Raw genomic sequence first — 288358 nt, 5'->3', positions numbered from 1 at the left:
TCTGTGGCAACTGCAAATGAGTATGTGTGTGTGGTTATATTTTTTATGTGGTCATTTGACAACACAGCTGTTGATACTAACATAACTGTACTGTCACAAAGTGAACTATCGCTCTGACAACGCCTCTTGCACTTTAGCGCCGTCCTTTGTTGCGATCACGTGCCCACATTATTATTAAATTCACCTCACAAATTACCTGAAAAGGTGCGCTCTGCGTGGTATATTTAACGCAGGTCACGTGTTTGCCAGCAACAAAATGCTGCAGCTGACTGTTGCACTATTTGCGCTCCATTACAGTCAAGGTGTTTATGCAGCGCTGCGACAATATCACGAGCGCGTGTTTGGAAAGGCGTGTGAACACGTGACCGACAAAGTTTTGCAGTTAAGTTTTTGCGAAGCAAAGGTGTATATTGTGCGCGTAGGTTCGAATATGAAATGGCTTTATAAAATATATATTTATTAAATTTGGTGCGAGATTTGATAAAAAATAGTCGAAGCGGCTATTGATTATTTATCAATGACTATTGACTAGCGACAATAAAGGTATGTTGCTTAAGTGTAAGAATAATTGTGAAAATTTAGCAAAACTAGTAGCTAAGTTTGATCATTGGAACGAAGCTGTATCATTTCGTGTGTTCGATGTCAAGTCGCGACATGGGTCATGATTCTAAAATAAAAAAACATTGTGTTGAGAAGTTACGACAAGCCTTAGACTCAAATCTTCTTTTTTCGATAACGACGATAGGCTCTGATATATCGGGTGTTTTGTTTCGAGGTATAGAACTTTAAGTTGGCATTACTGTTCAAGATGGCGACCTATTTAACAGCTGTCAAGTGATTTATTCTCAGTTTGGTTTGGCAATTCATCATAAATAGACTCACGTCTGAACGCTTGCAAATCGTGCAATTTTATTTCGAAAATAATGGTTCTGTGCGGAATACGTATCGCGCACTACGTTCATTTTATCAACAATCATCATCATATCAACAAACAAAACTGCCGAATTTGGAGTGCAGCTAATCCTCAAGTGTATGTCGAAACACCGTTACATTCAAAATAACTGTTAAGTGCGCTTTATGGGCTGGTGGAGTCATTGGTCCGTACTTCTTCAAAAACGATGATGGCCAGAACGTTACAGTCAATGGTGATGGGTACAGAGCCATGATTACTAACTTTTTCATTCCTGAGTTGAAAAACCATGATGTCCAGGAGGAGTTAGTTTCACGTTTCGGACCTGTGAATTGGTCTTCAAGATCTTGTGATTTAACACCGCTAGACTACTTTCTGTGGGGTTATGTAAAGTCATTGCTTCATGAGCATAAGCAACAAACGCTTAACCATTTGGAAGACAACATTCGCCTTGTTATTGCCGATGTACGACCAGAAATGTTGGAAAAAGTCACCGAAAATTGGACGTCCAGATTGGACTACATCCGAGCCAGCCGTGACGGTCATAAATAAAATTCATATCAATCGAATAATCCATCATTGTTTCATTGCAGTTTAAAGTTCTATACCTCTAAAAAAAACACCCGTTATAACTGATGAAAGTCCTTTAATGAGGAAAAACATAGAACTCAAAATAAATTAAGTTGTACAAATGGAGAGGGCATTTTCAGTAGGCAAATTCAGACGATCTAACCATGACAACAACTGGTACTTCTATACGTGCCTTGCCCAGGCAAAAATATGAGAGTCTATGCTATGATCAGACTCAGCACAAGGTATAAGCAAATATTACCAAAAGTTCATAAAGATTGGGAAAAAAGATAGTTATCAAAAATAAAATTCGTATGTATGGAGACGAATTTCGTAAAAAAGAACAAAAAAAAACCGTTAACTTCGGTTCCACCGAAGCTATACACTTCACAAATACAAAAGATTCAATACAAAATCTTGATTTTGATCGGTCAGTTTGTATGGCAGCTATATGCTATATTGGTCCGATCTTTTTTCGGGTATATACAGACAGAAAGACATGGTAACAGCGATTCAGCTTATCGCGATGATCATTTATAGGTATATATATTTGATAGGGTCTGCGACATTTCGTTCTGGGTGTTACAAACTTCGTGGCAAACTTAATATACTCTGTTCAGGGTATCAAATCGAGGTGTAGGGACCAAAGTCAGGGGTATATTTAAACTTAGGAGGCAACATTAGTGTAATCTGCTGCGCTAAGGTAGTCTCGATTAACAATGCTTTTTAATTATCTGACCATTAGTGAGTTAGAGTGGTGATATTTTCTCTCAAGAACAAGGAACAAAACTTGAAAGTACAGATGGAGGGGAATAAATCTTCCAACAGTAATATCAAAAAACCTTTTTCTCAATTAAAGTTTATTATGCTTTTAATAAGCTCACTCCAATTTTAAAATCAAAATTGAAAATTAAATTCAGTAAAATTTTGGAGCATGAGTATAAAGTAAACGCTATGTCACTAGGAACTGTTGTGTTTCTTTCGCGTTTCTAATTCAATACTTAAATGATTTCTGTAGAGAATTTTTTTTTTTTTTTGATTTTTTGCCCTGTGGTTCCCATAAGTACATCCATTGCCGCTGGTTATTCCAAATCCCCCCTTGACATTTATTTCACGCATTCCTGCAACTGCTTGAAGTGAATTGCTATTCATTTACTTAATTCTCTTGTGATAATTAAGCCACAATTGCGCTTACATTGGTAATTGTGTCTCTTGTGTCGCATTGCAAACTTGTCAACTCACTTAAAATGTATAAATATATATTTAATACAAACACGCACACACACTCGTAGATGTAACTATGATGTACGACATTGTCACCGTTTCTATTCTCATAGATTGTCATCGACAACAGCAACAGCAGCTTCATATTAATCAAGCATACCGACGCTGCTGCTTCAGCATCGCCTGCACTGCCTCCCCGCCGAGGTAGTATGCTAACGCTTTGCTTCATTTGCATTTAAATGTTGCACTGAATGGCGCAAAGCGCCAGTTTTCCAATGCAGACACAAGTTTTCAATTAATTCCCACCCACACACCGCACCCCTTTTCCGCTGCACCACCACTTTGCGTTGCTATCAGAAAACGAAAATTGTACATATTTTTCTTTTTAGTGTTGCCAACTCAGCGCTCGAACTATGCAGGACCCCTCTCGGGAGCGCACTTCCTCCACCGACCGCGACACACGGCATAGATTTAACACTCGTCTTCAGCTTCGCTACTTCACAATTCGCCAAAACGCAAAAACACCAACCGGTGACCGGCAATCGACAATCGACTGTCAACCGCCGCTTAGTCGTCGTCACCACCGACGCCACCGCCACAGCCGCCTCAGCAATAGCAGCCACCTCTGCTGATACAAGAACAACGGCAAATTATACCATTGATGTCGCTGCTGTCGATTCTTTCGTTCATTATCCAATGCAGTTCTCTTTTGCAATTTTCTCATTCACCAGCCATTGTGTGGCACCACACACATCCACATCTACAAGGTACGACGACTACATTGTCGATTTTGTAGTGTATATTTTCAGCAGCAACAGCAGAGCAGCCGAAGGAGTTGGCACGAATTTGTGCCACTGGAGACATCTTTCAACAAATAAATGTCAGCGCAAATTCATTACTGTCATTCAGAATGAAATGAATAATTTATAGAGTACAAAGCATCTGCTCGCACCAGATTTGCTGCATTGACGGGATGGGTCATTAAAGTGTTCACAAAAAAGGGGAATAATTGAATGATATTAAGAATGAGTTGACAAGAAAAGTGAGTTTCATTATTTATAAAGTCGAAATAGCATGTAATTATGAATACAGTTTGAAGTATCTTTGTTTTGAAAATAAATCGCGTCAGCTTTCGGATTCGAAAACTTCAGCTTACTCGACTTATAAGTACTTATTTTATTCTTATGCTTAAACGACAAGGTCAGCATTACTTTGTCGTGATTCGAGTTGATTTATTTTTATACTCTGAACAAGGTACATAAGTTTGCCACGAACGAGGTATCATTTACTTTTCGAGATGTCAAAGCCTTGGATAAAAACCATGCAAAATTACGTGAAGACACCTCGTTGAACGAAGACACCATTTTGATCGATCAGTGTGTATGACAACTATGTCCTGTAGTGATTCGATATTGGCGGTTCCGACAAATGAGCAGCTCATTCGCTAAATAGACTCAGCTCGCCACGCTGATCATTTACCATATATATAATATATTATATATGGTCTCAGACGCTGGTTTCAAACTTCGTGGAAAACTTAATATTCCCTACTCAGGATATAAATGTTAAAAAAATAAATAATAAAAAAAAGTTACAAATAACTATTACTACTTTTATATTTTTAATTAAATGAGAAAATAACAGTAATACTTTTTAAGAAAGATCGCAAATAGCTGCCTATTTTGTTTATATTAAATAATACTTTAAGTGAACAAAAAATAAAACAAAATAATAATTGATTAAATGTATAAGTAATAAGATATTAATAGTAGAAGTGATAAAAGTTCGGAGAAGTACTTAAAACTATTACCATAAACTATTACCATAAAAATAAACGGAATGGGTTAAAAAAAGTTGTTGACTTGCTAAATGTAAACAAATGTTTTTGACTTGGCTAAAGGTAAACCAACGGGTCATTGACCTCTGAATATGTAAACAAACGCTTCATTGACCACAAATGCAAACAAAGGTTGTTGGCTTGGATTAATGTAAGCAAAGGTTGTTGACTTGGCTTAATGTAAACAAAAGTGTCATTGAATCCATAAGGTTAAAAAAAATTTTCTACATTCTGTTTTCCAAGAATCAACTCGTTACTCGGAAACGTTTATAAATATGTATGTCGATACAGTTGAGCCATTGCTAAATATCATATTCATTCTAGGAATCCTTTTTGTAGTTTTGTCAGTAAATCAGTTTATACATCAATAATCCAGTTGTTTTTTCAAGAACTGCAAAAATATCTTGATGAAGATTATTCTTATGTAAACTTCCTAAAACATAAAATAATTGCTCTGAAGTTCACTCGAAGCTACTATTGTTTGAAGAACAACATTTTTGTGAACAGTTGGTCATACAAGAGTTTAATATTTTGCTTTAGATTACGGTTATTTTGTTCAAATACAAGTTCCAATATGCTCGACGGTAACATCAAGATACTCCTTAGCTTTTACGTTACTATCTTTTCAACGGTAATCCAAATATGTTAAAATACAGCGATCCTCAACAAATTTAAACCGTCAATATAGCTTTCGGTTTAATAAGACTCACTAGTTAAGCCAACATGCAGATTATAGAAGAAGATATTATCGTACAGTGACTTATGGTCAAAAAAATTAAAATTAACAAGGTGGGTACTTTAAAAAAATTTAATTTTACCCAAAATTTTGGTCTGTGGAAATTGAATTTTTGATCTGATCAAAAAACTGATAGGTCATTGAACTTTTGAGAAAAAACCTGATAGCGATCGAATCATTTATCTTCGCGTAATCACTCAAGCTCAATTTAAAATTTGGTTCAAGAGAAACGGATGCAAAGATAATCTGATTGAGCCTAGAAGGCTTTAACTCAAAAACTATTTGAGATATAGCCCATTTTTAAGGTATAGCCTATTGAAATAATCAAAAATCGATCTTAATTTAAATTTCAAAATAAGTGTGTCCCTTAAACAATACAATCGATTACAAGAACAATGTGTGTAATCTCAAAAGAAGAAAGTATATCTTAGAATTTCAGTGAGTTTCTCCAGGTTTCATTAAAGCAACAGCAAAACAATCCTTAGGTGCCACTGGTGACTTCGAACGTTAACTTAATTCAACTATAAGCTTCTAGCAGGAGCTGGCTTTAAAAAAATTTAGATAACACCATATCCTTCTGAAGTGGATTTATTACAATTTAAAACTCTACACCCATACTGATGTATGATGATGTCTTCTTCAAAATTTAATTTAAAAAAATGCTATAATTTCCCAACAGTTTAGTTTTCGCACAAGAGCCTCGATATTACTTTAATAACTTTATTATCTTCTCAACATTTAGCACCTCCTTTATGACTTCGGTTATCAAACACTCATGCAGCGCAAATAGCGGGGCTCGCACCAAGCGTGCCTTTCAAAATGCTCAAGTATGCTCTTCACACTTTGAGCCGGCAAGTGCCTGCAAGTGAGAAAGTAGACATGTCGGTGTGCAGCGGCAAACAGCTGTTGCCGAACTTTGGCGATTGCAGATGCCGGCACTAGCGCATACCCTGTCTTGAGCAGCCACACGATATTGCAGCGTGCCACATCCATTGTGTTGCAACAGTGCACTCCACATGATGGGCTATCATCTCATTGAGTTTGTATGTGTGTGTGTATGCGTGTGTGTGCGTGCCAGCATTTTGCAGTGCAGTACAATAGGAGCTGTCGATAGCTTTTTAATTTCGTCAATGACGTCATTAACAAGAGCAGCAGCAACGAAGCAACAACAACAACAACAGCGATTACAATGTATGTTTGGTGCAGACACTTTGGTGGCAACAAAGGCAACACTACACTACTGTGTTTGGCAATTTTCGCCTTTTAACCATTTAGCTGCATAACGGCTATGAGCATACGAGTGTTAATGCTCGACACGCGCTTTGTGCCACATTGTAATCGTACAAGCAGCTCTACAATTTAGTAAGAAATTTTTGAAGTGTGCAGTGAAGCATCTAGCTAGAGAGAAGCTGTGAGCTCTGCTTTACCCACTTTTCTTGCCCACATCGATGTTCTGCAGTTCTATGGATCCGTGGGAATTGTTGAGCACGTGATGTTTGCAAATATATGTGGCACATTAAAATATAAATATATAAGTATGTAGCACATGTAATTATTTTATGTGTCTGTAGTACAGACTGTTACTTTTCTTTTGTTTTTATTGCTTCTCTTCTTATTTAATTAAATTAATATATGTATTGAAATCAGGAGAAGCAGAAAATCTTTGTTATTTCTTTATTTAAATATTTATTTATTATAATGTTCATTTCTATAGCCTGGAGAGGAGGTATCAAGTTTGCAACGAAGTTTGTAACACCCAGTAGGCAACGTAGAAAACCCCATGAAGTATACACATATGTATATGTCTCCGTTCCCAAAACGTTCTTAAACAATCTGCAGATAGCAGTATAAAGTCAACCAGAAAAACCGAAATGATTATAGAGGGCATACGAAGATACGGGAAGCTATCAACCGATTTATATCAACTTCAGTACCAGAGCGCACGAAATATTTATATGTATTTTTTGCTGAAAAATTATATAAATTATTTGATATATTATGATGTAATATATGAGAAATATACTCGAAGAATGAAGATTGTCTTATTCGATAACCTCAGGCCGATTCTTTTGGAAGCAAGCTGTGACACATCTAGTATATATTCTAAGTAATACTATAATTGAACCACCTCAGCTGATGGGATGCAAACTGGGAGAGTACGTGTAATTGATCTCCGATTTTGTCCGTTTTTCAACTAGAAATAATGTTTACAAAAATATTTATTAAAATCCACCAAGTTGTTTGTGAGGAGAGAAATTTTACTTAGTCATATTCACTGCTTCGGCAGTTTACATTTCTGATGATATTATTCCAATAATTATTGAACTTGAGTAATATTGAATATTAAGGTTATAAAGATTGATATCATAGTCGCCCATTTTTATATTGGAGCATAAGGGGTTCAACGTTTTTATAGGTCTTAGTGTAAGTCATCGTTATTCCTACTTTTCAATATTTTTAAAACAATACGAGTATGGTTATGCCTTATTACATATTAAACTTATTTGGGTGCACGATTACAGCGGAATCACCGAAAATTGCGAAGCCAATGAGCTTGCTAGAGAGGACACCCTTACACCAATTTCATCCGATTGCAAGCGCGGCGGTACCCTGTTGTCCTTTTGTATTCTAGCGCTGGAGCTATTGACCTTTAGCGAGCTTGGCAAACGCTGATCAACAGGCAGCACTTGTGCGACTGCGACATCTATCCGGTCCAGCGTGAACCATAAAAGGCTCTCTGAACTACTTACTATTAACCAACTAAATCTCGCCGCAATAGTAGGTGTTCAGACTAGACAATGTTCAATAGGCTTACACGCGGTGCTACTAAATATTTTGTCGGACGCACTTTGTCAAAGCTGTTTAGAGAAAAGTGAGATGGAATCATCTTGTCACTTTCTCCTCTATTGATCGGCTTTTGCCAGACTGAGATTGAAATATCTCAGTAAACACACCTTCAGCTAACCTAGTGAAACGGTTGAGATTGAAAATAAGCGTCATAACAAATTAGTGGTAAACTCGAAACTTTTAGTCGATCTATGAGGACCATTTTTGAATTTTTTTGGGTAATACAAATGACCAACGTTCACAGCTGTCCAAATGAAATCCATCGATCAACCCTACGACCTAACCTTACGTTACCTTCTTCTTTGTTAAATTTTTTGAATTACACTTATTTCCAAAGCTACGGAAATAATAGCTCATTGTGGTGATTTGAAACATAAAACCCTATATTTAAGTTGTCATCCCTCAACAGAACCTACTGCCAGACGTCAAATTTGGAGCATGAGATATACTATATACTGTAACCAATATGAAGCGGAAAAGAAGAAAGTCGTTTTATGGGATTAAAAAACAACAAGAACATATGTTATAAAATCTATATATATATTTGTGCCGTTCCTATGATAGAGATACTTACAGACCCGAATTTTTATATAGATAAGAACTGTTAGCTCTGCGTTCCTCAATATTAATGGAAATGTGTTTTCTGCCTAAAGCAATGTGTCTGGCCGACAATAAACTTGCTTCAATTACTCACTATAGTTGTCAGGCTATTTTAAGCCAGATTTTACAATTCCATATGAGTGCGGTGACCACCATGCAACAACTGTCTAATACCCTAACAGTGCAACGCTGGCAAAGACGAGATAAATTTATGCACACGCACACAAGACCGGCTAGGAAATGCTAATAGAAGTTTGTAATGGAGGTGTTAAAGATAGCCACCACATATTAACCCAACAACCACCACTAAATCGTAATCAAAAGGACACCAGCGGGCGAATACACGCATACATATAAGTGAGTGTCTACCTGCAGATAGCGACAAGCGAAGGCAAATACCTTACACATGCCTGTATAAGTGTGTATGTGTGTACGTGTGTACGTGTTTAAATAAGGCAAGTCTAACTATGATTGCATTCCCTGGGTATTACCTTGGTAATTGAAATTTAAATTGAGCACCACTGCAGTGCACCAACACAGCCACAACCAATGTTATCTACATATATGTATGCAAGTGTGTGTGGTAGTGCGACTGCGGTCGTAAGTAGCCTGGAGGACATGTGTATACAATCGTAGATGTGTGCGTGTATGTACACGAAGCTTTGTGTGTCTCAACACTGCAGGCATCATAATTAGTCGCAATTTACTTGCAACGCTGGGACTTGGGGAGCGCCCAAGCAACAACTGGTCATAGATAAGTGAGTTTACGAGTATATGCTAGTATATATAATAAGCTAAATAAAAGTAGAAAAATCGTTGCCTTCGGCTGAACCGAAGCTATAATAACCTTCCCAGGTGCATTTCTTATAGTATTAAAGGGTATAAAAAGATGTTTAGCTTGATTTTGATTGATTAGTTTGTAAGGCAGATATATGCTATCATTGTCCGATCTGAACAATATGAGCGGAAATTGAAACCTTTCATTGAACAATAATCCTCGTCAAATATCGTGAAGATACCTTTTCAAATGAAAAAGTTTTCCATACAAGAAATTTATCTTCTTGGGGAGAAAAGAACTTGTGCAAATTTTCAGATCGAAATTTTAAAAACCAAGAGACTAGTTCCAATTTATGTCCTTTACATTAAAGAGTCTTTGATATTGCCAAAGAAATATGCTGATTAGATATCTAGGTACAAGTTAATGAGCATATCTCTGCTCACACACGCATACATAGCAAGTTCTAAGCCAGCTCAAGCTTATCGCTTTCTAATTTGCACACACACACTCATACATGTACATACAACCACTCGAATATGACAACAATTACGATTTCGGTAAACCAAAGCAGGCCAGAAGTCACACGCTCGAGTTAATCCCACCAGGTTCCGTTCGTGTTGCTCGACCAACAGTTCAGCAATGTAGTGTTAATTAACTGCTACAATTTTCTGCTCGAATGCAGGCAAACAACTATAAGTGTATGTGTGTGTGTGTGTGCGCAGACATTTACAATTAGTGAAATATGTTTACCCAAGTGTTTGCAACTCGTATGCCTTGTCGACCGCTACTACAACTACAAACACCACCAGCAGCATCACTGAAGCAGCAAAGATGCCACTCAAATGCCTCAGCGGTAACTGGACGAGTTCCTGAGAGTGTTTCGCACAAGTAGACAACATAGTTGAAACGTTTGAGATTTAGTTTATAATCTTTTTTGCATTCGCATAAGTTAAGGTATACGCATAAGGGTGCATTTTGTGCATATTTAAGGTCAACTGAGGCTCTAAGCTATTATAGGCAGTAGATGAGCAATTTACTTAAGAGGGGTGATATGTATGTCGGCGTAACTGTCAATTGCACTTTAGGTGCATTCTGCCAAAAATGATCCTGCAACACTCAACTTTGAGAGTTGAGGGACTGAGGTCTTAGAGATATTTAGGTATACCTTGACTAAAGGTTGCATATGGTAAAAATTAAGAAAAAAAACAAAAAACAACGTTAACTTCGTCCCGACGTGTATAACATTTCACACTGATATTTCGAAAGCTGAGGGACTAGTTCCGTATATACAGGCAAACAAACAGACGGGCGAACGGGCATGGTTAAATAGACAGAGCTCCGTCTCCGACGTTTCATTTTGTGTATTACAAACATCGTGGCAAACTGAATGTATATTGTTCAAGGTATAAAAAATTTGATATATTTAATTAGTTATAAATATTTTGATTGCATAGAAAACTATTCCAATCGTAATTCTTGTCGAGAGACCAAAATCTACGTATAAATCATGCACTCCTGCGTCCGATCCTGACAAACGGTTGGAGAGTATGCACGATGGACGTAACAGACGTAAACCACATAGCAACTTTTGAAAAACAAATACTGAGAAAAATAAATAATCCATCAGATTGGCAAATGGTACATATCATATTAGAAACAATTGAGCACCTCATTAATGGACGAAACGTCATAAAATTCTTAAAAGCCTGGCGAATACGCTTGGACACGCGTAAAAGATGCCAAATCAAAGATCATCGAGAAAATCCTTCAAGAAACAGCCACATGGGAAGCGAACTAAGAGCAGAAAAGATGGGTAGATGCAGTAATCGATGAACTCAAAGAGATGAACATGCAAAACTGATGGCGCTTAGTAACGAATCATGAAATCTGGAGGAAGATAGTTGCGGAACTAAAGGTCCACCCAGGACTGTCTTGCTAAGGAAGGAGAAGAAACAGACTGGCCGATATATAAGATATAAAATCAACCAGGAAGTCGCTGGAGCGAAGTGAAGGTCTGGACTGATTTGATTTACTTTTGCAATTAAAGTACTATGACCGAGAAAGTATTTATAAAAATATCTCACATCGATATATACATATTTAGCATATATTGTAGTTAACTAGAATAACAATAATCCTTATATATAGTATACCTATAATGAGCTGAACCGATTTGATACACTTTTAGCACGAGATGATATTATTCTCAAGAAATGCTTCCCAGTTAATTTCAGAAATATTTTTGAGATGTACCGATTTTTTGGTAATAAGTCGATTATATGCACAGAGGTCCTCATATTCGGTAGCTGGGAGCTAGAAAATGTATGGCCAGATTTCTACAATTTTCAAGAGAAAGTTGAGTCGGATTACAGGCACAATTTGCGCAAAATTGTATACTGATATCTATATTGATTTTTGATTTATGTACTAACATATATAATAACAAAAGAAAAATTATCTTTGTAACGTTGAAAGGTTTGACGCCCGTGATTAGGTCTAAAACTGACCATGTGCTCGTTTGTTAATTAAGTGTGATTGAGCAAAATAATAACCGAAAGAATTAAATCACAGTGATAATTAACTATTTTGTATGAGCTCTCCCAAAGTTATGGAGAACCGCAGCTAACTTCATGTAAAGACTTATTTCATTTCACCACATTACTGACAACCGCAAAATCATTGGGTTTCATCATCATCATTGTCTTCAGAAACCAATTTTACTTTACTCTTCTAAACGTGTTTTTCATAGGAAGAAACTCTTCTAAAAATTTAATTGAAATTTAGCTATATAGAATAAGAAAACTTCTGATGAAAATTGAAAAAACAAGATTAGATAATGTATTACTAGCGTCTTTTTCGCCTTCCGCTGTAATTACTTTCATAACTTCTTCTGTCTTGCTACTTCACTTTTTGAAATGTACATTATATAACTACTAGGGTGAAGAGAAAAAACAAAGTTTTTTTTTGTTTTGCTTAGCCTGAGGGTAAAATCTGTATATTATAAAAAAAGAACATTTTTGGACAAAATAAATAGTTTTTTTAACATCTATAGGCGGCCCACTCAGTTTTAAAGTAAATTTGGAGTTAAAATTTTTTTTGGACAAAAAAAAGTTATTTTTGGTTTAAACTTTTTACATTTCTATAAAAATTACCGCATGTGACGGTTTTTGACTCAAAATTTATTTTAACGCTTAAGGAAAGCATGTTGTCGTTTAAGACTTTTTTTAAAAGCCCATTAATGACCATAAAATTTTTGTTTAAATTGATAACTTTTAATTGGGCAGAAAGAGGACTCTCCACAGCTTCTAGAAGACTTATCAAAATTTTTTTGCGAAATAAAAATTTTAACTCGAAACTTTACTTTAAAAGTGAGTCTCTAGATTAAAAAAAAAAATTTCCCAAAAATTTTATTTTATAATCTACAAATTGGACTCTCAGGCTAAGCAAAAAAAAATTTTTTTGCTGTTTCGCTCCACCCTAATAACTATACTCCATATACCTATATTTACAAATCAAATAATCTCCGCACCAAATAATCAACTGAATAAATATTTTCAGTACTTAATTTGTTGCGGTATTTGTACTTTGTACAACTATGTCCTCAGTAAATGTCATTGCTGATGGCAGAACTACTCACTTCTATGAAATACAAAAATGTCCACCAGCAAATTAATGACTTCATAAATACACAAGTGTATTAGATTAAATGTTCATATAATAGTTAGGTCGGATATTTCTCGGAGGAACAAATGACTCTGCTATATATTACAATATATTAACAAAATAATAACCTGTACGAGCGACACAAGAGAATGACCAAACGCTGCAGAAGAGCAAAGTAAATAAGAAAATGCTACAAACAACATGAAATTAGTATGTCGAATTGCGACAAATTATGGGGCACTCATAGGCTTATGAGACATAATTGGCATATGGAACTCATTCTGGTAATGAAGTGAATGAAGGAATATTTGGCAAGCTGCAGGCAAGGCTTGTTGTAATTATTTATAAGCTGGTTATAAACAATTATTTATTAAGATGTCAACGTGTTTGTACTATTTATCCATGAATTAGCATAACTGTTCATCAGTTGGATACAAGCGTTTTATCGAAATGGTCCCTGTAGGTCCAGTTCTACAATCTTAATAATTCCGGTAGATGGTGCCAAGCGAATTATTACCAGAAACCCGTAAATATGGCTCAATTTGATACACTTTTGCAAAAGAAAAACAAATTGTTGGAAAAATAGTCTCCTTCTAACTTGATACTCTTGACCCTGCAAAATTCCAACTTCTTTAATTCGTTTAAAAAATTCGTTTTCTGAAGATCTGCAAAATAGGCACGGAGCCGAATCCAGAGAAGCGTTGCTGAGGTGGATCATATCTTTTTTCTTCTCCAAAAGAGACCATTTTTCTACAGTTCGAAGTCGAATGGTCCAAATATTTTAGACCGAGCCCGAATAAAACCCTGTAACCATTTTGTTTTTCTCTAGGTAGATGTAAATCATAATTTATAAGTCGCAGAAGTCACGAGACGATGCAGAAACCCATTCAGATTGCAGTTGAGTACTACTTATAAGTGATATCATATGTGCGCGGAAACTATCACTATCACTTTGCATTTAAAAAGCAAGACATCTCTCTATCTCGCCTTCGCTCAGTCGGCGATGTGCAAATACGATATCGTGCACTTATGTCACTTTGTCCTCCATGGTAGCCATTTTTGGAATAGCCGATGTGCGACCACGCTGAATCCCTTCAAATCAACTTTTGACGGCCCCCATCTAAAGAGAAGAGTTACCTTTGATCGATTTTCCTTTCAAAATCAAGAATCGCAAGACCGACCGATGTTGCTTTTTTCCATTTTCCACACGCTATCAAAACAAGACTACTATTTCGATTCGACTGAAGTTTTTACAGTATACCTATACATTTCTTTTGTGATAGCTGTGTTGAGATTAAATATTTATAGATTTTTGAGCAGAAAAATACAGCCAACTTACATATGTATGTGTACTTGAGTTATACTGCACAATGTAGTGGTCCAATCAACGCCGAAGTCAGTTAACCGGGTTCTATAATTAACACACTGCTCTGAACATTGGATGAAAAAATGTGTCCTAAAGAAAAAAATGGTTCAAAGGAACCAAAAATAAACAAAAACTTCCAAAAAAACAGGAAAAATCGAATAGAAGCCATATGGTTGAAATAAAGATGTAAGACTCTCAGATATGTTTTTGCAATCATTCTTCTAACTATTTCGCAAATTCTAACAAACAGAATAAAAAACACCTTTTTTCGAACACCTTTTTTTCACTAAACTTTTCGCACAAAAGGGATTTGCTTCAAGCTGTACTTAACTTACTAATTACGTTAGTTTATGCTATAAATGCAACTCTGTCTGATTTTATTCGATTAACAGCCACTACAAAGCTTTGTCGAAGAAAAATTTTTAAACTAAGAAAAATAATTCTATTAAAATCACAGAGCAACTTTCGCTGCAAAACAAGAAGTAAAATAAAAGCAACAAAAAACGTAATTCCAAAAGACCAAAATGGAGAACAATAAAAAAATAAAACCAAAAAAAAGTAAGAGTAAGTTTGCCGACTGAAATCTGTTGTGAAGCGCAAACTGCGGACAATTGGGATTCGAATTGTTATTGGTTTTGTTATTGTGGTTGTTGCCATCGAAAGTAGAAAGTTGCCAACGCTAAGACAACTACAGTTATTTGCTATTGTTGCATAGAGTTTTGCTGTTGCTGTTGCTTTTGCATTTATTCCCTATAGTTGACATAACCGCTCAACTAACCGAACTGTGCAACCGCAATAAAAGATGCCGACATTGTTTTCTGCGGCAGCTGCCAACGCTTTTCTCGCTTTTGACAGAACTTTAGTTGTCGAGTGGTTGTTGTTGTTTTTGTTAAAACCAATATTATTGTTTAGTTGTATAGCAAACGCTTTTAGTTGTGCTTTTACTGTTATTCCTATTGCTGTTGTCATAAATGTTATGTTGTTATTGTTGTTTTTATATTTATATGCACCCCAAACCTATCCGATTACAATCGTCCCTTCACATTGCTTAGTCACGGATATTGCAATGTGGTATGCAATCTTTACACGAAAATTTGAGCAAAGACAACAGTAGAATGCCAGCAGCAACAACAACCACAACAACAGTAACAGCCAACAACTGAATGGTAACTACTTTAATAACAACCAAGCGCCAAAGCAAGCGGACTTAGGCAAGTGAAGTTCAAGCTGTAAAGTAGACATGAGCATGGAAGAAAGTTGTGATAGAGAAGTTGTAAAAGAAAGCATAATTTTGTTGGAATGCCATAGTGCAAGTGGCACAGCAAGTATACAATGCTGAGCGGTATGTGGGGTCGTGGCGACAAATGTGTCTTCCAACATTTCCTGCCAGCAAAGTTGGCTGTTCGAACTAGGTCTCAAAGGACAACTGTCGCCGGTTGGAAATAATTGACAACAACAACAAAGGTAACTGTAGGAAAAAGAACTGTAAAAAGTATATTCTACAGAAATCATTGCCGAAATTTCAAAAACAATTTGCTTGCATTGAACTGTACTTTACACTGGAAGAAATGTTTCTTCTGGTCACTACCGTAACAAAAATTCGTAGTTCTGTTATAGGAACTATCCAAACTAGTGAAAGGGGTATGTGTAAATGGTAAATCACTTCATGAGAATTAAGACTACACCATAAAGTGTTGCAAAGTAAGGAATACAAAATTTGACGATTGATTGGATGGTTGAAAAGGGAGAGGTAGAAAATGTTCAGTATTTCGGGTGATTTGATAAAATACTTCTTTTTTTTCACCCTTACTGCCTAATGTCTTTTTAAGTTGGAACATTAGGAGCCGTGGAAAATATCCCGTCTCAATCGCTTGAAAGCTGAGCTGACGTTTTGATTGATTGATTTTGTACCAAATTATATGGATTCATTGACAAATCTAAAAGCTTAAAATGGAAATCCAGTGGGAGGATACATCCTCTAGCGTTAAATATCTATTTTATAGGATCTCCGACGTTTCCTTCCCTGTTCAGGGTATAAAAATATTACTATTTTTGGCAATAAATTACATTGAACGAAGACCAGGTGACCCTGAAAATTTCCTAAATAGTACAATTAAAAAATATATGAACTTTAGTGACGGCCTAGCAATGACAAGATATAACCAGTAAACTTCGAAACTGAAAAAGCCGCAAACGAGTAGACAAACATTATGTGCCAACGAATATCCGACACGAGATGCCGGCAATCTGCCGACTGATTTTATTTGTTTGCAGATTTGTTGATGTCGATGGCGTTTCCCGAATATTGTTGACAGCTGGCTTGCTGGGGATACGCAGCAACATTTTTATGCATGTAAGTTTATAACAAACACTTTGTAGCGCCACAAATATTTGTCGATGTTGAGCAATTGGGCTCAACGCCGCAAGTTGCCATGTTCTACAATGTGTTAAACAAGCAGACTGCTCAATGAGCTTATGAATTGCACAAATATATGTGTTTCGGGAAGGAAAAATATCTGAGTATTATTTTTCGAATTTATAGATATTATTAGATATAGAAGAGTTCGGTGAAATGGATTGGCAGGGAATAATCTACTATGAACTATTTTCCTATATACAAACCTTTAATTAGGATATTTACTGTTAACAATTGAACCTCCTAAAGGAAGCAATCTTCCAGAAGCGACCAGCCTTGACTAATAGGTGAGGAATTGTGTTACCTCAGCACAAAGCCAGACCAAACACATCGTTTGTGGCTCGCCAAAAGCTCCGGAAGCTTGGTTGGGAGGTTCAGATGCATCCACATTATAGCCCAGAACTGGCACCAAGTGATCACTACCTGTTTCTGTCTAAGACAAAGGATTTTTCTGATGAAAAACTCGCCCCAAAAGAAGCTTGTAAAATCGACTAACCCTGTTGTTTGCCAATAGGGACGAGGTTTTTTATGGGAGCGGGATTATGAAACTAATTTAAAATGGCAACAAGTTATCGAACAATACAATACATATTTGATCTAAATCAGGTCATTCTAACTATTCTAATTAGAACCTCAGTAAAATCAAGATAACAATATGGGTTGTATTCCTGTCTGCCTATACGACCATCTCTCTATGTAATTGGTATTGCAGTTGGACAATATCAGATGATGTCTTACTTAGCAAACAATATTGTCTAAAGTAATGAGAACACTAATCATAAAGGAATCCAAAGCAGAAAGTATATATTTTCAAAGCCTCAAATATTGAATGAGAGGATATTCGAGCCTGAGTCGAACTTTTACCGAAATTATCCGTCAATTTGTGAGGTATCTCACTGAACATCTTTTCGTGATAGTAAAAAACCCTGGTTCAAGAAATTGAGAAAATCGGTTATGTCACTTTTCCTAGCCTCCAAACAACTAACATTATGATTTTCAAACTTCTAATTGACCTAAGGAACACTAGTTGAATATAAACGAACGAAAAAGCCTTAAAGCATCTAACGCGCCATTTCTCAGCTTAAAAACGTACTACATTCCACCAACCCAATTAAGCCATCAATCGCAAATACTCGTAAGCACAGAATGCCGCGCTTCAACGCCAACAACGTCAATGAAATTATGCAATACTTCACTGCACCCGGGCACAAGACACATCACATCAGCTGGCATCTGACATATAAGGCGGCTGCCAAGAGCATTTTGAAGTCCAAAGCAACGCTGAAATGGCTGGGTTACGGAACGTTACTGAAATGGCTCTATAAGCGGCTGATAGCTAGCCAGGCATTTCGGCTGCCAGCAAAGAGGCTTCATGCAAACGTATTGCCACATTAATTTGGCGCGTAATGCCACGCAGCTGTTGCTGTTACTCGGTTGGCTCTTGTTGTAATGCAATTTCTCATGCACACGAAGAAATGGTGCAAAGAAACGCCAAAATATCGTAAAAGCTTAATGCAGGAAGGTAATGTTGTTGGTTGAGTTTTTCCCAAACCTCACTTTTGCTGCTTAACTTTCGAGAGATACTTCTTTTTTTGCAGCGAATTTTTTTTTCGGCCCGATGCGCCAACCACTGCTGTGTATACCCTCAATTAAGTGCGCCAACAATAAAGGGAAATAAAAAATGTTGAGACTCTCTCCGGTTGTGTATGGCATGCCAACTTATTGCCAATTTAAATTCACTGCCAAATAGTGAAGAAGTCGCCAACATGGACGACAGCGACAGCGACTAATGAATGCCGCTGTTGGGTGTCTGCAATACCCGTAGTCTTTTCGGACACTTGGTCCATCTACGGCTTCCTTGCGTGGCAAGTTTGCTATTTTCGCCCTGTTGAGATCCGTTAGCCAATTTGGTGTGCCAGTGACTGCTGGCAGCGCGTTATATTCTCGTTAACAACACTTCACACCCCCGTTCGGTGAACAACCATGCCGAAGGTTGCAAGAATTACGTGTTGTTGCATACATATGTATGGTACATGGGCAAGCACTTGAACAGCGGCTCCATATTTGCGAGCTCACACCCTCATTTGCATATATTAGGGTGATCCTTGTCAAAAGTGAATATTTATTTTCCCCAAGAATCATCGCCAGTAAAACCTCTGACATTGTTAAATTTTTTAGACTTCAGACCATGTAACGCTAAATCATCGTATCGTAGTGGAGGTTTATAGTGGACATACTCTAACAGAGCGAACGTGCCAATAGTGGGTTGCATGGTTTAAGATTATTTATTTTGGCTTGGAAGACGAAGAACGTCCTGGGCGCTCAAAAAGTTTTATGATGAGAAACTAAAAGCCTTACTCGATGAAGATTGTTGGCAAACACAATAAAAGCTAGAAAAATAATATCATCAAATGTGAAGCCTGACTAACCAGCCAAATCAAGGACAAAGCTAAATATCCATTACGCCAAGCTAATGCTCTGGAATTAGTGGGAATCCAATGACCTACTGTATTATAAACTACTAACAACAGATGAAACGAATGCGGAACTCGACCGACAACAACTCATGAAATTGATGCGGCACTCCCCGAGTAGATGCACCATTGTTAGGTTGGTGAACATGTTTGTCGAAACTAGAAGTATCGCAAGAAGACCGTATCATCGATATCCGTACGTTCGTGTACAAGAAACAGTCGCTGCAGTTGCATGCTCAATTCAGGCAAATCTAAAAGCTTCGATTCCCAACTTATCGGCGCAACTGGGAGTTAGCAAACGGTCATTCATGATGACTTAAACCTGTTTCCGTACAAAGTTCAAATAACAAGCTGGTCAAACCCTCTAAAATCGCTTATTCGCCCGGAATTTCACCAAAAAATTATTGAAATGGCCGAAAAAAACAATAACTTGATTGCCAGTTTCATTAAGGTGTATTTTCGGGTCAACCTTCTTTGAAGAAAAGGGTGTAACAGTAACTGTCAAATGCCACCGTTATTTAAAGATGTTGAATAAGTTTTTTTTTTTACCCAGAACATTCAATAACATTTGGTTTCAGCAAGATGGAGCAACTGTGCACATAGCCAGACCGGTTATTGCGGAGCTCCCACGAAAATCTTAAAACAAATTAATATGAAGAAACTCCACTTCCGCTGACCCCCAAAGTCATCTGACCTGCCTGAACCAGACTTTTTTGGGGGTATGTCAAGCAAGAGGTGTACAAAACAAAACCCAGAATTTTGCCTGAATTGAATCAGTTTACGGTTTCCTGTACGATCCATAATTTTTAAAAACAAATAATTATATAAAATAAAATAAAATTTGCTATACAATAAAAAAAAAAGTAAATGTTATGCATTGATTAAAAAAATGTTATTACGATTTGTTTTTGTAGCACGATTCGTGCGCCACTCTGTGCTCTCTCGATAGTATGATTGACACAAATCTTATTTATAATTATGGACTGCCCTAATACCTACACACACATACATACTTAATCATACATTTGCGTTACGACTTGAGGCACTCCATCACGCTCAGTGTCAGTTCTGCCAGCACTTCTCCTTTGACTAGTGGCACATTGCTCGTGCATTTCGTCGCCTTATATTGTCGTAAATGTTTGTATGTAAGTACATGAACAGGCATATGCACATAAAAAGCGTATGCTTGACAAGCAAAAACAGCAAAAAAATGTAACCACTAACAACACCAATAACAAAGCGCAGGTTTACACAGAACTCTGCTCTTTATTGTTGTTGTTATCAAAAACTCCAAAACAAGAAAAAACAACTTTATAAATGCAAGTTGGCAGCTTTTTCATGTCAGCTTTTGGTCATCAGACGTTGTTCCAATTACAACCAAACCATGACAAAGTTCTAAATTTATTGTTGTTTTTGTGTGTATGTGGCCCAGCAAGGCTCATGTGCTCGTGCCAAATAGCATAGTTTTTAATTTCGTTGTACTAAATGTCGGCGTTCAAGTGGACTTGTGTTTTGGCAGCTCTAAAGGGCTCTTCATCGAAATGGACAAACATATGGGGTAGACATATACAATTTAGGTTAAGTCGGCACTAGTGAAATAAATAAATATTTTATTTTGTAATTCAGGTTGTAATAGGTTCGTTGGGTGTGTAGATATAAAAGCAAAGACAAAATTGTTGGATTTTAAATTCATTTGGTAATTATAATAAAATAAAAGAATATATGAAGACCAAAGCAAAATTTGGGCTTTACGAAGCCAACCATAAAACGAGATATTAGAATAACTTTCTCCGTCGATAAAAAAAATTTAGAGAGAAAAAAAATTATGAGTATTAGTTGAGTTTGAATGAAAGCATCATAAACGACAGTTATCCCAAGCATTTTTACAAACATTGAAGAAAAAATGTGGAATAAAATGGTTAACTAAATCCGGGCAAATCCCGGATGTACTTGTAATACGAAAAACAAGTTAAGATTTAGGTAACACGTCGCCAACAAATTTAATAAAAACAAGAAAAAACGTTAACTTCGGTTGCACCGAAGCTATAATACCCTTCACAAATACAAAGGCCCCTTACATGAACTTGATTCCGAACGTTCAATTTGTATGGCAGCTATATGATATAGTGATCTGATCTGACCAATTTCTGCGGAGAATAATTTGTTGCCTTAAGCAAGAACTCGTGTCTAATTTCGTGAAGATACCTCGTCAAATAAAAAAATTTTCCAATGCAAGCACTTTACTCCGATCGTTCAGTTAATATGGCAGCTACATGTCATAGTCATCCGATCTATACAATTTCCTTTACGATTAGATTATTGCTTTAAATAATAATCCATGCCAAATTTCGTGAAGATTCCTCGTCAAATGAAAGAGTTTCCCATACAAACACTTGATTCCGATTGTTCAGTTTGTATGGCAGCTATATGCTATAGTGGTCCGAAATCGGTTGTTCCGACAAATGAGCAGCTTTTTTTGGTAAAAAAAAAAGACAGGTGCACAATTTCAGATCGGTAGCTTAAAAACTAAGGGACTAGTTTGTATATATACAGACAGACGGACAGACAGACAGACGGACATGGCTAAATCAACTCAGCTCATCATGCTGATCATTTATATATATATTTTATAGGGTCTCCGACGTTTCCTTCTGGGTGTTACAAACTTCGTGGCAAACTTAATATACCCTGTTCAGGGTATAAATATCTTCGATCTACCACCAATTTACACTTTAAGCATTGTTTTGAAGTGGTGATTGTGTGGTTCTAAGCTGGAATCGTAGAGTTCCGTTCCCTTCAAATAGCAGAAATAAATTTAGAGCATCACATCCATATGCCAGAAAAGTTTTGAAAAGCCCGAGATGTCCGTTACCACCGCGTTGAACCTATTTCCAATTCCTTTTTCGAATATCATGTATCAAAATATTAACGTTAATATGATAGATCGATTTTAGACTGTAACTACCACTAATAGATTAGGATGTATGGTTGATCTTGAGAGAGTGTACCCCACTCGGACTGATTATGATCAGTCCTTTCTGAAGAAAAGAACTCCAATAATTAGATTTTAAGTGTCGACAAAGCATCTTATACCCATTCAAAATCTGCTCTGGCATTTAATCTCAATTCCCGCCAGTTTAGCTAGATGTCTAATGGTATGGGATTCAAGCTGTTTTAGCCTTGATCACGCAAATGCCGGACAAGCACGAAGAAAGTATTATGATATATGGAAGATCTCGTATTCCTCCAAGCAGCTCCTGCAACTGTCATCTGGCAAGATTTTTCATCTTAACGCTTGGACACCAATAGGAGAATGTTCAGTTATTAATTTAAATTAGGCAAGGATTAATCTTGCTGAAGGCGAAGAGCTTGCTGGTACTCTTGCAATTGACTATGGGCCAGAAGAATCTTTCGACTGTCTATTAGTAATCCGCAAGAGGACAGTGAAGCTCCGATCCGTTCCCATTCCAACGACAGTGAGGCTTCTTTGCCAACTCATCAGATCTGCTGGGAAAATACCGCCAAAACTTGGTACAGTGACTTTATGAAATCAAAAAAACAAATCAAAGCGTGCCCAAATTTCATAGAGCTCAGTCCAAATATAATTATTTATCTATTTAAAAGTTATAAAAAAGAATATATATATTACTTTAATTTAAGTACATTTCTTATAAGCATTTTAGAGCCATATTTCTCCAGATTGTTTATTACTACTGCTTATACTACCTTTCCATCTACATATGAGTCTATATGTGTGTGTATTTACCATCGAACAAGTTACAACATACTTGTCAACCTAATTTTATTTTTCTTTGTGAATGTTTATGTATCTGTACAAGCATTTGCTCCATATCTAACGACATCTCAATAATAAGCCACTCAGGCACTTTGCCGTCACTAAACGAACACGAAGGCTTACATAGTTATAGAAATCTTACATAGTTTCTGCTGTTCATCAGCTATACACTAGCATGCCAAGTCTCACACATACATGCACTACATTAACCGTACACAAATGCATGCCAACATGTATGAGTATACTTAGAAAATTGTAAATATGTGTAGATACATCCATATGTCCTTAATTTCGAACATCCTTACTTGCATATTTGTATTTACTAATGTATTTGTATTCGTTTTCACTGTTTATATTTCTACCCTCTGTTTGTATTTATATTTGCTCTACAAACGCACACACACCAACTCATACACATAAACTCACCCACACATGCACAAACATCGCATGTCAGTTTTCTGCCTCCGTTTTACCGTTTGTCAAGTCGGAATGTACCAGGTCTGTTTGTACAAGTAGTTTCATCATTTTTCGCTGCTGCTTTCTTTGCGCTTCTCTCTCCCGCCTCTACCTCGTCTACAGCCAGCGATGTTTACTCTTTTGCTTATGCACATAAATAAGGCAGCTTGAGTACCATTTCATCTGAGACTACACGCTGAACACAAATACACTCACCCACACATACACACACCTTCACAGGGATAAATATGTTGGCAGAAAATGTACCGTTATATCGGTTTGTACCAACGTCTGGTGCTAATTTCATTGGAGTTTAATATTTTAATAGGCTTTAAGCGTGTAACGGTGCAAATGTCAAGTGTCAGTGGCGGAAAGCGAAAAAGTAAAGAGAAAATGCAAATGACAGCAGGTGCACTTAGAAACACAAATACAAATAAACAGACAAATACAGACGTATTTATATATGTACTCATATATGCTAATAAATTATTTATTTAAATTTTAAGCTGCATTTACGACTTTCGTTATGTAAATTGGTGTAAAATTATTAATGCACCATAAAGTATGCAATAAAGAGCTTAGCTCAGTGGTTTCACTCGTACCCTTTGTGACGGCTGCAACAATTTGCAATGAAATGTTCGAAGAGAAACAAACAACTCGAAGCTCAGCTACAGCATTATTGAAGCATGCATATAAAATTCTCCTTCATAAAAAAGGTAAACCATTAGGTTATCCTCTCTCCTAGCAGTATAAAATTCGTCGGAGGGTTATAAACAATGCAGCGAACTGTTCTTCATGTACTGTTAAGTGCAAGGATGTTAAAACCTTATAGTAAAAGACGAGTGTTTTAATGCTGGCTATATACAACCTCTCGTGTAAACCAATGTTTGTCTTCCTCTAGAATAATTTTTGTTGTTGGTGATAACTGATGAAATCACGAACACATTTAAACAAGTAGGCAAGGTTTAAAGCTTTCGAAAACACAAGTTTTCTGATCGATGGTACTCAATAAATACGAACTCGAGCCATAACACGGCTAAGACCTTAGCTTTTCTTGCTGTATCAGCTCATTTCAATTACAATTGTAAGATTGAGTCATGATTATTTTCTATATTTCTTCATGGTAATCCGATTGCACCTTTCATTAAGACTTTAGGTAAGTCTAGCTACCCTAAAATAAACACAAGGTAATCTTCTTCCACTAATTTCTGTCTACTTCAATATGCGAAGGAAACTTCCAGACAATGAAAGTTGTCTTGCCCTGATTTCTTGTGCTTTATTCAGTTGATATAATCCGAACCTTTTTACTTCTCTCTCTCTCCCTCTGGTTTATATCACTGGAGGCATGATATTGATAAAGAGAGTTGATATTCTCAGTTTTAGGAAAGCAAAGTCATACTCGGAGATAAACAACAACCTGCCTTTTGAGGTTAATCAACCAATTGAGTCGTGTGCAACTCCATAACTTAAATATAAACTCCTCTTTACTTATACATTTGTAAATCAATTTAGAAATTTCGGTTTGCATAAATTCACTTGAAACATTCCCATCATCAGAATTATAAGAATAACCAGCCAGCAAACAGAAATATTTTAAGATAAGAGTTATTTTTAAAATCATCCGTTTTTTATTTTCTAAAAATGCAGTTAAGCGAAAGCAAATAGAGATGAATACGGAGGTTTTTGTTGGACGTGTGGTTTTCAATGAGGCAATACTTTTTTCGGAGTTAGTCTTTTTGACAGCTATTACTTTATTTTTACTCAGTTTGGATTGCCCTTTGATAGCGAGGCTCTTCATTACTCAAATTTATTACCATAATAATGGTTCGGTTCGCGCTGCGCATCGCGCGCTGTGTCCAAAATTCGGTGGACATAATCCCCCAACAGAGTCGGGAATTTGAGCAACCATGGATCGGTTTCGCACCACAATTCGTATCAAAGAAGACCCAAATGATTACATCCGTCATCGCGCGCAACAATTAGAGCTGTGTCCATCCACTTTATGGAAGATTTTACGGATCTTCCGCATCTTTGGTTTTCTGACTTACAAAATCGAACACGTGCAAAAATTGAAGCCAAACGATACTCTACATCATATGCGTTTTGTTTCTTTTCGAAAACCACTGGCCTAAGAAAACATCTTTTATGGACTAGAATGACTTTCGTCAAATCGACGGGTTTACGTAAATAAAACGGAGACTTGGTATCTAACCCATGTACAAGTACAATAAACATTAAACAAACTAATAAATAGAACCCAGCAGCCATTTCTCATAAATGTAACGCCACACTCTACAAAATTCTAGATACAATTTATTATCACATCCCAGCTCTATGTTATGCTCTATCTGTCATATGTTCTGAAAACTTTTCTTCATCCTACATTATGCAGCACATATATGCCTCTGGCTATTGTACATATTTAATCCACAAACATGTTAAAAGCATATCTGCGTCTCAGTGAATTCAATCCCTGACTTGCTCAACAAGCAGGCAAACGTGGCATGAATGGAATATGGGCCGCACATGCCGACTGTTAAAACTCAAACGGAATAATATAAGAACTTTAGTAGGAGTACTAACAGGACACTATCTAATAGGCTGACATGCCAGTAGACTTGGAACACCATATAACCACTAGAAGAAGAGCAGACCATTAAACATCTTCTATGCGATTGTATAGGAAAAGGATCGCAGCTATCGTTCGAGGTTTCTTGATAACGTCTCGGAGGTTGCACGGATAAAATTTGTCGTACTGTTCATCAGAAGCACGGTGTGAGTCAGAGAGGAGCCAAAAGAACGAGGGCACTTTAGTTCCGTTGGTATTACAATGAGCCCCATAAAGGCTTAAGTGTGTTTAAAGACAGCCACTCTACCTACCTACCTACATCATCCAATGACTAAACTATATCTCCTAAGCTTATTAATCGATGAATTATAGAGGCTTTAAATACCTTTGTGAACAGCTTATACCTCTTACAAATCTTAGGGCAGACGGTAGTCATGCTGTTCATAAAAACATAACACAGTTTTTATTAAAAAATATATGAAATACTTATTACCCAGATCAGCTGTAAAATTATTTATAAAATAAAACGATATGCTTTACCCCTTAATATAAAATAAAATATATTCAAGTTTCTTATATAAAATTCGAGTTACGACAATTTACAGTGACAGGCCATTGGTAGTTTAACAGATCAGCACAATAAACCTTTTGAATTTCAGCATTCCTAATCCAAACACGCAATGGGAGCGAAATATTCTTTCAGTGAAGTGAAATGTGTAATATACCTATATGTGATATTGAAATTAATGTGCTTTTGTGTTTAGGGGCGTGAGAGTTTCTACGCTTCTTCGCATTCGTAAACGCGACCACACGATTTACGACAGTCGCCGGTTGCACCAACAGCGTTGGCAATAATTAACAATCATCAATGATGAAAAGTCAACACAGGCACAGCTGCAATGCTGCGCTGCAAGCGAGTTACGACGCCAGTCGAAGTAATAACAGAAGCAGAAGCAACAGCTGCGCCGACACGTACACTCGTCACTCATTTAAATTTGCGCAAACACGCACTTGTGCATGCAAATAACGGCGGATGCATGCGGCAAAAGGGAATAACAAACGACTGCATACCAGCGTGTGTGTATGTGTGTGCGCGTGTTTGTGAGTGCTGATGCAACCTCAATGCGATTCTACCTAATTCATATTAAAAACGCTCACGGGCGCACAAGCTTCAGGCGGGAATCGCAGATATACTCGAACATTCATGTAAAAGCAAACTAAACTCATATTTGCGCGTGGGTGAATGTGGTGAAGTCGAGAAGGGTTGGTGGAGTACAAGCGGTGCTATGCACAATTTTACTGCATGTACGCTTATCAAATCAAAATAGAAGATGAAACCGTTTTCATGTTACAATCTGGCAGGTGCGTGCGGCGAGGGGCAACATTACAACAAAAGCAGTGTCGAGACTGAACTAATACGCTGCCACGAAATATCATAGCTGTTTCAGTTTGCAACTCAATTCACCTGACGACAGCGAGTTATTGAAGGCATGGGAGATTTCCAGCGATAAGTGCAATCACTACTATTATTTTTTATTATAACCTGAACAGGGGATATTAAGTTTGGCACGAAGTTTGCAACACCTCGAACAAAACAACGGAAATCCTATTAAATATATATATAATACATAAATGATCAACGTGTCGAGCTAAGTCGATTTAGCCCCATCCATCTGTCTGTCTGTCCGTCTGTATATACACGCACTAGTCCCACAATTTGTGAGATATCAATCTGAAATTATGCCCACACCCTTTTCTCTCCAAGAAGCTGTCGGAACCGATATTGAACCACTATAGCATATAGCTGCCATACAAACTGATCGCTTAAAATCATGCGTTTTTAAGCAAAATTTTTTTATTAGACAAGTTTTGAGTAAAATGGAATTAATTCTAGTTTAAATAAACAACATGTTTGTCAAAGAACTCGAAGTTATAAATTTGGTATTGGACCCCATTTCACTCTGACATATCAAACCTAAAAAAACATACTATCATACTGTTCGGAAAAAAAATTGAATTTAAAAAAAACAACGATATATTGAGAACAGTCTCTTTTTAGCTCGAAACTCTTGACACAGCGACTCTCGAATTTCTATGAGCCGTTTGAAAAATGCTAGTGCAAAGTAGGCCACCCTATCCGTTTTTTATAAGAAAAAGAAATCGCATGAAGCCAAATCTGTGGTATATGATGGCTGAGGTCTTCGGCAATGTAGAGACCTGTGACAGTTTCCCCCTTCTTCCGAAAGTCAACGTATATGTGAATCCCACATGAATCCCACTGAATCCCAACAAACCGTGGATTTCCGTCCGATGTCCGTTAGCACAGTCTTCGTCTTCTTTATAGCACGTTCGCGGATTGAATGCCGTTTTTCCGATTGTTTCTTGATTCTTGGTGTGTAGCAGTGGATCCATGTTTCGTCGACTGTGACGAGACTAAGCAGAAACTTTTTCGGATTTCGCTTCAAAGGGCTCAAACACTACTCTGAATTGGGCTCACGGTTCTCACTTGTTCTCATGCTGTCTATGACACATAAGATCTTTAGAAATGCTATCAGATCATCTATCACCTGCACATTCAATCGGCGGTTTGTCAATACGATATCGTGGACTTTTGTCACGCTATACTCCGTGGTAGCCATTTTCTGGGCGTGGCACCGAAAATTTCACTACGCAACTTTACTCCAAAAACCAGAGTCGCATCACCGACCGATATTGAAAAGATTGATAGATATTAGACTGTGAAAGGTCTTCGAAATATGATGCAAACGATGGCAACGATTTGATCATTGTCAAAAATATTTCGAAGCAGACTAAAACTGTTAGGTCATCTATTCCATCTATTCCAAAGGAAGTATCACCAAGATATTTGTTAGACTATTGCCAAAAATAAGTATTTTGACTCAATAATTTTCAAGTAATCGCTTTTGTCTGGAAATGCCCTTACTTATGGTATATATATACATATATTTAATATACGTTAGGGTGGAGTGAAACCTGAGGATAAAATTTGTAGATTATAAAAAAAGAAAAGTTTTGGAAAAATTTTTTTTTTTTGGTTTAAACTCTTCACATTTATATAAAAATTACTGAATTTACAGGTTTTTGACTCAAAATTTATTTTAACGCTTAAGGAAAGCATGTTGTTATCCAATAATGACACAAAAAAATTTTTTAAGTTGATAACTTTTATTTGGCCATAAAGAGGACTCTCCACAGCTTCTAGAACACTTATCAAAATTTTTTAACGAAAAAAATTTTAACTCGAAATTTACTTTAAAAGTGAAGAGAGGCATTATTTTTTTTCAAAAATTTTCCTTTTTTATAATCTACAAAATTTACCCTCAGCCTAAGCAAAAAAAAATTTTTTTCACTACACCCTAATATAAAAATATTGTAAGCACCTGTTGTGACAAGCCAGCTAAATAGGTAAAATGTAGCTAACCCTGCACTAACGCTACTTGCGGATCAGAAAGGACGAAGAAAAGGGTTTGTAAAATTGAAGACGCTCGTTTTCTTTTTTTTGTTTTTTTTTTGCAATGCTGCAGTACATGCCAATGTCACGCCATTAATAGCAATAAGGCGACATGCAATGCAAAGTAAATTCAGCGCCGCAACAAAGAAGGCGTGCACAGTCAACTAACTGTGTTAGACTCGTAATTTAAAGTCTTTCCGACTTTTCATAGCTACCTCTATATAACAAATATGTATAACACGGCCTTCAGTCGCTCCCTAAGCCGGAAACAGCGCGCAACCAACGCTGCCTTTTAACTCGTCAACTACACGCATACACTTTGCGTGCGATCACGTAGTTTATTACGAAACCCCCATGCGTTGTCATTTCTCAACGTCTTCCTTGCTGCACTAACACACCTACAATGAGTTTCCGCTTTGCGCTGTGCCCCAGCACACGCTTTGCGTTTAGTCATTACTCATACGCCCCGATGCCACTCTATGTATGCGGATGTTCGTATGTGTGTGCGTAGAACGCTGTGCGACGCATGTGATTATCCCTTGGGATAATGTTTTGCTTACAGTTTGCTGTAAATTTTGCTACTGTTGTTGGTGGCTTCCTGTTCACGCTCGCGTTGTTGTTGTGTGTTTCTTATTTCCGCCGCTTAGTCAACGTGATCTCAGCCGCCGCATGATTCATATGCATTCAGTTATCGTAGTATCTCATCGAATGTTAATACAATATGAAGAAGTTGCGGTGCGGGAAAAATTTTTGAAATTGTGACAAGCGTTTTGCAAGCACATGTATCTTTATGTGTATGTATGTATGTATGTATGAAAAAAGCGTTGACTAAAATCGATGAAAACATTAAGAAGTGTAGGGTTTTCGCATTTTCGGAGTTTAATAAACTCTATGATATTTAAAATATTTTAAATTCAAAAACCTAAAAATTTTAAAGGAAATTGATCTTGTGAGATCTTCTAAGTTCAGCTGTATAGGTACTAAATCGATTCTGTCATCTATTTGTACTTAAATGGTTTTATACTGCACAATTGCAACATACTTTTATACGGTGGTTAGAACTATAGTTTTGTTCAAGTAACGGTTAACATCCAAAGCTAGACGAGATAGATACAGAGTTATAAATATCATATTATTAAATTCATTTTATACATAATTTATAATTAAACCAAGCAACTGCGGACAAAAACGTATGAGACATGGCGGCTATTAACGCCAGTGCTCAAGCTAAACGGTTTGGAACGACTTTATATAAAAATAAATAAATTTAATTACATTCATAAGACATTATAGAAAAATATTTCATACAAAAAAATATATGGTATATGTATTACATTTACCGTAAAAATTCGCCAGTAAGGCAGCTCTTTAGAAAATATAAGTTGCACTTCAATAATGCACTGAAAATATTAGAAAAAGTATAATAAGTGGTGGTGGTGATATCGACTAAATAATACAATTAAAAAAATATAAAAAATGTGGAAAAAAGGACATATGTGGAATTTCAGATCGATATCTCAAAAACTGAGGAACCAGTTCGCGCATATACAGACAAACAGACGGACAGATAGACTGGGTTGAATCGACTCAGCTCTTCACGCTGATCATTTATACATATTTTTTATTCGGCCTCCGATGTTTCCATCTGAGTGTTGCGTGCAATAACGTGACAAACTTTATTTACCCTGTTCAGGATTTCCGCTCATTTTTGGAGCGCCAGTTGCCAGATTGTTGGCAAGTGTCGACATTATATTCATAAACTCACGGCTCGTCATCAGTAATGATCAAAATATTTATTGAAATAGGTTGAGTCGATCCCTAAGAGATCTTGAGACCCTCATATATCTCTCTGATGCCAACTTAGCGATTGTCAAGCACTGTTTCTTAAACTTTTTCAATGTTATCGTCATTAAAGGATGTGGATGGACGTTTTGTACCACTCAAATACTTGTGTTCCTGGTAAAATAGACTCTCCAAAATACTTCTGCAACATTTTTAATGATTTCATAGCTGCTAGACAAACTTTTAGCGTCGTAAAAAAACTTGACAACAGTAATTTACATGTGGACATTAAATTTAATACGGACATTAAAAATGGTTGTACTAAACTAGGAAACAACTATTTATTGATTCGGATTGCTCGCGCAGTTTGAATGAATTAGCTGGAGTCAACTTTGATCGAATCAAAATTCAAATTAAAACTACAAAAGCAGAGTCTGGTTAGAGGTCACTGGAGTAAAACTTTATTTTTCCCACAGCTTCGTCTGGTTTTGCAATAGAACAGATTCTTCATCTCATAAACGGATGCGTTCGTTTCTCGCCCTCATTAAAAAACAGCTCAAACGAATCCTCTGAAATTCCCAAAAAAAATTTCAATTTTTTAAGCTGCTTTATCTTCCCGACTATCACGTTTTCATATCTTAAGCTATTCAACATTTATTTGCTCCTTAACGAATAGTAGGATTCTTCAATTGCTGCATTAATATGTAGGCTTTGAATAAAATTCACTTAATTTTGGAATCCGAAAGACTCTGATATCAGATATCTGATAAAGGTATTCAGCGAAGAAGAACTGGTACTACAGCAAATTCTTATATAACCCTAGAGAAAACACTCTTTACTCGCATATAAAGTTATTGGCTGCTTTGATGTCTCAAAGCCACAGATCTATAAGCTGAACTTACTCGTAATAATTACCCATTTCAACACGATAAGCGGTGAATTCTAAAATGATATCATTCTTTCATGGCTTTACTTTTTAAGGGGTGGTAACAACCCGTAGGATTATAATGTGTACAAAGCACAGTTTCATGTTAAGAACTATTTTAGAGCGACTTCTTTCAAACTTAAATTTAAAAATTTCTGAACTAAGTATCTTATATCCAATTGAAAATTAATTCAAGGTTATACATTTTTAATAATAAGTAGGTTGAATATTTAATATCTCGAGAAAACTCAAATTAAACAATTGTTGCACCTCAGCTGGCTCCACTGCCTGTCGTAGTTGACATTTGTTACCACCAATAATTCTACCAAGTCACACACATTTAGCAAACTTTTATTTTGGGCAACAAAGCATCTGCTGCTACAAAATAAACTTTTGCTCGCCTGTCGTCGATTGCTTTTGCAACTGTTAAGTACAATTTTATTGCAACATGTGTTGGACTACAAGAACAAGCAATAAATGAAGCGAACGAGGGCAAACGGATAAAACAATAAGCTCTTATATATCACTTGTCATACCCTAATCAGGGTATATAAGGTTGGACATAAAGTTTGTAACAATCAAAAGGAGACATCTGAAACTCTAACAAGTATAGAGCTAGACCCTCAGTTTTAAAAATATTGAACCTTAAATAATACTCCATGCATATTTTCGTTAAGATAGCATATGAAATAAAAGAGTTTTCACATACAAAGACTTGATTCTGATCAAACAGTTTGTACGGCAGCATTGACCTCTTAAAATGTTAACAAAAAGGTCATTGACCAAAATGTTAACAAATGTTGTTGTCTTGGCTAAATGTAAACAAAGCTGTCATTGACCTCATAAAATGTGAACAAAAGGGTCATTAACCTCAATTTACACAAAAGTTGTTTGCTTGGCTAAATGTAAACAACGGTTTTTGACTTGGCTAAAGATAAACAAGAGGTCATTGACCCCATAAAATGTAAACGAAGGGGTCATTGACCTCAAAACATTCATTGACCTCACAAAATGTTAACAAAGGGTTCATTTTTTCCAAGATATCCATAACTTTTTAATTATTCGAAGTTTGGAATATCAAACTAGTATTTAGATTTGGCTATACCTTAGAGCAAGGTTTTTGAACGGAAAAATATTATCGGGTTATGGAAAACTGAACGACTTAGTGCACAAATATTTTTGGTTTGTCTTAAAACTTACTCGAAAGAAATATTCAGTCGATCTATTCAATCGATCGATCGATAAAACCAACCCATATTTTGAAGACTTTCAGAAGACCCAGAATAGAAAAAGATAATGGAAAAATATTAACTTTTAACGTATATGCTCTTAGATAAGTTGAATATATTTTTATGCAAAAAACAGCTGACCTATCTAACTTACCTTCAGTACGTCGCTATGTGTAGTTGTTTTTGTCGACGAACGCTCCACACAAATACAAAATAAGTTTGAATGAACTTTTGTTACCGTTTTAATGAATGCATCCGCTTGCTTTGTAAAGTACAAGCAGTCACCTGCAAATAAAAGCTTATAGCTTATAGGTACATGGTGATAAAAAAATATTGCTTAAAAAGTTTGTGAAATTCACACAAACAAAGCTTTATAGCCTTAATAAACAGTGGAATAAACGCCGATTTGTAAAATACAAGAATAATGTGTCTGCCAGCTGTGGCGCAGCAAAAAGAAATAATAAGCGAAAAGCTATTTATTACAATTAAGTAGGCAAGTGTCTTAAATGAAAACCGAATATGAGTGCTGCCAGTACATAAATTGTTGCCCCATATGTGTGGCACAACTTTTAATTGTTACTCATACGCCATGTACGTTGGAGTACTGCAGCTAGCTGCTGGGGTCGTCCAGTGTCATCAAGTGCAATCATGACCACAACCCAATTACCACCCTCAACAACACTAAGTAATGACAACATTGTTGTTGTTTACTGTAATTTACGTTTGGAGAGTCATTTGTGGCACCGCACAGAAGCAGCAAAGAAACAAACAGACACAGAGAGAATACTTGGCACTAAAGATACATCTAGAAGTGGTCGTCTCGGAGCCCCAACGCAAAGCATAGTTTAATTACATTGTTGAGCGGGAGAGAAACGCCTTGCCACAAACTACTTTGCATACTCATTTACATGCCACACATAATACTTGTGAATAGCTAGTGACAACTCGCAAACACGCAGAGACAGTGGTCGAACCACAAACGCCGCTGTGAATTTGTTTCAATCACGAGGCACTTGCATACTTTGCTTCATGTTCGTGCTGTAACAGCAGTTTGTAACTCTATTTTTTTTCTTACTCCGAACTCTCAGAAATGTATGCAGAGACAAGATATTGTACCCAAGTAACATTTTAGTTTGTCTTATTAAATTTTTAACGTAATTATTAATAGGTTCCTGAAATTAGGTAGCTCGACACCTTTTTCGAAGAATTAGCTGTTTAAGAAAGAGTGACTAATAGTACAAATTGTTTTCTTTTTAGTCAAAAACTGGCATTAAACGCAGGTTCCGCGGAGGGTCTACTCTCACTTGATTTTTAAATATCTATCCATTCAAGCGATAACCTGAAGAAAAATTGAGGATTCGTGATAAAATTTGGCATGTTGAAGAGGTTGGTATTACAGATGGATATAAACAGACCATTGCCACGCCTACTAAACGCCACTAATCGCAAATTATTAAGTAAGATAACTAAGCCACAAATCATGCTACAAAATAAAGCATCACATCAGAGAATTGCATCTGTGCTTTAAAAAGTTTTAAAAAGTGGACGTGGCTTGGCGCTCTAATATATTTAAAGACATAACTCAGAACACTCAAAAGCTATATTAGTCACATATTTTTTCTGAAAATTTTTCATACAATTTGAAAATGGGTGAAATCGAATAATAAACACGTTGACTTCCTTTATTAAGGCAATGTTGTAAACGGCGAGTACTAAAAATGCGGTAACTGACTAACTGAAAACGCATGGATTTACTTAACCAAGCTCAAACAAATTTGCTGCTTTAAAATTAAAAAAATGGGAAAACAACCACGCCTACTTCACATGTAACATAATATTCAATTTTATCAGAATATTTTCCTTCACAATATATCTATGTATACTTGTATATGGGTACAGAACCTTAAAAAAATAGTCTTCAAGATGTGGCAACTAAAAATGGTCGAAATCACACCATATCTCTTCGAGCCCCTAGATGTCGCATACAAGGACCTCAGTGCCCATGGTAGACCAAAAGTATTTATCAATCTAGTAATAAGATGGGATGAAAATTTTTTACAGCTAATTTTAGTTTAATTGCAAAAATAAATAAAAATTAGTCCAGCCCTTCTACTAGCCCATATACAAGTATAACCAGTATAGTGATCTTTAACATTCCGATTGCATTTATACCGTTTATATTGAACATATTTTCCTGCCCACAATAAAGTTTGGCACCAACAATTAGTGAGGTACGTCCTGACTATGCTCCAATACCCATATATATCCTTTTAAAATTTTTGTCCCCAATTTTTTATTTTTGTTTTTGGAATATATCTGTTAATCATTAATTTTTTATTTAATTGACGTTAAGTTAATATTTTATCTTAGACCTGAGTTAGGTTAGGTTCGGTCGTAAGGTTGAACCTCGTACGATGTGAATGTTAGTTAGTCCTTTGTGATACCGAATAATTCATAAAAAGGGATCACTAGATCCTCATAGATCTACAAAGCATTTTGAACCCAGCATGAATTTAAGGCGATTAATATCAATCCTAGTCTCTCTAGGCTAAGAGTAAGTAGCTCAGGGATCTCCTACGTTTCACTCTTACCTAGAAGGTTCTCGTAGCCACACAAGTACTGGTTGTTGACCAGAGCTTGTCGAGCTCACGGCAGGTTCAAAGAACCATCGTTAGCGCACAAGAAGACAGCGGAGTACCGATTCGCTTTCACACAGATGAAATTGAGATGAGGGCATCTCTCTAGCAAGCTGATCGGCTTTGTAGTTTCCGGCGATTCCGTTATAACCGGGCACCAAAACAAATTTAATACGGAAGAAACTAATGAGGTCATGCATTCTGTGATTAACTATAAGTGCTGCTCTGCTATGCGTGAATGCACTCCTCTCTAACAGAAGCTGCACTGTGGAGCAGCCACCGCTTGAAAGGCACTACAGTGGGTCTGGTAGACTGAAGATAAAAGTAATGGAAAGCTTTCCACCGGTTTACTAACTCTATATTCATCGGTTATTTTACTCCTGAAAAACGTTTCATATGAGCGTTTGGCTCAAATTTATACGACCTCTCTAGCTAAAACTTTTTACATTAAAATACTTGCACTAATGCAGTGACTACTCTTCACAATGGTTGCCCTTATTATTGCAGTTACTGTTAATGCGTTGCTTGTGTGTTCTGCTTCTTGTTTGCTTTTGCTGTTTTGTTGTGGTGCATTTGCATACAGAACACTTAATGAGTGCAAATCCACAGTAGCTATTAAAGCATTTAGCTCCGCAAACAGTGTGTAAGCACAACAACAAAAACAACAACTACAGGAGAATGCAATGTAGCTGTAAACGCAGTAATAACAACAAAACGAGCCTATTTGGCACACACACATACACAAACCACTCCTCACATTTGCTACAACAAAGGTAAACGAAACAAAAATAATAAAAATATTGCAAAATAAACAAAACAAGAGAGGCATCAAAACAGAAGTGAAATGCAGTGATCAACAGTAACAACAACAACTATAAACACTCAAACCAACAATCGCAACATCAATGGACATTCAAACGGATATGGAAGCGGCAACGGAATACAAACAACGGAAACGGATACGGATGCTGCTACGCATACATACACACATAAATGTTAACGAAAGGAAACGGATGTGCACACCAATGACTGCGCAAATTCACCAAATTTCGCATTTGACAATTCAACGCGCTGCCAATTTGGAGGCCATGCTAAACAATGTGACCTGAAGTGGCTCAAACATGACTCTATCTACTTACCATATATATGTATATATGTATGTGTGTGTTTGTGCATCTGATGCATTATCTGCATAAGGGCTCGTGTTCACTAAACACCAAACAAAAATTAGCAGACAAAAAGGCTTAGAAGCGCATCTGACTATTCAATGCACTCACATGCACTCGTGCGCTTGCCGGCACTCATTTATCCGCACACTGCCTACTCGAAGCACAATGCTGTCTGAGCGCTCGCCGAATATTGAAACGTGACACGCCGCGTTGTCTGCCTAATTGTTGTGGTTGCAACTACTCACATGTCCTTTTTATGTATATATGTGTATGTAGTTGGGTTACTCATCATCGTCAGAGTTGTGTTTTGTGACATTTGCAACAACAATTAGCTAAGTGGTATCACTAGCAGTCACTCACCAGCCACTTTGCATAATTCTAGTAGACATTTGAAATGCTTGCTACTTTTGTTGCCAGTAAGAGAGACCTCATTTTTCATTGCCCTTTTTCATTTAAAGTTATGTACATATAGGCTGCTCATTTATTAAATGACATTGTGAAGGCGGTTCTATGAGCCAGTGAGTTTTTGAACTTTATCACAGTGCTCTACACATCATGTGTTTAATATTTCCATATTCCACATATAATCTAGATTATAGATTTTAGAATATAGATTACAGATTATAGATTAAAGATTATAAATTATAAATTATAGATTATAGATTATAGGTTATAGATTATAGATTATAGATTATAGATTATAAATTATAGATTATGGATTATAGATTATAGATTATAGATTATAGATTATAGATTATAGATTATAGATTATAGATTATAGATTATAGATTATAGATTATAGATTATAGATTATAGATTATAGATTATAGATTATAGATTATAGATTATAGATTATAGATTATAGATTATAGATTATAGATTATAGATTATAGATTATAGATTATAGATTATAGATTATAGATTATAGATTATAGATTACAGATTATAGATTATAGATTATAGCTTACAGACTACAGATTATAAATTATAGTGTACCAGATCTATATATTATAGATTCTAGATTATATATTTGTTAGAGATTATATATATATAATATATTGTACAATAGTATAAGTACATACATAGATATATTTTTAGTTATGTTTCTTCCAGTTCAATTTTAGGTAAATAATCTACTATTCACGAAGGAATTTACGAAATGTATCTTTAACGCATCTAATCAAATTTGACCCGGACTGGTCCATTTAAATTCACGCGAAAACCGAATCGATAAAGAATAGTTTTCCTAGATTGGTACAACTTCTGTTATGTACGTGTGGTCTCTATGTTATATGTCCATTAGTGAGTGCTTGGCAGTTCTCTGTTAACGACGCGAAAACTTTGTCTGACGATTTTTACCATGGAAAAAAATTAAACAATGAGTTAGCTGGAAATTTTGGATTTTCAATCGAGTCCCGGCTTCGGAATAAATGAAAATATTGCAGAAATGTTTTGGAGAGTCTAGTTAATAACGAACATAAGTATTTGAGTGACACAAAGCAATTAGTATGGATCGTGAAGGTATCGCCTGATACTAGTCTTTTGTTAAAAATTAAGAAAGCAGTGCTTAAAAATCAACTTGTTGACATCAGAGAGATAGCAGAGGACCTCAACATCGTCTGAACACATTTGGTTAATATTTTGGGTAGGAAGCGCGTCAATGCTAGATTCATATCAAAAGATTTAAATCTTTTACAAAAACGACGTCGGGTAGAAGTGGCAAAAACAATGCTTGAAATCTTAGCTGCGGACCCTACATTTATCAAACGCATAATAACTGGTGACGAGTTATGGGTTGAGCTGGAAGCGACAAAACCAAAATTCATTAAGGCACTGTTGTCCATCCCGGGTGAGGCTTATACCTTCTGCTCAAATATAAACGAGACTGGCTCAAACAACAAAAACGGTTAATTATTCTTCAATATTTATTTTATCCCCTTCAAAATAGTCACCATTAGAGGCGATACACATATGCCACCTTTTTTTCCAATCTTCCTAACACTTCTGGTAGGCCGCTTTAGGTATGGCTTTCAGTTCCTTCTTCGAATTCTCTTTTATGACTTCAATCGACTGAAAATGCTTTCCACGAAGCGGCAATTTGAGTTTAGGGAAAAGAAAATAGTCACACGGTGCCATGTCGGGTGAATACGGTGCTTGCGGAACAATATTTACGTTGTTTTTGGTCAAATAATCGCGTACAAGACGAGACGTATGAGCTGAATTTTGGAACAAGTCGAGCAGACACACGTCTCATGCCCAAAACATCGTGAATAATGCTATGAGCGGATCCATTTGAGATGTTGAGCTCACTAGCTATCTCTCTTTCAGTCACACGACGATTTTCCAACACAATTTTCTTTACTTTTTCGACGTTTTCTTCGTTTATTGACGTTGCTGGACGACGATCATGGGGCAAGTTCTCCAGCGATGTACGGCCGTCCTTGAACGACTTATACCAATCAAAAATACGTGCACGTGATAGACAAGACTCCCCATATGCCTTCTGCAACATTTTCATTGCGTCCGTCGCACTTATTCCATTGGAATAACAAAATTTCAAACAAACACTTTTTGCTCAACGTTAATTTCCATAGTAAAATTCGAAAAACACACTCGAGGTTGACTTGTTTATAGTGCCTTAAAAAAAAAACTATGTGACAGATCGCGCTCAAATTTGACATGTAAACATATAACAGTCCTGCCAACCTAAGCAAAAAAAAGTATGGCCATATGTCATGTCCTTGTCGAGTTATGGATAAAGTCTTTGTTTGCGTTGAGCAGAAGGTAAGTGTATGAAAAATTGGATTAAGCATTGGCATGCTTGTATTGGCTCAGAAGCCTATATTGAAGGCGAAAATAAAGATTTGTATTAAAATACTTAAAAACTTTAGTTTTGCTAACTGTCCGGGTTCAAATTGTCATGATTTTCATCATTTCATGATAAAGGCAGAAAATTAAAATACTAATAATAAGTTATTATTAATAACAATACAGATGTTTTATGAGATATTAAAACAATCACATTGATATCCACAAATTTTGATTAATCTTTTCAATACTGTTAAAACATAAATAGATTAAAATTGCGTACTAAATTGTTTTCAATCTCATTTAATATTTTATTTTATTTAGTATGTTGTGACGCAGCATATCAGCATCAACTGATTGCACATTTTGAGCGCATGGCAGACCGTTACATACCGAGAGCATGCCAGTTTAGTCCAGTGACAGACTTCCCACACCATAACCCAAATTATACTACACTTAACTACCAGAAGAGTATTCCAGCGAGATGACAGCGGCAAAGTGACTTCAAAGTGAGCCACGATGGTTGCACAAAAACCACAAAATCTAAGTGGTAAATTCCAAAACGTTCATTTGTATGCAAGAAAACCACTCCGAAGACAAAAATGAGACACACACAAACAAAAATATATATCATCACATTTTTTTTTCTCTTCGATAAAAATGAAATCCACTCAAATGAGCCAACAGCTACTCAATGTCAAAGACAAATAAAAAAGTGTTCCTTGCTCTGCAGTGGGGAAAAAGTGGCAGAGAGGCAAAGCAATGAAAACGAAATGCTTAGAAGACATAATAAGTGCCGGGATATAAGAATGCCACACTCAAAGCCACCACAACAAATCACATAAAAGGGATTTCGCACTTAAAAGCTTAGTGAGCGAAAGTCACACAACCGACAAGCCAAGAGACAGATAAATGGCTGAAATTCTAATGCACATACATATATACATATATGTAGATGTATGTGTGTATGTAGATATGTTCGTATTGTTTGCATATGGAGTGAGCTATTGCAAGAAGAAAATGCAACTTTGCATATCCATATACATTAGGGTGGTCCGAAATGTTCTTATTTAGTAGAGTTGACTTTTTATACTTAACGGTTTTATGCAACATCTAAAATTATTCGATATAGACCGATGTTGCGTTATATATAGTAAAATTATCAGGATAATGATACTGATTGCTTTCCTGATATCTGTCTATTCATTCAATTATCGTTTTGTCCATGTAAGAGATAACTTGAGTAACCTTAAGCTCATACATAAAGCTCTGAGTAGATTCGTAACCCATATAAAACTCGGATGAAAAGTAGCTAACTTTCAAACTAACATCTTCAAAAGAACCTTTTTTATTGCCGAATGCGAAACACATAACAAAACTCAAACTCACGTATTAACGGCACACTTTAATGTTCAATGTAGTATGTAAATATCAGAGCTTACATACCAATAGAAATGAGAAACAACAAAATAAATAGAAGGCTACTAACAACAATAAAAAAATTTACTATAAGTTCAAACAAACCACGCATACTTGGGTTGAATTGGTTTTAAAATGGAGACCAAAAGACTAAGAGTGACTTGGGAATAACACCAGCAAAATAGCGGCGCACGAGCAAATAAAAAGAGAAACACATAAAATACCAAAGAGAAACACTACTAAGCTCATGCGGCTGGCTGATAAATTACTGCGCTTATCTCTAGTGGCAAGGCCTACATTTTTATTACCGCTAATGCGACCAACTGGATTTGCCAATAAGCAAACGCAACTAACCGAGAAGAAGTATAAAAAAGCACTGCTCTGGATGGGAAAACTACTATACATGTCGGTACTAGTTAAATTCTGCATGTGAACTGGATTGCTGTGAAAAATTAGTGGACGATGCAAAGGCAAAATAACTTAAGCTCCAGAAAATTAAATTATATTATATATTAAGTCTTTCGAGAACTATTTTTTCTAAAATTTCATCACTGCCTTAATAGAAAAAATAAATGAATAGTTTTTTGTATACACTATACACTGTATAGGGTGCTTTGAGATAGATAAACTACATTTTTTAAATAAAAAAAAACTGAATAAATATAGTTTCACTGATTGTACCTATTGTTTACAAAAAAAAAGTCGAAAGAGTAAATTTAACGTATACTTGTATATCTCATTAGAAAGCTGAGAAAAATTCATTAGGTCGGCTAATTATTTTTATAATGAAATACTTTTCTTCCTTTACGCAAATATATAAAAGTACTTTTTTCGAGCGTTGAAATTTTTAAAATTCTTTAAAGAAAGAATCAAAGCCGGGGAAATAACTTTAAGTGTTGGCTAAACTTTATGTAAAGAAATTTTGCGAGAAGGTTCAACTTCATTGCTCGGTGACATGGTGATAGGATTATAAATATATTTAGTATCATATTAACTTAGTTAATAAGTTATACTAAAATCATTGGGAGCATAGAAATGGAAGAGCTGATTGCATTAATTTTTGACATTGCTCAGGTATACTTGATAACTTGTTTCCCAGAAATTTTATAAATATATAAATATAAACAGATCTATAGTGGAAAGTCAGTCGTACATTTAAAAATACTGAATGGGGGCTAACGCAAGTTTTCGTCCGAAGTTATCCATTTTAGACAAAAAGATACACTCTTATTTGAAAAATACGCTCTCTCAATTTCACTAAAATAACTCCCACATTGGCCGATATAATATGTGGTATATAGTCAACTGGCACTTGCAAATGTTCATATTAGGTTTTGTTTTGTTCTGAAGTTTTTATCCGATGCAACGCATTTTTGTATGCAACGCAAATGTATAATATTATTAAGAAAACATTTTGTCCGAATATCAATTATATATCTCAGAGATTCACCGATATTTTCAGCAAAAAGTAAGTCATAGGCACTGGGGTTCACATTTCCAGTATCTGGGGGCTTGAATAGTTTTGCTCCGTTTTCGACAATTTTTAGACCTGAGATGGCAAACCTTAAAGGAAATATTCATGCAAATTTTTATCCCGATATATGCTTGATTTGGTTACTGAGAAGTGAAAAAACCAGGTGAAATTTAAAGTTGTTTTATATGAAAAGTAGAAGTGGTTGTTGTTCAATTTCGCCCAATTTGTAACATGAAAATGTCAAATTAATCTTATCTACTAAATTTTGTTGAAATTGGTGGAGTAGGTTCGGAGATATGTGATTTCACCTAAATTTGGGCAGTGCCCATTGTCCAATTTCGACACCTGTTTCTTTTGTGTAATCTCGGATGTAAAATTTAATGCCTCTAACGCAATTCGTTATTGATTTATGGCACTTTAAGTAGTTTTTAATAAAACCGTTATATGCGAAGTGGGCCTGGTTATCATCTGATTTCACCTATTTTTATGCGTTCGTGTTGAAATTGTATGTCCTATGCAAATTTGGGTGATATAGCTTGAAAAATTTCGAAGATATATACATAAAACCAGTAAAGGGACGGGTTTTTGAAAAAATTTCAAAGCACAAACAAAACCAATGACAATTTATATATTTATATATATAATATTAATAACGTTTTGCGGCCGTGGCAGTGCATAGTTCAATTACACCCATCTACGAACTCGTCATCACTTTTTGCCAAGGAACACGTGTACCAAGTTTCATTAAGATATGACGACAGTCAGACAGTCACTCGAATTTCAACTCGACTCATCATCCTGATCATTTATATATATATAACCCTATATATAACTCGATTATTTTTAGGTGATGCAAACAACGGTTAGGTGAACATAACTATTATACTCTGTAGCAACATGTTGCAAGAGTATAAAAATACGTGTCCAATATTTTACCTCTAAGAACACAAAAGATTTTGAATGTACATTTCGGATGAATTTGACCCATTCATATTTTTTTAAGCACCTCATTTCATTTGTTTCGCCTATAAGCCAATCGAAATGGGATCGGTGATTTATGATTTTTAAACTAACTCCTCATTGATGACGGAAATCCAGAAGGAAGTACCCTAGAAAGTGATAATGTCAAAAGCCCTATAGAATGTATGTTGACAATAATGATGTGTTTAAGTAACCCTTATGAATAAACACAGTGTGTCAGTGCACTCTTTATTGTAGCCGAGAAAAGAAATGTCATATTCTAGCAGATTCTTCGGTAATAAGAATAATCAATTTAGATTATGAAGATGATAGATTTCATAGAATAACTACAACTCCAACTGAGGTCCATTGAAGCAGCCTTTTCAAGCCAACTTTTTAACTTAAAAATATATTTTATAATTGTAGCCTATCAATTGTCTACAGTAGACGTACATAAACAGTACTGGGCATAACCTGTCAGGTAGTTCCTACCACTTTAAGTTTGAGTAAGTTCGCTATTCCTCAGTGGATTGGCATGAAATTTCTATCTTGCATATATAGTGCTATAAAGAGTATTTGCATCATTAAAATATTGACTGTAAAAAGCTTGTAAAAGAGCAGTTATATAAAGACGTGCCAAAACGACGACAAATGACTGATGTCACTAACGGGAAAATGTCACTAATTTACAAATACAAACAAACTCTCATTGTTTTTTTTTTCTTGGATGAATATTTTAGCTCATAATAAAAATTTCCTACTGACCGGTTTTTTATGCACAGTACTGTTATGCGACACTTTAATTGCCTGTCGATTGGTAATAAATTTATTTTAAAATATGCGGATGTAGTGGCAATAAACAGAAATACCAAAGAAAAATCAACAAAAATAGAGAAATAAGCATACCCAAGGGAAAGGAGGGTGTACCTATATTTACTTTGTGTCCTGTAAAGCGGTCATGTTGTGAGTTCAAAAAATTAAATTTACAGTTTCGCGAGAAAGGCGTGTTCGACTCGCTGCCCTGGCTTATGAGTAAAGTGCTCTCCTACACATGTAACATATACGCATGTATGTTTATGTATGCAACATGCACAATTGGTAGGACTGTTTAATATATTGGGCAGACATGGGCAATAAAAGCGTGGAAAAATAATGGCAGTCGCGTGAAATTCTCTGAAAACAATAGCATTGAACATGAAAAGAATAAAAACAGAAATCATCGGAAAAAATGGCAAACGAAAAAGCGATTGTACCAGAAAAGTAATGCCAACAACTTAGAAGTCTCTCTGGTTATTAAAATTGGTTAAATAAAAATTATGAATTATTGATTATAGATTATATATTATATATTATAGATTATAGATTATAGATTATAGATTATAAATTATATATTATTGATTATAGATCATAGAATATAGAATATAAATTATAGATTAAAAATTATAGAATATAGATTATATATTACAAATTACAGATTGTGGATTATAGATTAAAAATTATAGAATATAGATTATATATTACAGATTACAGATTATGGATTATAGATTATAAAATTATAGATTAAAGATTATAGATTATGGATAATATATTACTGATTATAGATTATAGATTATAGATTATAGATTATAGATTATAGATTATAGATTATAGATTATAGATTATAGATTATAGATTATAGATTATAGATTATAGATTATAGATTATAGATTATAGATTATAGATTATAGATTATAGATTATAGATTATAGATTATAGATTATAGATTATAGATTATAGATTATAGATTATAGATTATAGATTATAGATTATAGATTATAGATTATAGATTACAGATTATGGATTATACATTATAGATTATAGATTATAGATTATAGATTATAGATTATAGATTATAGATTATAGATTATAGATTATAGATTATGGATTATAGATTATAGATTATAGATTATAGATTATAGATTATAGATTATAGATTACAGATTATGGATTATAGATTATAAAATTATAGATTAAAGATTATAGATTATGGATAATATATTACTGATTATAGATTATAGATTATAGATTATAGATTATAGATTATAGATTATAGATTATAGATTATAGATTATAGATTATAGATTATAGATTATAGATTACAGATTATAGATTATAGATTATAAATTATACATTATAGATTATAGATTATAGATTATGGATGGATAATATATTACTGATTATAGATTATAGATTATAGATTATAGATTATAGATTATAGATTATAGATTATAGATTATAGATTATAGATTATAGATTATAGATTATAGATTATAGATTATAGATTATAGATTATAGATTATAGATTATAGATTATAGATTATAGATTATAGATTATAGATTATAGATTATAGATTATAGATTATAGATTATAGATTATAGATTATAGATTATAGATTATAGATTATAGATTACAGATTATGGATTATACATTATAGATTATAGATTATAGATTATAGATTATAGATTATAGATTATAGATTATAGATTATAGATTATAGATTATAGATTATAGATTATGGATTATAGATTATAGATTATAGATTATAGATTATAGATTATAGATTACAGATTATGGATTATAGATTATAAAATTATAGATTAAAGATTATAGATTATGGATAATATATTACTGATTATAGATTATAGATTATAGATTATAGATTATAGATTATAGATTATAGATTATAGATTACAGATTATAGATTATAGATTATAAATTATACATTATAGATTATAGATTATAGATTATAGATTAAAGATTATAGATTATAGAATATAGAATATAGAATATAGAATATAGAATATAGAATATAGAATATAGATTAAAGATTAAAGATTAAAGATTAAATATTATAGATTAAAGATTGTTGATATTCTAAAGCAAGTTTACCTGTATTAACCGATTTCTTCTTTCATTTATAACCAAAGACGTTTTTTAATAATCGCAGAAGATTTCAGAACAATGGGCTTGAAAAAATGTGTAATAAACAGAAAACAACATCAGCGCTGTTCGCCTTCATTGTATCGTTTATTTCCGCCCAAAGAAATGGTCTTCCACCCAGCTCACATGAATCGTATCTTGGCAAAGCTGTTAATACCACTGCCACTTTACAGTTACTATCGACACATTTACGCGATTGCCGCACACGCGAAGAAAATGAAGATTGCCCAACGAAATTGTAAAATAATAAAAACAATAAGAATAAACAAGAGAAAACATTTAAATATTTCAATGGCAGTGGAGAAGTTCACACCCATATACATACATGTGCCGGTACTAGAGCACTTCAAAGGACATTGAGGAGAAATAACTGTCGACGCATACATAAATAACAGAAAGAATTGGGTATTTCGGGATATAATTCCCAGAAGCGGAAGAATGGAAAGAACTGTTCTTTGCTTTTGTTTTGTTGTATTGTACCATATTTTATTATTCATGGGCATTTTTCGATTGTTCCTTATAGGCATACGGAGGCCGATATTTTTTCAATATTATTTGGTATATGCAACGGTATCAAGCCAACGCACTACGCAAAGTAATTGAATGCGCGTAAAAACAACAATAATAACAACCATGGAAGGCCTTTCTTACTAAAGCATTTATAAACGAATTCGTGTGAATTGGCTTGTTGAGCCTGTGTATGTGGCAAAGCGGTGTTATTATTGAAATTTGCAACGCCTTTTATTCGGCAGCAAAGTGAGTAAAATGAGCAGTGCTTTTACAAAGTTAAGATATTTGTGTTTCACTTATTCTTTACGGAATTTTCGGAAGATCGGAGAAGTAGAATGACTTCTGCGATGATATACAACTTAAACAGAAAACATGATAAAAATTTTATAGTAATATAATTTTCATTATAAATTTAATAAAAAAGATTCAAATACTGATTCCACGTTTATTGTAATTTAAGCATTATTTTTCTTTAAATAAAAATAATTTATTGTATTACTTTCAAGACACTCAATTGTTATCTCTTCTCTCTGATTTCTCTCATCAGTCTTCATTGAATTAAAATTTTCTCTAGCTAAGGTTAGGTTGGTTAGATATGCTAAAATTGGAGGCGATCAAGGTTAGGTTAGGTTAAGAGGTTGATTTTAATAAGGATCTCGCTTTGACAGCTTAGAACGCCTGTTTCAACCTCAGTCTTGCAAAGGCTGGACAAATGAGCAGAAAGTGACTGGATGTTTCCACCTCACCCTCATCCATACAACTTTGACAACTTGCGTCCGAAAATATTTTTAACATTGGTCCAGTGCTAGAACGCAAGATGCTAATGGAAATCCAACTCGTTCCCATTCCGATTTGAGAGTGACAAAGGTGCCCTCTCAGGCAGTGATTGCACTATGACCAGGCACCCAAACGAATCTGATGATGCAGTAGCTTGATGCTATTTCTAGTAAGGACAGACACTCCTTGACTAGCTTTGAGCGCCCAATTAACGAGTTCAGCGCTAGTATTACGCCTTAACAGAAAAAGAAGTATTTGATTTTAAGTATCCAAAACGCGCCTCGAACCCTTTACAAATCTGATGAGGGGTTTAATTTCCAGCCAACACAGCTCAAAGCTAGTATTTCCTCTCTACCATCAAAGTCACTATTCACTTCCTTAAATAAGACTGCTCTCCGTAGCAGTAGATTTAATGCTATCTTAATGGCAGTAATATCGGCTTGCAAAACACTACAATAGTTAGGAAGCCTCAAACTAGTAATGATAGATAGTCCTGGGACTTCTCAATAAACTGCCACCCAAGTTTCGACCCAGCGTATGAAGATTCTGGAGTTTTCTGGCACATGTTCATTTGGATAACCAACTTGTCCATCCTGCAGGAAATTATAGGTAACATTTTCTTTCTAAAATACATTACATTCTAAACTTCTTAAAAAAACTACTTTGGTCAATGAAGAAATTGAAGCAAGTACAACTCAATCTGGCGCAGAACATGTCCATAAAGGTCATATTGTAATTTCTGAGATAATATCACCACTGGTTGAAGAATAACCTCTGCTAAGGATAATCAGATATATGGAGACCGAGATATATACCATAAATAGGTGCCAGTTCGGACCTATCTGACATTAAAAAAACAATAAACTCACAAAATTTTATTTAAATATCTCACATATTGACCATAGTGGTTACGTCAACCGAAACATTTTTGTGGGCATATGAGGTCCTGAAATATATGGATCAATTCCTAGAACTTTTTATTTTATGTTTATAAAAAGCAGTCATCTCACATACTAACTGGTATATACGGTATAAAGTCAACCGAAAGGATAGAAAATCGTTATACGAGGCTAGCAACGTGCAGCAACTTTCCCAGAGGACCAAATATTCACACAAACCTAATTTTCGACAAAGAAATCTTGGTTGCAGTATGCACTTCAACAATTAAAATATTACAAGATTTATTATTTTAAATTATAAAATTTCGTGTGCTAGGTGACGACAGGTCCAAATTCTTATCGAGAGTTTGAGAGAAACGAATTTGAGATAAAATACTTTTTTTTACATTTATTTTTTGACTAAACAATCTAAGAATTTTCTCACAGAGTGTTTTATAGAGTATTTGTATGTGTAGTTGAGTGACCATAGTATATGTGCCACAAATTTGTACAGATTTATTGATACAAAAATTAGCAAAGTGAGAAAAACTGGACTGCCATTTGTAGTTGGTCATAAGTCTTTGCAAAATTTCGGCTTGACGACAGACAAATGACTCAAGTAGGCTCATATGGGAAACAATAAAGCAACAACAAAACTAGAGCAACCAAAAGCTGTTTGGGAAAAGCCCAAGAGGCCAGAGTCAAGGCTTTGTGTGCGGTCGAAGGGTTTTAGCTGGTCAATATTTCGGTGAAAAGCTAAACATGTGCGGCCACGCAGATGCACAAAAACAAAAAGGCAATAAAGAAATACATAGATACAATGGAGATTCATGCACACAAACATCCACATGCATACAGAAGAAGCTCTGCACGCTTGAGTAGTTTGTATATTAAACCACAGGGAGTCGTAAGTAACCGACGGTGCAGCAAGGATATTCGTCCGTGCAAAGGATATTTGGTGCGGCACCTATAGGCGCATAGGCAGTCCGGTAAAAAAAAACCGGTTTACCAGAGATAGTTGTTTGGAAAGGCAGACAAAAAGAGTGAGAGGCAAAGTGAAAGTGCATTGAAGTGAAAAGGCAGAAGAGCACAAAGCCATTCGAGCAGATGCTTGGACTAGGTACCTAGAGCTCAACCAATATTTATTTCAGGCATTGTTCGTGCTAGTCTTACGGTAAATCTGCATATTTAGGTCAATTTGCCCTTGCTAAGAAAAATTAATTTAGTTTAGGGATTTGTAGCTTCGCACACGCTTGCCAAGTGCGCTGTGAAAGCGTTAACTCATATAAATCCACTCAAATTCGGATGTGTGCTAGGGTGTGTGTGTGTGTGTATATAGGAAATATATGAGCATTCTAATTTCTACACTCTGCTGCATATTGCGTAACACTATTTGCTTTTATTATTCCGACTGTTTTATGCACTTCTAATGGAATTTGTTGCATTTGCTTTTCACACTTAAGTTGTCAAACATAAATTTGTTCCGACTTCTTCGGCATGCCAAAGGATCAGAAGGGCTCAAAAAATGCTCGGGCTCAATAGGAATAAGCCACCAGTGATTTGACTGGCATGTTGCTGAATACTCCTGACGCTGCATGGGAGCAGATACATACAAATATATATGTTTACTGTTATAGAGCAATTAGTTAATTGGAAATTTTATGACTATCTGCATATGTATGTGTGCGTTGGGGAATTTATATTTGTGGTTGTCGTAAAAGCTTTTTGATGTCTTGCTGATCAAAATATTCTGAAATTTTGTATATAAAAATGTTTGAATAGTTAAAATATTTGTGTGAATTGTTTCAGGATATAACTAAGTATGCTTCGTTTATATGAAGACAATGGTTTTATTTAAAAACAGCATTTATTTTTATTTAAAACAAAACTATTTCTGTCATTATTAGTGTTTGTTGAATGGCTAGAAATAAATATTTAAATTTATGAAATTGCCCAGATAGTTATAAGCTATTTGCAAAACCTTAAAGCCATGAACATATGTATTTATATAGTTATGTTGATAAAAACAAGAAAAAACGTTAACTGCAGCTGACCGAAGCTATAATACACTTCACAAATGCACTTGAACCTGATTTTGATCAGTCAGATTGTATGGCAGCTATATGCTATAGTGGTCCGATCTGAATATCGGAAAACGTACAGTTACCTTAAAGAATAGTTCACGCCAAATTTCTTGAAGATATCGTGTCAAATAAAAAAGTTTTCCATACAAAAACTTAAAATTGCTTGTTCAGTTTGTAAGGCAGCTGTATGCTAGAGTGATCTGATATCGGTGGCTCCGAAAAATAAGCAGCTTCTGAGGAAGAAAAGAACATGTGCAAAATTTCAGAGCGATATCTCAAAAACTAAGGGATTAGTTCGCGTATATACCGACAGACGGACAAATCAATTATCATTTATATATATATATATATATATATATTTTAGGATTCCAGCCTTTCCTTCTAGGTATAACAGACTTTGTGGCAAACTTAATATATCCTGTTCATGATATAATGATGAGAAAAATGCGTTGGAATGTTTGTTCATCGAAGCTTCTGACTGTGCGTGACTAAAATTCAGATCTTTTGGTATTATATTTTGAGACGCTCGATATTGTAAATGAGTAAAATGACTCTAGCTTTTTGGAACAAACAAGCAGTTACAGCTCTAGAAGTAAGGAGCAAGTGCAACTGAAGCAATATAACTTGAAAAGTTGAAAGAAATACTTTAAAATCTTCCAACTATCCGATACGGTATTTGTAACACGTTTAATCTTTTTCTCGATATTGACGATTTCCTATCAGCGATCATTCTCTTGAGATTTGAAAATACGAAAAATATACTATGACTAGATTTAGAGAACGGCGTTCTAATTCATGCAATTCTATATCACTTGTGTAACTTTTTGCTGAAAATATCAGCAAAATCAAATATCAAGGATCATAATAATTTAATTTATATCTGGCCCCGATTTCTCCAAGTAATCCAAAAAAGTACTTATTCAGTAGATTTAACAATTATATGTTAAATAAAATTAGTTGGTCGTTAGTAGAACTGGTGATGAATTTAATAAAAGACAAGAAAAAGCATTAATTTCAGTTGCACTGCCACTGTAACAGCCTTCACAGGTGCACTTCTTATAGCAGCATTATAACTAAATATGAAAACATAGTTGGCCACCGGATCCATCAGTTCGTATGACAGCTATATGCTATAGTGGTCTGATCTGAACAATTTATTTGGAGTTTGTACCGTTGTCTTGTCAAGTAAAAAAGTTATCCATATAAGGAGTGGATTTTGATCGATCACGTTATATGGCAGCTATCCTTTAGAGGTCCGGGGTCGGTAGTTACAACAAATGAGTAGTTTCTTAAGGGAAAAAAAAACGTATTTAAGATTGCAGATCGAAGTGTCAAAAACTGAGGGACTAGTTCGTATATATACAGACGGACAGACTGACCATATTCAGGGTATAATAACAATATATAATATTTAAATCTGTCAGTTTCCTAAAACATAGTAAATTTTGAAGTTCTTATTAAATTTTTTGCAAATAAATTTGTTAAACAGATGGCAACTTTCGAAACACATATTTTATTTTAAACCATCTGATCATTGAATTCACAATGTAAAACAAAACTATTTAATCTGTTCAACCTACTTTAAACTAATTCTTTGTGTACTGCAAGTGTGATTCAACTTTCGTAGCGTAACACAATTTCGTTACAACCAATCTATTTTGCTGTTTTGCCTAAGGAAGCTTTAGGGAATTTATATTATCTTACAATTTCTTTTCGCTATTTGCATCAATGCAGAATATCTAGAATAATTTTCGTCTATACCATATAATATATTATAGTCCATATAGTCGTCTATACCATATAATATATTATAGTCCATAACACAAAAGATTGTGTAGATTAATATTGTTCTAACAGACACTAGCTACTAATTAAAATTTATGTTGCTTTATTGGCATAATACAAATACCAGGTAGACGAATTTTGAGTAAATTATGTTGCTACTACAATTTGCTAATTTATGCACATTCTACTCAGAGTAAATTAATATTTCTCTCGAAGATTTATTGATGAGCTATCAATATACGCAATAATTTATATTTGCTCCTCAATTTCCAATTTTGCTGACCCAATATTATTATAATTATCTATGTGAATTACAAACAAGAATATTGCATTTAAATTACCTCAAATACACCTTTATGAGTATATACAAGTATGTATGTAATTAGATATTATTCATGAGCATACAAATTTTAAAATGGATAACCAAGACAAAATACTTGTGGCAGCAGCAAAATGATTTTATGAAAATGCGAAATTATCTTATATTAACTTATAAACACAAGATTACCAAGCAATGCTTTGGAATAGCATAAACAAAATATATTTTTTCAGCATTTTTATTAAGCGAAACGAGAAAGTGTGTTGTCAGCAAAACTGTGTAACTTTGCTTTGAAAGTATATATTTATATATTATTCTATATACTATATATAGAGTATATATATATATGTATATTATTATTCAAAGTATATTTTGTTCTCGATTTTTCGGCGACAATAACGCAAAAACGCAATATGCAGTGAAAGCAGCGAAGCGTAAAAACTTAATTACCCTAACCAACTTGCTGCAATCTGCTGCCATCGTTTAGGGCGAAAAATTATTTGCGAAAACAAAATGTGTAAGGTTTAAGGTATATTCACTAGAAAACGTTTATGTGCAGCTCTTAAAGCTTTAATCGAATTCACTTTTGTTGTTCTAATGGTTTTATCTTCTTTCTGACGGCATTTCTCTTGCGCTTTTTACTTGGTATGCATTGCATTGGCCTTGAAGCTTTGTGCTTTGTTTGTTCGTGATTAATTTTGTAAAAACGCTTTACGCTCGATTGAACAACAGAATCGATAATCGCATAAATCGCCGCACCGAGTGCGAAGCGTCCGTGGAGGAAAGAGACTGTGGAGTGGGGTTAGAATAGACTTAGGTCTGCCAAATAAAGCACACGAGAAAATGGAGAAAATTTAGTATAATAATAACTTCGTCTTCTTCCTTATAATGGTCATGTTTGAAACTACTTAAAGCGTGATAACTGTCTAAGTAGTACTATCAAAAACTTCAAAACTAAAAAAATTAAGAAAAAAAGGTTCTCAACCCACTAATTTGAAAATTGTACAACAGATATGTCTACTTTTATGAAAATTTTTATATTTCCCAAAATACTTTGGATTTAACTATGTTATAACTATATTCGTTCGTTTTGCTAAAGGATTGCGTAACTTGAATATTATTCCATTGTTCCAATATTCCGAAAATGCGTTGGAAAGCTACTGTCCTTATGCGTCTAATGTGCCATTAATTGGAAGGTTAAACAACAATAATTTTTTTCACTCAAGTATGTCGAACTTTATGCCTGAAAAAGTGTTTTTGCGCGGAGTACTTCTTCATTACTTTAATATGAAGAATACCTTAGCCGAAAGACATCGTGTTTTGGTGGAAGGTAATGGTGCACATGTTATAGACGCGGATATATTGCGCCCTAAGTAGATTGCACGATTTAAAAGTGGTGATTTTGGCTTGTAAGACGAAGAATCTTCTGGGCGGTAAAAAAAGCGTGAAGATGAGAAACAGGAAGCATTAGTCGATGAAGATTTTTACTAAACACAAGAAGAGCTCGTAGAATCTTTGGGAGTCACACAAGCAGCTATTTCAAAACTTTTAAAAGCAGCCGGATGCTGTTTAACGCTACAATAAGAGAGAGCGATTTCGCATCGGACTGTGACTGGTGATGAAAACTGGTTCTCTTACAAAAAATTAAATGTAAGACCTGTCTAACCAACTAAATCAACGGCAAAGCCAAATATTCATAACGCCAAGGTTATGCAACAACTCATCAAATTGAAGTGAGCGATTGCCGAAAAAAGCCCGGAATTCACAACTAAACATGTGGCAATAATTTTTGATTATAGCAACGCTCTGCCTTATATTGCAAGACTATGTAAAAAACAGCCGCTGGGAAGTTTTGCTTCATCCGCCTTACAGCCCAGACCTTGCCACTTCTGACTACCATTTGTTCCGATCGATCCAGAACGCCCCCATCGCAATACGATTAACATCGAAACAAGGTATCAAAAATTTGCTTTTGGCTTGATTCATCACATCTATTAGACTAGACTAAAATAAACAAATTCTTAGTATTTTTAAACCCATCGAAAACAAAAGATAAAATAACAAATATTAAGAAAAAATAATTTACGGACGAACAGAGTTCCGGAAGAGGAAGGGGAGGGGTGTGATTGAATTTTTAGAACTCAAAAATGATTTAGCTCCATTTCCAGGAAAACTATGGGTCCTATAGAAAACAGTTATATGGCTATGTTATAGGTAATGAAAAGATCTATAATTTTCGTACCTGGAGGTTTTTTACATATCCTCAAAATTTTTGTGAAAAATTCACATAACCCAGTTTTTGGGTTTATATTTTTATCTTGTACAAAAAATTTTTTTTCTTCACGATATTTGGTGTAAACTTACCTTCTTATATGCAATACAATGTATTTTTAAACTTAAAATATTTATATATTTCAGCTGTTTAATGGGTTTTTTGCGTTTTATGAGATAACTGACCATTGTAATGTATATAGGTTTTATATCATCAGAAAGTTGATATTTTAATAAATTTGAATAAGGCCGACTGACTTTTTAAAAAATTCTGAAATTTTGACTTCAGACTTTTTAATTGAAAACTAAGCTTTTTTCCGATATTAGGTCAATACAAGGACAAATAAAAATCCCCACCCCTTCCTTTTCCCGACTTCAAATCTCCCGTAAATTATTTTTCCCCTATTGTTTATTATTTTATCTTTCGTTTCCCATGGTTTTCAACCAACTATGATATTTTTGTTTTCAAAAATTATCTACCCTGGTCTACATATCGGTTAAAATTTGAGGCATATAACAGAAATACATGTTCACCGAGTTCTATATACCCATTACAATGATTTTGAAACATATGCCGGACTTTGTATTATTAAATATGTGAATTTTGTTTGGTGGCAGCTTGCTTTAGACGCCATATACTCAGTCTAATGTCTTCACCTCTGTGATTGGCTTAATACGGTGCATATCAGTTCAAGTGCAACATATTTTAAAAAAAAACTAAGTATGAATATTTCACTTGATGAATTTTCATTCGATATCGAATTAGTGAGATATTGGTCCATATCTTCCATCAGCACTAATATAATATGATGAATATATCATACTAACATAACATCTGTTGGTCTGGGTGACTTTGTTGTAGTTATATCGGTTATTAAGCAAGATATCTTAATGTAACTAAGTGAGCAATGCCTAATCAAGTCTCCTTTAAGTTGAAATTATATTCAAAAATTTTTATAATGCAGTTTTCAGATACTTGAGAAATCGTCAAAATATCTAATGCTCTGTTGCACCCAACCTAGAGATTTACTGTTTGCTATACATTAGAAGAAACCATGGTGAGAAAAACAGTAAATTTTAACAACTAAAAAATATAAAAAAAATATGTGAACGGATTTTTTGATTTGTAAAAGTTCTACTCTTACAATTACAATTTTTACTAAGTTATTTATATACTATGTTGTATATACATCAAATTCTCTTTTGACAATTACATAACAAAAATAGTAATAATATTTCTCTCAAACACGAGTGCATACAGTTTGTTATATAAATTTGTTAAAAGCTGTTAATATATATATTTTATGGCATGAAGTGGAAAACATTTTTTTCATCGACCAAAGTCATCTACAGATTTTATTGCATTTTTAATGCTTCCGAAAAATGTGACTCAGCCGCAGATGCGCTTTAGTGGTATCTCAACTTTTATGGCGCGCAAATAGAAGCCAGCCGAAGGGAGTCGTAAATATTTGTCCTCAACCACAATAAAACCAACAAGGATAACAACAACAACGAAAGCGGGAAGTCATACAAAATGCTCGATATAAGTTGAACAAATTGAAATGCGGTGGTGTGAGAACGGGAAAAAAAGCAAAAACAAAAGCATGTGTTTGTATGTATATTTGTTAATGTACGTATATGCCACATAAAGTAAGAAAAAAATTGCAAAAACGCAATAATAAACGCCAAGTGCATTTAATGAAAGTGTGAGGCAAGAGCCTTGAATTTTTTTATTTGTAATTTTATTTCTTCTTTGTTTTGTTTTATTTGTTTTTTTTTAAGACACGCAGCTTTACGACCTAACGTATTCAAAAATATAATATATGGAATTTTTTGTTGTTTTATTGAAAGGTTAAATCACAACAAAACCAAAAAGTAATAACGGTAAAATTTATATGAAACTCAAGTGCAAAAAAGAAGATAAATACAACAAATATTCGTAACTACATAATTTTTTTATAGGTATATACGCCGTTTATAAATTTTGCTTTGTCTGCCTGCCACGCATTGTCTCTTTTTCCCATTCTATATTTTTCATTTATCCCATTTTTATGTACGAAATTTTTGTTGGTTCACTTGCAATAAAGCCGCAACAATCCGCGATTTATAACAAATTGAATTTTCGCTCAAGTTGCTAGCGACAATATATGTGAGAGTGCAACAATAATAATAAACAACCATAAAATTTTTTAGTCCCTGTTTTTGCTTTTCTTTTAAAGTCGACTGATTTTAGACGCCGCACCGATTTTACTAACGTACACGATGTCGTATACGTCACATTTACTTAGTGTGAGGAAACGCTTAACACGGCCAGCGTGATAGATACGCTTTGAGGACTACAATTTAAGCTGTAAATTATGACCTTCATCTAGGCTGCAAAAAGTAAGAGTAATTTCGGAAAAAAAACATAAACAAAGCAATCGAATAAGCCAAAAAGTGGAGAAGGCGAAAAGCCGGCAAACCCCTCCATACTATATAGCCGAAAACAGGCATTAAATACGTGGGCAGCGCCGGCATTCAATCACAGTTTAAGCAGCGACACGCCACTGCCGATAACAACGCAAGCTCACGCCATTTTTATTTCCATTTGAATGCTTTTCAAAGACAATAAAATTACAGGCTCTTCATTCATTCATTCATAGAGATTAGGGATTGTAGTGTGGCGCATTGGCATTTCTAACAAAATAAAAGCGAGACATTCCTGGGCATCTTTTAAAATGCGCCCCCAAATAATAGCCGCCATCAATGTGGTTTTCTCTATTTATTGGTTTATGCGTCATTTGTAATTGATAATGAGTGAGAGGGATTACACAAGCATTTTATAAGTGCTGACAAGCGATTTGGAAACACTTCTGAAATGAACATGGCGATTATCATTAAATTTATTGATAACACAATTTTTTACAGTTTCTACGGGTATTGTCGTAAGCCTTATCTATTCAAAAACGCAAGATTATCAAAATTCTATTTGAAAACTTCAGTCGTCTCAATACTTAATACTTTTTTAGTATAGCCGAAATGTAGGCAACATTTGTTTAAGGTATAAAAAAGTGTAATATGAAAATTATTCAACGTTGCCTACAGTTAGGCACATTTTCACATGACGTTTATATATGAGTAAAGACGCGCACCAGAGCGTTACTGATAACTAGATTTTTGGAAATAATACAGACAAAAGCTTAACTGAAAAAGAAATTTTTAAATTTTGAATTTAATAAATATAATTATTTTAACGTTACTCTGAACCTGCTTGCTCCCAAATAAAATTTCAAATACAGTTAAAGATCAACCGTCTTCATATCATGTTTGTAACAATGCTTCAAAAACGCTAAATCACGACACAATCGATAGAATAGGCTAAACTATATGGCTGATGATAGAACTGGTTGTTATTGTAGTGGCAGAAAATATTTCCCAAATAACTAAGTTGACAATCTTTGTCTGGATATAAGCCCTGGTCCGTTCCTGGTACGTAGACCTGACTGTCGTAGGAACGGATAGTAAAACTTTTTTCAAGGTTTAATTCAGTTTATAACAGAATATATTATTACAGTATTCGAGTATAATAAGTCTGTTACTACCATTTAGTGGATTGAGAGTTCATATAATGGCGGAGAAAAAACATTACTACAGAAACTCTTGTCTTGTGGCAGTCCTACCTCGCCTGATTTATATTATTGATATTTCTGACATTAAAACTCAGGAAAACAATTAGGGTTGTATGGAGCCAAAAGGATCCTCATTCTAACACCTAGCAAAGTAGTAAGTATCAGTGATAAAAACATTGTCTAAGCATTTAGTCTTTTCAAAGTGCATAACCTTATAATTTGGTCCCTCGTTCATTTTCGAAATCGTGAAAATTTAAATGTGGAAATTTAAATCAAGTTTTAACAAGCAATTGTTTCACAACTCTATTTTAGCTCTCCGATTAGCGTTCTTAAAACCAGATTTTTATGTACTAGCATGAAACGTCTATTTAAACATTTTCAGTAAGATCAAAATAGTAGAGTCGTGATAAGCGAAGTTCTGCACCATAGCATGTTCCCTTAAAATTTTTACAATAGAAGCAAATTTCTACCCCTGACTTCAGTTGAAATAGCTTGAATATTTGAATTATCTATGGGTCATTCCATGTCAAATCGACAAATAGTTGGACGCGACCCCCACCGGTACGAATGAATTTTGGCGGAAAGTTTTGTCTTGCCATAAAACCAAGTTCTGCCAATGGAAAAAAATTTTCCTAATAACTATGCAAAATTGAAAATTTCCCTGTTTTTCTGATTTATTTCAGAAACTACTGTATACTAAATAAAGAACGCTGATGCGTTTTCAAAGAAAACCCTTAGAGGTATGAGAAAAAAATTTTTTTTTTAAATTTTGAAAATTACCAAAATTAAAAAATTTTGAATTTTTCAAAATTGTAAAAAATAACCATTGCCGGAAAATGTTGTCCTCAAAACTTTTTTTATTATACCTTGAACATATTTAAAGAAATTCAGAAATTTTCAGACGGGTGTTCTTTTTCGTTTCAATGATATGAATTTTTGAATTTAGACAAAATATTATTTTTTTCAACTTTTTTTTTGTTAATTATAAAATTTCTATCACATGATTATAGAAGTTTGAAGTCTAAAAAATTTTTCTTAAGTTAATTTTTTTTTATTTTATTTTTAATTATTTATTTTTATTTATTATTATTATTTTTACATCCCATTAACATAAGAAAAATATTTTAGATTATTATTAAACATTTGTCGATTTGACATGAAATGACCTCTAATATATATATATATATATTTAATGTCATCAGTCGATAAAATTAGAAAACCTTCATTGAAACATATGTTCTACTGGGCATATTATATAATAATATATTAGAAAACTTTTTGATGATATGATGACATCAAAAAGGCTTCACCTATTATAACTGATATTTAATTATATGAAAACCAAAAAAGTCGTTATTTATTGTATTGAATGGAAAAGGTACAGCATAGTATCAGAAAAAAAATATGAAACATAATAGAATTCCATACATTTTCACCAGCTATCAAGTACCCCATAATTAAATATATTAAATCATTGCCAACTTAACAGCAAATTTACACTTCAGCAATTTTGAAGTGACCCATTTGACTGTGGCAAGCCCATGCTAACTGATCTACTATTTCAACCACTTAGGTGCAGCAGTGACCAGTTTGTCATATGTACATTCGTATGAAATTACCTAGCATATACGAACTAAATGTGTGCCGCAAATGTTGCGGTCGACCGAATGATGAACAATAGGTATATGAGTATGTGGTATTCCCAATCAAATTAAAACCGGCAGCTGGTTGCCAACTCACTATTGCTTCACTCATCTCTTGTGATAGAATGTGCTTCAAAATGTTGTAAACCCTTTAGCTGTTGCTTCGAATTTTGTTGGTAACATTATACTTTGTCATATGCGTTCCATGTTACATATGTACATAGGTATATATCACAATGAGTATTTATGCGTATCGTTGGGCAAAATTCAATTTCTATTATATGTGTGTCCGTCCATTTGAAATGTAATGTACAATAAGTTTGTACAAAACCATGCATTCCCTCATTTATAAAGTATTATTGCATTTTTTGTGTTCACATATGTGTGTATATAAGTATAGGCCAGCTAAAGGGGGCTTTTTATATACGAAAGGGATCCGGAACCTTTTGCATTTAAGTGTAGTTGGTAATTGTTTTCGGATGAATAAGTAAAAATTTGACACATATCATGTATGGTTTTAAATGTATGTAGGTTTGAAGAAGTTAAATTAAAATTAACTAAGACTACCAGTTTATTTTATTTTTAATTATATTATGTGTGAGTGTAGGCTCATCAATTGCCAAAACCGGTAGAACTCTTTTACAGAAGAAATTATGATTGCATAAGGTAGTCTTTAATAATATTTATAACAGAGACCATAGATCAGTCATACGGAAAATTAAGACCCCCGCTTGCATTGAAGCTTCATTGTAATAGATTATACGAACTTCTCATAAAAACTCTTCCTGAAGACATCAATTTGTACAACTGATATAAATTTTGTTGATAAAGATTTCAGAATCGAGAAATACGAAGAAATTTTAATGTTACGCCGACATTTCGAAACATTGTATATCTTTTTGAATATAAATTACCGGAATTTTAAAGATCTATCTAAAACTCCTTGATAGTAAACTTATTTGCCATTTCAAGCTAATTCTCGAAAAAACTGTGTTTGAAAAATTTGTATAGGACAGGCCATGTATAAAAATCGTTGGTCGAATCACTTCAGGAACTATCGCTTAAATTTTATACCCCGCACAGAGGCGAAGTATGTAACACCCAGAATGTAGGGTAGGATGCCCATAAAGTATTTATATATTATATATAAATTATCAGCGAACTGAGTAGATGTACTCGAACTAGACCCTAATTTTTTGAGATATTTGGTCTGATATTTTACAAACCACAAAATGATCGCTAAAAAACAAGCACTTAGATGGAAAAGTTTTTTAGAATATATTAGAGATAGAGCAAAAATTTGCCAAACATTTTGCTGACTGGGTATTTTATTATATTGTATTAGATATATGTATACACCTACATGTTTATAAACATATATGTATATTAGTATGTTCACATCAGTATTTGTTGAAAATTCGCTGAGACGCACCCTTCTATTTGTACTATATTTTATAAAAGGGTAACAAAGCATGGCATGTGTCCTGTTTATGCATGTGTGAGTGACCAATACTCCACTCCACTCCCTCGATACACAATTGCATACAAATGCGTTTGTATAAATATGAGACTGTTTATTCATTCGTGTCCGCTTGGTCTTTTTTAAATCCATAACAATGGGTACCCAATACTATGCTGTTATTGGGTCGTCAGTTTGGAAAAGAAATCGAGTGAATTCTCATATTTTGTGCATTTTATGTGAACGTTTGTGGAATATGGTGAAAATGTTGCCGCAAATTGTTTTCATACAACACTAACAACGTTGTAAATATGTGTATGTATGTACTACTATATAAGTATGTGGACATTTTTTGCAGTATTGTGCTCGTAGAAAAATCAGCTTTTCGCTGTATTGGCGCTTTAATATTTGTTAGAAAAAACGGACTCGAGTATAAGGAGAACTGGAAACAGCTTGAAATAATTGCGTGTGAACTCTCGATGACATTTTATATTGCAAAGCTTTTTTTGCATGCAGTAATTCGTAGCGGATTGTAGCTTTTATTGTCACAGTTGGTTTTAAGAGTTGTATTTAAAATATTATTAGGTAATTTAAACAAGTAATATGCTTAGTAAAGTAATATGCTTAGTAAAAAAAAGACCATAACATATTTTACTAAAAAAAATATTTGTGAGATATTTATAGTAAATAGCATGATAAGGACATATACATACATATACAACCATGATATTATAATCACTACACTTTACAACAAATATAAATAACAAAGGAAATTCGGTAGAGAAGCTCGCACGATAAGTAAGAAGAACTATATGGTATATAGAATATTAGCAAAGACAATCTGACGTACTGGCTTTAATAGTACGCATGGAACAAGGTATTGAATATTAAAAACAGAAAGTCAGGTCAATTAAAAAAAGAGAGACCACAATATTGGAATTAAAGCTGGGAGGTAGAAAAAATACTATAAAATTGTACTAAAAGCGGCGTCATCTTACAGAAGGTTTTCGGATAGGAGGAATCAGTAAAGAGACTTAATGATAGAGATATAAAAAATTATTTAGTAAACGAGGGAAAAATTAAATAATAGGTTCAATGAAGACAATAGTGCCGCCTGGTCAGCCATTAGAAATTCCTCAACAAGAGTCAATATTTGTCAATTTCTTAAATTTAAAGAAACAGAGTCGTCTCGAGACTGGAAATCAGCTTTATAAAGATACAGGTCGCATTATTTCCATAATTTTTGTTCTTGGGTTGAATTTAACTTCAAACAAAATATACAATATATTTTTGTTATAATTTTACAACTGCTCTCGAACCAGGAGCGCCTTATGTATCTTATTTCTATATTATACTGGACAGTTTTGGTGCAATATGTAACAAAGTTCGTGAGTTTCCTCACTTTATTACCTGGGTAATAAGACTATAACACCTACATCTCGGCTGGAATGACCTTTAGTGCCTTCAGCAATTTTGGTTCTTATGGCTCCGGCTCTTTTTTGGAGCGCCATTCGCTAGATGGTTGGACAGTTTCGACGTCATATTCAAAAACCCACATCTTATCACCAGTAATGATGTGTTTAATGATTGTAGGGTCCACAGCTACGTTGTCAAGCATCTCTTTTCCGACGTCTCAGATTCAGGTCTTTTGGTACGAATCATCATTAACCAAAATATGTTGACCGATAAGATATGTTGAAATCCTCTGCTATCTCTCTGATGCCAACATGATGATTTTTAAGCAGTGTTTCTTTAACTTTTTGGGTGTTATTGTCACTAACAGAGGTGGATGGAAGACTCATATGAGGCAAGTTTTTGATGGCTTCACGACTTTTACTGAATAGTTTGTGACACTCAAGAACTTATTTTCGTGATAAAGTAGACTCCACAGAACACTTCTGCAACTCGTAGCTATGATTTCATTAGAAACACAAAAGTACTAGTTGCTAAATTTTTTCCATTTTTCCGAATTGACATATGGAGATCAAAATTCACACGAACGTTAAAAAGGTTGCGAACACAGTTTAAAGGGTCGAATTTTATCAGATGGTATATTATACTTCATACTTTATGGTAACTATCCGTGACATGAGCAAATGCGATGGAATGGATCATTAATAATAGCAGATCCGAAAACCATCTGGGTGGGGATATTTAATGTGAGAAGAATATATTAAAGATATTATGTTAAGAGAGTAGACATTTCCTCATGTGAAGAATCATTGCCTGCCGCAGAAATAAAAAATTCTTTAAAAACAGATCTATATATTTAAGGAACTATTTTTAATAATCTTGATGAGATATGTACATTGTTTTGATGTTGAAGATAACAAATTTATCAGAATAGCCAAGGACAAAAAACTTAATGCTGGAAAAGTTTTAAATCGAAGATAATTTTCGGAAAAGCAATAAAAAAATAATTTGTTGCAGAATTAAAACAATTTCAACTCAATAAATCAACGAACTAAATCTTTGGAAAATAATAAATAACCAGCAAGCACACAGGACACCGTAGACTAAAGCCTCGTCTGCACAAACTAAATATGCGAACAAGCAAATCCGAAGCGTAGAGCAGAAACAAACACAGCACTCAGAGTGACCAGTTTAACTACTCCTACTCTGTTGTCCTTGCTAAGCAACCATTTGCTATTGAAATGAATTACGAGCGAAAGCAAACAAACAGTTGTGGTTGCTCAGCTGCTGCTGACCAAAAGACGAAAGGAGCGGCCATTGTGATATCATATTTATGCATATCTTTGAATAAATAAACATAAATAATAATCAGATACCAAGAAAACAAAATCACAAAGTAGAAGGACATACCAATGCATGCGGCAAATATGACACATGACAAATGACAAGTCCGCTATCTGACTAGCGCAAATGCAATGGTATTTGTGTGCTTACAAAGCTTTGCGGTTACAAGTTTTTAATAATTCTTAAGCTCCATACGAATGTGTGGTTAAAAACAGCTGTGATTTACCGAGGCAGCAAAGAGTTTAAGTGAAAAACTGATTGGAATGCAATATGGCATTTTAGAAAAAATTGTTTATCTTGGCTGAAAAAGAAAAAAACAGGGAGAAGTTTGTGAAAACGCCCTCTCCTCCATCACAGCCACTGCCAAATTGGACTTGAAAAATCAACAAGAATTTGTGTCAAATAAGTAGGTTATCCCTGCCACTGAGATCTACTTTACAGACCCTCAGAAAACGTGTTTTTCAGACGGGCTAAGAAAGTGTAAGCATTGTTGGGTCAAGGGTATGGAGCTAAGAGGATGTTGTGCCATTTTTCTAAAATTGTCGTTGTGTTTTTTATTTTTTGGGACCGCCGATATGAATGAATTCTTCAGTTGAAATATTGCGAGCGTCCGGGAACACCAAGGCTTTTCTCATCCGGTATTCAATACCACTCGTGGCATGAAATCGGAGCAATGACAGAATATAAAATTATAGTAACTCCAAGCCGTTTCAAGGTGACTTAAACATTTAATTATATATTAGGAAGAATTTAAAGTTACCTGCCCGCTCTCTGATTTTTTATCTTTTCTAATTATACTAACGGCTTTCGTCCTCTACAAGACAGCTGACCGAAAAATTGCAATTATTTTAAAAAAATCTAAGCATGTGGCGAAAATAAATGCTTCCTTCGCCTTTCCGGCCAATACTTTATATTTAACATTTTGTATTCAATTTTTATACATCTTACTGCCTTGTTCACTCTCATATACAAGTATGTAGGTTTGTATATAACAAATTTGCATATCGCATAACATTCGCTTGCCAGCTTAAAAAGCAAAAACAAAAAAAAACAGCAACACAGGATATAATGTATGTATGTGTGCCAAAGCAAAAGTAGCTTCACTTATCATCTACACAAATGCCAGGATAACTGCATGTCAGCTTGCGGCGCGTCCGGCTGCATGAAGAGATGTATTTCTTTCACATATCACTGCACATGCATCTCTTTGCGTATATATATGTGTGTGCTCTGTGTATGCTTTGTTGCCTTTGTTGCATGTGTGCGTGTCCACTTTGTCGGTCATTGTTGTCTGTGGTCCTTTGTGTCAGTGTCCTTTGCACTCACTTCCGGCGAAGCGCCACACTTTGCCCCACTTTGCTTCACTTTTCCATTTCCTCCTGCTACCTCCATCTATCTCGCTTTCAACTCATACAACTCCAGTAGTGAACATCTTCCGGTCTTGCCGCTCCCGTTCCGGTCGTCCGCATGATATGGTTGCCGCTGTAGCTTCGCTTTTGATTTCATTACAGTTTGCTTTCGCTACCCTGTCCCTTGTATCCGCTGCACTAAAGCTTTGCTCCCCATTTCGTTTTGACCTCGCCTTGTATTATTTATCGCATTATAGTTTGTCCTTGTTATGTTATTGTTGCAGCTGACTTTGTTGGTCGTCGGTCGTTGGTCGCTGGCTTGCCGGTTCGTTGGCTCGCTGGTATTCACCGCTCCACTTGGCATGTCTGCGACATTTTATACTTCATATGCAAAATACTCGTCCGACGTCTGTCGTTCCGTCGACAATCGCAAACGAGCGCATGCGGAAGCTTGTTGTTGTTGCAGAGTTGGCATTTGTTGCTACCGCCAGTCGACTGCTCATTGCGGATTATGCTAGAGTGCTTACTCAGACATGCATACAAAATTTGTTAAACGTAAATATGCATTTAAAATACAAATATTTATGCATTTGACGTTGTTACTGTTGTTATTGCCGTCGCTGCTACTTCTGGCATGGCTGTTTGTGCAGCCTCTGGTAGCACAGTCATGTTGATCGTCTGGGTTGCCAGCTATAACATAGTTCTTTTTTTCAAATGCTACTCTGACACACTCACATGCATGCGCAGATATGTTGTTGTACGATTATACAGCTTATTAAAGCGCATTTTTTATAAGCGTATATCAGACAGATTATAATTCATCAGTCTATTAAAATTAAAACGGCATGGTAGAGCCCTGTGAGCGTTTTGTCATTCTCCAGATGGTCGATGTAGATCACACCTAGTGAGTCCCAGAAAGCGGTAAACATCACCTTTCCGACCGAGGGGACTGTCTTCGTCTTCTGCGGAGTAAATTCGCCGATTGAAGTCCATTTTGTCGAGTGTTCTTTGGCCTCTGGTGGTTGTCAATGGATCGATATTTCGTCGACGATCCTGAAACGATGCAAAAACTGCTTCGGGTTTCGCCAAAACGCTGCTCTAATTGTACTTGTTATCCGGAGAGAACGAGTGCGGCAACCATCGGCTTAATAGCTTTTTTATGCCCAATATTACAAACTAGCTTTGACCAGGCGGTTATTTAAATGCCTTACCTCAACCATTCCTCTCGCGCATCCTGAATCGGTAGTCTGACAACACGAGACCGTGATCATCCGTGGCTCCTCAAAAAAAAGACCACGTTCAAACTCGTTAAATCAATTTTTCAGTTGACACCGAAGAAAAAAGTCTCTGGATTCAGCTTCCATGCATTTTCTGTTCCAAAAATTTAATCACCGGCCGATATAGCTCTTTTCCTAAAATCTTCGGCCCACTTTAAAACTTATCGAGTCCTTTTCGGAAATAATATTGATATTATCTCTTAAGATAGTGTCGCTATTGACAGTTAACGCTAAGTAATTATCAGACTTTCCAACATTTTTAACACATCCACAATGAACAAATTAAACTGAAAACAGCTGATCCAACTTTATTAATCGTTATTGTTTTTCCAAGCGCTCATATGATTAAGCTCTCATGTTTTAAACTATTATTCAGACTTTAATTATGTGATTCAAATTGATACTGTTTTATAGGGTATTTGGCTTTGGACAAACCAAGAAATAAGTACGGAAAGAGTAATATTTAAAGTACATTTCACTAAAAGTTCCCTAATCCTCGTGCTGCATGAAATTTCCGCAGCACAAAAACTAAATAAAGATTTACACATACAAACTTTCAAGCACACTAACAACAAATCGAGCGCTTAGACCCTGTCAGACCTTATACAAAAGTTTCAAACACATACAACTATTATTATGAAATATTCAATATTCTCATCATATTTGTTAACGTGTCCTATGAAAATATTTACCAACAATCAGACAATAATCCAACAAATAGGTAGGTAAATACTTACAGACAACATACTTGAACGTTCCAACAATAAATCAAAAACTTATAGAAGCATAAATGTTCCATGAATATACTAACAAAAAAAGAAACAAAAAATATAAACAAACTGAGAAGCAGAGAACGGATGAAATCGAAAACAATTGCAGATATCGTAAAGAAAAAGGAAACAAGAAAAACCGTTAACTCCGGTTGCACCGTAGCTATAATACCCTTCACAAATACAAAGGTTCCTTACAAGAACTTAATTCTGATTAAATTTCGTGAATAGACCTCCTCAAATGAAAATTTGTCCATACAAGCACTTGATTCCGAAATCCTGCACTTGAATAAATCAACTTAGCTCATCATGCTGATCATTTATATGTTTTGATAGGGTCTGCGACGTTTCCTTCTGGGTGTAACAAACTTCTCGCAAAATTTAATATACCCTGTTTAGGGTATAATAAACCAGAATAACGGCACAAAAATGCTTAGCGGTAGAGCGAAAGGTAATCAAGCGTAAAGCAAGGGAGTTGCAGTTCCGTTGTTAAAGGGCGTAAAAAGTATGTTGTGGGAATCTGCAAGTACAGACAGGCATAGGCGCCTAATCCAGTTATGATTTGTTTTGTCTTTGCACTTTGAACATATGTGAGTGCATGATTATATGTAAATAAGCGCACAGACAAGTTGGATAAGCAAACTTATGAAAATAGCAGGCAGATTTTGCTGAGATTAACTTTTTTTTCCTCTTCTTCTTTCAAAGCGCATTTGTTTGTGTTTCATTTGAGTTTCATTGTTCGTTACTTTGGGCAGTTATATTTTCTTTTTTTTTTGTGAGTTGAAGTGAAGCTGCAGACTTTACGACGCTTGTTTGATATAATAAAAAAAGATGAAACACCGGTTTGATTTGCGTGCTGGTGGTTTCGGAAGTGGAAAGAACTGGTACTGCACTAGTACTGGACTAGTAATATATACACCATTCCCTAATGTTAAAGTGGTCAACAAGTTTACTTTTCAAAGCATCCTAGTTCAGAGCTTTACTGTTTCTATTTTCGTTTCGATATATAATCAAAAGTGGAAGGAATATTTGTTGTTTATTTTTAAGATTCGAAGTATTATGAATAGTTTAGAACAATATAACCAAACGATTTAGCTATCTGTACCATAATTGCACATATAAACATTTTGATAGAAAACAAACTACCGAAACAAACAGAAAAGTCTTTAAAAATAAATAAAAATAAAAATTATACTTCGATAATGATAACATCTATTAAATTATATACTAAATACGCCCTATTTTACTCCTTTAAAACAAACTCTTACTCCTAAAGGTAGGCAACAAATCAATTATTATTATTCTCAAAGAGGTTAATAAGATCATTTGGCCAGAAAATCTTCAATACGGTCATTGGTACCGCAATAGTTAATGAATAAAGAAGAAAGAGTGAACTAATTTTCACTATACCAAAGACGAGTTTATAAAAGAAGTCAGTTAAAAAAAGAAATCCAATTTTTTTCCATTAGATGGTTTTAATAATATGTATCTCGCATACGGTTATGCTATATGGCGTTTGAAAGATAAGCTTTAGTATTAAAGAAAACTTCTCCGACGTTTTGTGATCTCTTGACTCAGTATTGTTTAAGCTCGCATGGGCACCAGCAAAGAGATAAAGGCGAAAAAGAAAGCCGGGCGGCTCAAAATCTGAGCAGTGTTTGTAGTTCAAATACTGTAAAAGCCGATCATACGAGCAATTTCAGTTTCAGCAATTCCTTTCTGGTAATATTGTTATGAAAGGTACACCATACTCTAAGGCTGATTGTAGAAAACATCGATAAAAAATAATGGAAATCGTCCAAGCTGACCGTCATGTAGAGGAATTGTGTTCTATCAAGACAACGACAGGCCGCACACATCGCTAGGGAGTCGGCATAGAGCTTAGTTGAAAACTTATGCATTCACCTTATAGTCCAGACTTAGCTCCAAGTGATTACTACCACTGTCTATGGCGAATGATTTTGCTGGTGAAAAATTCACCCTAGAAGATTTGCCAATAAGGACTAGAGTTTTTATTTATATACGCTAAATAAAATCTTCGCTTTAATACATGAATAATGTATTTCGTTTTACTAGACTGTAATATACAAATTCGTATCATATTCTAGCTAAAATGTATTATCGAATCTCCACGTAGTAGACATAGAAGACGATTTCAGACTTTTTTTCTACGACTACGTCCAAAACACCCAGAGCATCCAATAAGCTTATCACTTACATTAGTTTGACTAAGCACATAGATGACTCGTGGTTCAGCTAAATAAATATTTCTCAATATTTTCTTCTATATGCGCATAGCTCTAAACACATTGCTTCCAGCGCTTAGCTACATTAAGTAGTAGTCTCGGGGTTAATCTGGCCACAAACCGATTTATGGCTGGGCCTATAAAACAAATATTTTTTTTTATTGTCAGACAAAAGTTATGACATGCTTTTAAGCTTAGTTGAACAACTGGCGGCATGCAGTACGCCTAAGCTCCACACAAAATTTGCTGCTACGATTAGAGGTTCGAGGCGGCCAAGTGGCGAAAAGTGTGGGTAATAGCGAGCACAAAATAATAAAATATGCGCACACGTGACGTACTTCAATATGTGTATATAATTGCTGGCAAGTAGCCTCACACGTATGCAGTGATGTGTGTGTGTGTGATGAGGTAGGCAAATTTAGCGGCACACAAGGATGAAGTTAGACTGTTGTGCTTTTATGGCCTTTTGTGTGACATTTATTGTCATTTACTTATGACAAAGTTTTTGCGGCTCGACAACAAATTAACTCTTGCGACAGCGCTGACTGCTGCCAAAGCGGCTGATGTCTGAAAAAGCAGACTGTCGCACAAATGTCAGAGTGATATTTAGGCTTATTTAATAGTTTTAGATATCTGTAGTGCTGTGTAGGTAATAAGGTAATAAGGTGGTGGTGGTGATTTTGGTGATGGTGCAGAGGGAGTTATAATCTCTCGCTGTTTCTCACTTTCTCGAGATCTAATCATTTATTCGCACGTTCATTGCCTGTCAAAAGCTTGTGCAGGCGGAGGGGAATAGAAACTCTGTATTTTCAATCTAAGGCATTAGTTTAATCATGAAAATGTTGGCAAAAGTTAAATATTTATCTAAGATAGATAGAAGCTGAAGACGGATGTGCATTGGCGTACGCTAAATATCGTAAAAGGGGGGAATTTATATTTATGCCGTTTTAGGGTAATGAATCTCAAAGCACTCACCAAACACCGGTCCTGAACAGACTGAAAGTTTCATTATTGCAATTGCAACACTTTTGGATTCTCAGAATATGAATATATGAAAATTAATTTTTAATATATTAGACAAGCTCAAACTAATTTGTTTAACCCAAAAGAATTTCCACTCCGCTTTAAAGAGTTTCTGGACTTGGCGCTTTGGCCAAAAATTGCTTAAAGCGGTCCATAATTTCGGCTAGACCTCATTTTCCTAATATAATAGACATACTTGTCAAATTTCTTAGAAATAAGTTATTAAAATCGGTCCATAATTTCACCTAGACCTCATATTTGAAATATATAGATTTCTGAGTCCGACTTTACAATGGATTTCGTTTCTGAGTACAGAGAAAAATAAGATAAAGTTCGCTGAGGAAATTAAAAAAAAATTTAATTGCGTTAAAGACCCCCTATCCACCAAGCAATGGCGGTCGCGTTACTTAGGATGCACATTGCGGGATGTAAAATTGTGGAAAAGTGCAAAATCAGCGAAATATCAAAATGATACGCTTGCATTTCCGGCAACAATCATTTACGCATACTTTGCTAACTACTTTGGTAGTTAATACAAGCATACATCGGTATATACCGATGTGAATCCTAACTAACGCTCAGCAGTGCCTCACATATACATATGTACATATATGTTTATAGCTGAGTGCACGCAGCAAAGACAATGGCCGTGAAGTTTGGAGTGGTAGCGAAAGTGCACAATGCACAGAGAAGCTGTGGGAATATGGCAAATGAAGCGTAGCATAAACTTTTGACAGTCAATTTTATATGCTGCCAATGGCGTAAGTTGCGACTCTGTGCGGTAGTTAATGTTTGGTGAAGATTTTGATTTCACTCAAGTCAGCGGAAAACTCTAAAATTAAACATGAAACTCGTAAATTTTTATTAAAAAGCAAATTCGCACTATAAAGTTTTCAAATAAAAGTTTAAAAATAATACGAATGGAGAAAGTTGCCATAAATCGGTAGTGTTGATGGAGTGAACGTTTAGAGGGAGAATTTTATTTTCATTTTTAAATATTTATAAATATTTATTTATTGTACGATACAATAAAAGCAGGATGATGTAACAAAGCAGGATTTCTAATATGATTCAGAAGTTTTTGAAGAGTTACTTTATCCTACAATAAGACTCCGATAAAGAGGAAATATATGTATATAGACCTCTGGCAACTTGTACATATTTAATCAACAAGCATGCTGCAGATACAACTGAGTCGGGGTGGAAACAATTATTGACTTGTACAACGTGGCATGAAGGGAATATAAGCCGCAGATGCCGACTATTAAATTTCAAGAGCAATAACATACTAGAGTTCGTATATCAATTCAGAATTGGAAACAGGTCTCAATGGTAGACATGCCAGCAGACTGGAGATACCAAAACCACTATTACTGTAGAATCTGTCAAAAGATAGAACTCATCGGTATCACAGGGTGGTTCAGAGAGTCGATACATAAGACATGTTCAGTTCCACTGAGATATATTTGTTGCCAACATGACGATAGCAAAAAGGGTTGTATCAATCTAGGAAATAAATTTTGATCGATTCGGGTTACGCGCGCAGTTAATGTGGACCAGTCTGGTTCACAACTTGTTTTGACGAACTAAAGTAATTACTATCACTTTATTAACAAAATTAAATAATTTTTCATTTTTTTTTAAACATAGAGAAATTCCAAAAAAAAACGAGGTTAGTATGCATCAGGGTTGCAAATAGAATAATGCATACAAAAATTAATTGAATTAACATTTGCATTCAAATTTCTTTTTTATTTTGTAATTCCAAAATCGGGATTAGAAAATAAAAATTTTATTTTTAATTGCAAAATTTTTTAATTAAAAACTTACAATCCTGGGTTGCATTATAAAGACAACTTACTAAAAATATACTAATTTACCACTGTTTACTACTTTAATTAAGTCATAAACTTTTTATCTACAAATGCTCTCTTTTTCAGCTTTTCTTCCCGCATGCGTTCACATTTTCGTTAATTTTCACTGAATGGCTATCACAAAAAATGCATACGAGTTGGTCATTGACACCACACTCACGTGACGAAACAACGCCCCGCTAAACATAAAAAGCCGTAATAATTATAAAAAAAACACCAACACAATTAGTTTTAACAAGTTTGGAGATTTTGCAAGTTGAACTGGTAGTAATGGCAAAAAACAAACAAACCGAAAAGCCCAACCAACGCCAAATTTTCAATATACAACGGTGCTCATAGTAACAAACACACGCAAATATATTAAACCGAAACCAATTTTGTTATCAAAAAACTATGTGTAATACGAGCATGCTGCTCGTGCAGCTGAGTGCCTTTTGCCCGGTGCCACTAGACGTATGAGTAATTTTAATGAGTACGAACAGCATCTGCTCAAGCAATATAGCAGCAGTAGCCGCAAGTGTTGCCGTTAACGTTGACCTGAACATGGTACGACTATGTTGGACAGACTCAATTGCATTTCATACATGTAGATGCTAAGCTAGATGGTAACCTATATTATTTTTCTTGAATTTTGACAATTTTTTTCCACTGGCATAGTGGCAACGCTGAGGTACGTGTATGGGAGTAATAGGAATGCATAGCAAATTAATTGAAATTCCAAACCACTGTATAAATAATATTGTGTAGTGAGCACTATGCTTGTACGTGTTGCAAAACTTGTTCAAATATTAGTCAAAGCTAATTAAAATGACAAAATTTTTCTCAATTTATGTATTTTGAGTTTTTAGTACAATTGAACATTTGAAACACTTTTGTCTAATCAAACAATTTGACCTGGTTAGCATAGCAGACGAATTTTAAGTACTTCAACATTTAATCATGCTTATCGAAATGGTAGGTTTCATTTATCTTACAACCACCAGTTCGTCACAAAAGCTATTCGGATTGGTCACTCCGGAATTTTAATTGCTCAGAATTTTTTGGTTTTATTAACAGATTTTCTAAATTTGAGCCAATAGATAAATAATTGCCAACGCTGCCAACTTCAATTCAAAAGGCGAAGATGTTAATCAAAACAACACAAACAATTTTCTCTTTTTAGTATATCTGTAATCTGATTTTCTCTGATACCGCAGCTCATCATATTTTATCGGTTTTAAAATTTAAACCTTGTCCAAAGTACGATTTACGGTCCTGAATTTAAAAATTCTTGCATAAGAGACCGATTGTACATCCAAAGCAGGCACTTGAAAAAAATTATATCTCATGATAAAACTGCTAATCCTTTATAATATTTTTAAACAGATAAAAATATCTAAAAGCTTAACCTGTAAAACGAAGGACCAACAGCCTACCTCCACAGACCGTCTAGTGACTCACACCTGTTCTGTTCCCCATAAAAGATTCGTAATTCTAAAAACAGATATTAGGTCGAGTGAACGGCATCCCTTAACAGAGAAGACAGAGCCTACCAATCCTTAGACTTTCACATATGTATGACCTTTATATCTCTAAAGCGTAAATGACAAATGAGTCCTGTATCCGGCTTAAGGTTTTAGGCTAGACAAACAGATGGCTTAGATATTAAACTGTGCCTTTGCGGTCAAGTGAACAAAGATTCAGTTCATAATTTCTGTTGAAATGAATGATGTGGATAATTGTCCTTTCACATCTTACTATGACATATCTACTTTGAGCAGTGTTCAAAATTATTCTATATTGCTTTGTAAGTCCTTTAAATCTGTAGCGCACGTACCTACTTGCTTCATTTCATATTATAATATTATTGACTTTCTTTTATTGGGCCTTATTGTCAAATAATTTCGATGGGTTTGATGATGCCTACATCCACTTCAAAGGATGGCAGTTTGGCGACTATGTTTCCGTTAAAATCAGTACAGAGCAAGTTCCAAATCTGAAGAAAGCAAATTTAATGCGATGTAACTAGCAATCGATCGACCTCGATGATTCAACACATTTTCACTCAGTGCAATATCTGCAGCCCATTACTAGTGCTTTCGTGCTGAGTTCGGTGGTTAGTGGATACAATGTGGGAAATGCACAACTTCACGTAAATCCTAAAATCGCAACTGTTCAAAAGTCGTCAAATAATACGATTTTCTAACGATTTTTATTTAACATCAATTGCAAAGCGGGTCAGCGAATTGCTTTAACCAGTGCACAAGAGGAGCAAATGATGTTGCAGTGGTGGTAGAGAGCAGTATGGAGGTTCGAAGGACAGCATTCATGGCAATTTAAATGCAATTCATTGCATCGATGCAGCGAATAACAAGTGCCACAGCCAGAAATGGCCATGGTTTTACTGTCAAAGCGTTAAATCGAATTTGTGGAAGCGGATTGTAAATGGTTTGAGTGTACTTGTATGTGCGTGAGTATATAAATGTATGAATAGTATATATTATATATATGTATATGCATACATAGCTTACAAATACGTTTATGGTTTCCTATGCATAGCAATCTCTCGCTGGCTCCGCATGGCCTTTCATTGGTATGATTTGGCAATGCGCGCTATTTACCGGCAAGTTGGCCGAGTTTCTGACCTAATTTATGTGATAAAAATAAAGTAAGAAAAAGTTGCGAAAACGCATTTGTTGCAGCACTGAACCAATTTTCATTTTACTATACTGCAATTTTTTTCATTCTTTTTTTCGCCTTTTATTTGTGAGCGTTTGCAAATAGTTGTTCACTCGCTACTTTTGTATTCGATTTTTTGCAAGAGCAGGCATTTCGAGTTTCTGCCAGCTGCTATTTCTATTCATTGCTAGAATTTGTCTAGTTCCACGTTTTAGTTGAATATTCTAATTTTGTATTTTCGAATTTCTAAAACATAGTTTACGGCACAATGACTTTAATTCTGTTGCAGTATGGCGACAAATCTGCATATAACTCTATAACTAAGCAATCAAATTTGAATTTTAATGGGTAAAAATATTGTTCTGTGAATACATTTTATATGATGCTTCCTTACAGCTAATGAGCGGCGCTTCGAACCTGTCGCACAAAAAATCGAGGATACCTACATACAAAGAAGGTCAAATTCATAAGACATGGGCCTAAAATATCGGAAAAGTTTGAACTCGCTATTATTAAATGTTACTTTAAGCCAGACGTTTAAATTGCAAAACATTTAAAACACGCCCAAATTCACTGCTACCATGAGACGACAATAAAGCGGGATCGAAATACTTATTTGGTAAAGCATTGAGAGTGCGATAGAAAATTATTGAAGAGTCCATAGTTCAGCAATTGATTGAACCTGGATCAGATATTCAAAAAGCGGAAAAATTGGAATAGTCCTAGAAAAAGTTATGCGACAAAAATATCATCGCCAAAGTGGCTTTAAACTTTCGCTCGCATGAGGTTTGCTTGTATGTACATATATTTGTTTTTGTTACTGGCAAATTTTGTACGATTTTGTAAAGCGACATTGAAGAGTTGACAACAGGGCTGGAATAAAAAGACATATCCTGGTCGGTTGGTAGTCAACAGTCTAAATCTAAATTGTATTAAACTGAATAGTCTTAAAGAGGCGAAATTACTGTGTTTGAACATCAACATCAATGGTACATTCTTAAATTAGAAGTTTCTACGATGTTCTAACCTTTTTTATGTTCGTTTGAATTTTGATCTCTATATTTCAATTAGTATGCATTTGGCGGCTGACAAAGTTTGTCGGTATTTGGGGGAGTTAAATTATCACGAACACAAGTATTCCTCGTTCATTCTTTAAATGGATTGACATAGAAAAAGTTACAGAAACAGTGCTTAAAAATCTTCGTATTAGCAACAGAGAGATGGCTGAAAATCTCAACATCTCTTACGGATCGACTCAGCAAATTTCGAATATTGATTTGGGTATGAAGCGTGTCCAAGCTATACTCGCACTAAAATACCTGAATCTTTTGCAAAAATCACATCGAGTAGATAACGAGACTTGAGTTTATGAATATGATGTCAAAACTGTCCAACAATGTAGCAAATAACGCTCCAAAAATTATCCGAAACCAAAAAAAAAAAACCAAATTCGCTGGAGGCACTGAATGCCATCCCAGCCGGTGATTTCAAAAAGTGCGCGGAAAATTGAATTAAGCGTTGATATGCTTGTACTTGTATTAGCTCAGTAGCCACTTTAGAAGGAGATAAAGATTTGTATTAAAAACGCTGAAAGTTTTGTTCTATTATGCCAGTCCGGGTCTTTTTTGATTAGTTGGTATATCATTCATACTACCCAACTTTGTATGAGATGCAGAATAGTGGACTATGTTTTGCTATTGTTCACTTGTTATTATAATTATGCCGTTAATCATGTTGGTCTCATAGAGATTAATTCCGATAATCTCATCATAGGAAAAGGAATAGCGCAGCTCGTTATTCATTCGCAAGAACGTCGATTGGGTGCGAACTTACGATTCGAAAGAAGTTCTATCACAGTATTATAGTGGATTTTTAATAATAATTAATCAGTGTAATTCTTAGTAAGAATTTTCTTCTTATGCGCAGATTTATGAAGATGAGCTGTTTTTAACAGCCTCCTTTACACGCTTGCATTTTTCTTTACACAATTTTAATGGCAGTCTTATCCATATAGGCACAAACGATAAATTAGCACAAATATTTCGTTTATAATTAGTTATTAGTATTAGTTAGTAACCTTACAACATATATTTATGCAACCTATTCCTCACTAACAGAGTAAGTTAAAAATATTTTAAGAAGCAATTAATGCATGCTGCAATTAAATTTATTTGCTGAGAACATTAATTAACATTTTTCAAGGCTTCAAATTGTCGCAGATAGCGACCTGCGACCAGTCAACAGCCTACGGCCATCTTAATTGCCACATACGCTGCCACGCGCATAATATTATATTTCCATCGCAAATTGGCGTTCTGCGCATTAAAGCGCCGTGGCCACAATGCGCTGTTGGTCAACAATTTTCCACTTCACACCTAACTGTACGCTTACAAGTGCAAAAACACATGTAACTACAATATATATATAGTGGGTGGCGCCGTTTAATCTCACACACACACATATGAAGCGCATTCGAAATATGCGACCGCCAACGGCTGTTGTGTATTAAAATCCATCCTTTATTTATGACCTCGCGTCGGATCGTCGCATAACAAATAAATGCATAAATATTCATTAATGCCATCAAGGCTGGGATTGCATTTCCCTGCCAATTGTTAATTAATGTTAAGTAATAAAAATAACGCGGCGATAGTAAAATGGAAAACCAAAAAATAAAAACAAAAATAAGTTATACCATATATGTTTGTAAGTAAGTATGTGCGCATCAAGCCACAGAGTGGCAATTTAATACTTAAAAGTGTAGTTTTTATTATGACCGTCATAGTGAAATGCAGCATTCCGTTAATTTAAAGTAAAAGAAAAAAATTTGCTTAAAAAAATGCGGAATATTGTAATTCATGACCAGTAAAGGCGTAGCAAGCAGGTATTATCTTTAAATCTTTATTATTGAATTGCGAATTGTTAATGGGATTTATGAAAGCAACCGAATTTCATTATGCAGAATTGTTTTTAAATAAAATGGAATTTATCAACTGTTGCTGCAGCAGGCGATTATATTTATGTGCAATGGAAAATCAGGTATCGCGGAATAGACACATTAAAAAATAAGTAAGGAAGGCATAAGTTCGGTTGTAACCGTACATTTTATACTCTTGCAACTTGTAAGGATCAAAGCCAGTCATCTTTGATGTACAGCTAACTAAAATCACTTCAATAATTTTTTGATAAGTTCTTCGTAAAAAGGGATAAAAACAACCACAGCGTGCAGCATCTTCCATGCTCAGATATTTAGAACGAAATTTAGTAAACCCGAATAACACTCATGAAGCTACTTTAAATCACTAGCATTTTATATCAAAATTAATATTTTTTTAACACATGAAATTTCTTTTATCTCTAAACTTCTACTAAGCTTTCGAAACTCAAAATACTATATATTTGCAACCAGTTATCCTATAACTCACTAACCCTGACTGCAAAACATATACTCGTAGCTTCAATACTACTTCCGTAATCTCATTAAAATAATACGAACTTTTTCGCCTGCCTCTTATGTTTATGGTATTCAGTTTTTTAATCTGATAAAAAAAATTTCAGGCCAAAAACGATCAAAATGTTGAGTAAAATTTAATTTAAATTTAAAAAAAACGACGGCAATTTGTTTAATCTAGTATTTTTCGCTCGTAGCTCACTGTACGGTCATCTACGAAAAAGGCCGGAATCACTGCAGCAGCGGAGTATTCTTTTTAGCGCCGTCGGAGATCGTGACTCAAAAAATATTTAATTTTTTTCTTCAAAAATTTTACTGTTTATTCTAAAAATAAATATACACTTTAAAATAATTAATACAGTAGTTTTTTTAAATTTCCAAAAATAGCTATTTTTGTAGGAACGAAGTGTGTCTCTTGAAAAACTATGTCCAAATTTTTTCAAGTTTCTTATAGAATGTACTTTTTTATTCATAGGACGTGTGGAATAAACATGTGTTGAAACAAATATAGCCTTGTGAGAGCTGTAAGTTATTATATGAAGTCAACTCTGCTGAAATAAAAGGCTTTTTAGTCAACCAATTCAATTACATTGGTCTCATTTATATTATCGTATCGTTATTAGATTTTTTCAGTTTTTACTAAATACACTAATTGATAATATTGCTTGATATATAAATAATTTTTAATATTAATTGATAAATACAAATACTCGACTAATTCTGTATAATAACCTTACTTTTCACCTAAACACATAGTTATATTAGAGAGTGAGATTACTGGCGTCTCTTAAGTATTGTACATACATCGGAACTTATACAGATATTATCTGTATGTGTATTTTCGTAAATACTTCTACGTAAACTCATTTAAAGTCACTTATAAGCTGGCGTAAGCTCACAGGAGTACAAGTAACTAAGCTGACACTGAGCCACTTTAGTATTATATATGTTTGTGCATATATGTATGTATGTAGGTATATATATGTATGTCTAACATCCCCATCGACCGATGGCAAACCAGAAAAGCTAACAGACACATAGTGCAACCAACTGGCCGACCAACCTTCTCACCAGCCACACGCAATTTTACACCAATTAAAAACTCATTTAACTTCGCACTAAGAACACCAACAACAACAGCAACCCAAAGTGAGAACTAAAAGAAATTAAAAAAAGAAACTCGAACGCATCAACTAATACCACTTAAAATGCGCAACACAAATGCATTTGATGCTAATGAACGGTGTAGCGGCAAGAGGGATGGCGAAACAAGAAGTGAGCGTGTTAGGAATGTCCATAAAGGAGTAAAGATACATAAGTCAATTAGTGAGTGAAGCATTAGGTGCCAGACAAGTAAAAAAGAACTAAAGATGCTATGGAAAAATTAAATAATACTCGTATATAATGAGCAGAAGGTTATATTCATCTATGTGAGAATGAGAATGCGTTACTGATAGAATTACTGCTAATGTAATATTAGCCTTTAGTTACTTTAAATAGCATTAATGTCTTACACCAGCACTTACGTAGGTGTTTCGATCGCACTCATTAGAGCAAAAGAAGATACAAAATTAATTACTACTGTAATCACAGCCACTAAGATAAATATATTTAATTCATAATTAAAATGGTTTCAAAGTAGCACCACAGAATTTAGTTGAATATACAATAATAATAGTTGAATAAAAATAATTAAAAAGTAAATTCCAGGTTATTAAAAATTTGGCATGGCTGAAAACCTTACAACAAATGGTTTTAATTTTTTTTTTTTTTTTTTGAAGCGATATCCTAGTGATTACTTTTAACGAGGTGCCATAATGGAGATGATCAAATTTGAACCGGACTGATTAAAAACTTTTTTTCATTAATTTTTACGTATTTTAATACAAATCTTTATTATCAATTTCAAAATAAGCTCCTAAGGTCCACAGCTACGTTATCAAGCATCTCTTTTGCGACCTCTACTCGACGTCAATTTTGCAACAGATTTAGGTATTTTAGTGCGAGTCTAGCATGGACACGCTTCTTACCCAAAACATTAACCAAAAACTATTGTGTCGATCTATAAGAGATGTTGAGGTCTTCTGCTATCTCTTTTTTCTCTTTTCCGATTTTATCGTCATTAACAGAAATGGATGAACGACTCGCATGAGGCAGGTTTTCGATTTCACAACCTTCACTAAATGCTTTGTGCATTTGAATTACTTTTGTTCGTGATAAAGTAGACTTTTCAGCTCTAGCTAGGATTTCATTGGAAACATAAAATTCAAGCAAACTCGTTTTTCAATTTTTTCTTGAATGTTAAAAATTGCCAGACAAAACGTTTTCAAACACTTCAGTTTATTTTTCGGGGTGATGAAAGGTATTGGTTTTGCAATATACGTTTTTATAGCTGCCTCAACTAAACGCCTGCTTGTGGTTCTCTCACTTATGTTATGGAGATGGTTGCAGTCTTATTCCACTTCAAAGCCACAGCCTTTGGTGTTTTATGAGGGTGCTTTTAGACTCTAGACGAAGTTTGTAACACCCAGAAGGAAACTTCGATGATCAGCAAGATGAGCTAAGTTGATTTAGCCATGTCCATCCGTCTGTCCATCTGTCTGTTGCCATACAAATTGAACAATCGGAATCAAGTCCTTGTAAGGAAACTTTGTATTTGTGAAGGGTACTATAGCTTTGGTGCTACGGAAGTTAACGTTTTTTTTTTTTATATATTTGTTGATCTGATAATAAATAGTTTGACGTGAAAAATTATATATTTTAGCGATATTTATTACGAAGATGCCCAAGTTATATTTTATCACTATTTTTGTTCGTGTTGATATATTCAGCTCTGATTTTTTTTAACCGTTTTAAGTTTTAGAAAGAAAGCTTTATCAAATATTTGGGTCGACTATTCAAAAACTTCAACAATATCTCTTTGAACTCGCCAAGATTTAGTTGTTATTACGCAATGACCAAAATCATTGTCTGCTGTCATACTTATCAGCAGAAAAAATAGACGAAATATTTTCCATATTCACAGTTATTATGATGTATTTCACTTTGATAAACATTTTCGCTTCGTTGAACCCAACGGTACTTAGTAAAAGAGTGTTATAGTTGAATGTAAGCTATGTACATACAAGTATGTCAAAATAGTTTTGCCGAGTAGTGTATATTTTATAATATAAGGTCTCCGACGTTTCCTTCTGGGTATTGCAAACTTCGGGGCAAACTTAATATACCCAATTCAGGCTATAATGAATGGATCTTCAAAGCAAATATTTTGAAAGGCAATGCAACCTTTTAAGACTATAAGTACTAAGTTTGCTCCTCTTAACAATCAAGTGGCATCCCATGTATTATAATTTACCTTTATAGTCTACCAAATTAGAGGAATTAACGAGAACTTGCTCATTTGCATATGGTATGATAATTCCTGCCAGTTATCTGCATATATTCAAATGAATTTAACTAAAATATCATCCAACAACCACTGAACTGTAAATTATACGGAATAAAAATTTGCAAATGCAATATCACTACTACAAGGCGTATAAAGTAAAAACAGCAAGATAAATATAGTGCACATAGAACACAGCTGCATGCCAGTCGCCACCAAACCGCTTTGCTATGTTTGTCGGTTGCTTTTTGCCGCCGGATGTGTGCCACTTTTCTCTACCCACGAACTTTAAACTAACACTTGTACGCCGTGAGCGTCAAGGTGCACAAAAAATAGCTGCTCACACACAAACACACTTATGAAGAGCATATATATGGATGTGTGTATACGAAGTATGATACTAGCGTGTGTGCTAAACTCTTACTCTAGCATGTATGTGTATGCAAGCACACAAGTGCAGCAATTGCTGCCAGAGTAGCAAGCGTATTAATTATAAAAGGCCAACAACAAATAGAACTTTGCAACTTTGTTAACTAGAAAAAGCATATACAAACACACAACCGTTTTAACTTTTCAGCTTTGTATTTGCCTCATATTATGCCACTGTACCTCACCTCACCATGCCTTGTCGTCAGTCTTTTTCCCTTCCGGTCCGCTTGCCTGTCTGTTGACGTAACCGACTTTTGTAGTTATCTTGTCATCAGAAAATGCAGCAACTACTAATACAGCAACAACAAATGTAATGCATTTGAGTGAAATAAAAATTATACGGGCAAGCAACAACAAGTGTCATGTATAACGATAAAAAGCAAGGTGTACCGTAGCACTGCGGGAAGTAATAATTACTAGCGCTAATAACATTGTAAAAGTTTGTAAAAGTGCGAAAAGCAATGAATATAAAATTAACATACATACACATAAGGAAATTAATATTAAGCGTGAAGTCACATGTTGAACATACATACGTACTGAAATAGTTTACGAGCGAGAAAATAAAAAAGTAAGCGCTTGAATTTGTGGCATTTCCCATAATTATATTTATGTATTTTCAATTTGCGCTTTTAGGATGACGTCAAATGCGTCATTCTACACTTATGATTCTTAATTTAATGAAATATTGTATAATTTCGTTTTGGCTCTTTGGGTGCTCTTCCTGTGCTGATCTGCTTGGATGGTTATGAGGCTATTATCCAACGATGTCTGAATGTGTCTGAGGGATATATCCGTCAACATCTCATTTTTATGAGTTTTTATCATCCCTAATATTTTACTCAAAGTAAGCTTATTAACTCTTAACCTGTTTACAAGCTGAGCAGGTAATTGTACAAAAAGTATAACGAGTTTCCTTAGGCTATTTAAGATTTTTAAACTTTAATTGGATCTATATGTAGTGAGTTTAAACATGACTCAATGTATCTCCTCGGTCTTGCCATAATGCAACGATTTACTTACTTTCTATATATATATAATATATATAATATAACACATATGTATGTATATAGCGTCTGATCAAAATTGAGTCGGACTGATCCATTTAAACAGCGCACGCAAACCGGATTAATACAAATTTTCTAAATTTGTACAACCGTTTTAATGTTCGTGTGCAGTTTGATCTCCATAAGTCCATTAGTGTGTGTTTGGTAGGTGTTTACCATGGAAAAAAATGTAACAATGATTTTGATTGAAATTTTACGTCTCCAATGGAATCACGGCTACGGAATCGTTGAAAATATTGCAGAAGTGTTTTGTGGAGTTTACTGTATGACAAATACAAGTTTTTGAGTGACACAAGCCATTCAGTCAAGGTGGTGAAGTCATCTGAAACCTACCTCATGTGAGTCGTCCATCCACCTCTGTTAATGACGATAACATCAAAAAAGTTACTGGCAACAGTCTGCAGGGATGCGCCATGCTAAACTGCTATTGGGAGGGTTCAACCTAGCCAAGTTCAGAATAATGATAAACCTCCCCAGAGACAAACTCCTACTCCTAGTCGCACTCTACACTGAGCACCGTAGGCTCAAGAAACACCTGTCAAACATGGGCATGGCTTCTTGTGGCAACTGCCGATTCTGCGACATGGGGCCGGAAACACCAGAACACCTGATTCTGGATTGCCCCGCAATTTTTAGACGCAGGCTCAAGGCCCTGGGCTCCACTTATGTGAACAGGGATCACATTGCCTTAATAGCACCCAGCAAGTTGTTGGTGTTATTCAAGGTGCTGGGACTTTGGGAAAGCATGTGATAGAGGAGAGGGCACAATAGAACCTGGGTCGCAGTGCAAACCTCATATTCATTCTATTCTATTCTATTCTATCGAAAAAGTTAAAGAAACAGTTTTTGAAATTCATCGTATTGGCATCAAACAGATAGCAGAGGATCACAATATCTCTTACGGATCGATTCAACATATTTCGGTGAATATTTTAGGTATGAAGCGTTAAATAGTCGTCGCAAAAGAGAAGTTTCACAACGTAGCTGAGAACCATACAGTCATCAATTGCACCATTACTGGAGACGAAACATGGGTTACAGAATATAAGGTCGAAACTATTCAATATTGTAGTCAATATCGCACCAAAAATGAGACGAAACCGGAACAAATCAAACTTCGCTGAAGCCAGAAATACCATTATAGCCGAGGCTTACAACTAGTTTATGGAAAATTGTATTAAGCTTTGGCGTGCTTGTATTCGTTCAAAAGTAGCCTATTTTAAAGGCGATAAGAAGGATTTATATTTAAATCTGTGAAACATATTTTTTTAGTCAGTCCGGATCAACGTCGATGCTGTAATTTTTATTTCAGATTACCGCTTCAAGACCGCCATTTATACGGTTTGCATAACTGAAAACTACTCGCAACATAAAGAATAGCCATATCGGCTAGCAATTTTTGTAAATTCTGGCATTTAAATATCGTTGCGAAGATGGTATCTTTGCGCTTATGACGGAGCTTTAATGAACTTTTTTTAAATATGTATATCTTTATCGTATAAAACTATAGAATCCGAAAATATCAAATTTGTAATAATTTCGAAAAATTCGAGAAAGTAAATAAATTGGTGTAAAATTCGACTTTCATTTTTGAGCATTTTTTAGTGTCGTGGCAACTTGACCGGTAAGCGTTAACGTAAAACTTTAAACGCGTTTTTCTCGTAACTACTTTTTTTAAGGTGGTAACATGATATCTCAAGTTCTACTTAGCTGATTCTTTTGAAATGTGATAAAAATCTCGTTATACATTAGAGTGGAGCGAAAAAAATATATTTTTTTTTGGCTTAGCCTGGTTAAATCTGTAGATTATAAAAAAAGAAAATTTACAAAGTTTTAAAGTAAATTTTCAAGTTAAAATTTTTATTTCGTAAAGATATAAATGTTCTAGAAGCTGTGGAGAGTCCTCTTTCTGGCCAATTAAAATTTATCAACTTAAAAAATTTGTTTGTGGTCATTGTTGGAGTTTTAAAAAAATTCTTAAATGACCACATGCTTTCCTTAAGCGTTAAAATAAATTTTGAGTCAAAACCCGTCAAATTCGGTATATTTTATATAAACGTGAGGTGTTATTTTTTTTTGTCCAAAAAAAATTTTAACTCGGAATTTACTTTAAAACTTTTTTTTATAATCTATTGTACAAAAAAAAATAAAAAAATTTTCACTCCACCCTATTATACATCTCTCTATCGCGCCTCAAATTTTGAAAAATTTTAATTTTGACTATTTTTAAGAAATTAGGAAAGGTCATTAAAAAGGAAGTAAAAAAAATTGTTTTTCAAGTCGACGACATTCTGTGATTTTTTTTTTCTTTGGCAAAACACAATCCGTTAGAGATATCTTTACTAATGAATTGAATGAAATGATTTTTTTATTTTGTTTGTTTTAGATCACTACAGGGGTTGGAATCATGTCAGCCAGTAAGAACCGTTTTTTTGTACAGCCCCCACTCCAACGGCCTGTAATTTGACGATTTTTTAAATTTTTTTTTATATTCTTTGAATGTCAATAAAAATCATATAAAAAATGGATGCTAAAAATGTTTTTCATTTTTTTTTTTTAGTTTGAAAACTGCCTAAAATTTTGGCGTTTAGACCAGAATACGCCCTTAAAATAGCAATAGCTTTTTTTTATCAATCACCAAAAAATATTTAAAATATATATTGAATATTCCTTTAGACTAGTATATCCCCTTAAGTTATACAATATAAGATTGCTATAAAATTGAGTTCAGCTTTAATGCTATGTTACATCATATCATAAGAAAAAACACCCTGAAGTGCGAACAAATTATTTGTTATGATTCTATTATTTTTTACCTACAACTGTAGACATTTGCGTATGTGAAACATAAAAATTATATAAATTTCAATTAATATGAAATGAATAGCAAGTTCTAAGCGCAGCAATCCTACAAACAAGAAAGTCAACAGCACTTTCTGAGCATAAAACGCAAGGTGTTATGCTAGGACTAAACTGTAGAATGCACTTGCTAGACAGTCAACTCGACATGTTTGCACATGTAAACTTTTTGCTTTCTTTGTCAGTTGCAGTGTGTAGGTGTGAGTGTGTATTTGCCGGTCTGTTGTAGGCGTTAAGTTTAAATTAACTCGCTCGCGTACGCCACACCGGTTCAAGGATCAACTTTGGCGCACAAAGCCACTTATACAACCAACAGCAGACGATGTCACAACTAAGTCAAGTTGTGGTGAAGTTAGTTCGTTAGTTTATACGCGAGATCAAACGCTGAATACACATTAGTTTAAAATACTAGGTACATGTGTATAATAAATGACTTGCTAAAGTAGTCGTAAATTAATAGCGGCTTACAGTTTTGATAGTAATGAATTAAAGTATGGTAAATGTTTGCTTAGTGGTCTAGTAATGATGGGGAAGGAGTTATCTTCAAAAACTTTAAACGCCTAAAAATATATTATAATTTTACAGCATTTCCTCTCTGAAACGAAAAAGGGACTCAAAATAAAAGTATGACATGCTATTGGAAAATTGTTGAAATTGCACACACTACTAAAGACTCAATGAAATCGCATTGACGGTGATTGACGAAGATGTACGTACAAAAATTCACCAAAATAACTTGGTTTACACATACATACATATATACAATACATACAAACTTAGATGCAAACAAGCAAGAGATTTCTCTGTTACAATTCAAATTGTCAGCTGGGCAATGGCATTTACAACAAAAAACATTAGTAGGTGCGCTCCCAGAATTGAAATACCGTTGAAACGTTAAAGCGCGAAATAATTCCACATCTATGTACACAAAAATGTTCAAAAAACGAGAAACCATACAAATATGTATGTATTTAAATAATATCTCCACACACATTCAGGGCAAAAATATCAGTTCGCTAAAGGGTTGAGTGACAAAAAGTCATTTCCGAAGCACCAAAAAGACACACTGATATTCTTACAAACTGTGGACGAAAAGAACAAAAAATACTAATTTTAAACTCTGAAATTAGTGAGTTTAATAGCTGAATATTTTCTTAAAAAATAATACCCTCTTTATGTGAGGATTAAAAATCTGAGAATTAAAAATTTCAATTTTTATTTTTAATCTAAAATTAAAGTTGCGAAATCGGAATTAAAAATTAAAATTAAATAATTTAATAAAATATAAATCTTTTGAAAGTGTAAGTTTGCAGACTTCTACTCTGGAGTATTAAAAATGATGGCTCTATGCGAGCTCTAGTTCAAAATGGAAGAATACAAAGTATGCAAGCGCGAAAAAATGTGAATTCAAAAACCATTCCTTTTGTTAATTTAAAAAAAAAAACTTGAAATTAATATTTTTTTTTGACTTGTGTTGTATTTGAATTTAAAAATTTTTTTATTTTTCAATACGGTATTTGAGATTAAAAATTTATTTTCAACTTTTCAATCCGATGTTTGGGCTTGGAAATTTTAAAATTATTTTTAATTAAGATTTTCGGGATTACAAAAAACTACAAAAGTTATATTCAATAAACAAATAACAACAAATAAAACAATTGTTTTGCTTGGTAATCCCAAGAATCTTAATTAAAATTTATTTTTTATCCGAAATATCAGATTGAAAATTAAAAAAAAATATTAAAAATATTTTTAGTCCGAAGCTTATAACAAAAATTGTTTTAACATATAAATTTTTCAGGCTTGCGTACTCGTGTTCTAACATCTTTTCAAAAGAAAAGCTTATTTTTAATAAAATATCATCACAGCTTACCTTTTTTGTCTTATTTATATTTAATTGCTATTTCCAGCTTTTAATTTAACAAATATTTTTTATTTACATATCTCTAAAGTTAGTAAATTAAAAATACTTTCTTAAATTTTAAGCTAAGATGTTTGAGTTTAAAAATTTTAAATTGAAAATTGTATTAATTATTAATTTAAAATTTAAATTTTTATTTTTAATTCCAAACATCTTGTATTATAAATTCAATTCTTAATTCCGAATTTTTAAATAAAATTGGGTAATATAATCTCTAATACAAAATTTCGGAATAAAAAAATTTGAAACCCTGGTTACACTTAATATTATTAGCGAATTTCCATATAAATTGGAAAATATAAGTAAACGTGTCAACTATCAGTTAAAATAATGTATTAAATAACTAAGTTTCAATTTTTGTAAACATTTTTATATAATATGACTTACTTTACTAAGACATTTCCAAATTTGCTCTTCGTTTTCAAGCAAGTATTAAATATTTGTATCACCGTCGCAAACAAAAAATAACATATCGTAATCGAACACATACACACTACATATGTACATATCTCTATATTAACACTTAACAAGAAATTTCTTTATTATATTGTTTGCACTACATAAAATAGTAAAATGCTGTTTTTTAAATACCGTTTGTAACGGAAACGTCAAACACGCACGAAAAGGAAGTGAAAAAATAAAATGCAAAAAAGCGAATCAGACAAGCAACTGCAAGCGGAATTGTGTGAAAATGATCACAACCAGAAAAGTTGAGCTACAATCATTTAAGTTGTTGTACATTGACACTTATTGTAGCATATGTTTGCAATATTTTGCGCGGTTTAAATCACGCGACTAACTGAAAATGTCAAAATAACTACGGAAGTGGAAGGAAAAGGAAAGAACAATATTAAGCTGTCAACGCAAGCAACACTGTAGCACATTGACGGACAACAAATTATGCGTCGTGTGATTTTTATTTTAATTATTTGCGAAAAACAACTTAAGATTTATTACAAAAGATGTTTTTTTATATTGAGAATAACGTTGACTTTGCTTTGAATAAAAAGTAAGTTAGTTTAAATCGGATAATATATTCAAAAATTTTTAAATTTAAATTGTGAAATATATTCTGGCGTTGGCAATGCCTTATCTGACGTTTTGTAGTTGTCAATGAATTTTCAACGGTCAAAGTAGCAGAACAGCAGCAGCGAACTAAAATCGTAAATTTTATTCGCTTGAAGTATATAAATAAGTTAATTAACAGATTTAAAACATAGCAAAGTGCAATTCAAGCCAGATTCATACTGCGCTTTAACGTAAATATTGCTTGTTTCATTGAATAGCAAAAATCAATATTAGTGACGTGAAAAACGAAAATTTTATAATGGAAAGCAAAACAACACCCAAAACGCTTTGGTATTCACTGCAGTAGTAAAGTCCCACATACTGACGCAAACGTCGTATCTTATCGATGACGTTTTTGTACAAACAAAACAGAGTGTAAAAATAACTAAAAATAGCAACAAAAAAAAATTATTCTGAAATATTTATAATTATAGTTAGAATTGGAAATTACTAACATAAAGGAAGATGAACACTGATCCGGCCATGACGTCGAAGTCAACAACGCTATCGTCGTTAAATAGTATACCAACGATATCGGCGGCCGTTTCCAGCTCAGGATTAATAGGAAGTGGAGTCACAGATAATGACATGAGAGATGGAGAAATATCTTTAAATACAATTGAAATAGTGCAACGAAAATTCAAGGACAACGAAAAAGTCTTATCGGTAAGCAAACCTAATATTTTATAAATACACTAAAATTATTGAAAATTTTTCTTCAAGATTTTCGAAGCCTATCAAATCATTGGACAAGAGCATCGAAGTCGCTTATTGGCGTTAGTAGTCTCAGTGGTAGGCGGCACCTACGCAGTTTTCTCACTTGCAACAGCGCGCTTACCGCCACGCAACGTCAATGACTTGTCTATTGATAAGATTTTCGCGTTAAATGAAACTTTTCAAATGTGTTGTGGTAAATATCTTTGATTTATGAATATTTGTATGTATATGTTCAAGTTAACATGAAACTAATGTGTGCTCACAAATTCAGATAAAAAGGGTTCCATATCGCAATTGCAATTCGATCTAAAAACAGCCGATGAGACGGCCGTGAAATATTTCTACTACCCAATCATAACAGCCGAGGGCGCATCTGATTTCGAAACATTTCATGCGCAAATCATATCAGCTAAATTTTCAATGACACACTCAACCGCGGCCACGGAATCGATTTTGAGTTATAGCTGGCTTAACGATTACCGACAAATCGGCGAAGTAAAGCAAGAATTGAAACGACGTGAAAATGAATATATTGTTTTCAAGGATTTTATGTACGTTTTTACGCATGCTTTCAAACTATAACTATGGAATCAACAGTGTTTTTTTTAATTTATTTTTTATTTGTTTTTATTTTTTAGTGTGTATTGCGGCACTTGGAATGTAAATAATAAACCATATAGTGACAGTCCATTGCACTTGTGGCTATCAAATGGCGACCAACCAGCCGACATATATGCCATTGCGCTACAAGAGCTGGATACATCAGCCAAAGCCATAACTTTCAGCGAAAATCGCCCTGACCCCATGTGGATGTGAGTTTTAGCTAATAAAAATATAATTTAATTGATAATTAATCTAACGTTCACAATGCAGAAGTAAAATGTTGTCAAGTCTACACAAAAATGGCGAATACGAGGAGTTAACTAGCGTGCGTCTAGTAGGCATGATGTTAACAATTATCATACGTAAACAATTGCGGCCATATATAGCGCGTTGTCGTGTCAAGACAGTTGCGCGCGGCGTTTTCAACACACTGGGCAATAAAGGTGGTGTTGCGGTGAGCATACAACTGAATGAAGGAAATCTCTGCTTTGTTAACTCACATTTAGCGGCTCACATGGCTTTCATTGAGGCACGTAATGAAGATTATGCGGGTATCGTACGTGGTTTAGTTTTCGATGATGATCTTAAACGTACCATTAACGATCATGAGTGAGTAAAGGAATTGATCTATAATACACATAAGCATTTTAATTACAAAGAACTGCATTTTAAACGTTTTTTTTTCATTTTCACAGCCACATCTTTTGGATTGGTGACTTAAATTATCGCATTGAAGAGCCGCCTGGCTTGCAATTGCCATGTAATCGCGCTTCACCAAACGCTTACGATGTACTTATGAAGTATGATCAGTTGCGCATTGAAATGGGTAAAGGCAACTGCTTTGATGGTTACAGTGAAGGACGTATCAAATTTCGACCCACCTACAAGTATGATGTAGGCACAGACAATTTTGACAGCAGGTGCGATATTTAATGCTAAATTACATGATTTAATGTTCTTAACATTTTGTTAACGCTTTCAGTGAGAAACAACGTGCGCCAGCATACTGTGATCGCGTGCTCTGGAAGGGTGTACGCATTGAGCAGTTGGCTTACAATAGCATTATGGATATACGGCAGAGTGATCACAAGCCTGTTTATGCAATATTTCGTATAAAAATCAAAACAAAAGATGAGAAGCGTTACAAACGCATACACGAGGAAGTCTTGAAGCTGGTTGATAAACGTGAAAATGAGAATCAACCACAAATCAGTGTCGATAAAACCGTGCTCGATTTCGGTGTCGTACATTTCAACGAACTGGCCGTTTGTGATTTCACTGTCTCGAATAACTGTCCAATGCCAGTGGAATTTATGTTCAAAATCAAAGACCCACCTTTAAATGATATATGTGAAAAGTGGTTGCAAGTCGAACCGCGCGCCGAAACACTAATGACCGATAGCACCAAACGTGTGCGTGTCAAGTTGCTGGCAGATGTGCGTTCGATAACGGGTTTGTTGAAAAAGATACGCACGACCAATTGGAAATTCGATTTCGACATATTAATATTGCATGTAAAAAATGGACCAGATATGTTTTTAACAGTCACCGGTGAATACAAGCCTAGTTGTTTTGGTCTTTCGGTGGAAACGCTTTGTCGCACCAATCAACCGCTCAACACGTATACGCAAGCACAGATTAAAAATTTGGTTAGTAATGCAAAAAACAGTGTGTTAATTTCTTGTTTAACCGCGTCCACTTGTATTTCAGATGAACGATGACTCACCGGAATTCCGTGTAACAATGCCACGCGAGTTTTTCTTTCTTATCGACTTTCTACACAAGCAAGGCGATAAAGTGGAGGGTGCTTTCGAAACATTGGAATATAAACATGCGCGCAGCTTGCAATTTAATGTTATACGCGACTGGTTGGACACGTGGTCGAGCGAGGAATTTCGTAAGTAAACGCATGTTTGGAAATTCTCTCTTGCTATTTAGCAGTAATTTCTCTTCTTTGCACAAATCAGCCGGTACACCACTGGCAGCTGCTGAAGCGCTACTCATGCTATTAGACTTGCCCGAGAAGCCATTACTGGATCCGTTTGTCGAAGATTTACTGCAAACAAATACGGCCGCTGAAGCCATGGAGTTGATATCATTGCTGAGCTCACCACGTCGCAATGTCTTCGTGCATTTATGCATGTTTCTACGCCAAGGCATAGAGCGGCAGTACTATAATTTACAGCACGTCGGTATGTACATACACACTAACTAAAAATTAATTTAAAAAAATTTAATTTAAAAAAAATTTTAATTAAAAAAAATTATATAAAAAAATCAAAACTTAGACAAAAAATTACCAATAAAAAAAAATAAATAAAAAAGCAAAAAACAAAAATTTAAAAAATAAAATAAAAAAAATTAGAATATAAAATTAAAAATTAGACCAATAATAACAAATTAAAAAATAATAAATAAAAAAGCAAAAAACAAAAATTAAAAAATAAAATTAAATTAAAAAAATAAAGAAATAAAAAATAAAAATTTAAAAAAATAAAATTTAAACAATAAAAATTAAAAAAAAAAAAATTTAAACAATAAAAATTAAAAAAAAAAAAAATTTAAACAATAAAAATTTAAAAAAAATTAAATTTAAACAATAAATAATAATAAAATTTTTTTTTTTCAAAATGATAAAAACAAACCAAAAAAAACCACACAAATTATTTACTAATTGTATTTTTGCTCCCACAGCCAGCGTTTTTGGGCGTGTATTGCTGCGCAGCACTGCACACGCAGGTCGCGATTTTTATCGTGAGACGCGCTGTCGCGATTTCATGCATCGTTTCATATCCAGCGACATTGGTGGCACATTGTCGACAGGTACTGCCGATAGCAGCGGTATGAGCGGCGTAGACGGTAGCGCTAGTGGCGGTAGCAGTAATGACGGCGGCGGTGGCGGTGGCGATGGCAGTAATACTGCTCGTATTAATGCAATTAATTAAATTTAATATCTATACTATGCTTGTATATGCTATTGCTATTTTTTTGTTGCTAGCAATTATTTTTACAATGTATTATTTTAGTTTTGCGTATCTGTAGTTATTTAATGCTTAAGTTTATGTTATCTGTTTGAATATAATGCAATATATAACTGCTTATTTGCATGTCCAATTGTTGCAAGTTACGACATTCGCTTGCTACTCTCAGCTGTACTACAACTGTACACGATAGCATTTCTCAAGAATTTATTTCTTAAAAACGATTATCGCGCATTAATGACTTAATAACAGCAACAACGGGTGCGTGGCTAAGTTTGATGAGAATGATTACTTAATGCTCTGCTATTAATTTAAACGCTTAAACAAAATATAAATGTAAACGAATTTCGCGCTAATGCAAAAAGATATATGTATTAAAAAAAAAGATATATGTATTAAAAAAAAAAATTAAAAGAAAAAAAATATATGTATAAAAATTTTAAAATTTATAAAATATTTACAGCGAAGCATTTAGAAATGTACACCGCTTGTACTTCTACGAAGAAGATAAACACTCAATGTCTAATATATACAAAAAAAATCTCACGACTCTATGAAAACATTAGTGTTCGATATACTGTAGAAAGTAGTGATTTTTATTTTATTTTTTTTTTTGGCATTTAGCTAAAACCGCAAAAGGAATAATTTCGTGCAACCGGTTAATATAATTGCCTTATTTACAAATTGTGTCTAGATTATTTGCGGTCTAAACTTATATTCCACGTATTTAACAAATAATGAAAAAAAAAACATTTATTCGTTTTTGCTGCATTTAAGCGGAGTTTCTGCCTAAATGTTGCGCTGGTTGAGTATGCAAACGTACACACATACATATGAACATTTGCGAAAAACAAACACACAAGTTAATACAAAAGCAGTACGTTTGCAAAATGGAATTTTTGGAGGTTATATACATTAGTCATAAGTTGATGATAGCTAATTGTCGGTTTGTTAATATGTTTGTCTTAGTGTTGAATAATAATTGAAATTATTACAAAGTGCAAAATATCGAAATAAATGTATGTATGTATATTAACAGAATAATTTTTGATTTTGATTTTCATTATTTTTTTTTAAACGATATAAATCAATATATTTTGCGATAAACATATGAATATCATAAATATAAATTTAAATAAATAAATGTATGTAGTTTCTTTTACAGTTTGTTGAGATCAATTAGAATTGAAACCCGTTGAGAGAAATGCGTTGATATGCATGTAAAATGATATATTGATCAGAAATATTTGGAGGACTAACAATAGATATTACTTTGTAGAAAAACATTAATAAAAACAAAAAAAACCAGAAAAAACGTTAACTTCGTTTGCAGCGAAACTATAACAGCCTTTACAAATAAAAAAACAAGTTTCCATACAAGAACTCGATATGGATCGAACAGTTTGTATGGCAACTGAGTGAACTGAACAATTTGTTGTAGCGGCAGAAAACATTACTGAAGTAGTCTCGAGCAATGATGCCAAGTTGACAGCCCTTGGCCGGATAAAAATCCGTGTTCGCTCCGTTTACTTAGACCCCTTGTCGTGGTAACAATTTCTGAACAATTTCTTCGGAAGTTAACGCTATAACCTTAGGCAACAATCAACGCCGAAAAAGAAAAAAAACAACACATGAAAAAACGTTAACTTCGGTTGAACCGCAGCTATAATGTCAAGGTGGTACCGTTGTTTGGGACAACAAGCTATGTCAAATTTCGTGCAGATATCCTGTAAAATAAAAAAATGTTCCATGCAACGACTTGATTTTGATCGTTCAGTTTGTATGGCAGCTATAAACTATAGTGGTCTGATACCGGCGGTTTCGATAAATGAGCAGCTTCTTGGGGAGAAAAGTGCTTGTGTAGAATTTCAAATTGATATCTCAAAAACCGTATGCATACAGACAGGCAGACTAAATCAGCTCATCTTGCTGATCATATATATACATATATATTTTATTGGATCTGCGACGTTTCCTACTGGGTGTTACAAACTTCGTAGCAAACTTAATATACCCTGTTCAAAGCGCTGGAAAGCTTGCTTGCTTACTATAAAAAAAAAAAACAACTTTGCAAAAGGAAAGTCCACAATTTGGTGGATCATTCCCGAATAGTATGTAGACATACCTACCTATACATATAAATATAATATAATCTAAATAAGTACAGTGGTAAACTTTTTTTTCTTTTTTTTTCTTTTTTGGCAAATCTCTTAATATTTTCTTTTGGTTTACTTTTCCAAAAACAAACAAATTTACATGTGTGTATTTTCTAAATTTTATTTATCCTTTGAAATACGATACATACATACGTAATTTTGTATGTGCAACTAAATGTGTGTGTTTGTTGCGAATTATTTTAGTAATTTAGTCGTTTTGCAACTTACATGCATATATACGTACATATTTATCACATACATACATATGTATAAATAATTTTTTCTTTTTATTTGTCTTTCCGCATTAATTGCACACCGCCTATTGATTAGTTTAAACAAAAGAGGAGTTGATTCTTGAACAGATATGCGTACGATCTGTTTATTTATATGTATACGACGAAATATTAATTTATTATGCTAATGTTGAGTGCTTTTGTGTCATAAAATATTTAATTTAGGCATGTTTAATTGATTTTGCTCTCGAGTGTTCTTGTAGTTAAATTTTTTATACTATTTCTATTTTCATATTATTATTTATAATTTTTTTTTTTTGCTGTTATTGACTCCAAACTTGTTTGCAATAAGCACGAGTTAATGTTTTCTCAAATTTTATTTTTATATTTCTTTCTATAAAATACTTGCTTTATAAAACTAGTAAGTATGTATATGTTCAGCTTAATTTATGTTTACTTTGCTTTGATTTTTTTTCATTTATTATTTATACCCGCTGGTATTTTATAAAAAAAAAAATTATTTTTTGTTAGCCTTTTCACCTAATCTCAATGTCTTCTCATGGTACGCCAATTAAACCAAGATATTTTTGGGCTTAACTATTTTCATGGTAAATTGCTTGATTAAACATTGCAGACTTCTAAATTGTAGTAAAAAAATGTTTGTTTACAAAATGCAAAGATGTGTGCGAGGAATATTAACTTTTTAGTACTCTAACTAAGCATTCAATTGTTACTTAGATAAATTATATGTAAGAAATTTCGCCAAACAAAAATGGTACCAGACCGGCTTAACGAAGATATATTTAAGACTTTTATAAAACTATTTTTAATAATAAATAATTATTATGCTAATTAAAAATAATTATATATATATACATATTTATATATAAAAGTAACTCTCGAGCAACCACTCACCGTTATCGCATTTGCGCTGTCACCGCTTCAGAGCTAATAATGGTTAACAGCATGAACTTGTTGCCACAATTAATGTTGTGATTGTTTTTGTAATAAAAAAAGTTGCGTTGTTGTTATTGTTTTTGTAATAAAAAAAAGTTGCGTTGTTGTTATTGTTTTTGTAATAAAAAAAGTTGCGCTATTGTTATTGTTTTTGTAATAAAAAAAAAGTTGCGTTGTTGTTATTGTTTTTGTAATAAAAAAAGTTGCGTTGTTGTTATTGTTTTTTTAATAAAAAAAAGTAGCGTTGTTGTTATTGTTTTTTTAATAAAAAAAAGTAGCGTTGTTGTTATTGTTTTTTTAATAAAAAAAAGTAGCGTTGTTGTTATTGTTTTTTTAATAAAAAAAAGTAGCGTTGTTGTTATTGTTTTTTTAATAAAAAAAAGTAGCGTTGTTGTTATTGTTTTTTAATTTAAAAAAAAGATGGGTTGTTTTTATTGTTTTTTTAATTTAAAAAAAAGATGGGTTGTTTTTATTGTTTTTTTAATTTAAAAAAAAGTTGCGTTGTTGTTATTGTTTTTTTAATTAAAAAAAAAGTTGCGTTGTTGTTATTGTTTTTGTAGTAGCAAAATAATACCCTGATCTAGTTTTAGGTAACTCTGACTGCTGGGGTGCTAGCATTCGTCCGGCAAAAAATCCAGTTTAGTTCCGCTTATGTAACTCCATAAATAATCAAAGTAAATGCTTTTCTATTTTTTTACATTACAATATTTGATATATTTCTGTTTTGTAACTTAAATAATACAAAAACAACTCAATATATATATGCATGTATGTGTGTACGTTGTATTGTGGCATGTATATTGGAAAGTGTGGGTACAAAAAAGTTTCTTTTTAAACGTTTAACTTGTTGAAAATACATACTTATGTATTCGCGCACATACATATACATGTATGTATGTATATATAAATATACTATCATTATTTTTATTTTTTTTTTTTGTAATTACAATTAAAATGTGTCTCATTATGTATAGATTAAAAACAAAAACAAATAAAAAAAAAACAATCAAGAAATAATAAATCATAAACTAAATTGCATGTGTTTCTTATTTTATTTTCTTGTTTAATTAAAAGTCTAGTTTTTTTTTTTCAATGCTTACGCCGAATGTTTGCATACTTGCATTTAAGATCGAATCTAAATTATTACACATTAATTGGGAAAATTCTGAATTAGCCCGCTACATTGATAAATTTGTGTTTCATTTACCTCATATTTGAGAGAAAGAAGCGGTTTTCCCTCTCCACTTGCTCTGACGACTTATAAATTATTTTTATTATTATATTATATAGTGTATTTTCTTACATTTAGATAAGATAAAATTGTAATGAATTATGCTAAAAATTGATTTAACTCAAATAATGTTTATTTAACATATACATATATAGTACATATATATATATGTCTGTATATGCAGTGGTGTGCCCTTCCTTGAGGAAAAATCAAAAAAGAAAACACACTAGTATTTATGTATACATGCTTAAAAAAAAAAAATTCTACTAAAACTTAATTAGTGCGCACTGTTCCAGTAAAAATCGCCTTGCCGCTGTATGCTCTGCGTCGCACTTCCATTTAAATATGCAAATTTTCATTTCAATTTACGTTTTTTTTTTGTGTGATTTTAATATTTGTCGTGCTTTATAAATAAAAACAAAATTTTAACTTTCAAAAATTGCTAAAGTTTGTACGCTAATACGTTCTACTAAATGTTTTTTTGTTTGTTTGAGTGTGTGTGGATGTATACGTGGTTGTGTGTGTGTGTGTTCATGATAATAAGGAGAACAGTCTGTTGCCATTCACACATAAAATGGCAAACTATTCCTATTAACTTACATAACTAGGCATACATATTATATTATGTATACAAATGTATTGCAAGTATTGCAAGTATTGTTGTGTCTATCATAGTTAATAATGAAATAAGTTGATTGTTACTTACTAAACGTTATATACTATGGATAATATGCATATATGTATGTAGTTAATTCATACATATATTATGAAATAGTTTGAGGCATATTTTAATGTCTCCCAACTCAATCTGCCGTCTGCTGTTTCAATAAGCATTAATGACGTCGCCGATTTTGATATTTCTTTCTTTCGCTTAAATTCATCATGCATTCATCTACAGCGTTAAGTGGTGGGTGGTGGTAGTAGTAGTGCTGCAGCATTCGGGGAGGGTAGAATGCTACATTAAACCTTCAACATTTATCTACGTTTATACGACATACTTGCAGCCGAATTCGACTGCCACTGCCGTCGGCTATGTATTTAGAAGCGATAATTTTCATCAGCCATATGTATAGCCCACATGAATTTATTTCTTTGAGTTTTATTGAAGATTTTCTCAATTGGCACTCCATGCTTCTTGCACCTGCAAACAAATTTGCATATATTTAGTTGATGTAATTAAGCATTGTGTATGATTTGTTGTATAAAGTATTGTAACGTTACGTTACATTCTACCCACCATGCGACAGTAATACGTGGATCTAAATAGTTCAACTTAGAGGTGCCCAATGCAATCGTCTTATTCTCATCCCTATCAGTCTCTTGTAATTCTAATTTCTTTAGCTGCTCTTTTAATCTTTCCAACGTCTTTGCCTTCTTGTCAGCCATAACACGTTCTTTTACCGATCCACGCTTGGCAGCTCTTTTAAGATCCTATAATCAAACGAAGTTATAGTTTGTTGAAAAAATGCATTTGCTGCCAATAATTGTTTAATTTACATGATAATCCGACTCGGTTTCATCAATCATCTCGCGTTTCTGACGTATCTTCTCCTTCAAGTTCTCCATTGACTTTTCATGCCCCTTCGGTACTGAACGTTGATGGTTACATAATATGGCTACTGCACGATTAGCGCGGTTATAGGCAAGTAACTTCTCCGCAGGCGACATACTTTCTTCGGTAAGTAAATCCAACTGGTTTTGTAATGTAATTGAGGCGTTGTAGGTACGGAACACTTTGGCAGTGAGTCCTATAAATTATAATAATAATAAAAATATTTATAATCTATTTTTAATTATATATCTGTATTTACGCACCTTCCATAAGCTCCTTTAAATGTTCATTGAGCACTTGCGTGTTAAGACGGTCAAACAGATCGTCACCTTCCTTTTTATTTTCCAAAAATAGTTCTAGATTTTTAAATACTCGTTTTTCAACCTCAACTTCGTTGTAGTAGCGAATTGAATCTTTACCCAGAAAATCAAATACGACAACATTCTCTTTACCATTTAATTGTTTTTCTAATTTAACGTGCTCAACGCGAAGCGAACAACAACCTACGGTATCAGCTTGATCTTCGTCCTTTTCATTACCAGCTCTTAGAGCCAATTTATCAATGAAATATAAAGCGACGGCGCGTTGGCGGACACGCATCTCTTTTGATTTCCATTCATCACGATATGTGGCACGTATCTTATCTATAGATTTAGCTAAACGTCGGGCAGTTTCATATTTTACGTGATCCTTTTCACCCTTTAACTTAGACGAGGGATTCAACATAATATACTTGACTTGGCCTTGCACATTCTCTGTCCAAGATGCCAACCATGTTACTGTGTTATCATGACGCACCTCCTTCCACCGGTGACCCGGTGGTGGCGGTGGAATTTTCGAATCTTTGCCACAGTTAATAGACACATCTTCCGCTTGTATGCGACGTTTAATCATACCCATTTTTGGATGTTCGCCACGACCGCGAAACAGTCCTGGCGGTTCCAATCTAAAATTGCCTATTTTTTCCTTGTGGCCATCAATGATGCATATACCGTACTCCTTTATTAATGCTTCGTTTTCCAACTTTTTAGCCAGTTTCTCCTCTTTTGTAGCACTTTTACGTTTTTCGGATTCTGCGGTGAAATATCTGAACATTTCCTCAAAATTGCACTTATTAAAGTCTCTGATTATTTCACGTTCTTTCGATGTCATACTCTTGCGAAAATCTTTGAAGAAATTATCATTAAATATTTGTTTTGTGCAATAATCGTGATTTAACATTTTTGCATAGAATGTTGCTGCCTCCTCAGTCTCTGAAGACAATTCCATGGGTTTGCCGTCGTAATAGAAACGTACATGCTTCGGCACACGTTCATAGGGTGGCGCAAAAACGGGACCTTTATGTTCTAACGTATTCCACTTTACACCATCTTCACGCTTTTCTTCTTCCCACCTGAAATTTTTATTTAGAACAGTGAGCTTAGTTGTCAATTTCTTGGCTGTCTTAACTACAGGTTGGGTACTAGATGATATTGTTGTTTTTGTTCTTAAGTTCGTAGCATGTGCAGTCGTACGAGCAGCGCAAGTGATACGATTCAAATTAGCAGACTTTCCGCTGCATATGGCGAAGACAACACGTTCGCTTGCGTAAATAAACACCTTTGTTGCCTTCGCCATCGAGATGCAGTGGTGATGTTAGCCACATTACGCAAACCACACACCGAACACGAAAATACTAAATTGAAGTAAAATGACATAAAAACCTAACCTCAAATATTGTTCGGCCAATATGACAAGTACACAGCCTCCGAAACTGTTCCAATCACACAAGGGCTCTAAAACTGACATCAGCTGTTATCGAGCCCAAAGTCAGCTGACAACGCATTAAAATTTCTATGTTTAACTAACGCTGCAGTTACGATCAAGAATTTGCTTTAAGTTAATCACACAAACTGCTTATCAAAATTGATTTACATTGAAAGCCGTGACGTAAGCTGCAAGCAACTTGATAATCAATATTATTTTCAAAATGCTGTTGTTGTTGTTGTTGTTGTAGCGGCAGAATTCTACCGAGTTGACAGTCCGGGTCCGTTCCGGTTACGTAGACCCGACTGTCGTGGGAACGGAAATGCCGTTGTCATCGAAATCGCTTAAAATACTTGAATTTTTTTTTCATATTAATAATATAATGGATTGATATACTTATATACTTATATTTTGATATCAATGCATAAATATGACGAAATATTCATATTCTCGACAATTGCATATCATTTGTTTGCAAAACTATTTGATCAGCTGTTCAAACTTGATCGTCAACTTGCCACTCGACTTGAATGAGAAAATTGATATCAAGACGGCTTTCAAGTTCGAAAAGTGAGAGTGCAGTAGTAGAAAAGTGAGAGTGTTTTAGTAGAAGTGTAAGTGTATTGCAACTTGAAAGCAATTTCTTAATCGTGTAAGGTCCGAGTCCAAGAATTAACCTAACATGTCAGAAATATTTCTTACCATCTCCAAACTTCTTCTTCTTCTTCATCCTTCTTCTTGCGTTTAGTTGGCGAAACAGTCTCCTGTTTAACTTGTGTATGTTGCTCGGTCTGCAAGATTTTATTTTAATGCTATAATTCTTACAAATTTTTGCACAAGTACCTTCTTGGTCTTTTTCTTCTTGGGCTTAGACTCTCCATACTCTTCTTCTTCCTCTTCCTTGACACGTTTCTTTTTATTCTTGGACTTCCCTGATGACGACTCTTTCTTAGCCTTCTTTCTTGCCAATAATGGCACATCCTCATCGTCATATTCTTCCAACTCTGCTTTTATTTTACGTTTAGCTAGTGGTATATCCTCCTCATCATCCTCGTCCTCAGCAATGGGAGTAATGGTTTTAGTATTTGTCTTACGCATAGCCAAAGGGACATCTTCCTCGTCGTCCTCGTACTCTTGATTTTCCCGCTCCTGTTTGAACATACTATCTTCGTCAGCACTGGCCTCCTCTTTTACGACAAATGAAGGCTCATCCTCTTTAAATTGTGACATCGAATAATCACATGAGCTAGCCTGTGAAATATTAATATTTTGTTCTTCCATTTTAATGTCTGGCTTTTCTTCATAACCATCCTTGCCATTTTGACTATTTTCGAAACCGGTATTCGATTCGTCCATATAGTCGTTACCAACTGGTTCGGGTCTAAGTGCTACAAAATCAGTATTATAACCATTTGACTGTGAATCAATTAAAGGTTGTGAGATCGGCTCTGGTTTAATGAATTCTCCATCTAATAATTTTGATTTGTCACCGGATGAAGATTTTGAAGAACTAGAGCTGGAATGTTTGTGTTTCGAAGATGACGACGAACTCCGATGGCGATCCTTATCCTTATCACGTGTGCTAGATGATGACGATGAAGACGATTTGTGGTGGCGATCTCGTTCCTTGTCTTTATCTTTGCTCGATGAGGAGCTACCGCTTTCTTTGCGCTCGCGATCTTTATCTTTGCGTTCCTTATCTTTTGAAGAGCTTTTATGATGGCTAGAGCTCGATGACGATGATGATTTGTGTCTATCTTTATCCTTATCACGGTCCTTATCACGATGGCTCGAACTTGAACTAGAGCTATGCTTGCCATCGCGTTCTTTATCCCGATGTTTATCTTTACTACTGGACGATGAACTGCTATGGTGTTTATCTTTATCGCTAAAAAAAATCAATTAAAAAGCATTAAATTTTTTGCAAATATTTGAATGTAGCACTAGTTGCCATACCGACTGCTGCTCTTGTGATCCTTGGAACTTGAGCTTGAACTTTTGTGATCACGATCGCGATCGCGATGTTTATCCTTACTAGAGGATTTATGTTTACTGCTGCTGCTACTACTGTGATGACCATTACTGACACCATTCACTTGCACCAGTTCAGATGACCCATTCTGCGTCTTGATGTCCTAAAAAATAAAAACATATGTATATTTTAATATTAATGATAATTGTATATTCATAAACATATGATAAAAAAGTTCTTTAACGATATAGTAAATAATAAAACGCACTGTATTACTATAGTAGTAAGTAATATAAGAATTATTTTTTTAAACCTGTTCCGCTACTAGCACCGCTACTAGTTCACATACAAAACAATAATCTTTTTCCACAGTTAACTCGAAGAAGCATAAAACAAGTTTCTAATCACAGTATTGTGAGGTTAGAGAAATTAACTTTTTTTTTGTGTTTCCTATATCACAAAACTTAATTGTAGAACTACAACAACTGACAAAACATGTGAGGGAATTGACCACGTGTTACATATTGCCCCCAATTATAAGGCAGAATTGCCAGCGATAGTTTAGCTGTCTAATTTACACTCAAAAATGCAAACTAACTCGCGAAATCAAAATAATCAAATAATATATTAAATTAGATAAAGGTAACCCCATTCAGCTGACAATTAATCAAAATAGAAACTACACACACCAACAACTAAAGTTTACGTATGTTTGTAGTTGTATGTGAAAAACATAAAGAAAAATTAATTATTAGCATCAGTCAACGAACACGTTGTCCACACCTCCGTTCACACGCGTTTCACAACAATGTGACGTCGTGCCGACCTTTACGCTCTTCGATATTATGCATAAATAAAACTAGAAAAATATAAAACTATAGTCGATAACTTAGGTGTCTTTGCCATTGCTATTGCCCTGTAAGTAGCATTAATAATTCTTTCTAGTTAATATAGGTCATTGTTTCATAATTATATAACAAGCTTTAATTCTTTCTAAAGCTATATTTATTCTATTGTAAATCGAATCGATTTAGATAAATATATTATAATATCTAGTTGTAAGCAGTACCCATACTAATTACAAATAAAAGCACAGTGTGACGTAGATGTATTACATACATTTATATATGAAACATATGTAATATTGTTTGCAATGTGTGCTTCAATAGATATAGCTTTCGGGCATTGCTGCTTATCGCTCACACTTGAAAGTAATAACCAAAAAATTTACCTTTTCTTTTGTGAGGTAGTATATGCAGTACCCCTGGGGACAACACAATGTTAATGAACGATTTTTGGTGCTATATATACATCGATATGTGGGTACATACATACAACAATGTATATATAAGATGAATTTCCGACATGTTGATCTACATCTATGTTTTGTTTTCTTGCATTGACGAATGAGATCTTCAAAAGATCTTAACATATTTATCACATAATGTTCTCTTTATTGAGTGTGTGTCACTTAGTTTCGTGATAAAAGAGATAGATATGTATGTATAAAGGTGTAATAAGTATAAACACCTAAAAATGTATTTATATGTACTAGTGATTAAAGCTTTAAACTTATAAATATATGTACTTTAAAACAATACAATACAATCGAATAAGAATCTGCAATAGTGAAAGCAAAAACACACTACATACATATAAAATGGCATTATTTTAATTTCACACTAATATGAATTAGATTCGTAATACTGTCGATCAGCTCAGCAAAAGATCACAACCTGGAGACCATTCAACTACGACAGCGGCAGGTAACAAAGAGAAAAATAAATATTAAAAACAACGAATGCTCACAAAAAAGAAAAGAGGCGAATAACCTACAAGATTTTTAGCCCGATGTAGATACAAATATTTGTATGTATATATACATTCATACATGCGCATATATGTAGATGTGCATATGTATGTTAATTGCATCTTTATACCCTAAACAGAATATATTAAGTTTGGCAAGAATTTTGCAGCACCGAAAAGGAAACGTAGGTGATACATATACGTATATGTAAATTATCAGCTTGACGAGCTGAGTCGATTTAGCCATGTCCGCCTGTCTGTCCTTCTGTCTGTATATACATGAATTAGTTCCTCAGTTTTTGAGATATCGATCTGAAATTTTGATCACGTCTCTCTCTCTCCATAAAGCTGCTCATTTGTCCGATATCAAAATACTTTAGCATATAGCTGCCATAAAGAATTAACGATCAAAATAAATTTCTTGTATGGAAAACTTTTTGAATTGACAAAGTATTTTCACACAATTTGGTATGGACAAAATAGAATATCCGAAGAAATTGTTCAGATCGGGTCACTACAGCATATAGCTGCCATAAAAACCGACCGATCAAAATCAAGTTTTCTTACAAAAACTTGAACATATGAAGGGTATTATAACTTCGGTGCAGACGAAGTTGACGTTTTTTTCTTGTTTTTTTTTTTTAATTTGATAAACTGCAGTGGTTTTTAGCCACATTTGCTTGATTTTAAACTAAAAGAGCCGAAAGTCAATATACAATACAACACGAGTGGCGATGCTGGCAATTTTTAGTCAAAAACTGGAATAATATGAAAATAATATTAGCACATAATTTTAAAAATATTAAAACAACCAAACATTAACACAGAATGCAAGTTTTAAGAGAAAAGAACCTAAAATGAAAACAAGGTAAAGCATATGTTCAACTTTACTTGCGTATGGGCCATACAGTTGTATTCACATGGATGCATACGTACATATTTATAAGTGCAAAAATCTCCGATTATAAAGCAATGAAACCACTCTTTGGAACACAAGTACCTACTTCACCTGCACATATTCATTCGTATATGTGTTTACCATATATAGAGATACAGATGTAAAGGAAGTAAATGTAAACAATATTTCTAAAAACAAGTAAATAAAAACGGAATGCGAATGTTCAAAGTGGATGGAAGAAAACGAAAATGGTGAAAAATACAAGTGAAAATTAATACTTGGAAAATTTAATTGCGAAGTCAACTTACAAATCAAGGGGTACAAAAGAAAAGGGTGGTTGTGGTGGTTAGTTTTCAATGCTTCTTATCTCTAATATTAAACAAACAATAACATTTTCTTACTTGATACTCTAATAAGAAAATAACTTGTTATTTGTTGTTAATATTGCACACATAATACCAAACTAGATTTAATATTGCATTACACTGAAGGTTGCATTATACAGAATTATTCGCTTGTAGTACTTAACTGAATACATCTTGCTTTAAACATTAACCAAACTACCTATGATATAAATAAATAAATTTCGTAAATGTAAATAATAGAATTGTGTATTCACGTAGAATTCCAGTCATGTTATGAAAATTTTATTAAAAGTTTTCGCTATTATCAGCCCGTCGGTTGGTTGATCTGCCTGCCACACTCACAGTCAATACTCCGATGTTCCAGAAAAGACTCTGAAATATTTTACGCTACCACCGAGCAACCACGACAATGTCTACGAAAACCTTACATGTCGTACGGCTCACTCGCTCGCTCTACCGACTCGTATTCACTATTACTTGTACTTAGTGCTGCGTTTGTTACGCTGCTTCCATCTTTGACTTTCCCTGTTGCAGCCAGCCAAAAAGCTACATCGCAGCAGCATATTACTAAAACCGCATACTGCAAACTATAATACTGAAGCTTATACATCGTAAACACAGTGTACCGCATATAAATAATTAACATCGCACATTAAATCTAAACCTAATGAGGATGGGCAATTAAGAGTTTTTGGGCCAAAATTTGCCAAATAATAGATTATAAATGATTTTTGATTCAATTTTGCATTGCTACTACTTCGGAACGCAGGTAATACAGCAAGTATTACTCTCTTTGTTGGTGTTTTTGCTGATTTTGCCCGTTGTGTTGCATTTTGTCCATGTATGCTGTTGGGGACTTGTCGCCATTTTCATGAAAAACTTGACGTTTTCATTTCAAGGCGATCGCGTTGGGGCCCGACAAATCGCACAGACAGACAATTACTACTTAAACAAAGAAAAATATACATTTAAATATTGCTGACATATTTACTATATTTGCACTGAAAATGCATCTACATTTCCGTTTCAATGTACACTTGTTTTTCAACATATTTTTTTTTTGTAAAAATCGTTAGTGATAGTTTTGAGGAATATCTGAAAAATTACATAAAATTTCACCGTTACCATAATTACTACTTACATTCTCGGGTGCCACATCCACGCTCATTTTTACAGTCTCGACTACGAAAATTCACACGAAAATTCGGAAGATTCCACGCACACACTTCTCTGCTTCGATTAGCAGCTAAAAATTACTTATTTCAGCCACTTAACACGAGATGAAATGTAAAAGCAACGAGCCACACGGCAAAGGCAAAAGTGCTATGAAAATTTTTCAAAGTCTCGCCTCGCCACACAAAATGGAACTTAGAAAAATTCTGTGTGTGTTGAATGAATGTACTAGAGTAGATTGTGCGATTCGCAAAATGCCTGCCTTCCAAACTTTCAGTACTTTCCGACTTTGACAGGCTTGCCATTTCGACAATACAAAACGTAGTTAACTTACGTGAGTTCAATTTTATATAATTCTAGAGTATTGCATGTTGTGAACATATAATTATGAAACAGTTTTAAAGCCATTTGAATGGTGTATTATTCTTAAATTATATAATTTGCTCAAATTACAATGAATAATTTATGTTATGCATTGTTACCAAAAATTTGCAACCCTATAAAGGAAATTGGTAATAGATCGTAAAATATCTCTTTTGCATTTACTCTAAGGCATTTCTCAAGCCTATTGTATAGTTCAGTTTGGTTCGCTCATCTTGAATGATGCCGGTTAAAAGAGCACAGTCAAAGTGAGAAGCATAATTTCTCATAAATAGTGCGTGCACTTTCTCCCTTTCTTATCAAAATTTAGTAGGGTGATTTAGAAGCTATAGAAATTTATTATGTAAAATAAAATAACAATTAAAAATCTATCTGAGATTAAATACCTTTTTCTCTACCATTTTCTAAACATTAAAAACCCTCAAACTTTAAAAAACTGTTATTCCTTATTTTCTTTGGTAAGTATCTAAGCGATTTACTCAAAAATAAAAGTTTAATCGCACGGCACTCTGTAAAACTTAACGTCATAACAACTGTTTACCTTCTTTGAACGATACATTAAACAGCTGATTTCAAGTTTTTATTTTTTAATGCAGTGTAGTAAACAAATGGTTTACATTATTGAGAAATAATGCGAATATGGTAATTAAAGAAATATTATATATTATAAGCAGTGTAAAATTTTTTTTGTTTTTTTACAGTATGGTCACGGATTTCTTTTATCCAAGTATTGGCGGTGTAGAGGAACACGTTTTCAATTTATCTCAAATCTTATTAACCCACGGACATAAAGTGAGTCATAAACGAGCGATTCTTAATATGCATTTGAAACTCAACCGTCACCTTTTTATATTCAGGTCATTGTATTAACACACTCGTATGGTGACTGCAAAGGCATTCGTTACTTAACGAATGGTTTAAAGGTCTATTATTTACCAATTAAGCCATTTTACAATCAATGCATACTGCCAACAATACTTTGTCAAATACCTCTGATCCGTTGTGTGCTACTAAGAGAATGCATAGAAGTTGTACATGGGCACTCTGCATTCAGCACATTGGCTCATGAAGCAATGATTATAGGTAACATGCTAGGATTAAGGGTAAGTTAGAACAGCCAACGACCAATTCGACTACAAATTTTGTTATTGATTGCAGACAGTTTTCACGGATCATAGCCTTTTTGGCTTTGCTGATTTATCGGCTGTTTTCACTAATAAAATGTTGCAGATTAATTTGGCAAATGTAAATCACTGCATATGTGTCTCTCATATTGGTGAGTTAACTTATATATTTTGGTGCGTCAATGACGAATATTTCTCATATGAACAGGTAAAGAGAATACTGTGCTACGTGCACGCATACCGAAAGAAAATGTTTCCGTTATACCAAATGCTGTTGATACTGCCTTATTTACACCGGATCCAAGTAAACGGCCTTCAGACGGAACAAGTAAGTACCTAATTCTCATTTATTAAAAAATGCATACGAGTTTATAACTAAAACAATGTTTTGTATTTTTATTTAGTTAACATTATCGTTGCCTCGCGTCTAGTTTACCGTAAGGGAATCGATTTGTTAGCTGGTGTCATTCCACGTTTCAGACACACGCCTAATATAAATTTTATTATAGTAGGCGATGGACCCAAACGGGATCTACTCGAAGAGATACGGGAAAAGGCCAATATGCAAGATCGCGTTGAGTTAATAGGAGCAGTTGAACATTCTCAAGTTCGCGATATTCTTGTTCGTGGACACATTTTCGTAAATACATCGCTTACTGAAGCTTATTGTATGGCTATAGTAGAAGCAGCTTCATGTGGTCTACAAGTAGTGTCCACTCGTGTGGGTGGTATTCCCGAAGTGTTGCCATCGAACTTAATCATACTTACGGACGCTGAAGTTGATTCTGTTTACCAAGGTGTACTTAAAGCTCTTGCCCGTTACACACAGTTTTGCAAAAAACAAAAACTATACCCAGTCGAAACAAGTATTGAAAAAAGCAATATGTTTTATAGTAACGGCGTTTCGATTGGCAATGGCGCAATTTTAGCAACAAAATCAAATAAGCGGAAGAATAACAAAAAATATACGAATTCAAACGTAAATAAACCAAAAGAACCAAAAATTATTGGAGATTTCGAAAATCATGAAGATGATGCTGTGCTTTGTCCATATAGATGTAACGAAATTGTGTCAACATTATACAATTGGGAGAATGTTACGCAGCGTACAGAAAAAGTATATAATCGTATTTTAGCCGAACCTGAGAAATCACTTGGGGATCTACTTTACGGTTATCTGCGCAGTAAAGTCTGGCCATTCCTGTTGGTGATATCAATGGCTCATGTTATATTATTATTTTTGGAATATTTACGTCCACGTCGATATATGGAAAAAGCCAAAGAACTGACACCTTTGAGAAAACAGTAAACAACATTTATTTTTGATTATGAATATACATAGTTTAGCTGAAATTTAAGTTATTATAAATACAATGTATTTTTATAAGTAATAACAAGCCATTTGATGGGTGCATTTCCAATAATTCTACTTGTGACATATTTAAATATTTTCCTTTTTACCAAACCAAATACAATAATATTAAAATCTTCTTTTAAATTTGTATTTTATATTGGATTCCACAGGCCTTGCGAAATATTCTGAGGTATGACTTCTCAAAGCTAGTCATACCAATATTACACGAAGGACTATTTACAATAGCGGTATGTTTTAATTTCCCGTTTTCAATCGGAATTAAGTAATTATGATACGGAAATATATTCCAGAATCCTTGAAATAATTTTGCTTCATGTGTAACTCATCTGAAATCATGTGAAATATAACCACTTCCGGATTATAACCGTTACTATATCCCTAGAGATGAAAGCTAATCGATATAGCAGTTAAAACGACCATTGCATAAATCGTTTACTATTGCCATCTCTGTCGAACAGCTGTCAGAACTACACGCACTTGATAGAAGGAATAGAAAAAAACAACGAATACGAAAAATTCAAAGCAGCAGCTGGGCGAAGTTGGACAATAGAAAAAACAAATACGAAAAACCTATTAATACGGCAAAAATTGCGCATAATACAGCGCAAAACAAATAAAATAGTTTTATTTATATTACTAAAATACTGTGCCGCTAAAACCCGCCATGGATTTGCTGAATTCAATACTCAATTCAATGGAAAAACCTCCCGCAGCTACAGAGCAACAGAAAAAAATGATCAAAAAACAAAAAGAGCTTGCTGAACGAATTAAAAACAAACAGAAAGAAGAACTAAATCGATTTCGCAAATATGTAGAGGATCGTATCGGACGATTTGCAAAGGACGATCGCCCTCATATTGAGTTTCAGCCGCTGGATAAAGTGCACCGTGCCATTATTCATGAGGTAGCAGAATTCGGTGGCTTTATTGCAATGAGTTTTGGCCGCGAAGATATCGATCGTCACTCAGTTGTTTATAAAAAAGAGAATGCGCCATCGGAAGATGAAATAGCAGCTCGACGCAACGGTGACGGTTGGAATGAAGAAGTTGCCAAAGAATATGCCGAAAGGCGAAAACAACAACGCGAGTTGGAAAGTGAACAAAAAAGACTGGCACGTGCTTCCACCCAACTACCACCTACCACAGAGTGTGACATTAAACCAACGACCAACTATAAAGATAAATACGCTCATCTTATTGGGCAGGATGCAGCCTTAGAGGCTGCGCGTAAAACAGAAACTAATCTGAGTTATGGATTCGTGCCCAGCAAAAACAAGAAGGATATGCGTTCGATTGAACAAACTTTAGCTGATATTCAAGCAAAGAAGAAACGAAAATTGGAGCAGCAACAACAGAGTGCATTACCTAATCTGCAGCAAGAACAACAGTCTATTGTCAATGAGCAAGAAAGGGCTTTAAGCACGCAACAAGAGCAAGACAAACAGGAGCCTAATCTAGTTGGAAGCAGTGCTAGAGCAGATGAGTGATAATTATAGCGAGCAACTATTTTCATACTTAAACACGCTTGTAAAACGACTGCTTTGTGTCTTTGCATAAATTTGCAATAAATTGCAATATTTTTACTATTTACGAGTTCACAACTGAATTGTTAACTATTTGAAATGGTATTGAGTAAAAACACATAAATACATATATTATAATGAAAACATACTAACGCGTTGTAATTACAAATGTTTCTAAGTACATATAAGAAATTGATTGATATATGTGTATGTTTATATAATTGTTAAATACATATAAACATATACACGTATGTACCTAACTATATTCAAAAAAGCAGACGTTTTTGATTTATTAGTTTACGCACCGGTGGATTATCGTTCATTAATCGATGCCGAATTGTTCGCGAGACGTTTAGTTCATGAGAAGTATACGACGCTCATCAACCAGTTTTTCTTGGACAACGAAAAGTAATTGAACTAACATTTGAATTAAATTTTTGTTTTCATTTTGTAATCCCAAATACGGATTTAAAAAAAAGTTTTAATACCACATACCGGATTTAAAAAAATATATATTAATAACATAAAACAAATATCTAATCCAACAAAAATTTAAAAATTTTAAAATAAAAATTTTATCCCAAGCATACCTATAATCAAGATTTAGAAAAAAGAAATTGTTTTAGAATTGACATTTTTTCGCGTTTCTCTACTTCATTCATATTAAAAAATAAAATTTCCAATTTTTAAACCCAAACAAGCCGAATCTAATTTTTAATCCCAACAACGAATTTAATTTTTTAATGTAAAATTTTTAATTGAAAAAATTCGCAACCCTACATTGATATGAAAAATATTTCGAAATAACCACTTATTTAAAAAAAAAATATTACTTACACCTATATATTTTATTGGCCAACCAAATTTAATGAAGCATTGATAGCTTGTCACTCTAACGGAAAATTAACAAAATAGTAATGCAAGTTTTTGATACTTACGTTCTACTCTTTCGCCTTCATCGTAAAATTGTAACGGTATCAAAAAAAAGTAACATTTAAAAAACCATTTGGCAAAAAAACAGTATCAGCTAAGCGAACACCTATTATTTTGTTCATAAGTGTACATCCTTATAAAGTTGAATATTTATTTCAAATTGTTTAGGTTATTTTAGCTTGTTCGCTTATGAAAAAAAATCGGAATATATATATATGGAAATAATTTAGAATATTAGTTATTAATATTAATGAGAAGGGGAAATTTCTATCAAAGACAATTTTTTGAAATTAATATGTGCGTGTGTGTAAAAATAATATTTTATTTACAAGTCTTATTTAGATTTATAAAAATATATATATTTTTATTTTATAAAAACTAGGTATACCTTTATGGTATATGTATAAAATGTCATTAACCTGTAGATGCTCGTAGAATATCAGTTGGTGAAAAATTTACTTCATAATAAAGCTTTTGCCAACAACTTACTATATACTTATACTTAAATATATTTGAGAATGTATTTTAATACTTAATTGTATTTATAAATGCTCATTTACAACTTTTTAGCCATTGGTATTTTTGTTTCTTCTTGTTTTTACATTTGGATGATAATTGACGTAGTAAGTGAGCATACAACAAATGCCGACATAATAAAAGACAAAAGCTGAAATACAAATTGCATAGAAAAGACTAGTAGAATCTAAAAGATTTTTTGGTGGATAATATATGAATAATCGTATACATATGATATTTTCTATCGAACAAATTAGATAGTACAATGCATATTTGTATCTAGTTGGTGCCTCCTTGACTGGAATGTAAATGAATATGTAAACGAAACCTAGTGCGATGCAAAAGAGAAAATTGTGAAAGAAAATTATGCTGGAGAATTCCGGACGTTCCACTATGTATGTGACGAATCCCAATATGACGGCGTGCAAAATGCATGCAACTATTGTCCAGATGGGAAAGAGCACAGCCACAAAAGCAATGCATAAGATGCGCGAAACTACAATAAAAATTTCATATCAGTTTTTTTTTTTTAATTTAATTAATATTTCCTTATTTTACTCACGTGAAATACAAAAGTGCCAGCAGAGATGAGGCGCCATATACCAATAGCTTAACTTGTTTTTATTTGGTTGCGCGGCACGTATGCAACGATTATAACTGAATAACGTCCATGGTACGCTCGAAAGATAAAGCAGCACACTAAGTATTTGTGTAGCTGTTAAAACAATAAACAAGTTTACTTCAATATTATTTATTGCACTTGCAAAAAAAAAATAATACACAAGGAGACAATGACGAAGGACGCTCAGAATACGAATCAATTTGAGTGATATTTTGCAGGCAATGATATAAATATAAAACACGTTTTGTAACATCGAAATTTTCGTAATACTAATGTCAGCTGTACTTGAAAATTTACTTTTATTAATTATTAAAAAAATAAAAACTGTAAGCTTGCTTTTCTGCTAATAAAAATATGTAAACTAGTCTCTCTGTTTTTGAGATATCGATCTAAAAGTTTGCACATATCCTTTTCGCACCAAGAAGCTGTTATTAGTCGGAGCCGCCGATATCGGAGCACTATAGCATATATCTGTCATATAAATTGACTAATCCAAATTATGTTCTTGCATAAAAAACTTTTTCATTTAGCAAGACATCTTTAGATTGAGCTAACCATGCAAACTGAACGATCAAAATAATGTTTTTGTATGGACATTTTTTTATATGTGAAGAGTATTATAGGTTCAGCGCAACCGAAGTTAAAGTGTTATCTTTATTTCAATAAAATTCATTCATCACAATTTCGAAAAATTGTTTGCAAAAAAACGCATCTTTTGTTTATTGAAAAAACTTTTCGACACTCATATTTACAAAAATCAATAAATTTACTGTTACTAACTAATACGAGTTTACTATTGGCATTACAAAACATGGTTTGTTATAGTTTCAAATGTATAAATAATTAGACGTACCTGTGATTTGATTTTCTTGCATCAGTATAATTGATATTTGCAATATTTTTTGTGGAGCAGTTTCCATGAAACATTCAAATAAACGAATCAAAGCAACATCGCTTTCTTCTTTCGCAGTGCGTTTGTAATAACTGTAAACAATGATAGTCGAACATATTATAAAATAATTACTAATAGCGTTAATTTGTTGCTTACTCTGATTGTTCGTCTCGATTTCCTTGCAGTTCAGCATGTTTGCATTTTAACGAATATATGAGCGTATTCCAGTGTCTAAAAGTAATCATTGGTAAATAGCATTTGAATAGTTATATATATATTCTTAAACCTGAGAAAAAGTGAAGACACTATAACCAGCAATGCTGTTTCCGTTGCCTTCTTGAATCCGCCCTTAAATTTTTTATCTTGATAACACCTAAAAATATTTTAAAATTCATAGCCAATTATAATTTTAATTAATATTTCTAAAAGCGTGGTGAAAATTTAGAGGTAGGGTTTTTTGCCTTAAATTAATGCATAATATCTCAAGAATGTTGTCTCTAAATCTCAAGTAATAACTTGCAGTTATTTAACGTACATTGTAGCATATATCAGCGCAGTGACACACATTGGCACTATTACGCATACGACTGTCCAAATGCAATAACTTTCTTCTCCTTGTTGATAATAGTCCACAGCCAATTTGACATTGAGTAACACAGCAACTACGCGCATTAATATGGAAATAACTGTCAAGCCTATCTCTAAGTACGATACTGTTTTATTCTTCCACACGTGCGCTTCAGTATCAACTTCATCGCCGAAGGTACCATCTGCCTCCGTTTCCATACATTGTGGCAAAGTGCTATTCAGTATGCAACGACTGTGAGTTAACTTTATCCATTCCAAAAGGGTAAATAAGTTATCCGTTGATGCCATTACTACTAATCTATTAAAAACTAGACATTCCAAGTGTATTGCTGTTCTCAGGCAATCAAATTCATTTGTTAAACGCCTGCGCAGCCTGATAATTATGCATTAATTATTTTCGTTATACGATGTCCTTGTATTTATCGTAAAAGAGTAGCTAAGCCCCACAACTTGTGCGTGAAAATGTTAATCTAAAATTTCTTATCTGTTCTCGTTAATTAGTACAATAAAAAACAATTTCACAAGTAACATTTCGCCATAACAAAACATGCAAAACAAAAAAATTTGTGCGGAAAACAAAAAAATATTAAACGGGCTAATAAACAGCTGATGGTGCAATATAGATCGATAAAAGTCGATCGAATACATCGGCGTTGCCAAAACAGCAGAAATATCGAAAGTAAGTAAAGTCCAATATCCACTATTTAAATTTCCTGTCTACACTGAGCGAAAAATTAAATAAATGAATAAAATTACAAAGTGTAATAAAAATAAAATAATTGAATTAACATCTGAATTAATTTTTTTATTTTAAGCCCGGAAATCTTAATTAACCTTCTGTATATGAGGTGGAGTATGAGTATGACATAGCTCAGCCGTAAATTTAAAAATTTTAAATCTAATTTTGAGACTGGGATTGGGAAGTGGGTATAAATATTGAAAATCAATATTGGAATTAAAAAATTGCAACCAAGATTTTAATATATGGGAATTGTGACAAAACCTGACTACTTACTTAAATAAATTCAATTTAAAATACATTTGTCTTGTTGTTTTTTATTATTTTTATTTTATCATTTGTATTATTATCGTTTAATATTATTGTTGTAATTTATAATTTTTACGCATTTACTCTCATTATTTCACATTACAGTGTAAGAATTAAACTAATTGTTTACACATATGCCTAAATTGTGTATGTATGTGTATAGGTGTAGGTGTATACGTATGTATTATGTATTAGCTTACAAAGGGACAATAATCATTGCTGCCGTTATTAACATTCGACGACGCTTGTCATGCCTTAAGCGCTCTGTATGTTTCTTTTTTGTATTCATTTTTTGTTACTTCATTTTTATAAGTAGTTTAAACTTAGTTTCACTATTAACTTGTAATTTCTCTTCACTTCATAAAATTTTACGTTATTTGTTTGAGTTTGTTTGCTGTTCTTTTATATAAATTACTTCTCAAAGTAAATACTAGAGTGGATTTATGAGTGTTAAAGCGTGTCTTTACGCTATTACTTATTGTTTTTTGTTCTATTCTATTATAATTTGCATGGGCAAGGGTCATTATGTATGTATGTATATGCATGTATATAAATGAATTATCTGTATGTGGGAGGAAATTGTGATTAACTCTTTTTCTTTCTTACAATTTTACTCATTACTGTATATTTAATTTAATATTATTTTATCGGTACTTAACTTAATCAATTAATTAATAATTTCCTTTTGTATGTTTTGAATTTTTTTTCCATACATTTTGTATGTTTAATTTTGAAGTAAAATAAATGTTATTTGCTAATAAGTGAAAACTAAAAAAAAAAAAATAATTACGCTCGTAACACAATAACTAATTTGTATATTTCATATATGTAACTCAACTTACTACGAAGTTGCATACATACATACATGAGTATGTACATACTTGTGTATACATACATATGTATGTAATTATAATTGTATGTGCTAATTCATTATAGATACTGGTAAATTACATATTATTAAAAATCAACGAACAATGTAATTTATTATTTATTTTTGCTTTATTTTTATTTTTTTTTTTGTTGCATGAAACATATTTTTACACACTCTTGCATAGTTTGTAATTTTAAAAACTCTTTTGACCCGCATTAAATATACTTGCACAGGCTTTTAACTTATAAATAGTAATAAAGAGAAATTAAATTAATCAATATGTATGCCTATAAATTATAAGTTCAAAATTTTATATTTTTTGTATTTTACTCTAACACAAACGCACGCTTACTTGTTTTTTTTTTTTTTGTTTTCTTTTAATTAACAACTATAATTTTTATTTAAAGTTGAACTTATTTTTATAAGAGCATTCATATATACTTTTATGTTTCAATAAAAAAAAACACACCGCTCTTGGTCTGGAAGAAAAAGCTACAAATACATTGTTTTCTTTTCATTTTTGTTTTTTATTTTGTTCTACGCTAAAAAATTAGATTTTTTCATTATGTGTACAATGTGGTTATTACTGCCTTTCATATTTTATTGTTTTCTTAATTTTCATTTTATTAAATTTATATATTTGTTGGTTGGTGTTAATTAATTAAGTATGCATATATGTAAATATAGGCATTAGTGTCGGCTAAACTGCCACAAACGACGCTCAAACGACAGCTTTACTACCTATCATGCCCCTCCCCGATATTTCAGTCTGTCTTTGCAACGCGCTATTGTAACTATTCACTTCATATCCGGTGCAAGTCGCAATTTGAGAATCTGTTAAAATTTCGCTTTAGACATTAATTATATGCATGTATGTATGTGTATATTGCTTTCTATTGTAGTGAAAGTTTGGTGTTCGTTTTTTGCCAAGGATTTCGAGAGAGAGCAAAACTAATTTAGAGGCATCAAAAATATACATATGAGTGTATATAAGAATGTACATATGTACGTCTTAGCCATGATGAGTTATTAATAAATACTTGTAATTAATAAAAATAAAATCTCATCTAGTAATCTTCGAAAGTAAAATTGAGTTAAATGTATAAAGCAGCCATGCACAGACTTCTTCTCTGCTGCGAAATTCAACTGTTTACTTAAACCTTGTTGAATTTGAACAAAACGCAAATTAACTAATAAATATAATATAATGTACGACAAAAATTTTGAAAATATAAAATAAACTGGCATCTACATGTCTGCAACTGCAATTGAATACACATATGTATACGTACATATGTACATGAATACTCTCAAAACTTTGAGGTCGCATGAGTCCTAATCGGTCTGCATATGTATGTATGTACATAAAATCATTGCTTGTTTTTGTTATTACTTTCAATTAAAGTTCTTGTTTTTTTTTATTTTTAATATTACCTAATATTATGTAGTAAATTTACGTGAGTGTATATGTACGTATGTCCTCTACTGCAATTCTTTGACATTTGATTTTTTATAATCATTAAATTTAATAGGAATCTGTCGAGCCTGAAGTAGTTTGCATTTCATATTCATTTTTTTTACATAATTTTTAATTTTATCCGTTATTTTTTTTTTTGGGTTTTATGTGGCTTCAATGAAAAATGCATACATACGACGTATAATGCATGGTACAATTATATACATACATATATACAAAAGGTTCGATATACTAGTAATATGCACATACGAGTAGTACACGATTTTACACAGGGTGAACGCGGTGGTATTGATGACGAATTTAAAAAAAATCAAATAGTAATTTTCACTTTTGCAAAATTTTAAATGTCTGCCATAAAAAGACTACTAGTGGTAAATAAGGATACAAAAGATTATAAAGAATTCGAAAGCAATAAATGAGCTATGCAACATAGTAGCGTAAAAGCCATCATACTTAAATAGTGCAAATGTGTGGCAATTTCAAGCAAAAACAAAACAAATAGTCAAAGAAAATCCACTTCAATAGTTTTTCGGAAATTTTTGAGCATTGCATCAACCGTTTTTTTAAATTTGGCGTTTTAAAATTATTTCCTGTCGTCATGACCAATAATAAACAAATACTTTTTCCTGCAAATAACCATAAGAAATATACTTCTAAAAAGAGGGTGTAACCGAAATAGATGTTCTTAGTTTAAAATTTTGTGTTTTAACCAAAGTTACGAAAAAAATATTGCATATGATAATAAAAAAAAGAGATTTAGTTATACATCTTTTTTGGTTGAATTTCGAACTCTATATTTTATTGTTGATGACGACAAAATAAATTTGGTTGCCATAAGTTACCGGAATTTAAAGTATTCCGCACAAAAAATTTTACCACTGCACATTCTGCACAAATGCATAAATTAAAATACCCAAAGTGTTTAATTCATCTCTATCACTTTCAAACATTTATAATTTAACTGCAAATTTTATTTTTTTTAATTAGATTAACTAAATTTCAAAAAAATATTGTGTATTTAATTTATTAGCATTGAAGTATTCCAGTGGAATTAGCGATATAGAAAAAATCAGAAAAAAAACGTGCTCATATTGTTTTTCTTTAATGTCGTACAATTTTATGAAAATAAAAGCAGTTTGCTCGAAACATTGTGAATTTCCGCCTCCGTTTTCGTAAAACATTAACCAATAATTTTTCCACCCGTTCTCCACAAATTAAAACTTGTATCTTTTGTCTATATATGTATCTTCGACTATTCCCTCAAATTTCATGCTAATATTAATTTTAGATAATCTATTTACAATATCTTGATACCTGCAGATGTCCCTTTTTATTTTTGAAAGTGTTTATTTATAAACTTACCGGAAAGAGACAAGCTATTTTGAATTAAAATTTTTTGAAAGTGTATGTGTTTTACTTTTAAAAATATCCTGAGTGAGGTTTAGCAATCACACGGCGAATAATAAATCGCGTTTGTTGTGATTAAATTGAGTAAGTTTTCAAATATTAAACTTCACTTTACACAAAAATGGAAATAATTGAAACTACAGAATATGCAATTATGCAATATTTCGAACGGTATGAAATAAACACACTATTGTTTTTTATGTTTTCAAAAATATTACGAAAAAGCAAATTTTGAAAGTAGCCGTCAAAATTTTATGAACTCCAAGCGATTGCCAAAAGTGATTTGTGAAAAAAATTGCATTGTTTTTTTTTTGGGTTTTCACCATACGTATATTCTAAATCTTATCGTACATTATATAAATTTATTATATTGTTTGTTATTGTATTTTTTGCTGTTGTATGAGTGTAGTATACAATTATATAACTGTTGCTTATTCATATATGCATATATTGTGGCTAGCAGTTATACATAGTATGTTATATTATATGTAATAATCGCCTCAAAATATATTCACATTCGAGATACTCGTACATAGTTTTCATACAGAAATTCAACCGCACTTATGTATTTATAAAAATATTTCAAAATATTTTTTTTTTGTTTTCAGTTGTCCTTAAGCTTTGTCTTAACATTTCTTTAAATGTTTCATGTTTTATGATTTTGAAATGGTAAATATAAAATATTGTTTTACACGCTAAACGAACGAAAAATTGGTATTTCTATTTTTTTGTTTTTGTATTTATTTTCTTTTTGTAATTTCGTTTTATATCAACATTAAATGCTAGTTTTGAAAAATAATAATAATAACTGCCAATAATAATTGGTACGATGATAAAATAATAAATTCCAATGCGTTAGCATTTTAAGTCAAGCGCATACGACACTTTAATATTGACTTTTTCATTATATTTTCTCTTTTTTTCTTTTCTTATTTGCCCCTAAACTATGAGTGTCTCTCTTTAATCCTAACATTTATTGCTAATGTTACAATAAATCAAATTAATCGAAACAATATAATTATAAAATAATCGTATCTGAGTTGTTTGCCATTATTATTCAAAGATGCCTTTATTTCTACTCTTTAAACGATATCAACTAGCTATTGTTGGTGAGTCATGATTTGTGTTGTTTGATTTATTTTTTAATATTTGCTGTTATGTTGATCGCTTGTGTGTACTTCAACACTGAAAATGAGCAGTAATTTTTGTTTTGGGGAGTCGATTATTTGGAGTATTCCCTTTTAAAAAAAAAAACTCTATGCAGTTGGTTCTTGGTTTAATGAAAACTTAATAACAAATGAATGCATGATGTACGTACTTTTGTTTCGGTTTTATGCGCCGCCATGATTTTTAAAAGCAGTGTTGATTTAAAGTATTGTTACTTTTAGTACAGCATTGTGTCTTGGATTTCCTTGATAGTGCTTGCTGGATTTACAACTACTTTTAGCTTTGATTTTGCATTTGCGGCATACATATATACTACGTTTTGTATTTTACATAGAGTTGTTGTATGTACTTTCTCCCTGTTAAATTTCATTACTTCGTTTGTAATTCTCGTCTGTTTTATTGTTTTAATATTTGTTACTTTTTGCTTGATTTTTATATCTCATTCAATATTTCTGGTTTAATTCACTTAAATATTACGTTATATAAGTTCCATTTTCTTTTTTGAGTGGAAAATTGTTAATTCTTTCTTTTTTTTGTTAATTTTTTCTTTTGTTTTTTTTTATCTTATATGCTCCTCCTTCTATTTTTGCTTGTTTATTTTGTATTTGCTTAAATCTATTGATTTTCATCATCATCACCGTCGCCATCATCGTCTCCATGCTCCTCATGCTGCTGCGAACTTGCAGCGAGTAACGCGGCTTTCTGCGCTGCAGCCTGTTGTGCTTGCATTGAAGGCGCGGACATCGGAATTTTCCCGCTAGTTTTGTACTCGGTCATTTCCTGCAATTTATTAATTATTATTAATACAAATTATTTTATAAAGCCATAAAGGCTAAGTATTTGTTTGCAATTTGTTGCACTTACCCGCTCGTAGCGCGCCTTGTCCTTCTCAGCCATTAATTCGTACTTTTGCTTAACCTCGGGCTCTACATCAGACCACTTGCGGCCGAGCTCTTTGGCTATATCGCCAACACCGTACTCAGGATTCGCAGCTTTAACTTTGTTACGTTCGTCATTGCAAAACCAGAAGAATGCAGATCTAAAATATTCAACGAAATATTATTTGATTAGATTTTATATTCCATGGTGAAAATTTGATGAATTGCAAAAGTTTAATGAATGAATGCATTGTTAGCTACGAACTCACAATGATCTTTTCGGCGCGTTCGGGTCCTTAATCATTTTCCTCTTCTTGCCACGTCCTACCACGGTTCCTTTGGGTGGTACATAATTTTGCATCTCCATCTCATATCGCGCCTTATCTTTTTCGGCCATCTCATGGAAGCGCTTCTTCTCCTTATCCACCATTGTCTGAAAAAATAAAAATACAAATAATCACTATAAAATATGATAACAATGGAATACATAATTAAAAAGATATAAAACTAAATATATTTAAACACGTCAAAAGTTGTTCATTTGGCAAATTAAGTCAAAATATTTGCATTTTATGAAAAAAAACATCGATGCTACAACAACAAAGAGATTAAGGAAACTGTCACACGATAGTTCTTGACGATGTCTCGGTGGTTGCAATATAAAACCTTTTGTACTGATTGTACTTCAACAGGAGCACAGGGTGGTTCAGAGACGACATAATAGATAATAAAGCTTAGGTGCGTCGTCAGATATCCGCTCTACCTATTACATAAATACCTACCTGCACTATAAGAGGTCTTGCCTTTTAGAAGTGCAATATACTTTTTTTCCATCTATTTATATATTTTGCAATAAGCTATTATAGGTAGGTAGGTATGTATATAAGTATCTACAAGGATTTATTGTACCCATCATTACTGACCAAACATACAGCAACAATATTCCATCATTTAAGTTTTAATTTGCTTGGCAAACTTCATTTCTCACTACGCCATGCCAACAGTCATCCCCGCTTATCGTCCATTCCAGTCAAGTGTCGTTTGAGTCAAACTTCAATTTTATAGCTTTTGCAATCAGCGCACGTTCTTAGTGACATCCGCTCTACCGCCTCATCAGTTTTATAAAGGAAAATGTGTTTTCTGCATTAAAAAGGATAAATTGCCTACACCGTCCTTTCAATTTATTTTGTTGGATTATTTGGCGAGGAAAAGGTATTTCTAATGGTCAGCAGGCGTAAGTTTGTGGAAATTAATTGTGCAGAGCGCTTCGAAACATATTAACGCATGAAAAAGCTGGTGGTCATACAGGCTCACATACACACAGGTCACGTGTGAGTAAGTCTTATATTTCCGTTTATCTGCAGGACATCTTTAATTTAAGCGCATCTAATGCAAGCAAATTTATTAACATACATATGTCAGTATACTCTTAATTGATCCATAATTTAAGCTTATTCCATTAATCACCTCCTTAAAAGCCATTCATTAAAATCACAATCAGTTCGTATTTCTCTTTAATTTCGTAATTTGCTGTAAAACTGCTTTTTGTCTGTTTTAAAGCCAAAAGCTGTGTGCTTCATATTACAATATTTGCCATTAAATTTCCTCTTTCGTCCCGACGCCAATAAAATAAGCCACGAACAACGACACAAACCAACAGAACCAACCAAAAACCCAACCCATAATTTCCACCACTAGCAGTGGCAATCCCAGCTGACAGCACTCAACAGAGCGTACCCTGAAAATGCTATGTACAATTTTATATACATACATATTTATGTACAAAGTACCTATATATATATATGTAAATACTTATGTATATGGTATATAGTGGACTTAAGCAATCTACCCGGCACCCAATACGCCCACTTTTCACCTTAGACATTTGAAGTTGACCGAACTATGAAGCAAAGTGCTGAAGTGCAAAAAAGAGTATGCCTCACAAACAAATATGTATGTATGTATGTATGTCTACATATAAACTCCTTGATATCGGGTTCTAGCAAAATTAACCTTCAAATGTATGAATAAACTTTTGATGTTTTTATGAAATGTGACACTGTCTGATGATGTTGTTAACAAAACATCAAATTCAAGCGAATCCTTTCAGACTAACCGTCTTGTCTGCCAATGGAGTTGGCATTTGATATTTTCATATAAGTGTGACACTTTATAAAAATTATTTGGAATTTTCAAAACATTAATATTCTAATTAGCTCGCGGTAACGCCAGAAATAATGCTTATCATTTAGAAAACTAGATTAAATGTATAAAATCTTCTCGATTAATTTTAATGAAATAATAAAAAAAAACCGTCCATTTTTTAAATAAAAATTAAATAAACTTGAAAAATTGCAAAATCGGTACATAGATTTTAAATATGTATTTTACATTGCAGAAATCTCAAAACAAAAAGCTGTTATTTAAAAACATTTTACTAAATATAAGTTTACTTTTTCTAAACGCAAAAGGACACAGGGTTAACAGTCTTTGATCCATTGGACTACGTGCAACTGAAAACGACGCAATTACTTTATATAGCATATACTTATACCTAATATACCTAAACACAGCAAAAGCCCCAGGTATATGTATATATTATATATATATATATATGTATATACATATCTATATATATATATGGTACAAGGGCAGGACTAAGTTACTGCTGGATTTTTGAGTCGCAAACTTCCTCTCGCTATCGCCTCGATAATGGAGAAGATGGCGGACAGAGCATATGCCACTGCGCAGAATTTTAAAATAATAAGTGAGTAGTAAGTAAAAAGAGAGAAAGGCAAAGCTAAGAGAAATATATAATGTGGTGGAAGAATGGGTGGAAAAATAACGTTCTGGCATTGATTTTTGTGTAAGCCAGCTTGTGATGACGACAGCGGTAGTGATGTGTTGTTAAAAGCCACCCTTAAAATACAACATAAACGCACACATAGAAAAACAATATATATCGATATATGCATATACTATTCGTACGTGCGTATGTATGTATGTATAAAATCCGGCTGGCAATGTGACACAAAAATTAATCTATATGGATGGCACAACTTTCAGATTACTGATTGCTATTAGTAAAAGCAACGCTATCGGAATCCTGCAGATTTGTCTCTTTATATCTTATATTCATATATACTTGTACATATTTGGGGTCCTTTGGAAACAAAAAGTAAAACTGAAATACTTAAAGTCTATATGAATTATCTTAACTTATCTATATGCTCTGTTACCGTTTACTTCAGCTTTATTACTATAAAATAAATAGTTCCTAAAAAATTTACCTCAAGCGGCATATAAAACTCAAATAAAAACCAAAAAACACAACCAAAAAAAAAATATAACAAAACATATTCATTTCGGCTGAACCGATACTCTTCCCTTCTTACGAATATTTTTTATAGCATAAAATAATAATAAATAAGTTTAAAGATATTTATCTTGATTTTAAGCGATCAGTTTGAATGGCAGCTATATACTATCTATAGTGGTTCGATTTGAACAATTTGTTCGCTGATTGTACCGTTACCTTACACAACAATCTACGACAAATTTTCGTAAAGGTGTATTGTCAAATAAAAAAAAAACTTTCATACGAAGACTGAATTTTGATCTGTCAGTTTGTATGGCAGATATGCGTTACCTTTGACAATATTTCATGAAGAAATCTTGTCAAATAAAAAAGTTTCCCATATAAGGACTTGATTTTGATCGATCGATTAATCTACAAGTATATGCAGACAGACAGATCGACATGGCCGGATAGACTCAGCTAGTCACGTTGATTAGTTATATATACAGTTACTGACAATAAATATAATCAAAATTTCATTCACATGATGATTGGTGGTTTAATGGATCCCAACTTTTCTTTTACAATCTTCCACAGGTTTTCTATAGGATTTAAATCCTGAGATTGCGCCAGCCAAGTCATAACATCGACTCCTCGATCCAATAGCCAAATCTTGACCACACCCGAGGTATGCTTCGGATCATTGTCATGCTGGAACTGCCAAACTAAAGGCATGTATTACATCTTCTAAAATTTTAAGGTAGTGATAACGGTCCATGATTTCCCAAATCCAAAACGACGGTCCAACTCCGTACCACGAAAAACATACCCATACCATGATATTACCACGTCCGTGTTTGAAAGCTTTTGTCATGTACCGGGGATTCATTTCAGCATTCTTCGGACGTCGAACCCAATCTTTTCCATTGCACCTACCATATTTATTTTAGATTCATTGGACCATAGGATTTTACACCACTTTTTTGTATTTTTGTCAAGATTGGGATTTTCCAGGACAACCTTCCAAAGAGATTATTTTCTAAAAGACGATGCGCAACGGTTCCCGAAAAAATTTCTACACCCAACTCTCTTTGGATAGCTACAGAGGACTTGAAAGAATCGCTTTTTGATAAAATCTTTAATCAATTGTCATCCCCCTTTTCCCTTTGGGTATAACGGTTATTTTGCAAATTTTTAATAAGCTTAAGTTCTGCCGCTTTGTAGTGCTTCTCTCGGCCCATTTCTTCTATAAATTATACTTAATTGTAACAAGATGTCAAGTATTAACAAATATCCTAAAGTTTATATACTTACAATATAATTTTTTATTAAATAATGCCTATAATTGATATATTTATTCCTTGACTCTATTTTTTTTTCACGACAACAAATACATACTATTGATAACAGTAAAATTTAACTGAGCTACCATCATGATGTTTTAAAATACAAATATTGTAGGAATCGATTACCGGCAAAACGTGACCGAACTTTATCAGACAAATATTATAGATTAATTATTTAGAAACCATCTATTTGATTATATTTTATTGTGTTACTGTATACGTTACAGGGTCTCCGATGCTTCTTTCTGGGTGTTACACACTTTGTAGCACATTAAATACACTCTGTTCAGGGTATAAAAATAAATCATAAATCATCTTTATAAAATTGCGCATTTTTTCTTCATGACAAGGACATTGATTGCCACTTCCTTTTAGTCAAGCCGGTAAATGCATATTAAGCAGATAATAGACTTTCATCCAAATAAAGTGAGAAAGTAAGCAAAATAATTTAAAAAAAATGTATTTTGTCTCTTAAACTGCAATAAAACTGGATAAATACGTATTAAGTTTCTATAATATCGTACAGGCAATATATGTACATATGTATATGGGCAAAAATGCAACTCAGTATGTTGTAAATTTAGGTTACACAACAATAAACCGTTAATATATACTTTTTTTTACTTTCAATATTCACACTCTTACGTAACCTGCAGCATAACCAAAAATTTATTTGAACTTTCACATACTTCGCGCAGAAAAATTAACTATACGAATAGGAAGAGGCATACCGTCTGCAACTAGAGGCGAACCCGCCACCTACACCTATCCTTCGCCGATTCTTCCTTTAGGCTTTATAAAACCTTGGTATGCATGTAATATATATGGATGTTGTCATCGTCCTTCTTACATACCGACAAGTCTACACTTCAGCAGTTTTCAAATGCAGCAGGACGTTGATGTTGAGTGGCAAATGGTTATGTTGCAGACGGTCAACAACACACTTACATATAGTAGTATGTGTGTGGACCATTTGGATAAGAGGAGCGCAATAAATGTGAGGAGGCATCTACAGAATTGCATTTCCGTCATTAAATGAATTCATGTTTTCCAAGCGTTGCCGCCGCCTGCTTCCACACCAAATAATTTTACATGCACTTGCACACACAAGTAAGCGAGCAAACAAGCACCTATGTGTATGTGTGCGTACATACATACATATATATTTGGGTATGTTGGTATACTGAGAATATTTTTAAAAGCTCGTCTGCGGCCCCGAATCGTTGTCGTCATCGCCGGTCACCCAGTACCCCTCCCCCTAGCGCTTTTGACTTTCCGAGTTCTACCAGCATTTTTTTTATGATCCTTTCAGCAATTCTTCTTTCAATTTTTGTTTTTCTTTCACTTTATTTTGTGCATTCAACTTAAGTACCAATTCATCCTTTCTTTCTATATTCATTTTTGTTTTTGTTGCATTGCTGCCGGCAGCCACTTAAATATATTTTTTTTAAAACACCTCTCATGCTTGTTTTCTCTCACCGGTCGCCGCTCGGTGAATGCACTATAATCGTTTTTGTTTATGCTGCGAAAGCATATATACACACAACGCTCAACACCCTCGACTCCTTTCGTTCTTTCTATACCTTTTTGCCTTTTTTTTTTGCACAGATTTTACATACAAATATGTATATATGTATGAATGTATAAAAACGGCAAACAATTTAAATAGAGTACAAAGCGATGAGTGTGTGTGTGTGTGTGTGTGTACCATATATAATGAAGAGTAAAATAATGTAACACAACAATAAAAACAAATATATAAAAGAATTCCGACAACATCGAATCATAAAAAAGTGTTGGCAAGGACATCTTAAAGCAAAGTGGGTGCCGCTGCTGCTTTCGCTTTCAGCCATTGTTCGGTGTTTTTCAACAAATCTTTTTACTTATTTTTATTGATGAAAGCGTAAGTACTTAAATAACAAAGTTAAGTGGCGACAGGCGCCCATATCTGCTAGGATTGACAAAAGAAAGATTGTTATTGTTGTTGTTGGAGTTGTGTGCCTCTTAATTGAATTATGGTGCTAATAGGCATGCACTTTAAAACTTATGGCAAGTACTTCGTAGTCATCCACGTTTTTGGTAAAACATGACAATATAAAATACGCACACCATCGATGTATGTATATTTAACATTAAAGTGTCTTTAATATAATATTATGTTTTCTATGAAAATGAAAATATTTAAAGTTCATATAACTACGGATCAATGATTGTCGATTTATTTTGAACTAAATTAAACTGTATGAACGCGGAGTAAACTTTCTAATTAAAGTTTTCTGTTTAAAGGAGATTAGATTAGTCGGTAAAATAGCGCAGCTGACAAATTGATTAAACTTCTCAGAAAAAAAAACTTATTAAGAAACGAAGTCAAAATTGGTTAAACAAAAGAAGTCTATATTTAATAACGCCACAAAATCTTAAACACCTTAAATAGTAAGTGAACTAACGTTTAAATTCCGTTTGCCATTTATGGTTTCTTCTTCGCTGATTTAATTTATCAAATTTACACAACGTGACTTTAGTGATTTTTTAGAAAAAATTTGTACGAACTTACCTTCCATCGCTCAGCGCACTTTCGGGAGAATTCGGCAAAGATGACTGTCTCATCGGGATGCTTCTTCTTGTGCTCCTCTCGGCATGTTTGTACAAAGTAAGCGTACGCTGTCATACGGCCTCGGGGCTTCGCATCAGCTTTAGCACCACGAACCATCGTGCTCTATATTTTTGAGAAATAGAATATAAAAAAAAATATGAAATTAGTAAAATTTTATTTACAAGTGGCTTAAATGATAAGTTTTTATAAATTCTTACATAATTGTATACTTATACTGGCATATACGCTAAAACTCCACCCAATGATATGAAAATTTCGACTAGATCTCTTACTTATAACAGTACTTTTTTTTAAATATTAATATTGCTTATAATGATATGTTTGCTCTGAATGAATGGTTTCTTCGACACTTCGTGATTTGGGTCAAATTTTATATTGCTACAATTTGAATAAAATATATATTAGGGGTGTTGGGGATTCCAAGACAGATCATTTGCGTAGTTGTCAGACTTGCAAACCAATTCTGATTTTCAATTGTGTCACAGAATCTGATTAGATTTTCGTCTTTTCGAACATATGCCAAAAACCAATATTCGAATCAGCTGTTTACTATTATGACAAAACAGTCAAATGAATAAATTTGAAAGCGTTTGTTAAATAACAAATAAATAAATGACGATAAATAAATCGTAACAATATAATTTATTGTAATTTTTTAACTTTTATTTCAAATCTGTCAGCGAATATCCTCTTGCTTTGTTTCTGATAACAAAACCTATAAAATTGGTTTACGTGCCACCCAAAACCGATACAATTTCTGTTTCGAACGTCAAACCAATAATTTCTGAATTCAGGACATCTACCTTTTTTTATCGATTTCAATTCCGATTCCGACATCTATCAGATTCTACAACAGCCCTGATTAAGTTTATCACGATGTTTATAAGGAGGAAACGTCGGGGATCCTATAAAATATATACATATAATATAAACGAGCTGAGTCGATTTAACCATGTCCAACTGTCTGCATATACGCGAAATCCTCTCAGTTTTTGATATCGATTTGAAATTTTGCACACTATACACGTTAAGCCAAGAAGCTAGTTATTTTTCGGGACCGCCGATATTGGACCACTACAGTATATAACTGCCGAACAAACTGGTCAGTTCAAATCAGGTGTTATACGGTAAACTTTTTTAATTGACGCGATATCTTGACGAAATTCGGCATAGATTATTGTGCAACAAATTGTTCAGATCGGATTACTATAGCATGTAGCTGCCATACAAACTGATCTATCAAAATCAAGTTCTCTACTTTTTTATTTGTGAAGGGTATTTTAGTTTCGGCACAAACGAAGTTAACGCTCTTTCTCTTACTCACTGTTCTCAATTTACTTTAAATATCTATTTTTGACATAAGTGGCAACTTCGTCTACTGCACATATGCACACATACATACACATGAATAGATAACAACGACAATGCAGCAGAGATGAGCCAGCAAAATGAAAAATGACTTTGCAATAGAATCTCATCGCATCAATAACAAATTATGCACACATACACACACATACCAATTATACATTGTATTATACTTGTATTCAATACATAAAATTTACTTGCAGCACGAGCAATAAAACAATAAATTAACAGTTTACATAGGGTTTTATACATATACAAACACATAAATAAATACTATATACATATACATTCCAATGGAAGCTGAGCAACATCCACATGTATAAATAGAATATATGTATTGCATATACTCTTATATGCATGTGTCCATATTTATAATTAAGGTGCCGGCGTCGATGCTGGTGTTGAAGTTGACAGTGATGAAGTGACGATAGGCAAACAGCCAGCCAAACTCATGGCAGCCACAAGTGCATATACATACATAATGTATTGTTGCCACACAAGTGTGTGGGAGTTGTGCAAATATCTAAGTTTACACATCGGTGGAATTGAAAGATAGCAAAAATATATACATATATGTATACATAAAGTATGTATAATATATACATATATAAGTTCCAATATGTATGTATATCTATTAGTAACTGCTATGCACATATATAGCATGCCATGTTCATAGCTAAAATAAAATGCAGGCTTTGTGCGCCACCAGAAGAAGACAGCGCCAAGCAAAGGATGTTGAGTTGAAGCAAAGTTGTCAGTTTCCAGGCAGCCAAACTGTTGTTGCACTGTCACCAAGACCTCTGTTACAGCAATGCCGTGGATTAAGTGCAAGTGCAATGTGTATTTTGTACAATATGAGTAATAATATGGTAGATGAAGGTGGCCTGTCGGGCAATTATTTATTATATCGCATTTAATTCCCTCTGGTGAACAATGTGATGCTGATGAGGCGGCTAAAGCTTCTAGCTATTAAGTACATACATACATACATATGTATGTATATATGAAAATAAAGTTGATGATGATGAAAATGTTGAAGTGATTATACGAAATGCAGTAGTTGCCACTGAAAGACGAATTTTATGAGACCATGTCTTAGCGATCGAACGATGTTGGGAAATCGATTTGCAATTTGCAGCTTGAGAAGATACGTCAGTGAACAGTTTAAGCCGAAGCGTAGTTGAAATAATAAAGTACATATTTGTAAAATTATTCGTTTATGCAGTTGAATAAATTTTATTTTATTCTATAGTTTATTGTTTCTATTTACTTTGAATGTGACACGACTGAGCACTCTGCTGCATATTATTTTTCTAGTTTTCTGCGGAAGTGCAATTATAATAATGTTGCATCATATTTCAATTGGTCTAACCACAACATTCATATTTACTACGTAATAAAAGTGATTTACACGATTACAAGTAAAAACAACTTGGTTTTTAAAATGAACGAAGTCTAACATTTTAATTGAATTATTATTAGATTTAGAAGACCATTATTTCACACTAACACACACAATTTACATATTTATGCATATTAATTAATACCAGAAAATAACAACGAAACTTTAGATATTAATTGATACTATTCAATTTGTAAATTGAGATATGTCGTTTTGAAAATCAAAAGTTGTTTGGTGAATAATCAGATCCAGGAAATCAATTGTACTTGATTTAACTAAACTCTCCAAATTCCTTGGAAAACCTCAATTTATCAGAACACGTTTAGACGGTTTAACATATAGAACGTTATTTCATACTTATGACCACAGTTGCGTAAATTTGCATGTCATAGGACTTACTCATCAAATATCATCAAGCGGAAATACAATTAAAATTATCTAACAGCGCATTTATAAAATAATTTAAAAATTATGGTACACATATAGCATATCTATAAGGTATGTATGTACATATGTATGTGGGGAATAACAGACTATTAATAGGATATAACCGAGAAAAATCTGACGGCTTGCCCCGAAATGAGTTTCAATATTTGAACATCTGTGAAATTTTACTCTATTTTAATGGGCACACCTAGTGTGAAATGAAAAAAAAAATTATTTCTTTTGAAAATAACAGAAATAAAATTTTAAATTAATATCTCAAATATTTTTGGAGTTACAGTCGTCTAAAGTGCAGCCGCAGTTCAATTAGCTCTATCAGTTTATCTTTAAACGCGTTTTTTGAAAACAGCATTTTTCGCATCTGCTTGTGTATCTGTTCGGAGACAAGTGATCCGATCACTATCAAAAGTATTCTGCATATTTTGATCAAAATCGAATTTAGGCATTCTAAATAAGACGGTGAAGTTCAACTTTTTTAAACGCCATCTTCTAGTGAGTTTTTTTTTAAGTTTCATTCACGGAAAAGTTTCAATCAGGACAACAATGGTGACTTTTTTTCGCGTCGACAGTGATTGCGTGCAACTCAAAAATTATTTACTAATTCTTGGAATATGTATAAATATGCCCTCAAAATTGTAAAACAATTGATACAGTAATTTTTGTGCTTAATTCCCAAAATTCGCCTTTTTTTGGCCTTACCCACTAAGTGTGGTTAACCCTTATGTTAGTAACCGGGTACCCAGGTACCCAGCGCGGTATATTTGTGTGAATAATTTTAAAAAAATTCAATATTTCATTTTAAGCTCTCAAATCGTCGTTTTTTAACTTAAAAAAATGCTATTTGTGAGTTCATTTTTTAATTTTTTTTTTATTCTACGTTGTTATTATTTTTTTCTTTAAATGGTCACTGACTATTAATATTTGAAGAAAACAATTTTTTAGAAAATTTTTTTTTAATAAAATAAACAAAATAATAATAATATTCAGATTGTGGGTACCCCGGTACCCGGTTGCTAAAAGACGTCGGTAAAGTTGATTACTAACATAAGGGTTAATAATTACTAAAATTTTAAATAATGAAATATATATTTTATTATTGTATTATTATTTTAAATGAAGTATTAGCTATTGTACATAAGCTACACTTGTTATTAATCATAAGTTCTATAATAATAAGTAAGAAACTATAAAAATTGTAATTATACGTAATTATTTACAGTCAGATGCTGCCATGTTAATAGCCTGAAAGTCCAACAGGCAGCTCGTAATTTATTATTTAAAATTAAATACAACCCAAGCTAATATAAGCGTGTTAAAAATCTCACACTGAACAATTACTGTACGCAAACAATATCCATATCTGAATCCACCTTGCGTACACCGCCCAAAGTGCAGCACTCTAATATTGATCTATAAATGTAATACTCTCAGGAATCACATTCAAACAAATATATTGTACTATCAACAAATACACACGAACCATGAAAATTCATGAGCCAATTGCAAAAATATGCAATTGAAGTTACTCATACGCCATGTAGACCCTCAAACAAAACAGAAAACTTTGCCCATACAAACAAGCGAGTACGATATTATGCAAAGCGGAGCAACAGTGCGATTGTTATCGTGAAGCCTAATCAGCAAACAAATCAGATCAGCGTATCATAGCAAAACGAATGAGAAATAAAAACAAAAACCGATAATTGTCGTAGGTCAGGCAGGCGGCAAATTTGTAGTAAGTACGCCAAACCTCATTGACTAATCAAATACAATACATATTCGTATTCTGCTTATATATATGTAGGTTTGTGCCATGTGTCAATTGCTTATTTTCTTTTCTTTTTTTCTAAAATAAAACTTGCATCCAAACAAACAACCCATTACAGTGAACTGCCGGTATTTTTAGCTGCTAGAAAATCATAAAGTAAACAAAAAATTAAATACGTATGACTCAGGTGTGTAGTAGGGCGCGCATCAGTGTTTGTATGTGCACATGTGCATACAAAATTTCAACGCAGCATTCTGCAAAGTGACACAACACAACGGTAAACACCAATCTACATGTGTACATACACAAATAGCGTATGTACATATGTATGTATGGCGTGGCGTGTGGCGCCTGTGATTGCGAGCAAAAAATGGAATGACTAAAACGTTGGCGGCGCTGTCGCAGCACCAAGAGTTGCTGTTGCTGACTATGGCAACATGAACAACAACAAAAACTAAACCAAAATGAAGCGACACCAACAGCAACAACAACAAAGCAAAGCAGCAGCACTCGGAAAACAATAAAAAATCGAACTGAACACACAACCAACCAACTGTTGCGCGCGTGTGAACAAAGGAATAAAAATTATACATACTTTTTTCTGGCTTCGCTTATTTTCATTTGTGAGTTTCGTTTATTTTCTCCCCTACAAGCGGCGTAAACAAAAGCAACAAACAAAACAAGAATGTAGACTCTAAATGTAAGATGAGCAAAAAAAAACCGAAAACACCAGCGCAGCGCAAACACACGCACACACATACACAGAGAGAGATACACATACCTAATAAAAGCCGTGCTCATGTGCATATTTTTATACAGTGATGTGCATATTATAACAGATAAACATACATACAAGATATATGTGTGTACAAATGTATATACAATACAAATTAAATATAGATAAAAAGCGGCAAGTTAAAAGCTGCTAAGCAATTGCCACCTCGCAGAACGGTTGTTGGACAAACTGTTGGCAGACTGTTTGACGCCGGCGCTATGCTACGTATGCGCAAACATATCTACAAACACAAGTTTGAGTGTAAGTATATCTATCAGCACATTCACGTGATAATAACAAAGCAAGAGCGAATGCACAAAAAAGATTTCACAGCAATAAAATTTAGTGCAGAGAAAAAATCAGCTACAACAATAACAGCAAAGTCGGCATATAATACCATAGAAGCAATCACAAAATACTAACAAAACATAGCAAACACCAACCAAATCAGACGAAACCAAAACCAATGTGGCTTAGTGAGTGGCTGACAGACGGACGGACGGACGGACTGACTGAATGGCTGGTTTGTGGCTTTTTTGGCTGTCTAGCTAGCTACTTAGTGGCGGTTTGGCTGCCCTGGACGACTCACTCGCTCATTGACGCTATTACTGATGCCATTATTTTTGCTGTTATTATTGTTACTGTTATTGTTGTTGTAGTTGTTGCTTTCACTGTCTGCCGCTGCCGGTTGTTAGTGAATGAACAGGCACATCTCAGACTAGTCAACACCAATAAATGAATGAGTGAATGAATGAAATTACGTGTGAGTATACATATGTATGTATAATATATAGAACAAAGCAAAAAATCACATTCAAGCAAATCACATTCATAATAGAATTTAAATATGAGCATTTAGTATAAGAACAAATATACAAACAACTGCACATACAATACAAGTACAGAGTGTGCACGCACGCACATAGCAGCGGTGAGGAAATAAAAGAAATTTTAATGCACACACACACACATTCATATATATATAAATACGCGCGTCAGCAAAATAAAAACCAACTGACGAACCAAATGACTGGATGACAAATACATAAACGTACAAACATACAATACATAAAAATGTAAGTGCATACAAAAACGAGGGATCCCCACACGAATATGCATAAAGAGTAGATGTTAAAATAGCACTACATATTAAATGGAAATATTGGCAGTGATATATAAGTACACATGTACGCATGTCCATTTGTTTGTAGTTTTGTACCTACACATCACCAACAACGAGCAATGATTATTGTTGCAGGCTACTGTTGCTCATACAACGCACATTCAAACAAACTATATATACTTATACGTATGTATTTTTTATTGTTGTATTTATATAGGTGTTATCGTTGCAGTTGATATTTTTCTTTTTGCTTTGCACACAATACAATTCGTGATTATTATACTTTTATTTTATTATGTTTTGTTGTTACTTAAGCTCTTGTGTTTGTATGTATCTATTTGTTCACCGGCTGGCTGGAGGTTGCATTCACCCACAAAAGCTTTTATCTAATTTTCATTCTATACGTATGTATGTATGTACAACAATAAGAACAAGGAAGTATATATTAATAACAATAAATGTGTGAAAATCACGAATAAAATATCGGGCAGCGAAATTGGAAGAAAGAAGAGCAAAAAGTAGGAAAATTCGATGTAGTGTTCTAATGTTTATATAATTTTTGCTAGTAAATTTGGAGTGAAAATTCAAAATCTATACACACACACATGTAGTATTAGCCCAAATTAGGGGAAAACCAGAGTTTCCTATATTTGTGAACTTATGAAATACTAATTTCTCCAAATTTTTGAACTTACGAAACACAGAATTTACTAAATTTGTGAGCTTATGAACACAGATTTCAAAGTTTGGGAATTTATGAAACACAAATTTCCCTGAATTTGTGAACTTATGAAATGCAGAGTTCTCAAATTTGTGAACAAATTTCAAAAGACAAATCTTGTGCAAAATATTATTGGAGATTTCTACATTTCCCTTTTCGTTGCTCTTAAAAATTGTATTCAAATTACTGGGTAATGAAAAGGCTTATCGATGTGTGTAGTTTAATTGGAGAAAAAAAAGAGGAATGAAAAAACAATATACAATATTTTACTTCTTCAATACAATACATCAAACGACCCTGGATGGAATTCCTCCACTGTGTGCCAATGGCTCGGCAGGTATAAACATGTGCTAGTAAATATATCACAAACATTAAAAACTGCTGAAAAATGAGAGACTCTACCGACTTCATAGGAATAATGTTATGATGGACTGAGCTGGAACATGTGCAGTATATAAAAACTTTTTATGCTTACGAATGAATGATCCGGTATTATACATTATTACATTATACAAGATTAACAGATTTAAATAGCACATTATAGCAATTTCTTTTATAAAATCCTCTGTACTTCGGAACACATCTTGATTAGTGTACACTTGTTTATAAAAAAAACACATTGCCATAAAATCGCTACAGGTACTTATTCTCATTCATAAAAATTTGTTGCGCACCTTGTATACATAAATATGCCATATGTTTATGTTTTCGTTTTGTGCCATAAAATCTACAAACGATTAACTCTTATTATTGCTTAATGGAGCTGCTGCTGGATGCTAGTTGTGCTGTTGCTATTAGCCAATGTTATGATTGTCATAAAAACTGTTATTATTGTTTTGTCTGCTCTTTTTGGAATTTTTTTTGTTTTTTTTTTTTGCTGCCAAGTTAACGCCACATCGGCAATATACCTCATTTCTTTGGACTAATCAATGAACGGATGATGGATGAATGAACATAATATGTATGAATGCACAATAAACTAGGTGAAAAAATAGAAAATACACGAGCAGACATACAAAAACGATGGAAATAAAATTTACTTAAATGAAAATGAAAGCAGATAGGGCAAAGAAAAGATAAAGAAGTAAATGTGCGGAGTAAGGAGGAGTGTGAAGTTTGAAGTCGCACGCTATTAAAATGTAACTATATCTATGATAGTAATAAAAACCGAAAGCTGACTAATAGAAACTGACTAATAGGCAAATGTGACTCATTTGAAGAATGTCAGAGTGAAATTTTGTGGACAAATGAGTGAGTACAATGTTCATGGCAATCTTCTGTGACACATCAATATGTACTGATAATGAATCGATGTTTTGGAGTGAGATATAACCTTCAAAATGATAAAACATACCAAAAGTAACGTTCATGAATATTTCGGTATGCGAAAGCTCTATGCACAGTGGGTGCACAGGGAGCGCACAAACAAAAAAAGTATTTAATGGCTATTAATAGTACATGAATCTGTCCAATGGTAAAAAATCCGAACTTTTGTCTTGAGAGGACTGTCCAAAGTGTGCAGGGATCCAACAGTATGCTACCATATTATGACGTCTATGTTCTGAAAGAGTGGAATTTGACCTTTCCACTAACTGCAAATACAAGTATTATATAGCATTATTAAGACGTTTGAAGAACGAAATCGCAACGACCAAAGAAAACCACCGTATAACTACTTTTGAATATACAGTATTTACCTTTTCCGTTCTCACATTGTTTTGTATATTTGCAAAAAAAAAATCACAACAATGCAAACCAAACAATGAAAAATATGCCTATAATGCCTCATTACTCATACTTCATTGTGGTTGACTGTTGCTTGCGCCTGTTGCATTTGAAAAGAGCAAAATACCAAATAAAATAAGAGTAAACAGCAAAAAGCTGCCACAATAAGGATAATGGATGGTAATGTTGACAAACAAATTACCTTTTCTTCTGCTTAAATTTTGCGCCTCATGCCTAAACATTTACACACGACGACTTGTGGACACAGCATTAGACGAGTGGGTGGACACAATAAAGGTTATATTGTGTTATGAGAAAAATTCTGTAAGAAACGTGTATAAATCGAAAAAAGGGTGAGGCTGGAACACAGCTGACAGCCATTTTCAATACTGCCGATAATTTCTTACCGCCAGCGAAAAGTTCACAAAAGAGAAACAATAGTTTTTCAAAACTTCAACAACATAACAAATATACTTGTAGTAAACAAAAATATGAGATGATAGACAACAACCACATCTAGTGGAAAAATAGCATGTCAACCACCCGCCATCTGCGCTACTCTCAACCCAAGCAACAATAAGTTATTAGTTAGGGGCGCACAAATGATTATCGCATTTACTGTTGCTCCACATATCTTAATATGTTCGTATATAGCAATTCTAACACTTGAGTGTGTGTGCAGCAATTGTGTTCAATAAAATTCAATAAGCAAACAAGTGAATAATTGAAAAAGTGAAAAAGTGACCCTTCATAATGTATATTCGGTTTAGCTCATAACAAGAAGAGCAACGGAAGGGATTAAGTGCTCTAAGTGGCAATATTAGAGGGTTGCTCTGTAATGTAAATAACACAACTTTGGAATAACCTGCTTAATGGTGAAAAAAATATATATATTTCTTTTTATGATTGCGTTAGCAAAGTTTTTTCGGCAATACATACGGTAGCACTAGGTCATGGTGTACGAAAAATTCCGCTCATTGAATATTAAAATATTATTAGCATTCATCCCTTATCATAGTAAGGCAAATGTTGAAGTGCATTTTTGCAAGGAATATGTTTTTTATACTTATAAGTATAAAAATATATCAGCTGTGCGAAGGATTACGGTATTCAAAAATTTATATATTTTTATTATTGGACAATATATGTACAAGTATGTATGTAGACTTCTAAATTTAGTGTACTGGTATGCATACCATCTGATTAAATTTGATCCGGACTAGACTGCGCGCGCAAACCCAATATAATATATAACAATTTTTTCTTAGATTGGTATAACCTTTTAATGCTCGTGTGAAGTTTGATCTCCATATATCAATTAGTGCGTATTTTGTTTACGAAGCGAATAGATTTTCTGGCGATTTTTACCACAACGAGTTTGCTGGAAATTTTCCCAGAGAAGAAGATGCCACAGAATCGTTGAAAATATTGCAGAACACAAAAATTTGAGTGGCAGCAACCATTGAGTGGAGGTCGTGAAGTAATCGAAAACTTGACTCATGCCAGTCATCCAACACCCTCTGGTAATCGTTAGAGCTAGTAGAGCATCTCAACATCAATGATAGACTCGTTCCAAATGACTTGAATCTTTTGCAAAAACCACGTCGTGTAGAGAACAAAAGAGATGCTTGACCACGTAACTGAGAACCCTACATTCATCAAACGCATCATTAATGGTAACGGGACGTGAACTTATGAATATAATGTCGAAACAATCTAACAAATGGCGCTTTAAAAATGAGCCAAAAAATCAATGCTTATTGCCTTCTTTCATTACCATGTTGTGGTTCACCTTGAATTCGTTCCACATGGCATGATTGTGACTGAATTTCTGGCCAAACATGAAACGCGTGTAATTGCTCAGCTATCGTATTATTATTTGTATTAAATTAAGTAAATATGTTGTCAGTCCGGGTCAAATTTGATCAAGTATAATATAATTAATACCTTTTCCGCTTACAAAGCTCATTAAATTCTTCTATAAAAAAAGCGATATTAAACCTATTTGCTTGCAAAGTTGACCGTAAAAAATCACTTGGCTATTTCAAATTACCAGTTACATACATATCTACTTGAAATACTTTCCCATCTTCCAATTATGTTTATATTTTTTCAACCATTTTTAGCTAGTAATACCAGTTCTTTTCTACATTCCACAATAAATCCATTTTCTGTCATTATCGCGAAGAACAAAAGAAATCGTAACCTACAATCAAAGATTTTAGCCCCATAAACCAAAAGCGATGAGCGAACGAACGAACGATTTATGACATTTATATCAAATTTATATCAGTACTTTAATTATAAAACCATTATTTTCACATACATATACACAAACATACGACACGATATACGGGGAGTATATGCATGTGCCAAGAAACTTGCAACATTTTCTCAGCCAACCGTGTCTAAAGAAACGGCAGCAGCGGCAATCAGCCCACCAATCAAACCAGTCTTAAGGCAGCTGCACAAAGTTTTATTTCATGCACGAACTTCGTCTTCAGACACGGCCGCCGTCGTCGCTGCCACTCGATGCGTGTTGTAAAAAAAACAACAACTGACTTAAGTGGAAAAAAAAACCAGAAATAAATATCATGGTTATTTATTTCTACCACAATTTCGCTGCGAGCAACGAGTTGTTAGTATTTCTTCAACCGAGATTTCTTATTAAGACAAGCTGCGAGCCAGCCAGACCAGTTCTTAGTTCTTCTTGGCTGGTTATTGCCTCTGATTACGTTGTTGTTTGTGTAATTCTTACACTTGGTTAGCTTTTAGCATTTTTTGTTGCTTCTGTTTTGAAATTTATTTTTCTTACGTCCGCTTTGGCATTTGCTTCGCTTCGTTTTTAAATTGTATTATGACGATGACGACGGGCTATGGCCAAATCGCGTTACAAGCAAGCAAGCATTCTTCTTGCTTTTGTTTGTAGTCGGTACGTTTGTCAATATGAGTGCGGATACGTGTATATATTTTTACATCAATTTACCTTCTTCGAAAATTCTTTGAAACACCACTTTAACCAGAATTCGTGACGATTTACTTGTTCTGCCAGTTTCGCGTCACATACTACACCGCCCTAACCCCTCTCATATCATACCCCATAGAGGTATCATCATCATTCAGCGCGTTGTCCATTTTTATTACGTTTTCTCTCAGCTTTATCAGAATAGACGGCTTATGTTGGCCAATTCTCTGGGGTTCCAAACGTGTAAAACCTTTGACTGTTGCCACTGCTTGCCGGCTGACTAGCCTGCCACCATATTTCCCTACCTCTGCGCAATCGGATACCCCTGGCGTGTCGTGACTTTCCATCACCTGGTTGGTTGGTTAGTTACATGTTGTTTGCCTGCTTTTTGAGGTTATGTGTGAATACCTGTTTTTATAATGGCATATGTATGTACATATGCAGTTTTTGTTGTTATGTTACTTTTAATACACTTATTTTGTTTGTAAACGAGTTTCCTTTTCTTTTCTTATCTCTTCATGCAACAGTCCCTCCATGAGTCCTACAAAATCCTCTTCGTCGTTTATTTACTTTAGGTAGCGACTAAAAAAAACAACTCAGCTTGTCGAGGAAATGTCAATTCATCAACATTTCATTTGTACATTCGTTATTTTGTTTTTTCTTTGTTGTTTCCTTCACCTTTCTCTCAATTCAGCAGTTTTCTCACGTCTCTTAATAAGGCAGCCGGCACAGTCCGTCCACTAGCATAGTTAATCGTGTTAGTTTCGTCCTTTACGCAAATTAAATTTAATTACAGGGTAAACTTTAAAACTCATTTCACTTCCCGAAGGTTTGAAGGCTATTTAAGCCGCTTGTTTGCTTGTCAAACGAGTTTTTATTGTAATTTGACAGAATTGCAATGTCAGTGGAAAATAATTAGGGAAACATAGAGAAAATGTAAACAACAAATGATGGTAATTCAATAAAACGTATTAAGAGATCATATTTCAGAGTCTTCTCAAAGGACAGTAAATGAGATTATGTGGAACAAATTTATGACTTACATATAATGTACAAAGATATCCACGAAACGAACATTTCCACGGCGAAATATCTAAGGTCATTAAGTATTTTTGGTAAATGATGTTCAAAGTCTAATATTCTACAGGCAAAGGTATCTAATTTATCAGGTATATAATATTCTTAAATCTTACAGTTAAACTATAAATGAACACTTTTACTGTAATAAACGACGTTAGAATTTTAAACAATATTCGAAACTGAAGTACTGAACTATCGAATCATTGTCTAAATTTAACTTTTTTTGAATTTTATAAAAAAAAAATTTTAGTAAATTTAAAAGAGAAAAAATTCATACATTGAACTTGTATTCGGTAATCTATACTAAAGGTTCTCCATTGATTATCTCCTGCTTCAATGATGTAATGTTGACCTTGACAGAGAATCACTTGCCTTTTGAATGGAAACATAAAAGCTACAAAAAACGGCGTCGAAAAAAGTTAAGATCGTGAAGTCATTGAAAACTTGCCTCATACTATCCATCCACTTCTGTTAACATCGAAAAAGTTTAAGAAACAGTGCTTGAAAATCGTCGTGTTGGCACCAGAAAAATAGGATCTCAAAATTTTTCATAGATCGACTCATCGCATTTCGGTTAATGTTTTGGGTAAATGAAAGTCAACGCTAGACTCATATTAAAAGAACTGAATCTTTTGAAAAAACGAAGTCGAGTAAAGGTCGCAAAAGAAATACCTGACAAAGTAGCTGAAAACCCTACATTTATCGAATCGGTACTAATGACCAGACATGGGTTTATGAATATAACTTCGAAAATGTATAAGCCGAAACCAAAAAAACAAAATTCGCTTAATTCGTCATCCCAGCCGAGGCAAGTATATAGAAAGATTTGTATAAAAATATGTTAAAATATAGTTTTTTTCAGTCCGGTTCAAATCTGATCACATGGTAGATTGTTTGGATGGGCTATCGAAGGACAATGAACGGAAAAATATGTGTGAATTGTGGGGTTAGGTTAAGAAGACAAAGCAAATATTTAAATAACCACAGAACCAAAGTTTAATTAATCTTGAAACTTGTTACTTCGGGGATGAAATAAAAAATCGATATATTTAATTGCTTTAACTAATAATATTTTCATTTAGGGTACAACAATTTCTATTCAAATATATTTGTATCTATAAAAACTTTAATAGTCGTGTTAGCTGGCGCCATTGGCATGCTATGCAGGTGGGTATTAACATACCAATGGTTTGTACTTAGGTGTGTCTGACTTTTTAGATGCAATTGGCAACGTATCATCCTCATATACAATATAAACGCACACATATTTACATACATACATCAAACTGCGGCAGCTGCAAGGCAAGTGTTTAGTTTTTCACATTAGAGCGATGTCAAGTACAACAGAAAGGCAGCATGTAGCGACGGGCGGCCGGCCGGCAAAACAACATTCACCTGCAACCTTTAATGCGAAAACACACACGAGCACGCATGCTCACATACATACATATTTATGGTACACACAGAGACACAAACAAAAATTAATTGAAGAAAAATCTGCCTTTTTTGCTTCGCAACAGCTTGTAAGGCTCGACAATTGGTTAGCAGGTGGAACTGCCATGAACGCCATCACACCATTCTTCAGCGCATTTGCTGTTGTTGGTCTCTACTGTTCGCATTTTTCCTATTAGCAATCATCAATCGGTAAACAACGAGGCATACACTTCTAAAAGGAAGAAGAAGAGGTGAAAGAACCACTACACGAAGATAAGAACAGGTGAAAACTACAACAAAACTTTAGAATCTTACAAAAAAAAACATTAAAAACTTAACAGTAATAAACTGGCACTGCAGCGCTGACACTAAGTCATACACAGTGATTGCAACAACATATGTAGATGCAATACATAAGAACATATCTACATATGTGTGTACATACATACATATAGATGCATGCGCGCATATTAGTTTTGCCACCGAACAGTTTTTATTACCACTTCAGTTTACAGCTCAGTCAATGCTTTGCAAGTTAATGGCTACACTTTTTTTGTCGTACTCTAATCATGGTGGTTGTTGTTGCTGTTGCTGTTGTTATGCAGCGAGTTAGTTAACTTGGTCTCTAAGTCAGTTGGACAAATCGCCAGCAAATGGTTAACTGTTTGCCTGACCAACAAACAAAAAGACTAGGCAAGACAGCCACAACCACAACCACGACTGCCAGCCGGGCAGCCAGCTAGCTAACCAAGCATTGATGGCTCATGCGAACGCAAAGCGGCAACTTGCTCAACATATGGGTGCGCATGCGCATTACTTGGAAGACACTTTAACCGCCGCAACTGTTGGTTGTTAATTTTGTTGTTGTTGATGTATTTTTGTTTTTTTCATATTAATGCTGCTATTGCAACGCAATGTTGCTGCTGTTGAGGCAACAAAAAGTGAATGTGATTTTTTAACGCCTTTTAGTTTCAGTTTCGATTTCTATGCTTAGTTTCGCTTTTATTTTCCTCAGTCACACTTTCGGCCGCCAAGCCAGTCAGCCAGCCAGCAGGCCAGTTGGTAGTCATTCACTTCATAAGCTAATATTCAGTTGTTTGTAACGTTTGTATTGCTTTGCTTGCACTTATACAACTAACCGGACACTAGCACTCAATGAGCTATCAGCGAAACAAGTTGTCTTACAACAACAAATACAACAGAGAACAGTTAACTGGATTGGAGACTAGAGTTTGGGTGGCCACCTTGGGAAATTATGGCATATTTACAACAACAGCGCAGATAAATGAATGTTTTTGTTTGGCGCTATTACGCTTCGACATATTTAAAATGTACGTGCATGTATGTATGTATGTATGGTACAAGGCAATGTTATTTTTACACCCTCAACTGGGTATATTAAGTTTAACACGAAGTTTGGAACACCCAGAAGGATACGTCGCAGACCCTATAAAAAGGTATATATAAATGATCAGCATGATGAGCTGAGTCGATTCAGCCATGTCCGTCTGTATATCTGTGCGTTTATACGCGAACTCATCGAAAATTTTTGCACAAGTCCTTTTCTCACCAAGAAGCTCTTCATTTGAATTCTGCCGAGTTGTTGTTGTTGTAATAACGATTATCTAATCCCCGTTTGGGTGATAAATTCTAGATTCGTTGTCGTCGAGGTCATCTAACGGAAGGCCCAGGAAACGAGCTGTTTCGACGGGGTCGGACCATAGGGAGAGGGGTGTTAGATGAGTGGGGTTTGTTGGGCATGCAAAGAGGTGGTTAGTGTCATGCGGAGACTCATTGCATGCAGGACATGTGTTTGGTATGTCAGGGTCTATTCTGGATAGGTAGGAGTTTAACCTGCTACAGTATCCAGAACGAAGTTGCGCGAGGGTCACTCTAGATTCGCGAGGCAACTCGAGCTCTGTGTCTGCAATGGGTGGTGGTTTCTGCCGAGTTGACAGTCCTTGGTCGGATCAAAATCCGGGTCCGTTCTGGTTACGTTGCCCCGACTGTCGAGGCAACGGACATGGATGTATTATTGTCCAAGGCAACAGTGTAATCTGCGAAAAAATTGTTCAGATCGGACTGCTATAACAAATAGCTGTCATACAAACCGACCGGTCAAACTCAATTGTGAAAAGTATTATAGCTTCGGTTTTTTTTTTCGTTTTCAATTTCTTTTGATGAACTAATTTTTACACCTTTTGGTAGCGAGTTGTCTTTGAACTTTATTTCGTACGATAAATAGTATTTGGAAATTGTATTTAAATCACATGATCTTTAGTGTTATTTGACCTATCTCATAACCTCTAACTTGCGTTGCATGTGTAGGTGAGAACGTTAAAAAAAAACAATAACAACAAAAGCAACTGTATAATTTGTTTTCAAATACTGCGCATGGTCTCGATCAGATAAAATTAAGCAGTTAACCTTAAAAAAAATATAAAAAAATAAGCATTATTGCAAAAGAGAAAGGAAAATATGTAATATTGTTCACATGTATATGAGCAATATCGTACGTTATTTGAATGCGTTGACTCACCTAAGTAGGAGAGCAACAACAAAACAACGATTAATTAACGCAAACAGGTCTAGGTAATTAAATAATCTTGGAGTAAATAAGAACTAATTATTGGAATTTCAACAAGTACATACAAAAAGTATGTATTGTATGTATGTATATTTATGGTTTTTTCTTGTTAATTGAAGTTATTCGAAAATTTCAGATCTTAAAAAATGCAATATATGTCATTTTGACAACTAGACTATGGAATCAATATATTATATATCCAAAACTACAGTAATGGTGACCGAATAAACGAATTTGGGTTATTTAAGTTCTAATATTACAAGTTCTTTTAAGTCGGTGCTGCACATAGTAAATTTATTGCCTCATACGATATCCATGCAAGAAAAAATATTTAAAAAAAAAAACATATTGTAAAAATAAAAAGGGTGTGGAGTGCGCACATGTAAGCAAACAAATTTAAAAAAAATATGGAATGTAAAGTAAGAATTCAAAAACTCGTTAACTGATTAAAAAGCCATTAAAAATTCAACACGCATATTTTAAAAGAAGAAATATACATTTACAATACAAACACACCCGACTTGTACGCAAATTTCGAAAAAAAAAATTTAATATTGAAAAAATTATTACAAAAAAAACACAAAAAAAAAAAATTATTTAAAAAATCGTCACGCGTAAATGTCGATAATAAAAAGCAATATAAATTCCTAAGCTGATTTCTATTTTATTTATCTTTTTGCCGTACTTTTTTCGGTTTTTGGTAATTGCTAGCGCGCGTACTTCGAATCTACATATGTAATAGCATTTCTTTGCAATAATACTTTAACTTGACAAGCTTTTTTTCTATTGTTGTTGTAAATTGTACTTTAGCCGACTATTTGGTTAGCGGGCTGTAGCGCAGTTGCTGGGTGGTTTGGCTTGGTTGAGTTGCCGCCACTAATGGTCAACGAACTTCTTTCGAACGCTCGGTTTGGCGCAAAAACCACAAATATTATCAGTGGTTGAAACCCAAAATAAAGAGCACCCACTTGAGCGCCATCATAAGCAAATATAGTACAAAAAAAAAACAAATATTTGCCTACATTTGCTACTATTTTCTTTTTTAACCTATAAAAATAATGTTAAAAAATAATAAAGGTGTTGGCTGGTGTTGGTGTTGTTGTTGAACGGAGTTTCGAATAAGGCGGCAAGACGAACAACAGCGAGGAGGATAAGGTTGATGGCTTGCTTTCCGCTCGACTGGGCTCGGTGCACAGCGCATTCGTCGTCAGCCAAATAGCACTCCAAGCGGCCAAATACCGACAGAGCGAGGCAAATAAGCCAACAAGCAGCTGCTTTGCTCGTCGGAACTAAACGTGGCTTAATTTAAGCGCTTCATGCGGCACTGCCTTTTATTGTAGTATTGCAAACTTTGTTTTTTCAAAAGACTTCACACACTATGCTTTCTGTATCATTATTCTTATTTCATATATACGTTTTTTATTTTGCGAATGGGCTTTTGTAGTCAAGCGTTTCGGAAATCAACAACGTGAAGCAACAAATGAGTTACCGTACATCGGCGGAAAATATTGTGTAAATGTGTGTGTCAATGCAAGGATATGTGTAAGTTTTTGTTCAATTTATGCATTCGTATGTTAGAAAAAATGATATTTTAATTACGTAGCCATTGGTATAGTTGAAAATACTATTTAAATACAAATATTTTCTTGCATTAAACACAATTTGTACTAAACATGTTTTCAGGTCCATCAAGTCTCAAGAAAATAAGCAACCAATGATTTGCCATTCTCTGGTGAACAACAGATCCTTCATTAAGGATCGACACACATATGTGTTTTGTGAAATCTTTTCTATAGAAGCGATAATGCGGGAATATTTCTTATATACCACTGTTTACATTTGAATATTTATCACAGAATGAAAATAAAGTATATAAGCAAATTTAAATTTATTATAAAATTTTTTTTTGGAACCACAAACTGTTGATTCATTAATAACTTTCACTTTGGCATAAATGAATTTCACCAGAAATGTAGTAATTTTTTCAGTCTTTTATTGTCATTTAGCATTCTAGCCCCTTTTTATGGCTACCAATATTTGTAAATGTGTCATCACATGTGAATATGGATATACAGTTGCGGTTAATGCCCGCTTTGCAAAAGGCCCAACCAAACCGGTAATTCAGTTATACACTTATGAGCAGTATACATATAAAACATTAATGCGGATCAATTTTCTAAACAAATAAATATTTATAAATAAACTTAAACATAAATTTTCTCTAACAACATTTTTTCAAAACCATGCTTTTTAAAAACAGATTTTTTTGTTAATTTAATGAATATGTGAACAACACATTTTTTTTAATTTATGTACCATCAAATTTGACACGGACTAGTCCAATCCCGGACTGGTTGGATTCGTTTTTTTTTTCTAGTTTGGTACAACCTTTATTATGTTCGTGTGAGTTTTGATTTACAATGGAATGGGAATAGAAATGGAAAAAAAATCCATTTTTTTTTTTAATTTTGGGATTAGAATGCAACCACGGTTACGAAATTGTTGAAAATGTTGCCGAACACAAGTATTTGAGTGTCACGAAGCATTCAGACAAAGTCGTGAAGTCATCGAAAACTTGACTCATGCGAGTCGTCCATCCAACTCTGTTAACGACGATAACGTCAAAAAGGTTAAAGAAACAGTGCTTAAAAATAGTCGTATTTGCATTAGAGAGAAAGCAGAGGATCTTCACAGCTCTAGTGAATCGTGTCAACTGAAACTAATAACAAGACTTATACTAAAAGACGTGAATATTTTACAAAAACGACGTCGAGTAAAGGTCGCAAAAGAGGTGCTTGACAACGTAACTAGAATGGCGCTCCAAAAATGTGCCGAAACCGGAAAAACCAAATTTACTGAAGGTACTGAGAGACCATCCCAACTGAAACTAATAAAAAGTATGTATATAAAAAATTGGATGATGTAAGCATCTTTTGAAGGCAACCATAAATATTTGTATTAAAATAGGTGAAAATGTAGTGTTTGTTTGTTAGTCCGCGTCAAATTTCATCAGATGATATGTGGATCCTCCAACTGTGAAACATCTCGCTTTAATTTCGAATAAAGGTGAAATATACAAATATTTACGAAGTTTCTGTCTAAAAATTAAACCGATATTTATGTGTGTAGTAAATTGGCTCGAATATCTCTCAACAACAAATTAGTCTTCTACATTCCGAAAAACTCAACCCATCCTAATGTACATACTTATGTACGTGTACAAATTTACACGTGCATGACAATCAATGAGGGGAGCTGCCAGTATATCTGGTATTTAATTAGCACAGCGAAACTGGGACGCTATTAAATCCGAACAAAAATAATAACAACAATGCAAATCTTATACGAATGTGTACTGCCGTTGTGTCTCATAAAGGAAAACGTAAGTAAATATTTGTAGAGAGCACTGAAGAAAAAGTGTAAATAATATGTACCAATCTGAAAATGTAATTGATCATTCTTTAAATAAGAAATATTTGGCTTTTTGTCGATAAATATTAGGAAACAACAAATAACGAATAAAAACGGATTTCAAACTGTATCAAAGTGGTTAACATCAACATTTTCATTCGATTTAAACGAATAAAAAATTAGTAGCAAATTTCTTATAATTCGTATAATCATTAATAAAAAAGCTTTAAATACTCAGAAATAAGTAGTTTTTGATAAAACTTTTTCTACACAACGACTAGAAAAATAAACAATTAATTTGCGTGTGTATTTTGTGTGTAACATAACCACACTAACGAATTCAATTGCTCAGTAAGCACGTGGTTATCAACAAAATATGGACTAAAGCAATCGCTCTACTTTAAATTCCCTATCAATTAAATTGCTCTTACTGAGCAAGAGAATTTACATGAGCACTTCTATAGTAGGTATGAGACTAATAAGAGAGCGAAATGTGTGTTGACAGAGCTGTCAAACTCGATTAATCCCACAGCAAATTTATCAATAAATAATACTAATTGATACTCGATACTCGTGTGTAGAGCTTAAAACACTAACCAAACGCTGATAACGCCGAAAATTACGATAACAATGAACAGAGATTTGAGACATTTGCGAAATAAAAAGCATACGCAATTCTTAGATATATTATATTTGTCAGGCAGTGATCGAATAAGAATAAGATTTTTGATAATAATTTTGAATTTTAAGGCACTCTGAAGTATAATTTTTTTTCGAAAAAACTACTTTTTTTTGGAAAACCGCCATTTTGTCAAAAATCAAAATTTTGACTAGATCCTCGATCATTACTAGTATTTATCTCTAGCAATAATAAAAAATTTTTGGATTATTGGATTTAAGACAACTTTAAGCAGAAAGATCTTCCTCACTGCCAGACACATTTTTTTTTAGCTGCTCCTGGTAATCGGAACAAGGAAATCCACAATTCTTCCAAATGAATTGCCGCTTATTAAATTACATTAAATTCTATAAATGCACATTTTTTTACTTATAAAATAATATGCCTAAAAAACACAAAAAAAAAGCTCTTTTTTTTTTGACTTACTAGTGGGTATAACACCTTTAATTAAAATTTAATATAAATAATATAATTTATATTGAAAAATGTATCAAATAATTTATTAATAGGTAATAAAACTATTTTAAGATGAACACAGACTCTTACATATAATCCCAAATATTTATGACAAATCTAAATAGTAAATGCGAGAGTATAACCTTACAGGAAGCAAAAAAATATACTTACGTACATATTCATAGGATGTATGGTATGTATCTACCCACAAAATAGCACGAAAAAATTCGGTCAAGGATTCTTTGTTTTTATGTTTGTTTATCGGCAGCTTTGAGAAGCATGCAACAGCTTTCATTCTTGTTTTTTTTTTTGAGAAAAAAAATTTCTGTGCATACTTTTATTATTGCGTCTACCAAATGTCTGGCGCAAAGGCCCCTACATACTTACTCGTACATACCAACACAGATAGTGCACAAACAGGGAAACAAAGCTCTGATAGAACTTGGGTGTAGCAAAGAGAGTTGCATGACTAAATATCATATTTAATACAACACAGAATTATGTGCCACACAACACCAAAGGAATGCAAAGAAATTAAAATAAAATACAAAAAAAAATGTTCAAGTATGTAGATGAAAATTGAAAAAAGGTCAAAATCTCTAAGACGATTTTATGATATAAATGTAATATAAAATAAGTATGAGCAACTTAAGGTGGGATTTTAGAAACTTATTTTATATTTACATTCTTGATGCTAAAATATATTTATTCTTAAAATTTCTTATACATACAACTGCACTTATGTACATACATACATAGGTGTATTAGAAGCAATTCGCACATGTCATAAAGCAACAGCTGCTATTTTATTTGCTATAGATATTTTGTTGTTGTTTACACACAAATTTACATATTTCTTGTACGAATGGGGTGACAAACAGAAAGGTAAATGCGCGCGAAAAAAATATACCTATAAAATAAAAATGTTGTACTGTATGAATTACGGGCAGAAAAAATGTCAACCACGAAGACAAAAAAGAAAAATATCTAAAATATGCAAACTAGGTCGTTCATTGCCTTTTTGGTAGACAGTAACTAGGAGAGTTATACATGGAATATATCTATATATGCTGCATGTGTCTATCTATATATTTGTGTAACATTTATGTAAATTTGAATGTTTTAATTTTAATTGGGCATCTGGTTTTAAAATTAGAACTTAACGGCGTAAACATTCCCTCTGGTGGCAATAACCTTCTTGGTATTTGGTTATACTAGCGTCAGTTGACATCGAGGAATTTATATATTATAACAACTTAAGTCGAGTTAAGTCAAAAGCGGCTTAAGGCCATATACTGGTTCATCTTCTTGCAAGGCACATTGTAATCTAATTCGTTTTCAAATTCCATGTTTTTAGAAAAAGTTATCACGGTTTATTTTTCAACTTCAATACTTTTTGTTTAAAAATGGTTTCGAGATTTCCATAAATTAAATACACATAAGTGCTTATGATAAAATTGAAATCATCAAGTATGTGAAATATGTCGCTTTACGGAACATCTTAATTATACTTAGAAGGATCAGCTAAATTTTCGTTCGACAATAATGGTATTTTAAATCAACATAAGTTTGTTTTCTTGCGTGTTTATTTCATCTCTTATTCTACTTAAGCTGTTCAGTTGCTGAACAACTGGCAAATTGTTTAGAATATTTCCTTGTTACAATGGAAAGTGTAAATTTACTGAGCCTATTAGAAAAAGTATTGCTATACTTAGCGATAGTCAGGCGGCACTACTCGTAAAAGCGATCTCTGCCTATGAGGTCAGATCGCTTCTAGTGCAGGAGTGTATAGAAGGGCTGAACAGCCTATCAGACCACAACCGAATGCACCTTATTTGGGAGCCTGGCCACAGGGGTATAGCTGGGAACGAACTGGCTGACGAGTTGGCTCGCTCTGCAGCCTCCACAAAAAAGGTTGCCTATTAGACATAAGTTGATTTTACTAGTGTACAGTACAGTAAAAGATGTGCAAATAGAATAACATACGAGGAACAGCTATTTATTCACACGCAGTACTGAGGACAAGGTTTCTATAACTTACGTAAGGCATATGTTACTGGCTTAATTGAAATTCAAGAAAAGATTACTATAAAAAAATTGTAAAAGACGAAAAAATATCGATAACCACATTTCTACTATCATCAGCGGTTGGTAGTAAAAATATTTCAGATGCACGTTATCCGGAACCGAAGAGAGTTCATAAAAACGCTTGTAAAGTTAAAACTTGAAAGATGTGGTGTCAGTGGAGATTTGCGTGAAAAACAAAAATGCGCTAGAAAACTAAAGCGAGAGAACATCAAATTTTATATTTCATCTAAAATTTTCAATCTTATGGGTTGCACTATACTCGTCGTGATACTTGTAAGCGTTATTTTCCGAGTGATTTGTCTGTAACTGAATTGCATCGCCACTAAAGAGATGAATACGACCATACCATGTCGCTTTCAGAATTTGCTAACTCTTTAGTACACTCGATTTGAAATTTAAAAATCGAAAATTGACACTTGCCGCAGATGTAATTTGCTTCAATGATACTAAACTAAAAGTGTTTGGTTTCAATCTGCAACAGTGCCTTCCTACGCCTTTGTTTATACGTACATAGAGTGAGTGCTAGTGACCATGCGGCGATAGAGAAAAAAAACAAATTTTCAATAAAAATCCATCATCCCCGTGGTTGTTACCAATTTATAACACAGTTGGAATAAAGAAAACCTTTTTGGTTAACGAAAAGTGGCAATCACATATATTAGATTTCGCAGTCACATCGAAAAATGTATTTACTTGGAGAAAAGTGGATACATCGTTATTATTCAGTTGACATGACATTAAATAGTTCCGCTTTCAAATGCATTAATATAACAAAGCGAGGAATCAATAATGTTAAAATAAAAGATTTAAGGGGCGACCTGTTTTTTAGAGAATTTTTTCCTACGACCAGTAAATAGTTTGAGCTTTAAATGTATCATAATTTATTGACATATAATATATTTCGACAGTGTAAACATAAATGTTCAGCTAAAAATATTGTGTAGTTAGTGTTCTGAACAACCCCGCCTCGAACAAAAATTCTCCACGATTCCGGCTGATTGGCTTATACGAATCAAAAAAAATTAGCGACATTTTAATTTGTAAGCCTAAACGCATGGAATGAACTATTATCAAATGAATATACATAAAATTGTATTTTTATATATTATATCTACCATATTTAAAAAAAAAAGTTGCGGATTTTGCGATTTTTGTTTTTGTTCTTTGCTATAAAAAAAATCGAATTTTGGTCATTCGCTCTAGCCGTTTTTTAGATACGATGGAGGAAAATTTTAAATACACAGTTTTGAAAAAAACGGGTTTAAAGCTTCAAGTCCGCTTTGAATCGCTCTGAACAGCTCCTTCTTCTAACTGCTGTATATTTAAAACGACTTCGATTTTTTAAAAATTACTTTACTTACTACCGTTTCTGGACATGTTAAGAAAGCAATTTAAAAAAAATAAATCGATTTTTCGAGCCCATCACGGGGAAGACGCCCTTAAAACATTGCTGTAAAAAAATTATCTCACAGATATGCTGCCACTAGTGGATGAAATTTATAGAGACTTCTATAAAAATATAACTTCAGAAGATCTGATAAATTGTCATCCAGATCTATCGGAAAACTACGAAACCAACGAATAATTATTTCATTACATTAAAACCATATTGAATTGACAAGCTTGAGTAATGAACTTTAATATTACTCTTTAATTATTTTTTTCCTTTTTAAACAAATAAGTAAGAAATTAATACTATAAATTATTTAATTTAAATTGTTTTTTTTTAATTTTTTTTAAGATTTAGTTATATTTACTTGTTTCAATTTTAACAGAAGCTCTTATGTCCACTTTAAAGTTTAAGAACTCTCATAACAAAACCTTAAGGCATAATAAGGCAATATTTGTCTTTTATCTTCGTTTTTCAAAAACACCTTAAGTACAAAATAAACAAAAAACAATACTATCAAAGAATTATTCTTTTTTTTAATTTGTCTAATTTATCTTTAGAAATAATGCTACTTTTTATTAGGTTACAAATATTTTCTAAAACTGCAACACAACATATTTTACACAAAATCGTTAATATCTGCAAATACGACTTTTGGACTTAAGATGTTTATGCCAAACGCCACAGATATGTACCATATGTAAAACGTATATGTAGCTTTCGTATAAGACTCGTTAATGACGTCTTATTGATATTATTATGATTGTTAATTATCCAAATATTTTACGTTATCAAATGTATGCTTATTCAGTTGAGTGGAGTTCTAACTTACATATATGTATGTATGATAATATAAGCGTGAAAACAAGTACGTAGTGTTTATGTATATAGCGTACCATCTGATCATATTTGACTCGGACTGGTTTTAGGGTACGCGAAAAATCAATAGAAAAAAAAGTTCTTAGATTGATACGAATTTTTTGTTCGTGTGAACCCTACATTCATTAAACGCAACATTACTAGTGACGAGACGTGTGTTTATGAATCTGACAACTAAACTGTCCAACAATCTAGTGAATGGCGCGAAGAAAAATTAGCCGAAAAACCAATATTCGCTGAATGCACTAAAGGTCATTGAATTAAGCGTTTGCATGTTTATATACAATACATTTAGTTTTTTGTTTTGTCAGTCCGGATCATAATTGATCGGATGGCATATGTTCATATATGCTATGTGTATGTAGATGTAATAGAAAAATATGTGTAATTAATTATTTGACTTACCGCTGTGGCATTCTGTTGCTGCTGCTGTATCTGTTGTTGCTGTTGCTGCTGCTGTTGTTGTTGTTGCTGCTGCTGCTGTTGAGCCTGCTGTTGCTGTTGCTGAGCCGCTTGCTGTTGCTGCTGCTGTTGTTGTTGCTGTTGCTGCTGTTGCTGTGCCTGTTGTTGCTGTTGTTGTTGTTGCTGCTGCAACTGTGCGGCGGTGTTGGCATCTATCTGTCCAGAATTCGCAGCCGAATACCACCATTGTGAACCGGGTACCGCTGCCGCTGCAGCTGCTTGTGCCATATTAAGACGATAATCGTAGCCGGTTGAACCGGCCGCATTTGAGGTAGCGACCACCTGTGCCATGGTCGTGGCTGGATTTGGGAAGCTACTGGCCATTTTATAGGTAAATAACTGTTGGGTGCCTACACCAGAAGTGGTGTTGGCATTATTTTGATGTGCTTGCTGTTGATTTTGTTGCACGACCACTTGATGGGCCTGCTGTTGCTGTAATTGTTGTTGTTGTACTGCCTGCTGCTGTTGCTGCGCAGCCAACTGCTGCTGATAGTGTTGAAGAGTTTGCTGATCAATGGTTTGTTGTTGTTGTTGCTGTTGTTGCTGTGTCGCGGCCGCCGCGAGCGCTCCGGGCCACCAAAGGGCGGCCTCGGCTGCGGTCGCTTGGCGGTTGCCCCACGCACCGTGCTCTGACATTCCGGTGCGCGTTATCAGTAATATAAATATAAACCGGCTATATTGGATAATATGTGAATGCTTAAATAAAATTTGTTACACGATTTTAACTTTGCTTTAAGTGCTTGTAAAAGAAAGCAGTAAATATTTACAATTTTTTCACACGCGAAATTTATTTTTTTTTTAATATATTTTATTGCAACAAATTGAAGGCATATACACGGTTTGCGGAAGGATTAATTTTGTGTTATTTATTTGGCTTTGCCTTTGGTTACATACGATTCTACAGTTAACCTGCACACACGCACTTTACATACAGCACTATGCAAAAACAGCTGAGTACACTAACAAATCTAGTGTTCTGTTGGAGCTTCTAAATCTGGAGAAAACAAAAAATTCACGAAATTTTAATTGAATATTCGGAAGCGTCTTTATCGAAGCAGTCAACACGTTTTGCACTCCGCGAAATTCACAGATCGTTGGTATTTTGTTATTTTTTAATGTCCTCAACAAATTTGCGCACAGCATTTGCGTCAATTTAATATTTCTTCTTTGATTCATACAATGTCACAAATTAAAACGAAAATAATAAACACAACTATGAACTATTTATTTATTTACTCGAATAGGAGACACACAGGTTTTTTGACCGCTTTCAGCTTTAATTAATTTTTTTTTATTGTACTATAGCAGAATTTTTGTTTTCAAACGACCTATTCTATGAATAAACTAATTCATTCACTTTCATAGTTTACATTTGTATTGGAGTTATTGTATTTCCTGCGAAAAATTTAGCAGATATTTTCACAAAATTTTACACGCGGCGCGCTTAGACGTGAAATGTGTGGTGAGTGAACGAACCACGAACAAGCTAGTAAAGTGTATGTGCAGTAGAAACAGGCAAGAAAAAATTCATCAGATACGAGGAGGAGGAGGACGTTCACAATAGCAACAACAAAAAAGGCTACAATGACGATCCGCCATTTAGCATGAAGCGAAGCGGTGTTCGCATTCACGGTCGTGTGGTTGGTTGGTTAGTCGGCGTCGTTTCTCGCGCTTTCATTGCGACCGACCGCCGTTGTTATTATTATTGCCTTTTGACTTGTCTTCGCAACGGCTGCAAACGAATGCGGCTATAAAAATATAGTGGGGTTTTGTTAGTGCTTCTACTTCTGCTAACTTACATGTAAATCTACATATATTCATGTGAACGCGTACATGGCCTATGATGTGTTGATGCGCTCGAAACGTGTTTTGCGCGCTTTTTTCGTTAGCCGCGTTCTTTTGCTCATTTTTCTGTCAATCGCCTGAGCGTGTGGATTTTTATTTTACTGAACAAAATATTTTGTAGACACTATGCTTTATCTTCTGATTTCTGAATAATTGCTTTTATTAATAATAAAAAAAACTATTAGCTTTGAGTGTTTAATAGAAGCAGCAATCATTGATAACAGCTGTCAATTGACAAAATATAATTATGTACATACATACATAAGTATGTAGACAACTGCAACCGAAAATAATAATGTTAAATCAGTTTTGTATTGTATTTCTACGTGGTCTCGTTTCATTCACAATTAATGCACCACTAGAGGAATGTGCATAATGTTAATTTAACAAAAAAAAAAAAAACAATTTAAAACAAACAAAACGGAAATAGAAGAAATTCTCGAATAATATGAAATTCCTCAATATACTTATGAATTTAAAATATTATCTATAAGAATACTAATTTATCAAAGCTGTTAGGACTAACATGTTTATATAGCAACCGGTTGACATTGCTTAACATACAGTGGTAATATAAACATTCGAGTGCAACTATTAACAGCCAATATTATATTTTAAATTTATGTGTTGTATTTATGGAATGCACACATCAAATTCGTAATTTCGTTAAATCGGCGTGCACATTTTTCCACATAAAAAAGGACTTGACACACAAATTTTAAAATTTCGCCTGCCCTATCCGGCAATCAAAAATTATAAACACAAAAACAAAGCACGCATTCTGTTATTGTAGCCAGTGCCTTCCTTGACTTTGCCTTTTTATTTGCACAATTCAATAATGCAAAAGAAAAAAGTTTTTTTTTTTAAGAGTTGATTGAATGTGAGCAGCATGAGCTAAAATATACACGAAAGCAGACGTAGAACACCTTTGACAACGCTAGCATTAACGACGACGAAGTCCGAACAGCGAACGACAGTCAAACCAGACCAAACGACAGACATAAGAATCGACGACGACTCGATGCACGTTGGCTTACAGCGTTGAAAAAAGTGGCATAAAAGTTCAGATACATAGATATTTTGTTAGCAGACGGTAGAAAAATTCTAAAGAATGTTGGCGTTGTCATTATTCACCTTGTTTTTGTCATATTTTTAAGCTATCTTAACTCAACCGGCATCCACCTCTACCTCTCTATCTTTTCTTTGCAGTAGCAATTTTTCGTATTCCTCAAAAAAGTACTTTCAAAACCGCATTTCTACTGTAAATACAACATACATACAGACACCAAAAAAAAAAAAACTGAAATATTTTTGCTTTAATTCACAACTGTAACTGCAGCAAAGCGAACTCTCTTGACGTCCTTGTATCACTTCACAATTTAATGCTTTGTAGGGTATTGTCTTTACTTTGGCAAATTCAACGTTGCTGCCTACTTACGTTCCAAGAATTGCTTTATGCTTATACATTTGTTCTCTACTACACTAGCCCTTGGCCACTAATACGTTTGCCTGCGTCGCTTACTAAAATTGAATGGCAAAGGCAAAGCACACGTAATCCGCTGCTGTTGCTGCCTTTGCTTTACCCATATCTACGTCTGCCCGTCGCCCTTTACCAACGATATACTATTCGTACATTCATACATACCTACGTATATGTGTAGATACTACTTGCACATTTGCACAGCAATACCAGCGTGACTCTACCCAACAGCGAGCAGGCGACAGAATTCATTCGTTAATTTTACAGTACCGAAGCCACGACGACAACGGCGGCGGCGCTTATCATATGTAGATATGTAAGTATGTATATATGTACAATAGCATAGCGAGTAAAAGAACGAACGATGAACCAACGACCATCCGACCCTATCTTTCTGCAAACACATGTGTATGCGGATGTACACATATTCTTACTTATGGAAATACATGAATGTACATTAAGGTGGGTCAATAATATTGTATACATATGCGGGATATTAATAAGATTAAGAATATACATTTGAAGTTTTGAACCTGAGTTAAAATTTAAATAATTTTGAAAATTTTAGCACCAATGACAGAATCTAAACTATGATTTAAAGAAATATCTGCACAAATAAAACTTACTAAAGTTGTCATATTGAATACTGGGGTCCTCCATGTATACGGCTTCTGACTAAAGTTCGCTAAGTTGACCTGTGCGCATACTTCACGCGACATTGTGCTTAATTGCCAATTGCATAACATAAAAATTTGAAAATAGCTCATAAACACTACTACACTTACAATTTATAAACATCCCATTTTTAAAATATTTTAAAACGATAAAATAGAGGAACCCTAATATAAAATATTTAGGTGCGGGAAAGCGAATAAATTTTATGTACGTATACGAACACACACCAGCAGCAACGTGCCACCAAGAAGACAGGCAGCAAGCGGTTGGGCAAAACGCGCAGTGACTCAATTATAAGCGATGAAAATACTTATACCCCATACATACCCATATAGTTAGGTGGCCATAACTAAATGGATGAATACCGAACTAGTGAAATTATATTGTAGTTCAATATTGACTGATAAATTCAAACAAGAGTAGCCAAAATTACTATTTTAAAAGCCATCTTATCTTTCAAAATTAAATCTGACAATCTACATTCATATACATACATTTGTATGTACATATAAACAGTATCTAAGAACACACATACAGATATACGTCTGTTCGTGGATATTTAACAAGAAAAAGGTATAAGTGCATGCATATGTTTGTAAAAGTCATATAGGGCAACATCAGCAACAAAATACGCGTAGACCAGAAGACAAAATGCAACGAACGACGAACAAGAATCGACCATCTCATCCACTAAACGAATTCATACGAAGAAGCGGTGTTGTCTGGATGCAACATGCCTTGTGGAATGCTGTCGGGTGCCACAGGGTGGTCAAATATTTTCATGAAAAAGAGTTATGGCAGTAATAAAGGACAAAACAAAAAATTAAGAAATAAATGTATTGGGCTAAAAGTCATTTAAGTTTGAAATTAAGTTAAAACAACAAAAAATTAAAAAAAAATGGCTGAAACGACGTGCATTGATATACACTTTTTTATTACATTATATCTACATAGATATATACAGTTGTTATCGCTGTCATAAGCCTTATAATTTTTATTGTCAATATATCAAAGTCAAAACCATCATTGATTGATTGTTTTGGTCATACATATGTACATACTTATGGTATGTATAGAATTGAGAGAAAATGTGCGCTTTTTTATCGGTATTTTCGATATGGCAGATATGCACCTACTTATGTATGTTTATATGTCTGCGAAATTTGTCAGATTTAAAAATAGTAATTATGTACTTATCAACCTTTCTTGATTTCTGCCACTAAAATGAGCATGAAGCAATAAAATACAAATTTAAGTGAAATAGCAAATAGTTGCACGAAGAACTCAACACAAATCCTTGATTTAACAAATTCAAGGATTTGATGGATCTGGTATAAAAAGTGGTAAACAGTGGTATAAAAACCCAAAAATTGTGCAATTAATCCGAATCATAAAACTTGAAAAAAGTTAAATTTTTTTGGATAGCTTGTTAGAATTTTCAAAGGAACGAAAATTATTTCAATTTACAGCCGGGAAGCGATACTTTTAGTTTGTAGGTTTTAGAATTAGAAAGTAAGAATACCCCGGTTAACCAGGTTGTTGGTTGTAAAAAATATTTTAAAAAATACACTGCATAAATAATTACCATCTTATTTATGTATATATTTCTTAAAATAATTTAATCTTTTACCTTTTACTGTACTCTTGTATATTGTTGTAGTAGAAAAATATCAAAAGACCCAGGACAGGTAAAGGCCAACAAAAAACACTTTCAAAAATAAAAACGGATCAGAAAATACCACAGTACCTCGGCAGCGATTTCTCTTCCAATATTCTCTTGAATATACCCATGCTCTTACACTCTAGCTGTTGAGGAATCTTTTACATAACCTCTCCAATAACTACGCTCTTAATTACTCTTTAAAATCAACCCAAGAATTATGACATACTCTTATGTAGTGTTGTTAAACGCCGTATACGAATAAATTGGACCCAACAAAAACAAATATAGTGCTACCACAGTGTTGCTTTCTGCCACATCAACTTATATTGTTTGCTTGAAGTGCCATTTGAAAAACATACCGTCAGTCAATGACTGTCTCAGAGCAAGAGAGAGAGACAAGCAGAACATTTATATTTAATGCTTGAGTGGATATTGTTTTTATGATGTTAGCGTTAACAGCAACATTTAGCGAACACCTAAACAAAACACATTAGCATCGATTCGGAGACGACGATTAGTGAGTGGGGCGCACAGCGGTTGTTATACTTGCTGCTATCTCCACCAAGCCAATGATGGTCCACAATTGTGCCGGTGTCAAACCGGCTGAGTGCCTACTACTTGGTTTATCAGCACAACACAGCAATCTTATTGAGTTAAAAATTTTCCCGCCAATTTTTTCAACAAAATAAACGACAACATAGCTTCGTCGACAACAGCGACGTCGTTGGCGAAGCAACGTCAGAGACAATCGAAATGACTGAACTGATATGAGTAGGGCAGCGGAGTATGCTAACCAATGTGACTTGACGACATGTGTGTGCAAATGATTGAAACACGCGTTAATGCAAAGGAGGAAAGAGAAAATATAATAAAAAGAAATTGTACAATTTGCTATTTGTGTCCGCTGTTGTTACACTACTTAAAAAGTATTTTATTCGGCATCAATACAACGCCGCTGCCGGTTAATTGCCGGCTTATATATATTTACTTACATACATATACATATGAATATTGCGCCACAATAATAAAATTGGATGGGTATTGACACTATTGCAATTTAAAGTATCTTTTGGGTAATACTTTGAAAATATTTTGACTCTTAACAGCATTATTGTACTAAACTCTGCACAATTTATTTTAAAATAATATCACATAATCATTTTCTTGATGAACACTTAAAAGAAACAATCATGAAAAAAAAATTTGTATTAAAAAGTTCTAAAAATATAACCAATTGTCTGAAAGATTTTTTCGCATTAAAAATTCTAAGACTATTACAGATTTTAAAAATTATTTATTGAATTAAAAACATTCATAAAATCTGATCCAACCTTCGGAATATATATTTCTAATAATAATACCCTTATTTTACCGTTTAAATTAAATTAATTTCTAAAGTCGCTCTCCACCAACTCATTTGGATTCGTTTACTTAATCAGCAAATTCTTTCATGCCGGCAAAATACGTAACAATGCTTCCTCGTGTTTTGTTTCTTTAAAAGTGCTTTCTATTGTTTATCATACTTAAAAAGCGCGCGAATATTAAGCTGCCATCAGCTAATATATGTATATATATATTTTTTTTTTTTTTTTACAAAACCGCATCTGTGAATGCGCGCGTAAATTCATACAAAAACCTCAATCAAAAGGTGCTCTCTGTTTTCTTTTCGAAAACCCAACACAACCTATTGGCAACATTATAGATAGGCATGAGCAAAAGTCATAACGGCAACACTATTTTTGCTGAGCACATGCATTTATTAATAGTTCTGCCACCATGGATACTTCAATGTATCTTTCGAACTCTTACCAATCGCTCTTAACAAATGAGTAATGCAGAGAGTTGTATATAGATATTATTAGTAGAGAGGAGAACATGAGAGAGCCAGTCTATATACTGATAAATATAAGGAGAGTACAAAAATTAGCGCATTCAAATAAAATGGTGGCATAATGCTAATCGAATAGAGCGAGATAGCATGTTATGAGGAGAGCACACACAGGGTATGGCGATTAACGAAAGAAACGAGGCTAAAAAAAAAGGTAAAGTGAAACGAAACGAGTCGCAGGCAGTAAAAAAAATATATACACACAATTATATATACATATGTATGTATATAAGATGGTATACCAGTCGTTTTAGCTTTTGCATTATACTGTACTTTGTTATATGGATGGAAAAATTCTGTGTAAACTATACATGTAGCGGAGGAGGGGAACAACGAAAGCGGACAAATTGTTAATAAATTTGCTTATTACAGTATTGCTGTTGCTCGTGCTATAATTGCAAAATTCACATATTAGAATGTATATATACGTATATGTATGTGAATATTTGTAGCTCTAATCGATAGTATGTAGAGGGCAAAAGGAAGACAGGGAATACCGTGTATACTAGACAAGTGAGTACCAGTTTAGCTGGCTGCAAATAGAAATTAATGTCATAGAAAGTGCATTAATGCAAATAAATAAATGCAATGCATACAAATATTATAGGCTGCAATGGGGAGGGCAGATGTGCGGACAAATGCACGAATGATGAAGCAAAACGTTACGCAATTTAAATAAGTTTACTACATTTTGCGCGTCTCGTTAATAAAATTTGATGAGTCACAGAGGCAGCTATTTACAAACACAAGGAAATAGTGTATTATTTATTCTATTAGTATCATTTTATTAATGAATAGAAAAAGGCTTTTGCAAAATTAAGCTATAGCCACGCGGTTTTATTTTTTATATTTACATGTTTATATACTCATTTTTACATATAGTTTTTTTAGGATTTTGCAATATTAAAGGCACTACTTTTACGTTTAACTGACATTAGTTAACGCATACGGTCTACATATCAGGTAGTAGCATAGAATTTGTTATTGTTGCTTTTGTAATTGTTAGAACATATGTATTTCATATGCCATATTTCTTTTGCAATTGATTTCAATGAATTGGAATTACGCGACTCCGCTGAATTAGCATCAATTCGAGTTTATAATTAAGACTTTGTACAGAACTTCAATCAATTCCTACATTTAACTGAATTTTATCAAATGTTAACTGACTAAAATAAAACTGTCGAATTAGAATTCCCATTTGCCTGGAGGCAATAGAAGAGCAGTGGATGTATGCAAGATTTCTATCTCAGAAAGCAAAATATAAATTTATATTATTTGTATAATTAATTGCCACAACAAATCTTTTCAAATACTCAATTTAAAAAAAGACAAAAAATCTGTAGGTTTTTAAATCGCCGTAAAAACAAATGTTATTAGCTTTGTGACTTGCGCACGCAAATTTTATTTGTTATTTGAATTTCCGCCACTATATAAATTAAATATTTAGGGAACACGGCATAGTGTATATAGTATATTTCACGATTCATAAAATCACCTTCAATACCGCGTTGACGTTATTACGTCATTAGATTTTTATACACTTTATTAAAGATGGTATGTCATATTTATTTAATTATTATTTATAACACGGTTATTTTAACTTTATTTTAGAGTTTTCGGTACGTAACACAGTTGATATTTTATTTTTAAACATCCATATTATATCCATTTAGCATTAATTAAAAATATATATCGCGTTGAATTTGTTATATAGTTTTCTTACACACCACACCGAAATGTCAGAGCACAGCTACGTGGGGAAATATTGTATAGGTACATATTTATAACTTATAAACAAACTACAAACCAATAAACATAATCAAACAAAAAATACTACATAAGAAACTAAAAAATTCTTTTAAACTAAATAAATAAATAATAAATTACAAACAAAAAAGTATAAACATGAAAAGTTGGTGGCGAATTAATTGTTGTCAGCGCGAAAAACACACACCTTTCTCATTAGCGCCAGTCGTTAAGTTGCATTGATCGATTAATTTGTATTTACATACATTCAAATAATATTTAACTAATGAACACGATATCGTATACAAGATATCAAACTGATCTTATACCATCGCGTTGTTTCCAAGTCCTTCGATACGTGTAGGTAAAAAAATATGATAAGAATAGCGATTATCTGCGACGCGATTAGTAGATGTGACGTTATTGCTACTTTCATTCACGCGAAACTTTGCGCGATTCCACAAGCCCACCACTACCACCAGCTGAGAGCGTCAGCTAAACCGAAACCGAAAACCTGTCAATTCAATCAGCAAACCTCTAAAGTTTCTAATAAGTGCAAAACTCAGCAAATAATACAACATAAAAACACCTCAACCCATAAAGTCAAATAATGCCAACGAAAACCGCAAACAGCGTAAAAATCTCTACATGTAGATATTCATACACATATGTGTACGTATATATTGTAATTTTTCACATGCGAATTTTACGATTTGTTCGGCGATGTGCGTGCGCCGCGGTCGCTGCGCTGTCACGGCGCACCCCGTCTGATCGCAATATTGCAATCGCACAGTCATAAATGCAGTCAGAAAGGCAAGCAGACAGACAGACGCGTCTGTTGCAAATATGTATAACCATTTAACCGTCGTCTCGACAAAACGTAAACACTTTCCCCCCACCAATGCCCCCTGTTTAACACACATACTTCGGTTGGATGTTGTCATATTGGTATTGATTGATTTGTTACGGGGTATTGTTTATTTTATATTTTCTATCAAATCCTGTAATTAGTAATTGTAATTGGCTAACTTTTAGTACAGAGTAAATTTGGTTAACGAAAAAACGGTATAAAACATTTATGGGTGGTATTTGGGGCTTACTTTATTATAAACAACAAATGAACCTTTGTATGTCCGAATTTTGATGGCTTCCTTAATTACCGGGAACTATAGCCCGGAATAACAAAAATAACTAAAACTAGATGCGCTTTCAGAGCAATTACTTAGTTTTAATTTATTTAATCAAGTTTTCTTTGCTTAAAATAAGCCTCTTTTCGTCAAACGAAGCTAATGTTATGAAAGCCATACTACGTTGTTGTAGACACTTCATTGGACCCGCTAGTCCAATAGAATATTGGGCTAATTTTACCATAATGATAATTAAAAGCTAACAATTTTAAAATTTAATTTTTTAAAACTACGCGGCTTTCAAACCCTGATGTTTGGCTGTCATATTAACACAAAATTAGTCGAAAAAGTTGTGGACAAAACCATAACGTGTAAATAAACTTTGGCAACTAACTCCTACATTAAAAAAAAAAAAAAAAAATTTACCGGCTGTATAGACATTGTTTATACATACGATTAGCAACAATAAATACTAATGTGCACTTATCTAATGTCGGCGAATCAACGAATAGAGGGCGGACAATGACAACCGGAAACATGGTTAAGTTAAATCTCAGGAGGCATAACATCCATCGGTTCCGAACCGTATCAATCAATATGTGTATATGAATACATATTATTCACTTGCGCGCTTTCGATTTCTCCGATTGACATTCTCAATTTCGATTGATGTCGCGACGCGTGCACTGATGACTGCTAACAGTCGCGTTGAATTCGGCGGAATAATGATGTTATTGCAAGCGATAATGATGCTTTCTCGGATAGCGTGAACAACATGGTAGGTGCTGATTTGATAACGATAAGAGTCGAGTCAGTATTGCATATAAGTAGGTGGGCTGTGAGGCAGAGCCAAGAATGTAACATATGTAAGCGCTATAAATTTCATATTCATATACGGTCATAATGAAATATATATGAAAACCGAGACGCGACAATGCGCCGCGATGCGCAACACAACAAAACGTCAGCGAGTTCACCAACGACGACGACAACAAAATCATCGCACCAAATCAAATAAAAATCAAAACAAAACGAACAACAAAAAAAGATAATAATAAAAGACCCATACACCAAAAACTCGTATAAAATAAATAAAAATTTACCTGAATCTGATGAAAGTGCTCCATACTGCAACTATATGTTGTGTTGTTGTTGCTGCTGCTGCTGCTTTACTGCGTCACTATAATTGTTGTTACTGCTGCTGCTGTAGTTGTTGCTGTCGTCGCTGTTTCCTATGTTGCTGCTGCTAGCTGTAATAAGGCTTTAGCTCTATACACAAATGCTATGGCTATACTTTGTTTAGGCGTTTACGTTGCGTTGTTCAACAATGTGCCGCCGTTCGCCACTCCACGTATTATAAAATTATACAATACCAACAATGTATTCGAATGCTGCTGATGCCGCTTGCTTGTTTGCACAGCACACGAAGAATAAAAATGTCTCTCCTCTCACTCCTTTGTACGCTCTCACACACTACTTTCGCTGTGCGTCTACTACCAACACTCGTGATAGATACGATATATTATATAGGGGGGATCGCTTAGGGGAAATATTCGCGCGCGCGACGACCCTCTTTTTTCACTCCTTCACAGTTCTTTTACAAACACTTCACCAATTCGCTTTATGCAATCACACACAAAACCACTTATTTGTTTCTACGCATATAAAATGCGTCTCTGCTTTTAGTCTTCTCAACAATTTGTGCGACCAAAAAGGAAAAACCACAGGCACTCACTGTTCACTTGCTTTACTTTATGCACCCGTTCGCCCCGTCGTACAAAACTGATATATCAAAGTTTCCTCTACTACTTCACTCTACTTCCCTTTATGAATACTTCACGTAGTTACACTCTCTCACCCTCTCTTGCTCTCTGAGTTTCAATACTCACAAATTCCAACAAGCGTTCGTACATATAACGAATTGCGACAATACTCAGTTGGTATGCGCTGTTTTTTTTTTGTATATATATATATTTGTTTTCGCTATACGCTTGTTTCGTTTCGCCTATAGTTTGTAGCTCAAGATGTAGAGCTCTATGCACCGATTCTGTACTAGCAATGGTCGTTACTATGACTCTATACTGTGGGTACAGCTTTGCCCCTGATCTATAGCATGTATTGTGTATAATGTCGTTTCGTATAACCAGCCGTTACGTTACTCCTCTATAGCTGGCTCTGCTGCTGCTGCGTTCGCTGCTGCTATGATACACTGCAATCGCTTATGGTCGTATTCCGCTGCGTCGTCGTATTTCTCATACGAGTATCGACGTCGTAGCCCCGTGGTCCGTATTGCCGTTGATATTGTATTTTTATATTGTAGAGTCGACGACGTCTATAGTTCACTATGCTATGGCGTTGCTGCTTCTGCTGCTTTGCAATGCTATTCAGGCAATCTCGCCTATATTTTTGCTTGGCGCTGAATTGCTTGTTGTGAATTGTATAATCTCCAACAAATGCACTGCCGCTTGCTTTGCTTTTACTGTGCCGTAGTCTTGTATACTGTGTATGGGCTGAGCTGATAGTCAAACCGTTTACCGTGTGCTTGCTTGCTTGCTATAGCTCTATAGTGGATTCAATGCTTGTCGCTTCAGCTATATTGGAAATATAACACAATACACACAGAGCGCCGTATACCAACAACGAATGAACGTATGAATGCTATGGCAATTGCCTTTGCAAAGGCTATTGAATTCAATTCGGAATAGTGGCTATATGCCCGCCGATGCCCGTTCGTCGTTGCTTCTACTCTTCTATCTGCATTGTTTACAAAAACAAAAAGCAATGCTCTCCCTCTTTCTGCGGCGCTCTTGTGTTATAACCTTACTCTTACCATATTTTATATGTGCTCTCACTAGGCAAGTAAATACGTTATAAATTGGGTATATGATTCATGCGGCGTTAGTATGTGTGTTATATGCATTAATAGCTTATATGCTTTGTACTATTTTGTTGTTGGCTGGTACAATTTGTTATTGTTTTTTAGTATATTTTGTTGCCTTTCGTAATTTCAACGCTGCTGCTGTTTATATGCCTTTTGCCATAAAGGAGGCAAGAGCGCGCCAAATTTCAGTTTTTTCTATCCCAAACCGAACATATAAGTATGTATATTTGTAAGTATGTGCCCGACCGCCTGCAATTTCAAATACTGTAAATATATACATATCTTCAACATGCTGAATTCGTTCCTATTCATTCGCACTCGTATTAGATGTTGGCTGGTCGTTTACTTCAACATACTACTATATACCATTAAATTCGAACCGGACCACTCCTAGGTTGGCAGAACTTTATATTTACGGACTATTTGTTTACGGCGCGACAATTTAATCTTTCGATTTTTACCCTAAATACTGCTAAACCTAGATATTCGTCTTATGCGAACAAGCAGGCAGTTTACAGATTTTCCCCTATTATGAAGCACCACATTAATTATATACTATTTCCAAATTTCAAATAATTGCTACATAGAAAACAGCTTTAAGAGATTAGATATATAATGATTGAGGTAAGCACCGTGACCTATGGTCTATTGTGCCCTTTTAAGAGATTAAGGCACAAAAGATAAATTCGCCCGAACTACTAAATGAAATTGAGATCGGAGCCTATAAAAAGTTTATGGAAAGATTATAATAAAAATAAGTATTGAACATATGAAAATTTTATTAAAACTCGAAGTCAAGTTTGACCAGCCTAGTGCTAGTTTGTTGTTGCTGTTTATATGTTTTTCAAATAAAGGAGATGAAGAGCGCGCCAAATTTCAGCATTTTTTCTTCCCTAGCCCACTACTACTCATGTGATACGTACAAGCCTTCAATATGCTGAATTCGTTCCTACTCATTCGCACACGTTTCAGATATTTTTGTTTGCTTTCTGCATCATACTATGTGCTAAATTGCTGAGTTCAATAAAATATGGGGCGTACTGCAAGGGGGATCACTTACAGATACTGTGTACATAAAAATCACCAGCAATTTATATGTAAAATAGTTTTAAAACTACCATTTCCTCTCCGAAATTAACCAAATATCACCGTTTTGTTGTATATATGCCATTTTATAGGGATTATATTTGCCGATCTTTACGAGATTTCTAGAGCGCTACGGTAAGTGATTTATTAACATATGGTCAAAAGCCCTTTTACGATACACCACTGTCCTCGCTCAAGTGGTTAAATATATACAGGGTCCTACAATAATGTCGTTTACATTATAAGAAATAAAGATTATAAACTATTTCTATATGGTATAAAATTATTTATTAGTAGTTTTCCCGACTAAAATGTGTTTCCCTAAAATCATTGTCGGGGACCAGTTTTCTCTCTACGTCCCTTAATATGCTCATACATTAAGTTCGGTAAAAGATTTGTTATCTAAACAAGTATCCACAACAGCATAATACAATAAAATTCCATAGTTACAAATTATACAACCCATTATTCGGTATTTGTTTTATATATAATATATACTATCTGATCAAATATGACCCGGACTGCCAACATTTTCACGTATTTTAATGTAAATCATTATCAATTCCTTCAAAATATGTTCAATTTATGCAAGCTTAATCCAATTTCCCATACACTTCGTATAAGCCAAACTTTTTCAGTGGAGACTCATTTTTGTAGCACCTTTCGCTAAATGGTTGGACAGTTTCGACTTCATATTTATAAACCTCAGGGTTTATGTAGGATCCTCAGCTGCGTTGTCAAACATTTCTCGCCAGATAAACTTTCCGCATCATAAACAAACAGATGCCACACAAACAGAACACACACTAATTAACATATGGATATCAAACTTCACACGGACATTAAAAGGTTGTACTAATCTAGAAAAAAAAAATTAATCGGTTCGATTTGCGCGCGCAGTTTAAACGGCCCAGTCCGAGTCAATTGTGATCATATGACAGTATACGCGTGTGAGAATGCGTCATTGCATTCCCCCTTACAATTTTTCCCCACCATTTCTTTCATTTGCTGCTAAAAAAATATTTTTCAATTTACACCAAAGCCCACATATGTATTTGCTGAATCTTTCACACTAAAAATTCCGATTATACTCATGCTTTCTCGCTTACCCTTTATATATATTCTAGCCTAGCATTCGAGCGATGCTCTCTACCTGACGGTTGTAAGTTTGTTAGTACTCTCTTAGTGTCACTTCTGCAATTTTGTAACACATTATTGAGCGAGTGAAAGGCGAGAGTTAAGAGCGCACATATTTGTATTCAGTTTATTGAGAGTAAAGCCGATGCGAACCGAGCTGTAATTTAGACGCGCCGTACACAATTCACATAATGGCCGCTCGTTGTCGGCTTTGTTTAAATGGCGTTGACTGTGCTGCCAACCTTTGCCAGCCACCACTGCATACGGCGCTATTATTATCATCATAAAAATTCTCACGCAGCTGTGGCCTTATGAATGTTTGTTATTGTTGTTGTTATTTCTTGCATGAGTTTGGTTGTTGAGAACATTGGTTATTTGTAAAATAGTAGAAATACAAAATAAAGTATCTGTGTTTTGCCTGATTATTTCAGATTTCCGTACTTAATTTAAAATATACACTGCTGCGGTTAGGTTCATCAGCAGCGCGAAATCAGTCATTGCTGTGAATGCGACAAATTAGCAAGGAAATATCGCATGCACATGTAGTCGCATTTTCATGCGTCGACAGGTGTATGTGCGTGTGTGTTTTGGATACCGATCATATTGGAAATTTAAGCAGGTGGACTCATATACAAATATACGAAACTAAAATAAAATAATAGAGTTTTGGCATATGAGACGCACTTAGCAACAGATTGTAATAGTGGGAGAAAAAGTTATTCTGCAAAGACGTTAACATTTTTTAACCTCGCAGACTGTACTTGACCATTGTTTGGCTTCGTTTTCATTGCTTTTTCTTGCATTCTGCGATCTCATTTTTTAGTTTTTGTCGGGCAGCGTTAAGAGTCGTAGTCAGTATACGGACCTAAGGTAAGCAATAAACTTGTGAGTTCGTTTTTATTTTTTTTGTGTAATTTTTCGTGAAAATGAAGTCTTCCAGAGAAATGATGTAATGTTTTTTATTCCAAAAACAGCTGAAACGGATGAAAGTTGTTTCAGTGCCTCGGCGAAAAAATTTCAAGAACAACATGTAATCTCTGTTACACGTGATCCGTCTGTTGAGTATCGCATTTTAAATTTTATAACAGTATTTTCAGCAATTTCCGAATATGTGAAATGTAAGATCTGTGACGGAAATGTCAAGTTTCAAACTGCTTCTAAACAAGGGCTTACTTTTAAAATTGTTTTGCTATGTGATAAGTGTGCAGATCGTTACATAAATTATAGTCCTTTTGTCGCGCACTATTATGAAATAAATCGACGATTTTTATTTGCCATGAGAGTCCTCGAATTAGGGTTAAAAGGTGCAAAAAAAATGGACATGCGGAAAAACTTTGCAAATCATGCTGGTTCTTCTGGGAAAATGGAAGTTAATTTAGTCGTCGAAATTTTCCAACGTTCATTGGAAAAACTTGGAGTCATGTACAAAAACTACATCGGAAACGGTGACTCCAAAACGTACTGGGGAATTTTAAAGGCTGCATCTTATGGTAGAAGGGCAATAGGGGCTTAGGCCTAATGCGCATTCATAGGCCGAAAAAGAAGATGTGCAGCGCGTGAACACTTCCGTTCGCAGAACGCGTGAGAGCACCCGAGATGGATGAATGGCTCGCAGTCAACATCAGCACGAGTTATTAGAAGCTGCCGAATCGGCGAAGGGTCTCTTAGTCCCAGGTCATACACAGACTCTTTTGTAACCCAAACCGGTTATTTGTGGACGAGGGGACGACGAGGAAAGACGAAGGGGTTATGCCACTCGTACTCGGGTGGTACGCCCTGTGTTCTTGTTCGTAACAGCTCGCTGCTACCCTTTTCAGCACTCTTACACTTTCAAATTCTTTGAATGGTTGCAAGAGCGCTCGGTTTCAAATGAATATATACCATTCGTTCAGAAATTGTTGAATTCTGTTATAAATTTTTTGTATGTGATATGCAAATATGTATGAATAAAAAAACAGAAATATTTTGAAAAATTGTAAAAAAGGAGAAAACTAAGTTACTCAGAAATATTCAATCTAAATTTTTTATAACATATAGCGGTATTAAATGTAATAATATACGAGAATACATAAAAGAATTCTAATAAAAATGGAAACTTTACTATTTTATATTTACATAAAATAATAAGATGCTTTCATATTTTTTTTTTTTACCGAAAAGAATTTAGTTTGAATATCGTTTTATTTAAAACAAGAATTGTAACTAATTCAAGGATGTTTTATAATAAATACAAAAAAATATGGAATTGAAAAAAATAATAAATTTTACGATTAGGAAATTCCTGTTATAAATTTGGCCTTGAAAATATTAGTAGCGGGTATTCAATACATTCTGGTGGATTAAGGAATTCCCGACTTAAGTATTTCTTTGAAACTATTAAGCGGGTAGGCATTATGCATATTGTTCTACCACATTCATGGTAGTTCATTGCAAGCAAATGTGAGACCATCATCCCAACATACAAATGAAATATGCAACACATTCTTAAGTGTCGCGTAGCCGAACCGCACAAATATTTGCAAAAGTTAAAAGAACACTTTTTGCTGCACAGAGCGACACTAAAAGAGAATTTGCCGATAATGAGGGTCAAAAGAGTCCGCATGTAAACGCAGTATTATATGGGCCTGGAATAGACGACTCCATGCAAGTTTCGGTGAAAAATCGATTTTTTTTTTATTGAGAAACCCGCCATTAATTACTGGATTAAACATTACTTTAACGAAATCTGTTGGGTTTTTTAATTTCAGATGATCCAGTTCAGAGATATAGTGGTAACCGCAAAAACGTCTTTTTTGAGAGGAGCTCCCGGAGATCAGCTGTAGCTCTTTTCCATACAAATATTTTTACTAGTATTAAGTCTTAAAATATAGTTAAAAGATACTATATGTGTATAAATTTTTTGGATCAATAAATTTAAGTTTTCTCAGAAAAACTTCTGAAAAACTTAATTTTTTTCGGCCTTCTAACTGTAAATCATAATAATGGCCGCTCGTTGTCTGCTTTATTTAAATGGTGTTGACTGTGCTGCCAACCTTTACCAGTCGCCACTGCATACGGCGCTATTATTATCATAAAAATTCTCACGCAGCTGTGGCTTATGAATGTTTGTTATTGTTGTTGTTATTTCTTGCATGAGTTTGGTTGTTGAGAACATTGGTTATTTGTAAAATAGTAGAAATACAAAATAAAGTATCTGTGTTTTGCCTCAGTCATTGCTGTGAATGCTACAAATTAGCAAGGAAATATCGCATGCACATGTAGTCGCATTTTCATGCGTCGGCAGGTGTATGTGCGTGTGTGTTTTGGATACCGATCATATTGGAAATTTAAGCAAAGTAGGTGGACTCATATACAAATTTACGAAACTAATATAAAATAATAGAGTTTTGGCATATGAGACGCACTTAGCAACAGATTGTAATAGTGGGAGAAAAAGTTACTCTGCAAAGACGTTAAGACTTTTTAACCTCTCAGACTGTACTTGACCATTATTTGGCTTCGTTTTCATTGTTTTTTCTTGTATTGTGCGATCATATACATATACATACATACTTTGTATATGGTATGTAAATACTTGTATGTGTACATATGGACGCATGCATATTTCCTACATGTAGTGTTGTTTTTTTAGACAATGTTCACACAAGGAGTCTTTTGTTGCCCAAACCGATATTTATTTTTTTTGTTTGGCGAGGAGACGACAATGAAAGACGAAGGGACCGTGCTCGGGTGGTGCATTGTCTCACGTCGTGGGCTTGTGGTGTGATCTCCAAGATCGTGCGAATTAACACCAGTCGCTTGTCTACACAGATAAGCCCGAGACGATGGACGCTTTGGAATAGAATATTCAATAATATTGCTGATATACGGACCCAATTGCTGCAAAAAATGGTCGAAAATTGGTCCTTTCGGCTTAAATGTATTCTAGCCAGCTGCGTCGGTTACTTGCCCTTAAATCATTTTTAAAACATAATTGCAAACTTTTGTCTTTATAATAAAGCTGAATTTTAGGCCATAGCATTATATTAAAGATATATGTTCTATTTCTTCTTGAAAACCACATCTCTAAAAAAGCACCATTTATGAATACAAATACGCTTGGACTGCAAGTTTTAATCATTTTAAATGGTCTCTACTTGCTATTTGTTCTAGAAGATCCGTTGTCAATTTAATTGGCAAACATAAATCATACTAATCAAAATAAACTTTGATATATTTAAGAAAAAAAAACAATTTTTTAAATGTAATAACCATGATTCATTATACAAGGTTGTGTCGCTACGGAGCGTGCTTCCTCTTACGAAAGAAGTGTCTGTATCAATAATATCAAAAAAAACTGTTTATGGTTTTTCTTATAAATTTTCTGTTATAATTTAATGATTTTGTGTGATTGGCGATCTATCGTATTGAGTTACCTCACGACAGTCTGGTTTATGTTCATGGAACGGAACCTGATTTATATCCGGTCCCGAAATTTCAACTCGGCATTATTTATCAAAATTATTTGGGGAATATTTTCAGCCGATATAACAACAAATGTATATGGTACAGAATTACAAGCGGTGCTAACATTTTTATGAGTTATGTGTACGGTTACACATATATTTGAAAGCCGATATTTTATATATTTATTTAATAGGGTAGACTTCATTATAAGGATCGTAACAGACAGATATGTATAATTTTACATTACAACTTAATTTCATGTAAATAAAACCCCATAAAATAAGAGGTACGGATGTGTTGGAATTGTTGCATCCATATGCGGGCTGGGTTCTCCCATTTGCACAGATTAGACGTATTCCGTCTATTTTTTGTATATATTTTTCATTGTGAAAAAATCTTTGAATACGAAAAAGCTAGCAATAAACCACTTTTCGTTTATTTCCCATAACTTTTCTGACATTTATATGTTTACCATAAAAGATCGCATATACATATGCAACAAATTATGAATTAAAGTACTAAATTGTCTATTATTTAAATTGCTAGTATATACATACATTATGCTGTTGAAGTCATAGTCTTTGTAAGTATAATATACCAGCGCTCGTCTTTTAACTTACTTGGCAATACCGTTTTGATTTTGACAGCAATGACGTTTTAAAAAGAAGAAAACACAAATAAAGAGGAATCGCAAAAAATACCCATTTCATTTCGTTTTGCCATGAGTTTCCAAGAAAATTGCCATCATTGATTTTCTGAGTTACATCGTGGTTATATCAACGTTCTTGTAAACAGTGAAATTATTAAACGAAAATTCATTTAATAGCGTTAGAATAACGAAAAAACAGCTGAAAATATGAATCGGTCGCGTCGGCCTCCTCAAAATAGAAATTTTGTGTCTGGCGGAGTATATGTAAGTAAATCATTCCTATTTTTATAAAGGTGTAAATTTTTCGAGTTTATGTGTATCTATCTTTCAATCGATTAAGCAATTTTTACAAAATGTATTAGTGCATACTCAAAAGCTGAAAACTAAAGAAGATCAGGACTTTTTGTAATATATTCGCATGTTAAATTTTGTATATATTTGAGAGTTTCTATTAGTTATGAAATTGTGCACTTGGATTCGGATTCGTGCATACATAATTTTTTCATGCTGTATAACTTTCTCGGTTATTAAAAATTCCTCTTTTCCGAGTAAGAATTTTCCGTATATATGTATGACTTAAAATCAATTGTTTGCTTATATGAGATCGATATGTCGCAAGTTGTATAATTTATATATAAACGGGCATAGACAGGGGTTTCGCGAAGCGCTCCTCGAGAATACGTCTCTTTAATTTGCTTATAAGAACTTCGCTTTAATGGCATACCTTCTCAAAAACGTTCATTTCTGTTCCTTTTATTTAATTTTTCAAAAAAAAAAAAAATTGTATGCAGCACAAGCAATGAATTATTGATGCGTGTAATTTTCTTCTACAATTGTTTCTTAGAATAACTAATATTGTTTATGCTGGTAAGATAGCCTCTTTACTGTTGACTATTTGGTAAAAAGACTTGGTCCAATCTGAGGTTAATGCACTTATTTTGTATAAGCACAATTTTTTATAGAATAACTATTATTAGTAAAGGTATTTACATATGTATGTATTGTATATAAGTATATACAAAAATATTATGTCATTTGTATAAGACTTGTATATTTTTGAGATTACCAGCATTAAAATAAAATTTTGCATTGGTTTAAAATATTGATTATTTTATTTCTTTATAATTTGCAGTGGCAAAGGTTGGTAACTGTATAAGTGCCCTGTACAATAGACTTGTTTGCAATAATTTTTAAAACGACTCTAATCCGATTGCAGACTTGTCATAACCGCAATCGTTTGCACAATTTTAGCTATCAATTTGATAAATTGAGTGCATTAATTGCGTGTACGGTGCGTAGGAAAAAGCTATGGCAAGCAGACATTCTTGTAATGGTAGACATTCGGGATTATTGCGTTTTACAAGCTGTTGGAAATGAGTCTATTTGATTTCTTAAATATTAGTTTTGTATATCATAGTTATGTACATTTACTTCGCTGTAAACTCAAACGAATATAATATAGGGCGTAGATTAGAGACAACGCTACAACTGAGAATATATGTGTGTATTTGTCATACTCTTTACATCAATAAAAACACAATGTGTCCTGTGAATGCATTGAAAATTCGATATTACGTTGTAGTTACATATGCAAATTACACATTTGTTTTAAAATTAATCGATCCTCCATTCTGTGTGTACACATTTTAAATTTTTAATGGGTATGAATGTTGAAAAAAAAAACTTAGTCCTGCCATACGATTTTTTAAGACTGAATATTTCTGTGGAGTATTCGACTGACCATGTTGTTTTTGTTGTTGTTGCAGCGGCAGTATTCTGTCAAGTTGCCAGTACTTGGCCGGATAAAAATCCGGGTCCGTTCCGATTACAAAATCCCGACTGTCGTGGGAACGGCCATGTTTTTCACACTCTTTGGCCACAAACTGTAGTCCAATGAAGGCCAATCTGGACTTCCAGTGAGCCAATCATCTGCTTTTAAGCCACTGTTGGGTGGTTTTTGCTTTGTATGCTGCAGATGAAACTTGCTAGAAGATCCAATGCTCTCCATTGAAGAGAGTATTGCTTAACTGCTTTAACTCCCTCTAAGGTATCCTGCTGGGACACTTTTGCTCCAATTTTAAACCCATTTACACAAAAGTAAAGTGCCTTTACAGGAGACTCTCTGCCAAACAGGGTAACATTTTTCATCAGTAAAAATAATACTTTCACGACTATTGACCTAGTATTTGAATTAAATTGCCACAAGCATTTTGTCAAAAGATGACCAGTTGACCGACGGTAGGCTATCATGTGCAGATCTTCTCAAAAAAGTTGATCATTGATGTGGTTGATATATATTTATATGTATATTTATCGTTCTCGATATGTTAAGCTTTTTTATGAGCTCATAAATTTCCCTTGCGCTTTTGCACACTTATGTAAAGCAATCACTGCAATATGATTTTCTATAACTCCACACTCCATTGTTAATAAGCGAAAGCAAGCACTGAACTGAAGCGAATTTATTCACGCTTTATGCATTGTAACAGTAGTTATGGCAAGACTAGGTACTTAAAACCTTATATGTATCGTAAAAAATATTAAAACGTGTAGGCATTCGTGAGAATTACGATTTTTTTTCTTAAAAACTGATGTGTGTACAGGTGAATAATAAGCATATGTAAAAATACATATTTATATAGGCTCAATCATGTATCGCATACAATGATTGAATGCAATGGTAACAATTCCGATTGATCTTTTGCATTCGTTTATTGTGTGAACTACAGTCAGCAGTTGTTAACGCATTGAGTAACTTATGTTGACTAAGGTAATCAAAGCGTTTTAGCTGTTAAATTGAGTAGTTTGAGTAATTGTAGTTGAAAATTTCGTTTGAGCAGTGGTTGTAGGAATGTTCATAGCTATTGCTAAACTAAGGTTTTTGAGTTTGCAATATCAATTGAATGCGATGCCAGCATGAATCCATTAACAACGAGTCAAAAACGTCGTTGCTCTGCAATATATTGATTTAATCAGCAATACGAGACACGAAGTGATCAACCAGAAATGGAATGTGATAAGAAGTGCACGTTATTGTGGTTTGGTTTGTAAAAGGCATTTGGTATTTGCAAAAAATGTGTAAGAAATTGATTTTTAGTTCAAAACAAAAATTTTGTTTAATAAAAAAATATTTATATCTACATCAATTAATAATTTATTTTTTCAAATCTATAAACAATGTATAGGATCCGCGACAATCGTATATTGATCAGCAAGCAAATCAAGGAGGCGGACAATATCAGAGACGCCAAAACCAAAATTATGCCAATAAAGCTGTGCGGAATGAAAAAACGCACCAAGTGCAGCAAGAAATTAAGGTACAAGAGCAACAGAAATATGAGAATACACAACCGCCACCATTAGAGCCACCGCCACAACCACCACAAATGGAAGATGATACAGCAGAAGAAGATATCAAAGCGGAGGATTCTGGCCTATATGATGAAAGTGGAAAATTGCAGTATAAGAATATATTTCGTACGCGCAAGAAGTCTTCCGGTATGTATATATAATTTATTATACTACCATTGTTTGCTAAGAAGTTTGTAACAGCCCGAAGGAAACGTCGGAGAGTCATAAAATATATGTATATACATATATATAAATGATCAGCACAATGAGCTGAGTCGATTTAGCCATGTCCGTCTGCATATACACGAACTAGTCTCTCAGTTTTTGAGATATCGATCTGAAATTTTCACATATCCTTATCTCGCCAAGAAGCTGCTCATTTGTCGGAACCGATATCGGACGACTATAGCATATGTAGCTGCCCTACAAACTGAACGATCAAAATCAAAGTTCTCGTATGGAAAACATTTGTATTTTACCACATATTTTCACGAAATAACAGTTTACGACAACGCAACAATCTACGAAGAAATTGTTCTTGCCCACAGCTGCAATACAAACTGGCGGATCTATACCTGAATAAAAATATTTGTATACCCTTTTATGTTATAAGAAATGCACCTGTGTAGGGTATTATAGCTTCGGTGCAGCCGAATTTTACGTTGTTTCTTGTTCTTGTTTATTACTTTAATTGCAACTATTTTTCTTTCTCGACTACACAGTTCGTGCCAAAGAGAAGAAAATACGTCAGAATCGTCAACTGCGCAAAACACTAATCCCTAAGAATGCATTGATGGTTCTGAATGAGGTCGTTGGCTTGACAATTAGCGAATTTACTATAACCAACGCTTCAGGTGGTGGATTTGTAGCTGTTGTTACTGTTAATGATAAACAATATGAAGGCAAAGGTCATTCTAAGATAGCTGCTAAGAATAGTGCTAGCGAGAAAGCATTGCGCGATTATGTGTTGGAGAAAATGCGTGAAAAGCCACGTTTGCGTAAGAGCTCCGTTAATAATGATGAATCTGTGGAAATGGCCGTTGATGCTCCCACTGGTAAGAGTAAAAGTAATATATAATTATTAGAAAACGTAACTCATAATGTGTTGTGTTTCAGAATCGATCAGCGAGAATGGCGAAGACGGGCAGCAGGATAATGCTGGTACAACACCGTTAATCGATGATGTACCCATGGTCAATTTGGCTTCATTCGCTATTTTTAAACTGTTTACTGAATGGGAGAACGAGGGTTATGTTGTACCGGAGTTGCGTGTTGCTCATCCGCCGCAAACAGGCTCTGGCAACGACAGCACTAATGGAGATGGCAACCCTCAATTCAAGCCACCAAAGGCGGCACCAATTCGCTCTGAATTGCCAAACAATTGGGAATCAATTCATCCTTCTACTTTACTTTGTATGGTAAGTGAAAATTTTGTTGAGTTCTACTTAGAAGATCTAAAGTTCTTGAATTTTGAAAAACACTAATTAAACGAAATCCCGTTTATAATGCAGATGCGGCCAGGATTGCAGTATCGCGAAATTGGCACAATAGGCGACCCACCAAATGTATTACAGCGCATGGGCGTTACCGTCGACGATGTGGACTATGAAAGCTCTGGTCGATCTAAGAAAATTGCTCGCCGCAATGTTGCCGTTTGTGTGCTAAACGAGTTGTTCGGTACTAATTTTGTCAAGGAGCCACCATTTGAAGAATAAATGAAATAAAAATATATTGAAAGTCTTGACTACAAATCTTAATCAATTTTCAAACTTCAGTATAGAAATAAAGATTTTACCACACAATTACTGAATTTTACAAATAATAAAAATTTTCGTTTGGAATAATGATGATGATCTTTCTACTATTATATATCCATAATAGTTTTCTAAAAGTAATAATTCACTACTACAGGGGTTCTGATGGGATTATCACAAATAAATATGATAAAAGTCGATTTGTATAAAAATCAAAAACAGATTTTGTTGTTTTTCTGGAGAATTTTAAAAAAATGTTAATTGCACAAATGAGTCCATTCAATTGAAAATAGAAGATCTTGAGTAAGAAAATTTCGTGGTAAAAATAAAGAACAAAGAAAACAAAAAAAATATCAAGAAAAAAATGTGATTAATCTATTTTTGGATGAAAGACATCTTGTGTCAGATTTTCTTTTAAGATAGCAGAAGAAGATTGCCTTGGACAATACCAAATTTCGTGAAGATATCTAATAAAAAAGATATCAAATAAAAGTTTTTCAGACAAGAATTTAATTGCTATATGGCAGCTATTTTCTATAGTCGTCCGATATCGGTTCCGACAAATGAGCAGCTTCTTGGCGAGAATAGGATATGTGAAAAGGTTTGGTGTGGTTTGCGCGCCGTTGGAATCATACCATAGATAATAGACCATATTTCTTCAAAAATTATGCCGGTGAGAACGTAACCGTAAATGGCGACGGTTATCGCGCCATAATAACCGACTTTTTGATGCCTGAAATTGAAGCTCGTCATCTCGGTGACATTTGGTTTCAACAAGACGGCGCCACTTCGTGGAAAACTTATAAACTGTTTAGGGTATAAAAATTATAATAATAAAGGTAAACATAATATAATATAAATAATAAAAGACGTGTGTTTTCTTCTGGATATATTATATTAGAAATGAAAATAAAAATAGTAATTTTACAAAAACAAATTTCAATCAAAAATCATATTTAAATATGATTACAATTCATGTTTAATGTAATGTGTTTTTTTTTCACCCATATTTAGTCGCTGTAATTTAACAATAAAAAATACATACAATGTTTTTATATGCCTGCTTTATTATTTTTATTTGAATGACAATAAAATATTAGTTTCATATTTTGGCTTTACAGAAATCTTATATCTGGCCCAGTTAATTGGTTGTTCTTAACTTTCTGTCGAATTGCTTTTACTTGTACATACATACATATGTATGTACCATATATTATGTATTATTTTGTCGTCGACGGCGCATAGGCTGCTTAATAGCAAATTTAGCTTGCTTTATGTTTCGACGTACGGTATTTATGTTTTATATGTATTACATTCAATTCAATACAATTCAATTAGATAATTTGCTTTCGTTTTGTTTGGTAACTTGATTGCAGCACTAAAAAGAAATGGTCGAGCAAAAAGTGTAACAATTTAATACGCTTTTCATTTTAAATACCAACTCATGTCATACCGCGATCGATCACCGATTATTGAAGAATCTACTACATCGAATCATTTCATCATTCACATTTCGTATTTCGCTCTCTCACAAACACCTGCATGCAAATTTATTCAAACTCTTATTGTGTGTATGTGTGGGTTGCATGGAGATAAATACGCACGTGTGTTTGTGTGTTCTTTTATTATACTATTTGGAATGAATTTAAATGAAAAAAAATAATAATAATAATAAAAGTACTTGACATTGCTGACTTCGGGGCGTAACATTGTAGTCTCACAGACCCACTAAAAGTTTTTATTTTTTATATATTGGCATATGCCGCAAAAGCCTATTTGCAATTTCTGAGAGAGACAAAAAAAAAAATACAAAATTATATTAAAAATACACAAAAAAAAAGTATAGCGTGATTTTCATTTTAAATTTCGTACATTTTCAATTATTATTATATTTTTCAAATAGTGCGACACAAACGCGCAACGGTACCTACTACTCTTTAAAAAAAAATGCGATAAACATTGAAATAAAAAATGGTAATTTATTTTTTTTGTAAAAATGGAATTTGTGCAGCAGAGCTCACTCACATTCAAATTTCATACTCAAAGAATGATTTGCGCTTATTTAAATATTAATTGTATACAATCATTCACAATGACTCTGCCAATTATTTTTTATATATGTATTTACTGATGTATAAAAAAAGCGTATTGCGAATACAAGTTATTTACGGAGATACATACATCCATATATTCGTATTATCTTTGCGAGTGTTTGAATGTACCTTTTTGCATATTTATGTCGGCCTCTTTTCAGTATGCACAAATATCGTATGTAATGCAAAAGGCTAATTCATGTACATACATAAACATATGTGGCACATATTCATGTACATATGTATACATATGACGAAAAGTTACATATAATAAATCTTAATGGTACGAACAACAGTAAACACTTTACACACTTCAGTCTCGTGTGCACAAATACATTCGCACCGACTTTTTATGTTACTTGAACGAAACTTTTTTCGTCATTCAAGTTAATATAAAAAAAAAAAAAAAAATAATTACTAATATTTTATTTATAAGAAAATTGAATTTTTCAGACTTTTGAAGCTGCATACTTGTATGCAAATATTTTTAATGCTATGCTCAAAAATATGCACGTTTATGTCTAGCATGGGCAAATATTTCTGTGCTGTTGTGTTGTTTGGTTATTTTTTATATTTTACATACGATATTTTTGTACTTGTAAACTTAATATATTTTAATTTGTTTGGATTTATGTATGTATGTATGTATTTTAGTTAGGTGGGCACATTGCGAATTGCTATTCTGAATTTGCGGAATTCAAAACTAAATAAATTCTCATTTTATGCTAAGAAAATATATAGCATTTTAAAAAAGCCAACAATTTGAAATGAACAAAATTCGTTTACCTGAAGAGAAATGAGATTCAATGAGAGCTAAAAACTATAATGGGCAGTACAAAATGTACAAACGAAAAAATTGAAAATAAATAGAAATTTATAGAAAAAAATATGTAATAAAAAAAATATATATATTAAAGAAGTATTAACAGAACAGAACAGAACAAAAAAATTAAAAAGAAAAAATCTATAAAAAAAATTACAACAAAATATTATATAAAAAAAAATTGAATAAAAAAACTAGTTATAAACAAAAAAAATTATATGTTCTGCAGTTTGTAATTTATTTTAGGTTCAATGATATTTTAACGTTTAAAAAAATTAAATATGCAAAAGAAAATGTAGCACATAATTTCAAAAATATTGATTTCTTACAGCGCAATTATCTGCGAGTTTAATAATTCAAATGAATAAATTTGCGGTAAACGAATTCTTCTTCACTTGGACTAAAGCAGAAACCACTTTCTCCCACAACAACCATTCATTCGCTCGGCGAAAATTCACAAATTTCCATTTTTTACATTAACTATTTTGGTATGCATATTTTCAAAACAAAATAAATAAATTACTTACAGTGTGCAAAAACCAATTGTGTTTTAGTATTCAGTTCTAACACTAATGCTTTTCAAAATTTTCAAAGAGGGAACCCTACAGCTCAATAAAAAAAAAATATTTGTATTTATGTTTGCATGTGAAATATTTCACACACAAAACGTAAGGTAGGGAAAATCATTTAATGCGTTTAATGAGAAACATTTTTGTTTGTAAAATTAGCAACTTATTTAATGTTTCATTTAGTTCAGCTACAGTTTCGCACAACTGCACTGGCGCAATACGAAAATTCTTTAAAATATGCAATATATATGTATATATATATATTTTTTTTGTACATATAAACGTTAGTTTTGTAGAGTTTGTGAGTTCATGTAATTTGTTATTTTTAACGTACATATGTACACATGTATATAATATATATATGTATATATAATAAAAAAAAAAGAAAAATATAGTATAGAATGTGCCTCATATCATCCATATAAATATAGTTTTGTTATCATATGTTTTTTTTTAAGTCTATCACATCACATTTTGTTGTTGGTTTTTGTATGCTAATTTTTATGTTGTCGCTTTGCAGTTGTTACATTCAATTTTTGTTTTTGTTTTTGCCATAATTGCAGCATTTTTCCATAACGCGGCTCTGCCAAAACAAAACAAAAACCAATGCATTTAATAAATACTGTTTTTGAAACAATATTTTTGGTTCAAAAGATTTGTTTTTTTTTGTCCCCCGATTTAGTTTCTTTGTTACGACCCGTATGACGGGCAATTCCTACATAGTTACCCTGCTAAACAAAGTATTTTTTGTTCACTGCAAAAACAACAGCAAAAAAATCACCTTTTTTTATGTATAAAAATAATTCTTTTGTTTTCTTTTCGATAAACAATGTTAATTTTCCAATTATGTGTTCGAATTACAAGCTACATATGTATGTATGTATAAAAAAAAAAGTGAAAAATAAAAACGTTTATTTAATTCAACAATTCTAGTCTGTTTTAACTAAGAGATCTTTAGGTTGAGTACAACAACATAGTTGAACATCATTGAATACTGCTAATATCCAAATTAATGCGATTCGATGAAAAATTCTCTTTCGTTCGTCACAAGTGAATTATGCCATGAAAGCTTATAAACGGCGATTGGCGTTTTGGTTTAGGTACTAACTATATGTTTGTTTGGCCGTTTTTTAATTTTTTTGGTTCTGGTTTGAAGTTCCTGCCCAAAAAGTAACTAGTACCTACATACATATAATGCAATTATTTGCCACGTAAACGAGTTTATCGCTTTTTCATCTTTAACTAACGAAATTGTTCCATACACATATGATGTATTTGCATATGCATACAGTTATACTCGTATGTTTTAGTAAGCCTTATGCTTTGCTACAAAACCATGTGATTGCTTCTGTGTTTAGTACATAGTTACATTTGTTACAACTTTTATATTTATAAAAAAAATATATAAATAATAATTAATTGTGAAAAATGCCATTTTCCAGTTGATTTTGTTTCTTAATTTTGCTTTTGTGTCAACAGCAAAGTTGGTAGAAACAATGTGTGAACTTGGTTGGTTGTTTAACCAAATGTCCCAGTTAATTACTACATACATACATTTCACTATGCTTTTGAGCAACGAGAAATTCATTTGCAAATTACTTAACTGCGTTAGCAATTGCTTAAGTATATACATACGTATATATGTATGTGTGTTTGTGCATACATGCTTAATGTATGACTGTAAATGTGTTTTTTTTTTGGGACTTTTTGGTTAGGAATATTCGAATAATTGCATTTTATTTAAGTGAAATACAAAACTATTTCTTATAAATTAACGTTCACGTTTTATGTTTTCGCTTATTTCCTCACATTTACACATATATATGTATATATGTATATATACTTAGCATACATATATATATGGCATTTAAAAAAATATTTATATTTGTTAACTTCTATCCTGCTTTGCACACTTTCAGTTTCTTTTTTGTTTGTTTGTATAATTTGACTTTGGCTTCGATACTAACAACTTTTAGCAGTTACATTTGTTCAGTTTTACTAAAAGTTTATTTTAATACTCTTATTTCTTCTCAATATTAAAATTCGAATACAAAGTCGCTTGCAGACTTTCGTGTTACTTCGGTAGGAATACGAGCAGCAGCAGAATAAAGCACAAAGTGAATGAACTCGCGACAAATTGTATATGCCTTTTTGTACTCCAATATTCGTTTTCAAAATTTTATGAACAAATATTTAATTCGAAGTGACTTTGAAGTAAATGTAGAGCAATACCAACATCTTGTTTGCAATACATTGTATTCAAAAGCTCAAACTATTGCAATTGCTTAAATAAAATCTACTTGAAGTTGAAGTAACCATATTTATATATTTATAGGTATTACTGCTGGAAAATGAGAGAATATTTCTTCATATGTTTCCATAAAGCGTTTGCGTGTATTTTTTTGTTACGTATTCCGTTCAGTGTGTCTTTAGAAAAAAGCATGTATTAATGTACATATGTATTACTATATTGTGAAGGAATAGTAATCTTGTCGCATGTTAAAAGTGACTTGCATAACTTTCATAAAATGTGTGTATATATGTTATTTGTTGTGTGCAGTGGCTTTTCAATTAGGGTTAATGTTTGGCAGTGAGTGTGGTAGATTGTGACTCATAAAACAAAATATGCAACGTTAAATATAGAAAATCTTAAATTTGAAAAATTTTAACAACAATAATCTCAAATCCAAAGCATTTTGAAGATTTGTTGTTTGATTTTAGCGATGAAAACGCTTTCATGTACATTTTAATAAAAGTTCTAAAACAGTTGGGTAGAATTATTTTTTTTTTTTAAACACTACCACAAAAGAAATATATACATATGTACCCGATAATTTGACGTTTACTTCTACTACACTGCATATGAATCAAAGCGTCATTAAAATACTGCTCCACACTAAACCCGGACCATGTTAGAGTTAACCAAAAGAAGTCTCGTCTTTGTAGTTAGTCTACATATTTTCAACAGCGTTCACTAACATGCTATTACAAAAAAAAAAAAATGAAAAGCTTTTCTGCAGCTTAACAGCTATTCTAACATACGAATATTCTTCACTATGATTTTGGTTTGTCTCATAAACATACATATTTACATGATCGTCGTTTGTACAAGTATGTTTGCAATTATTTTGATTCAAGTGTAAACTTGTTTTATGTTTGTATGGATGAATGCGGCGCATTTTATGATTCTTTTTTATACGGTTAAAAATTTTTGTATATGAATATGTAACTGGCTAGATTTGGCTGTTGCAATTCAATGTGTTTTTTAGGGATAATTAAGTTAAATTAAAATTACATTTGATATATTAATTATATAACGTTAATGCGTGTACTTCAATATTTTGAAGTTAATTGGAAATTGTTTCTCATTAGTAAAGGTTGTCTTTTGTTCGATTAAAAAAAAAAAAAAAAAAAAAAAAAATTATGAAATAAATTTAATTATAATTTTGTGGCAAGGGTAGAAGTAAAATGAAATTACAGCGTTACTTTCAATGATACTTGTGTCTGCTGCATGCAAATATCATCTTGGTAATTCTGCAGAATTTTACTTTTATCTCTTGTTTGCTTTAATACAATCATGATCTTCCACCGTAATGAGCTGTACCTGAGAAATCTATTCTAAAGTTAGTATAATTCATTTTTAGAAAAACAGTTATAAGAAACTGTTGAAAAAATATTCATTATAAAATAGGATAACAATATATATGTATGTACTTCAATCGATGCAACGCGATATTTCTTGTTCAATACAATTTTATGCATCAAATAACTTATAAACGAATTGAGTTGCATAGCAGATAATTTGCGTAATATCTCTCTTATCTCTTTTGAAGAAATTTTTATGATTAAATTGAAAGTGTGTTATTAGGGGGAACAAAAAGTTTTGTAGGGTCACATATTTGCGTACGAAACTCAGCAAATTTTTTATTTAATTTCATTTCATTTGATGCCGTTTTAAAAAGTTCAGCGTTTAAATTGTTGTTTCATAGTTACTGACTAATTTCTTTTAGTTGCTCGCTATTTTTTTTCTTTGTAATGTTCTTTCTTTTAGAAACCGGAACTAGGAATTTCGTAGTTACAAAATAATACAGAGAATTCAAAAAATGCACTTTGCAGTATTAGCTACATTTTCAAATGCTTAAAATAATATTTATTACCGCTACACCACAGTGCGGTGTATAAAAGCCAATTCATTTTTTTTCCATATGTTGATAACTAAGAATTCTCTAACATTCTTATACCAAAACAAAAAAAATTCATATGCATTAAAATAATTCATATTTTAAAATTTATGTGAAATTAAATTTTACGGTTTCTATGTAAGATGATAATTATTCACTGCTTATAAGTCATATGTAATTATTCAAGATTAGCCAATTTTGTGGCGTAGCCGTTTACACCGGCTACTCCAATAATAATTCCTTACAATAGAATAATGTTAATGTAATGTTTCTTAAAGCCGTTTTAAGATTATTTTGAAAAATAAAAGTATGTTTCACCGGGAATACTACCGTTAGTTTTTGTTTACAAATACACGTCTATATGCATGTAGGGACGTACATACATACAATGTCATATGTATTATTTCGCTACACATTCGTTACCATTTTCAATTGTTTCGTTCTTTACAATGTGTTTCTTTTTTTGTTTTTGTTTTCAACTCTCGTTTAAGTGCCCTTTGGCTCATACCGGCTTTATATATTTAATGTATACCTTGAACAGTTACCGTTTATCGATTATTATTATTTATGAATGTTTTTTTTTATGTAGTATCAATAAGTAAATATTTGTAAGTAAGTCGATAAAATTGAAGAAATGTATGTATATGTTATATGCTTGCTAAGTGCACTGCTATAATTCATACGTCTGATGCACTTACGCTCTTTGTTGCTGTTGCTGTTGTTGTTGCTGCTGCTGTTGTTGTTGTTGCAATACGTCAGCAGTGGTGGCTGGTGCCACACCGGCGGCAAACTGATGCGGGTGTGCAAAATATTGTGGCAAACCGCCATAAGGATTGGCAGCGGCGGCGGCAGCAGCAGCAGCCAAAACACCACTAGCATCATACATATAAGCAGCCGCAGTATTGGCAGCTGCAGTAGGAGGCGATTGTGCTGGTGCAGCATACAAAGCTGCAGCCGGTGGTGTCGACACATTGCTGGGATACTCACCGCCCAATTGACCACCGGCAGCAGCCACTGCAGCTGCAATATTTGCAGCAACATTTACTTGCTGTTGGTGTTGCTGCTGTTGCTGTTGTTGTATTGTGGCACCATTGATAACACCGTTATGCGGTTGATGCTCCACACCACCACCACCACCAGCGCTGCCATTAGCAGCTACATTCTGCTGTTTATCGTAGTGTTGTTGTTGTTGATTATATTCGCGTTTTTGATATTGCTGAAAACGTGGTACATTACCATTTTGTTGTGGAATGAATTGTTGACTACGTGGCCGATATTGCTGTTGCGGTACGTAAGCATTATTTTGTTGCATATGTGGCGGCATGTAGCTCATCATAGGCCGTGGACCGCCTGCATTAAATGGTGCACGTGGGCGATATGTGCGACCGCCATCGGGATTGTTGTATTGGCCACCAGCGCCGCCACTAACCACACCGGACCGATTATTCCAGTTGCCACCAGCGCCACCACTGCTAACACCGTTATGTGGCTGATACATACTGTTGTTTTGTTGCTGATAGTGATTCTGTTTTGGAGCGTATGCACCGTTAGCGTTGTTACCTGCTTGATAATTTAAGGGATTGCTGCGTTGTTGATGAGTTGGCTGTTGTTGCCAACGACGATTATTATTTCCGCGGCCATTACCATTACCACCTGATGAGCGTGCCAAATCCAACAATTCTTGAGGTGGCACCTGACCGGCCTCCTCCAATACAGAAATCAAATCGCGCGCCTGCTTGCCATTGTCCGGGGTAAAGAATGTGTATGCAGTTCCCAATTGCTGACAACGACCAGTTCGCCCAATGCGATGAACGTAATTTTCTGAAGAATTCGGGTAATCATAATTGATAACATACTGTAAATCCTCTACATCTAGACCACGAGACGCTACATCAGTGGCAATCAAAATATTCGATTTTCCATTGCGGAAATCTTTTAGCACTGAATCGCGTTCAGGTTGCGACTTGTCGCCGTGTATAGAGGTGGCAGTATAACCTTCGCTGCGGATAATTTGCAAGATTTCTTCGACCTAGAAATTTATACAATTATTATTGGTTGCATATTCTTTTATCCATTAAATGTTGTTATTTTCAGAAAACTAAAGCTTTTAATTTCACAAAAATATAAAGAATGTAGTTCGATCATTGCATTTTTTATGTTGATTATATGATTTTAACTTTTTCTTATTTCTGTTGTAAACACACAAAAAAAAATAATTAAACAATTTTCTTTTCATCACTTACCTTGATTTTAGTTTCGACAAAAATAATTATCTTGTTATTATTGTTTGCAGCATTGTTTGTTGTCGGTGCAATTTCTTGCAGTAATTTAACAATGCGCTGAGGTTTCTCCATTTCTTGACATATTTCAACCATTTGACGTATATTGTGATTAGCCGAAAGGTTCATTGAACCAATATTGATGGAAATGTAATCCTTTAGGAAATCTCCGGCAAGTGCCTGTACTTCTTTGGGCCAAGTTGCAGACCACATTACTACTTGTCGATCAGGACGAATTTGTTCTATTATTTTACGGATTTGTGGTTCGAAACCCATATCAAGCATACGATCGGCTTCATCCAATACCAAATAGGTGCAACGTTGCAAATTTGTGTTACGATTTTCCAAGAAATCTATCAGTCGTCCCGGAGTTGCAATAATGACTTCCACGCCTCTTTCTAAATCACGTGCTTGAGGTACTTTTGATGAGCCACCAAAAATACAGGTATGGCGGATCTCTGGCTTAGACAAGTGTCCGTAATCACGTACAACGGATTGAATTTGTTGGGCTAATTCACGTGTTGGTGCTAAAACGAGAGCTATAGGTCCTTCTCCACGTTGCAGTGGTGGTTGATTCGCAATATGCACCATTGCTGGCAACATGTATGCCAAAGTTTTACCAGAGCCCGTTTGCGCGATGCCAACCAAGTCACGGCCACTAAGCGCAATCGGCCATCCTTGTGCTTGAATAGCAGTAGGCTTTGTAAAGCCTTGACGCTTCATTTCTTCTATAGTATACTCTGGTAGCGAACACTCCTCAAACGTTGACACTGGATGTGGAATACCATTACCGGATACAGTAATTTCTAATTCATTTCGCAATTCGACGATTTGTTGTTCACTCATGTTCAGTGTGTTTTGATGTGGTACATAGAAATTTTTTTTGAAAGGTTGTAGGTTCTCCCAGCGTGGTATTTGTAAATTACGTCCAGGATTTTTTGCCTTTTCACGTTGTATTTCAGCTCTCTCTTCTTTGCTCAATAATCCCAAATTAATACCGCCATGATATCCGCCATTGTTTGGTTGGTAACCACCATTGGGTTTCTGATGACGAGGTACGAAATTTGGATTTTTACCACGAGCTTGGAAACCACCTGGATTACTAACGCCGTTCCCGTAAAAGCTAGGGCCACCACTTGTCATCATTGAATTAGAATTATTACCGCCACGGTAGGTGCTTTGGGCACCACCATATAACCCCGATCCGCCGCCATAGGGCATACCGGCATTGCTGCCATTATTCATGGTGTTTCGCTGATAATGTGGACGTTCAGGACGTGGGCCAGCCCCTGCCCCACCACCACTATAAAAACCATTTGAGTTAGCATGTGGGCTGCCGCCATTCACTGCATAGCCACCTGCGTACATTTTATTTACTTTTCTGGCAAAGTTTCGTCGAAAAGTGGGTTTATCTTTTACGTCCTTTTTTCTTCAACTAATTGACTTCTATTATTCTAGAATAAAAGTCGTATTTTCCACGTTGCTTCTATTATTTGAAAGAAACGAACGAAACGAAACATGAGAATTAGAATTTTTTAGTATATACATTTAGTGACGTTCGAGTGACATTTTAAAAAAGGTAGGCATGGTTACTTGTGTCAGTTTTTAATTTGAAGCATGGATCAGCGCAGTCGACAAAAACTTTTATTGACACATAAAAATTCAAACGTTAATACATTTTTTTGATAGGCATGTGTACGAGTATGTATATTTTTCATTATGTAAATATTGGATATAATACATTGTATGACTCTGTTCTTTTTACTAATCATGCTGTAGTGGAGTCGTAAAGAAAACCACATGGTTGCCGTTCGTCAGATGGCAAGGGGGTCGACTTTAAGTACATATGTATCTAACTACAACTATGTACATACACATACAATTTTTTTATACGTATCAACTTCGTAAAGGTACGCTTGCCGTCGTTGAGAAAATCAATAGTGCCTCGTTTTTCGTGGCAAAGGGAGAAAGCGCTTACTTAATAAAAACAATAAATAGGATGCGATTTGAGTCCTACTTATATACAAGTAATTTGAATGGTTGACTTACCTAACTTTGTAGTTGAACACTATTTCACTGAAATAGTTCAATTTATAATTTCCGCTTCGATGCGAAGTTCTTTATTACAGTTCTATTGTAATAAAACTATTCCAACTTTTTCGCAATCAATTAAAGCGGATGTAAAAATTATTCTGCTTTAGTTTTTTGTCTGGCCGGATATCGCTACGGTTCTTACAGCAGTCAATGGTTATATTTTTCCTTTGAATACTTGAGAAGCCCGAAGAAAATTCAGATTTTTCACTAATTTTTCCCTTCACTTTGCTGCTTTGTTCGTCTACTGCGTATTTCACTTATTGTTACGAAAAAAGTAAATATTTTACGTTTTTCGAAGCATTAGTTAAATTTTCTGTTATACAATAAAGGTAAAATACTATTATTTTATTGTATTTTATTTTAACTAATTTAAATGTGCAGGAATAAGCGAAAACGACGTGATGGCAATTGAACGAGCAATTACCAAACTGTGACAAACGAATGAAGAAAACCCGAACGAAGCAGCGAATATGATGGCGGTTGTGCGGGAAATTTTTTTGATGCAGCTTGCAAATGGCGTCTGCAGACGGGGTGATTCATGCGAAATAAGAAAATTTTGTAACAATTTTCAATTTCTGGAATTGAATATTCTAAAAAACTTTTTAAACAATTTAAAATTTATATATGTACATATGTGTTTTGATTTACAAAAACATAAAAGTTTTTATTGTGGGCAGAGTTGATTTTAAAATAAAGGAAAAGCTCTTAAAATTAAGGAAAAGTTTAAAAAAAAAAATTGAAATTGTAAACTTGTTATCCGATCTTTCAAGCTAAAAATTTGTTTTACCTTAAAACATAGATTTAAATTGTCATAAGATAATACCTTAGAATATAATAACTTAAACAAAAGTTCTACAATTTTTAACTATCTAAAAATACATCACTATGTTAGATAATTTTTAAAGGGATATTTGAATACAGAATGTATTCAATATTTCTTTTTTTTACAAAACTTGTCAATAATAAAAACATCAGCTTTTTAAGCTATATGAACTTTAAAGTAAAATGACTACTAGTTCATATCCATCTTAATGAGAACTTGTTTAAGCATTCATCAAAATGGACATAAGCAAAGAAACTTCTTTAATTTTGACGTCAAATAACCACCATGGAAGGTCAATTGTAGAAAAAACCGATAAAATAATAGAAATTGTCGGCTGTTGGGAACCATTTAAATATGCCTTGGTATAAAAAAAACAAAGATGTATGGATGATAAACGTTAAGGCAAAAAAGACTCATCAACCCAATTTCCATCTGCAATGTTATTGATCGGTAATAATTTCATTATTGGTGATGAAAAATGGGTCACATCCGACAATATCAAACGAAAACAGGCAAATTCAAATCTCGGTGAACCGGCGCAAATGCTGGCCCACTCAGAATAGACGGTCAGGAAGGTTTTGCTATGTGTTTGGTGTGCGGTTTGAAGGGAACCATCTACTATGAGCTGTGGTCTACGGTAAAACTTTTAATTATGAAACTTCCTTTAGAATAATTTCATGTATAGTTATAGTACGTCTATACATGTTCATATTATTTGTATTCATTCAAATCAACGTAACATCTTATATATATATGCATATACCTACATTATATACCCCGTTATACTGCGTACAATTTGGTACATTTAACAACATTAAACTAATAATATTTAGTATTTTAAGCTTGGGTTTCATTTGTCGGTGAAGGTTCTTTCAACTTGATTTTGCTGTCGAATTTTTCAAACTCTTTTTCTGCGAACTTATCCACTTTATCAGAAACTTGCTCAACTGATACTACTTCGGGTATGTAAAATTGCAACATATTTTGTACCCCATTTTTAAGTGTAACAATAGAGCTTGGACAGGAAGAACATGAACCTTGCATCTTCAACTTAACTACACCATCTTCATAACCCATATATATAATATCTCCACCATCTTCTTGCACAGTGGGTCTGATACGACTGTCAAGAAGTTCTTTAATCATCATAACCACATCGTCGTCGTCATCTTCGATTTGCGTATCTGAATTTGGTTTAGCTTCGTTCAGTATTGGTAGACCGCTGGCAAAAAAGTCCATTATTATAGCAAAAACTTCTGGCTTAATAATAGCCCAATCCGTTTCTTCTTCTTTAGATATTGTTATGAAATCGGCACCGAAGAATACAGCACGCACCCCATCGATACGAAAGAGAAGCTTCGCTATTATGCAGAATAATGATTATTTGGTTTACATAATAATATAAAAAAATTACCTAAGGGACTACAATACGCTGAGGATACACTGGGAAAGTCGTATGTATTACCTTTTCCTAGTACGTCAGTGCCGGGCAAAAATTTTAGACTGTCCGGGTTAGGTGTGTCTTGTGTCTGTATAAACATATTGCGGCGATATTGATAAAGTGGAACGGAGGATTTATTATCCAACAGCGCCTTATTTGTAGGAATCGCTCCATAACTTTGAAACGATGTTAAATTTTTCGTTGGAAGAAAGCAACTTGGAATTTATTAAATTTAATATAGTTTCTCAGCATTGTAGTTTAATGATTTACTCACCTATTAAATAAGCGATTGCTACCGCGTAAACCTCCCACTGAACTACGCAAGGAACGCAAAATCAAACGAGACATTTGTAATTTATTATTACGGACTTCCAAAATCTTTTACATCGACCACAATAGAATCAAAAGCTACGATCAGCTGCTAATGTTATGATTAAAACTATTGCGAATGGTTGCAGTATATCAGCAGAGTTACCAGTGCTAATTTATCCGTTATTGCAGAGTCAATCCATAGGTACTAGCAATAAGATTAGAAAATAAATATATAGTATATATTATAGAATCATAGAGTATAGAATGAGAAGAGACAATATAGAAAAACGTTCAAATGGCCAGTAAATTGTAAACAAAACGTATAAAACTGCTATAGCTATATCATCACCGGTATTTAGATGACGTAATTTTGTTTTGTAATTCTTGGTCTCATCTTTGCCACAGCTTAAACGGAAAAAAGTAACAATTGCCCCCGATTCTCGTTTCTTTGATCCCAAGTCCCAGATGCTACTTAAATGATGATGCCACACGTTTGAAATGCAGAGATCGGACGAATATGTGCGTTTTTTTGGTTTTCATATGGTTTAAAATCGTTTAGTCATTCAATCAAAGAAACTTGGTACTTCAAGAGATCAATGCCACCACTTCTTGTGTATTTGCAATTTCTGCGCGACCAGTGGAAAGCAATTTATAATGAATGCAAAATTATTTCAGCTAATTTAGAGAATGGCAGGGCGGTTTTACCATTAGCAAGGAAAAACAAGAAAAAACGTTAACTTCGGTTGCACCGAAGCAATAATACCCTTGACAAATACAACAGACTCCTTAGAAGAACTTGATTCCGATCGTTCACGGTGTATGACAGTTATATGCTATAGTGATTCTATCTGAATAATTTCTTCCGAGATGCCATTATTGCCTTGGATAAAGATCCGTTCCAAATTTCGTGAAGATATCTCGTTAAATGAAAAAGTTTTCCATGCAAGCACTTGATTCTGATCGTTAATTTTGTATTGCAGCTATATGCTATAGTGGTCCGATATCGACAAATGAGATGTTTCTTGGTGACAAAAGGTGAGGTGTTAACTTTCAGATCGATATCTCAAAAACTGAGTCACTATATCGTATATATACAGACAGACAGATGGACGGACGAACAGACAGACGGACATGGCTAAATCGACTTAGCTCATTATATTGATCATTTATATATATTGGATCTTCAATTCAATATATTTTATGGGCTTCGACGTTTCCTTGGGGTGTTACAAACCTCGTGGCAAAGTTCATATACACTGTTCAGGGAACGACCTACATGAAGTGCATGCAAATTGCGGTAAAGCAGAAATTGAATTCAAAAGCAATCGTTCTCATTTCTACAAGTATAGCAGTTCCATGATATGAAAAAGATGAACTCAACGCAGCTGCAAAAAAAATTTCAAAAAAGTATTCCGTGTATGTGTCTGATAAGTTGTACAAAGAATTCACCACAAACACGTTTACGATGCATATTTTGAAACCCGTCTTGATCATAGACTTTTCCCAAATATTTGCATCGCTTTGAGAATATTATGCACTTTACCCGTTTCTGTTTCAAGTAGTGAACGTTCGTTTTATTGGCAGGATTTTAGGACTAGTTACACTGTGCTTAGAGGCAAAATTAGCCAGGAAGTTGGATTTCCAGACTATTATCGACGCATTCGCTGCCGGCCAAAGCTCACTTCTGAATTCCAAATAATTGAAGATTGGCGGATTTTAAACTACATGTTCCAAAACTTAACTTGATAGTCAACATATTTCAGAAGAACCGTTTTCCATTAATTAGACCGATAAATAAATGTTTGAAGGAGATGTTTCTGTCTCCCTATTAACTGCTAAGTTTTGCTATTCCTATATTCATGTATTCAGGTATAATCTGAGAAAATATTTTTGACTGAAAGTGTATTGTGAAGCTGATTTAAATATTATTGATTTTCAAAATCGTACCTAAAGCAACTTGTTCCACCACCCAACATCAACAAGAAAGTAAACTTAATACAGATGTGATAAGAGCATAAAACATTATGAATAGTTAATATGCTTTTTAGATGTCAGTCGGTTTGACGCTTGTATAGTACATATGTAAGTATTTATGTACAATAAAATGAAAATGTGATTATAGGAAGTTTAAACACTTTGAGTCAATATTGGTATGCTCTATATTTTATAAACACAGTTGTTTATTTTAGCAAAATTAAATAATAACTATAATAACAAATAAAATTGACATACAAAAATAGTACCATTTCCTAGGCCACTTGATCTACCTCCGCGGACAATTCGATGTTCTCTTCGCGTATATAAACTCAATTTAAATTTAATTACGTTTACTGCTTCAACGGTTCCGTAATAAGTACAAGAGTATGGAGTATGTATACAATATCAAGTACACGCTTTAATAAATATGGAATTCCATTAATCGGTCTAGGTCTAAGTAATATCGGCTATTTTTGTATTTTAGTATTAATGTCACAATTTATAATAACTCTAAAGTTCACCACAAGTTAATTACAAAAAAAAAAAGAAAAAAAGAAAAAACCCTAACTTCGTTGGCACCGAAACTAGAATACCCTTCACAGATGCATTTCTTATTGCACAAAAGGGTATAACAAGATTCTAAAAAATTTTCAGCTTCATGTACAAAATTTTAAATCGATATCTTAATAACTCAGGCTATTCTCTTGGCGTATAAACAGACGGGCGGACTTGGCTAAATCGACATAGCTCGTCATGCTGATCATTTATATATGTAAATATACATTTTAAAGGGCTTCCGACGTTTCCTTCAGGGAGTTACAAACTTCGTGACAAACTTAATATATTCTGTTTAGGGTATAAAAAGCTCTTCTACAAAACCAGCTTTACAAATAATGGTTACGAATTTCAAAAATTACTTCAACGGCCGGAAGTTATATATAAACTATCAAAAACAATTGTTATTCTTTGAAAGCTACATTGTAATAATATATTAGACAGTATGATTCGGTTGAAGATCTTAAATTAGTTTTACCTTTCAGTTATTTAATATGGTACACCTTTGTAAGTTCGAAAATGAAACTATTGTATTGGAATATATTCGTGTTGGCGGTGCTGCTTTACTTTGTTAGCATTTCTAATGCTCAACCAGCGACTTCTCCAACTAGTCCAACTTCGCCCACTGCGCCCACTTCGCCAACCTCGCCAACCTCGCCCACTTCACCAATTGCAACAAATTCACCACCTTCAACAACAGCACCAACTACAACAACTTCTCCGAGTCTAACGCCCAGTGGTAGCCCACAGGCACCTTCATCATCCGGTAATCTCACACCAGCTCAAAGAAGGAATGCGGCTCGCCGGAGAAGAATTAGAAGAAGACGGATAAGGCAGAATATAGCTCAACGTAGAAGGAGAAGAAACCGCAGGCGGAGGAGACAAGCTCGACGTGCTGAGAGGGTACGCCAAAGGAGACGTCAGAGAAGACAACAAAATCGGTCTAACAGGCTATTAATCGTCCGTTCTTAGATAACAAATTTTTTAACAAATAAATGTTTTTATTTTAGTTTTTAATAAATTCCTAAGTATAACGTTATTGCTGTTTAATTTAATTGAAACCACTTTAATTACTTTATGGCATTTAAAATACTTACACGTATTATTACGTAATAAGTGTAAAATAGTAAAACTACATTTGTCTTTATGTACATCACTAATGTAATTTGAAATATCATAAATTTGTATTTACCAATGTATACTTTATGCCTTTATTAAGGAGTTCGGGGTAATCAGAATTTTCAAAAAAAAAAACGTTTTTTTTTACATTCTCTTGAAGTGTAATATTTTAAAATAAATAATAAGCAAAGGGTTTCCGGGTTCTGTTCTATTTTTGAAACTGATGCTCAATGTTCGGTAGATTTCAATGATATGTATACAGAATTTTGAAGACATGAAAAAATATTGCCCTGATCGATTTTTTTAATTTAGATTTTTTTTTTAAAAAGTAGCTGTTAGTTTTTACCGGAAATCTGGAAAAAAAATTCCTGAGGCCGAAATTTTGTTAATTAAAAAAAAACAACAAAAAAAAAAAGCTTTGATCAGAGCACTAGATTATCAATTAATAAAGCTATTTTTTGTCCCTTTGAATTTAAATGAATCTCCAAGGTTTTGTGATGGGTAACGCAAGGAGATTTGGTTGGAACTAAATCAACACATGCCATTACTTTCAAAATTATTATTATTTTTTTCAAATTTCTGTTAATTGAAGTCGAAACCTTATACGATGCTTGGTTTTTACTTTATAAAATAAAATAATTTGCTTTAAAAAAATATTTAACATTTTATTTCTTTAATGTCTTTTGCTACACCTCACCCTTTGGTAATATCACTACTGCACATCATTGTCTGTGTAGGCAGCATATTATGTAGAAAGACTTTTTCTTGCCACATTTAATTTTTTTTTCACATATTAAAAACAAACAAATAAAGTAAAATTATCTTAATAAAACTGTATATTTTTAATTTGTGTTAATAAAAAGTGCACATAAAATATCATTTTTTAATTGCTCACATTTAGTTGTAAATTCTAAAAAGATTAGATTTAAACAATGTGGCAACATTTTGAGAAAATTACATTTTGATTTGACGGATGACGACATAAGATAATAGACAAAAGTTTGCAAAAAAACACACACACTGAATATCAAAATTTTAAAGAAATTTAATTCAGAAGGAAAAATTATATTGCTGTTTTTGTTAACATAAAATTTTGACTAAACAACGCATAACCATCAAAAATACAATAAACTTCGTCTGGATTCTTAATATATAAGTGGGACCAGCTTATTGGTGAAACTTCGCTTGCGTTTAAACAGTCAAGTGAGTATAATAATCGTGTATAATAGTCAAAGATAATATTAACAGTCACGTTTTTAACAAATAGTTTTTCGAGCAAGTCAGCTAAAAACAAAAACAATGGTGAAACTATTTGCACTGAGCATTTTTTACAAAGGTTCTGCGGAAGCTCGCCTATTAAAGTCTACGTACGACTTACAGTCATTTTCATTCTTTCAACGCGGCACAGTTCAAGAGTTCATGACGTATGTATTTGTTAATCTTCATATTATATTTACACCAACTAGCCGCTATACAAACGTTTTACTCTCAGTTTTGCATCAAAAACCATTGTGGAGCGTACACAACCCGCCATGCGACAGTCAGTTAAGCAGGAGGCGTATATGTGTCATGTGTACGTACGAGCTGACAATTTAGCTGGTGTATTGATTGCTGATCATGAATATCCGCAGCGCGTTGCTCATACGCTCATCACAAAAATCTTAGATGAGTTTAGTGCGAAAATTAGTGCAGACCGTTGGGAAACGGGGTCTGATGCAACGATTGATTTCAGTACATTGCCTGCTTATTTAGCTAAATATCAGGACCCAAAAGAGGCAGATGCATTGACTAAAATGCAAAACGATTTAGATGAAACTAAGATTATATTAAAGAATACAATTGAAGCAGTGCTTGAGCGTGGCGAGAAGCTAGATGACATGGTAATTAAATCAGAAAATCTTTCTATGCAAAGTAAAGCATTTTACAAAACAGCCAAAAAGACAAATTCATGTTGCAATTTTAGTTAAGTGATTTAGATAAGCTGAAATACATACAAAAAAAAACGATTTTTCGCGGGAAAAAACTGGATTTTTTTTTATATATTCTTTGAAAACGTATGTATACTCGTTATGATAACAGAATGTGTTAAGGTGAAATTAGTTGAAGAGAGACACGAAATTATGTATGCGAAATATAAGAGAAAAGTGCGTAAAAGTAACTCATAAATTCAACCCATTCCAAATAATTGAGTTTGATTTTTATCAATATATTGTTTTGTTATGAAAAATATGGAGGAAGAAGTTCGAGAAAGCCAAACACTCTTTTGGCGAGTGGCACTGAAAATGTTAAGGATATTGCCCAAACACTGTTTATATACATATGTATTCATATTGCATGTTTTTTTTATAAGATATTTGATGAGATTTTAGGTAACAACATATATCTATAAATAAATTTAAGCAAATGTTAGTATGTATATACTTTTAATTAAATAAAATAGGCGATGACAAGTTCTGCACTGCAAACACATGATTTTTCACAACAGGCTTAAAAATTCCAAAAAGTATTTTATGCAACAAATATGAGTAATGATCCCGAAAAGTTGAGTGAAAATGAGTTCCGAATTGCACAAATTGAGAACAACTATATATTTGACTTTTAGGCCTCGGTAACATACTTGTACGTATAATATATTGTATACTGGACTGAATTTCTAGTTGATTTAGGAAACGTTTTAAACTGCAATTATTGAAGACATGCAATTAATGCATTGAAACATTCGGAGGTACCACAAAAATTATTCAGTACATCTCACAAAGAAGACAAATTGCAGCAAAACTAAACTGCCTACTATTGCATGCACATTTTATACAAGTGTAAAATTTATAAAAAGATATGTACTTCAATATATTGCTATTGTACCAGTCTTGCACATATTCAGGAAAATAATTGCTAAGTATTTGTTTTACAGCAATAGATGGATGAGTAGTAAGGCATAGCATTAAAAAAACGTAACGAAATGAATTAATAATAATAAAATTAATAAATAAATGTTTGTAATTTTTGGAAAGTGTATTTGAAGAGACTAGGTTATGCGGATTATTTAAAATTAAAATATGCAATGAAATTATATTTTTTTGATGTCTAGTGTACGAATTATACGAAAAAAACTGTTGTTGCAATGATTTGCTTAATTTTGTCTAAAAACCATTTCTTATACTTAAAAAGTATCTCTGCAAATTTATATGTAATACTGTTATATATGTACATACATAGGTATACTTTTTGTTTTTATGCCTTAAAAATGTGCTAGCATATATTTGTTGTTTTAAAGATATTTTAGTCACAGTTTTGATAAGTAAGTTTACAAATATATATTTGGAAAAATAAATTCTTAGATACATATGTATATACCATACATCTATGTACATACATATATACATATATGATACATTATATAGGTATTTATATACTACACATAAACGAATAACCCAACCGATGAAAATCCAATATGAAATTATTACTATTGTGGCTTGAACTTAATGTTGCAAGTATCGGATATAAACAATACGCAAATACTCGTGTTCCTCTAAATGTTACTTGGAAAATAAAAAAAATAAATACATTTAAAATCCATCACAATTTGAATCCCTACTCTGTTATACATATATGTATGTATATGGCATAAAGTAATCAAAAGTAGCACAATAAATGAGATTAACATTTAAATATGATATTTAAGTACATATTAATAGCACATATAGAATAATTATTTTAGTTTTTTTTGTTTATTTTAATTTTTTTTTGTTTATTTTAATTTTTTTTTGTTTAATTGAATTAAACTTTTTTTTTTTAATTATACTTAAAAATTTTCTTTATTCCATTTTTAATTTTTTATAGTATTTTATACATACAATGCTTTTACAATATAACAAATAAATCCAGTTTTAAACATAATACAGGAGGAAGTAAGGTTTTTACGTGTTTTTCGAATTTGTTTAAACAGATGTAATTTCTAAATTTCAAGTCGATTGGAGCAAAAACGAAGTTACTAGTATTTTTATACCTGCCTTACTAACGTTTTACATCAAATTTCACAACTTTAAAGCGATTTTCAAACTACTCACGTTTGTTTTCTAAGTCTTTTCTAATAACTTCAAAACTACTGCGCCGCTCGTTTTGAAATATTAACATATTTTTTCTTTCCAAGTGTTCCCATAAAGTGAATAATAGAAAATTTCAAAAAAAACCTCCCTGCGATATAATAATTTTGATTTTTTGATTTCAGATGAGCCAGCACCGAGTTATTAGGGGCACCGCAATTCAACTTTTTTCCGAGACGCTCCAGAGTAATTGCTGCCATAGTCGCATTTTTTAAAATTTCTCCATAAAAATTTAAGAGAATAATCTTCAAATGTCATACAGCGTATCAGATTAGATTGGTAGATTTTAACTTACTTAAGCAAAAAAATCGTAAAAATGGGTCTTGTTTTACACGAATTAATCCTACTTCTCCCTTCAGTGCCTCGTCGGTATCGCCATAGGCTAAGCTCCCAATATTTAAAAATTGTTTCAAATGCCCCAAAGCAAAACAAAAAAATTGTTTCATTTCCACTTCGTTGTATAAACTCTACAAAAGTTCAGTTTGACGTTCTCCACACTAGTTTCAGCTGTTTATGTGGATACTGCTCCAACTACACACATACATACATATGTGCATATACACTTTGGTGCGCAGTTACAAACAAGAATTGACAGTAGTAATTTGGCTTTGCTATATTGTTGACATATTTTGATTTCGTGTAAATATTTACATACAAATGCAGTTTAAATGTGAGATAGTGATATATGGTAAAGTCAATTGAAAAAAGAATGCATTTTTTAAATAATAGCTAAGTACTTTAACTGTTAATATGACTTGCTGAAAGTATTTGCATTTGAGTAAATTAGTGAATACTACTTATATATACATAATTGCAAATTCCGGTACTTTATAACTTCAATCAAACATTAGTTATGTATTATTGACCTCAATATTAATTAGATGTGTGTAGGTGGTTTTCGACTTTGATTTGAAAAATGTTTACATAAATTAATACAGTGTGCGTCAAATAAAAAAACCTGTTTGCTATGTGAAAGATATGCCACATAATATAAATATATTTCTTACCCACATACATACATACATACATACTCGTACAAGTAATTTAACATAATGAACAAAAATTCAGAGTTTGAAAATAATAGGTGAAAACAAAGTGCTTACGCAACTCAATGTGTCCCGCCATCCGGTAGAAGCATGTGAAATGAGGCACAGGGGAAACCGGTGGACCGTTCCCATAACAGTCGGGTCTACGTAACCGGAACGGACTCGGATTTTTTCCGGCCAAGGACTGTCAACTCGACAAAATTCTGTCGCTACATCAACCGGACTATGGACGCAACTGACTTGAGACACGCACTGAACGCCACTCAGAGTAGAGATCTCCTCCCAGAGAATGGCGTCCTTGAGATGAAACTATTATCCATTGCAAGTAAAGTGCACGAGTTGACTCGCGAGTCTAGAGCTACGCATGTTCAACTTCGTTCTAGATACTGTAGCAGGTTAACCTCTTATTTATTCGCGATCGACGCGGACATGCCAAATATATGAATATATGTGCTGCATGTAATGAGTCCCCGCATGACCCTAACTACCTCTTTGCTTGCCCTATGAAACCCACTCACCTAATACCTTTCTCCTTATATTCCGACACTGTCAAAACGTCGACGTTTTTTGAGCCTCCCGTTAGATGATTTTGATGACAACTAACTTGCCACCTAAACAGGGTCTGAATAACCGCTACAACAACAACAGGCACAGGGGAACAGATAGACGATTGAACATATTTCGTAATGATTGACGAGACCGTGTATTAAGTTATAAAGAATGCCAGCTTTTGTTTCATAAATAGCATGAACTGATCCCCTTTTTTAAATATCAGTACCAGTCACTTTCCCGAAATCGATTATCTTTTAAATTCTCAATTCATTTCAATTTTGGGGTTTATGGTAATTTTGCCAAACCACCTCGCTGGTCGCTATATGTCTGAATCTTCTCTAGGAGCCTATTTGAAGGCGATAATAAAGAAGGGGGGTCAAATTTTATCAAATCGTATACTATGTTAGGTTAGGTTAGATTATGAGATCGATCCTAACAGGAACCTCACTTGTACAGCTGATAACGTTGGCGTACCTAAAATTCCTATATAACTGATTATAAGTCCCTCATAAATCAACAAAGCGATTTGAGCTCATCACAAATTGGTTAAGGTGGCTAATGGCAGCTTCGGCAATGTGTCCTGGTTCGCCGAAGGTGTGACTATCGATATGTTTCTAAAGCAGTTTTGATAAAGTTCAGATCAGATAGTGTCTAAATACAATTTCAGTAGATTAAACTCCTACTGAATCATCCTTAAAACATCGAAATGTGTGTTTAGAGAAAGTGTATATAGGTTTCGAAGATGTGGTCTTGGTCAATGGCTGTGTCATATATAACATCTATGATTTTTAAATTTGTGATTTTGTTTATGCAAAGGCTTAGATAATTAGAAGAAACCATGTCTGAATTTGTCGAATATACTGAGCCAGTGTGGCGTGGCATGAATATGCGAGACTTGAAGGTTGACGAAGCATATTTAGTGGTCAAATCTCACTACAACCAACCAGCTTACCTTTACAGTCGATCCGAAGAATGCTACACAGTGAGTAAAAAAAAAAAATATATATACATAGCAGTATATATGTATGTAAATATATAAATATGTAACAATATAAATAAAGCTAAATTGATAAAGCATTTTGTTTTACTCCCAGTGCCCCTTTAGCTTTGTGAAATCTATGCACAACTTTACATTCAAATTAAATTTGGCGCATGGTTGGGAATTTAAAGTGTATGACAAAGAAGTGAATGCGCTGACCGCTAATGAAATGTAAATCTTTTATTTTATTTTATTTTTTTGAAAAAAAAAAGAAATCATCACAACTTTCATTCTTTCCTCAGGCAATGCAATGACACGATCTGCAACAGTGTGTGCGAATTGTATGCGTCCACAACAAAGTTGCAAGAATTCGGGGTTTATAATTTTACGTTGCATAAAAATGGTAGCTGTGAGCTGATAACAGACAAAGCGGGCGTCAATGCCAATTTATGTATGTAATAAAAATTATTATTCAATATAATACTATACATATATAAGAATATTATATAACCCATTTATCGGTTTATTCTTTAGCGCTCGCTTCGGTATTTCTCCTAGTCACTTTGGTTTTGGCGGCGATACGAATTGCTTGGTGCGCTTGGCGTTCGTATACTTTTAGCCCCGAGGCGGCAGCTGCTGCCGAAATCAATGCTTCGGTTACGCCTGCGCAGCCGAGCAAACGAATGCGCAGTTTGGATGCTTTTAGGGGGTAAAATAAATGAAGCAGTAAAAAATAACTGTTATTTTGTTAACTTTTTCGTATTCACCGTTTTAGCATGGCAATTGTTTTGATGATATTCGTAAATAGTGGTGGCGGTGACTACTGGTGGATCGAACATGCGCCTTGGAATGGTCTACATTTGGCTGATGTTGTCTTTCCCTCATTTTTATGGATTATGGGCGTTTGCATACCGATTTCGATTAAGTCACAAGTGGCGCGAGGCACGCCGAAGGCGAGGATTTGCCGACGCATTATTTGGGTAAGATCTTACTATAGTTTAGTGGTAGTAACAGGTATTTATATGTATCTATATATAATTGAAAACAATTTTAACATATTATCGTTATTACAATTCCACAAATTAAAAAAGAAATGTGGCGATAATTTTTGAACTCGACAAGTCCTTAATCTTTTGGAAATTATATATATTAAGATTATATTGTTCATAATATGTTAGGTTAGAGACCAACGCACCATAGTTTAATTATACTCGTATATGTGATATATGTTTAAATTATGTAAATCGTTACTTTTCTTAAGATGAGCTCATGAAAGAAGGCTCAAAGTTGTTCAAATATTAGGCTATTTAACAGCTCTTCCTCTTAAACTCTACTACTGATAATGCTAGGACAGACAAAGCCTCTACAATAAAAAGATTTGAGCAATTAACTTTCACTCTATAGAGCTACCGATTGAGCTTTCACCGCTAAGCCGTGCGTAAAGCTGCTACACAGAACGTCTTATGAAATCGCACAAATAAAGATCGTGTTTTTAGACGTGTGGTTTTCAAGGAGCAATTCCTGGTTTGGAGTTGGTCATTTTGACAGCTGTTACTTAATTTGTATTCAGCTTGGTTTGCTTTTTCATAATGACGTTTGGGAATTCGAGCAACCATCGATCGGTTTCGTACCACGTTTACGCTAGTGGATAATGCGCACTCTCAGAGATGCCGAATTGTGCGCATCGAAGATTGCTGTTGTGGAGTAGAGTATCGAAGAAGACCCGAAAGATTTCATCCGACATCTCGCACAAAAATTGGAGCTGTGCCTATCCACTTAATGGAAGATTTTGCGGGCTTACAAAATTCAACTCGACTAAGCCAACATTGCCACATTTGGACTGGACGTCGTTAAATTCTGAAAAAGTCACTGTTTGATGTACTCTATGGGCAGAGAAAATCATTGATCCAAAATGAAGCCCGTTATAATATTACAGGCAATGGGTAACGCTATAGAGCCATGATTAATGACATTTTTGTGTCTCAATTTCAAGTTTTTGATGTGGACGATCTTTGGTTCCAACAAGACAGCGCTACATGCCTTACAGCCAACGAAACTATCCAATTATTGAAGAAACTTTTTGGTGAGCGCCCCAAGATCATATAATTTAACATCGCTGGATTATTTTTTGGGGCTTAAGCGAAGTCGCTAGTATACGCAGATAAGTCCGTGGAGATTAACGCCTTGGTGGAGAATATTCGGCGCGTTATTGCTGGCATACGGCCCCGATTGCTGTAAAAACTGTCTCTATATGGTAGCTCCCAGGTTCTTATTGTTATGGATCTACAAATGAACATACATAGATCTTGTCTTCAAAGAACAATTGAGAATTGATGTTTTTTAAGGCGGCCGTGGGGTGGTGCTGATCTCGGATTCCTTTCAACATCCAAACAGTTTTTTTTTAAATGGCAATGTCCAAGGACCCTTTATAACTCGAATAATATCAACATACGTACCGGTCCCAGTATTTTAAATTTAAAACACATCTATTAAATGCATTTTAAGTTACGTTACAAGAGTATATATTTTTATTTTTTATTTTTTCTTGTAGCGTTCATTTAAATTATTTGCTATTGGCGTGTGCCTAAATTCCATAAATGGTCCACAAATGTCTAATTTACGCATAATGGGTGTACTGCAACGGTTTGCTGTTGCATATCTAGTCTGTGGGTCGGTTCACACGTTATTCATTCAGAGGGAGTTTGTGATGCCGCAGGTGGGTAGTTTTACCATCAATGTGCGGACATATTAAATTCTTTTTCTTGTAATATTTTTGTACTTAGATTGCTTGGAAGCGCGCTTTAAGCGACATTATTTTATTGAGAACTGAATTTTTGGTAATGCTCTCGCTCATTGCTATTTACTTGGGTTTAATTTTCGGACTTGCGGTGCCAAATTGTCCCACGTGAGTTTATGTCAATCATATACAAGCATTTTATATGGTTTACTTTTCTTAAATATTCTACATCATTAGCGGTTATCTGGGTCCTGGCGGCAAGCACTCGAACGCACAATATCCCAACTGTACAGGCGGCGCTAACGGTTATGTGGATCGTTTAATTTTAGGCGATGCGCATATCTATCAGCATCCCACCGCGAAATATATATACGGCGCGCAAGCTTTCGATCCCGAAGGTGTCTTTGGTAGGAATAATTTGTTATAAAAAGAAATTTATTACTAAAATATTTCTATATACTCGCTCAGGCTGCCTTTTAACTGTGGTGCAGGCATTTTTAGGCGTGCTCGCCGGCGTTATTATATTGGTTCATACCGGTTGGAGCGCACGCATTAAACGCTGGTTGTATTGGTCGCTTGTCCTGGCTCTGCTGGGTGGCGCCCTTTGCCTTTTCACTGTGGAAGATGGTCCCATACCAATTAATAAAAATCTCTGGTATGTTTGGAAACAACACTTGACGCCTAATAGTAATAATTAACTATTTTTTATTGTAGGTCTCTTTCTTTTGTTTGCGTCACCTCTGCTTTGGCTTTCTTCATGCTCAGCATACTATATTTTGTTATTGACGTTCGTCGCTGGTGGACGGGCTATCCGTTTGTGGAGTCTGGCATGAATGCGATTATCATGTATGTGGGTCATACCGTTATGCACAAAATGCTGCCATGGCACTGGCGTATTGGACCGATGAACACCCATTTTGTGCTTTTGCTTGAAGCCACTTGGAATACCTTACTTTGGGTGGCGATCGCACTTTATTTAAATTCGATTAAGTTTTATTATAGTTTATAAGAATGCAAAGCTGAAGGATTTATCAAATATCAAATATCAAATGATAAATATTATGAATTTTATAGAATTATAAATATGTATGTAAATTTTTATTTTATTATATGTATGTATATACTCTTTCATTTAAAATCGAACCATATTTTTTGTTATTTTAATAAATGTCAATAAATATATATCTACACTAATTTTCATACAAAAATGGGTTATAACACTTTGTTACCTAGACGTTCGACATTCGAGGCGGATACGAGGGCGTGAAATAGTCAATATACCTTGTACTTGAATGTATATAGTAAACTTAAAAAATATAAATCCGTATTTCTTCGGAATTGATCGCTGTGGATCGATTTGTAAATTCCTATAGTCTATGTGAATACATATATCGTTATTGCTGTTTGGGTGGCAAAGCGCAAGTTAATTGTCATCAAAATCCCCTAACGGAAGGACCAGGAAACAACGATGGGGTCGAACCATACTGCAAAGACTCATTCAACTCTGGTTTCATAGCGCATCCAAAGAGCTGGTTAGTCTTATACGATGCTTTATCGCATGACGGACATATATTTGGTAAGTCGGGGTCGATTTTGGATAAGTGGGAGTTTAACCTGCTACATTATACAGAGCGAAGTTGCGTGAGCGTCACTCTAGATTCGCGAGACAAGGAGGTCTTGCTGCTATTTGTCAAATTTTGCTTAGTATTAATTTTAAGCTTTAGAAACGAGTATAACATTTTTGAAGAAACCGAGAATGCTTTTTCCGTAGTAAAGAATCGTATGTCGCTAGAAAGATGGAGATTGTTTCGTTTATCTACTGAGTAGCGTTGCAGTTGTTTTCGAATAGCTATGAGTCCGAGGTGTTCTCTGTTCGCAAATTCCCAATCTGAATTCGATCTCAAGTAATGTCAATGGTGGTCGTAAGTCGAAGGCGTTTTAAATACTTCTTGGACCGTAAATTCGATGGTGAACAACGCAAACAGGATGATAAACAATTTTGTACTACTAAAATTATGGAATTCATTCATATTTAATAATTTTTTGATAGTTTCAAGCTCATGAGAAGGGTGTTGGCTTATGCATGCCTCTTCCTCCGTTGCCAATTTTTCTATGGTATTCTTTACGTCATAAGGTGCCTGCAAATTGGCATACAGTTCATTTATATTCATTGCTAACATTCAGTTGATTTTCCATTTTTACTTCTTAATATATCTTAGGGTTACAGTTAAAGTGACAGACGACTGTCATGTATGCTTAGCATACTACATGGAATCGCATAGTTTGAATGTGTTCGGCTATTTGTCAGTCCTGTTGACTTCAGCCAATTTGTACGTGCCATTTTCACTTCCGTCATTTGCTTCTTTTGATTGATTTTGCTCATGTATGTGTAGCTCGACGAATGCCTATGCGAAAATGTTTACTTTTTTTTTAAGAAAATCGTTAAGAACAAGTATCTACTATATATTTAAGCTTTATCTCTTATAACTTATGGCAGAGAGATTTCATGAATCCTACTCGCCATATCTCTACCGCTTAGGAAGCTAGGCGTTGACTTCCTATTGGTCTCATTTCGATTATGATCTCGTATACAAAATTATTCCGAGTTTGAACCCAATTGCCAAGAGTTTTGTAATGTTACCTACGATTGATTGGAAATAGATTGTTCGAGTATCATGGGCTATACAAGGTCATTGTAGATGTTTTTCTAATCAAGCCGGTTTTCAGGTAATAGCTTTGCATTTTCTGGATTTGATAAGACACTTCGACACTTGCACACTTAATCATCACTTACGAATAGCAAAACCTGTTTTACTTCACGAGTCCGTCGGTTTGACTATAAGTTTGATCAATGCTTTCTCGTTGGCATTTCCATTAAATATAGATAAGTGAGAATTGAGAAGCATTTTTTAATATATGATAGTTTACTAGCTTTTTTATCGTATTGGCACTTTTAATTACTCAGCTAGTTAAAAATTATTTCTCAAAAATATTAAATTCTATAATTTGATGTTTTCTACTGAAGTTCTGCCATTCAGCTAATAGAAAATGTGCGGCATTCAATAGGGATTGTGGCGTGCATGATTGATTACTTTGCCAGCCTGCAGCTGATTTTCTAAACTTTGCCAATACAACGTGACGGAAAATTTAAATCACTCATCGCGCAAACGCTATGGTTTGGCGCAAAGTTTTTCCTTTGATTTTGGTCCTAAAGCTCGGTCTTACTTCATCTTGCCTTCAGCTATTTTATTTTAAGTTACTGGAGCTCGTAGCGAGTGGCGAATGCGGAGTCTGGGTGGCTCCATTCGAATGTTTTTGTGCGGGTATGTGTTTTTGACTGTCTCGTCTTTTGGAGCACTGAAATCGCGAGGATGTTCCAAGTGTGAAAATTACTTTTGCCATGAAAGTGAATTTGTTGTGCTGTTTGTGAAACCTGTCTTGAATATTGATGACAATGCGTCATCGCCGTCGGCCGTTTGTGCCGTGAATATAGTTGTGGTTTGCAGTGTTTGATTGTCTGCGGGTTGCAGATAGGATTCTGTTATTTTTACAACATGCGTTTGGCATAAGTAAAATATTTTTAGTGTTTACCGAGAAACTATTGAAGAAATGCTTGCAACGGTAGTGAATAACTTTAATTTGGTACTTGCTTGATAAAAATCATGCGCTTTTCATTTACTTCATTTACTTAGGTGATTTGGTCCATTAATATTCAATCAAAATATATGTTTGTCCTAGAAATTGCCTACAGAAACTTCAAGGTAAGTATGTTTAAATAAGGATAGTGCCACTTTGTTAACACAATGTAATACTGGACTTAACTACAGATCTCGAACTATACTAATTATGTAACCCGCATTCAAGACCTTTTGATAAAAGAAATTGACTTTCCGAAGCAGATAAAACCGAGTAGCGTCCGTATTTTCAACTGAGTAAAAATACAAAATACTACTATGGTATGGTAGACTAGTGCAGAAACCTTTGAAAATGATAGTAAAAGAAAGAAATACATAGTTAATTGAAACCCATCGAAAACGAAAGATAAAATACAAACATTAAGGAAAAATAATTTATGGGCGATTTAAGGTTAGGAAAAGAATGAGGAGTGGCGTGGTTGAATTTTTTGAAGTTAAAAACGGTTTAGTTGGATTTCTGGCAAAACTACGGGTCCTATGGAATAGAGTTATATGGCAATGTTATAGTTAATGAAAACATCTTTTTTTTATTTTTATCTTGTATAAAAAATTTCTTACTTTTACGAAATTTGGCTTAAACTTACTTTCTTATGTCCCATATATACTCTATTTTGTTAAATTTAAAATATTAGAAATGTGTCATATATGTATGTAACATGTAATAGTGTTCTCATTTTCTGAAGCAGAAAATATTCTACTTTACTATTGGTATGGTATACTTAAGTTCGAACTCCTTGCGGTGAGGTGTCATATCAACCAACCAAAAGATGCAGACACAACAATTTCATCCCTGAAAAATGACTTACAACACGGGTTCAGAGAATCTAATTTTAGGTAAATGATGCTACTATACTTGTTTAATACACTTTTTTCGGTAATATGTCAAATGTAACCATACCAACTTTAATTTTTTGCCATGTATTATTAACTTAAAACGTAATAAAAGAAATTGTGGCAAAATTGTAGTAAAATAAACAGATTTTTTTCATTAAATTGCCAACGTCATTCATGCAGATTATTTCTCAAAAATTTATCGATTGTTGCTTTAATGGAATTTATTAAAATTTTATTTACAAACGAACGCATTTGATTTACACTTTGGAATGATTTTTAATTATTGGCATAACCTATTGTCGAAGGTTATCAATTAATTTGTGGCCAATTTGTGTTGCTGTTGCTGCAAACAGTTTTGTTCTCCAATTAATGGCATAAAGGCACAAGGCTAAACGTAATTGTTATTGGCTGCAATTCAGAGAAAACTGAGAATATTTGAGATAGAGCGCACATACACAAATTTTGAAGGAAGCGTACCAAATGTGAATAGGATTTAATTGTTGAATATGAATACACACAAATTTATATAGGGTCGTTTTTTTTAGAGCTAAGAAATTTCATTATAGCTGTCAAACTAAGGATTGAGGAAAAAACAGTATATTTTGGCAACATACCACACACTATATATACTATTCACCGTTGAGTCACATTTATGGCTTAAGAGTTAGGTAAAGAAGCAAAATTGTCGTGTTTGGAGTACAAAACTGCTAAAAAGACTTACCATAATTACTTGCATTCAGAAAAAATTATTAGCTTGCTTTTTTGATTTCAATCTCTAAGCTAAATGGTCTCAGCTGGTCAGTGCTTTAAGTTATATAGCGCATGAAGCCAGCTCTCAATTGGAACAACTTGATTCACTTTTATTCAATTTATAGCTAGTATTAGGCTTTTAATTGAGCTATTAGATCAAGTAGGTTAACTGCAAATTTTTGCTGAAAAAAGTTGAGATGAATTCGAACAGATAGAATGATCTTCTAAAATGGTAGCCACGAGGCTATATCCTCGAAATTCTAGAACATAACTACAAGTAAATGTCATAAAATTTAAAACCTAATTAGCCAAAACAAATATGTGTTTTTATATACAAAAGTTCTTATTGTCTAAAAATGACCCTATGATATGTGAGCTAACAGTTGCTAGAATATATATTTAAGGCTTATATGTAGTTATTTGGAAATATATATAAATATTTGTACAAATATGACTATGTATACAAATATACTTATATAAATTATGGGTCTACTAACATCGTGCGAATTGTATTTCATCTTGATTGCTTCCAAAGGACCATAGCTTTTGGCCACATTCGTCTTGAATTTATGAAATTCTGAGTATTGAAAATATAAGCTTAATTAATTTATAATTACTACAATTAAATCACAAGAAAATTGAAGAGTAATTAAATTAGTAAAGTATGGCTTGAATATAGCAATAAACTGGTAAGTCTTTTCTAGTAATGCTCATTGGAAAATATATCGAAGTTGCGTGGAAGTAGTAAATTTTGATTGTAATTACTTTTTGATTAAAATATTTAGTTTCTGTATTTGATAAAAAAAAAACGTTAAGATTAAGAATAAGAATAATTTATTATTCGCATAGAAATTACATATTAAAAAAATTTTTAATGCCAGGATTGTGGATAATGTGGATTTTGTTGCTTCTAAAACTATATCACAATATATGGAGACGAAAACAAAAGGTTTCAAATGCGAAAAAATGGTATACAGCCTGAAGCTTGTTCGAAGCAAGTTTAAAAAAAAATTAAATTAAAGTTGATTTAGTTGCAATAATTAATTTTTTGCGTTAAAAGATTGCATGGTTAAGAAAAGATATTTCCACTGTACATATTTTACTACAAAACGTAGCAAGATCAGCTTTTATAATCAGAAAGAGGAGATCAAATGTGTCTTTATGTTCGCCTCTAAGATAAAATTCCTTAACTTATAGGTTCACATAGGTAGGAGATGACTAAGTTATAACTTATCGATTTAATCGATAAATTTTAATAGGTTTTAATCGATTTAATCGCTAAGTTTCATTAAAAAATTGAAATTCCATTGGAGTTGTCAAACGATTTTTTATAATATTGTAATATTTTGTGTTATTATATATATAATATTATATTGATGAATAGAAATATTCCTATTCGATAGCAGTGAAGAAAGTTCATAAAGCATTCATTAACTTTTTGACATAAACAACAACATATAAATATAACTTTCCAGTCCATATGACGCAAGTTAAAATTTTTCTAAAATCTGAACAGGATAAGCTTGCCACGAGATTTTTGATACCCAGTAGGAAACGTCGTAGACCCTATAAAATTTACATATAAATTATCAATGTGACGAGCTGAGTTTATGCAGTCGTGTCCATATGCCTGTATATACGTGAACTACAATAGTTGTGCAAGTTTTTAAAATATCGATCTGACACTTTGCATATGTCTATTCTCTCCAAGAAGTTGTTCATTTGTCCGAATCGTCGACATCGTACCTCTATAGCATATAGTTGGCATACAAACTAATCGATAAAAATCACTCATCTTCTTGTTTGAGAATGAGTTTTATTTGACAAGATGTCTTCATGAAATTTGGCATCGATTATAATTTCCGAATATATTGCTTAGATCGAATCACTTAGTATAAGGCTGCAATAAAAATGAAGTTCTAGTTTAGAAAATTTTTTATTTGTGAAGCTTATTCTAGCTTCGGTACTGCCGATATACTATACTCTGTAAGAGCTGAGTTACAAAATTTTTCTTCCACCAAAACTGTTTCTCCATTTTCGAACTCATTTTCTATCTTCATATCCATTTATAACCAGCTGCCCTGCACTTCATTACATGCACATATAAAACTCTCTATAAATCAGAATTTTCATTGCACTTCAACACCCTTGCACATATGTACATACATAAGTACATATATGAGCAAGTATCAATTTCCGAAGTGCAGTACTTCAATGTAGAACACTACTCCATGTTGCACATGTATCATCAATAATCTTTAACAGCGACAGCCACTCACAAAACACTATGCTTGGTGTTTAGCACTAACAACGACATGAGCGAATATTATTAAACCGCAACATGCAAAATAAAGATAATACTAATACGCCAAAAAGTATGCTATAAATTTCATTGTTTTCACACATTGCTCTGAAGCACTGCGCTGACGGCGGTTGACACGTATGAACGCGTGGGTGTAAAAATACGAAATATACATAAGGAAAACATGAAGACAATAACGTGACAGTTATACACATACATATGTATGTACGTAGATTTAGTACAAGCATATGTAGCTGCAACGTTCTATGGCATGTCAGTGTATGCTCAAAGTATATATTATATATATATATATAATATGAATGTTTACATACAAGCATCGTGTTCATTTTGATGTGTTTAAGGGTATAGCAACACATTTGTAGTGTCTGTTAGTTGTACGTACAACAACAACACCAGCATTTCACGACCTCCACAATTTACGCTTTTTACGGTATTTTGTCGCTTCTCTTTGCGTACTTTATATAAAGGGATAAACAGCTTTTTTAACACATGTCCAACAATAACAACTCCTCCAAAACACACACGCCATTTCGCACTTGCAATATATACACTTGTCACTTTATAATATGTGTGTGTGCATTTGTTTGCTTGTGTTGGTTTATTGCTATTGTCTAAGTGTTGTGGTTGTGGTAAAATAAAGTATTGCAATAAAATATAACAACAATATCCTCGGCACCAACAGCAGTGGCAATACTAGGGCTTGCAATGAAGATATGTGGCATGAGGCAACATCAAGTCCTCCACTACTCTACGCCCTTTCTTGTCTCTACTTTTTCATTATTGTTGTACATACACATATACATGCATATATTTGCGATATGGTCTATTTGATTAGATGCTCTTGACGTCCATGGCGTATACGCAACATACCCATTTTCAACTCCATTTACAAAGGCACACACACAATTATAACTTCGTTATACACATACACACACATATATATAACTTCGTTATACACATACACACTTGCATTTAAGTCACTTTGTTGGGGTTTTGATTTTGAAAGCGAGAGTAGCGTAATGCTGTTGACATTTCAAGTGCTGCGTGCGCACAATTTTCTTGATATTTTTTTTCTCCAATTCTCCCCTTCTTCGCATTGTTTTTATTGTTATTGTATTTGCTAGTAGATAACTGCTGTTGCCAATAGCGAAGAATTGCGGAAGTCATTGACAGCCTCAAGTGTTTAATAATGGAGAGCGTAATTTACAAGTTGTTGTTACATTAACTCAGAAAGTGTTGGGGATTTATATATTTAAGTAAATAATTGACTTTACAGTAATTATGGGGATACATGATTTGTTACAGCAAATTGGGTAGGAAGTTAATTAAATAGCAGTAAATATGGCTTGCCGTGTTGTCATCAAGAAAATAGTGGAAATTTGACTCAGGGTTGGTATATACCCAGTTCGAGTGTGTTTTCTTGCTAGTTTCACTCGTTACTGCAAACTTAGCCTCGGAGTCTCATTTGATTTCATGCGTTTTTTACTTTTTTCAATAAGATTTAGATTTCGAATGTACATGGAAGCTTCCACCTTCCATAACAAAGTCCAAAAGTATCTGTTTTTATGCCATTTTAACGTTAAAGATTCTGTACCCATGAAAAATATAGTAAAATTCATTAAAATAATGGACTGATTCCAGAATGTAATGGTATATTACGATTCTTATAAATTTATCTAGGTGGCACTGTAGTGTATATGTATATTGTACTTTTTACCGCCTTTAATGAAGATCTTTATCTTAATTATTTATATGCTATAGAGTTCAAATCAGAACAATTTGTTCGGAGATTATAGTGTTACCTTGTTCAGTAATCTAGGGCGAATTTCATGAAGTTCTATTGACAAATAAAAAAGTATTCTAAACAACCTCTTGATTTTGATCGGTTAATTTATATGGCAACTACATCCTGTAGTGCTCCGATATTGGTTCTGACAAATGAGCAGCGTTTTGCGGAGGAAAGGATGTATGCAAGAATGTATGATTTTTAGATCGTTATCTCAAAAACTGGGGGACTAGTTCGCGCATTTACAGACAGACGGACAGATATGGCTAAATCGACTCAGCTCGTAACTTTGATAATTTATATATACTCGCACTTCATAGCGTGTACAAATTTCGTGGCAAAGTTAAGATACCCTGTTCAGGGTGTCATAACTTTAAGTTGTAGTATTTGATAAATATTGTAAAATATGGGGCCTTTACTGAGTTTACTCTCTTTTCATTTACGATTGTTGTGTAAAGATCCAGTGGATTTATACCGATACATATATCCGATTATTTTTAACATGAATCTAGCTTGTGATAACTTTCTGCCATGGACGAATACAATTTTGGTTTTCTTGACTAAGTTTGTGACAAATTGAAAAATTCAGAAAACACCTTAGACTATTGAGTGTATATTTTGGAAGCAAATTTTTCTTTCATCGAAAAAACCACTTTCGCTGCGTGATAGAACGATTCTTCGAAAATTGTATAGGTTGACACCAACCAACTGTAAAGTTGGACATACAAATAAATTTCAACACCATAGACTTCACTTAGTCGCATGGATTGATTTTTGTTTGTTCGAAATTAATAATATCATAAAGATTGAAAACGCTGTGCGTACACTGCAATCATGTGTTTCCGTATTATTGCAGTTAGGTTTGACGAGAGCGACTAGAGCAATTTTAAAAATTTATAGGAACCATTAACTCTTGAGCAGCTCCGTACAATAATTAATTTTGAACCTTATTTGAAGTAAAAATATTCTCGTAATTAAATATACTAGTGTAGATAATATAAAATTTTATATAATATATATTATATCAACTAACTACTAATACATAAATACTTATATATATACAAGTACAATATATTATATATGAATTTGAAACTTTCTTTTTGAATTTTATACATTTTTTTTGTGGATTATACAGCTTTATAAAAAATGTACTTTTTTTGTTGCCCTGAATATCTTAGTAAATTTTGATTGTTTCACGTGACCAGATTACGTATTTATTCATGAAAATATTGAGTAGGCTTTTCGGATATTCAAGCTTGAAATCCCTTTTTGTTGGTAGTCGGTAGTCTAGGTCACCATAGAGCACCAAATTATGAAGAAATTGTGAAAAATATGCTGACAAACTTTATGATTCTAAAAGCAAATATGAGTATCAAGTTACACTATATCTGCAATCAGCTGTATACATTTTCGGAAAATTTAAGAATTTATTATGAGAAACAGATAAAGAGTTGTTCCACGAAGATCTAAAAGTGATGAAAAAAAGGTTTTCACAAAAAAAAAAAAAAACAACAACATACCGGTACCGCTCATTTCATACCGGTACACCTGCTAGGTTGTTGGGATCGCGCCAGTATGACAGATTGGTGATCTTTAAAAAGACATTTACATGTTTCTGACATTTGCCTCTCTATTTACTTCAATGTATCCTCATTTTTTAAAACCAAACTGATATTATACATATATCTGTTATTTTGTTTAATGTTTTATGATTTTATAATGTAAAATGAAAATAAAGATTCATAAATTAACTGCAGAAAATCTTACAAAATTATTGATGGTTTAGTTGATATCCAAAACTGATATTATATCTAGGTCAACAAAATCACTGTAGACCAGTGTTATGTAAAGTGGCTTACCTGGAAAGAAAAGACAATAATTACAACTACCAGAAATAAAATCAATAATGTATTACATATATATATATAAAAGATTTAACTATATCATATAATGAAATATAATAAAAGAATAATAAGCAATTTATTCTTGCTTATAATAATCCTATTGTCTCTCTACGATTTATTATTACTTATACAAGTTGTTATTGACTTTCTTATGACTTTTATGCACTTTATGTTTTGTCTCATTACTTTGCTATATCCTACAGGCAAATCTATGTCTCCAGGGAGGTAAGAAAGTGGGACGAAATATATGTATATAAGTGTCAGCTATTATCATGAAAATATCAGCAATGCTCATTTATTGCTTTTCCCTTTCTCTTTCCTTTTTTCCCACTACTTTCCTTTGCCTTTCCAACGGTTTGTGCTTTACTATTTTCTTTTTTAGCTTCTTACTTGTGGCTTTTTGCATCAATTGTTTCGAGAAGCTATTCAAGCCATTGGTTATTCCCACGGGAGTTGCCTGTTTACCATATTTTTATGACTATATTGCTGTTATTATTATTATTGTTGTCATTGTGGCAAAGTAATATTATTCGTATTTTTACATTGTGCTGTTTCTTTGTTAATGTTCTCATTATTGCTTTAGTTCTTTTGTTGAGCTCAATATTGATCTTATGATTGGTTTAACTGACTGATTTGGGGAAAATATATTTTAAGTGACTGTTAAATGTTACCAAATGAGGAGTACGTAGGATATAGGTATGTATATAGGTTTGACTTAAAAGGTTGAGTTGAAATTTACAACGTACAAATGTATATTATATAAAAAATTAAAGATTTCTGCAATTTTTTTGTTGCAATTTTCATTTGAAAATAACATTCGAATATTTGGTGTTGCCAGAGTCGTAAAGTTATTGGAAAATATTTTTCTAAAATTTTTATTGAAAAATCAAATGTATGCACGAATCGTTAAAATAAACTTTTCGGAAATAAATTAACAAAAATAGACAAAATAATTTTAATTTTTTAATTTTATTTTTATTTTATATGTTAATAAATTGTACTATGTAATTTTTTTATAGAGTAAATTATTTCGCAAAGAAATCTTCCTTAAACTTATTTAGTTTGATATTCAAAGTGAAATATTTCATTTATTTAACGATTTATTTTATTGAAATTTTGAAACAGCTGGCAACTCTCCTCAAACAAGTATTTTCAAATGCAAGCTTTTCCAATACTTTTCGGTCTGCTATCTCTATAGTAATGTTATATGTCATAACATCGAAATAAAATGTTCGAATAGTTGGCAATCTTCTCAAAAAAATTACCGAAGATTTTTTTTCGTAAAACCCTTCACTTTGTTGCCCAGTTTGTAACACTTCGATTACATTCAAAATTTCATTAAAGTATAACTTTCAAACAGGTGGCAACTCTTCTCTAAAAAAAAATTTATGACCTCCTTTTTTTAACTAATTTTAACTTAGAAATTTCATATAATAAGTGGCAACTTTCTACTTTTTTTGTGAATCATCCTAATTTTATTTACTTAATAAATGATGACTTATTTTAAATATATTCATTTAGTATTTTTTTTAATTTAACTGCTTTTGACTAAGACATTTCAAATAGGTGGCAACTTTCTACTTTTTTTATTTTAAATAAATCTAGTTTTACACCTATATAATTTCCAAAAAATATATGTTAAGAGTATGAGCATTCACTCTCTTTTTATTGCGAGGGTGACGTAACGTGATTGCGTTGCATTCGAGAGATTTTATAACATTAAACCCTTAAATAATTTTTTTTATATAAATTATCTATCTTCCTTGTTCTATAAAAAATACTACCAAATCTCATTTAAGCAAAGAATTGATAACTGTTTCCGCCCGGGATCGAACCGGGGGCCTTCCGCGTGTTAGGCGGATGTGATAACCACTACACCACGGAAACAGATAAACATCATTTGACGCATGGAGCAGCTGTGAATTGGTATGCTTATCAGCAATTGAAATTTAATTTAAAGAGAGAAAGTGACATACATACACATATATCTAAAATCTAAGCAAACAAAATGAGTAGATTATATAGACAAATAGAGCAATATCTGTTTGTTTTTGCGAATTTTGTGTTTTTTTATAACGCTTTTTTTAGCTTCACATGTTTGTATGTTTGTAATATTTTTCTGTGGTGCAGGCGACAACTTGCGTATAAATTGAGATATGTATCTTGATAAAACTTGCTACATATGGTCCTTGGCATCCAAATGAAGTCGGTATTGCAGGCGGGCGTAATCGGACCACTACCACGCCCACAAAACTTCATTAAAAGAAAACCTATAAATTGTAATTAAGCACTAAATTAAAATACCGTGCTATAATTTGATACAGAGGATCGCGGTAACAAGGAACACCTTCTGAATTTAATTTAATTTAATTTTAAAGTGGGCGTAGTCCAGCCCACTAAATGTACACATCTTCCAAGCCGCTGAAGCTAACTCAACCAAATTTGCTTGTAGGAAGTTTTTTTTAGCACTTTTCCATACGCTGTGAAAATGGGTAAAATCAGATAATAACCACGCCCACTCCCCATATAACGGTTATGCTAAAAACTAGCAAAAGTGCGATAACTCACTGAATAAATGCGCCACGAGCACTAAATTTCACAAATAAGTGGTAGTGAAGAGCTTTATAGAAGAAGGTGTAAAAATTGAACATGGGCGTGGCACGACCAACCTTTAGGTGATATTCTATATCTCAGTACCTATTCGGCCAGTTTCAACCAAATTTGGTATGTGAGATTACTCAGCCATTCCTATTATGAAAATGGGCGAAATCGTACAAACGACATGCATGAACTATCCATCCTGAAAAAAAGTTCCCTAAAACTATGCAGCTAAAAGCATCAACTTCCATGCTGTCATTTGAATAACAAACGTGTGGCTAAATAATAAGTATGGTTTAAAATATAAAAAATCTGCTTTAAAGCACATTAAACTAAAAAATGAAAAATAAATGTATTCTTCGGTCAATATATAATATGTCAGTTTATATAAGGAATTGTTTTTCACTTTTTAGTTTGAAAGTTTAAAGCGTGTTTTTTAGTTTTTTTAAACTATATTTATTTTCATTAAGCATATAGATTAATGTGAGTTTCATATGTATATATGGTACGTGTTTTTAAATTTGAGATGGCAATACTTTGCTACCGTCAGAGTTTAGCTAATGTCTGCTGGACTAAGCTATTTTAAAATTTATCAGCTAAATAAACTGTCTATCATCACTAGACTGTGTGGAGCTGTGCATATGCTCCAGCTGTTGATTTACATACATACATACAGCATATGCATCCACATATATACAAATGTGTACCATTGTACAATTAATTAGTGCGGCGCAAGTACCAGTCCCTTAAAGTCGTCTCCTACATACATCAAAATTAGTCCCAAGTTCTGCGTTGTAATTGTTGGAAATACAGATTGTCTTGCGAAAATAAAATAAAATTTGTCTGCGAAATACGAAACTGTCTATTTATAAAGCAGTTGGCGGTTGTGTCGCGTGTGTGGCATTATTTATACTATCTGCAAGTCTTCTCTAAAGAGAAAGCAACTCTTCATCTTAGCTAAATATACATAAATACATATGTATATATGCTTATAAGGCCTTGTGTACCAGGCGTATGTCGAAAGTCTAAATTATAAATTATGGTATTCCCTTGATCATGGGCGTGACGTTATTGCCATGTCATGATGGAAATGCCGACACTTCTTTAGTCGTTTAGTTGGTTTCTAATTTGAGAACATTTCAACAATTCGCATGAGAGATACAATGTACATTGTTCATGTGTATATATATAATTATATATTGTAATATATGGTATATTGTTAAAACTTGCGACTTTTTTTTTAAATATTTAAAGGCGGATTTACTGTTAGCATATAAGTTTTAATTGCATAGAATTAACATTTGTATTTGCTTTTGTTTTCGCTTAACTGCAACAACTTTAACGGGGTTTTGGGTGTGAAAACGTGATAATATTTCTATTGGGAATATAATTTCTGAAACGGAAATCTACATATACAAATATACTAACATATATGTGTCTAAAATTTGCTAAACTAATTGCCTCTAGGTAAACTACATAAATCGTGCTGAGTTTGGACAGGCTTTAAAAATTATAAATTATTAGGCTACGTAGTGATATAGTGTGCATCCAAATATGTTTCTATTTTTGAATTGCTGTTCGACCTAAATATTTTCACGGCAAAAAAGTCAATGGCAATCAAAATGGTGATATTTTGAAAGATCGAGTGATTGTTGAATAGTTTTCAGATTTTCAAGCTTTAACAATAGAGCGACTTGGGAATGATATGTATCGTAAACGATTAGGTAGTTTATTATAAATGAAATTATACTTGAAAATAAATGGTAATATGCCTACTGCGCAAAACTTTATCCGCATCACGAATATGGCCTATATTTAAGACTTACCATATTTATCACAGCCTACTGCAAAATGTGATGTTTCTACAGGAACTATTTAGAGATTTTTCGATATTTTGATATTTTCATAGTTTAATAAAATTAATAAAGTTGAGCATGGTTATGACACGATACTACTCACATATTTCCAAATCTTAATGTATATTAAGTCAAATAGAGAGCGGCGTCACAACCACACTAAGTTTTACTTTTGTTAGACCTCATTGGTTATATATAGGTTTTTTTACTTAATTGGTTATATATTTTATGTCTTTCTAAATATTTTCTGAATTGCTGATTTGCTTAAAAATGTTTCGATTCCGTGTATACTTCAGGTATCATACCAGCTTGCATAGTTTTATCATTTTGTATCTTCATACTTGTATATGTATCTCTTTCTAACATTTCTTCTCACAATCATTTGGTGGGTATAAAATTAGAAATAATATTACTTTGCGACGATGTTTGTAATACACCCAGTAGGAAGCGTCGGAGAACCCATAAAAAATATATATAAATGATCAGCATGATGCTTTGAGTCAGTTTAGCCATATCCGACCCTCTGTCCAACTGTATACGTGAACTAGTCCCGAAGTTTTTGAGATAGCGATCTGAAACTTTGCACACGTCCTTTTTCAAATCAAGTACTTCTACGGAAAACAGAGATTATTGCCTAAGGCAATGGTACAATCACCGAAAAAATTGTTCGGATTTACCATAAATAGCATATAGCTGTCACACAAACAGACCAAACAAAATGATGTTCTTATATAGAATTTTCTGTATTTCTAAAGGCTACTATGATTTTGCTGCAACCGAACTTGACGTTTTTCAACTTTTTGAATTAAATATTATTTTTCGACAGATTAAAAGAAATATGTAAACTTTTCTATTTTAGGTAAGAAGCGGTTCTGACCAATATTTCGAAATCGAAAGCATTTAGCTCGCATATTTGATGACGAATACCACAACGTCTAAGAACTAAAAGCAAATACATGCTCGTACTCAGTCCTATATCCGACCGATTAACTACAGCAATGTGACAAATGTGACTGCGGGTTTGAACTAAATATATAATGAGCTAACTTATTACATTTATTCGAATAAAAAATATATAATGCAGATAAAAGTTAGGTAATTTCTAGTATTTTTCTCACAAAAGGCATAATCAGAACCACAAAATTTAAGTTTATTTCGACTAAGTGGCTGAGTAATCCTTTTAAATCACAATTCTAACCATAACAATATATGTGAGTGGTATTGAAGCGTTCAATAGAAATGTTCTAGCATAAAATTGTCATTTACTAATTTTTTGTTTTTATATTAGTTTATAATTTGTTCCATCAACAGTGGAATTAGTAATTGAAAGATTTAAATTTGAAGATGACATACTAAGAAGACCTATTTTAATTACGATGTTCGACATAAGTACTTTTTAAGATAAATATTTTCAAATATACAAATTAATAGTTGTTTTTGAGCAATAACTGAAAATTTGCATTGAAAACAACATTGTAATTTCAATTGATTTTTGCTAGCCTATATGCTGCTATCAACTTACATATTTCGCAGTACGAGGGCTGCTATATAGCTGGCTGGCCTAGGCAACACTAAGTGTTGCCAGGTGCAATCTGACATTTCCATTGGAAAGTTTGACATTTTTTAGCATAATATCACTCAGAACGTTTTGTCATTTAATCGTGAATTGTTTTATTTACAGGGAATTAAAAAATTCATCTCGGCCAAAAAATGGAATTAACTCGTGAACATTTTCGTGCGATCATTTTTTACAACTTTCGACGTGGATTATTACGACAAGAGTGCGATGAACTAAAATCTTTGTATGGCTATGAAGCACCATCTTATAGCACTGTGAAAAACTGGTACAACGAATTCAATCGTGGCCGACGCTCGCTCAAAGACGAATTCCGTGAAGGTCGTCCAAAAACAGCCGTTGTGCCAAAAAACATCGATGCCGTACGTGAACTGATAATGAAAGACCGTCATGTAACATACCTTCAGATAGAGGCATGCCTATGCATTTCTCCGACCAGCATACATTCGATATTGCATGAACACCTGGCCGGATCTCGTTGGATCCCGCACAATTTGACAATCGCTCAAAAATGGCTCGTGTGGATTGGTGTAAAGAAATGCTGAAAAAATACGATCGCGGTGCTTCAAAAGACGTTTATAAGATCGTCACAGGTGACGAATCATGGATCTACGCGTATGAGCCCGAAACAAAACAGCAATCGTCCGAAAAAAAAAAAAATATTTTCGTTGATAAATATTCGTATTTTCATTATTAGGCCAGAAATATATATAGCAGCCCTCGTATTTGCGTGTTTGTTTACTCTTACAGCTTGATAGCGAAACTTGTTTTTAAAGCAGAAGTGTTGTACTGCACGTATCGCCAAAAAAAAAACATCAACACTAACAACAATTTGTGTATTTCAACATCTCAGACTAATTGACGGTACTTTGGAACCGAGCTTATTATTGTACGATTGTCAAATTTCTAATGTACGTATTGTACGTAGATAAATTGCAAAATTTGCTGCAAGTCATGCTACAAAGCAATAACTTATTGGGGATTTTTCGTGAAAAAATTTGTATTTTTCACTTTATTCCTTTAATGTATTAGCATTTTTGTTCAGTATGTATGCCTAATATTCGGGGAATTCACAAGTTGTCACATACCATATATTGTATGTGTATATGTATTAGGGTGGAGCGAAAAAAAAGTTTTTTTTTTGTTTTTGCTTAGACTGAGGGTAAAATCTGTAGATTATAAAAAAAGAAAATTTTTTGACAAAAAAAAATTTTTTTTAAACATCCAGTTCCACTCCACTCAGTTTTAAAGTAAATTTTGAGTTAACAATTTTTTTGGACCAAAAAAAAGTATTTTTTAGTATTACCGAATGTGACGGTTTTTGGCAATTAGACGCAAAAGATGTAATCTAGCGATTTTTATTATGAAAAAATAAAAATGTATTTTGTTTCCATATTATATAAAAATCGATAACTTGGAGAAAGTGAATAAAATTATACCGCATACTCGTCAAATTTCATTAGTGAGCCATTAAAGGCTTTCTAGTTCAGCGAAATGTATACCAAACGTTGTAGAACAGATAGTTGACAAAAAACACGCACAAAAAGTTATCGCTTAGCTAATTTTTTCATCCGGTTTGGTTCCAACCATTTTTTTTCTTGTACTCGAAACTGAAATATTCGACACGGAAACCGTACCAGGAGTTGATTGAGAACATAAAACGAAATACGGTGAGCAGCTTAGGTGAGCAAACTATGATTAATCAGTTGTATGCTTATAACGACTCAAAAGGTATCTATTTTATTAAAGATTTGTATTTTGACTACAAACATGAAAATATTCAGCTCAAGGTTCGAAGATACTATATGGCCAAATTCCTCCTCCTCCGTATTTGAATGGCTGAATAATTTTTATGTAAAACTTTTTAACGCGAGTTCGAAGGTTTGGCATTGTCTATGAAGGGTAATAAAATGTCTACGTCAACTAATTCATAGAGTAGAACTATAAAAGCTACTTAATTCTCCGGCGAAGTTGAAATAGCGCAATTATTCTCTAAGCTGAATAAGTTATGGTGTGTTCGTAAGTATTTTACACAATATACTTTGTACTCCCAGAACGTTCATATTTCAAGTGCATCATAAGAATAAAGCCAATCCTTGGAAGTTTCCGCTTTCCGTCATGTCGAACGTTCAAAACGTAGCGAAAGAGTTGCAATATTTGCTGCTAGCTGCAATCTCGTTAAGTGCAGAAAATAATGCTAAGCATGAGGAAGACATACAAGACAAAGAAATGCCTTGAAAACCGATGGAAAACAGAGCGTTGCAAAAAAATACAAATGAATAAACTTAAAACTACCGAAATGAACAAACAAACAAAAATTAACACACATAAAATTTCGCAAACCTTTTAAGGAGTTACATGGGATTCACGGCTTCAAAAAACAAAAAAAAAAATTATTGTCTTATTTTATTCTATAACATCTCTAGAATATTGTCCTAAATACTCAAGTTGATCCCAGTAATAGTTTTGGAGGTACAGCTTTGAAAAGTTGCGTGCTCGAGGTCAGGGTATTTAGTCAAGATTTTTCGCGAACTACTCAACCAATCTTAATGAAATGAGCTATTATTTACAAGGCCTTAACCGAAGTATTTTTTTTATTCAATTACAACTATTTAAAAACAAAAAAGTAGGGAAATTTTCAACAAAATCGGTCATAATGTCACAATCAATTGGAAACGCTATGGAGTCATGATTAATGACTTTTTCGTTGTGAGCCTGTGGCGTGCCTCCAAGATTACAATTTAATTGCGCTGGACGTTTTTTTGTGGGGTTAAGTGAAATGTCTACGGGGATAAGCCCAAGACGGTTGACGTTATACGCGGGTCTATAGGAAATTTTTACTCGATAACTTCAGTTTTCAAGGCACTTTATAGAATCAACCTACAAAACATGATTTTTACTTTTTTTAACTATAACATTTTTCTTTATAAACCGTGTCCAAAAGCCGCGTCATCAATTCATAAAGTTGTGTTAAAAGCATCGACAAATAAATAAATACAATTAAAATTAGCGATTCGTGCAAGAGCCGTGTATGGCAAATAAATTAGCGAAAAACTTAACAATAAAATTGAATACTTAATAAAATATATTGACTTTACACAATTACACAACATATATAAAATATATGTGACTTATATTGTATGTGGTCAGGAAATACGTCAAAGTTGGCAACAAATGATTTTTAGAGATTTAAATGATAAATGATATGTCAACAATGTGCTCCGATAAATTATTCGAAAACAAAATGTAAACAAAAAGTAAAAAAGAGGATAACAGGATGAAGCTAATACAACAAAATTTGTCCACACATCGAATATTTCTCCGAACACGGTTTTATTAGATAAATATGTAACTAAAAAGTACGGAATGATTATATCTTTGTAATTTTTAATGTTAATGCTTTTTGGCGCTTGACCCGGTTTTTCCGTTTACACCCAGCTTAAAATCCACTCGATCAAAAAAAATATTTTTTTGCTTGTTATCTTGTGGACTCTCAGCTGAGAAGACGGACTGTGGTAATGTGATTTCTTAGTTATCAGTCACAATGATGTTAAATAATTTTATGGAAAAATTTCAATTAAATCTAAAAAAAATTGTGCGACCAAGCAAATACAACTAACTCGTTAATCGGTTGGTACATAGTTTTTATGTGCTTCAGTGACAAGCACTGTCAGCTCAAAATAGCTAAATTCAATAACTGTTTACAGCTCCATTTCCAAGATATTTAATATTTATATAATTTATTTGCAAAATGATCGCACCAAAGTACGCTAAAGCTTTTGACCTCATTATGGAAATTTCGTACGATGATTTTAAAATTTATTTTGTAAACGATTTCGGTGTGTTAAGTGAAAGTTGGCTGCAAAACAGTGATGAATTGCTAACGCCTTAAGGTTTAACACTTCAATTCGTTTTGCATATTTGAGTAGCTTATCTAAGCAGAGCTCAGTGGCATGCCAATGGTTTTCATTTGGGGGGGTTACAGGGTGTATGGTATATTTGTATACTTAATTTATTATGCCGAATTTGTAAATCAGCTGCTGTTGTCAGAGAAAGCTGTTAATCGAATTGACTTTTCTTTTTCTCCCTTATTGACAGTGTATTTAAATTATTATGTTATAAGTATTTTTCTTTAGGATCAATTTAGGAATTATTGGCACCAATTTTGAGAGGAGGAAAGAATACGAAATTGAAATGTTCAGAGTAATTTTCAAATGTAAATGAGCCTAACTTAAAAAATCAATACTAGAATTAATTGTGCGAAAAATTAAATTAATTTCAACCATAGGAAAGCAGGTATTTTCATATTATACCTTGAAAAGGTTTGCTATGTAGATTTTATAATGTCCATTTGTATACCATATAGGTTTTTAAGATGGAAATTTTGAATACATGCCAAAAAGCTGCTTATTTGTCGGGACCGACGATATTGGACCAATATAGCATACTCGTATAACTGCCATATATACTGAACGATCAAATTCAAGTTCATGCATAGAAAACTTTTTTTTTTATAAGATATCTTCACTTGACATAGAATATTACTCAAGGCAATGCTTTAAGTTTAGAACAAATTGTTTAGATCGGAGTACTATAGTTGACATTGACATGAACTTAACTTTTGAGACAAGGCATGTTTTCATAATCGCGAAGTCAACATCGTTAAAAATATCGGTTTGTATTTAGTGTGTTCCGTAAACATTGTTTTGCTTTCGGTTAGAGTTTAGGTCCAGGTCAACTAATTGGTAAACGATTTGTTTGTTTCCAATAAAAATTATATGGTTTTTTTTTTTTTTCAAAAAAAGGCATACTAATTGTTAAGGATATTCAAATCGTTTTTATTTAAGGTAAAGTACAATCGATACAATTCAGTTCTGTAAATAACAGCCTTTAAATGGCCTCCACGATTTCTTTTGCAGGAACGAATTCGATGAACCCAATTTTCAAGCACTGTTTCCACTAAATCAAATCGTATGTCATGAATAGCACGTTCAATATTGACTTCTAAAGATTGAAGAGCGTTTATTGGTAAAGATCAATGCTTTCAAATAACCCCACCAGAAGTAGTCTAATGGTGTTAAATCACAACTTCTTGGAGGCCATTCAATGTCACAATTTCTTAAAATTCTCGAATCTCTAAACTTTCCTCGCAGTAATTCGGTTGTTGCACGTGCTCTGTGGTACGTTGCCCCGTCTTGTTGGAACCAGATGTTGTCAAGATCAACTTCTTCCGATTGCGCCCATAAAAAAATTGTTATCATCGATCTACACTGCGCTCCATTGACAGTAACGGTGTCACCAGCGTATATCTTTTCATGATAAAATTGTAAACATTATTGAATACAATAAAAATAACAGATCATGACATATTAAAAATGGCCGAAACGACACTTAAAAATCATATCATCCTTATTGGAAAAACCAATACTAGGCGCTCCTTGACAGACCATTTACTAAAAATTACGTTGTTGTTGTAGCTAGCGGTTTCTGAAATAACAGCCAATGGTCAGTTAAAATCCGGGTCAATTCCTAACCTAAACGGTACCGTAGACGTGACCTTCAAGACTATAACGGATTATATCAACAAGATTTCGCCGTAAACGCCGACAAGAGGAGGAAGAAATTCAAAGTCAGCACAAAGTTGAGTTTAAGATTTTGTGTTTGAGAAACTCTGAGTTTAATTTGACATTTTTTCTGTATAAAATTGGAAAATTTTTGTTGATATGTATATTCATAAACGCAAAAAGTAGTATGAAATTAAAGTTAAATTTTCAACTACTTAGGCTATTTTGAATAGCAAATCGTGGTTAATGGTCTCTTAATTCTCTTAAATCTACATACATAGATGTCCATACAATGCGTATATGATATGTATATGCGTGCGTGTTTAAATATATTTTCGGTCCATTGCATATTGAACTTGATTATAGGTTAATGAACCTCAGACAATCAACTTCAAATGCAAGTTCAACAAATGCTATTGTGATAATATGAACAGAAGTTCTTACTGCTGTCATGGTTGCAGAACTATTAATAGTTAGCTGCATCTCTGGACAACTAATAAATGCCCGTAGAAAGAGTGCGTAAGGGTTCCACATCACTTCAATATAAATACGCACTTTTATTTCTATTTTATATTGCAAACCAGACTTATCAGCTGCAGACGATAATAGTAGCAGTAATTAATTGTATGCTAAATAGTAATTATAAATCTATAAACGCTTATGCTTCTGTGTGTACGTGTGTGTAGGTGTAATGAGTGTCATTTTAATATTTATTATTTCTTACTCCGACATTACTTGCATTATATGCTAGTATCAGCTGGCATTCATTACGCTATGCTGCCAGCACCATTTAATCATACTTTAATACTTTCCATCATTGTTTCTGTATCAATTGGATAGTTAACGGGACGTGATATTGCGACAGCGCAATCAATATTCTGCGCTATTGTCACTCACGGAATATAGAAGCAATCTGTTAATAACTGTATACATATATGTATGCATACGTGTGATTCACCCAGAGCGGCTGCTGGTGTGTTGGTGGCACATTCGTATCATTAACAGCCACACCATCGCTCCAGAATCGCCGCTAGCAGCAGCTCGTCACCGTCATCGTTGGCATGTGAGATAATCACGATTCACTCTGAGACGACATTAAAGTTGCGACTGACAGTACCAATCTATCAATAATATTGTTTATTTGTCGCTTAGCAGCCCGGAGCGTTCGCGCTGCGCTTCGTTTTAACTGGTTTGCTGTTTAGCCGTGTGACAGTCCGTTGTTCGTAGTTACATTACGAGCGGGTGCGCAACAAAAAAAAAAAAGAAGTAAAGGTAGTTAACGCAGCATCCAGCATCTGTAGCCGGCGCTATCACCGAGCTGGTACCTTTCCGTGCGTAGCTGAGCCCCGCATTTATTTTTATTTTGCAATCTCACAAGGCTATTTATATCAGTTTAGTGTGCAGAGGTCACCGTTGGGTGCTCTGGTGATTGGTTGATGGATAACTGATGTTGGTACATGTTTATTCCATTGCCTTTTTACGATCCTTTGTCTTGTATTTATAGACATTTTTCATAGTTTTGTTGTTTTTGTACATACATATGTATTTTCGTAATTTGTTATCAGAATTATATATACATATGTACATATTTATATTTTTTCATTTAACCTACTTAAATTGGGTAGGTAAGTAATTAATGTTAACATATATTGGTTTGTTTTACTTATTTTGCAGTCACTTGTTTTAAAGTCCACGAATGACCGTTGGTTGAAAACAGAAAACAACATTAACAATTATAATATAGCTTACACTTAATGACAGAGCTTTTCCCAATATGATTGCAGTTTTCGATGTTTATGCTTATCTCTTCTAAGAGATATTGCTGTTATTATGCGAAAAAATCGAATAACTTAAATTTACACTTAAGCGGTTCATCGTAGACTACATCAGTAAAAGAGAATTGTAATATTAAATCCGCGTAGAATTCAAGAAGTACATATGTATTTAATATCAGGTCATATTTCATATGCACGCGAAAAGTGTAACTGGCGATTTTTACCATGGAAAAAAATTAACAAGGATTTTGGTGTAAATTTTGTGTTTCCAATGAAATCGTTGTAAATATGCAGCAGTGTTTTCTGAAATCGACTTTATCGAGACTGTCAAATAATCTAACAAATGGCGCTCCAAAATTGAGCCGAAACTGAAAAAACCATGTCGAAGACGATCAAAAATAAAAGTCATGCTCATCGTTTTGTGGTTCACCATGAATTCGTTTCACGAGGTCAAACGGTCAATAAAAAATACTATTTGGGCGTTTTGAGACGTTTAGGTGAGAAACTCGTCTTTAGCGATTTATGGATTAAGCGCCGTCACATTTTTGCATGATCGTGACTATTGCAAATGCTTTTTCTTCGTCAGTCCGTGTAAATTTTGATTATATGGTAGTTTTCAGCACTTTATTTAGGTATCATTTTCTTATGCTGAATACCAAACGTTTGAAAAGTCTGGTATTAAGCTTTGGCTTTATCTTAAGTCAAGTTTTAGAATTTTAAGATGAAAATATATTGTAAATAAAATCCATATTATAGAATTTGGAATATGGAGTTCAACTATTTCTATTATAACATTAAAATTTACAACTAATTTGCTTAATGTCTTACTGATAGATTCTAAATAAATGTATGTTTGTCAAAGTCTAAACTTCATGACATTTGCCCAAGGTGAGCGCTAGACCAGTTATTGTTTTCCCAACAATTTAGGAAAAACATTTCTGTTTGAGCAGCTGTGAAGTTTTTGGTTCCAATGTCACGAGTGACGAGACATTTTAAGTATCTACTATGATTTGAACTGACAGACGCCTAATATGCTGAAAATATCTCAGTTTTGTTATAATTAAAGATGATGCTTCGTTAACAGTTTACCATTTCTCAGAGAACTCACAGTCCAACTACTCTACACATGTCGGACAGTTCAGACTAACGTCGTTATGAAATTTTCAAAGGTAGCTTTTGAAACACCTATGCATATCAACTTTGTATTTGGGTCAGTTAAGAATCCAGGTTCTCATGCTGTCTGTTAATACATGCATGATTGTACGGTATTAGTCTGTTGGTTCACCAAACTTTGGGTGAGGTTTGCCATTGTTGCTGCCACATTTTGATAATTTTGTTTATGTTTTCTACACCCGTATCTAAATCTGTGTTTTAGTTTAATACTGATTTTCTAAGTTTATAACTGATTTTGTATCCATTTTCGAAAAAAAAATAGACTATCTCCATCCGCATCATTTTCAATATCTGATTTTGTATGCTGTTACGTGTATCCGTATCTTTAGTTATGCACGTATCATGTGCATTTGCCGAACCTGTATCTGTGCTACAATCACCATATCTACATTTATCTGTAACTTCGCAGCGTTTTTTACGCAATCCACTTCACTTCACTTTTCTAGCACAACGACTATCCATCAACTTCTATTTATTTTACGCGTTTATTTGCGCACATTGTCAGCCCAGAGTGGGTTCAAAAGCTGCGCCCAAGGGCTTTCTGTATGCTTCAATGCATTTCATGCTCCACACACCATGACGCGGCTGCAAAATTTATTTAATTGCGGTTGTAGAAAATCAGGCAAACAATTGGTGGTTTCAATTTAACACTAAATAATAATAATGATTAAAAAAAAAAAAAATAAATAAATAAATAAAAAATTAATAAAAATCTTCATTTATAATTATGATTATTGATGCTACACACAAAGTAAATAATAAAAAAAAAAATGACCTCATTAGTATGCATAGCATAAGGCAGATTTGCGGAAAGTGAAAAAACAAGCATACAATTATTGTTGGCAACAATTGCTCACGTTGCGCGCATCAGCGTTTGCTTAACAGTTGCGCAGCTTAACTGCACTTTGCTGCGTCTTGCACGCTTTAACACCCGCTTTACCCCCCATCCCCCCATTGTTTATGTTGCAAACCCATAAAGTGTGTTGATTGTGTGTGATTAACGATTAAAATGATAAGCTTATTAACGGTATGTCATTACGGTGATTAACGAATTGCATTTGGCGGTGTCGTATAGATTTATATGGTATATGCAGGAAAGCGGGTACTAAAGTTGAATGAGACGGCGGTCTTGTAATAGGTATGCTGGTATGGTAAGGCTCAACATAAGTGGCGCACAGTTGTGCTGAAAGATTCGTCGACCATATACTATGTACACTTGTGTACCACTGTAGGTGCAGCTATTTTACACCTTAGCAGAAGCTATGTTTAATCACAGCCATGACTTGTAGAAATCGCATAAATTGTTGCTCGAGCAATTCGAAAAAATTGCCAATTATTTTAATATCATGGAAACGTGAGTGATTTTATTGGTTTTTATGTCGTTAAAAATTTATTTTGCGGCGTCTTGCTTCGACTCGCACATGCTCGAGCGTGTGCGGTGGCTTGTTGCCTTGGAAATATTTGTTGCTGCATACATATATTTATGTATGTGTTTTTGATATTTATTTTTAAAATTGATTCAGAAATATTCATTGAATTTTTTCTATTTAACGTCACATTTGTCTATTTATACATTGATAGTATATGAATTGTTATAAATGTATTTAAATAACCACACTTTGATGCCGTATATCAACAATCGGCGCCGATAACTTGGCTACCGCGTCGTCTGATCGACGCTTCATACATTTGCATTTGTATAAGTTCTTTGAACCTTTGCGTTTTCAAAATAAATTTTGATAATTTTCTGATTTTGTTTTTAATACATATTAAAATCAAAATTCATTTCGTATGTAAATAAACTGAAACAAAAATGGATTTTTATTTTTTGAAACAGGAAGCTTCATTATCTGCATACATTATATGTATTCATATAAGCATGCCATTTTGATTTCAAATATTTCGACCTGCGATTTTATAATAATTTAAAAATGAATATTCAATAAGTTTTCCGTTTTGTTTTATTATATAATTACCTGTGCACACGTTTACATATGTCATTATATAATTTTAGTTTACGCGGCATTTAATGTGTCTGGAACATATAAAATAAATGTCTTTTAAAACTTCACATTTCAAGACTGTACAATTTTCGTTAAATTAATTTCATTTATATTTTTTTAAACTAACCATACACTATAGTTATATATTATATATAGGTTAGGTTATACTGGCCGGCTGTCACGCCATACATAGACCTACTGGTCCTTAGTAATGCCAGATGGAGGTTCAGTTTAATTTGAGCTGAAGTATTCGTTATATATGTACTTGTAGGACGTCCACGCTTTTTGCGAACTTTAAGAGCGACTTGATATCTAATTTTGATACTTCAACTATTCCCTTAAACTGCAAAGGTCCTAGATATCTAAGACGAGTTATAGATAAAGTTGGACAGAAGCATAGGAGGGGTTCCAGCTTCTCTCTCATGCCTATTTCTCTGCACTTTCTACATGTATCGTCGTAACTTGTACCCATCCAGGCCAACAACGGTCTTGTAGTTCATGATGATGATTTCGTTTGAGCCACATGAATGCTGCCAGCTGTTATTTTGTTAAGATTATTCTTGTGACCCAAGGCATATTTTAATAAATTTCGTACTAAAATAGTCGGCCACTTACAGATCTTCGAGGTATTTTATAACAATATCATCTAAGAATCGAATACCTCGAGCCTGCTGCATAGTAGAGTTTTTCGTCTATATTAGAAGAAATTTGAGTCATAACGATAGCTAATTCAGCTGGGAACATTAGGGGTTGGGTCGTATAAAGTTTATATAGGAGGAGATTTTGGTTGATACGCTGAAGTCTGAACTTTGCAAGGATTGTGAGAAGGTATTTAGATAATTGTCATTGTTGTTCTTATAAAATGTTAAAATATTCTTTAAGTAGTTTTAGAAAATACTGTTGGGGAAATTTTTTTTGGTTGGTTATCAATTTTTTTACTTTCAGCTTAGGGTGACTTGGCTACAATGCTAGCTGTCATTGAGTGCCATTCAAACCTCTTCCCAATCTGTAAGCTTGGTACTCATTTGCTGAAAGGATATTGAAGGGAAAACTTATCCTTTCATATTTAAGCAATGGGACTAAAACTAGATGGTATAGTAGGAGTTTGAGTTTATGTTTTTTTAGATTTTAGATAATATTTTAGGATCATCCAAATCATATATCGAAAGACTTTTTAACGTTATTGAGTAGTTTTTTGTTTGGTTTAGATCAAATTGCTCGAGGGTGACTAATTTATCTTGATACCAGTTTTTCTTCGACACACTCTTATTGAAAATTCATACCTTTCCTTTGAATATCTAAGTCATTATAAATATTTCATAAATAGGAACCCTTTATTCAGGATCTGTTGAGTGGGGCACAAGACAGTGGGGCCAGTTTTATTTATCGCTATCATCGACTTCAATTCGTTATACCTTAAACAGGCTATATTCAGTTTGTCACGATTTTTGTAGCAACCAAAAGAAACGTCGGATACCCCATAAAGTATATATATAATATAAATATAATTAAAGCTCGTATTAATTATGAGCGTGACGAGCTGAGTAGATTTTGTCATGTCCGTCTGTTCTCCGTTCGTATATACGCGAACTTGTCTCATATTTTTTACGATATCGATATGAAATTTTTGCATGCATCCTTTTATTTCCACGAAGCAGCTTATTTGTCGGAACTGCCAGTATCGGACACACTAATATAAAATATAGCTGCCATCAGTGGAGGAATCAGAATTTCTTTCTTGGAGTTCTACAGAAAAAACCACCCACCTCTGACTGCCATACAAACTGATCGCTCAAAATCAAGTCTTTGTATGGAAAATTTTTTATTTGGCAAGATACATATCTTCAACAAATTTAATACAGAGTATTTTTTACGAGAATTCTACAATGTCCGAACAAATTTTTCAGATCGGACTAAAAATGCTTATATCTGCTATTCAAACTGATCAATTAAAATCAAAATAAAGATCTCCAGAAAATATCCTTTTTTTATTATTAAGTAACATTTATTCGATTTGAAATAACTAGCAAAACGTTTTCCATTGGAGGCGAACCGTTAGTCGGTTAATTTTTCAGATTTAATTGTACATATAGTTGCTACAAGAAATTGTGAAGAATGTCATAGCTTCGGTGCAGCCGATAAACTCGATTGAAAATAATGATCGATAATGAATATAATGATGTAATTTTACTTTCGTTGGAATACTAAAAAATACTCCTCCTTTATCGTTTTGTCAATTTCTGGGTCTGTACCGGTTTCGGCTTTAAAATTTAATATCCAATTTTGTCTTTGCAAAACTTAAGGTTATAATTACATCAAAAGTCTTGGATAAGTCTCTTGTTATATTATATAACAACAAAGCTTTTGCTCCAGCCATTCTTTCTTCATACTCAAACATTATCATTTATAATTCAATTAACTGATTGGCATTGATAGTTTTTTTGTGCTTTACGCAATTATTGAACTTTACAACTCAAAATGATAACAATTAAATTGGCCGTACTCCAATAATGCCACCCAAAGCATATGAATATGTATTAATTGTGGTGAGATCTCAGTGGAATATTCCAAAATGCAAGTAAAGTTAATTGCACATTCTAGTACTAATTGGTAAAGCAATAAAAACACTCACATATGGTAACCGCTATTATAAGCCGAAGCATCAATGTGTTAGTGTATGAATGCCTGTGTGTTTGTGTGAAGAGAATTGCTCGCATATTAACTAAATTTGTTAACTAATATTTCTGCAAGCTTACGTTGATTTTGTCGTGCAAATTATTTGAGAATTTGTTGGAAAATTGCTTTAGCAAATTAATGCCAGCTGCTTGTTGTTGTTATTATTGTTGTCGAGTGCAGCGTGCGAAACCAGAAATCAATTTGTACATGATATAATCTTTCGGAAAAATAATTGTCCAAACAAGCGGCAGCAACAACAAATAACAATAGCTTACTGACGCAGACGCAGACAAGTGTTTGTGGTTAAAATTACAACGGCAACAACTGCAATTGTTGTAAGACGATGTGTGTAAGACGCTATTGCAACAAAAGCATGCAATTAAACGATTAAGTAATTTTCGAATTTTCTATTTTATATGATTATATGATGTAAAACAAATATTAGGTGTTAATGCATAATTCGACGGACGGCCTGAAGTTGTACGCTGTAAGTGTCATCCGAGGTGTGGCGTAGTGTAAGTAGCGGTTCGCTAGGCGTAACAGATGCTCACTTTGTCATCCGCGCTTAGCTTAATTAAAGCTGCTTATATGTTAGTTAAATAACAAAAGTGCGAAATTACAAAAAAAAAAAACAGAAAAAAACGTTGATTTCGGCTGCACCGAAGCTATATACCCCTCACGGGTGCATTTTTTATGGTATAAAAGGGTATAAAAACTACTTTTTCTTGACGGTCTTTTTTCGTTTCGACTCGTTTGAGGCCGTAAAAGAAAATACGCAGAGCGAACTAAAGGCGATCCCGGACAGCGTCTACAAGGCATGTTTCGATGATTGGAAAAAGAGGTGGCATATGTGTATCGCTTCAGAACGAACATATTTTGTAGGCGACCATTAAACATTTTTCGTTTTTTTTTTACAATTTCCGGAAATTTTCTGGTCTTAATGTATACTTTATAGGGTCTTCGACGTTTCTTGCTGGGTGTTACAAACTTCGTGGTAAACTTATTATACCCTATTTAGGGTATAAAAAGTGAAAAATGCCTAGACTATCTTTTCAATACAAAAGTATACTATTGCTGTTTGTATGTTTGCATTTACTCGTATGTACGCATTTATGTTTGTTTATTTTATGGTTAGCATAGTTTTAACTTTTGTCACGCCAAACCACCAGTTTAAGCAAATAAAACAAATATTTTTCACACATTCACCAAATCCAAATCGAGTTGCAAGCTTCGCTTTTTGCATTTGCGGTTCGCAGTTTATCGCTTTGGTTTCTTACAGCTTGTATAGTGTTATTTTCTATGTTGACAAATATGAGCAAAGCATCGGCCCATAACAGGTTGGTTAAGAATTGTGGCACAACAAACAGGCAAACAGTGTGTAATAAAAAACATTTACTTCATAAAACGCGTCAAGGTTTCGATAAAAGTTAAAGTTGTAGCGTTAGTGCTTAAACCCCTGACATTAATATATAGAACAAAAGGCAGAATAAGCTAAAAAAATTATATCTGGGATCTCCTAAAATGTAATGTATCAAGGTGAAACAAAAATATTTTTACTTTTCACTAGATAAGATGCTAGACAAACGAGATAAACATACAGCTAATTTCTAATGTAAGTACCGTAATAAAAAATTTATTAAAATATGCAGCCTCTATAAGTGATTTTTTATTATATTGACCTTGCTGTGACCTTGAACGGAGATTTCCAACGCTAGCTTGCATTTGTTTTATGAAATGTACATAAGGTATACATATACATCGATTGTGAGGTGGCCGTTTCGAAATCACTTACTGCTCAGAGACCGCTTACGAGAGAGAGATCGGACGGATCATGATTAAATCACTGTTTATCCTATCTCTTCGAACTGCCGTATGAAGAAAGAAATATCAAAGGACTAACTTGTACTTCCATAAATATTTTCTCAAGGAGAAAACATTTTAAAAGTCAAAGACTTCTTCATAGAGTTTTGAAATCAATCTTTTAGCAACTTTGGGATAGTTTCGAGAGATTTGAGAGCTCACTAGTCTTTTGTTAATAAGTGCGTTGAAAGTAATTCCAATTATTGATGGTCGCCTACTTTTTATGGTGATCAAAAACCATTTGAGTTGAGGAGGTATGAATTTGTGAAAAATTATGCTGAGAGACACGTACTTTCTGTTCTCTAATTGTAGCAAATCTTCTGGTATTATATTCATAAGCAAATCTAACAAATTACAGAGAGATTAAAAATTAAGATTGAGTATGTAAGATAGACAACATCTCTTAAGAATGCTGAAGCTGTTATGTTAGTTATCCTTAAACCGTTATACATTATGGTACATGTTGAAACCTAACCGTTTCATTCACTAATTTCTTTACACATTTGGAGTTGATCCCACTCTCAATATATGCTGCCCTTTTTCGGTAAGTTATTGCAAATCATGGTTCTCCTGCCTCTCAGTGCTCATTTAGGCATATAATCTTCTTAGAGTCCCATTTTGTTCTAGGAAATTCTAGCAAGATTAACATTTTTAATCTTGAAATCTTTTCCAGAAATATTTAAGGTCATGCACTGGATAGCATTCCTAATTTGTTATTATTATTCAAAACACTTCACAGAACTTATGATCATTGGTAAAAAGATGATCACGGGACAGAATGAGAGAGAGAGAGAGAGAAATTCAGTGTGACACATCACTCTTACAGTTTGTTAATTTACTCTTAATAACAGATGCTACATTTCCGACAATTTTTGAAATGACCCAAGTATTACTTGTACTTAATTTGTCATTTTTCATGCTTTTTTGTCGTGTTTTAATATAAATGCGATTTTGTTGAAAAGCAGTATGCGAGTTATAAGTACATATGTGGGTATACATATGGCTCAGTTTCATATTTGGAGATATTCTGAAGCTGTTAGAAAGAGCATTTATATAACATAGTGGCGAAAATATCAAATTTACTTCAAACGACAGATAAAGAACTCTAATATTTTCTGAGAAAGGTGTAAAGTAATACTTGTATTTATACTCTTTAGACAAATGGAAAAAATATTTAAAAAAAAAAACGATTTTCTGTCTATTTTTTAAATATATATATATATGATATACTAAATATTTAAAATTAGTATTTCATCAACTGGTTGCGCAATACCGGTTGTTATGCGTGAATATGTATTAATGAATATATAGAATCAAGTTTTTAATTTTTTTTATGTTTTCAATAATTTGTGCAAAATCTCTACTCTTTATTGCTTCTGATTTTTATTTTAATTTTTGCGCACTCTTTTGTACTAATTCGAGAAATTTTAAATTTTTTAAAGTTATTCTGACTTCGTTTGCACTCAAAACTTGACAATTTGTGTGGCATCATCAGTCAAGCAGCAGCCAAATTGACTTGATGGCCACATATCACTTCTCATAACCTTCCAAAGAACGTTAAGTAGTGCTGGTTTTATGAGTGTTGTTGTATGTTTGTGCCTATACTTTTGCGGTTGCATTGAAGCCTTATAACATTTATTTATTTATGCACTGGTATTTCAAGTGTTTGTTTACATTTCGTTTTATGGTGTTAACCATCATTTTATACATCCATTATTCGTTATTTATTGTTGTATTTATTTTTGGACAAAAAAATAGCATAAATAGTTAAAATACGTTCCACTTGCGCTAGATTTTCAGCTTTTTGCTTAAAATTCACGGCGTATGCTTTGCGCTCATGTGATGAATTGCTGATTGCGTTTAGCTACAATGCTGCCATCGATTGCAAATGAGCGCGACGATAAAAATGTCAACATTAGCATACAACATTATATTATATTTGTCGTTTAAGCATTTACTATTTTTGTTTTTTTTTCATTTGCATAATTTATTTGTTAAACTTTTTGTGACTACTCGTTTTTTTGCCCAATTAATTTGTGTCTCTTTTTTACATTTTTCAGTCGCGATTTCCGCCTTTAGGTTCGCAAAAAGAGTGTTTTTGGAAAAACATAATGAAAACAAATTAGTACTTGTAGAAATGAGAGATCAAAAAAAAATAATAGCATATAAAATATATGTGTGCCAAAACGCAAAATCCGTCAGACAATATTAAGTTTAATTATTTAATTTATAAAGTAAACTACAAACAAATTATTCTAAATTGTCAGACGATTATGTTACTATTATTTTTATTTGACAACTTTGACATAACTACGAGCTTTTTATCATATATAATATCTTTGTATAATACGTGCACACAGTTTAGAATGAAATTTTTGTGATTCTAAGAAACTTCTAAACAGGGCAGTCCCATAAGTATTTAGTCAACAAAGGAAAATCGTTAATATTAGAGAAATTGCGTTATAATCCTCAAGCCGTTACGCCTGTTCCAATGATGCTTTAAATTCTTTAACGAGTTCGAAAAATAAAATTTTCGGAGATCTACAAAGGTAGGTAGTACTTCGTGGTGGCGATAACCTCCGCATTCGATTCAAATTAATGCTCGGGGAGACACTTCCACAAATTTAAAAATGAAAAAGGAAACGCGCGTGGCCACACCTGGAGAATACGGAGGACGCTGGGGACGACACCTAACGGCTTCGACTATTCTTTGGTCTGTGGTGTGTACCAGTGGTTCCATGTTTTAACGAGGGTCACAAAATGATGCAGCAATTTCTTCGCTTAAACAGTGTCAACCACTGTTGTGTGGCCTTAGAATTGGGCTTGTTGTCTGGAGTGAGCAAAGGCACAAATCACGCCGACAGCTTTCTGATTCCCTATTTTTTTTGTAGAATAAGACCCGGGCAGTCTGTTGAAATGCCTATTGCCTCAGCTATCTCGTATACCCTCAATCAGCGGTCGGCAAATACGAGACCGTAAACTTTTGTCACGTTATTCTACGTGGCAGTCGGAGTCGGCAGAAGAAGAGTTACTGTACATAGACATCATCAAAAAGGTCTATGATTTCTTTTCCTACTTTTCTAATTTTCGCGTATACGACCTTTTCCACACGTGGTCAAAATAAAACTACTATGTACTTCCATTGGATTACGAGAATTACTAGGAGATAGTAAATTTTTCTTGCACTGGTGGCAACATTGGACAGTGAAGCTGAGTACATATAATGTCAATCTGTATCTAGGATCCAATATAAATTAGTGTGTAACTCTATTTTATCGGTTATTAGTCAGCAGTTATTATTATAAAATAAATCTGTGAACTTCCAGCCATTTTTTGGTACTTGCTCAAAAGTGCTTATGGGTGGCCTTAGAATTCGTTTATTTCCTGAAAATATATAATTTTTTTATTAATAATACCCAGGATATCCCTTGGACACAAAAATATTATGAGAGGACATTGAAAACCTAACCTAAAATATTCAAATTGTTTCTTATAATAAGTATGGCCAATGAGGCTTAAGTATTTAATCGGTATCAAAAGCACACAACTATTGGCCAATATGACCTTACATCATACACACAGTGTTAAGGATAGAAGTGTGATTACTTTGTTTACAAAGTCAAACTGGTTAAACAATCAAGTACCGCCGTTTGATGTTTAAAATCCGTTTAATTCGCACAAAAAGTGATAGTCAATAGCTTAATTTACCTTTCAAACTCATTCAATATGCACATACATACATATATTATAAATGACCTAACGGCGGTAAATTATTCATTATTTAAATGTATAAATAAAAAATGGATACGCATTATTTTAATAGAAAGTATTATTATACCCTGAACAGGGTATATTATGCTTGCCACGAAGTTTGTAGCACACAGAAGGAAACGTCAGAGACCCTATAAAATATATAAATAAATGATCAGCATGGTGAGCTGAGTCTGTCAATGGGAAGCTGCTCATTTGTTAAAATCGCTGATATCGAAACACTATAGCATATAGCTGTCATATGAATTGAACGATCAGAATCAAGTGCTTGTAAGGAAAACTTTTTTATTTGACGAGCTATCTTCACGAAATTTTGCATGGATTATTATTTAAAGCAATGATGTAATATCCGAAGAAATTGTTCAGATCAGATCACTATATCATATAGCTGCCATACAAAGATAATTGAACAATTGGAATCAAGTTTTTGTAAGGAACCGGTGCAACCGAAGTTACCGTTTTTTCCTGTTTTTATTTATTAATAACATTTATATTTTTATATATGTTAGCAAGCCATAACTAATCGAATGCGATTATCTATAAACAGTCTGCGTTTATTTATACTTTGTAAATGCTTAATTAAAATTAATTCTCTCTGATACGTTAAAAAACTAAAAAAACAAAAAAAAAATATTTATTTCTTCCCCGAAAAGTGTTAGCTATGAATATGCACATTTGGTTACCAAATTTTATGGCTCACGAAACACATAAAATCGCTACAACTACGGAATTTTAAAATTTCTAAATCTGTGCCTGGAATCCCCGTCGCTACTTTAAGCACTTATTCGAATATAATAGTTCCGACTTGTTTCTGCTATTATGGAATTAACGAGGCTATTGTATTACAGAGTTCCGGTATTTCTTAATATTTTTCTTTAGCTATATTGAATAGTTATGTTTTGCATGTCAATTACTTTATAGCATTGTTTTTTGTTTTTTATTAATTTTTAAGCGTCGAAAATATAGCAGGACATGTTAGGGTTGTGTTCGATTCGCAATTTTTCTGCTTGTGCGACGTTACACTCTCAAAAACTTTTACATATGAAAGGCACAACATAGTTAGCAGGTTGAATTCGATATGTAAGAGTAAGAGGCTAGCTCATTTAAGAGGTACAACCGCTTAACGAGTTTTGACATTATAAACTAATGGCTCTTAAAAATCTCTCAAACACCGCAACGCCAAATATTATTTTTAAAGAAGCGGTAATTGTACATTGGTTGAAAGCAAAGCTTCACCAAAACTGTTGTTTTCACGGAATGAAGTATTTTTCCTCCAAAAAAGATCGCTTATCTCGAACTCATCTAATTTGTTTTGTGGAATAAAGTAGAAAAGCCTTTATTAGATCGATAACAGGCAATACATTTATGGCTTTTTCGATGCTGTTATGCTTCAGAAAATTACCGATTATCTTTACTCGGTACAATAGTTTTCCATCATTATACAATACTATATATTTTTTTATTTTCGACAGCGTTGGACCAGATAGTTTAGGATGGTGGAAAGTTTAACCTTTGCTACAAGATATTTGAAATCTTTTTCAAAAAGCACAAACTAATTAACTTTGCCTAAATTAATCCCAACAATTGGTTTTTGTCTTTTCATAAAGTGAAAATGTACTAAAATTCCTTCTCTCCTTCTAAGTTTATGTAAACAAGCACCGTTATCTAACTGATATTTAATGAAGGGCACAAAACAAAGGTTCATCACGCACAATAAGGTGATTGCCAGCGAAATTAGATAATTGAAATTTCAATCACTACTTTACTACAACAAGTACAATAACAGTAATTAATTTTCGATAAAATCAAACTGTTTGAAATCTATTTTCTGTAAATATGATTTAAGTAGTTGCTAATTGAAAATGTATGCCTGTGTCGTTGTATATTTTAGTTGAGGCAACAAAAAAATTTTTACAATTTTTAATTTACAACAAAATTGGTGCCATAAAGTAGGTGATTTCGCCACAACCGTTTTTAATTGCATAAATTTCCATAATAATTTGTTTATATTTACACAGTTAGATATAGACATACTTACATATATATACATATATGTATATGGTACATACATGTATATAAATATATATATATATATATATATATATATTATTATTTATTATATATATATATATTATACAGAGCAAAATGCCCGGCATGCCAGATTAATAATGGAATTTACAACAACCATAATAGCGGTAGCAGTGAAAAGCTTCGAAATTAAAGTCCAAATAATTAGGCAGTAAAGTACTATATAATTTTATTATGCAAAAAAATTGCGAATTTTTTATATACGCCATATAAATGGAGCGAAACGCCGGATATTTAATTGCTTATATTAAATTGTCAGCAGAACGAAGTGAAGCGCAGTTATAGAACAACCGTTAATTATCATATTTTGACTTTTCCAATCTGTATTTGTGCAAATAATAATTTAACGCATACATGCACAATAAATTTCATGCAAAGTTCGCCATTTGTACGATAAATAAAATTGTGAAATATTTAACAATTGTTTGTAAAGACTGATTTTGTATTTTGTATTGTTCTAGAGGTAAAATTCATTAAAAACGTCAAAGAGTCAATACAGTATGTACATATACAAGTATACTTGTATAAATGATCAGCGTGACGCGCTGAGTCGATTTAGCCATGCCCGTCTGCATATACGCAAACTAGTCTCTCAGTTATTGAGATATCGGTCTGAAATTTTGCACACGTCGTTTTCTTACCAATTGTCGGAACCGCCGATATCAGATCACTATATATCATATAGCTGCCGTACAAATTGACCGATCAAACTTAAGTCTTTATATGCGAGACTCTTTTATTTGTCAGGGTATTTTCATGAAATTTGGCATAGCTTGTTATCCAAAGCATCGCTACAATCTCCAAAAAAAATGCTTAAATTGAACTATTATAGCATATAGCTGCCATACAAATGACCGATCAAATTCAAGTCCTTGTATGGAAAACGTTCTGATTTGGCTGTAGTTTATAGCTGCCATTCAAACTGACTGCTCAAAATCAAAATAAAAATCTGTTTATACCATTTTTTTAGGTGCGCAACTAAGTTCTCGCTCTTTTTTTTAAAATCAAAATGCAATGTTATCAAGAATCAAGCTATTTTTCGATGTCGTCCTGTGAGTGGAACTGCTTATGAGCCAGACCATGTGTCATCGAAAAGAACAAATAATAATCGGACGGTGCAATATCTAAGGGATATTGCATGTGGGGTAGGACTTTCCATTTAAGCGTGTCCAGGTATGTTTTAACGGATTTGGCAACGTGAGGCCGAGCATTGTCAGGCAGCAGAATCACTTTTTTTGTTTTTTTTTCCAGCGATGTGGTCGCTTTAAAATGGCTTGACGGCTGACTACCAATGCTGAAGCAAGCTCTTCTTGTGTGTGACACGTATCCTCATTGAGCCACGTCTCCAATTTATCGTCTTCGAAGGTTTTTGGCCTTCCTTCACGCGGATGGTCGTTAATATCGAAAGCCTTTCTGTAAACTTTCTGGGGTTCCCGATGCGCTTCAGCCGCCGATTTCTTTGATCGAAAGAAGAAAATCAAAACTTCTCCGCAAATAACGATTATTTGGCAATAAATCGGACATATTCGCACAACGAAAAGTATATGACACATAAACAAAGTCACTAATGTGAAAACGCAGTTTCTTTTTCAAATGTCTAGTTTCAGTTTAACACGTTTTGGATATAACAAATCGATCATCACTAACTGTTGGAGTCATCTATTGACAAAGAGCGGCAACATAGTTGCGCACCTAATATGTTATAAAAAATGCGCCTGTAAAGGGTATTATAGCTCCGGTGCATCGGAAACTAACTTTATTCTTGTTTTTTTCTTTCACAAAAAATAAATAACAATTAATTTTAAACTTTGCCATATCTAATTAATTATAAATTTTATATAATTAATTATGGAGCTACTAGCACAAATAAACGCTTGGCGAATAAAAGACAGCTGTTGTGAGATTCCAATTACGGCATATAAAAGTAAGCGGAAAACCCATCGTGGTGCAATGTTTAGAGAAATAAATAAATAACAATATAAAATATATGTTTGCCAAGATGTGGCGTAACTTGAATATTATTTCATTGTAAATATATTCCGAAGATGCGTTGAAAAGCTACTGTCCTTGTGCGTCTTTTTCATTATACATATATCATTCATTTGAAGCGCAAACAACAATAATTCTTTCCACTCAAATATGTCGAACTTTGTGCCTTGAAATGATGGTTTTTGGTGGAAGTTTATGGCGTATGGTATTAAAAGTGGTTTGCGCGATATATAAATGTTGAGATTTTCTTCGAAGAGCAAAAAAATTTGAAGATAAGGAACTGAAAGCATTACTCGATGTACAAATATTGTTGACAAACAGAAGGAGATGTCAAAAAATCTTTGGGAGTTACTCAAACAGATATTTGTAAATGTTTAAAAGCTGTCGAATATAGTCAAAAAAAACAATTGGGTGCCAATTGAATTGAAGCCAAGAGACGTTGTAAGACGATTTGGCATATCAAAAAAGCTGCTTAAACGCTACAAAAATTAGTAGTTTTTCTAACGGGTTGTGACTGGTGATGAAAAATGGATCCATTACGACAAGCCTAAATGCAAAAGACCATATGTGAAATCTGCCCAACCAGCCAAATTGACGGCAAAGCCGAATATTCATAACGCCAAAGTAATGCTCTATATTTGGTGTGATCAAAAAGTAATATGACCATTAGTGGAGAACGCTGCCTATAAAAACTCATCATATTGAGGTGAGCGATTGCTGAGAAACTCCTAGTATTTGCGACTAGATACGAATCAACATTTTTCCATCATGGAAACGCTCGGCCTCATATTGCAAGGCCGGTTAAAACTATTTAGACATTTTGCCTCATCCGTCTTATAGCCAAGATCTTGCTCTTTCTGACTACCACTTGTTCTGGTCGATGCAGAACACCTTCACGGGAATACAGTTCACATCATAACACGGCATCAAAAATGGCTTGATTAATTTTTGGCCGTTAAGCCAGCACAGTTTTTTTTTGGATTGGAATCCATAAATTGCAAGAAACGTGGGAAAATGTTATAGTTTTGGATGGAAAATACTTTCAATAGTACTATTGTATATTTGTACCATTAAAAAGAATCTGTTCAGCTCAGCGAAGAATGTACTACAGTATGATTGCTTATATTATTGACTAGTCAAATATATTTTATAATATTTATATCGTGATCAGGGTATATTATGCTTAACACGAAGTTTGTAAAAAACAGAAAGAAACTTCGGAGACCTTATAAAATATATACATAAATTATCAGCATTTAGATTGATTGATTTAGACATGGCCGTCGCTCTGTATATATACAAACTAGTCACTAGTTTTTAAGCTATCGATCTGAAATTTTGCACCTGTCCTTTGCTCACTAAAAAGCTGATAATTTGTCGGAATGAAAATTTGACCACTATAGCATATAGCTGCCATACAAACTGAACAATCGGAATCAAGTGCTTGTATAGGAAACTTTTTTATTTGACGTAATATCTTCACGAAATTTGGCAAGAGTTATTGTTTAAGACATATTACTATATCAAATAGCTGCTATACAAAGTGAACGATCGCAATAAAGTTCTTGTAAGGAACTTTTGTATTTGTGAAAGGCTTACACTCCCAGCATGAAAAATATATTCCTAAATTTTTGTTTAAGAATTACCCTAATATGTCAAGGTTTGAAGCTTCACTAATCCCACTTTACACCATATTTCTAGACTAATATCTACACAAATGTCAACGTTTACGCTCGAGAATTTTTCCTTAAAAAAATATCGTGGCACCTTGACTGTTCAACTCACCGCGGAGTGTGTACATATGATTGCGTGAGGAAAACTCCACTAAAAGTTATTTTATTACACATACAAACAAGGCAATAAGATGCACTGCCGGAGAGCAGCTTAACCGTCAGCAGCTCGTAAGTACGATGCTATAAATAATGGCTAGCAAAATGCGGAATGCAGAAGATCAACCAACAACAATCAGATAGCATACAGCGGATAAGTCTATAAATAACAAATGCAACCAGGCAATAAAATCATAACTGCTATGTACTATAAGAATTAAAAGATTTAATGCGGCGACAAACAATTGAAAGCCTTCGACGCCAAGTAAAGTGCAGCTTCGAAGCTTAAATGCACGCTTGTTGTTATCTTTCGTTGTTGTTTTTGGTTGAGTTTGTTGTGTTTTTATTTGTGACTTTTTCGGTTTTATTTATTCTTTTGGTTAGTAAGTCTACTTAGTGTGTGGCGTGCAAGTGGAGACGGCAGCGCGGCGCAGTCACTCACCTACAATGAGCGGCGGAAAGACGAGCCAAACAGACTAGCAGACAATCGGTGTATTGGGCAATCGGTCACTTACTCGGTAGGCACTTACTACTATATAGAAGACAATATGTGAGTATATGCAGTAACATATATATTATATGTAGGTATTGCTATATGTAAATTTGTAAAAAATATGCGCTTCTTCGTGTACTTCACTCTCTTTAAAATTTTTATTTATTTTTTTTTCATTTTGTTTTTCTGCGCAGCGCTTCGTTTACCTAGCCAGCGACGACAGAGCCGTTGACATATTAACATACAGACATATTTACCGCTTATACACGTACTATTTGTTGCTTTTTTGTTTGAGCGCTAGACAACAATGTGCCTACAACTACACAAACATATATACTATGTAATGCATATATATATATATACATATGTAACTATGTATATGTGTGGTGCGTATGTGTGTGCTGCGGCACCGTTGCTGTCACCGTTGCCGTTGAACTTGGTTTAGCTTTGGCTTCGTTGGGCTTGATTCGCCTCAAAGCGTCGAGACGCGACGCGAGGCGACTTAGCGTGTGTGCGCGCGCGACTTCATCAACTCGAAACGCAAAATTCAAATTTCAGTCGCTGCGCTCAAGTCGCCGCCGCTGGTTCGTTACTTTCGAAATACGCTGCCGAATGTGAAGAAGTAGTGAGATTGAATTTTCAAAAAGTTGCAAAAAAACAAAAGTAATTCCAAAAAAAAAAGTTGGCATAAGTAAACATTAACAAACGAAAAAAAATAAGGCAAACTAGTAGCACAGTGTGGTGCGCAGTGGTAACGAACGTTAGGTGAGAGCACCAACGACAAATTTCTAAAATATCCAAATAAGCGAAAAGTCGAATAACATGCGTATAAGTGGCAAAGTAACTGTAGTAAATGAAAGCAATCAAAGTAAAGGCGAATAAATTGTCTGCGAATTGAAGGTGAAATAACTAGAAATTGTTTTTGAGCTCTTTCGTTGCATACGCAGTTGCATTTGGTGCCGCTTGTGTAGGCCGAAAAAGCATTCAAAAAATTTTTTCGCGTATAATTAATTAGAAAACAGTATTGAAACGCTTACATATTTGCAAACTATGTGGGGCATGTGAAAAGTGTTGCATATTTGTGCGGAAATTAACGTTTACGGTTTAAACTGGTACGCGCCTGCGTATGAGTGCTCTCCTGTCGGTTGGCGGGACACAGGAGCGTATGAGTGTTGTAGAACTTTTTAAGTTAGAATGTTATTACTGGTTGTAGTGGATTCTAAGCAGTTTTCAAAAATATATCTTGAAAATAAATTGCTTTTTTACTTAAACAAAAATACAGCACTTATTTTGAAATTAAATTAATTTTTTATTGAAATCAATCAATTTATAAAGAGAAAATTCCCCTCTACTAAGTAAACCAAAACTAAAAATAAAATATATTAAATTATTAATTAAACAAAAACCCATAATTTTTTAATAAAAAAAGATGCGATATTTTTCGAAAAAGATAAAAACTTATTGAGAAATAAATTGAACCTTCAAATCTCAAAATGTTGGCAAAATATTAGTAAATAAAAATTTAAGGTTTAAAATTATTTAAATTAATGAATTAAAGTTATCAAATTAAACCTTGGTGTAGGACATTAAGTCTTACATTTCGTCACCTTTAAAAATCGATGATATCAATATCCGTAAATTAAATTAACTTAATTGAATAATTAAAATAAATTACAAATAACAAAATTAATTCAAATAATTTAAAAAATAAAGTTTTTAAAACCCTAAAAAATCTATAATAAAACAAAGTATATAGCAAATGTAAATTAAAAAAGAAATATTTTAATTACTAAATAACTAATTAAAATTATTTAAATTAATTGAATAATTATAATAATACAAAAAGTAAAATGATCAAAATTCCAAGTGTTTTCAGGCTAGAAATTCCAAAACATTAATAAATAAAAATAAAATTTTTTAAATTAATTACATAACTAAAATATTATCAAATATAAAATTTTAAAAATTCTAAGTATTTTTATGTAAGAAATGTTGCCAAAACATTGGTAAATAAAAACTAAATTTTTAAAGTTAATTAAATTAATAATATAATAAATAAATTTTTCAAATTTCAAAAAAATCTATGACTCGAATAACTAATTACTTATTTTATCGCATAACTAGTTAAAATGTTTAAAATTAGTTTAATAAGTATAATAATATAAAAAATAAAATGATGAAAACATCAAGTATTTTCAGGCATTTAAGGCAGGTAAATAAAAATAATTTTTTTAAAATTAATAATAACTAAAATATTAGATAAAAAACAATTTTAAAAATATTAATAATTAAGTTATTCAAAATAATAATAAAAAGTTTTCAAAACTAAAAAAAAATTATAAAATACAGTATATAAAAATTCAAAATAATAAAATAAAAATTCAAAATAAAAAATAAAATAAAAATATAATTAATTTAATAATCTATATCGTCTAAATAAAAAAGTATATGCAAAAATCCCAGACTCAAAATATTTTAAATAAAAACGTAAAAAAAAAAAAATAAAAACAAATACCAAAAAAAAAAAAGAATTTGAAATTTTTTTCATTTAAATTTATTATTCGAGATAATTAAAGAAAAATTCGAGATATTAATAAAAAGTATAATAGTAGATTAATTTTATTTAAATAAATTAAATATTTTTCGAACTCTTTTCAATAAAAATTTAATTAACAGATTTTTTTTGTTATTTCGCAACTATTTATAAGAAATTTGCTTTACGTACAGTCAACTTGAAAAAGAAAATATACCTGCATAAAGAGAATTAATTTTGATAAAAAAAAATATTTCAGAATTTAATGAAATAGTAAATACTATTGTTATATTTACATAAAATAGTCAAAAATAGTGAAAAAGTATAAACTTAGTTAAAAAGTTGAAAATTTTTAATATTTTTTATTTTAAAATTTTGACTAAACATTTTTTGTGTTAATATTAAAAATTATCAAAATTGAGTTAAAAATAAAATAAACCATATTTTTTATTTAATTGTGAGCATATCCATATCATATATATAACTTTTTGATAAAAATATATTTATGTTGTACGAAAAATAAATCAAGAGAAATACACAAAATACTTTTGAAAAATTTAACAAATACAAAAATAAATAAAAAAATACGAGACAACAACAAGTAATAGCATATTTCATAAATAAACTTATTTTCCAGAAACATGTTTTAGTACAATAAAATTAACCAAAAAAAAATACAATCAGAATATGAACAGTTTTCTACAACTATGAAAACTAGAGATCACAATTATTGCGGTAAATTTACAACAAAAAAAAACAATAAACTTTTATTTGCCGCTTAAGGACAATTATTACACAAACATTTGCATTTACAGTTACGATTAAACACCGCTAATAACATAAGACTACTAAATCCGTGCAACTATTTAATTTTGAGTGCAAACATTTTGCCAGTTTTTCGCCAGCGTTGCCGTGTTTGCGAATTGTGTGAGTTTCCTGCTGTCCACCATAAAAGGTAATCCGTTTTTTATTAGCTCACAATTTTTAACTAAGTATTTGAAATGCCAGCAGCAATTAGCTGAAATTAAACTAAATCATTCGCTACAGCAACAAAGCCTAATTCTAAATACAACAATTTATTTTATATCACTGCATTTTTTGTTGTTGCTTATACGCTTATTTGATGTGCGCTTGGAAATTTGAAATTCTATTGTACTATAATAAAATCTTTAATCGGATTTTATTTGCTAGTTGGTGTGTGTTTGGTTTTTTTTTCGTTTTCGTTTTTGCTTTTTCTCCTTTTTTCTTTTAGCTGAAGCTCTGTATGTTGTGTATTGTTGTTGTTGCTAATGCTGTAAGCGGGCATTGTAAAGCGCTTAGTTGCAGCGTCAGAATTGTGTTGTGCTGTAGTTGTTGTTGGCTACTTAAAAATAATTTGCGCTAATTCACCAATATGCTTGCACGTTTCTGTGTATGTGTAATTTTATATGTGAGTATGTACCATATGTGTGCTTTTGAATGCGTAGTATTGGAAGATTGCATAAAAAATGGTTTGTTGTGATCTCGCTGAGAAGGAAACTAAAGGGAAAACTGTAAACAGCTTAGTGCGCAGCCACCTGTTGAATGTTTTCTTCAAAATAATTTGTAGATATTGAAATGTGAAGCTGGGAAAGAGCTTTGTATACACAAAAAAATAAGTAAGTAAAATAAAATAAATGAAAAATAAATAAAATAAATAAAATTAAGTAACTTAAAAATAAATTAAAATAAAATAAAATTAATGAAATAAAATTAAAATAAACTAAATTAAAAATTAAAATAAATTAAATAAAATAAAATAAAATTAAATAATTGAAATTAAGTAACGTAAAAAAATATTAAAAAATACATGAAATAAATTAAATTAAAAAAATTATAATGAAAATAAAATAAAACAAGAAAAATCTATAACTTCGACGGCACCGTAGCTTTAATACCCTTCACAGGTGAATTTATTATAGCAACTATGTATAAATAAATGTGAAAAAATAACTTGCTAACGATTTGAATTTGATGGAAAACGCTTCGTTAGTTTTTCATACAAAAACAACCTTAATTTTGATTTCAAGTTACTCATTAATTAAAAAGAACTTTTATGAAGATCTCGATTTCGACAGATCGGTTAGTATGTTATAAATGTTATTCGGAGATTATAGCGATCGTTGGACAATAATCCGTGCCAAATATCGTGAAGAAGTTTCGCCAAATGAAAAGGTTTTCCATACAAGAACTTGATTTTGGTCGATCAGTTTGTATGGAAGCTATATCCTATAGTGTTCCGATATGGGCGGTTCCAAAAAATGAGCAGCTTATTGGAGAGAAAACCTCGTGTGCCAAATTTCAGATCGATATCTAAAAATCTGAGAGACTAGTTTGCGTATATACTGACGGACTGACAGACATATGACCACGGCTAAATTGACTCAGCTCGTCATGCTGATCATTTATACATATGTAGTAATACTTTATAAAGAAACAAATGAAAAACAATAAAATATAATAAAATTTAATAAAAAATTGATTAAGAATGAGTTCAAAGAAAACTAACTGAAATATCATATATAATATATGTATAAAAAATTATAAAAAAATTTAACTGAAAAACTAAAACGAAGAATAAAAAAAAAAAAATAACATGCATTTCAAAACTAAATATTAAAAGGAAACATTTTCGCAAATAAAACAAAAATTCAAAATAAATAAAGACGAAAAAAAATATGTTTTTTTTTATTTAAGAACATGTTGTTCAACACTGTTGCAATTTTTATCTTTACGTATGCAACCGTGCGCTGTGAAAAAACAACAAAAGTCATTGCACTTAAGTTATGCATATATACTTGTAATATAAATAAACAAATGCACATGTACACCTTTTATCACTCGTGTAAACAACACATCGGGAGTGTAAAGAAAAAAAAGCAAAAAAAATATTGAAATAAAAAATTAAAAACCAAAAGAGCAGCACTTTTCAATTTTGATGCCTAAAAGCTAACCTTTAACGGCTCATAACTCACTAATTGTTTATGATTTTCCATAAACGATCGCATGTTGCATGTAAACGTAAGCATGCACGCTGTAAGCTGCACACCAGAACTACACACACACAAACGCAGACCTGAAAGCATTCGCGGTTGGCTGTTAAAGCCTAAATATTTTTTGTTATTTTTAGATTTAACCGTGAAGGATAGTTTTTGGTTTAACCGTTGTGCGTATCTATGTTATATATGAGTGAATAATGTGTGTGTGTTGTATACACATATATATATATATATATATATATATATTATAAGTATGTGGGTATGTAGAAACGAGTGGCGTTGCATATGTTTATTTACAGCTGTTTGACTACACTTACAAGTATGTTTGTTTTTTGGGGTGCTAAAAAGTTCAAGGCGATAAAATTACCATAAAAAAACAATATAAGAAAAACTAACTTGTTGAAGTCGTGTGTACAATATTAAATTAACAGATATTTCTATATACATATACATATTTAATCATGAATCTATAATAGCTGCTATCAATTTGCCAGACCTTGCAAAGTAACAAATCGAACAAAAAACTGGTATAATTGACTGGTATAATCGATTAGAGATTTAATAGTAACATTTTTTTTACCATCTTAATGAGCTACCAGCATCTCTCTTTTTCTCTTCTATTGAATATATGTATAACAATAGCAAATGCTTTCACACATAAATTTTTGTTTGTAAAGAGAGCCAAGCTCAAACGTAGTGAGCAGAGCAGTCGCAAATTGAAGACGACTAATTTTGTGTAATATTTATTGGTCGAAACCTTGAAGTGTTACTAATTCGCATTTAATTTGGTAAGCTATTACTTCATTGAACATTTAATTTTTCAAGCTTGTGGTTTTTTTATATTTCAGTTTATTAAAAGTTGTTATTTAATCTTGTTTAAACTAAGATAAAGTTTTTTGATAGTAATAATTTTTACTAGCTTCTATATAATTTGAAAACAAAGCACTGCATTTTCTCTTTAACGTCCAGCAAGCGATTATATCCTTTTATCGATTATTTCTTTTGCATATATATCGAAAATACATATATTTGAGAATATTCTCCGAAAAATTGAGGTTGATGTGGCTAGTAGTTTCGGAGCTATGAGCGACTTTGTAAGAAATCAATTTAATTTTTTTTGCTTAGTGCAATCGGCTATCAAAAGTTTAATATTGTTTTTCTCGAACGCTGTTTCTTAAATATATTTGTCGGCTAATTATCGAAGAAATAAGGTTTTTCCTAATAGTTTCGGTTTTTTAAGCCACTCTATTTAAATTTTTTCAAATAAATCGATTTTTATTTTAGGAAGCCGTCATTTTGTCAAAAATCAAAATTTTGATGGTACTAGTTTGTTTTGATATGCCCTTTGCTCATTACCTGTATTCATCTCTAGCAAGAATTTTTTTTTTGGATTCTTGGATTTTATATAATTTTAAGCAGAAATTCTTCCTCACCGCCAGACTCCATTTTTGGGAGGTTCTTTTCGGTATAAGCTACGGGAACAAGGTATTTTTTAAAAATTAAACGCTGATTATTAAAGTGTATGAGTTACTGTAAATGCATACTTTTTGTATTTGTTAAATAAAATGTTCCTTAAAAAAGAAAAAAAAACTCATAAAAATATGCGTGTTTTTAAATTACCAGGCCTAATTGGCTTAAAGCTAGTTCGGACCATTGATTAACTTGTAAAGCTAAGCTTATATGATTTACTGCCTTTTCAATATTATTACTCTTAGGTCTGTCAAGAGTCAACAACTTTTGTGAAGATTGCTCATCACCTTTCCATAACAGCAGAAAGCATTCTCACCAAAGAGATGATACCTAGACCCAACTGTCAAGGCAACAGATAATTTCCTCATCATCAATTCTTATCGTATCTCATATCTCATCTCATTGATTGAATACTTTCTTCCCGTAACAATGAATAAATATGACGAAAATATATGACATTACTTTCGATATTAGGCGAAGAAAAATATTGCTGTAGGGCATCGAAGTAAATATTTTCCAAATGTTTGTTAAATCACAAATACGATTTTAGAAGGCCTCTTAAAGGGCCTAACGAACAAGGTTTATCTGGGTAAACCATTAAAGATCGTTCTGTGCACTCTGAGCTCAGCAGGTATCTTCTTTGTTGCCGTTTTTCTTCCCAAGCCTGGGGAATATCTGTGAAGCTACTCTCTTCTTTTCACAAAGGTCTTTTAATAAACTTTTTCAATCGTAATTAGGTGTCATAAATTAAAGAGTGATGTGTGTGCTTTTTCGATGAAGTAACGCCACTTTGTGCAAAATTATTCAAATCGCTTATACCTGCGCATTGATTACTCATCGGTGAAAGTGTCATCTTCCGGTTAAGCTTAACTAAATTTGCTACTTTTGTAGCAAAATTACCTAAGTCAGCACAAAAATTAGACCCATTATCGAGGGTATGTATTGTTCAAACGCTCCGTGACATAGCGGAATTTGTTGCACGCGCCAGCTGCTGTGTTTTTTTTTAGAATGAAACATTTGCGTATTTAGTATTGTCCTTAAATTTCGCCGCCGCTAGAATTCTATATACGAACACACCAGCTTTTATTTCAATCATTTTTAACTACTACTCGTAGAAATTTATTTTGCTTCTTTTTTTTACAGAAATTTTCGCTTTTTCGCAAATTACAACAATTTTAGTTCCTTCTCTGGCTCTTTATGAAGTACATAGCATTTATTTCAAGCATTCGAGCGATGCTTATTATTCAACTGCGAATTCTATTAGGTATGACAAATTTAGATGTGCTCCTATGTATGGGTGTGTGAGTGTATATATGTAAGCATGTGTGTGAGTTTTTATATATATCCCGGTGAGTTAGTCTTTGTTGGAGATTTTTAATTTACGTACTGCACTTAGTGACAATTAATTTGGTGACGAATATACCGTAATTGTACAAGCGACAAAACGCGCTTTAATTGTAGCATGTGTCTTACATTGTGTATGTAAGAGTGTGTGTTTATGTGTTGGCATTTATATAAAGTTTTTCCGAGAGTGTGAGTAATTGGAAGTGATTAAAGTTTTTTGTGTTATTTCTTAAATTAATAATTTTCTTTAATATTACTGACGACACTCTGAATGTATTAAAGACTGAAAGAAATTTTTTTTCATACTTTAAGACCTTTTCTAGTTATGGATAATATGTTACATTCGTACAAACTTGCTTTAGATAGATGTAATTTAGTATCTGAAACTAAGCTCCATTCCAATTTATAGAGGAATATCAACTGTCCAATTTTCCAGAAATATCCTACAGTTTGGTTTACATTTAATTTTTTTGAAAATGTGGTAAATAATAAGGCTGAGTTATGACGTTTCTTCGATGTTTGATTAAAAATGTGGGAGGGAATGTGCTTTGACAACCTTTATTCAGCTTGATTTTGGTGAAATATTCATTATTTTGGTACGAGTCACAAATTCCAATCTAATAAAAAACATTTTAATTTACTCCAGTCCGCTGAACTACCATAGCATAGTGCGGATAATATAATTTTGTATACAAAAAAAGAAATAAATAAAAATATTGCCTACATTTCGGCGCCATGGTATAAAGCTATTAAGAAAGGGATCTCTAGATACCATATATACTGAATATGATAACGAGAATGACTACGTTGCAAAAAAAGTATATTTATACTAAAACAAACCTGTGATCTTTATAAAACCCTCACCTACGTAGTATTTGCTAGAGGCCTTCGAAACTGAAATATAAATTAATAAAGAATGTGGTAATATATTTTTGACTAAAATAGAGTCCCACAAAATTGTTTGATGCTCAACTTGGCTAAGGATCTCGAGGCTTTCACTTCGGTAATATATTCTTCAAAAGCTTACGAAATATAAAATCAGTTTACAACAATTATTAAACTAAACAGTACAAATGAAAAGTATTGCCCAAATAGTTGAAACCAAACGACGTGAGTTCAAAAAACTTCAAAACCCATCCACTTCGCAATGGAAGTAACAAATGTTTGTAGTTACTTTTTTGTTTTTTTTTAATTTCCTGCTTTTTTCACTTGCCGAACAAATGTCGCTTCCTCACAAGTTGAGAATCGTATTATGAATTTTCATTTCTGACAATTTATACGAAACTTTTTTCAATAGCTTACGATTTACTTATTGGAATGTAAATTGAACGTGCTAATATTTACTATAAATTCGACCAGGCTTACATATAAACAAAGAAATAGTTGTATGTAGGCATGGGTACATGAGTACATCGTGTGCTGACAATTAGACGTTTATTGAACTGACATAGAGACACGAATGTATGCGCACTTTCTGAACACGCACACCTGAATATGTAAGCACTAAATTATGTACTTATATTTGTGAGTGATATCAAACGGTAAATTTAGTATCTACGAGTACATATGAACGCAAAAGATAATACTTGTAAATGAAGCATCGCAAGAAACTTTTACTTGATAAAATATTAATTTATTTGAGTTATTCATACATGCAAATTTATGAATACAAATTAGATGAACCAGAGTAAATAAATATTATATTATTCGAGTATTTATTATTGAACATATTTTTAAAAATGTTTTTATTTATTAATTCAAAGGTTTTAATAATATTTTGACTTTGTTTTCCTTTTTATTATGAGAAAAAGTGCAATTGTTATTTAAAGTTTGAGAGAATATTTTTTCTGATATTAATTTTAGGCAAATCGCACTTACAGGGTTTTTCTCGTCAACACACGATTTGCGAACAACTGTACAATTGAGTCAAAACTATAGTCTATAAAGTGAAATTATATAATATAAGCTACCAAAATTAATTGCTATATACACCACTACTAACCCAAATATCCAAAAAATTTTTAACATTAAAACTTACATATACCATATATACATATGTGTATATACCTATATCAAATTCGGACTAAATGTGGCTTAAGTTGTAGATTAGCTTTGATCTTTATGTAAGTACTCATCAGTGGCTTTAATTGAGCGCATGTATATCAAAAAAAAAAGCAGCCGTAAAAGCTACAAGTGGGCGTATGAAATTAATTATTTATGTACTAGGTATTTAATTTAGCTGACCTTGTCATTTGAAATGCTCGAGCTCACCGATAAGTTGTGTGGTGGTAGCTCACACAGAAGATTAGATTTAAATATGCTATTAATTATGATTTGACTATTAATAATGACAAGAAAATATATTTTCTATGGATTAGTAGTTTAAGAAGTGTAACCTAGCCTAAAAGTAGACAATATATATTTGTTTATTATAATTATTTTAAATGTGCTAGCAGAAAATGTTCCTTGCGAATAATAAAATAAATTATTAACATTCTCTGGTGCTAGCCAGTGCGAATTTCAGAAAAAAATTAATTTAATTTATCTATAAATTGTTTTTAAATAACTAATCCGCTCAAAAGTATGCATAACATAATATTTTTAAAATATAGTTGCCCTAAATGTAGGCAACATTTAAATTTTAGGCTTGCAAAACTTTTTATTTTTAAACAAGTGTGTTGAAAGAAATCTAAGTACTTGGAATGCCAGAAAAATTTAATGACAGCAGTAATCGCTTCTTCATTATAAATGTTTAACCTACAGTTGTAGTTTTGAAATTGATAAACATTTCAAGGCAAACTATAACCGCATTATCATCACAGCTTTTTTTATATAAGGTAAAAAAAAAATAATTTTACTGTACACTACTGTTATTTAAAGCTGATTTTTTGAACCTGTGTAAGCTAAGTATTTTCTTGTTGACTTTTAAATTTCCGGAAGATAATTAAAATGTCAACTACTCGGAAAATATTATTACATGTTTTTATGTAACATTTTTTGTACATCTTTCTGACAATGCAATGAGAGAAAGTCATAAATATGAACTGTCTTCGATAAGCTAAATAATGGAAAGTGGCAAATGGTACAATCAACTGGTATAAAAATAATGAGATGGCATAATAATTATACCACTTAAAAAAATATTAAAAAACCATAGTTTTGAACTGAGCTTAATGATTTTTTGCTGTAAATTCTTCTAATAAGAGAGAAAACCTTTAACACAGCAAAACTTTTCATATTAAACTGACGAATCGATAGAGGCTTTTATAAGAGTCAATCGTGGGGTGACATTTTTAAAATGTTATGAGTTAAAACTTAATTTTTATGAATTATAATAACAAATTCCTCGCGAATAATAATAATTTGAATTTTTACCACTTGCCGATAAATTAGCATCGACTTTCTTTGATATAGAGTTAAAAATGAGAGGTAACTTTTACTCAACCGGTCTTCCGAAACGATTAATAGAATTGCAAGCTCACTTTCTATAGTGTTAAGGTTCATTAAAGTATTAAGTCATAAATTCATTTTTCAGCCCACTGTACTGTGCAGGCTTTCCAACAACATATAGGTATATACATATGAACTTTTCACTTCAGTTTCAAAAAGAACAATGCGTTTAGCCGATCGTGCAATCAGCTAAGCTCAGCTGGGTTACACATAATTGCGTTACCTGAAAAATTGCGTGTTTTTTTTTTTTGAATTTCGTTTTGTACTTTGTAATTCAGTACAAAAAAATGTTGAAACAATTTATGAAAAATATATCAACAAAATATTTGCACGCATGTCTGTCACGCACGATTGAAAATGCATTTTCACACGAAAGAACATATTTTGTATGTGAGTGTGCTTGAGAGTAGCAAAGCTTAGGCTGAAATACTAGTTAGTATTATATTAATATTGTATGTGTTTATATATAGGTAAACATATAAGTGGATTATATATCAATGAACTCCAAGTCTGAAATAATAAAATTTATACTTGTACATATAATCGTACATATGTATGTATATATTCATGAAAAAGTTCAACACACTTGCGAGGCGAACTAGCCGCAGACTTTAGTGTTATTTTAAGATTTCATATATTGTAAAAATTTTTCTTTTATACTTTGTTACCTATTTTAATATTTTGATTATTACAAACTGTGTAAATATTTACCTCCACGGTGGCTGTTTTGTGATTTTCTTATCTTTTTTTCTTTAAAAAAAATTTATTTTCTCCAAAACATCTGTTTACACACACACACGTTGACACGATTGTTTATCGATTTACAAGCACTATAAATTATAAAGACAAGTAAATGTTTGTTGTTAGCTCTTGCGATTAAAAGTTGCCTTCATCAACATACAGGAATAGGAAAAAGACTAGAATGTGCTTTGATAACTGTGTTTGAGTCAAAATTACGATTTCGCAAATTCATGGAGATCTAGCTTTCTTATTCCACATTTAATATGGGATCTTTCAGATTTTTAAAGCTAAACAACAGAGCTTGAATATTTTGTAAAAATAATGGTTCGATTTAGGAGCTTAAAAGAAGGAATTATTATTTTAGCAGCAGAAATTTCAAAGCACCGTTCAAGAATAAGGGGTCATATCTGAATGCTCCATTAAGTTAACTCCAGCGCCATCTAAAATCTATCTATTTCGAAGATGAACCACACGGGGCTATAAATTTTATTATACCTTGAACAGTTTATAATAAGTTTACCAAGAAGTTTGAATCACCCAGGAGGAAATGTCAAAGACCCTATAAAGGCCAGACGGACAAGCTGGGTTAATGTAGCCATCTCCGTTTATTCGGGTCTATTTGTAGTAACAAGTCCTTCAGTTTTTGAAATATCGATCTGAAGTATTGCAAACGGCCTTTTCTACCCAAGAAGCCGCGCATTTGTCGGAATCGCCGTTATAGGACCACTATAGGATATAGCTGCCATACAAACTGATCGATCAAAATCAAGTCTTTGCATGGAAAACTTTTTTATTTGATAAGATATCCTCACGAAATTTGGAATAGATTATTTTTCGAAGCTAATCTTCAAACATATTGTTTAGATCGGATCATTATAGCATATAGCTGCCTTTAAAACTGAGCAATCAAAACTAATATTAAGATCTTTTTAAACCCTTTTATGCTATAAGAAATGCATCTGTGAAGGGTATTATAGTTTCGGTGCAAACTAAGTCAACGTTCTAGTCACATCCAGCGGAGATTTTTGTCTAAATCCAACCAATTTCTAAGTAAAAAAATTAACGACAAATAACTTTGAAGTCTAATATATTCTTTTAAACACCATCTAGCCGAACCCGATCGAACTTATACGACGCAAGATACAGATAAATAACGGCATCTATTGGAAAAATAATGGATTTATTTTTACTACACATAATATAATCTAATTTTTGGTTCTGGTTGCTGAAAAAACAGTAAATCAAATATCGGTTTAATTACTAAATAACACTGCATTCCACCATATTATTAGCTAACCGAGTTTAGAAAAAAATAAAATTTAAAAGCGTACTGAGTTTGATATAATTGCTACAAATTTTTCTGTTTCCAATTTAGCATTCTAGCCAATAATTGCCCATATTTTTCTTATGTCATAATAGATTACTTAAAGTGTTTCATTTAAATACCTCGTTTTACAGCAATTAAAAAAAGCAAGGAAAAACTTACAACTTACGCTATTGTAGAATTCGAAAAATTTACCTTTAATGAAATACAAACGCAAAGATCAGCTGTCACCGGTTTATTACTAACACTGACAATAAAAATTTACATTGGAAATTACTCCAGCAATTTGCAAAGAAAATAAGAAAAACAAGCAACTAAAACACAATTATACACACTTTGCGTAACATAAAAGCAAAAGCAAAAGCAGAAGTAAAAAAAATAATAATAATAAATAGAAAAAAAAAATAAAGCAAAAAATAAATAAATAATATAAAACAGAAGAAAAAATAAAACAAATTCAACGCACAAAGCTTTGCAGAGGTTTTAAGTTACTAACGCTGAAATCTTTAAGCTTGGGCTTAAGCGTTGGCGTTGCCGCCGGCGTTGGCGTCGGCGTCGATGGCCACGCAAAATAGACAAAAAGCAATTTAAGTGATTTATGTCAACGCCAGATAATAGATGATGCAAACATATGGATGCATACATATAAACATAAATAAATATAGATGTTTGTATGTAAACATAAGTAAATAAGCAAGAGTGTACATATGTATGTATTTATGTTTGAGAGTCAAAGAAATTGTGGGTGTGTTGGGGCATCACCTTAATCTTATTTATCAATTATTCGCGTCTATTTGTTTTGTTAATCGCTTCTACACATGCACATACGATGAAGAAGAGCTGTGTCGGTATAAATACATATGTTTCGAGTTAGATATATGTGCATGTGTATGGGCTTATATGTATGATTTTATGTATGTAAACATATATGAAATAGAACAACGCGCTATAATCAGTTGTTGCCGGTAACAATGCCGTGCAACAATAGTAATAACAACAATAAGTAAACAAGTATTACTAGAAAAGCAACAACAAACATAACAACTATAGCAATAAAGCCATCTCGAAATTTTGTGAAAAGAGAAGATGTGAGCGACAATGAAAACACAACAAAGGCGGATCGGATCGACTCGCTGAAGATACTTGTATATTGTTGTAGTTTCTTATATTTAATTTCGTAACACATACACACCTACGCAACAACAAGTAGTAAGCACCTTCCTATTTCTATATTTAAATTTCATGCAAACTTGGATTATCATAAGCTTATTAGTCGCTATTTACTTATGCATATGTGCCTTTCACCGACGTCATAATCAATCCAAAGTATATACCATCTAATCAAATTAGAACCGTACTGACAAAATAACAATATTTTTACGTATTTTAATACAAATCTTTGTTATCGCCGGTACGGTTTGCGCGCGCTGTTAAAAAATGTTCGAGTCAAATTTTATCTGATGATATACATACATATAATATATGTATGTACATAGGTCTTGCCGGCGAGTATTTATAGATGTGTCTGTCTTAAAATAACTTATTTATTAATAATTTGTTGCTTTGCCATTTATAAAAGAGTAAAATGTTGATATTATCAAATATAAATAAATATATACATATTGTGTGTCTGTGTGTCAGTGTTCAGACTTTCTAGTTCGTGTCACTGCTGCAGCAGGTGCAAAAGTGCTACAAGCATTGGTTGACGCATGTTGTCAATGCTTTTAAGTAATTGCAACTTTATGTAACTCAGAGGTGAATCACTTAGTTCGCTAGTCAAATGAGCAAAAGTTATTGACCTTTAAGCAATGACCGACAGTTTCAGTAAGATTTCAGATATGATGAGCATGTGCATGTGTACCTACATTAAAAAGGGTCAATAGTTAAGCATATGATTTTTAACTTTCTATTTGTTCATTTAAAATTTCATCTTGTTTACTAATAAGCACGATATGGTTCTGAGTAACGGCTCCGACAAGTAGCAAAAATATGAAAATCTGTACCTTCAGTGGCATCGAAGCTATAATATCATTCACAGATAAAACTTATTCCATACAAGAATTTGATTTTGATCGGTCAGTTTGTATGCAACTATATTCTATAAAGGTCCGATCTAAAAAAACTTGGACCGAGATTATACCATTGCATTGGATAATAATCCATTTCAAATTTCGTGAAGATATCTTGTCAAATAAACAAGTTTTCCATACAAAGACTTGACTTGGATCGTTGAGTTTGTATGACAGCTATATGTTATAGAAATCCGATTGGTAGCGTTCACTACTCGAGAAGCAATATTAAATTTTTGCAAATATAAAAATTTGCTAGTGTTTTTGCCATCAGAGAAGTTCTTATTAAACTCTGCTTTGAGGGGTATCTAACCAAATATTTTGTAATGGAACCGGAATTCTACTTATAGAGTAGTCGATAGGTGGCGCTACTCTATAACTCTTTCCTAAAAGCATACTTGTAGTTTCCGACTAATTAATGTTCACAAATGTTGGGTTTATTCCAGTATTACTTAGTTGGAAACAAATACTTAGATCTGAAACTGACGCTGTAAATAAAATTTTAGTTGGGGTAGTAATGGAAAAGCTACCCCGATTTCGTTTCTTTCCTTCCATTTCCATTCGAAAATTAAGTCAGTACAATAACTGTACAAAACATCTAGGTTTATTGAAAGTCGAAAAATTGTAGCTTTTTTTATAGCACTTAGTCAAAATTTGGAGGGGCAAATATCGTACTAGTCAAAAATAGACAGATCACTTTTTTGCTGTACAACTACAACATATTGTATTTCATCTTTGAGCTGTAAATCAATAATTTTCCGATTGCAATAGGACTGTAGAAGGAATATTTCAGATACATAGATAGATAGATCATTATCAGCATTTTTAAAATTGATCATATAAGACTTTATATTAACAAAAACATCATTTCGTTCCAGCTAACCCCTATCAAAATGGGTCACAGTGCGGCCGACACAACCACCGCCAATCCGGCGGCTACGAATATGGCCATTGCCACTATAACGCCTATCACAGCGAAACGCGTAGAAGCCAGTGAAAAGCCGCCGCAGAAACCGAATCTAACTTGGCGTGAGAAACTACAAAAGGTCATCAATAATATCACCGTAGAGCCGATCCTAGCCGCATACATTATGCCCAGTGTGCTGTCGGGTTTGGCGACGCAAAATTTGAATTTGGAAAAGGCGTGCCGCGTAAACATGGACTATGGCGAGGTGGTTTGTGATGCGCTCACACGAAGAGATACGGCCAATTATACGCTGTAAGTAAAATCATTTTAATAATAATTTGCTGTACATGCTTCTCAACTATTTTATTAACATATTTGCAGCGAGGAGGAGACCGTGCAACAGATGGTCGCACGCATGGCCGCCTGGAAAACTGTGATACAATCGATATTTCCCTGTCTGCTCATTCTGTTTTGGGGCTCGTGGAGCGATCGGCATCATCGGCGAAAACCTTGTATTCTCATACCAATTATTGGCGAATTTCTGGGCACTGTAGGTCTCATACTTTGTGTTTATTTTGAACGTACGCCGATGGAGGTGGCTGCTTTGACGGAGGCCATATTTCCATCGCTGAGTGGCGGTTGGTTTACAATGCTAATGGGTGTCTTTAGTTATATAGCAGATATTACTACGGAAGAGGAGCGTACGCTACGTATTGGCATATTGAATGTATGCTTCTCGGTGGGCGTACCAATCGGTATGGCGTTCAGCGGAGTGTTGCTGAAGTGAGTAAATATTCTAATAAAGGACTTTATAAGATCTGATTCTAAAACTCAATGGACAACATGCGTCCAATACTTTTAAAGTCCTGACATAGAGTGAAAGCTCAAGCAAAATATTAAAAATTTGATGAAACCACTAATTCGACTGAAACTATCTTATCTAGAAACTTATTAATTTACGACTTGAATATTTAATGACAACTTTGATTTCCAGACAAATTGGTTTCTATGGTGTTTTCTCTATCTCTGCAAGTCTCTATTTGTTCTCGTTCCTATATGGTTTATTCTTCTTGGCTGAACCACGTGCCAAACCAGAGAAGAGCGTGCCGAAGGGAGAGCGAAAGAGTTTATTAGCCGATTTCTTCGATAAGGATCATGTGGTTGAGACCTTCCGGGTGGCTTTTAAGCGAGGCGAAAATCAGCGTCGTCAGCGTGTTATTATGTTAATGGTTGTTGTGATGGTTGTGATTGGACCAATGCATGGTGAGACAATTTTTCATGCTTAAAGGCGTAAAGTGGTTATTAATGCTTCTCTGTTACTACTAAACAGGTGAAATGGCTGTGACATATCTTTTTACACGTTTCCGTTTCAACTGGAGTGAGGTGGAGTTCAGCGTATTTTCTACCTATGCGATGATTACGGGACTAATTGGTACGTATTTCGAGGTTATAATTAAGTTTGTTATTCAAATTTTTCATACTCTTACTTTCGTTTAGGCGTACTTTTCTGTGTTGGCATTCTTTCGCACAAATTGAAGATCGATGATGCGTTGGTCGGCGTCATTTCGAGTATGTCAAAAATTCTATCGGGTTTCGTCTACGCTTTTGCTACCGTACCTTGGCATATGTATGTTGGTGCGATTGTGGAGATATTTAACGGTACTGCCTTCATAGCTATGCGTTCGATTGCCACCAAGCTGGTGTGCAAAGACGAATTGGGCAAAGTGAACTCGTTGTTCGGCGTTGCCGAAGCGCTGATGCCTATGGTTTTCGCACCCATGTACACCACTTTGTATGCGGCCACATTGAAAGTATTACCCGGCGCTTTCTATTTGTTAGGTGGCGCGCTTACTGCACCCGCAGTGTTTATTTTCCTGTAAGTCTCGAATTAGCTAACTAAACTGTATAAGTAATATTTATGAATGTCAAATCTACCCACAGCTGGATGTACAACTTCCAATGCAAACAACGGCGCAAAGCGATTGCACAAACTGTCGATAGTGAAACTGGCGTCACCAAAGCAGATTGTCTGGACGCCAAAGACGCGAATGGTAATATTAATGCGATTGAAGCGATAGCGTTGGCGAGCGAGGCGAAGGGCCAACTTAACGGCATCGTAACGAATGTGATACATGAAAATCTCGAACAGGCCGAGCATGCGGCTGAATGTGTGCAACGGGATACTGAAGCGCGTGCAGCGGTTGTGGCGCAGGCGCAAACGTTAGCAAACGGCATGGAGAATAGGGCGTTCGAAGGCGATGAAGTTGAGTTGCGCCAGCGCCAACAAACGAGAGTGTAACCAATAGGTTTGAGCTGGTCTGCATATGCGAGTATTTTTTGCAATAAATGTTGTAAGGCGTAGCAGGAGTAGAAAGTTATGGGGTATACCCAGTATACACTGGTAATGTGTGATGTATTATTATTATTTTTTGAAACGTGTAAAGTTATAATTATGTAATTTTAAATAAGTATACATTTAATAATATTTTTTGTTAGATTTTAAGTAATTTAAGTTGAACACTGTGTATTCTAATATTAAAATAAAAAACACTAAGTAGTTTTTGTTTATAAAAATCATAGTAGTTTTAATGTAGGGCAGATCTTTGCGCCTTAAACCGTCAATTGTTAGTAATTAATAAATCTTTTCTCCTCGAAAATGGTAGTTTATATACTAGGTTGTTAGAAAGTTTCTTATTTGAATAAATTAATATTGCATGTGATTGAGCCTGGCATGGGGTGTGGTATCAGCCAACTTGCTAATACTAACGATCGTATCGTTTAAATAATCGTTTATGAAACCTTTGTTGAAACTACCGAAAGTGGCATTTTTAAGAGATTTTAAGAGGCAAAATGAGGTACCTAGATAAACTTCACACCTATCCTGACCTGGCCTATCCTGTGAACTTGTAATCTTTTTTAATCACAGTCGTCGAATATAAATTTAAGGAGTACACCAAGTGAAGTTTTGAAAAATATATTTATTTATTTTTTATATATTAAATTTTTAAATTAATGTTTCCAATATTTTTTGAGTTACTAAATTTTTTTCATTGTAGCTGCTCAGTTCAATCAGCTCTACCAGCTTATACAATATTTAACGCGTTTTTCGAAACAAAAATTTTTGAATTTTTTGAAGCCAAAAACGACTAACTCTTTGGGTAAAATTCAATTTTTTTTTCGGACAAAATTTCTTAGTCCAGTATTCAGGTTTTAGATTTCATAAACGGAGGAGGCCAGAATCACTGCAGCAGTGGAGGACCTTTTTTTAAAAAATGTTTACTCTGCGTTTTAAATATTATATGTATATATACTTGTATATGTATATATAGCCTACAAATTTTCAAACAATTGATACAGTATATATTTTTTAATTCCCAAAAATTAGTTGTTTTAGGTTCTCACACGAGGTGTATCCTAAAATATCGACATTAAACTAAGTTTAAATATTGTATTCATAAAACGATTTTAAAAGGTATAGCCATCACTAACAGCATTCACTAAAGGTCGTCACTAAAGGTTGAGAACTTGCCTGAAGCGAGTTGTTCAGACACCTCTGTTAATGTCGATAACATCGAAAAAGTTAAAGTAACAGTGCTTAAAAATCGTCGTGTTGGCATTAAAGAGATATCAGAGAACCTCAACATCTCTTATTAATTGATTCAACACATTTTGCTTGATAAATTGGATATTATGAAGTGTGACCATCCTAGACAATGCCAAAACACCTGAGACTTTTGCAAACGACGTTGAGTAGAGGTCGCAAAAGAGATGCTTGACAACGTAGTAGAGGACCTAACATTCATAAAATGCATCATTACTGAATATGACATCGAAATGGTCTAATAATATAGCGAATGGCACTCCAAAAATGAGCCAAAACCGAAAAACCAAAATACGATGAAGACACTGAGGGCCATCCCTGCCGAGCCTTATAGCAAGTGTTTGGGTAATTCAATAAAGAGTTGGTATACTTGTATTGGCTCAGGAGTCTATTTTGAAGCTGATAATAAAGATTTGTATTAAAATACGTGAAAATGTCAACACCTTATAATATAAAACTTTTGTCGCTGACATCTCTAATGCGCTGCTGCAGCTACAGGCAATATGCACCTTACATTATAAATTGTGTTAGCCCGAGTTAAATACATTACTGATGCATACTCCATTATGGCAGCCATAAAGCTTAAAGCTGGCTTTCTTTTCAATTATAAAAAGGGTTTTTCTTGTCTTAAGTTAACTTCAATTAATAATTCATTTATTTTTAACATTAAAGATCCAAAATAATTTCTAAAAGCATGCCAATTCGTAAGAGTTTAACTAAACAACTTCACGATGAAATTCACAACTTTTGATGACTATATGGTTAAGAGATAATAACTTCATTTTACGAGTCTTAACAACACTTACAACATAACCATAATTTTTCTACCAACCACGCTTGCTAATTGCTTAATTTCGAGTCAAAGCATGCATAAGCAATAAGATTAAAATCACATTTGTTGCACAAAATCACAAAATTCGCCATCAACTGGCGCAAACTGGCGTATAAATGGCATTTCACTTGCAATGCCGCCCACAGCACACCGCGCGCAAACACGCCACACCAGCACATAACCGCATCGCATATTACTATCATCGACTTAATGAAAATTGCTCAATTGTTGCATGGCCAAATGTATGAAAACCGTCTGTTTGTATGGGGCGCATGTGTGTTTGGCAGCGGTCTTATCTATCGGGGGTATGAACGTTCGCCTCAGCCCCTATTAAATGTTCGGCGATTCTTCGACGTTGCTGTGTCGCAGCTACTGCTCTTCTCTAGTATTTACTTTACGTGTTATTTTTCTTGTTGTTGCTGTCTTGACGTTGCACATGTTGGTGGCGGCGACGGTGGAGGCTTGCGCGAATGTATGGCAATCTCTCGTTGTAATTTTCTCCAAATCTGCTACGGCTGCCACTAGCCGAGGGCATATACACGGTAGGCTCTCATAGTACTACCCACACATTGTGGCCACAGTCGAAATATGCATCGATGGCAAGCGATTGCAATGAAATCTCTAACTAACGTGAGCCGCCACCAAGCAGCCTTTGGACAGAGCGTAACGCTTGAGGGAGGGGATGCAGTGAAACAGCACAGCATTGCGTCGCGCTAAAGGATATACGGGTGCACAGGTTGAGTGGGCATGTTAGGCGCGTAACCTGTATTTAACTCGTCGATTGAGTTGCTCATGTAGCCGATAATTGGCGTTCATGGCAGGCGGTCGAACATGCGCTGGCAAATGTTGTTGTTCGTGCTGATGTTGCTGCTGGTGTTATTGGCGGTATTTTGGCTGCACTTGATTACCAGTTATCGTGGCAGGCGTACACGGACCGACAAAGAGGCAAGCCCATACAAACCTACATATAAGTATAGTATTTGAGCGCCCATGAGTAACAAAAACAAGCAGCATTTATATTTTTATAGCTGACTTTACGTCCACAGTTTCGTCTGTGCAGCTGTTGCTCCCCAACGTGCGTAGCTGAAGTAGTGGAAGAGAGCTTTTTGTAGCGTTTGAAATTTTTTTTGTTGCCGATTAAAAACGTAAACTGCGTTACGCCTGCAACTACGAAACAACAAAAGCAAAGGCGGCACGAGGCACAGGTCCAATGCAACAACAATAATAACAACCACTAAAGTAATAAAACGCGGCATCGAAAACGTGTGCCGATACTTTAATTAGTTTTCCTTTTGATATTTGCTTGCTTGTTGCAACGCATCGAGCTTACGGACTGCACGTTACGCCGGCCGCTTGACTGCCTGGCGTCAGTGTCGCACAAATATTGACTGACGTGCAGTGAGGCTGAAGGAGGCAGCTTTTGCCCGCTGGCGGAGAATTTTAATTGAGATTTCATACTAAAGGTCGAAAATGCATCATTAAGCTTGTCGTAAATTAATTTTGGTTGTAATTTCTTTGAAAAGATTTTCGGTAAGTGATAAAATAGCGGTTATGAGGTGAAGCTGGAAATTGGCTAAAACATGTTGTGGAGTTGCCGTCAATATGGTGCATGATATTACATGTGGAATGTAAATAAGTAAGGAAAGTATAAAGAAGATGAAAGCATTAAAATATTCGATAAAGAAAATAAGTTATTGGCATAATTTGGCAGGGAACTTTAATTGGTTGCATGTGAAAGTGTTCACAATGAACTTGGCCCTATTAGAGCAGGTATTGCGGGTTCAACGACTTATGATACAAGTTCAATATTTTATATATATATAAAAATATAAACATTTAAATCAAGAGAAATTGTTTTTCTGTCAATTAAAATATTTTTTTTTTTGTAAAAAATATTATTTTTTATTTTAATAATTAATTTAATAAGGAGAGAATATATCTTTTCATGTAAATTATGTTTTCCTTTTTTCATAATAGCTGTACAATATATTATTTGTATATAAAAATTACTTACTCGTAACAAATTTTCATTTATACTCCTTTTATTTCTGCTTTTGATAAGTGTGTAATATTTTAATTACTCTAAAAACACTCTTTTGTGATGCTTCTGGAACAAAAATTTTTGATCTAACATTAAAAATAAATTGAAATACTGCACTACACTTTTTTCACTTCTTGGACTTAATATAAATCAATTACTAACTTTTTTCTCACTCACTCATTCACTTTTTTCTACTCAAATAATTATATACAATAATAATTTATTTATTTTATATTGATTAAAAATTTTAATAAATAATAATTTTTTTCTATTTTGTTATTTTTTTTTTTGATAAATAAAACTTTTTATTAATAATTAATTTTTATATCAATATAATCCAATTTCTTTAGAATCTTTTTTATTAATTAACAATTTTTCGCCCGAAAATTTTTGGATTATGGGGTTATATAAACTAGTGAATTAAAAAAAACCGATTTTTTGATTTTGAAAATTTGAAATTGACCCGAAAAATTGTTCTGGAGATATGAACGTATTTGTAAGAATTTTTTGATTTAGTGTAATTGGCTCCATCTTAAATATATTTGTCAGGTAATCAATGAAGGAATAATATTTTTGATTTTTTAAGCCACTCTGAAGTGTAATTTATTTCACAAAAATTAATTTATCAAAAATCAAAATTTTGACTAGCTCCTCGACCATTACCTGAATTCAGCTAGAATAATAATAAATTAATTTGGACATCAGATGCTTTAAGCAGAAGAATTAAGAAGAAATCGTCAGATAACTTTTTTCGGAAGGCCTCGTGGAGTTCGGCTACGCAAACAAGGAAATCAAAAATTTTTAATCAACCAATTATTAAAATACATGAAATTCAGGAAATTTTAATTTCTTATTTATTAATTGAAAAAAAAGCTTATTTACAAAAAAATTACTTTAAAATCGATTTTTTTCTGATTTGCTAGTGGATATTAACCCCTTTACGTTATTCAATTTGCTAGTTTAATCAATTTTTTTCAAGTTAACATGTTTTTGTATACGTGTTTTTATGCAGAAATTACTAGTCAATAATTTGCAACGAAGAAACTATTTTTCGAATTTTTTTAATAAAAAGTGAAATATTCACTCAATGTTAAAGCCTCTTTTTTTATATATTATCCTTTTCACTTAGTATTTTTAAATAATAGTATTGCTTTAAAATAAAAATAAAAATTTTGCAACAAACTTATTATTATTATTTCCTTTTAACACCTTTTGACACATTTGCACCAAACATATATGTTTGTATGTATGTGTTTATGCATGTATATGCTAACGACCATTTACTTCATTTACACAGTTCATAAAACAAAAACAAAAACACGTAAACTAATGGGAGGCAAGCACTCGTTGCAGCACAAAAGGTGCTGCGAGCACCCACTGTCTTTTCTTTGCAAATGAAAAGGCCGGCACTTAATGTTTGACTTCATTTAATTGCAAAATACTACTATTTTTGATTTATAAACAAATAATTACATTTATTGCACAATTTAAGTAATACTAAGTTCGTTTAATGAAAGAAATAATTAATTTGTTGCACAATTAAATACAAAAATTAAAATTTTCACTTGTAGTTAGTTGCTGTGTAGCGTAGGTTGTCGACGGAGAAGGAAACTGTCAAGAACAAACGGAATCAGAAGAGAGTCAAAGACGGATGCAGTGTTGCAGTCGCTTTATAAAATATTTAAATGTGAAAATCAAAAACCAATCAGACTGATGTTAAATCTGATTAGAACGGCTGTTTATATGTATTTTAAAAATTATTTTAAAAAAGTCATAATAATTATTTTCCGTTTCTCAATGGGAAATTAGTTGGAATAATAAATATTAAATGTTTATTTTTTAAGTAAATAAAATAAAAAAATTATTATTATATAATTTTCAGCTATTAAAAAATATTATTTTTTTTGCAAAAATTATTAGTTTAAAAGAAATAGAAAATTATAAATTTATTATTTTTAGTTAAACATCCATAACTAGTTATAAATAAAATGTTTATAATGCTATTAATACTTTTTTATCTTTAAAACTCACATAATGCTCGTACCATCAATAATAAAAAGTGCGTCAAAATTACAAATGAATCTACTTTTTAAAAGTGTACCTTGCTATTATAATAAATTGTAAATTATTAATTAATTACAATATTATTATAATTGCTCAGAAACGTGGCAACCTCTTCGAAATATATTTTTAAATTCAAATAATGGATGAGTAATGCATTCCGTATGATTCTCTTCATTATTTTTTTTATTTTAAAATAATATCAAAATATAATAATTAACTAACTGTTAGCTGTTAGTGCTCCTGAATTCTTCAATACATTTTATGCACTGAATAAAAAAAGTCAATTTCGTTTTATTTAGTTTATTTGAAAGAAGTTATTCAAATTTTTAATTTCTAAGGTTCCATTCACTCATGCGCATGCAACTCTGCTCAATGAAGAAGGCAAAGTAACTTCACCCGCTGCACATCCGTTATATGTCAGTTTCCTTGTGCATGTGTGAAAAAGTTAGGTGCGAAATCGTTGTGAGTGAATAAATTGAAATATTGCTCGGAAAAAGGCTAAAATTAAAACAATTAGTTACTAAATTTAATCATAATTAATAATAAAATAGTAAAAAATTAATGGCCCGCATTGTTTTTATGTGTTTAATTCGCAGGTGGACAGAGCATGCTGCTAGCAGCGTTGTTGTTCAAATTGCTGTTGGCAAAGTGTTAGAAATTTAAGTTAAAAATAAGTTTTGCAGAAATATTTAAATAAGGTAAGTGGATTTATGGATTATTTTAAGTGGAATTAACAATATTCTATGGCGCAGCGAACAATTTTTCGTTAGAACACATGTTCATTTACATTCTTTGCATGCAGTGTTGAGAGCACCGCTGTTACATTCAATGCATTTATAAACAGTTTGAAAAGCGCTGGATTGTAAATTGCTTTAAACATTGGTAAAAATGCTTCTTTTCCAAGGAGGACTTGTGAATTTCAAAAAATTTGTTTTGCATATAGTATATACATATATCGAATATACATATAATTGAGAATATTCTCTGAAAATTTCAAATTGATTCGGTTAATAATTTGGAAATTGGAAAAATTTATTGAAAATGCTGTTTTTAGAGTCGGGGAGAAAAAATTTCTCCGAGACGTCTAAAACCGATCGACTTGAAAATTTCATACGACCTTCTTAGATATATTTGTCAAGTATTGATCGTAGGTTGATACAATTTTTGCTTGCAAGTTCTCTGGTCAAATCTACTAACTACATATGTATGTATATATAATAAGTTCCGATAATAGAGCGGTTTGACCAGAGAACTTAGAAGAATTTCATTTACGTTTTCTGGATTGATAATAGCAAAACGTCATAATGGACAACATGTTGCATCGCCTATACTTAATCTAACGAAAAGTGACGAACATCTTGTTCGAAATTGCGAAAGTTGCAATGCAACCGAATTTGCTTCATTTCATTGCTTATAATTTTGCGATATAATTTCTTCCTTTAAATTTTTTTACTTAATATATTGTTTTTGCTGCTGTACACTAATCTGTTAGTAACATTTGCTTATTAGCATTTGCTGTTAAATGCAATCCATGTCCCTGTTAATTAACAGTTTGCTTCCCACTCGTTTCTTTTGCACGAATGTTGTTAACGTTATTTTTATAAATGAGCACCTGTGGAAGAGAGCGAGAGAGACTGAGTTAGTGAGTGTGATACATATGTATGTATTCGTATGTTGGGAAACATTTACCTATGTTTGTTGAAACATTCGGTGTTGTTAGCAACAAAAGGAAATGTTGCAATGTCGTCAGAATAAATGAGAGATGTTACATTTAGTGATGTTGACGAGTTTTGTTATACTTTTTTTATAACGGGTTCACAGGAAACGATATTAAAGTATTTTTCAGATATGTTAACCATTTATGGCGTTTTTTAAAATAAAATTTCTATAATTTATTAGGTTTTTTTCGGTAGGAATACAAATTTTATTTTATATATAGATATTTTTATGTTTTATTGATGCTAATCTGCACTATATATACATATATATGGTTTATGTGTATTTATATAAATATGAATTATATTTTTACGTTCCGATAAAGGAGCAGCTTCTTGGGGGGAAAAAACGTATGTTTAGTTTCAGATCGATATCTCAAAAATTCAGGGACTAGCTCGCGTATATATGTACAGACAAAAAGACGAACAGACAGACGGGCATGACTAAATCGACTGAGGCCTAGTATTTTATACTAAGTATATATATTTTATATGGTCCGACGTTTCCTTTTTTGTGTTACAAACGCCCTAGCAAACTTAATATACGCTGATCAAGGTATAAGTGTTTAAATACTTAATGAAAAAATTCCATATGGATTTGTTTTTGCATTACGAGGTAGTCTCTTTTTGATATCACTTCGAATATGAAATATTTTGAGCGCGAACAGCAGAGTTTTTTTGTCATTTACTCTCCACTAGGCGCTCCACTTCCTAATATTAAGCTCTTCAGATAACTTAAACGGCAAATGATAGCCTAATTATGCAATCGCTCTCAAATGAAGATAAATAATATTGTGGCTTTTTATTTCTGTACATACTCAATCATAATCAAGCTAATCACAGGACAAAAAAAAAATTCACCATCAAACCATTTACATTAACCATATTTCAAAAGTGCAAAGCGGCAAATCCTGCATGAGTTGGGGTAAAGGGATTAAGCACCAAATGACCAAAATACATACATATGTACATACACGCATGGGTGCTACACTTGCTGAAATTTGCACATATCGGATATACTACTATGGCTACTCGTGTTGGTATTCATGATAAAAGTATGCCGTCAACGGCTGCTGCGTCAAAATCACGCAACTACAACAATTAATTACAATTTATTACAGTCTATTGAACTTGAAAAGACCAACAGAGGAGTGAGTAGAAAAGTGTACGCAAGACAAAGTGGCCAGCGGCAGTGAGGTTTAGGCGACCGAAGCTGTGCCATAAATTATAACAAAAACTCAGTCGATTGAAAAGCGAATTGGCCAATTTGCCTGAACCTGAAACTGAACCTGAGCTCTGTCGAAGGAATAACCGAATAAGTAGGAATATTAATATACTTATGAACACCACTGTATATACATATGTGTGTGTATGTAATTAAGTTTATGCGTGTGTGCATGTGTGTCTGACATATTTATTTGCCGAGATGATTGTTGGCTTATTTTTCATTTAGAAACTGCCTGCCATTGAAATGAGCCACATCTGTTCATATTTTTTGTTGTTGTTGTTATTGTTATTTTATTGCGAGGTTGACTGGCGGTCAAAAAATGTGCGCAAATACCATCCAAAAATTGTCAATACAATAAATTTATAAATAAATTGAGACCAAAGTCAGTGAGCACAAACACACGCGCACACACACTTTCAAACAGACAAGCAAACATGTTTGATATTGTAAACACTTTTGTAGCTTAGAAAAGCTCATAGCAGCGTCTAGCTCCCACAGCCTCTATACCCAAAGCGATTTGTCCATTACAATGGCATAGTGCTATTGTTGCCACGCAAGCGATAAGCAAAGAAAGCAAGCGTGAAATGACAGGGTAGATAGAGGAAAGGCCAAAGTGTTTGTGTGCATATACAGTGTAACGGTAAAAGTTCGAAAGGGGGAATGAAAGTGTTCAACTCGAGTGCTGGAGCACCCAAAATGGCCATGTCTAGTGAATTTACTAGTTTGACTTTAAGGCGGTGGTACGCACTTAAGAAATGCCCAGTGGGTGGGTGGGCCACCACATTTTACGGTTAGAATGAAGGGTGCCTTGCAACTATACGTTGTTATTATTATTAAAATATGTGTGTTTTTTTTTGCTTTTAGCAAAAAAGAAAATTGTATCAATATTTGTGACAATATTACTTTTTATAGTGCACAGCGTTCGTAGAGCTTTTCAAATATATAAGTGAAAAGCCTTAAAGCTATATCCAGCCACAGACATACATACATATGTATATGTTCATAATATATATGTATATATACTAAAATGCCCTTTCAAGTATTTATATGTATGCATGCAAGTTGTTATTGCCAACAACCACTTACCAGCGTGTTTATTTCCGTTTCCGCTGCATTCGATTTTCGTTCGCTTACTCAACCAACCACAACGGAAATTTGTTTTCGTTTCATTTTCCTTTCAACTTCGCATTGCCGCTTTTAGTACAAGTGAGCTAAGTAAGTACGGTTACAAGTTGATAATAGCGGAATCACTTAGATTTGCTCGCAGCACCAACTTCACTTTTAGGACCCACTAAGTTGAAGCCACAGTGGCTTCCGCTTACTATTACCCTTGTAGGTCAGCAGCAATAAAGGAAGGATCGTAGGTATTAAAGAGAGAGCAAAACAAGTGAAAGTTGTTGGTAGATACCGTACTTTAGCTGGTAGAGTTAGTAATAGTTGATTACTCAAAGTATGTATTTACATAAATATTTGTTTTATAAAAGCAAGCAAATCTTATCTAGATGCTCAGAGATCTATGACTGTCACATATATGACATCACTAATTGACTATAATTAAAAAATCGCAAAAATTTCTATATAATAAAGCTTTCGATGAGCCAGTGAGGAATTTTGGGGGGAAATGGTATAAATGGAATAAGGGGATTATAACCTTTTGCAAGTCAGGAAAAATTAAGAGATATTTTTTTAATAAATAAATTAATAATCAATGGCTAATTTAGAAAAATTTTGGATTTCCTTGATCTCGTAGCCGATCTTCAGGAGGACCTCCGAAGAAGAAGTCTCGCCGAGAGGAAGATTTTTCTACATAAAATTAGTATTAACTTTTGTGAACACAGAAATTTGGAAAAAAAACGAAGTTATCGCCATTAATCTTATTCCTTCGATCAATACCTCTCAAAAATATCCAAGAAGCTCGTTTGCAATTTTTAAGTTGATCGGTTCAACGGTTTCGAAGAAACTTTCCTCTCCGATTTTGGAAACAGCGTTTCGAGTAAAACGCGTTGGGGAACCTAATTTAAAAATTTCTTGCAAATATGTCCATATCTTCAAAACTATTTGCCAAATCAACTGCAAATTTTCGAAGAATACTCTCAAACATGTATACATTCGATATATATGCAAATAAAAAAATCTAATTTTTGAAATTAAGAAGTCGATATAACTTTTAACTCTATTTTTAATAAACTTCAATAATATTTAATATTAATATTTTAAAGGAATTTAATAATAGTAAGAAATCGTGAACCAGCATACAAATGTTCAAAGCTAATTCCAACAGCTGTAATACTTTAGGTTTTCTTACCACAATTATCTACTTTTATCCACTTTGCGTCACTTTACATGTCCCTAAAGGGCAAGCGTTTTATATTCTGCTTTCTTGAAAGCTCATTTACTTTGAGCTCAATCGTTAGCAGCACCCGCATTTCCAAATTCGAGCTGACATTCATTGGCCACTATTTATTGTGCTTTTTATTCGTTTAGAATTTTCCTTTATTTTTTTCCCACACAATATTTCTCATGATTCCACCGTCACCGTAACTTTAATTTGCACTCAAAAAAAATAAATATTATTGTCCTTTACTTGCACCCCCATCAACTATATCCCTTCTACATAAGTAAACCATGCTTTTGTGCTAAATTCCTTCCAGCATTCCCTTTGTGTGACCTTCGTTTCCTTTCCGAACATTTTGTTCTCAACATCTTCCTTTCGTATTTCTAAATCTCATCTCACGATTTCTTGGCCCATTAGCCTGCTTTTACCGGTCATTGGGATTTTCTTGCATATCATTCTTATTGGTTTTTTTGTCATAATTTCTTTGACTGTAGTTTGTTCGGGTAGCGCCTATGCGTTTGCCACCGGTTTCCTTTTATGGCGGCTTCTCACTCCTATAGCCATTACTTTCTTTGTTCTTTACCCTCAGAATTGCTTGCGCTTTTGCGAATTTATTGCCGTAATTTTATTAAACAAACTTCGTTTTTCAACTTACTTCATCTCATGGGTTTATTATCTTGGCTAAACTTTTACTTTGTATTTTTTCTTCCTTCTTTATTCGTTCCACTGAAAAATGAGTTGTTTACCTTTCTATGTACTCAAGGATTACACAATGTACGAACAGATATATGATATTTTAATACGAGTATTTTCTGTTTCAAGCTCCAGAGACACAAAACATTAACAGATATTAAATATGTTCCCCTAATCGTTTCTTTAGGTGTACTTTTCCGTTCAGTTCGCCATCTATAGCAGGTCGAACGCTTTTCTATTGTATTGTAGAATACCTTTTTATTGTACTAGTTACACTTTCTTTTTTGATACAGTCTATATTATTGTTTAATGCCTTTAACTCACATATTTCAAATAGATCTCATAACCAATATCGGAATCGTTCTCTTTTAAACTCTTATTCGTTTAAAATTTTAAAACAAGTCTAAGGTCTTTGTATACTAGTATGATAAGTTATTTCAAAAAGGAAAATTTGTCAAAAACCAATTATTTCAGATAATGTTCTATATCCTGGAACAATGGATCGTTTCTTTCGGCATCAAAAATCAACGATAAATCAGGCCATACTTTGTCGGTCAAGAGTCCTCCTCCACGTCTAAGAGCCTAAGAGCCTAATTTCTCTAAGAGCTTATACTCTTTTCCGATTTTTCTTAAAGACTTGTGGCAAGTAAATGTGATATACCATACGAATATCCATTTCAATGGTGTACTTCATGAGCGTAGAACTTCGGTTGGACAATCCAAGTTCGTTTTTCTACGCCAAAAATGTACATAGTTGCATAGTTTCGTGCTCGCATATGCGAATTCTTCAATATGTGGACGTTCTACTTCACTTTTGTTCCGAGTAAATCCTTGATCCCTTGTCGAAGAAGTAAAAAAGAGCACTACGATGGGGATATCATGGAAACATGTTTATATTAGAACTATACTAATGCAACGTGAACTATATGTTTTCCGATATTTCCAAGCATTTTAAAGCTTCTACTGTTTAGTTGTTATAATTAATTTCGTTCTGGTACTTTCAAAAGCTTTTTGAAAGAGCTTCTGGTGTAATTTGTAATGTGTGTCTTTCAGCTGCGTTAGAACACTTAAACGGTGCTTTTCGGTTAAATAAAAATTATTCTGAAATTTAGATCGGTCATGAATCGAAATCTTTTCGAAAACCAAAACCCCATGTAAACTTAAATGACCGGCATTCGAAAACTACACAGATACAATAAAATAAAATTTCGCGTATATCAATTTGTCGAAGGATAAAGTGTTTTAATAAACTTGACATCTTAGTTGGAGAAAAGAGTGTTCAACATTTTCGAAGTTAGAATTTAGTCAATATTATTTTTTCCTGGTTTTTGTCTCTAGAACTTTGTCCAATTGTGTGTGCGTTAGAAATGTCAGTCGTTTAATCATGTCAAAACTTTTTATGCTGCCTTTAGTTCCTTGTCCTTATCCCAACCCCCTAACTTGACGGCTACTAAGTGTGACAAACAATAACACACAACGTAGCGAACATTTAGTTCCTTGTTTAAGTATTTGTTTGCATGTGAAATGTGTTTTGTGCCATAATGACCCAAATACTTTTGTCTGCACCTCGATTACCAAATCCCTGGTGCTCTAAGCCTAATGTCTATCACTACTGCCTCCATAATATATCTATGCATACATGTAAATATGTAGAAGTGTTTAAATGCCACCACCCAGCAGACACCACCATAAAAACAACATGTGCAATATTGTGTGTGACAACCACAACAAATGAGCTCCAGTCAATGCAATGACCGTCATTAAACAGATAGTCCTTTTTTACAAATTGTCTGTTGGACTATAATGGCAGTGAGTTGAACTGACTATGAGCCATAATCGAAATCGCCTTTTCAACGGTACATAGATATGGTTTGTAACTATATATGTAGATATGCATTTAGAACTATCTAAGTACGTATGTCTCAATGTTAATTTTTTATTGTAATTGCATTGTTCGTTGTCAACAGACGTTTACACACCAATAAGTAAGTGCAAACACTTAAATATGAGCAATTACCCATCAGTGAAAACTAGTTATAAACTACTATCTAACTAGTATGAAGGTCAACTAGTCGAAAAGCTGTCTTTTTTACTTTAGATAGGCAAATTAAAAAGTGAGTAATACAAAATTATATTAATTAGTATAAAATACCTGAAGTTTGGAAGAAGATGAAGAGACCGACCGCACGCCAACAAAAGCTTTAGTAAGTTCACTTGGAGTACGGTCACTGTCAGAAAAGATCCTCGCTCCTTCTGATTGTGACATTTAACGCTTGTGCCGCATTTATTCAGTGAGTTATCGCACTTTCGGTAGTTTTCAACATAACCGTTACATGGAGAGTGGACGTGGTTATTATCTGATTTTCACAGTATATGAAGAAGAGCTAAAAAGACTTCTATCCAACAAGTTTAATAAATTATAAGGTTCAGCGTGACGAGTTGAGTCGATTTAGCCATGCCTGTCCATCTGTTTGTATATAGACGAACTAGTCTCTCAGTTTTTGAAATATCTATCTGAAGTTTGGCACCCATGATTTTCTCCACCAAGAAGCTGCGATAGGGTCAATATTGGACTACTATAGAATATAGCTGTTATACAAACTGAACTATCGAAGTTAAGTGCTTGTATGTAAAGCTTTCTTATTTGACTAGATATCTTCAAAAAATTTGGCAGGTGTTACTATCAAAGGCATCGCTATAATCTTTTTAAGATTTCTTCTTAAGATTGGAGCACTATATCATATAGCTGCCATGCAATCTGACCAACCAAAGTTCTTGTAATTAGTATTTGTGAAGCGGATTATAGCTTATAGCGTTTTTTCTTTTTTCTGTGAAGTTGTCTTCGTTGTATGCAGTTTGAACTTAGTAACAGAATTTATGGCAAGACTAAAGGTATACTTCGAACGTATCTTCGAGCGTTGAAAACAGGCCTTACTCCGATAACACTACTAAGTGTGTTCTTTTAAAAGAGGTATACAAAAGAGACTACCCCAACGAGTCAAATAGTATTTTGCAGGGCTTTTACAGGATCAGCTGATTACAAGTATAGTTTTATGTTTATGAAATTTTAACTCTGGAAATAAGTGATATTTTTCCAAGAAAACTTATTTATGTTTTGGACAATTTTTGGGATATATTTAATACCATACATATATTTATTGCTTTCAAACAACTAGCTTGTTTAGTATATAAAATGATGAATAAACATTAAAAAAGATTCTAACAAAATATTCTAATAACTTAAACCGATTTTAGTTTTTTGTATAA

The 288358-nt window shown here is 33.4% G+C and overlaps 12 protein-coding genes, 3 long non-coding RNA genes and 1 other non-coding gene across 34 annotated transcripts; 10 read left to right on the top strand and 6 right to left on the bottom strand.

The window, feature by feature from the left end:
- The first annotated feature begins 90614 nt into the window (after positions 1-90614).
- Ocrl (Oculocerebrorenal syndrome of Lowe) lies at positions 90615-95909 on the top strand. Its single transcript, XM_014230167.3, has 11 exons — positions 90615-90939; positions 90999-91230; positions 91288-91474; positions 91553-91832; positions 91920-92093; positions 92155-92493; positions 92580-92804; positions 92867-93533; positions 93595-93781; positions 93852-94076; positions 94579-95909. Exons 2-11 carry the CDS (start codon positions 91030-91032, stop codon positions 94827-94829), a joined length of 2736 nt encoding a protein of 911 aa, XP_014085642.2. The 5' UTR covers positions 90615-90939; positions 90999-91029; the 3' UTR covers positions 94830-95909.
- A 3331-nt stretch (positions 95910-99240) lies between these two features.
- Positions 99241-109193, bottom strand: Top1 (topoisomerase 1). Its single transcript, XM_014230140.3, has 8 exons — positions 108926-109193; positions 104697-104875; positions 103584-104628; positions 103443-103531; positions 101258-102387; positions 100940-101190; positions 100680-100873; positions 99241-100583 (listed from the first exon to the last, which is right to left on the bottom strand). The coding sequence occupies exons 1-8, from the start codon at positions 108950-108952 to the stop codon at positions 100481-100483; spliced, it is 3018 nt and encodes a 1005-aa protein (XP_014085615.2). The 5' UTR covers positions 108953-109193; the 3' UTR covers positions 99241-100480.
- A 386-nt stretch (positions 109194-109579) lies between these two features.
- PIG-A (phosphatidylinositol glycan anchor biosynthesis class A) lies at positions 109580-111960 on the top strand. 2 transcript variants are annotated; one of them, XM_036376152.2, is made up of 7 exons: positions 109581-109796; positions 109935-109980; positions 110040-110130; positions 110196-110441; positions 110497-110614; positions 110671-110790; positions 110867-111960. In XM_036376152.2, the coding sequence occupies exons 2-7, from the start codon at positions 109970-109972 to the stop codon at positions 111769-111771; spliced, it is 1491 nt and encodes a 496-aa protein (XP_036232045.1). In that variant the 5' UTR covers positions 109581-109796; positions 109935-109969; the 3' UTR covers positions 111772-111960. The 2 variants fall into 2 exon arrangements, with proteins under 2 accessions (XP_036232046.1, XP_036232045.1); XM_036376153.2 differs by lacking the exon at positions 109935-109980 and having other exon boundaries at positions 109580-109796.
- Positions 111961-112190: 230 nt separating this feature from the next.
- On the top strand, positions 112191-113507 carry LOC106614420 (sperm-associated antigen 7 homolog). The gene has a single exon (XM_014230166.3). The coding sequence runs from the start codon at positions 112502-112504 to the stop codon at positions 113321-113323; it is 822 nt and encodes a 273-aa protein (XP_014085641.2). The 5' UTR covers positions 112191-112501; the 3' UTR covers positions 113324-113507.
- Positions 113508-114590: 1083 nt separating this feature from the next.
- Positions 114591-117522, bottom strand: LOC106614391 (XK-related protein 4). Of its 2 annotated transcripts, XM_014230115.3 has the most exons (6): positions 116858-117520; positions 116609-116695; positions 116479-116553; positions 116284-116414; positions 115371-115523; positions 114591-115304 (listed from the first exon to the last, which is right to left on the bottom strand). In XM_014230115.3, exons 1-6 carry the CDS (start codon positions 117196-117198, stop codon positions 114859-114861), a joined length of 1233 nt encoding a protein of 410 aa, XP_014085590.2. In that variant the 5' UTR covers positions 117199-117520; the 3' UTR covers positions 114591-114858. The 2 variants fall into 2 exon arrangements, with proteins under 2 accessions (XP_014085590.2, XP_069966150.1); XM_070110049.1 differs by lacking the exon at positions 116609-116695 and having other exon boundaries at positions 116858-117522.
- A 428-nt stretch (positions 117523-117950) lies between these two features.
- Positions 117951-170846, bottom strand: Dsp1 (Dorsal switch protein 1). 7 transcript variants are annotated; one of them, XR_004979289.2, is made up of 7 exons: positions 161054-161097; positions 157714-158443; positions 130957-131118; positions 124028-124191; positions 123745-123919; positions 123032-123660; positions 117951-122951 (listed from the first exon to the last, which is right to left on the bottom strand). XR_004979289.2 is itself a non-coding variant. In XM_070110046.1 (6 exons), the coding sequence occupies exons 1-6, from the start codon at positions 169322-169324 to the stop codon at positions 123496-123498; spliced, it is 1233 nt and encodes a 410-aa protein (XP_069966147.1). In that variant the 5' UTR covers positions 169325-170846; the 3' UTR covers positions 118939-123495. The 7 variants fall into 7 exon arrangements, 6 of the variants coding, with proteins under 6 accessions (XP_069966147.1, XP_069966148.1, XP_069966146.1 ...); XM_070110046.1 differs by lacking the exon at positions 161054-161097 and adding an exon at positions 169301-170846 and having other exon boundaries at positions 118939-123660; positions 157714-158256; XM_070110047.1 differs by lacking the exon at positions 161054-161097 and adding an exon at positions 169301-170846 and having other exon boundaries at positions 118939-123660; positions 157714-158253.
- Positions 149079-150206, top strand: LOC118683475 (uncharacterized). The gene is made up of 3 exons (XR_004979296.2): positions 149079-149140; positions 149850-149947; positions 150089-150206. It is a non-coding gene; the product is annotated as an uncharacterized lncRNA (long non-coding RNA).
- Positions 170847-173056: 2210 nt separating the features above from the next.
- LOC118682799 (uncharacterized) lies at positions 173057-175951 on the top strand. The gene is made up of 2 exons (XR_004978607.2): positions 173057-174171; positions 174234-175951. It is a non-coding gene; the product is annotated as an uncharacterized lncRNA (long non-coding RNA).
- Positions 175952-178454: 2503 nt separating this feature from the next.
- DIP1 (DISCO Interacting Protein 1) lies at positions 178455-183504 on the top strand. The gene is made up of 5 exons (XM_014230153.3): positions 178455-178660; positions 181582-181894; positions 182470-182802; positions 182864-183165; positions 183259-183504. The coding sequence occupies exons 1-5, from the start codon at positions 178604-178606 to the stop codon at positions 183460-183462; spliced, it is 1209 nt and encodes a 402-aa protein (XP_014085628.2). The 5' UTR covers positions 178455-178603; the 3' UTR covers positions 183463-183504.
- A 1044-nt stretch (positions 183505-184548) lies between these two features.
- Positions 184549-195636, bottom strand: mahe (maheshvara). Its single transcript, XM_014230139.3, has 3 exons — positions 195496-195636; positions 193411-194932; positions 184549-193196 (listed from the first exon to the last, which is right to left on the bottom strand). Exons 2-3 carry the CDS (start codon positions 194812-194814, stop codon positions 191862-191864), a joined length of 2739 nt encoding a protein of 912 aa, XP_014085614.2. The 5' UTR covers positions 194815-194932; positions 195496-195636; the 3' UTR covers positions 184549-191861.
- Positions 195637-195758: 122 nt separating this feature from the next.
- On the top strand, positions 195759-196171 carry LOC118683471 (uncharacterized). The gene is made up of 2 exons (XR_004979290.2): positions 195759-195869; positions 195922-196171. It is a non-coding gene; the product is annotated as an uncharacterized lncRNA (long non-coding RNA).
- An 855-nt stretch (positions 196172-197026) lies between these two features.
- LOC106614427 (NFU1 iron-sulfur cluster scaffold homolog, mitochondrial) lies at positions 197027-198266 on the bottom strand. Of its 2 annotated transcripts, none has more exons than XM_036376163.2 (3): positions 198079-198266; positions 197778-197980; positions 197027-197724 (listed from the first exon to the last, which is right to left on the bottom strand). In XM_036376163.2, exons 1-3 carry the CDS (start codon positions 198150-198152, stop codon positions 197201-197203), a joined length of 801 nt encoding a protein of 266 aa, XP_036232056.1. In that variant the 5' UTR covers positions 198153-198266; the 3' UTR covers positions 197027-197200. The 2 variants fall into 2 exon arrangements, with proteins under 2 accessions (XP_036232056.1, XP_069966151.1); XM_070110050.1 differs by having other exon boundaries at positions 197778-198019; positions 198079-198255.
- Positions 198267-202742: 4476 nt separating this feature from the next.
- On the top strand, positions 202743-204232 carry Ykt6 (YKT6 v-SNARE). The gene is made up of 3 exons (XM_014230110.3): positions 202743-202970; positions 203035-203191; positions 203260-204232. Exons 2-3 carry the CDS (start codon positions 203067-203069, stop codon positions 203732-203734), a joined length of 600 nt encoding a protein of 199 aa, XP_014085585.2. The 5' UTR covers positions 202743-202970; positions 203035-203066; the 3' UTR covers positions 203735-204232.
- Positions 204233-206422: 2190 nt separating this feature from the next.
- Hgsnat (Heparan-alpha-glucosaminide N-acetyltransferase) lies at positions 206423-212392 on the top strand. 3 transcript variants are annotated; one of them, XM_014230169.3, is made up of 11 exons: positions 206423-206558; positions 208285-208450; positions 208563-208678; positions 208750-208898; positions 208982-209156; positions 209223-209427; positions 210999-211163; positions 211231-211352; positions 211422-211591; positions 211653-211839; positions 211899-212392. In XM_014230169.3, the coding sequence occupies exons 2-11, from the start codon at positions 208307-208309 to the stop codon at positions 212191-212193; spliced, it is 1728 nt and encodes a 575-aa protein (XP_014085644.2). In that variant the 5' UTR covers positions 206423-206558; positions 208285-208306; the 3' UTR covers positions 212194-212392. The 3 variants fall into 3 exon arrangements, with proteins under 3 accessions (XP_014085644.2, XP_036232042.2, XP_014085647.2); XM_036376149.2 differs by having other exon boundaries at positions 206445-206540; XM_014230172.3 differs by having other exon boundaries at positions 206556-206693.
- An 11898-nt stretch (positions 212393-224290) lies between these two features.
- TRNAV-AAC (transfer RNA valine (anticodon AAC)) lies at positions 224291-224363 on the bottom strand. The gene has a single exon. It is a non-coding gene; the product is annotated as a tRNA-Val (tRNA).
- A 29905-nt stretch (positions 224364-254268) lies between these two features.
- On the top strand, positions 254269-273156 carry LOC106614426 (probable peptidoglycan muropeptide transporter SLC46). 8 transcript variants are annotated; one of them, XM_070109564.1, is made up of 9 exons: positions 254270-254492; positions 256898-256995; positions 257076-257215; positions 270554-270894; positions 270964-271365; positions 271577-271845; positions 271913-272014; positions 272080-272458; positions 272524-273156. In XM_070109564.1, the coding sequence occupies exons 4-9, from the start codon at positions 270569-270571 to the stop codon at positions 272879-272881; spliced, it is 1836 nt and encodes a 611-aa protein (XP_069965665.1). In that variant the 5' UTR covers positions 254270-254492; positions 256898-256995; positions 257076-257215; positions 270554-270568; the 3' UTR covers positions 272882-273156. The 8 variants fall into 8 exon arrangements, with proteins under 8 accessions (XP_069965667.1, XP_069965665.1, XP_014085649.2 ...); XM_014230174.3 differs by having other exon boundaries at positions 254270-254627; XM_070109565.1 differs by lacking the exon at positions 256898-256995.
- The last annotated feature ends 15202 nt before the right edge of the window (positions 273157-288358 follow it).

This window comes from Bactrocera oleae, chromosome 5, assembly GCF_042242935.1.
Source record: "Bactrocera oleae isolate idBacOlea1 chromosome 5, idBacOlea1, whole genome shotgun sequence".
Taxonomy (NCBI): domain Eukaryota; kingdom Metazoa; phylum Arthropoda; class Insecta; order Diptera; family Tephritidae; genus Bactrocera; species Bactrocera oleae.
Note: the sequence above shows the minus strand (reverse complement) of the source record. Positions and strands in the feature narration are given on the sequence as shown.

What these genes read in the sequence shown, in the direction of transcription:
- Ocrl (XM_014230167.3), top strand. Translation starts at nt 91,030, where the DNA reads ATGAACACTGATCCGGCCATGACGTCGAAGTCAACAACGCTATCGTCG. An exon ending in ACAACGAAAAAGTCTTATCG is followed by an intron (nt 91,231 to 91,287) that starts GTAAGCAAACCT and finishes TTTTTCTTCAAG; the next exon opens with ATTTTCGAAGCCTATCAAAT. An exon ending in ACAGACAATTTTGACAGCAG is followed by an intron (nt 92,805 to 92,866) that starts GTGCGATATTTA and finishes TAACGCTTTCAG; the next exon opens with TGAGAAACAACGTGCGCCAG.
- Top1 (XM_014230140.3), bottom strand. Translation starts at nt 108,952, where the DNA reads ATGAGCGTGGATGTGGCACCCGAGAAT. An exon ending in TGGATGTGGCACCCGAGAAT is followed by an intron (nt 104,876 to 108,925) that starts GTAAGTAGTAAT and finishes TTTATTTTTTAG; the next exon opens with GACATCAAGACGCAGAATGG. An exon ending in AGAAGAAAAAGACCAAGAAG is followed by an intron (nt 103,532 to 103,583) that starts GTACTTGTGCAA and finishes AAAATCTTGCAG; the next exon opens with ACCGAGCAACATACACAAGT.
- PIG-A (XM_036376152.2), top strand. An exon ending in TATTAACCCACGGACATAAA is followed by an intron (nt 110,131 to 110,195) that starts GTGAGTCATAAA and finishes TTTTATATTCAG; the next exon opens with GTCATTGTATTAACACACTC. An exon ending in GTAACATGCTAGGATTAAGG is followed by an intron (nt 110,442 to 110,496) that starts GTAAGTTAGAAC and finishes TATTGATTGCAG; the next exon opens with ACAGTTTTCACGGATCATAG.
- LOC106614420 (XM_014230166.3), top strand. Translation starts at nt 112,502, where the DNA reads ATGGATTTGCTGAATTCAATACTCAATTCAATGGAAAAACCTCCCGCA.
- LOC106614391 (XM_014230115.3), bottom strand. Translation starts at nt 117,198, where the DNA reads ATGGCATCAACGGATAACTTATTTACCCTTTTGGAATGGATAAAGTTA. An exon ending in AATCGAGACGAACAATCAGA is followed by an intron (nt 116,415 to 116,478) that starts GTAAGCAACAAA and finishes CATTGTTTACAG; the next exon opens with TTATTACAAACGCACTGCGA. An exon ending in CTGGCACTTTTGTATTTCAC is followed by an intron (nt 115,305 to 115,370) that starts GTGAGTAAAATA and finishes TTTTTATTGTAG; the next exon opens with TTTCGCGCATCTTATGCATT.
- Dsp1 (XM_014230129.3), bottom strand. Translation starts at nt 161,082, where the DNA reads ATGTATAAGCATAAAGCAATTCTTGGAAC. An exon ending in AGCAACAGAATGCCACAGCG is followed by an intron (nt 131,119 to 157,713) that starts GTAAGTCAAATA and finishes TCAAAAATATAG; the next exon opens with AGCACGATGGTTCGTGGTGC. An exon ending in AACGCGCCGAAAAGATCATT is followed by an intron (nt 123,920 to 124,027) that starts GTGAGTTCGTAG and finishes TGAATATTTTAG; the next exon opens with ATCTGCATTCTTCTGGTTTT.
- DIP1 (XM_014230153.3), top strand. Translation starts at nt 178,604, where the DNA reads ATGAATCGGTCGCGTCGGCCTCCTCAAAATAGAAATTTTGTGTCTGGC. An exon ending in TACGCGCAAGAAGTCTTCCG is followed by an intron (nt 181,895 to 182,469) that starts GTATGTATATAT and finishes TCGACTACACAG; the next exon opens with TTCGTGCCAAAGAGAAGAAA. An exon ending in CTTCTACTTTACTTTGTATG is followed by an intron (nt 183,166 to 183,258) that starts GTAAGTGAAAAT and finishes TTTATAATGCAG; the next exon opens with ATGCGGCCAGGATTGCAGTA.
- mahe (XM_014230139.3), bottom strand. Translation starts at nt 194,814, where the DNA reads ATGTACGCAGGTGGCTATGCAGTGAATGGCGGCAGCCCACATGCTAAC. An exon ending in TTGTCGAAACTAAAATCAAG is followed by an intron (nt 193,197 to 193,410) that starts GTAAGTGATGAA and finishes ATAAATTTCTAG; the next exon opens with GTCGAAGAAATCTTGCAAAT.
- LOC106614427 (XM_070110050.1), bottom strand. Translation starts at nt 198,152, where the DNA reads ATGTCTCGTTTGATTTTGCGTTCCTTGCGTAGTTCAGTGGGAGGTTTA. An exon ending in AGCAATCGCTTATTTAATAG is followed by an intron (nt 198,020 to 198,078) that starts GTGAGTAAATCA and finishes ATAAATTCCAAG; the next exon opens with TTGCTTTCTTCCAACGAAAA. An exon ending in AGCGTATTGTAGTCCCTTAG is followed by an intron (nt 197,725 to 197,777) that starts GTAATTTTTTTA and finishes TCTGCATAATAG; the next exon opens with CGAAGCTTCTCTTTCGTATC.
- Ykt6 (XM_014230110.3), top strand. Translation starts at nt 203,067, where the DNA reads ATGGTGAAACTATTTGCACTGAGCATTTTTTACAAAGGTTCTGCGGAA. An exon ending in ACAGTTCAAGAGTTCATGAC is followed by an intron (nt 203,192 to 203,259) that starts GTATGTATTTGT and finishes TTTTACTCTCAG; the next exon opens with TTTTGCATCAAAAACCATTG.
- Hgsnat (XM_014230169.3), top strand. Translation starts at nt 208,307, where the DNA reads ATGTCTGAATTTGTCGAATATACTGAGCCAGTGTGGCGTGGCATGAAT. An exon ending in AGTTTGGATGCTTTTAGGGG is followed by an intron (nt 209,157 to 209,222) that starts GTAAAATAAATG and finishes TCACCGTTTTAG; the next exon opens with CATGGCAATTGTTTTGATGA. An exon ending in GGGAGTTTGTGATGCCGCAG is followed by an intron (nt 211,164 to 211,230) that starts GTGGGTAGTTTT and finishes TTTTGTACTTAG; the next exon opens with ATTGCTTGGAAGCGCGCTTT.
- LOC106614426 (XM_070109566.1), top strand. Translation starts at nt 270,569, where the DNA reads ATGGGTCACAGTGCGGCCGACACAACCACCGCCAATCCGGCGGCTACG. An exon ending in GATACGGCCAATTATACGCT is followed by an intron (nt 270,895 to 270,963) that starts GTAAGTAAAATC and finishes ACATATTTGCAG; the next exon opens with CGAGGAGGAGACCGTGCAAC. An exon ending in GATGATTACGGGACTAATTG is followed by an intron (nt 272,015 to 272,079) that starts GTACGTATTTCG and finishes ACTTTCGTTTAG; the next exon opens with GCGTACTTTTCTGTGTTGGC.